Raw genomic sequence first — 288,358 nt, forward strand, 5'->3', positions numbered from 1 at the left:
CAGCCATAGTGCCTTTGGAAGAGTGGCAAGACTTCATCTCAGGTACTTTGGACATGTTAGGAGGGACCAGTCCCTGGAGGTCGTCATGCTTGGTAACGTAAGCGGTGAGCAAAAAAGACGAAGACCGTCAACGAGATGGATTGACACAATGGCTGCAACAATGGGCTCAAACGTGTCAGGTGATTGTGAGGATGGCACGAGACCAGGCAGTGTTTTGTTCTGTTGTACATAGGGTCTCTGAGTAGGAATTGACTCAACTGCTTCCAGCAACTTCTCTGGGCTCCTTCTCTGGCCCTAGGAGGTACACCGCCATTTGTTTTTGCAATTTTTTCAAAGACAATTTAGCCACAACCAGCTAAGATTTTATTTTTCCACTCCTTTCCCAACATATTTTCCTTCCTTTCAGATGACATTGTAGCAATCCATTCTGTCTTTATGGGAGGCATCTTTCCCTGTGTAAGATGGATTTCTCACTTGGATTCTAGCACACCACTTTCTTGATTCTCTTCCTCCCTCCATCTCCTTTGCTGATTCTTCAGCTTTCCACCTTTGAACCGTGGAATAATTCAGTTAAGTCTTTATGTACACTTACTCCCCAGACTCTGGGGCCTGGATCTTACCGAATCACATGGATGAGATCAAAAGATACCAAACACCACTTAGATTCTTAAGACAACCAAAGTTTTGTCTCCAGTCCCAACCTCCTCTGAATTCTAGATTAATGAATATAAATGCCTGGTAAACATCTTTACTCGTTTAATAGACACCTCTAACTTAACATGCCCAAAACTGATCTTCCTCAAACCTGTTTTTAGTTTTCCGTATCTCATTTCAACTTCCAGATGCTCAGGCCAAAATCCTTGGTTATCCTTTGACTCCCTCATCCAGTCTCTTAACAAATCCTATCGTCTGCCCCTTTACTATTGGTAACTACCTCAACCACTCTGGTCCACTTCACCCAAGCCAATATCACTTGCCTTAACTATCCCAATAGCCTGGTTTCCATTTCCACTCCTGCCCCACTGAAGTGTTTTGCTCTTGCTGCTCCTCTACTCACCTCTAAATGAATGCTTCTCTCTCTGAAGATAATTTAACCATGGCCTGAAAGGCTCTAAAACAGGTCCTGGCTAAATCTCACTCTGCTCCAGTCACCTTCCGCTCTTTGTAGAAGACTCCAGGAATTCTCTCCCCCACAGGACCTTTTCAGATATCACTGTTTAATAAAGCACCCAGATGTGGGCAAACTTCCTTCTCTGATCCTAACACACACTTTTCATTTTTTCTTCACGCTGTATATATTAACACCCACTGCTGCTCCATCAGGATATAAATTCAGCTGAGAGCAACTTTTGTTCACAAACTCTCCAGTGCCTGATACATAAAAGGAACATTAGTGGGGCAGTACTTCCCAATCTTGAATGTTCACGCACAGATTCAATAAAGTGGGACAGGGCCCACTTCCCAATTCTAACAGACTCAGAGGAATGTGGCAAGTCCAAGTACCCTTTTCAAGATTCTAATCTCATTCCTAGCGTCATGTCACTAGTCACCTACACTTACCAATGCATTTACAGCCACGTTTTCCTACAACTTTTACCCGACCCCTCAAAAAATGGCTTTCAAGACCAATGACTTCTTTTACAACCTGCACATCCACCCCTCCTGCTGCTCTACAATTACTGCTTTTCTCAGCAAGTATACATGTATACACAGACATTATCTGTATTCACGTGTACCAATGTGTATTTGCTGAGAAAAGCAATTTACATTCATTTCCAAATTTAAATTCTGAGACTCCCCCACCAACAGTAATCACTCCTCAACTCTCCCGTAATTCGAGAAATTAACAAGTTTTCAACTGCAAAATGTCCCAAAAGCTAGATCCTTCGGTCAAACGCCCAGAGCACGTTTTAATGACAGCTTTCCTTCCCAAAGCCATTTTTCAATAGTGATCTTTTACTCTTTCACTATCCCAAGCTCACTGTAATGAGTGAAATAATCATTAGTTTGTCTCAGGAAATATGCCACATGCTTCTGGGTATAGTAGGCATCTTACATGATGAAACATGTTATTCAAAGTATTAAAAAAAAAAACTAGCGGAATAATGAAAAAGAAACAATTTGCACTGCTTTCTCCAAAACCAAAACTGTTGCCATCGAGTTGATTCCGTAGCATAGCAACCCTACAGGACAAAGTAGAACTGCCTCATAGTTTCCAAGGAGCGCCTGGTAGATTCGAACTGCCAACATTTTGGTTAGCAGCCATCACACCTCACCACACCACCAGGGTTTCCGCTTTTTCCACAGGTATCCTTTTTTCTTCCCCCAAACTAAAACTAAAACCAAAACTGACAGTTACCAGAGTTCAGAATAAATACCTTTACATAACTGGGAGAAAATATGTTTTTCAAAGACAAATCCATTGAGGAAAGTGATAGTATATTTTTACAAGATTTTTTTATAACCAATTTATTATTCCATTCACATTAAAAGTCACAACTGAAAATTTTTTATTTTATATACAAAGAGCTAGAACATTGTCTCTCTTGTTGTGCAGGTGACTTGGATACGCCATTCAAGGAAGATTGCTTAGTCCAACTGGAAAAAAAAATGAAATGAATTATTTTAAAATTGCTTTAAAACCTCAACTTTATTCTCATAAACTGTGGTTCACTACAAAATGCTATTTAAACTGGAAACTTGACCCACCCAGCCTAGCTACCAAGGTCTAAGCAGTTCAAATAGTTACCTAACACCTACAACAAATTATTCCACAAACCTCAACATTTACATTTTAAACCTTGACTTCTCAGTGCTGGTATTCTCAGTTCTTCTTTCAAAGAAATATTCCCAATATAAAACATTAGTACACAAAATCATCTTACCAGAAATGCAGAGTAGTTTGGGGCTATTAAATACAGTGCTAATACTTTGGTACTCAATGTGTGCCAGTCATTATCCTAAAAGGTTCACAAATTAACACATTTAATCTTAATCTGAGAAACTAGAGACACCATGCTAGCAGGAAGGCCAGAGTCCGTTCTCTCATCTGTGACGTTACCTACCTCCCAGTGAGTTATGTGAACTCCTACCAAATATATACTAGTTAAGTATTTAACAGTGTAAGCTTATGATCTTTGTCTCTGCTGCAGCGATCTCATATTCCCAATTTATATACAGCCACACTATCCTAAACTTCTGGATCTTGTCTGATCTATAAAGCTAAGCAGGGTCAGGCCTGGTCAGTAAATGCAGCCCTGGTGGCACACTGGTTATGAGCTCGGCTCCTAACCAAAGGGTTGGCGGTTCCAATCCAACATACGCTCTTTGGAAACCCTATGGGGCAGTGCTACTCTTCTCTATAGGATCACTATGAGTTGGAATCGACTGCATGATTTTTGTTTTTGTATAATATGACAAAAAGCCATCCTTTTAACATTTAGACAGTATTCACTATCCTAAACGAAATTAAGTATGAACCAGAATACTGGCAATTTATCTCAAACAGCCATTAACGAATTAGTTTAAAAAAAAAAAAAATCAGCTAGTACTGACTAGACTTTTAAGACTTAAGAAAGCTTCACATACACATTAACTTTTGCAAAAGGCTACCATTTCTTCAACACAGGCAGAATCTGACCCTTAAGTGCCTTGATCAAGTTCAGCAAACGCTTGAACAGGACACTAACATTTTAAGCCAGAGGTTACCAAATATTTGGCTGGAAAACGTCTACGTACTTATTTTTAAGGCCTTCACCAACACCTCCTCGATTCCATTAAGCTGACTGGAAAAAAACTAACCACTAGACCCTGAACAGTGACAACCGCCACTAAGGAGTAGCCTTGCTAACTAAAACACAGGGAACCGGAGTTGCTCGAACGCTCACGCTAAACAAATAAGGCTTTTCTGCATTCACAGAAAACATGAGCGAATGGCGTCCACCGACGCGTACCTTGATAAAGCCTATATCCTTCGCATACTGACGGAAACACTGGCGGCACATATTGAGGCCGTACTTCCGGATCAGACCGTGCCGGTTTGAGCACACGCGGCTGCAAAAAAAAGTTGGCGTTATACAAATTGCACGTATTACACTCAGAAGGCCACCACTCGTACTCCCGGTCTTCCCGGCTCCATCACAGGCCTGTAATGGCGGCTGTCGCAGCCCCGACTCGTCATGCACCACGCGCCGTCCGCAAGCGCCCACTACACTACATTTCACAGAACCCAGAGCCCCAAATTAATTCTTCCCCCGAACCCTTCTGTTTCTCACCAAGAGCGGGAACCTTGGCCGAATTTTCGCGGGTGACTCCAGTAGAGCTGCTGGTGACCCATCTTGCTTGGAGGAAAGCACCAAGGCAAAAGGAAAGAAAGAGCGCACGCATGCGCTCTTCAAGTTTTTGGAACTCGGTTTACCCAAGATGCACTGCTGACATATAACGCGTGCGCAGCAGTGCTAACGCTGTTTCGCGAGTGAATTGAGCAGCTTGGAAACGTTCTAGGCCAGCACGGGTGGTGACGTCAGCGCAACTCAGCTTCTAAGGTTCGTCTAGCGCTGCACGCAATCGCCGGGCGCGGTGGCGCGCGCCTGTAGTCCCAGCTACTCGGGAGGCTGAGGCTGGAGGATCGCTTGAGTCCAGGAGTTCTGGGCTGTAGTGCGCTATGCCGATCGGGTGTCCGCACTAAGTTCGGCATCAATATGGTGACCTCCCGGGAGCGGGGGACCACCAGGTTGCCTAAGGAGGGGTGAACCGGCCCAGGTCGGAAACGGAGCAGGTCAAAACTCCCGTGCTGATCAGTAGTGGGATCGCGCCTGTGAATAGCCACTGCACTCCAGCCTGGGCAACATAGCGAGACCCTGTCTCTTTTGAGCCCCTAAAAATTGAGTTATTTGAAGAATCTAATAGTCACTTTATTGTTTGAACCTTTATGCACAGTTTTAATTGAAATTTTACATGTGGAATAAGGATTTTGTGCCAACTCAGTACTGACACCTACTGGAGTAAACTTAGAAAGTAATTTAAAATCACCTGTAATAATTAGAATAAACAGTAGGAGTCTGTATTTTGTTAAACGGAATACGTTTTCAGCGTTTTTTTTTTTTTTTTTTAATCGACACACTCCTGCAAGAAATACCCTTTCACCATAAGCTCTTTGACTCTTAGTATGTTTGATATTTAAATTTAGTTGGCTACATAGAGTGACAAATGTGCAATAGAAGCTGCTTCAACAAGATGATTTACTGACAAAACAACTAATGAAAACCAAATGCCATTTTATAATCTATGCTGAGAGTTTAAAGCCTAAAACTGTGTTTTACATAGCTCTGGATTAAACACAGACTAGGAAAGCATAGTTTTAACTGGCTCTATAAAAAACTTTTGTACATAAACTCCTACATTAGAATTGAAATACAACACTACTTGAGGAAATGTTATTTCAGGGTTCTGGTGGAGTCTCCCTTGCCAATCATTAAAGTAGGCATTGTGTTCTATGATAAAGGGAGGAGGTGAGTCAGAATTAAAAAGGATAGAACCAGATACCTGCCCTCAAATTTGTAAATCTAATGGGGAAAACAGGACTATCTCAAAGAGCCCTTCCTTCCAGTGTCAACTTTTGTGACTCAGTAACATACATACATAGAGCTAAGTAACCAGAGTATTCTGGATTCAGGGATGGATGTACTGACAAAATATAAGAGGAGCAAAGAAGAGAGAAATTAATTCCAACTTGAGGTACATTTGAAGGGCTTTTGAGGCAGACCTTGAAGCATGGGATTTCTAGGGCAGGGCTTGATGAAAGGAAATGCCTCTTGAAAGGAAGAGCTTGAGTCAAAGAATGGCATTGGAAAAGGCTTAGGGGAAAATGAACAATTCTTTGTAACTAATGTGGAGGACCCACTAAAGGCCTAGTGATAGATAACAAAGGGTATTTTATTCTAAAGCCTTGATTTGTTCTGAGATCAATTCCATAAATACTTTAAATACCCTGTTACATAATCCTTCGGGCCTAGAGAAGTGAACTATTTTTAAAAAAAAAAAAAAAAGGATGAACCAGAAGGAACTAGTTACACTTACGCAATCTCCTAAACCATATTGAGATTCACGTAGTTCTTATTGCTTATTTTGGTCTGAAGGTTATTCACCTTAATTAAGATATTGCAAAATTGCAGTTGAGAAATTATACTTCTCTCAGTTTTAAGGTAAGGTGACACTATCTATCCCAACCACTGGGACTGTCAATTTCTTCTTCAATAAGAAAGCTGAGAAGACAGCTTTAAAAGTCCCTTGTAATCCAAGGTTTATAAAGAGATTTTAGCTTAATCCTATACTCGTCTTACAGGTTCCAAGCACTCTGTTGTATTGACTCTTAAATGCTTCTCTTTTTGAACATATTTTTTCCCTAATACTTAATGGGTTTAGTGCCTTTTTTCTTCTTTAACACAGTGACGAACAATGTTGTTGCTGTTAGGTGCCTTCCAGTTGGTTCCCACAAAAACAGTGTTCAATATATACAGCCTTTGTATAGACTATTTGAATATACATTATATAGACATAGTAATAACACAATCTAATCTTCATAATAATTTGTGCACAAAGACACCAAACCGACAATATGTGAACGAACATTAAAGGGAAATGACATCACAGGTCCAGTTAAAAATTCAGCATAATTCAAAACATGGTCATCTATTGCAAATGACTTCTTCCTAAACAGCAAGATATCATTCAGTAGTTTACCTGGAGTCTGATGCAGAGATCTGTTGTGTAGTTATAAGTCTCTCAAGTGAGGCTTCAAATACTGGGACAGAGAGCTCTTTGGAGAGTGCTTAATGACAGAAATACAGCTACTTGCCACCATTCAGTGTTCATGTTCATCCACAAATGAGCTAACATTAGATTTGTAAGTTGGATAGTGTTGAAAGTACACAGCTGTAGAATTACTGAGTTTCTGAATCTCTTGAGCATATACTGTGGAGCTAATTAAGCCAAACTTTAATTTTAGCAAAAGCAGTTCACCTTTTAACGCAGTGTTTTCTCCTCCCAGTGCAATTAGTTTTTTCTCTAGAACCAGGTCATTCAGTCAACATTTCTCATGTGACCTTTTGGCAGCTTTTTCATTTTTCTGCCTTTTTTCCTAACATGTGGCATCTTTCTTCTCATCAGAAATGAACTCCCGCGTTCTTTGGCATGCCGAAGATGTGTTTTTCCCTACACTTCCTTTGTTTAGTAGGAGGTCTCCTCCCATCATCACGTCCTCAGATACTTCAGTTAAAGCAAAATTAAGTACCATCATCTTGTCTACATTGCTACTAGTTTCAGGCAATACCTGCTCCTTTTTCATGGTCTGCATTTTTCTCAGGCACATCAGAAACCTCTTTACCTATATGTATGGTGTAGGAGAACAAATTATTTCCCCAGTATTCTCAAACTCTTTAAAAACTGTGGTTCAAAATCCATTAATATACTTCCCTTCAGTTCTATAGTCCAGGATAAATATACCTCAGGCTCCTCTTCTTGAATGGAGTATGTGTCTTCTAGGTTATGCAGTTATGGAGGCTTGCAAGTCCCAAATCCATGGGTCAGGTATCAGGCTGGAGGCTTCTCCTGACTCACGTGGTTGCAGGGGCTGATGAACCCAAGTCGGCAGGTCAGACAACAGGCTGCTGGACCACAGGGTTGTAGAAGCTAGCAAATCAGGTCTGACGATAGGCTGCTGGCTCTCAGGGCTGTGGAAGCTGGTGAATACCAGAATCAGCAGGTCATAAACAGCAGCCTGCTGGCTCAAGTCCCAAGAAGCAGAGGTCAGATGATGACAAGCCAGACGCAGGATTCAGATGGAGTTTTGCCAGAGCATCTGTATTTATTGGATGCAGTCCACATCCCCAAGGAAACATCCTTTTCAACTGATTGGCTGTTTACATCAGATCACAAAATGGGGGATGACTACATCAGATCACAAAATGGGGTGATTACATCATTACGTGCCATATTTCATCATTACATAATTGCTTTGGGCAGCGGCCCCTCCCCCTGGCACACCTTAACAGCAGTCCCCACTTTGGAATCAAGTTAGCGAAGATCCAACTCTTTGAAACCTAGGAGGCTGTGGCCCCGCACTTTGAGATCCAGGAGACCGTGGCCCCATGCTTTGAAACCAAGAAGGCCCTGCTTCCCATGCTCCTTCCAACAGTTCTGATGATCTCTGAACTGCTCCAGGGATGATCCTTTTCTTTTCTTAAAGGACAACAGATGTCGCTCCTTTGGCCTGTTTTCTGCCTGTAGAATTCTCATAGGGATCTGACTGCATTTTTTTTAGTGGATTTACTGGAAAAACAAGTTTCCCAGGTCTGATATCTCTGCTTATTCAACAGAGCCCTAACTGACCCACAACAGGGAACTGAGGGCTGAAGCTCCCCCCAGACCACCTAGCCTCTTGCCTTAGGGGTCTAAGGAGGGTGACACCTACCAATCAGTAGAGGTACTTGCACTGGGGGCCTAAGGTACAGCTGCAGAGCGCTCCCACCAAGGTGCTTTAGGAATAGAGACACACCTACCTCACTGACACTTGGGGGAAGCCTGTCAGCACCCTGCCCCCCCTGGAATGTGAACCCCAGCTGCTAATAGAATCTGGTGCACACAACTATCACCACTACTTCTCGAGGTGGATAGGTGTTAAGGTGCAGCACACACTTGATGCCCCAAAATCAGATTCTACTCAAGAAGAGTGAATAGACTCAGGCATATGTATCTGGCAACAGCCCAAACCAGCTGGTAATAGGTCGTAAGTAAGTCAAGGGCTAAAACAAACAAGACAGCACATTCTAGTAGCCCATCCATGTATACTGATAGAAAACAAAATAAGACTCAGTGAGCAAATATAGAATAAATCACTACTATATCTTTTTTTTTATATATATATCTTAGTGATGTCTCGGAGACAACAGTCGATATCAAACCACATAAAGAAGCAGACCATGACAGCTTCTACAACCCCCCAAACAAAAGAATCAAAATCTTTCCCAAATGAAGATACAATCCTGGAATTATCAGATAGAGAATATAAAAAACTAATTTACAGAATGCTTCAAGACGTCAGGAATGACCTCAGAAATGAAATAAGGCAAACTGCAGAAAAAGCCAAGGAACACACTGATAAAACAGTTGAAGAACTCAAAAAGATTATTCAAGAACATAGTGGAAAAATTAATAAGTTGCAAGAATCCGTAGAGAAACAGCATGCAGAAATCCAAAAGACTAACAATAAAATTACAGAATTAGACAACGCAATAGGAAGTCAGAGGAGCAGACTCGAGCAATTAGAATACAGAGTGGGACATCTGGAGGACCAGGGAATTAACACCAACATAGCTGGAAAAAAATCAGATAAAAGAATTTAAAAAAATGAAGAAACCCTAAGAATCATGTGGGACTCTATCAAGAAAGATAACTTGCGTGAGATTGGAGTCCCAGAACAGGGAGGGAGGACAGAAAACACAGAGAGAATAGTTGAAGATCTGCTGACAGAAAACTTCCCTGACATCCTGAAAGACGAAAGGATATCTATCCAAGATGCTCATCAAACCCCATTTAAGATTGATCCAAAAAGAAAAACACCAAGACATATTATCATCAAACTTGCCAAAACCAAAGATAAAGAGAAAATTTTAAAAGCGGCCAGGGATAAAAGAAAGGTCTCCTTCAAGGGAGAATCAATAAGAATAAGTTCAGACTACTCAGCAGAAACCATGCAGGCAAGAAGGCAATGGGATGACATATACAGAGCACTGAAGGAGAAAAACTGCCAGCCAAGGATCATATATCCAGCAACACTCTCTCTGAAATATGAAGGCGAAATTAAGATATTTACAGATAAACACAAGCTTAGAGAATTTGCAGAAACCAAACCAAAGCTACAAGAAATACTAAAGGAAATTGGTTGGTCAGAAAACCAATAATATCAGATACCAGCACAACACAAGGTCACAGAACAGAACATCCTGATATCAACTCAAATAGGGAAATCACAAAAACAAATTAAGATTAATTAAAAAAAAATGCTCAAAACAGGGAATCATTGAAGTCAATATGTAAAAGATCACAATAATCAAAAAGAGGGACTAAATACAGGTGGCATAGAACTGCCATATGGAGAGGGATACAAGGCAATATAGGACAATACAAGTTAGGTTTTTACTTAGAAAAATAGGGGTAAATATTAAGGTAAGCACAAAGAGGTATAACAACTCCATAACTCAAAATAAAAGCCAAGAAAAACGTAACGACTCAACAAACATAAAGTCAAATACTATGAAAATGAGGATCTCACAATTTACAAAGAAAAACATCTCAGCACAAAAAAGTAAGTGGAAAAATGAAATTGTCAACAACACACATAAAAAGGCATCAAAATGACAACACTAAACACTTATCTATAATTACGCTGAATGTAAATGGACTAAATGCACCAATAAAGAGATAGAGAGTCTCGGACTGGATAAAGAAACACGATCCATCTATAAGCTGCCTACAAGAGACACACCTTAGACTTAGAGACACAAACAAACTAAAACTCAGAGGATGGAAAAAAATATATCAAGCAAACAATAAGCAAAAAAGAAGAGGAGTAGCAATATTAATTTCTGACAAAATAGACTTTAAAGTTAAATCCACCACAAAGGATAAAGAAGGACACTACATAATGATAAAAGGGACAATTCATCAGGAAGACATAACCATATTAAATATTTATGCACCCAATGACAGGGCTGCAAGATACATAAATCAAATTTTAACAGAACTGAAAAGTGAGACAGACACCTCCACAATTATAGTAGGAGACTTCAACAAACCACTTTCGGACAAGGACAGGACATCCAGTAAGAAGCTCAATAGAGACACGGAAGACCTAATTACAACAATCAACCAACTTGACCTCATTGACTTATACAGAACCCTCCACCCAACTGCTGCAAAGTATACTTTTTTTTCTAGCGCGCATGGAACATTCTCTAGAATAGACCACATATTAGGTCATAAAACAAACCTTTGCAGAATCCAAAACATCAAAATATTACAAAGCATCTTCTCAGACCACAAGGCCATAAAAGTGGAAATCAATAACAGAAAAATTAGGGAAAAGAAATCAAATACTTGGAAAATGAACAATACCCTCCTGAAAAAAGACTGGGTTATAGAAGACATTAAGGAGGGAATAAGGAAATTCATAGAATGCAACGAGAATGAAACTACTTCCTATCAAAACCTCTGGGACACAGCAAAAGCAGTGCTCAGAGGCCAATTTATATCGATAAATGCACACATACAAGAAGAAGAAAGAGCCAAAATCAGAGAACTGTCCCTACAACTTGAACAAATAGAAAGTGAGCAACAAAAGAATCCATCAGGCACCAGAAGAAAACAAATAATAAAAATTAGAGCTGAACTAAATGAATTAGAGAACAGAAAAACAATTGAAAGAATTAACAAAGCCAAAAGCTGGTTCTTTGAAAAAATTAACAAAATTGATAAACCATTGGCTAGACTGACTAAAGAAATACAGGAAAGGAAACAAATAACCCGAATAAGAAACGAGAAGGGCCACATCACAACAGACCCAACTGAAATTAAAAGAATCATTTCAGATTATTATGAAAAATTGTACTCTAACACATTTGCAAACCTAGAAGAAATGGATGAATTCCTGGAAAAACACTACCTACCTAAACTAACACATTCAGAAGCAGAACAACTAAATAGACCCATAACAAAAAAAGAGATTGAAACGGTAATCAAAAAACTCCCAACAAAAAACAGCCCTGGCCCGGATGGCTATCCTGCAGAGTTATACCAAACTTTCAGAGAAGAGTTAACACCACTACTACTAAAGGTATTTCAAAGCATAGAAAATCACGGAATACCACCTAACTCATTCTATGAAGCCACCATCTCCCTGATACCAAAACCAGGTGAAGACATCACAAAAAAAGAAAATTACAGACCTATATCCCTCATGAACATAGATGCAAAAATCCTCAACAAAATTCTAGCCAATAGAATTCAACAACATATCAAAAAAATAATTCACCACGACCAAGTGGGATTTATACCAGGTATGCAAGGCTGGTTTAATATTAGAAAAACCATTAATGTAATCCACCATATAAATAAAACAAAAGACAAAAACCACATGATCTTATCAATTGATGCAGAAAAGGCATTTGACAAAGTCCAACACCCATTCATGATAAAAACTCTCACCAAATTAGGAATGGAAGGAAAATTCCTCAACATAATAAAGGGCATCTATGCAAAGCCAACAGCCAACATCACTCTAAATGGAGAGAGCCTGAAAGCATTTCCCTTGGAGAACGGGAACCAGACAAGGATGCCCTTTATCACCGCTCTTCTTCAACATTGTTCTAGAAGTCCTAGCCAGAGCAATTAGGCTAGACAAAGAAATAAAGGGCATCCGGATTGGCAAAGAGGAAGTAAAATTATCTCTATTTGCAGATGACATGATCTTATACACAGAAAACCCTAAGGAATCCTCCAGAAAACTACTGAAACTAATAGAAGAGTTTGGCAGAGTCTCAGGTTATAAGATAAACATACAAAAATCACTTGGATTCCTCTACATCAACAAAAAGAACATCGAAGAGGAAATAACCAAATCAATACCATTCACAGTAGCCCCCAAGAAGATAAAATGCTTAGGAATAAATCTTACCAAGGATGTAAAAGACCTATACAAAGAAAACTACAAAGCTCTACTACAAGAAATTAAAAAGGACACACTTAAGTGGAAAAACATACCTTGCTCATGGATAGGAAGACTTAACATAGTAAAAATGTCTATTCTACCAAAAGCCATCTATACATACAATGCACTTCCGATCCAATTCCAATGTCATTTTTTAAGGTGATAGAGAAACAAATCACCAACTTCATATGGAAGGGAAAGAAGCCTTGGATAAGCAAAGCATTACTGAAAAAGAAGAAGAAAGTGGGAGGCCTCACTCTACCTGATTTCAGAACCTATTATACAGCCACAGTAGTCAAAACAGCCTGGTACTGGTACAACAACGGGCACATAGACCAGTGGAACAGAATTCAGAACCCAGATATAAATCCATCCGCATCTGAGCAGCTGATATTTGACAAAAGGCCCAGTGTCAGTTAATTGGGGAAAAGATAGTCTTTTTAACAAATGGTGCTGGCATAACTGGATATCCATTTGCAAAAAAATGAAACAGGACCCATACCTCACACCAAGCACAAAAACTAACTCCAAGTGGATCAAAGACCTAAACATAAAGACTAAAACGATAAAGATCATGGAAGAAAAAATAGGGACAACCCTAGCAGCCTTAATACAAGGCATAAACAGAATACAAAACATTACTAAAAATGACGAAGAGAAACCAGATAACTGGGAGCTCCTAAAAATCAAACACCTATGCTCATCTAAAGACTTCACCAAAAGAGTAAAAAGACCACCTACAGACTGGGAAAGAATTTTCAGCTATGACATCTCCGACCAGCGCCTGATCTCTAAAATCTATATGATTCTGTCAAAACTCAACCACAAAAAGACAAACAACCCAATCAAGAAGTGGGCAAAGGATATGAACACACACTTCACAAAAGAAGATATTCAGGCAGCTAACAGACACATGAGAAAATGCTCTCGATCATTAGCCATTAGAGAAATGCAAATTAAAACTACAATGAGATTCCATCTCACTCCAACAAGGCTGGCATTAATCCAAAAAACACAAAATAATAAATGTTGGAGAGGCTGCGGAGAGATTGGAACTCTTATACACTGCTGGTGGGAATGTAAAATGGTACAACCACTTTGGAAATCTATCTGGCGTTATCTTAAAACAGTTAGAAATAGAACTACCATACAACAGAAATCCCACTCCTCCCAATATACCCTAGAGGAATAAGAGCCTTCACACAAACGGATATATGCACACCCATGTTTATTGCAGCTCTGTTTACAATAGCAAAAAGCTGGAAGCAACCAAGGTGTCCATCAACAGATGAATGGTTAAATAAATTGTGGTATATTCACACAATGGAATACTACGCATCGTTAAAGAAGAGTGACGAATCTGTGAAACATTTCATAACATGGAGGAACCTGGAAGGCATTATGCTGAGCGAAATTAGTCAGAGGCAAAAGGACAAATATTGTATAAGACCACTATTATAAGATCTTGAGAAACAGTATAAACTGAGAAGAACACATACTTTTGTGGTTACGAGGGGGAGAGGGAGGGAGAGGGTTTTTTACTGATTAATTAGTAGATAAGAACTGCTTTAGGTGAAGGGAAGGACAGTACTCAATACATGGAAGGTCAGCTCAACTGAACTGGACCAAAAGCAGAGAAGTTTCCGGGATAAACTGAATGCTTCAAAGGTCAGCGGAGCAAGGGCGGGGGTTTGGGGACCATGGTTTAAGGGGACTTCTAAGTCAATTGGCAAAATAATTCTATTATGAAATCATTCTGCATCCCACTTTGAAATGTGGCGTCTGGGGTCTTAAATGCTAACAAGCAGCCATCTAAGATGCATCAATTGGTCTCAACCCACCTGGATCAAAGGAGAATGAAGAACACCAAGGTCACACAATAACTAAGAGCCCAAGAGACAGAAAGGGCCACATGAACCAGAGACTTACATCATCCTGAGACCAGAAGAACTAGTTGGTGCCCGGCCACAATCGATGACTGCCCTGACAGGGAGCACAACAGAGAACCCCTGAGGGAGCAGGAGATCAGTGGGATGCAGACCCCAAATTCTCATAAAAAGACCATACTTAATGGTCTGACTGAGTCTAGAGGAATCCCGGCAGTCATGGTCCCCAAACCTTCTGTTGGCCCTGGACAGGAACCATTCCCGAAGACAACTCATTAGACATGAAAGGGACTGGACAGTGGGTAGGCGAGAGATGCTGATGAAGAGTGAGCTAATTATATCAGGTGGACACTTGAGACCATGTTGGCATCTCCTGTCTGGAGGGGGGATGGGAGGACAGAGAGAGTTGGAAGCTGGCAAAATTGTCACGAAAGGAGAGACTGGAAGGGCTGACTCATTAGGGGGAGAGTAAGTGGGAGTATGGAGTAAGGTGTATATAAACTTATATGTGACAGTCTGACTTGATTTGTAAACATTCACTTGAAGCTCAATACAAGTTAATAAAAAAAAAAAGAAAGAAATACCACAGGTGGGTGGCTTTAACAAAAAGAAATTTATTTTCTCAGTTTAGGAGGCTGTACATGTTGTTAGGTGCCCTTGAGTCAGTTCCTACTCATAGCAATCCTATGTATAGCAGAACGAAACAATGCACAGTCCTGTGTCATCCTCACAATCATTGCTATGTTTGAGCCCATTGTTGCACCACTGTCAATCCACCTCACTGAGGGTTTTCCACTTTTTTGCTGACCCTCTACTTTACCAACCATGATGTCCTTCTCCAGGGACTGGTCCCTCCTGATAACAAGTCCAAAGTACATGAGATGAAGTCTCACCATCCTTGCTTCTAAGGAGCACCTGGTTAACTTCATCCAAGACAGATTTGTTCATTCTTCTTGCAGTCCATGTCATGTTCAGTATTCTTTGCCAACACCATAACTCAAATGCATCAATTCTTTTCCTTTTCCTTATTCATTGTCCAGCTTCCACATACATATTAGGCAACTGAAATACCATGGCTTGGGTCAGGCACGTCTTAGTCCTCAAGATGACATCTTTGCTTTTTAACACTTTAAAGAGGTTTTTTGCAGCAGGTTTGCCCAATGCAATACGTCATTTGATTTCTTGACTGCTGCTTCCATGGGCATTGATGGTGGATCCAAGTAAAATGAAATCGTTGACAACTTCAATCTTTTCTCCGTTTATCATGTTGCTTATTGGTCCAGTTTTGAGGATATTTGTTTTATGTTACGGTGTAACCCATACTGAAGGCTGTAGTCTTTGATTTTCATCAGTAAGTGCTTCAAGTCCTCTTCACTTTCAGCAAGGAAGGTTGTGTCATCTGCATATCGCAGGTTGTTAATGAGTCTTCCTCCAATCCTGATGCCCCGTTCTTCTTCATATAGTCCAGCTTCTCAGATTATTTGCTTAGTGTACAGATTCAATAAGTGTGGTGAAAAAAGACAACTCTGATGCACACCTTTCCTGATTTTAAACCAGGCAGTTTCCCCTTGTCCTGTTCAAATAACAGCCTTTTAGTCTATGTATAGGTTCCACAGAAGCATAATTTAGTGTTCTGGAATTCCCATTGTTCACAGTGTTATCCATAATTTGTTATGATCCACATAGTCAAATGCCTTTGCATAGTCAATAAAACACAGATGAACATCTTTCTGGTGTTTTCTGCTGTCTTAGTTATCTAGTGCTGCTATAACAGAAATACCACAAGTAGGTGGCTTTAACACAGAGAAATTTGTTTTCTCAGTTTAAGAGGCTAAAAGTCCAAATTCAGGGTGCCAGCTCTAGGGAAAGGCTTTCTCTCTGTATAAGCTCTAGGGGAAAGTCCTTGTCTCTTTGTCTTCTGCTTCCTGGTTCCTTGGAAATCTCCATCTCCATGTGTCTTGGCATCAATTTTCCCCTCAGTTTAGGAGGTTCTCATCGCATGGATCCCAGGTCAAAGATTCACAGCTCCTGGCTCTTCTTTCACAATGGTAGTGAGGTCTCTCTCCCCTCTGCTTGCTTCTCTCTCCTTTCATCTCTAGTAAAAGTGTGAGTTAAGCAAAGATGTGACTTGAATCATACCATCTTATAAAGCTGTGACTCAAGATACACCCCACGCTGGTCCTGCCTCATTCATAAAAAACCAAACCCATTGCCATCAGGTAGATTCTGACTCAGAGCAACCATGTAGAGGTTAGGATTTACCACACATCCCAGAATAGAGGGTAATTAAATCGGATCACAAAATGGAGGACAACCATACAATACTGTTAATCATGGTCTAGCCGAGTTGACACATATTTTGGGGGGACACAGTTCAATTTATGACATCTGCTTTCAAGAAAGATCTATCTGGTATCAGCAATGATATCCCTTGTTCCATGTTCTTTTCTGAAACTGGCTTGAATTTCTAACAGTTGCCTGTGGATGTACTGCTGCAACCATTTTTGAATTATCTTCAGTAAAATTTTATTTGCAAACGAATCTGTTTTAGAAGTACATTCAGAATGCTCCTTAGAAGCAAGGATGGGGAGGCTTTGTCTCACTAGTCTGGACATGTCATCAGGAGGAACCAGTCTGTGGAGAAAGACATCATGCTTAGCAGAGGGTCAGCCAAACAGAGGAAGACCCTCAACAAGATGAACTGACCTAGTGGCTACAACAATAGGCTCATACTAAGCAATGATTGTTAGGATGGCACGGGACGGGGCAGTGTTTCGTTTTGTTGTACATACTACGAGTTGGAACAGGCTGGATGGCACCTAACAACAACTTGATGCACAGGCAATATAATGCCAGGAGGGAGGAGCCTAAGGCGCAAAATTTTAGCTGTTAACACAACTCAAAGAGCACCTCCTTAAACTTTGCACCCCAGGCGCCTCTATTTCTGGCACTTCCTTGTTTAATAAGTGGAATAAGGAGTCCGAAGGACACGCAGGGTCTGGGATGGTCTTTCCAAGCCCCAGGCGCAATTAAGCCAGTCATTCCATCCACTCCACCACGGTTGCAAGGTAACAATTTGTTCAACAGGAGTTGCCATGTCAAATACGGTCATCATAAGTTCCGCTCTGAGATGATGGGTGTTGCATCCAGAGTGAGGAGAGCCACCAAAAAATAAACTATCAGCCCGTTGGCGCCGGGAAATGCCGCGCCTTCGCTGGTTTATTGGGCAACTCGTAACTCCTGAAGATATGTAAGTTAAGGGCCTTTTCCTATAACCTGCCTTCCTCTGGAAACTGAGGTGGCCCAACGTGTTCCGGAAACACCTTAAGTGTCAACAACAGAAACTGTAGGACCTGGCCCTAAACAATAACAACCAAGGCAGCACCCACAGGCGCTCGGGGCAAAGGACGTTGCGCCTTAGCCGAACGCCGGTTTCCGGGTGCGCGAGCTGGGTCCTTTGACGGCTGATGTCCTCGCACTGCCGGTTCCCAATCACAGAGAGGACACGGCTCTGCAGGGGATCGGGGACGCCCTGCTCCCCGCGGGTCTCGGAGGGCCGCTGTATGAGAAATCCTGAGACGTTGGCACATCAAGCCGGCAGGCGCATCCGCGGACAGCCCCTGTGCTCGAGGCCCCGCTGGCGGCGCGGCGCGGCGGGAAGGAGGAAGTTTCAAAGCAAACGTTTGGGACGAGTTTCCAGCCGCTCCGGCAGAATGAAGTTGCACTGCGAGGTGGAGGTGATCAGCCGGCACCTGCCAGCTTTGGGGCTGAGGAACCGGGGCAAGGGCGTTCGGGCGGTGCTGAGCCTCTGTCAGCAGACGCCTGGGAGTCTGCCGCGGCCCCGGTTCCGGGGCGAGCCGGGCGGCCAGCACCCCGCCTGCCTGCTCATCTCCACCCTGAAGGACAAGCGCGGGACCCGCTATGAGGTAGGTAGCGCGGACTGGCCCGGCCAGGGAGGCGGGCCGCCCTTGGGCCTCGAGCGCCCGGCGTTTGCAGCGCCTGGTGTGCGCCGTGGGGGTTCCTGAGCGCCTCGTCCCTGAGCCCCATCACCACCGCGGGCCCCGGTCCTGGGCTTCCCGCTACGGATCCGAGGGACGAACGCTTTTGAGAGTGTACCGTGTGGTTTTTCTTGCCATTTCTTCATATCTCTGTCTTTTTTTTTTTTTTTCACATGGAGGATTTGTAGTATGAGCATAACAGTTGTTAGGTACGTTCGAGTCGGTTCCGACTCTTAACAACCTTATGTACAACAGAATGAAACACTGCCCGGTCCTGCGGCATCCTAAAAATCCTTGTTATTCTTGAGCCCGTTGTCGAAGCCACTGTGTCAGTTTATCTCGTTGAGGGTCTTCCTCTTTTTCGAAGAGCCTCTACTTTACCAAGCACGATGTCCTTCTCCAGGAACTAATCCCTCCTGATAACATGTCCAGAATACGTGAGAGTAGTCTCACCATCGTTGCTGCTAAGGAGCATTCTGGCTGTACTTCTTCCGAGACAGATATGTTCTTTTTTTGGCAGTCCATGGTATATTCAATATCCTTCGCCAACACCACAATTCAAAGGTGTCAGTTTTTCTCTGGTCTTTCTTATTCATTGTCCAGCTTTGCGTGCATATGAGCCGATTGCTTGGATCAGGTGCATTTTAGCCTTCAAGGTGATACCACTGCTCTTCAACACTTTAAAGAGGTCTTTTGCAGCAGATTTGCCCAGTGCAATGCATTTTTTTATTTCTCGACTGCTGCTTCCATGGGTGTTGATTGTGGATCCAGGTATATGAAATGTTTGACAACTTCCATCTTTTCTCCGTTTATTCATGTCGTTGGTTATTGGTCCATTTGTGAGGATATTTGTTTTCTTTATGTTGAGGTGTGATCCATATTGAAGGCCGTGGTCATTGATGTTCATCAGTAAGTGCTTCAAGTCCTCTTCACTTTCAGCAAGCAAGGTTGTGTCATCTGCATAACGCAGGTTGTTAATGAGTCTTCCTCCAATCCTGATGCCCTGTTCGTCTTCATATAGTCTAGCTTCTCGGATTATTTGCTCAGCATACAGATTGAATAGGTATAAGACAAAGTAGGCTATGATAAATGCTGTAATAAAGGTAGAAGTGAAGTGCTGTTAGTAGTGCATCAATAAATGAGATGAATTCTGATTGGACTGACCCTACAGAAAAACTTTGTAGAAGAGGCGGTGCCACAGGGCATGAGACATAGCAGGCGCCCAATAACCATTTGTTGGGTGAATTCAGGTATTAGTGCTACAAGTGGAAAGTGTCTTGGGATTCTTTCTTACACTCTATTTTTCTGTTCCATCACTTCAGCTACCATTCATCGGACTGTAACTCCCAAATCTGCAAGTTCTGTCCCTTAGCTTCAGACCTGAATCTGCTCCCTGCTGAAAATCTTCACCTAGATATGTAGTAGCATTTCAAACTCAAATATCTAAAAATTAATTTTCCTTGCTATTCCTAAACCAGTGTTCTGCATCTCATTAATTAGCACCCCCATCCAGAAACTTGTAAGTCCTTGCCTCCCATGTCCAATATATCATCAAATCTTTTTAATTCTATCTCCTGAATATCTTTCAAATATGTATACTTTTGTCAACCCCAGCTATAGTCTAAGCCACCATCATGCCTTGCCTGGCTAGTCTCTTAAGAGCTCTTCCTGCCTCTACCCTTGTCCTTCCCACATCACATGCTTCCCTCCTCCACAGTTCTTTCTTTCTGTTGCAGTTAAAAGGGTCTTATGTTCTGCACCTTAAAATCCTTCAATAGATTTCATTGTATTTAGGTTGAAATAAAACATTCTTAACATAGTTTGCAAAATCTCTTCACCATCTAGTCTCTACTGCTCCAGACTCACTTGCCTCTCTTCTCACTGGACCCTTTATCCATAAGGGGTCCATCATGAACTTTCAGTTCCTCGCAGCTGCCAAGCTCTCTTTTGCCTTCAAAGCTTTGCACACATTGTTCCCTTTTACTGGAATGTTACTCCCTTCCTCTTCCCCCATATCTTCATTTGCCTAACACCTAATCATTCATTTATCACCTTTACGATCTCCTGTATACCCCTAGACTAGGTTAGATATCCTTGCTATAAATGGTCTTATAGAAGTCTGTGCTTTCCTCGTCTCAAGATTTGTCACATTTGAAATTATTTGTTTGATGATGTCTCTTTCATCAGATTATAAACTCTGTAAGTGTAATTACCATGCCAGTGTTATTCACCACTATGTCCCAAGGCCAGGTACCTAATAACGTAGTGGCTTCTTAATAAATAGTTGTCGAAGTCCAAAGCAGAGCCACCATCAGTCATGAAACAAAATTTTTTGGGCAGCAACTATGTGTCAGTCACTCTTCTAGCTCTGGGAATACAGTAGTGAACAAGGGGGGCAAACTCCTACTTTTGAGGAGTTTATAATCTAGTGAGAGGGATGCCCATCCCAAACTAATTGGGGTTATACAGGCAAAGTAACTACTGTGCAAGGAGAGGAGCATTCTCCCAAACATGGGACTCTGTACCCAGAAGAAGACAGTGTTGCTGGACAGAGAACAAAAACACAGGGTAAGCTAGATAAGGGGTGTAACTAACCAACTGCTAAAAAAAAAGAAACGAAAAACTATAAAACAGACTTAAGGACTAAAAGCCAAACCAAAGGCTAGCAAAGTGACTGGCACATACTAGTTGTAATAAACATTATTGAATAACAATGCTTAGTTTTGTTCCCCCCCTCCCCCATTGGTTTTAATCAGCTGAAGGAGAACATAGAGCAGTTCTTCACCAAATTTGTGGATGAGGGGAAAGCTACCGTTCGATTAAAGGAGCCTCCTGTGGATATCTGTCTAAGTAAGGTATGGTATTTAAAACGTTAACAGTTAAGATGCTTGACAGTATTTTCTTTAAAGAAGGCTGCGTGAACATAGTGGTATCCCACATAGCCAAGTAGGGATGGACTCTTGCAGGCTTGTTTGAAGAGGTGATGGCATAAGAGGCAGCTTCCCAAAACAAGTGTGCTTACATGCCTTCCAAAAAGGCCATAGTCAGCCTTTGTCAAGGCTGCCCAGGAGAGGGAGGGAAACTGCTAGATTTGCTTCTGTGCCCAGCATGGAGCCTCAGAGTATTCTAAGACTCTGGAACTCTAGAAGGCAAGTGGCATAGCATACTCTGCCCACAAACCATAGGTTACAAATCTAAGTTTGGTGTAATGAAGGGGGTAAAATGCAGCTAGAACCTTTTTTTTGTTTGTTTGTTTTTGCTTGTATTTACTATAATCATTTTTAAAAATACAGAAACCATTAAAATAGAAGAACAATCTGTTTTCCTTGCCTTATCTCACCTTCCCTTCTTCCCCCTTCCTGGAAGGCAGGGACAATGTTTTTTTCAACTTTGATTATCCTTAACTCCAAGCAGTGTTTCGTAAACATTAATAACTGTTTAAGGAATTTGAATTGAGTGAAATAATTTTTCATACCTCCCCTTTGTTCTCATGGTTTTTCATTCTCTCTTGATCAGCCTATTCTTCCACCTACTCCTTCTTTCTGCCAAAAAATATGCTGAGGTCTTGCTAATTTAAAAAATTAATATAAAATAGGCATATTTCTGGAATGACAAAGGTACATTCTTGGACCCCACTTTCTTACTATCTCTGACCTTAATTTTCACTAGTTTATTTAAAATACTACCTCACAGGTCCATGATCTCCTTCCTATTTGCCGATCAAATTGGCATTAGTTAGTTCTCTGTGGAAGTTAACACTGATGACTACCCCTTTCTTAATAAAACTGTCTCCTTTCTTGGCATCTGTGACAGGGTGCAATCCTCATTTACTTTCAGTTTTCTCAGCCACTCCATTGCCGTCTATCCCTGGCCATCTTTTTTCTATCCCAGTCTTCTGCCTGTTCTCTACTGTGCCTGTCTTCCAGTCTCCTTAGCTTCTACATTTATTGTGGGTGACTCCCAAGTTTGTAAGTCAGACCCAGCTCTCCAGACTTTTCGCACCCTAGTTTGCTGTGTGCAGTGTTGCCAAAATAATAATTAGCTCTTGTCATGTAATTCTCACGCTCAGAGTTCTTCAGTGTTTTCCCACAGCCTGCCTGATCATTCTGTCCTCCTTACCTAGACATCCAAGTTCATCCACAGTCTAGCCCCACACTCTATTTCCAATCTTACTTCTAACTCCCCTGCAAAGCTCCTACATTTCAACCAGGTAGGACCACATACTTAGTTTCCCAAACTTGTTGAAACTCACTCATCCTTCACATGTAAACTTCAGGAAACTGTAAAGTGTCACACAAGTATTAGGTACTTTTATTGGTGACTTAGTTCATGTGCCACTCTGTAATGATTTGTCTGTCTGGCTGGAAGCAATCTCGCTTGTCTTTGACATTTTCTAGCACTCTGTGAGAATCTCTCATTTGGCATTCAACTCATTCTCGTGGGTATTACTTGCGTATATATCTTAACTCTCCTACTTATATCTTTCTCAAGGGAGTGCCCTTCTGCCTTTCATCTTTGTAGACTTCACTCTGCCCAGCGCAATATCTTGCACATAATTGGTGCTTAGTAATGTTTACTGAGTGGATGAATAAATGAATGAAATGGACACTGCTAAAAGATGACCTTTAGGCAGGGCCGGCACTTTGCACAACTCCTAGTCTTTGTGAGTGGCACCCATCCCATAGGCATTTTGCCGTGCACAGCATGGGTGGCGTATCTCAGAGACACTGGAGGTTTGGGTCAGTTCATCTTCAACCCAAATCTTATGTGGAATCTTCTAGTGCATTCCTGTCCTATTTTGTACCCTAATGTTGATTTCCGCTTTGAACAATGCATCTGTCAACATCATTCTTTCAAAAACTTTTGAAGTTTTTTGTAACTATACTGAAATTTAGTCAAAATAAAATATTAAAAATTGATTTTTTACAGCCATTTTGGGTAGTATTTAACTCTACAGAATTTGTTATAGGAAGAACTAGCATACATGCATTATCTGAAATGAAATTTATAATTGCACAACTTATTTTTTATTTATGTAGGCCAATTCCAGCAGTTTAAAGGGTTTCCTGTCAGCTGTGAGACTGGCTCATCGAGGCTGTGATATTGAGACACCACTTTTAACCCTCACACCAGTGAAGACTTCAGAATTTGAAAAATTTAAAACTAAAATGGTTATCACTTCCAAAAAGGATTATCCCCTCAGCAAGAACTTCCCATATTCACTGGAACATCTTCAGACTTCTTATTGTGGGCTTGTCCGAGTTGATATGCGCATGCTTTGCTTAAAAAACCTCAGGAAATTAGACTTGAGCCACAACCATATAAAAAAGCTTCCAGCTACAATTGGAGACCTTGTCCACCTTCAAGAACTTAACCTTAATGACAATCACTTGGAGTCCTTTAGCGTAGCCTTGTGTCAGTCTACACTGCAGCAGTCCCTTCGGAGTTTGGATCTCAGCAAGAACAAAATTAAGGCACTCCCTGTGCAGTTTTGTCAGCTCCAAGAACTTACAGACTTAAAACTTGATGATAATGAACTGATTCGATTTCCTTTCAAGATGGGACAGCTGAAAAACCTGCGTTTTTTGTCAGCAGCTCGAAATAAGCTTCCGTTTTTGCCTAGCGAATTTAAAAATTTATCCCTTGAGTACTTGGATCTTTTTGGAAATACGTTTGAACAACCAAAAGTCCTACCAGACATAATGCTACAAGCTCCATTAACTTTATTGGAATCTTCTGCACGAACTGTATTATATAATAGGTAAGACTTTAGTAGTCACAAAAATGTAGTGCCTTTGATAACATCATGATACTCTCATCATATTCAAAATAATATTCAAAGTCTTTAACATAGTTTACAGTGCTGTACACAATCTGACCCTGTGCTACACTTGCTGTTTTGTATCTCTGCTTAGAATACTTCTTCTCCAGAAACTCCAGTAGCTCACTCTTTTCTTCATTCAGTCTCTGCCCAAGTGTCACCCCAGAAAGCCATACCTGACCACCCTATCTAAAGTTTTGTCCCCTACCCCTTACATTGTCTTATTTTTTGGCATAGGACTTATTATGTAGCATTATATATTTTTTTAACATTTGCTTATTTATTATCAGTTCTCCCCCACTAGAACGTAATACCCGTGAGGGCATGGACATTGTTTTATACTCCACTATTTCCCTAGGGTCTAAAATGTGGAATCCCTCGCTCCTGGCATGCATTAAATCCAAACCCAATGCTGTCAAGTCAATTCCGACTCATAGTATAGGACAAAGTAGAACTGCCCCATAGGGTTTCCGAGGAGTGGCTGGTGGATTCGAACTGCTGACCTTGTGCCTAGCAGCCGAGCTCTTAACCACTGCACCGCCAGGACTCCCCTGGTATATGTTAGGTACTCCATAAATATTTGAATGAATGAATGACCTAGTGCATTGTTTCTCAAAGTATGGTCCCCCAACTAGCAGCATCAGCATCATTTAGGAACTTGTTAGAGATGCCAGTTCTTGGGCTGTATCCCAGACCTTCTGAATCCAAAATGCTTAGACTGAGGCCCAGCTGTGTTTTGATAAGTACCCCAGGTGATTCTGACAAACCCTAAAATTAGAACTACAGGCATAGTAAAGAGAGAGTGGGCTTTGGAGTCAGTCTTGGGTTTGATTCCTGGAGTGGGGACTGATCATCAATTTTTCAAAGGTTCTCAGGTGATTCTAAGTGTGAAGTGAGGTTTGAAAATCACTGCTTTAGAATAAGAGTTCCTATCCTTAAGTACTAAGGCAGACAGATCGAATTGGATTTCAGTGAATCCATGAGCATTATAAAGTAGTATGCAAAATTTTGTGTGTACTCATGTGCACATTTTTCTGTGCCTACAACTTTGTAAGTTTTTTAAAGAGCCTCTCTCCCCACCAAAAGTTAAGAATCTCTCCTTTGAAATATGATCTACCATTTTATAGGCACTCAATAATAATTTTATATCTAAGCTTTCACTCCTAAGTGAAAGATGCGTGAACAAAATGAATAACTGGAGTTCAGTATCTCATGAAATCAACTCCAGTCTCCGGTATGATCCAGGTTTTGTTTGCTTCTAACCTCCCAGAAGATTCTAATAGGTAGCTAACTAGGATTGAGAACCACTGCTTTATACTGGTGCTTCTCAAACTTTAATGTGCATTCACATCACCTGGGAGTCTTGGTAGCTGATTCTGTTTCAGAGGTCTGGAGTAGAGATTCTGCATTTCTGACAAGTTTCCATGTGAGGCTGAGGCTTCTAGTCTGTGGACCACACTTTGAATGCTAAGGATCTAAAAATAATTAAGAACTGACTGTTGTTTTAAGTCATTGATTCTCAAACTTGAGAGTATGTCAGAATCACACTAAAACACAATGCTTGTTATCTGCCCTCTTTGCAATAAGACCAAAAGAATTAGATGGTGCCCAGCTACCATTACTGAACATTTTGATCAGATTCTGTAGAAGAATCCTGATCAAAAGGGGGGAAATGTAGAACATAATTTCAAATTTTCATGGAATCCAGTCTTTCTGGAGCCCTGGAGGCTGAAGAACCCCTGTAACTATTGCCTTAAGATAATCTTTAAACCTTAAGCCTAAAATATCCCCTGACGTCGTCTTAAAATCAAACAGTGGTTTCGCTATAAAGAATGCCTGCCTTGAGCATTATGCTCTTTTAAGATCTATCTATTTGGAATCAAATTGACAACAGCAACTTGAAAGATTAGATGGGAAGCTTAGGGGGCAGTGAGTTTACGTCAGTGGGGAGGAACAACTCAAAAAGGAGGGTGACAGTGGTTGCACAACTCAAAGAGCGTTATCAGCGGCACTGAATTGTAAATGTAGAAACTTGAATTGGTGTATGTTTTAGCTGGATATATTAACAACAACAACAAAAAGAATTAATTATTTTTAAAAAATCCTCGTTAAAACAGACTGCTGGACCCTACCCTGATGCCAAGTTGGGGTGGGGGTGGGGGTCACAGAAATCGCACGTCTAACAAGTTCCCAGGTGATGCTCACGCTGCTAGTCAGAAAACCACTGATTTAAGGACCACTTTGAGAACCAGTGGAAACCCTGGTGGTATAGTGGTTAAGAGTTCAGCTGTTAACCAAAAGGCCTGCAGTTCGAATCCACCAAGTGCTCCTTGGAAACCCTATGGGGCAGTTCTGCTCTGTCCTGTAAGGTCGCTGTGAGTTGGAATCGACTTGACAGCAATGGGTTTAGTTTTTGGTTTTGTCTTGAGAACCACTAATTTAAGGCATTGACTCTTAACTAAGAGTTAAGAATTACCTGTTGACTGACAATACATGTAAGTGCCTAGACAGTGCCTGGCTTATAAAAGGTCTCAACAAATATTATTGGATTTATAAATACGAGCAATTTGCTTATCTGGCTCTTTATAATCAATCATGAATGCTGTAATCATTAGCTGTGGAAGAGCCTTAAATAAGATAGATGAGAAATATAGATGCCTATATTCTACCTTAAACCAGCTAGTTCAGATTCTCCAGAGATGGGCTTCTATCACATGCTGTATTTTTTTTTTTTTTAATCTATGTTTTAATTGTTGAAGCTAGATAATGGGTACGTAAAGGTTTATTATACTACTATCTCTTTTCTGTGTATATACATAATAAAGTTGCTTTTTTAAAAAAAAGAAACAACCTGGCTTTAAGAAAAAAAACTTATCGAAAGATTTTTTTGACCTACATGTTGTAAAAAAGCATACTTGTGATTGAGAGAATAGTCAAGAATGTTATCTGTGTATTTTCTTTGGTCACAATGTTTTATGTATACAGTATCTAACAATAATATCCAATACTCTTATTTAAAATATTGATATTTTGTTATTTTTATGTCAGCGAAGTTGTATTAACTTGCAACATGCTTGGTAATTAATGTTGTTATTGTTAAAAAGAAAAAATCTCCAGAGGTGGTATTGATGATTCAGGTGAAGACCACTGATCTGAGGGAGCTCTAAATGGTATCTTTAGGCAATTTATTGCTCCTGAGAGTCTTGTTCTGTGCTTTATCTGAGTCTTAAATATGAAATAATATACTTAGTCAAATTTGAAAACTATGTCCAAATGAGAAATATAAACACTTTTAAAGGATTTGAAAAGACCATGACAAATTGGCTAAATGATCAGTTAAAAACAAACTGAAATCCAATGGGGGAAAGTTGACTTGGATGAAGAAGAACGTTGTTATTGTTAGGTGCCGTAAAGTTAGTTCTGACTCATAGTGACCCTATGTACAACAGAATGAAACACTTCCCAGTCCTGCACCATTTTCACAATCGTTGCTATATTCAGGCCCTTTGTTGCAGCCACTGTGTCAATCCATCTCATTAAGGGTCTTCCTCTTTTTCACTGACCCTCTATTTACCAAGCATGATGTCCTTCTCCTGGGACTGGTCCCTCCTGATAACATGTTTAAAGTACGTGAAACGAAATCTTGCCATCCTCTCTTCTAAGGAGCGTTCTGCCTGTACTTCTTCCAAGACAGATTTGTTCGTTCTTTTGGCAGTCCATGGTATATTCAGTCTTTGCCAACACCGTAATTCAAATGCATGAATTCTCTTTGATCTTCCTTGTTCATTGTCCAACTTTTGCATGCATATGAGGCAAATGAAGATAACATGGCATGCGGCAGGTGCACTTTAGTCCTCAAGGTGACATCTTTGCTTTTTACACTTTAAAGAGGTCTTTTGCAGAGATGTCGTTTGATTTCTTGACTGCCGCTTCCATGGGTATTGACCATGGATCCAAGTAAAATGAAATCTTTGACAACTTCAGTATTTCCTTTGTTTATCATGATGTTGCTTATTGGTCCAGTTGTGAGGATTTTTGTTTTCTTTATGTTGAGGTGTAATTCACACTGAAGGCTGTAGTCTTTGATCTTCATCACTAAGTGCTTCAAGTCCACTTCACTTTGGGCAAGCAAGGTTGTGTTATCTGCATATTCAGGATGTTAATGAGTCTTCCTCCAATCCTGATGCCCTGTTCTTCTTCATATATTCTCAGATTATTTGCTCAGCATACAGATTGAATAAGTATGGTGAAGGGATACAACCCTGATGCACATCTTTCTTGACTTTAAACCACACTATAGTCCCTTGTTGTGTTTGAATGACTGCCTCTTGGTCTATGTACAGGTTCCTCATGAGCACAATTAAGTGTTTGGAATTCCCATTCTTTGCAATGTTATCCATAATTTGTTATGATCCACACAGTTGAATGCTTTTGCATAGTCAATAAAGTACAGGTAGACATCTTTCTGGTATTCTCTGCTTTCAGCCATGATCCGTTGACATCAGCAATGATATCCCTCATTCCAAGCCCTCTTCTGAATCTGGCTTGAATTTCTGGCAGTTCCCTCTTGATGTACTTCTGCAACCACTTCTGGATGATCTTCAGCAAAATTTTACTTGTGTGTGATAGTGGCAATTTTTTAAAATAATTTCTGCATTTCATTCGGCCACCTTTCTTTGAAATGGCCACAAATGTGAATCTCTTTCAGTTGGTTGGCCAGGTAGCTCTCTTCCAAATTTCTTGGCATAGATGAGTAAGCGCTTCCAGCATTCCATTGGTTTGTTGAAACATCTCGATTGATATTCTGTCAATTCCTGGAACCTTGTTTTTTGCCAGTGCCTTCAGTGCAGCTTGGACTTTTTCCTTCAGTACCATCGTTCCTTGATCATATGCTCCCTCCTGAAATGGTTGAGCATTGACCAATTCTTTTTGGTACAATAACTCTGTGTATTCCTTCCATCTCCTTTTGATGCATCCTATGTTGTTCAATATTTTGAAGGATATAGATTCTCGAAGGATAAGGATTCTTCAATATAGAATCCTTCAGTATTGCAACTTTTAGCTTGAATTTTTTCTTCAGTTCCTTCAGCATGATAAATGCCAATCACGTTCTTCCCTTTTGATTTTCTAACTCCAGGTCGTTTCACGTTTCATTATAATACTTTGTCCTCTTGAGCTGCCCTTTGAAATCTTCCGTTCAGCTCTTTTACTTTATCATTTCTTCCATTTGCTTTAGCTACTGTATGTTCAAGATCAAGTTTTAGAGTCTCTTCTGACATCCATTTGGTCTTTTCCTTCTTTCCTGTCTTTTAATGACCTTTTTGCTTTCTTCACGTATGATGTCATCCCACAACTTGTCTGGTCTTCGGTCATTAGTGTTCAGTGTGTCAAATCTAGGAAGAAAATAGATGAGCAAAATGTGATGTGAATAATAGGTAAGGGACAACTCAGCAGAAAAATAATCCGATAGTGCTGAATGGTTTGATGTGTACCTTTTCAGGCTTTTCTGACAGGGTTTTAAACTGTAGTTTAAGTTATAAGAATAGGTTTATTTATTTGTTGAAAAATATCTGAGCACCTACTGTGTGCCAGACTATGCCAGGAACCAGAGAAACAACAAGACAGTGTATGGATGACAAAGTGACTGGGGCATGGTCATGTTTGGAGGGGCAGAGTATGCAGTGGGCAGGAAGTCTCAAGAGGTGACCTCTTAGTGTTTTGTAGAAGATGACAAAGAGTTTGACTTGATTTTAATTGCATTGGCACCATTGAAGAGTTTTAAGCAGGAGGGTAAAATGATTTAAGCAAGGTAAGATCAGCCTTACTTGTTCAGCCAATAAAGTAAACGCAGTGACCCAAACAACACGTGTTTCAAATTTGTTTTACACAGTATAAAATGCCCCTTTTGAACAATTGATGCCTAGGAGAGTACCTGGAATTACTGAAACAAATGTATCTTCACAGCTAGACCTTAGTAATTCTTCCATTATCAAGTTAAAGTCAGGCCCTGCCTTCAAATTTTTGGAATTGTGTGACAGAGCTACACATTTATATTATGTTACAGTGGTCATACAAGATGATTATATAAGAACGAATGACTCTTCCATTGTATTCATTGGCTGTGCTGAAAGATACTTTATGAAGTATAGATCTTCTTAGATTCACAGTATATATTATGCTAGTCTTTAGTATTTTTTTCTCTTACCAGTTGGGGAGATAAAACAATATACGAAGTCACTTAAGTAATAATTTTATTTTTCCTTGCTTATAAATCAGTGTTGTAATACTTATGTTTTTAAATATATGAAGTTCTGAATCTAGTAACATACTTAAACCTTTTTTTTCCAATAGGATTCCATATGACCCTGGTATCATTCCTTTCCATCTTTGCCAAGATTTGGGTACTGCGAAAACCTGTGTTTGTGGAAGATTCTGCCTCAACAGTTTCATTCAAGGAACTGCTACCATGAATCTACATTCTGTTGCTCACACTGTAGTCCTAGTAGATAATATGGGTGGTACTGAAGCACCTATTATCTCTTACTTCTGTTCTCTAGCCTGTTACGTAAATTCCTCCGATATGTTAAACTAATAGGGGATACCACAAAAATTTCATTTAGTTAAGGATCAGTTTGAGACTTATTTCTAATTTAAGTGTCAAATTGGAGAAAGGGGAGGGGAGAAATGTATGTTATTCTAACATTGTAAATCATTTCATTTAAAATTTTTAATTACATTAAAAACTAATTTTATTGTTGGAATAACTTTTTATTAGTTTATTGCACTTGTGTAAATTTCAGCCTAGAGTTTCCAAGATGAGTTGTAGGGTTTTCTTTTAATGTTAAACAGATACTGATCCTAGCCACTCTGGTTTTAAGAATTTTCCTATCAACTTTCTTTTTAAATTTTAGTTAAAGAAATTGCACAGCTCAGAGGACTAATATGTTCTATATTTTAGTGAAAACTTTTGAAATGAAACAACAAGTTTGTACTTTACTACTTTTTGTGGTTTTCAGGCATATTATTCTACATGTGGAATTTATATTCATCAAGCATAAAGTAGGAGTTGCTTTGGGAAAACAGACTTAAGCTTTTATAATTTTTATAATGCTCATCATGTAATCTTTGTTGTGATTTCGAAGTTTTTAATTTTGAGTTGGGACATGGCTTTGAGATTGAGTGGGAGAAGGAACAGAAAATTGTTACCTTTTATTGATTACTCTTCTGTATTGAGAATTTTTTGTTGTTTTTTCATTTTTAAGTTGTTTATCATTAAATATGTTTAAGTTTTTTAATTTAAAAAGTGGTGGCAATGGACCAGCTAAAGGATGGTGAGGATTTCAATTAGGGCAGAGAGAATAGAAAAGAAGGAACCAACTTGGAATAACCCTAGAGAATACTTCCTTTCTGTTCACTCCCACTGCTCTAGTTCAAATTAGCCTCTCAGAGCACCATTGCAGTAACCTCGGAACTGGTTTCTGGGAACAAAGGGGAGAGGTTACTGGAGAAAACCCGTTCCATTGTTAGGATTGTATCATTGCTGTTTTGGGTTTGAAGGTAGGGAGAGGTCTATATAAAACGATTTCATATGAGTTAAGTAAATAGGGTTGCTGAGTTGGAATCGACTCAATGGCAGTGGGTTTCGTTTTGGTTTGGGTAAGTAACTATTGCCTTCTTCCTTTTTCTCCCTAAAATGTTTCTTATATGGGGCATTTTTTTTTCTTTTCTGAAAATTCAGATATTACTGAGTAAATACTGTCTTAAATGTTCTATTTTTATTAAAACTTCATTTGTATATGATAGTCAAAACATAGTTTCTACTCAGAGCTTATGGTCTAAGATACTAGGCATTGGTCTAGAGGAGTAATTCTTCTGGCGAATTTAGTGGTCAGATTCTTCTACCAAAAAACTATATTCTTCCTAGATGTTTTTCACTTAAAAATATATACATATAATGTTTATGTGCATTAAATAAAAAGAGCTGCCATTTATCTAGTTTGTTCCAAGTGCTTTACATAGTGTTTTATACAATCCTCACAAATCACTTTAGGTGGGAAGTGCCATGAACCCAACATCAGAGATTTCAAGCCCAGGCTTTATAACTGCCTTCTAAAGTTAATTCACTTCTGGTCTTTAAGATCAAGAATTCTTTAAGTATATTATTTTAGGGTTTTCTAAACTCAAAAATTGGTAAGGGATTGTCCATAAATATTGCAGAATGGCTGCACTGAAACATGGTTCTTTAAAAAACATTCTACCTTCCAGTCCATTGCATAGTGCCAGCCATCCATGGTACAACACTTGGTGTCTTAGTCATCTAGTGCTGCTGTAACAGAAATACCACAAGTGGATGGCTTTAACAAAGAGAAGTTTATTCTCTCAAAGCCCAGTAGGCTCAAAGTCCGAATTCAGGGCACCAGCTCCAGGGGAAGGCTTTCTCTGTCGACTCTGGAGGAAGGCCCTTGTCACCAGTCTTCCCTTGGTCAGGGAGCATCTCAGTGCAGGAACATCAGGTCCAAAGATGCTCTCTGCTCCCAGCGCTGCTTTCTTGGTGATATGAGGTCCTCGTGTCTCTGCTCGCTTCTCTCTTTTATTTCTCATAGAGGAGACGCTATCTTGTATACCTCATCAATATAACTGCCACTAATCCATCTTATTACATCATTGTGGTAGGATTTACAACACATAGGGAAATCACATCAGAAGATAAAATGGTAGACAATCATACAAGGAAATCATGATCCAGCCAAGTTGACATATTTTGGAGGGACACAATTCAATCCATGACAGTTGTCACTATTCATCTGGAGCAACAAAGAGTCAGGAATAAAAGGATAGGAATGTGTGGCTAATTGCCTCCATGAACAACTAACTGCCTCTTTTGCCATGAGACCAGAAGAACTGATTGGTGCCTGGCTACAATTACTGAACATTTTGATCAAAGATTCCATGGAAGAATCCTGATGAAAAGGGGGAAAATGCAGGACAGAGTTTCAAATGCTCATGACTTTCTGAAGCTGTGGAGGTTGGATGAACCCCTGAAACTACTGCCCTGACATAATCTTTAAGTCTTAAACCAAAAATATCCCCTGAAGTCATCTTAAAACCAAATAATAGTTTACTTAACTAGTAAAAAATGTGTCTTGAGCATTATGCTCTTGAGAACTATAGGGGATCAAATTGACAACAGCAACTTGAAAGATAAGAACCTTTGAGGGCAGTGAGTTTATGTTAATGAGGAACAACTCAGAAAAGGAGGGTAACAACGGTTGCACAACTCCAATGTAATTTAAAAAAAAATTGTTCTGCGGCGTATTTAAAAAACTGATTTGTGCACATCTGATTTTTACATGTTATTGTGGGAAAACAATTACTTTCATCTTCAAATAAGGCTGTAATAACCCGTATCGGTAATGTTCTTGTTAGTTCTTGAATCGATTCCCACTCACCGAAATCCCACATATGCAGAGAACTATTTTTTTTATGCCATAGGATTTTCAAGGCTGTGACCTTTCAGAAGCAGATCACCAGGACTAGCTGGTTGAATCAACAACCTCTCAGCCTGTACAGTGCTTAACTATTTGCACCACCCAGGGACTCAGTGCAACAAGCTGTTTCTCCTACACCCTAGTCCTTGACCTTCTTTGCATTCTTCTACTCATTTACAAGCCATCCCCATGTACTTATACCCAACAGCATCAAGTCAATTCTGACTCACAGTGACTCTACAAAAAACCCAAACCCATTGCTGTCGAGTTGATTCGAACTCACGACGCTACAGGACAGAGTAGAACTATTCCAATAATTTCCAAGGAGCACCTGGTGGATTCAAATTGCCAACCTTTTGGTTAGCAGCCATAGCTCTTAACCACTACGCCACCAGGGTTTCCAGTAGAACTACCCCGTAGGGTTTCCAAGCAGCAGCTGGTGAATTTGGCACTGTGCCACAAGAGCTCCCACATACTTTAATAATTGACTTTAAAATTCATATGAAAAGCAGAATTTGACCTCTCATCAGAAGTTATACCCTTTCCCAGTTTATTTTTGTCATTTGATACTCAACTACTTGTTTGTCCTTCAGATAATTACTAGGCTCAGTTCCTTTTCATCAAGTTTCAACCCTTCATTCTGTTTTCAATCATGCTGCTTACCTCCTCAACACTTCCCCCTTTCAAGATATCCCTTAACATTTTAGTACCTCCAAGAGGTTCAAAAAGTGTATGTAGTCACAGACTGGTGAATTTCTCACTTTCACAATCTTCATAACTTCTTGTAGTTGGAAATCAATTTTGAACTCCAGCCTCATACTCAACACATCTAAACAGTGCTATCCAAAAAAAACTATATTTGCAATGTCCAATAGGATAGCCACTAGTGGCTGTTCAACACTTAAATCTGCTATACACAGGCCTGGCTTATCCACTTTCCTTTTCCAAAATCTTGAGTCTCTTCCCAATCATGATTATGAATACACCTAAGATGTTTTTAGTTGACTAGAAAACCAAAGTAAGAAAAATCAATTTTTTCCCTACTATGTGATTTAGCTCTACAACCTGGTTGTAAAGTTTGAGGGAGAACTCTCTTATATAAATACAAACCTCCAATTCTTGTGGAACTGAATATAAACAGCATGAATTTGGTAAGAGAATAAACTTCAACTAACTTCCAAATAATTTACTGATTGCCCTTAATTCAGAATCACATGCAACTCTATTTATAAACAAATTTGAAAAAAAAAAAACACAAAAGGTTTGAGAAAGAATGTCACTGTATTTATTTTCCTACAGGTAATTCTTCTATGCTTCAACATTTTTTTCAAAATTAAAAAGAAAAAGCTTAGAACTGGATCACTTGGCCCTTTCTCTTCTTATCGCCTCCCAGCTCAAAATGCTTGCATCTCTTAATGGCCAGCATTCTCTTGGACCTGCAGTTAGGCTCCACACATTCAAGCCTCAGCACAATCTTCTTTGTGGTTTTCGCCTTCTTCCGAAAAATTGGCTTTGTCTGCCCGCCATAGCCGCTCTGCTTCCGATCATAGCGCCTCTTTCCCTGCGCATACAAGGAATCCTTGCCCTTCTTATACTGGGTCACTTTGTGAGGCTGATGCTTGCCACACTTCTTACAGAAAGTCCTTCGAGTTTTAGGTACATTAACCATCTTTGCAGTAGAGCTGTCTACGCAGTGTAAACTGTAGTAAAATATTTAAGGTAGCAAAATGTTAAAACATTTTGAAAAAGTGAAAGAGTAATATACAAATACTTATAATACAGAGAACATTACGTAAGTCAGTTATTTATAAATTCATAAGGTACTCACTTCCCATATGAGTAAGGGCACATACAAGTGCTCAGCTTTTTGGGATGCTTAGTCTGAATTACTAAGAATTTATACAATGAGATTAATTTATAAACAGCAGTAGCAGCAGCACTGGGACGCTCAGTATAGTCAGATCCCTGTATAAAAGCGGTTTCCCACAGGGATAAATTTACTACGGGTGAGAAAAAGAAAAATTATAAATTTAATTTTCTTCCGCAGAAAGAGAAGGCCAAGACTATAGAATCTTAAAGTTTCTTCTCGACTCCCTTCCCGCATCCCTATCCTCCATTGCCTAGCTGTGGGTGTGACTGGTTCAGTGGGCAATGAACTAGCTATTGGTACCGCCCGCCACGTTCCTTCTCCGAGAACCGCATCGGTCTGGTTTCACCTTTCCCCCCTCGAAAGCACGGTCACTCGTCAGCAGCCCTGAGGGCTGACGTGTCCTTAACAGGCCGGCGTATCTCACGAACCAGTAGCCGCCATGCGTGGGCCCCTTTCCTAAAGGGAAGAGCCAGTTCTTGGACCCAACCAAACCAACTGGTCTCGTCTTCCCTTTCTTACAACCGCCTAGTCCATCCCCAGATTCTGAGCAGTGAAGGCTCCTCTCAACGGATACAACCCCGCTCCTAGCTTACCGGGAACTTCACTTTCTGTGCTCCTCGCCGCGCCGCGTTCCTGCCTAACCGGAAAGGGAAGAATGGAGCGGAAGCAGGAACTGAGCCTGAGCGACAATACTACGAACCAATAGGCAGTAGGCAACGACTGCCAGGCGTGTCGGGATGCTTGTGGAAGCACCAACCAGCGGCCCAAGGGGCGGGACGGAGGGGTGTGGGCCGGAGGACAGCGTTGATCCGCGGAGCAGACGCGGGTTGTCAGAACGGTCGCCGCCGGACTGGGGCGAGGCTGCGTTGCTGAGTCTTGGCCGCCCGGGGCCCGCATAAGGATGAGAGTGCAAAGGACGCAGGGCTGCTGGAGGCGCAGGTAACGAAGCTGGGGTGCAAAGGGGCCGTGGCGGGGTTTCTTCCGGGACCCGGGACCCTTGGTGCTGAATGGAAGGGACCGAGGCGACGCCGAGTCGCGGCTCCTAGCGGCGGGGCCGCTGCTCGAGCTGCAGCTGCCAGAGGAGGATGTGTGGAGCCCAGGCGGCGCGGGGGAGCTGAGAGCCTTCGGGCCCCAAGACCCCCGGGGCCAGGGATGAGTTAGCGAGGGCAGCCGCGGGGGCCAGTACCGACTGCTGCAGGCCGAGACGACGGCCGTTGCACGCCCGCCCCTTCTGTGCAGGAGCCGCTAGCTTCTTCCGTGCCCCTCCGCCCGGCTGCGTTCCTGGCCCCGGAGACCATGAGGTTCCGTATCTACAAGCGGAAGGTGCTGATCCTGACCCTCGTGGTGGCCGCCTGCGGCTTCGTCCTGTGGAGCAGCAATGGGCGACAAAGGAAGAACGAGGCCCTCACTCCGCCGCTGCTGCAGGACGCCGAGCCCGCGCGGGGTATGGGAGGTCGGGGTGGGGAGCACCCTGCTGTGTCTGTGGGCATCCGCAGGGTCTCCAACGATTCGGCGGCTCCGCTGGTCCCAGCGGCTCAGCAGCCAGAGGCGGACAACCTGACGCTGCGGTACCGGTCTCTAGTGTACCAGCTGAACTTTGACCAGACGCTGAGGAATGTAGGTAAGTCCGGCTCCTGGGCGCCCCAGGAGCTGGTGCTGGTGGTCCAGGTGCATAACCGGCCCGAATACCTCAGACTGCTGCTGGACTCACTTCGCAAAGCCCAGGGCATTGACAAGGTCCTCGTCATCTTTAGCCACGACTTCTGGTCGACAGAGATCAATCACATAATCGCCGGAGTGGATTTCTGTCCGGTTCTGCAGGTGTTCTTTCCTTTCAGCATTCAGTTGTACCCCAACGAGTTTCCGGGCAGTGACCCCAGAGATTGCCCCAGAGACCTCGAGAAGAATGCAGCTTTGAAGATGGGATGTATTAACGCCGAGTATCCCGACTCCTTCGGCCATTATAGAGAGGCCAAGTTCTCCCAAACCAAACACCATTGGTGGTGGAAGCTGCATTTTGTATGGGAAAGGGTCAAAGTTCTTCAAGACTACAGTGGCCTTATACTTTTCATAGAGGAGGATCACTACTTAGCCCCTGACTTTTACCATGTTTTCAAAAAGATGTGGAAATTGAAGCAGCAAGAGTGTCCTGAGTGTGATGTTCTCTCCCTGGGGACCTATACTGCCACTCGCAATTTTTATGGCATTGCTGACAAAATAGATGTGAAAACTTGGAAATCCACAGAGCACAATATGGGTCTAGCCTTGACCCGGGATGCATATCAGAAACTGATTGAGTGCACAGACACTTTCTGTACTTATGATGATTATAACTGGGACTGGACTCTTCAGTACTTGACTGTATCTTGTCTTCCAAAATTCTGGAAAGTGCTGGTTCCCCAGGTTCCTAGGATTTTCCATGCTGGAGACTGTGGTATGCACCACAAGAAAACCTGTAGGCCGTCCACCCAGAGTGCCCAAATTGAGTCACTCTTAAATAATAACAAGCAGTACATGTTTCCAGAAACTCTAATTATCGGTGAGAAGTCTACTGTGGCAGCCCTTTCCCCACCTAGGAAAAATGGAGGGTGGGGTGATATTAGGGACCATGAACTCTGTAAAAGTTATAGAAGACTGCAGTGAAAAATTACAATTACAAAAAAAAGAAAGAAAAGGTGACAGTGTTCTGTTTTTGATATTTGTTCAAACAGGATATACAGTTGAATAAAATGGTTTAGGAACTGGTTTCTGCTTTAATACAAAAAATTTCTTGTAAAAGGTGTCCAAATATAGTAATCATTTCTAGTTATATCTGATTAAGATTTAAAACTGACGTTTTCATTTTAGGGTTGCGTTTTAAAGCTCAACCCCTATCTGTTAAAGGTAATCGTTATTGTTAATTGATAAGAGAGAAGAGGGGGAATCTTATTAAATTACATCTATTAATCTTTTTATCTGAAACTTTGTACACTTTTCCACTTTCAAAACTTATTTTAAATACAGCAAAATTTGTTTAAAACTATCGTAGCAGTAAAAAGTATTATACTGAAATTGTTAGAGTATTAATGGAACAAGCCCAGTTTTACTCTTGACAGTTATTTGGAAGGCATTCTTTGCTGGTTTTATAATTCAAAAGTTATGTTTGTTAAACACCCTGTCAGAAGAGTCGTTTTCAGTATTACAGATTCCTGTACTATTGTGTTAAGATTTGCCTGTGCTTTGGAACTTTCTTTAGAACACACTTTCTTTTGGAATGTATTTGATCAATAAGAAAGTTTAAGCATTGTTTTCACTTCAATGTAGAAATACAGTGGGTTTTTTTTTTAGTGCTGCCAAAATAAAATACTCATTTTGCATAAAAAGATTCCTGATCATTTTGCAAAGTAAATTTTATTAATCATTTACTCCAAAATTCAGTACAGGCATTCTAGGTGTTTTGAAAGTTAACATTAAAAAAAAAACATGCTAATATTTAGTATCTGTACATTGTATAATTGAGTTTGAAATAAAACCCAGCTCATGACAATGCATTCCCTTTGAAAGAAACTGTTTGGCTTTCAAATTAGCCAGGCATAGATAATGAACAATAAGAAGCTGCCTTGTAAGGGAAATACAGACTAAATTGTTTTGGAAAGCTAGAAATGATACAAAGTTCACTCCTGCCCAAGTGAAACACTTTCTAGTGCCAGCTTTAACTGAAATCATACTTTTTAAAGGATAGATACAGTAAAAATAGGAACCAGGCATAAAGCTTACTCCATATTTAATGTAGAAGTTTCGTATAACCATCTATAATTGCATGTAACCAAAAAGTTACTCATAAAAGGCTCATTTCTGTGAAGAGATACTACAAATAGTCACTTCAACCTAAGAAAATTATGTACTAAATGGAGAGTCTCAAAACTGTTACTATACCAACTTAAAGTTCCTATTGTCGTTGAAAGGAACCCTGGTGGCAGTGGCCACTGACCTAAAAGCAGTTCAAATCCACCAGCTGCTCTGCAGGAGAAAGTTGTGGCAGTCTGCTTCCGGTAAGATTTACAGCCTTTGAAACCTCGTGGAGCAATTGTGTTCTATCCTATATTGAGTTGGAATCGACTCAATGGCAGCGGGTTTTGGTTTTTGGATTGTGGTTGAAAAAGTGCATGCAGTTGTCCAAGGTGAAGCAGATGGTTCCCTTGCTTTCTGAGCTACCTCTGCACTACTTTCACATGCTAGTCTGGCTCCAGACTCTATTTAGGGGCTGTAAATGTCAATCAGGATGAATCGCCAGGCTTGTATCAGTTGTTGGTGTTCGGATCGGACCCCCCAGTTCAAAGAACAAAATATATTAGGCAATTTTCAGGACCACGCCAAGACCAGAGGTCTGAATTGCTAGCTGTTTCCAAAGCAAATAGATCAGCCCAAGGCCTCAATTAGAACAAATATTTTCCTTCCTGCATCTTCTTTCATTAACTCCTATAAATTTTTGTTAAATAAAAACCTGTTGGAATTTTCTCCTGGTCTTACATAGAAATACTGTTCCATGAAACTAATTACTAATTCCTTAGATATGTGATTGGCAGCTCTCTTTTAGGTGTCATTAAAGAAAATGATTAGAAAACATTGGCTCTTTTTTTTCATGTAATAATGAAGAAAATTTTCCTATGGAAGCAAAATGTCAGATTTTTTGTCTTGTTCTAAACTTTTTAAACGTATTCTGTTAAACCAAAAGATGTTTTAATACTGTAATAGTAACTTCCAAAAAATTCTTTTAGAAGTTAAATTTTCAAAATCATTACTAAACAACCTTAATATAGTTTGTGTGACATACAAGAGAAGAGTCAAATAGAGAGCTCAAGTAAACATACAAATTTCATTAAGTGTATTTGTATTGTAATTGTTTAGATTGTTAATACTGGTTAGTAAAGTTCTTTTCTAATAAAACCCAGTGCCGTCCAGTCGATTTCAACTCACAGCGACCCTATAGGACAGAGTAGAACTGGTTTCCTACGAAGCTCTATTTGAAGCATAAATACATCCTGTTATGTGACACAACCAATAGTTTTGAGATTCTAACACACACACACTCATTTCTAGTTAATTGTATTCTCGAGAATCCTTTTTTGTAATAGAATTATAACTTAGTGAATGTTTGTTTTGAAACTTATTAAAGTAATGGTAAACAGAAGCAAAAAAACCACACAGAATAGGTAACGGTTTATATTAAAACTAAAGTTTAACTCTCCGTTAGAAAAACACATCTATCAGAGGAATCACAAAACTTACCTCCATAATTAAGGAAAATTTATTTAAATTCTCTACAGGCAACAAACAAAACCCAAAAAAACTCCAGTTTCCCAATTAGAATCAAAATTGCAAATTTTACTTTTATACATTCCTGAATAACTTAGTTTTAAGACAATATTTAACAGAATATTTTAGGTCCTAATTTTTTTATTGTTTAAATTCCAAAATTATACAGAATTAGTCTAAGTCATATAGCAAAGAATTCTGAAAACTGAATGCACAATGAGTCACATGATCTTTAATAATTCGTACACTACCATCTTGCATATTGGTTTCTTTTATGCTTTCAGAAGCAGATACGTTGTGAACCGTAGTTTTGTTCTGTAGTGAAGATAGGTGAACTCCATCTAATTCTTTCTCTCCAGTTAATACTGGTTCTTTTAAATTCTCTTTTTCCTCATTTGAGTAAACAGCACATTTTTCTTTTATAAATTCAGGGTCCGTTTTTGACTCAGGTTGCTGAGATTTTCCAGATAGCACTTGAAAAACATCAGGAGACTCTTGTTGCAAGTATGCAACTGAACCACAGCTGTCTGTTGCTATCGCATTATCCGCTATAGATGAATCAGGTCTGGCATTTCCCAGTCTTTGTTCTTGTTCAGTTGTGGTGGTGATAAGATGTTCTGTATTTTCTTTTTCAGTCAGATGACTTCCTTCATTGACTTCTTCCTTTACATGAAGCTGATGAGAGTTATTACATTCTTGCAACTGTGTCAAGAGAAACAATAAATTAATATTTCTTTGCAACAAATAGAAAATTAGGTTGTAGTATCCTCTGAAAATGAGATTTAAAAAATTATAAGGGAATAACCCTTGCAGAACTGCAGATATGCTTCCAGTCTTCCCCCTGAAAGCTGTCCTCCAAATGCTGCCAGTCATCTTTTAATAATGCAAACCTGGCATGAATTCTCTGCTTAAATTCTTTCAATGACTCCTCATCTGAGCCCTGGTGGCTCAGTAGTTAAGTACTTGGCTGTTAACTCAAAAGGTCGGCAGTTCAAATCCACCAGCTGCTTCTTGGAAACTCTATGAGGCAGTTCTGCTTTCTCCTTTAGGGTCACTATGAGTCGGAATTGACTCAACAGCATGGGTTTTTCATCTCCTTCAGGATAAAATAAAACAAGATTTTCAATATGGGCTACAAAGCAGGGTTTCAAACAGGTTCATCCTGGTTCCAACCCCAGTTGAGAATCTGCATTTCTGACAAGTTCCCAGGAAGTTATACATATGAATCACCTGGGGATCTTGTTAAAACGTAAATTCTGATTCAGTGTATCTGAGGCAGAAATGCAATTCTTGCATTCGAACCTGAATGAACCAGTTTGAAGTCCTGCTACAAAGCTCTCTGACCTAACAGTCATCAATCTTATACGGGCATTTTTGAATTTCTGTGATTACTCAGGGCCACCCCTCCCCCCGCCCATTCTTATGACTTTTTCATCAGTCAACCGTGCTAGTTACTAAATTATTCTTATTGTGCCCAATATTGAAGAATAGGAAAATGACCAAATTTAAGGTTCAACTAGAAAGAACGAACAAACTGTATGGCATAGTTCCCATGGTTTGAAAATCAAAAAAGACTTGTACATATCTCTGGACTAGTACTCAGACTTCCTGAGTGTTGGTTTCTCTTTGTTCCTCACTGCAGGGTTATTTTGGGATTAAATGAGATAACAAGTAAAAAATGTTTAGCACATAGTAGATAAACACACAAAAGGCCTCCTCTCATCACTCTTCCTAGGCCACTATGTTCATTTTGTTTAAAGTTATGACATTAAGAAATCAGAAATTAAGTTGTTAGGCTTTAACCATGTCCTAAATCAGTCCACTATAAAACCCACCAAAATCCTTACCTTTGCATGAATTTGAATATTACTATCTGTAATCTGAAGAACTTCAATTAATGGTGGGGTTAGGGGTATTGTCTGTTTGAATGGAGAGCTCAGGACCTCATCAAGAAACTCGTTAACACTTTCTTCATTGACAAACAACCTTTCCTGAAATAAAAAAGGAAGATAGTCTGCTTTATAGGCTATTCTTGACCAGCAGCTCACAAAAAGACTTAAGTCTCACACACTACAGGGTTACGCATGTAAAGATGTTTAACATTATTCCCATGCGGTCTTGACAAAAGAAAATTGAATATTGTACACACACACACACACGAAAAACCTAAAAGAAAATAGTCCTGTTTTTTTTTCTGGTTCTCTATAAAATCTGAGTTATGTTTTCTCTCCTACATAGTATTACTTACAAATGATATTTTTATTTCCTTTTTCTTTTTTCTACTAATATTTCATAGCAATCACATAACTACTAGGATTATAACTACAGTCACAGCTATAAAACGTAATTCTCTTTCAGAATACTTCCCAATGAGTCAGCTAAGAAATATTCAAATTTTGTGTGATCAATTTGCCTTTTAGTTCTTAGCTAGGTAAGAGTCAAGTATATCTTATTTAAAAGAAGTATATTTTATTTTTAAGCATTGAGACACTGCAGTGTAACGCTGGTATACAACTATTTTTAAGAATGAGGTAGCTATCAAGAGATTTCCAAACTACTACTAGGAAATATAAAAATAACTCTTTGCCCAGAATCCTAAACACAAAACAATGTGTTTCATATTTATGTCAAATGAATAAAGATTAGGGTATGGAAGGAATAACCCTATTTAAAAATACTTAATTCATAAAATCAGTTCATTGTCCTGAATAGGAAAAGTATTTTCCTCTGTATTTTCATAATAAACAACTTTTATAATTACAAAAGAAACACAGCTCATTATTTGGTCCAAATAGAAAAAAATTAGACAAGTTTCAAATTTCCTTCTATGAGAATCTAATAAGCCAGGAGCCAGTGCTAGCGTCTGCTAATTCATTCAGCTGCTAGTAAAAACACTTTAAGCCTGTGACAAGACATCCCAAGACAAACAGTTTTATCCACCTATCTTCTAAATGGCAAATGTTAAATAGAAAAGTCCCACTGTTAAGTTTCTGAATCACTTGGGTTCTCTGCTGCTTCAGAGAATTTGTGTTTCTTCCAAATGATGTACAGTTTAGGGGGAATAACATTCCTAAATTGTTCCTTATTTGACTTTACAGTATTTTCTTTCTTGAAAGAGCTACTCCTACTGCTTACTAAAGCAGGGAGTCCAGCATCTGCTGAACACTGTATGAAAAAGGCTGCATGCGCACAGTACCCGTGTGGACACACACACAGTCTATGACGCTCGTAAAATTCTCAAAGGGTTTCATGATGCAAAAAAGTTAAAGAATCACTTCACTGGGAAACCAAGGTCAAGAAGGGGAATGTATTGACACTTTGTGGGGTTGGCAACCAATGTCACAAAACATGTTTATTAGTTGTTTAATGAGAAACTAATTTGCTCTATAAATTTTCATCTAAAGCACACACACAAAAAGATAATAGGTTATATCATAATTACTGGTAATAAAAAATAAAACTTTTCTAACCTGAAAAAATTTTTTAAATCATTTACCTGTAGAATGTTGGGCAAGTCTGGCCTCAGGTTCCTTAATCTATAAAATGAGCCAGCTGGACTAGGAAAATCGCAAGGATCCTTCCCGGTCACTGAGCTCAATGCCTTGAAACTTTGAATCCTAAAATAATTGGTCCCACAATACAATAATGGTATATAACTAAAAAGGACAGTATTATAAAATTAATTTATAAGATTACTTCAGTCAGGCCATATATTATATAAAACTAGAAGTGGAAGGTATGTATATATGGTATGTCACTCATACATATTTGAAATCTATTACAAATAAAGACTAGTTACGACTATTGTTTCTAAGAAAACATAACTAGAGTTCCTTTTTAACAGATTGAATCAACAGGGGGAAATGCAGAATTGGCCCTTTTCATTGGATTTATAATTTTTAAGGTGTACCCACATTACACTCTCTAGGCTCTCTAGGCTGTATTTTTACCCAACTTTATAGCTACTTATAGATACTATGCTTTTGGACCCTCAGTTTCTTAATATATATTATGAGAATATATTATGATTCTAGTGAATAACTCAGCAGAAGAGTTGTTTTTCCCAAAGTGAACTGTTTACATCTACAGTAATTTGCTTTGCTATTATTTGAAGATCCAGGCTAACACTGTATTATAGAAACATCCCCATCAAAAGCATTTCTAAGGTTTGTTTTCTAGAAAAGACTTATACATTGGTCTTTTCCTGACTGCTAAAAAACACATCAAATATTTTCATCTTTAGTTAACACAAGGAAAAATATTTATAATGAAAATGATTAAGATTAAAATACAAAGGATTTGCATAAACTTGCCTTCTCATCCTGGTGCCTGGTTTTATTATAAAAGATACTGACAGTGGTCTTGAAGCTGTAGGGCAATTCCCAGTAAATATTTAAAGCTTATATAAATATATTTAATATTTGTTTTAAGGTCTCTATGTGGTACAGTTTGTGCTCAACTACTAACCTAAAGGTTGGTGGTTCAAACCCACCCACCAGCACTATGGAGGAAAAGGCCTGGTGATCTGCTTCTGTTAAGATTCTAAAAACCCATATCAAGTCAATTCCAACTCGTAATGAGCTTATAGGACAGAGCAGAACTGCCCCACAGAGTTTCCAAGGAGCAGCTGGTGGATTCGAGCTCTTAACCATTGCACCACCAGGGCCGAGAAAACCCTACAGAGCAGTTCTACTTTGTAACACATGTGGTCCCTATGAGTTGGAATCAACTCCACAACAACCAATAACAACAGTATTTATGTGTAAAGTAACAATTCTGACCTCTACAGCCACAAAACAGTCTCTACATTATAATCATTTTCATATATATGAAATAATAATGATATATTTTATATCTATTCTCTTGTGAATTTTCTTCTAATTTAATACTTAGAGCCTGATACAACACAATGAAAAATGGAAGAATTGGACAGTAGGGTTCCATCAGCTTTAGCAAACATGATGATTAATGAAGTAATTATATTTCTATTCCAGACTTTAAAGATATTAAAAAAAAAAAAAAGTTGCCTTAATCTGTTAGCATACTGAGAAATCAGATTAAAATATATTCTTCAGAATTCTCTTAACTACTTGCCCATAAGGTTTTCTTCGCACAAACACTTATTTTCATAACTGTTAAAACAATTACAGGAAAATGACTGTCCTTTCCTAAATTTCCCCTTTCTGATGAAATAAACAGATAATTCAATTTTACCATATTCTCACAAAATATCTTACCTAGTGCTGGCTATTTTACCTTTTTGGGGGAGTTTCAAATTAACCAATTCTCAAAGAAGAGGCCCAACTCATAAAATGTACATGTAACTTATTAGCAAACTCCTATAAAAACAAGGAGCCCCCGTGGTACGGTTAAGTGTTGGGCTGCTAACCTAAAGGATGATTGTTTGAACCCACCAGCTGATCTGGGAGAAAGATGTGGCAGTCTTGCTTCCACAAATATCCCAAAACCAGTTGCCATGGATTCAGACTCATAGCTACCCTATAGGACAGAGTAGAGCTACCCCATGGGGTTCTAAGACTGTAATCTTTACAGAAGCAGACTGCCACATCTTTCTTCCCCAGGATGGCGAGTAGGTACAAACCACCAACCTTTAGGTTAGCAGCCCAGCGCTTAACCACCGTGGAGGCCAGGGCTCCTCTGTAAAAATCATAGCCTTGGAAACCCTATCTATGGGGCAGTTCCACTCTGTCGTATAGGGTCGCTATGATTCGGAATCTACTAGCCAGCAATGGGTTTTTTTTTTTTTTTTAATTAACTTTTATTGAGCTTCAAGTGAACGTTTACAAATCAAGTCAGTCTGTCACATATAAGTTTATATATATCTTACTCCTTACTCCCACTTGCTCTCCCTCTAATGAGGCAGCCCTTCCAGTCTCTCCTTTCGTGACAATTTTGCCAGCTTCCAACTCTCTCTATCCTCCCATCCCCCCTCCAGACAGGAGATGCCAACACAGTCTCAAGTGTCCACCTGATATAATTAGCTCACTCTTCATCAGCATCTCTCTCCTACCCTCTGTCCAGTCCCTTTCATGTCTGATGAGTTGTCTTCGGGGATGGTTCCTGTCCTGTGCCAACAGAAGGTTTGGGGACCATGACTGCCGGGATTCCTCTAGTCTCAGTCAGACCATTAAGTATGGTCTTTTTATGAGAATTTGGGGTCTGCATCCCACTGATCTCCTGCTCCCTCAGGGGTTCTCTATTGTGCTCCCTGTCAGGGCAGTCATCGGTTGTAGCCGGGCACCAACTAGTTCTTCTGGTCTCAGGATGATGTACGTCTCTGGTTCATGTGGCCCTTTCTGTCTCTTGGGCTCTTAGTTGTCGTGTGACCTTGGTGTTCTTCATTCTCCTTCAGCAATGGGTTTTTATAAAAACAACAGGAAGATGTAAAAAGTTCTGGCAGGTTAAACCCAGGGTCAAGTACTTAATTTTTAATATATAATCTGTGCAACTAGTGCTATTTCTGAGAACTTGACCCTGAATATGTTAAAAGAACAAGTTACATGTAAAGTTGATACATAACTCAAAATCATGAACTGCTAATTATTGAGTTTAAAGAGTTTTTTACAACTTCAAATTTTAAGTAGTTCATTCAATATTTGGGTGAAGTACTGAATCTGAAACTCAGGAACGCCAATAACCTAAAAAGTATAGCAGCAACTACACCACACATGCTAAATTATTCATCAGAATTATAACCTAAGAAAACAGGTATGCTCAATTTAGCTCTGAAGTATTTGCCAGCTGATGTAGCCGCTGTTCAGTTCAACAAACATTTACCTTTACACTTTGTTAAGTGCCAGACATTGTGCTAGATACTACTAGTAAACCCAAAACCAAACTAGTTGCCAACAAGTTAATTCCGACTCATAGCGACCCTATAGGGACACAAACATGATTCCAACAGACATAAAAAGAGGTAACTTCAATGAGATATACAGTACCCAGCAGAGGGCAACCCCACCATCGGCGACTAAAATTAAGCAGCACCATAAGGCGGGAAGGGCAAGGGATTTGGAATCACATCTGGGTTTGACTTCCTTTTCCTACATCTGTGTGGCACTGGCTGAGTTATTTTTTTTCTCTCCGGAAGTAAATTATTCTTATTAATTTTCCAAGTTCGGAAAAGGGGCTCTGGTGGTACAATGGGTAAACCCTCCTGCTAACCAAAAGTTCGGTGGTGTAGTTCGAACCCGTCCAGCGGCGCCAAGGAGGGAAAGATCTGGCGATCTGCTATAGTAAAGATTAAAAAAAAAAAAAAAAAAAAATTTTTTTTTTTTTTAAATCCTATCAGGCAGTTTTAGTCTGTCACATTGGGATGATACGAGTCAGAATCCATTCGACAGCACCTAACAACAAACTCAGAAAAAGTGATTTACAAACTTCAAATATGGTCCTTAGGGAATGGTTCTTAAACTTGTGGATCACAAACCCCTTCGAGGTTATGACAAGTTACAGCTTCTCTCAAGAAAAAAAGCACGCTAAACTTTTTGCAAACAATTTCAGAGGTCCACGGATCGCTGGGAATTCAGGAAAACAACTCCTACATTAGGACAACTTTGAAGATTTGAAACCCATTCACCGTAGTGGATGGATTCGGTTTCGTTTCTTCAAAATACTGTGAGAACGTTTAACACAACTGACATCTTTCATCAATTTCAATTCATTACCAATTCCAAGTCATTGATAGGAAGTGCTTTGGGGGGGGGGATAAATAGTGAGGCTGCCAGTAATAGAAAATTTTAAAACGGAATGGAGCCTTTCAAACATAAGGCTCTAGGAAGAATTGTTACCTCCAAAGAATCGTTGTTTAAACCGTAATACCACTGCCTCCAATGTCCATGGCTCTCCGGAGATTTGGCCAGTTCTATCACTGCATTGTTTGAAGAAATGCTAATCACGGGTTCTTTGGTACTCAATTTATTCTCTGGAGCAAACTGCAAAAAGAAGGAATAAAAAACAAAGTCTTGCGTGGAGAAGCACAATTTGTACCGAAGGGGGTTCAAATCCCCTCGAAGACTTTGCGGCAGGATCCGTGGAACTTGAATTAGTAGAATCAGGGATTCTTCATCCTGATTACACTGCAAAGGAGGACACAAAGGTTCCCCGCTCTGGGTCCCGGGACCACCCATGGCTCCGTTAGAGGGCTCTCGGTCAGCGCCTTCGCAGCCCCCGCGCGTCTGCACACTGAAATCTCTGCCTTCACCCCCTCTTTCTGTTGAAGACCCCGCGTCAAGGTTCCCGGTTGAAACACAAGGAAAGCCTCCGCCACCGTCGCCAGAGACGCTCCCTGCTCCTGTAGGCGAGTCCTCCCAATTGCCCAGCGGCGACCCCGCGTCCGCGTGCCCGCCGGAGTCCTGTTCTTTCTGTTCGGGGATAATCTCCTCTCCAGCGCCGGCAGGCGAGTACGCCACCTCGGGGGCGCTCGGGGTGGCGATCCCGGCGTCTGCAGCACCGGCACCGCTGGGACTCGAGTCTCGGTCCTCGGCGTGACCCCCACCCTGGCCTGCCTCCCCTTCGCGAGCGGAAGCGCACGACCCGCCGTCAGTTCCGGGCGGGTCCACCGCCCCTTCCGGCGCTGCCGGGAGCCCCCGGCGCGTGGCAGGTAGCGCCACAGGGAGCGTGATGACTAGCTGTCGCCGGGCCTTGTTGAACTGCGCCTTGCCGCGGCTGTCGTCCACCGGATACGGGAGCGAGAGCCGCAGCTGATAGTCAGGCTTCTTCGAGTCAAGGCACAGCAGCTTTCCCGTCACCTCCAGGGCTGCCTGCTCGGCCGAACGCAGCAACGGCAGCTCGATGGTGACCACCAGCTCGCGGGGCACCGGGCTCGGAGCCGAGTCCCGGCAGCAGCGGTAATCCTGCAGGTCCACGTGGTGGCGCTGCACCACGCTGTAGCGAGGCTCGGTGGGGGCGGGGGGCGGGGCCGGCCCAGAAGGGGCGGGAGCCTGGGGCTGGGGCACGGCCGAGTTCCCGGAGGCCCCCGGGTACCGGTAGGGGTAAGGGAAATCGGAAAGAGGGCCTTCCGGCTCCTCCTCGGGGCGGGCCGGGGCACCCCCAGGCAGTGGCGTGCGGAGCACGGCGGCCTCCGGAGTCCCCTTGTACTTGATCTTCAGGGTCTTGGCATTCCTGCGGTCCAGCTTCACGCCGAACTGCTTCTCGACGGCCTCCAGGGCCGTGGCGTCCAGCATGTGGCGGAAGCGCTCGTGGCGCCTGGCGAGCGCTAGCGCGTCTGGATGGAAGACCACGTCGTAGACCGTGTAGCGAGTGCCCCGGCGCCCCGCGTACTCGCGGCCTGGAGCCAGGCTGTGGGGCAGGAACCAGTGGTGGCCCGGCGCCGCGCCCCCGGAGCCGGGCCGGCTGCTCGGCGCGCCCACCAGCACGTTGCTGCACACGTTCACAAAGCAGCGCTTCGCTCCGTCCAAGCTGGTGCGCAGTACGTGGCCCGGCTCCGGGTGCACGAACCGAACCTCCACTCCGCGCTCACGCTCCAGCTCAGTGATCTCCGCCTCGTAGCGCTTTCGGTTCTCGGGGTCTGTGAGCTCCCCGGCGTACTCGGATAACAGCCGCCGGAACTCTGGGTCCTGGAAGGCGGTGGTGAGACGCTGTACCTCATCTCCGCTTAGGTCCAAGTCCTCCAGCGGCGACGAGTTGGTCGCCTTCGCCATGCTGCCCCGTAGAGCCTTGCCCTCGGGCCAAGGGGGATCAATCCGAGGCAGGGTGAGTGGAAGGCACCGTGGAGTCCCGGTCCGCGACGAGTGAAGCAGCCGTGGTCAGTAACGGCCAGAGAATTGAGCCGTGGGCAGCGCGTGGCCGTTGCCATAGCGACGGCGCTGACACCAGGCAGGAGGGAAGGAATCCGAGTGGTATGATTGAAATGCAAAAACTGGCTTCTTAGTTTTTTAAACCAAGTACAGTAATAATTATGGGTTACTGGGTTTCTCGTTTTTTTTTTTTTAGGTTCCTGTACCACGGCGAGATCAGCCTTGCTTCAGCTGATTAAACACTGAATCAGGGAGCACACCCTGTTTTTCCCAAGAGCATAAGCTCAGCATACCCTTTCAGTGCTCATTGCTGGCCCATCTTTCACATCTCTGCTTCCTATCCATGATGGGTAAAGAATTATAAATGGAAACCAGATTCTAGGTGTCCCTTCGTTCATCTACTCATTCATCTAACAAATAATTGCTTCTATAATTAACTTTTTACCCACCTTTGATTTCTGGATGATGCTGACCCACCTGTTTCTAGTTCCTGTGTTATTCCGTGACCTATTTCCTGCTACTGACATCTTACCTGCTCTTAGTAAATTGCCTTGCTTCATTTCAGTTCAAATTATCTGGCCCCTAAGTGTACCCTGTCTTCTAGTCATTAACAGATTTCCTGAAAAGATCTCAAAATACCGCAGCTTTAATTATGGAAGCAATTATTTGTTAAACTAATGAGTGAATAGGAACACCTGGTATCCACTTGCCATCATTCATATAAAGCTCTACGGCTCTCGTAACTGGATAACTGGACGAACAAACCTTATGTCTATTTCACTACGACTTTCAAGGCCCAAAATGTAAATTTTTTCAAGCAATCTAGTGGCTTTAAACCTGTGCCTTGATTTTATCTTTAAACTTCCAATTTTTCCAGGCTATTCTTGGAGAAATCAAAGCTATAAAACCCTGCTTTTCTAACATCAGGTTCCTTCTTACATGCTTCCCGAATTTTCCATCTTCAAAACACATCTCAAATTGCCAGGTCTTCCTTACTGCTAATTCACTTAACACTGCATTCAGGTTAAATTTCCAGGAATTTCCTCTTCATTACGCCATTTTTATTTTTTATTAGTATCTCCTCCCAAAAAAACTAATTCTATTTGAAATAAATATCTTCCATTCAGGCTTTTTGTAATTTCTAATGTTACTACTACATTGGAAACATCCTTTGTACCTCTGCCTAACAGCCTCTCTCATTCAGATTCATTTCTGGGCTATCTTTCCATCAAGTCCCTAAACTACACGATAAATAAAAGGATAGTGTTGAGTGATATACGTACAAAACAACAAAACATGCTGCTTCAAAATAAACATGTCTTCTAAATGTTAAAACTATAGGGATTGTTTGTTTTTATATTTCCAGTACCAAAAACTTCTGTGTCTGTGTAATGAATATCAAACTAAGGTCCTGAAGCAAAATCAGTGGGAGAAATTCTGTGACTGAAATCTAGACAGTTTGAAAAATGCTGAGCATACTGTTGGGACTCTTATGGTGATAAAAACCTAAGACTAAAACAATGATTTGGGCACTTTTAAATATTTGTATTTTTCTTAAAGTTAACATGTATGACAATTACAGAGAAACAAAACTTTATATTTTAAGTGCAAAAGTATACCTAGATAATATCTTTGCACATATCCACATATTTTTCTTAAAAGACTGTAGAAAATATATTTCCTATAAAATTTTCTGAAGTATACCGTCATGTTTATTGTGATTTAATATAAAAAATTTGTCTAATATAAATTGATAGAACTTCGTAAAGTACCATAATTTTATTATAACTTAATATCAAAATTACATAAAATATAAAATTAAACAGGAAACTGATGAATTTGGTTTCCTCATACGGTCTTTAAGAATCTCAAAAGCCTTGAAGTTTGCTGAAAACAGAAAAAAGTGAAAAAATTAAACCTTTTAGAAACAAATTATATATTTCTTAATATTTATTTTTAATTAACTTAAAACATAGGTTAATACATGCACATGGTTCTAAATTCAAAAGAGCACACACTGAAAAGTAAGCCAGTCTCATACCTCACTTCTCCTCACACAGATTTGTGTATGCTTATAGTCTAATCATATAACAGCATGTTTGTATGTGGAATATCCTTTAAAAATGCATACATGAGTGTAGAATACGATGCATGTTATTCTACACTTTTTTTTCCAATTACTAGTAAGTACATTTATATCTTAACCAACCCCTTCTTTTGTGCCTTTGAAATTTAAATAAAACTTCTGAATACATACACACAATTTAAATAAAAATACATTTAAATGGTTTCATTGCTATGCTGTATTCCTTACTATAAAACTCCAATTAAAAAAACCTTTATTTTTACGCATAAGCCTACATATACATACCTGTAGAATAAATTTCTAGAAATTGAATTGCTGGTATATGCATTTTAGATCTTAATAAATCTTGTCAAATTGCCCTCTATAAGGTTTCATTCTGACCAACAATGTATGTGAATGCGTATTTCCGACTACATCGCCAATACTGAGTTTTTAAATAAAACAACTGTATTTGAAAGTACATATCGAAACAGGGTTAACCTTAATCTACTCTGCCTACATTTTTGTGATTAACTGTACAATATGATTTCACAAGTATTCTAACAAGATCTCCTAGGCATTAAGTAGCAGGAAGACGAAATTATTTTACTATATCTTGAAATTTTTTTCTGTTCTCTCAAAAAAAAACATAAATCAAGTTTTGATTTGGGAGTGTGGATATTATATTGGATTTAGCACTGAAAAGATTCCTCGGATTATCAGTACTAAGCCACAGTTTGGAAATGATATCAAGGCTTTTCAGCATCTGTGTCCACAGAAGATACAGGAACCTGTTTCAATTCAACAAACACTAAGTGAGCACTGACTACAAGTCAAATACTATGTTAGATCCTATGCTAGAAACTTTTAGGAGGGACATGCACATTAATGACTTCTAATGCAACGTGCAAAGAACTGTAATAGCTGCATAAAGTGCTCAGAACACAAAGCAATCAGGGAACATTACAGGAGATATAACTGAAATGACTTATGCTATCACAATACCTCAGTTAATTTCCTATTAGGTTTATTATATACCATCTCATTAAAAATATATATAAAATGGCTTGTACAGATAAATAAGAAAAATAAGTAAATGAGGAAATTCAGGTAAAGGGAAAATAGGGATCAGAAAAAAAGATAAAGCAAGGGCTGAGGTTAGCACCCACCACTTAAACTAGTAAATCGTCTGCATGACAGAGGTGGGCTGCAAATTTCACCGTTTCCTAGCAGTCAAAGTGAAGGGAGACAATTGGAAGATTTACATTTACTTGGGACAGACAGATTTCTCTTCTCCTGAGACCTGTTGAAACTGCCCAATATTGGTTTTCATAGCAGACTAATTTTTTTATGTCGATAGCATAACCCAAATCTCTGTTAAGTCAATCTAAAGGCACACAGCCCTCAGAAATGGCTTAATCCCAAGGTCACAAAATTAAATGCCTTCAGGGGCAGCGGGGTACACAGGTACACAACAGGGAGTGGAGGGACTGGAGAAGAGCACTGAAGGGTATTCCAAATTTTTTTTTTTTTTTTTTTTAGTATTCAGTGCAGGCTACATAAAGTCAAACACATTAGACTTACAGAACACGGGTCTAGGATATCTGTGATTTTTATGAGTGTCTGTTTATATTCTAAGAACTAAGCAGTGCCTGGTATGCTATAAGAATTTAAGTAGAAAGGCAGGGTCAGGATGGCTAATAGCCAGACGCTTCCGGCAATCCCTCTTACAACTAAGACCCAAAAAAACAAGTGAAATGATTATATTTATGACAAGCTAGGAGCCCTGAACATCAAAGGCCAAGTTAGAAAACAGACTGAGTGGCAGGGAGAGAAAGAGATAGTTCAAAAGCGGAGGAGTTGCCAGCCCCGGATCACTGGGATCCCTCAGGCTCCATTCCCAGGAGTGGCTGCAGGGGGCTGGTGGTAGCGTTCGGCTGCAGTTTCTTCAGGGAGAAGCAACCAGCCGCACAGCCTACTCAACACCTCCAGATCCAGAGAAGAACGGTGCTCTTGGCAAAAGCTGAGTACTTGCATATATTTTTCCGTGCCCCCTGCCCCCAAGCTGGCTTCTGATTTCCCTGGGCCTGGGATAAGCCCTGTTGAGAGCCAGGAGCGATTCTCTCAGCCTTGGAGAAGGAATAAAGTTGCAATTGGGGGAAAAGATAATTTGCCAGCTCCACTAACCTGGGGAGCGCCTGATAGAAGTAGCTCCTATCCAGACATAGACAGTGTGTCGACTTTGAATACCTTTTGCCCCTGTGTGGACCTGTGTGGGCCTATTACAGGAGAATACGCCCTTGTTGGTAGACAGCAACTGTTTCAGCTGTACGGTAGAGAGGTGGGTGTTTGATGTTTGACACCCCATTGCCTATTAAACACGGTCCTCACCTACCCACATCAGGGGCCTAAGGACTCGTGGCTCTACTCAGGTCACCCAAACACCTGCGACAGGCATCCAAGAATAACTAGTACCTCCCGGTCCTTAAAACCTAAAGCATTGGGTGCCCGTAGACTGTCTACAGAACTCACCCACCTGTACACTCTAGGGAACAGGGATGCACTTTCCTCAGAGACACTTGGGGGACAATTCTGAGACCCCTGCCTTGTTCAGAACATGACCTCCTGCTGCAACCAGATACCGGTACCTACACCAATCACCCCTGCCCTTCTAAGACTGTAGGACAGAGCCTGTACCACACACTTGATGAACAACTACCTGGACACATGAGCTGAATCCATACAAGGAAAGTGAACGGACTTCTAGACTGATACACCTAATAACAGCTCTAAGCATCTGGTGACAGGACGCTAGAGCTTCAAAGTCGAAAGTAATCAAGCTAGCTCAAGCAAGCAACCTATTTGGGCATATCAAAACAAAGCGAAGCAAAAAGCTAGGATACAATAAGCACACAAAATAATAATGTACAGATGGCTCAGAGACAACAGTCAATATCAAATCACATAAAGAAACCGACCATGATCGCTTCAACAAGCTCTCAAAGAATCAAGGGATCTTATAGATGAAAGTGCATTCCTGTAATTACCAGAGGCAGAATACAAAAGATTAATATACAGAACCCTTTAAGACATCAGGCAATATGCAGAACAAGCCAAGGAACACACAGATAAAGCAGCTGAAGAAATTAAAAAGGTTCAAAGAACATATGAAAAATTTAATAAGCTGCAAGAATCCATAGGGAGACAGCAATTAGAAATTCAGAAGATTAACAATAAAATTACAGATTTAGACAGATTTAGACAACTCAATAGAAAGAGAAGAATTGAGCAAGTGGAAGGCAGAATTGGTGAGCTTGAAGACAAAGCACTTTGCACCAATATATTTAAAGAAAAATCAGATAAAAATTTTTTTTTAAAATGCAGAAATTTTAAGAATCATGTGGGACTCTATCAAGAGAAATAACCCACGAGTGACTGGAGTACCAGAACAGGGGAATATCAGAAAATACAAAGAGAATTGTTGACGATTTGTTGGCAGAAAATTTCCTGATATCATGAAAGATGAGAAGATATCTATCCAAGACGCTCATCGAACTCCACGTAAGGTAGATTTTAAAACAAAGTCACCAAGATATATTATAATCAAACTTGACAAAACCAAAAATAGAGAATTTTAAGAGCAGGTAGGGATAAATGAAAAGTCATCTACAATAAGCTCGGCCTACTCGGCAGAAACCATGCAGGGAAGAAGGCAATGGAATGACTTATATAAAGCATTGTAGGAAAAAAATTGCCAACTAAGAATCATAAATCCAGCAAAACTGTCTCTCAAGTATGAAGGTGAAATCAGGACATTTCCAGATAAACAGAAGTTTAGGGAATTTGTAAAAACCAAATCAAAACTACAAGAAATACCAAAAGGAGTTCTTTGGTTAGAAAATCAATAATATCAGGTATCAACCCAAGACTAGAACACTGGACAGAGCAATCAGATGTCAACCCAGACATGGAAATCACAAAAACAGGATAAAAAAAGGCTCAAAATGGGGAAACAGCTATCTTATTATGTAAAAGGAGACAACATTAAAACAATAAAGAGGGACTAAGAAATGTAGTCACTGATCTTTCACGTGGAGAGGAAGACAAAGCAATATAAAGAAATAAGAGTTAGGTTTAAACTTAGAAAAATATGCATAAATATTAAGGTAACCACAAAGAAGACTAACTATCCTACACAACAAAATAAAACACACAAAAAAAATAGAGACTCAGCAGAAACAAAATCAACAACGAGTAAGAGAAAAAGACAATATATAAACTACTCAGCACAAAAAATTAAGTGGGAAAAAGAAACTGTCAGCAACACACAAAAAAAGACACCAAAATGAAATGACAGCACTAAATTCATTCCTATCCATAATTACACTGAATGTAAATGGACTAAATGCACCAATAAAGAGACACAGAGTGGCAGAACGGATAAAAAACATGATCCGTCTATATGTTGCCTACAAGAGACACACCTTAGAAACACAAACAAACTAAAACTCAAACGATGGGAAAAAATAAGCAAACAACAATCAAAAAAGAGCAGGAGGGACAATATTAATTTCTGACAAAACAGACTTTAAAGTTAAATCCACCACAAAGGATGAGAAAGGACACTATATAATGATTAAAGGGACAATATACCAGGAGGATATAATCCTATTAAATATTTATGCACCCAATGACAGGGCTGCAAGATACATAAAACAAATGCTAAGAGCTTGAAAAGTGAGACAGACATTTCCACAATAGTAGTAGGAGACTTCAACACACTACTTTCAGTTAAGGGCAGGACATCCAGAAAGCAGCTCAATAAAGACACAGAAAATCTAAATGCCACAATCAACCAACTTGACCTTATAGACGTTTACAGAACACTCCACCCAACAGCAGCCAACTATATTTTCTAGTGCACATGGAACGTTCTCCAGAATAGACCACATAAAGCAAGCCTTAGCAGAATCCAAAACACTGAAATATTTTACAAAGCGTCTTCTCTGACCATAAGGCCATAAAAGTAGAAATCAATAACAAAAAAGCAGGGAAAAGAAATCAAACACCTGGAAACTGAACAATACCCTGCTCAAAAAAGACACTAAGGTTGGAATAAAGAAATTCATTGAATCCAATGAGCATGAAAACACTTCCTATCAGAAGTGGGACACAGCGAAAGCAGTGCTCAGAGGTCAATTTATATCAATAAATGAACACATACAAAAAAAAGAAAAGGTCAAAATCAAATAAATATCCCTACAACTTGAACAAATAGAAAGCAACAAAAGAAACCCTCAGGCACCAGAAGAAAGCAAATAATAAAAATTAGAGCAGAATTAAATGAAATAGAAAACAGAAAAACAATTGAAAGAATTAACTAGACCAAAAGCTGATTCTTTGAAAAAATTAACAAAATTGATAAACCATTGGCCAAACTGACAAAAGAAAAACCGGACAAGAAGCAAATAACCCGAATAAGATATGAGATGGGCGATATTACAACAGACCCAACTGAAATTAAAAGAATCATATCAGATTACTATGAAAAATTGTACTCTAACAAATTTGAAAACCTAGAAGAAATGGATGAATTCCTAGAAACGCACTGCCTACCTAAACTAACACAGAGGTAGAACAACTAAATAGATCCATAACAAAAGAAGAGGTTGCAAAGGTAATCAAAAAACTACCAACAAAAAAACCCCTGGCCCATACGGCTTCACTGCAAAATTCTACCAAACTTTCAGAGAAGAGTTAACACCACTACTACTAAAGCTATTTCAGAGCATAGAAAAGGACGGAGTACTCTCAAACTCATCCTTTGAAGCCAGCATATCCCTGATACACCACAAAAAAAGAAAATTACAGACCTATACCCGTCATGAACTTAGATGCAAAAATCCTCAACAAAATTCTAACCAATAGAATTCAATAACTTATCAAAAAAATAATTCACCATAACCAAGTGGGATTCATACCAGGTATGCAGGGATGGTTCAACATTAGAAAAACAATTAATGTAATCCATCATATAAATAAAACAAAAGACAAGAATCTCACGATTTTAATCAATTCATGCAGAAAAGGCATTTGACACAATTCGATAGCCATTCATGATAAAAACTCTCAGCAAAATAGGAATAGAAGGAAAATTCCTCAACATAACACAGGGCATTTATACAAAGCCAATAGCCAACATCATCCTAAATGGAGAGAGCCTGAAAGCATTCCCCCTGAGATCGGAAACCAAACAAGGATGCCCTTTAACACCACTCTTGAAATATTCAACATTGTGCTGGAGGTCCTAGCCAGAGCAATTAGGCTAGATAAAGAAATACAGGGCATCCAGATTGGCAAGGAAGAAGCAAAAGTATCTCTATTTGCAGATGACACGATCTTATACACAGAAAACCCTAAAGAATACTCAAGATAACTATCGAAACTAATACAGGAGTTCAGCAGAGTATCAGGATACAAGATAAACATACAGGAATCAGTTGGATTCCTCTACACCAACAAAAAGAACATCGAAGAGGAAATCACCAAATCAATACCATTTACAGTAGCCCCCAAGAAGATAAAATACTTAGGAATAAATCTTACCAGAGATGTAAAGGACCTATACAAAGAAAACTACAAGACACTACTGCAAGAAACCAAAAGAGACCTACATAAGTGGAAAAACATACCTTGCTCATGGATAGGAAGGCTTAACATTGTAAAAATGTCTATTCTACCAAAAGCGATCTACAGATACAATGCAATCCCGATCCAAATTCCAAAGACATTTTTTAATTAGACAGAGAAACAAATCACCAACTTCATACGGAAGGGAAAGAGGCCCCAGATAAGCAAAGCACTATTGAAAAAGAAGAACAAAGTAGAAGGCCTCAGTCTACCTGATTTTAGAACCCATTATATGTTCACAGTAGTCAAAACAGCCTGGTACTAGTACAAAAACTAGGACAACAACAGATATATAGACCAATGGAACAGAATTAAGAATCCAGACATAAATCCATCCACATATGAGCAGTTGATATTTGACAAAGGCCCAAAGTCAGTTAAATGGGGAAAAGACAGCCTGTTTAACAAATGGTGCTGGCATAACTGCATACCCATCTGCAAAAAAATGAAAGAAGAACCATACCTCACACCATGCACAAAATCGAACTAAAAATGGAACAAAGACCTAAATATAAAATCAAAAACAATAAAGATCATGGAAGAAAAAATAGGGACAATGCTAGGAGCCCTAATACATGGCATAAACAGTATACAAAACATTACTAACAATGCAAAAGAGAAACTAGATACCTGGGAGCTCCTAAAAATCAAACACCTATGCTCATCCAAAGACTTCACCAAAAGAGTAAGATTACCTATAGGATGGGAAAAAGTTTTTAGCTATGACATTTCTGATCAGTGCCTGATCTCTAAAATCTACATGATACTGCAAAAACTCAACTACAAAAAGACAAACAACCCAGTTAAAAAATGGGCAAAGGATATGAACAGGCACTTCACTAAAGAAGCCATCCAGGTAGCTAACAGATACATGAGGACATGCTCACAATCATTAGCCACTAGAGAAATGCAAATCAAAACTACAATGAGATTCCATCTCACTCCAACAAGGCTGGCATTAATCCAAAAAACACAAAATAATAAATGTTGGAGAGGTTGTGGAGAGTCTGGAACTCTTATACACTGCTGGTGGGAATGTAAATGGTACAACCACTTTGGAAATCGATTTGGCACTTCCTTAAAAAGCTAGAAATAGAACTATACAATCCAGCAATCCCACTCCTTGGAATATATCCTAGAGAAATAAGAACCTTTATATGAACAGATATATGCACACCCATGCTCACTGCAGCACTGTTTACAATAGCAAAAAGATGGAAGCAACCAAGGTGCCCATCAACAGATGAATGGATGAATAAATTATGGTATATTCACACAATGCAATACTACGCATCAGTAAAGAACAATGATGAAACCGTCAATTATTTCACAACAAGGAGGAATCTGGAAGGCATTATGCTGAGGGAAATTAGTTACAAAAGGACAAATGTTGCATAAGAGCACTATTATAAGAACTTGAGAAATAGTTTAAACAGAGAAGAAAATATTCTTTGATGGTTACAAGAGTGGGGAGGGACAAAGGGAGGGAGAGGGGTTTTCACTAGATAGTAGGCAAGAACTATTTTAGGTGAAGGGAAAGACAACACACAATACAGGAGAGGTCAGCACAACTGGACTAAACAAAAAGCAAAGAAGTTTCCTGAATAAACTGAACGCTTCGAAGGCCAGCGTAGCAGGGGCAGGGTTTGGGGGCCATGGTTTCAGGGGACATCTAAGTGAATTGGCATAATAAAATCTATTAAGAAAACATTCTGCATCCCACTTTGGAAAGTGGTGTCCGGAGTCTTAAACACTAGCAAGAAGCCATCTAAGATGCATCTATTGGTCTTAACCCACCTGGAGCAAAGGAAAATGAAGAACACCAAAGACACAAGGTAATTATGAGCCCAAGAGACAGAAAGGGCCACATAAACCAGAGACTACATCAGCCTGAGACCAGAAGAACTAGATGGTGCCCAGCTACAACCAATGACTGCCCTGACAGGGAACACAACAGAGAACCCTTGAGGGAGCAGAAGAGCAGTGGGATGCAGACTTCAAATTCTCATAAAAAGACCAGACTTAATGGTCTGACTGAGACTAGAAGGGCTCCGGTAGTCATGGTCCCCAGACCTTCTGTTAGCCCAAGACGGGAACCATTCCCAAAGCCAACTCTCCAGACAGGGATTGGACTGGATAACGGACTAGAAAATGATAATAGTGAAGAATGATCTACTTGAACCAAGTAGACACATGAGACTATGTTGGCATCTCCTGTCCAGAGATAAAAGGCCAGAAGGGGTCAGAAGCTGGCCGAATGGACACAAAAAGAGAGAGCAGAGTGAAGGAGTGTGCTGTCTCATTAGGGATAGAGCAACTAGGAGTATATAGCAATGTGTATATAAATTTTTGTACGAGACACCGACTTGATTTGTAAATTTTCACTTAAAGCACAATAAAAATTAAAAAAAAAAATTTATGTATACGTCAAATAAGTAGGTTCAAGAATAAAATTTACGGTATCTAATAGAATAAATCAACTTCAAATATCCACGTATTGAGCAGCAAGAATATATATGTACAATATTTTGCCAAGAAGTATAATAAACTGTTTATCATGGTATCAGGAAGGGGAGGTTTATTTCCTTCACAGTTTTATACTTTTAAGCATTGTTTGAAACACTTAGCATGTACTCCACTGTTTTTTGTTAACTGAAGTGAGGTAACATAAAATTAACTATTTTAAAGTGAACAGTTCAATGGCATTTAGTACATTAACATTCATCCACCGCTTCTATCTAGGTCCAAAACATTTACATCACCACAAAAGGAAATCCGTATCCACTAAGCAGTAGCTGTCCATTCTCCCCTCCTGCAGCCCTGGGCAAGCACTAAACTCCATTCCGTCTCTATGGATATACATATTTGGGATATTTCTTATAAATGGAATCATACGATATATGACATTTTGTGTCAGGTTTCTTTCACTTGTACTCACTTTTATTTGAATAAATATGTTAATTACAAAAAAAATTGGAGAGCTTTACGTTCAAGATTACATTCTTTGACAAATCTGGAGGGTAACTTGGTCATCTGTTCTCAATCGGAAGTGGGAACTTTATCAAAATATAGTGTCTAAGAAATCATTACACATTAGGATGCCTGAATCCAAAGGAAACAGTGTTTAAAATGAATATTCCTGGTCCCTACAATTAGATATTCATTTGATAAATCTGGGGTTCCAAAAAACTCATTGCTGTGGAGTCGATTCTGACTCATAGTGACCCACTGACTCACAGCAACCCTGTAGGGCAGAGTAGATCTGCCACATAAGGTTTCCAAGGCTGTAGTCTTTACAGAAGCACACTGCCTCACCTTTCTCCCATAGAGCCACTGGGTGGGTTTGAACCACCTGCCTTTCTGTTAGCAGCTGAATGCTTAACCACTACCCCACCAGGGCTCCTTCCAAGTCTGGGGTAGAATCCTGGAATTTAACATATTTACCAAACACCCAGAGGATTCTGATGCAGGTGGTATACAGACCACTCTTTGAAAATCACTACCCACTCAGGTGAATTTTCTTTCTCAAGACCTCCTTCTAGACCCAACTCCCCACCATCACCACACTGTACTCAGCATTCACCCACCCCCACTTGTTTGTTGCCAGTTTAGGGCAGATTACCTAGGCTTTGAGAATCAACCATATGGAGGGAGGGCAGGGCTGATCTCTTAGAGTAAGAGCATCACCAGGAGTCGCCCTGTAAGAGAAGTAGCCCGCCTCCACATCTGGTTTGAGATTTCCCTCAGAAAACAGTTTTTGATCTATTTCAACACAAATATGCCATGAAGTACTTGCAATTCTGTGTCACACAGCATGACCACAATAAATTCAGCCTAGAACATTTCCAGTGGGTTACCATACCCATTGCCGTCAAGTTGATTACAACCCATAGCAACCCTATAGGACAGAGTAGCACTGCCCCATAGGGTTTCCAAGGAGCACTGGCAAATTTGAACTGCTAACCATTTGGTTAGCTTATCCACTGTGCCACCAGGACTCTGTGGGCCACCACTGGTATTTTTAAAACTCAATAACACATCTAGTGAATATCTGATTTTTAGCAATGTAACACCAGGAAAAAGCTTCTTCTTGCTGTTTCTGTAGGTATACTTACCTATCTTCTACCGTCTTAGTGGAAGGATAAAAAACTTTGAATGAAAATCCACTTCTTGGAAAAGAACCCTTTGAAGAGAAAAATCCTGTAAGTGAATATTCAACTTCCATAAAATAATTTGTATTTTTAAAATCAAATCCCTTGGTTATTGAAAGAATTTGTTAATCAAATTCTTGACTTAAAAATAAGGTAAAAAGGTATGACTAAAAAGTAACAAGACACATTTTTGCATGATCTTTATAGAGAAGGTATTATTATAAAGTATCTCCACCTGAAGCAAAATCATTCAGTTGGCTACAGTTGTGCTAACAGATTTGACTGGAAATGCTTAGGAATGGCTCTATTTGGTACGAAAAATAAACAATACTATGTGATGCTAAATATGCATATGAGACACTCAAACATCATGTTCAGAAAGTCTTTCCTGCTCCTCCCCTCAGTGAAAATCTGGGCCTAATGCTCCTTCAGTGTGCTCTAAAAGACTAAGCAATAATCACATATACAATGGTCCATCTGCTACTAAAGTCCACAGTTAGTGAGCAGTGTCTCTGTCATTTCAGTCTTTGTGACCCTAGCACCTAATTCAATGCCTGACAATGACAAATATTCATAAATATCAAGTTTATAAGGATGAAGTAATGTCAAAACCAAATTTTGGGCTTTCCCAAATGGTATATGTAAAAAAGATAAAACGATGCTGCAGGAGGTGGTTGTTTACAGGAAGAAAAAGCGGAAAAATTCAGAAATAACATGTATTGAAAAACAGCAATAACTATGAGAATGTCCAGTTAAATTTTAATAAGGAAACGGCCTCATTGTGAAAGAATATTTGAATGTGAATAAAGATAATACAAAAATTAGGCCACAAACTTCAGCCAAATCAGTTAATTCTGCTCATCTCATAGAGCTGTGGTATTCAACCGTGGACAATTTTGCCCTCCAGGAGACACTTGGCAATGTCTAGGGACATTTTTGATTGTGGCGCTACTAGAATCAAGCGGGTAGAGGCCAGGGATGCTGCTAAACATCCTACAATGAACATGACAGTCCCCACAACAAAAAATTATTCAATCCAAAATGTCAATAATACCGAGGTTGAAAAACTCATCTTAGAGAAAGACAAAATAACAAGTTTGAAGAAAGCAGTAACCAATGCTGTATTTCTGCACAAATAACGTGCACCTTCTACATTTGTTTGCCAGCCACTCCCTCCAAGGCATGCATTATTTGTGTAAAAATACGGTAATAAGGCATGATGTTTCTAGAAATGACCTAGATGAAGCTAAAAGTATTAAAGTCTAAAATTCACAGGCATCAAGGAAGCATGCGAATTAAAAATCCTTAGTGAGGATTATATTTTGTTTGACACAGCAGTGTTTATGTAGTAGATAGTCCCGAAATTCAAAAAGTCAATCATACTTCTGTAGAAATTGTGAAGAAACTTCAAGGTTCTCCATAAAAATTAAATAATAAAGTTGTCCCAATGAAAATTTCCTCTTTCATCAAGCTTGAATTTTTAGGAATTGGGAAAATTTCCAAAAATCAAAATCATTCTCAAAGGACAAGTACCACAAATATATTTAAAGACAACAACATATAGGCTCTGAAAGTTCCTACAGAGGAAGTTACTTTGAAGGGGAAAATACTTTTTTAGATATATAACTTATGGTGGATTTTTTTTTTAAGTCACGTTATAGTCACACAGTATATTGAAAGTTTGTGTATAAGAATTTTCTTTCTGTTTATGCCAAACTAACTCAATGTTTCATTAGTATACTTTTACACCAACAGTAATTTGATTAAATATAAATTTTAAATTTAAAGAAATATGTTCTAGTCTTGACAAATAATAACTATATAATATTAACTACATTCTTACAGGGTTTATGCAGAGGCATTCGGTATTAGTCATAGTGAAAGGATCATATTTGTCTGCAATGACAAGTAGATCAGGCACAGGATACACTCTCAAAGTATAGTCATATGCCCAGTACACTGGGCAGACGTAAAGGGGTAGAGGAGTCAGATGTCCTTGGGATAAGATAGTCTTTATAAACTACAAAAGGAAAACACAAAACAAATTTCAATTCATTTGTAAAAGTTAAAATGCCTAACAAATAATTTCAAATTAAACATTAATTACTAAAAGGATTAGAAAAATTTGAGAAGCAATTTTGAAAGCTTTTAGTCACACGAGCTCTGGGAATCACTGATGTTTGATAGAAAATGAAATCAAGTATCCTGTATTTTAGGAAAAATCTAGGGGTTTTCATTTAATACCAGGTGCCATAAAAGCCACTTCCCCGGATAGTCATATTAGATCAACTGTACATATTTTGTCTGATTGAACTCATTTACTAATTCTGTTCATCTGATAATAATTTCATAGCATGAATAAAACCTAGAATATTTAGCCTACATAAACTTTAAATAATATAAAATTAAATAATAAAAACGTTTTGTATCACCTACTTCCGTACTTCTCAAATGGTGGGACATGTATCAATGGATTAACACATGTGTCAGGGAGCTTAAAGCTACAAGCTAAACCTGATGTGGACATATCATAAGAAATATGCAATAAACATGACAAATAAGAACATTTTATTAAAATAAATGTATATATATTTTAAAGTATATAACGTAAGGTTTACGAATTTTAAAGGTAAAACAGGAAGCTTCAAAGAAATTTCCTGCTTATTGTGGATTTTCCTCTGCCATTGGGGATATTTCAGTAGGAAAGTTGAGAAACACCAACTTACTTTATAGAATAAAATCATGTTCAAATTATTTTGAACCACACAGACATTCTAACCAAAAAGCAAACTATTAAGTGGTTTAACAAAATTTTATATAATGCAACATGTTAGGTAGTTTAAGAAAGAAGACTTAACTTACATGATTAGGAATATCCAAATTGCTACTAGGGAAACGGACACAATTTCTGCACATTTTATTCACTAAGTCTTCACGAAAGACGATAATTTCCTGTGTACAATACTGAATTCTGAAATGAAAATAGGTGACTTTGACTTTCTCAGAAAAAACATGAGATAATTTTAAAGGCAAAATGTTTTGTTATACAAACTCATCCTACTTCTAATTGTAAATCACAGCAAAAATTCAACCAGAATCTATTCATCCATTTATTCTATATCTATTGAGCTCTTAATGTGTACCTAGCACTGTTCAAGTCATGAATGAATACAACAAAAAGATCCCGGACCTCATGCAGTTTACATTTTAATGGGAGATGGAAGAAGGTGGAGGAAACAAGCAATAAACAGGATAATGTTATGGTCTGTTAGAAGTGTATGGAAAATGTAAACAGAATAAGGGAGATCACACCAGGGGAGTGAGGGTCTGGAAGGCTGGAGTATTAAGTAAGATGATCAGGACAGTCAGGGCTTCTTAAGAAGTGTACCTGCAGCACAGACTTGAAGGAGGTGAGGGAGTTAGTCAAGCAGATATCCAAGGAAAGAATATCGCAGACAGAGAGAACAGGTATAGCAAAGGCCTTAAGACTGAACATGCCTGGTGTGTTTGAGGAACAGAAATAAGGGTGGTGTGGCTGGAGGAGATGGAGAGGGGAGGAAGTAAGAGGAGAGGTAATTAGAGAGGTAATAGGGGCCAGATCATGCCTTGATTACTACTGCAAGGATTTGCGCTTTTACTGAATGACATGAGGGATTCCTTCTTTCAGGATCAGTAAGGAGGCCTTATGTCTTAAAGGATCACTCTGATGCTACATTAAGAATAGATTATCCAGAACCCCTGCAAAAGCAAAGACAAGAAAGCAAGAATGGACAGGAAAACTGGATGAATGGAAATACGGAAACAAGGGTGGAGAAGGGGAAGAGTATTAACACATCTCGGGGTTGGCAACCAATGTCACAAAATAATTTGTGTATTAATTGTTTAATGAGAAGCTAATTTGCTCTGCAAACTTTCACCTAAAACACAGTAAAAAAAAAAAAAGATTATACAGAGGGGCAGGGGTAGAAGCTAGAGACCAGTTAGGAGGCTATTACACTAATCCCATCCAGAGAAGAACAGAGAGGGTGGTAATGGTGGAGATGTAGAGAGGTGACCAGATTCTGGATAGATTTCAAGTTAACAGGACTTCCTGAAAAACTGGATGTGAGGCGAACTTCAAGGTTTTTGGCCTGAGCAACTGGTAGGATAAAAGTGTCAAAAACTAAGAAGGAAGGCTACAGAACAGATTTGGACAATCAGGTGTTGAGTTTTAAGTTGTTTATTAGACATCCAAGTGGAGACGATGAGTAGTCAAGTGGATATATGAGTCTGGAGGTTGGGAGAGAGGTATTTAAAGCCATGGGACAGGATAAGGTCAATGAAAGGGTGAATGTAAGCAGAAAAGAGAGAAGATCCAGGGACTGAATCTTAGGGTATTTCCACAGTAAGATTCTATGATTACAGTGAGAAGCACATAAATTAGATATGTAATCTTTTCTTTCTCCCATTATAACTTTTTAAAAATGATGTGTAATGAGACTATACGTGGTACGATTAATTACTTTTGTGTGCGGCCTTTCTAGCCATGGTCTTGTAACTCCCACCCAGGTGACTGGGCAGGACTGTATGATGGAGTAATTGTGGCCCATCATACAGCCCCAAGGGGGCTGTCAGTTTTGCCTTAAAAGAGAGTCAATTCTAGAGCAGAGAGGAGGAACTCACCACCACCAATAAAGGAGAGACCAGGGAAAGACCTGGCAGCAGGAGACGGTGCAGTGGGCTTCCCGGCCCACAGAGAGAGAGAAAGCTGAGTGCATTTGGGGAGAGGCCTAGGGCCAGGGAGAGGCATGCCTGTGCGCACAGTTGGAATGAGGCTGTCCTGATGGAAGAACTGTATCCTGAGTTTTCCTGAGCCTGAATTATAACTGCTACTTCCCTAATAAACCCCATAATCGTGAGTATGGTCTGTGAGTTCTGTGTGGGCATTGCAATGAATTATCCAACCCAGCAGAGAAGTAGAGTGCTGTGCGAGGGACAGTTAGTGATGGAATTCATAACGACGGCAGAGAGAGGAGGTTTGTCTGGCCTCCACCTCATAGGAGTCGGTCTTGCGCTCTTATCTTGGTTCTCCTTCCCCCTTGTGGAGCTGAAGGAGGTCAGACACTGCCACCAAACCATTTTTACACTGGGTATTTTAAAATCTCCATCCATTATTCAAGCTTCTAAATTCACTAATAGTTAATATTTAAATATAGTTTTAAAATTTTCAAAGCTTTGAACAAGATGGTGCCTGGCAACAACCGATGACTGCCCAGACAGGGAACACAAAAGAGAACCCCTGAGGGAGCAGGGTAGCAGTGGGATGCAGACCCCAAATTCTTATAAGACCAGACTTAATGGTCTGACTGAGACTGGAAGGACCCCGGTGGTCATGGCCCTCAGACCTTCTGTTGCCCCAGGACAGGAACCATTCCCAAAGCTAACTCTTCAGACATGGATTGGACTGGACAATGGGTTAGAGAGGGACGCTGGTGAGGAGTGAGCTTCTTGGATCAGGTGGACACTTGAGACTACGTTGGCATCTCCTGCCTGGAGGGGAGATGAGAGGGTGGAGAGGGTTAGAAGCTGGTGAAAAGGACACGAAAAGAGAGAGTGGAGGGAGAGAGCAGGCTGTCTCATTAGGGAGAGAGTAACTGGGAGTGTGTAGCAAGGTGTATATGGGTTTTTGTGTGAGAGACTGACTTGATTTGTAAACTTTCACTTAAAGCACAATAAAAATTATTTCAAAAAAATTTTTTTTCAAAGCTTTGAGGAACCTAAAAATTTTTTTTTAATTTCCTTTTTATATTTATTCCATAACAGTCAAAACTCAGAGATTAATTTTAAAAAAGAGTTCATTTTTACATGAAAGAAAAAAAACTATAACATAAAATACTGGCAGTTACCTGCAAGGGTTAGTAGTAAAAACTGAAAATGGTACTCTTTGTCTGAATTCATTCGTTATGCTTTCAGCAAGTGGTGGCCTACAAAAACAATTTATGTGATGCAGTATATATTTTAAAATTTTACAAAATTTTCTTTAATAATAAAATTTGAATAAAACTTACCTTGGTAAGATGGAGCCAAATCCAGGATCCTCTGGACCAGGCACAAACACAAAACGACTACTGTAGCATAATTCAACATAATTTATTAAAATTTTGTTTGTTTGTTTCTCCAGCCCTATCAAATAGTCTAAAAACAAGTTATTGCCTTTAACTGAATCATGAATTTAAAAACAATTTTTTAATTTTACACACTTTAATGAACTGTTAAAAATCTCTAGACTAGCAATGAGCAGAACTTTCTATGATGGCAGATGTGTTCTATATCTGCACTGTCCAACTATCAAGTACTTGCACTGTTGCTAGTGTGACTGAGGACTGAAATTTAAATTTTATCTAACTTTAATTAGTTTACATTTACAAAGAAACATGTGGCTAGTATCATACTGAGCAGTGCAACTCTAGACCCTTGGAGTAACATCACCAAGGAATTCAAAATATGGTTGAAATTATCACTGTTACTTATAATATTTTTCACTATAAATCTCTAGTATGGTATAATGTACATTATCATGATATAAGGATAATTACATCTCTTAGCTCCATTAATTTTCTCAACTTTCTTTTTCTTCCATTAGTTTCTTACCACTGATATAAAATCTGTTGTTGTTGTTAGGTGCCATCGAGTCAGTTCCAACACACAGCGACCTTACAGGAGAGTAGAACTGCCCCATAGGGTTTTCAGGGAGTGGCTGGTGGATTTGAACTACCGACCTTTTAGTTAGTGGCCAAGCTCTTAACCACTATGCCACCAAGGTTCCAATATAAAACTAAGGTTTTTTTTTTTTTTAAACAAAATCATTTAAGTAAAAAATATAGCAATAAAGACCATTACCTTTGGTGAATATTTGGGTATTCACATATTATGTCTGCCAAAGATTTTAGAGAATCTAAAATTTTAAAGGGATATAAAATTTAGTTTGCATATACACACATAAAAAATTCTATTTGATTAGATACAATTATACATATTTTAATAAAATTAAAATGATACAAATCATTTCCTATCCATTTATATAAATAAACACTTCTTATTAAATAGACCTCAATACCTTTCAAAGATTGAACTTGATTTTTTCCATATGGTGCAGATGAAAAATTACCACACAGGATAAAGCAGGTTGGAGGTGCTGGTGAATAACCTGAAGAATAAAAGGATAAATGAACATCACTTTTCTAGTCTAGAAATCAGATTAAAAGCCCATTAGCCATGAGTTTTTAGTAATAAAAACTAATTTAATAACAACGTATTATTAAAATAATAGTAATAATAGCATTCATTTATTGAGTACTTATTATGTGCCAGGCCCTGCATTGGCTTAATCCTTACAATGTCCCTATAAGCTGAGACTTACAGCAGTTAAGTAACCTGCCCAAAGTATTAGGCTGGAACTTAAATCCAGTTCTGTCAGATTTTCAAAGCCCAAAGCTCTTATCTAATTTCTTGTACTATGCTCTTGCTGTTGGGTGCTGTCAAGTCGATTTTCAACTCATAGGAACCCTGTGTGACAGAGCAGAACTGCCCCATAGGATTCTGTAAACTGTAATCTTTATGGGAGTAGATTGCCAGATCTTCCTCCCATGGACCCACGGGTGGATTCGAACCACCAACTTTTTGGTTAGCAGCTGAAAAATTTTAGCCATACTATATTCAGGACTAATTTTTATCTATCATAAATACACATACACACGCATACATCTATTTTTCAAATGTAAAAAAATAAGTCTTTTAGATGAAATCTTATTTAAAGTATCTTACTGCTGGATCATTGCTCTTTAAAAACTAGAATACTCAAAAAAGATACGTTTTTAAAAAGAATTTCATTTTAAGATATAAGCTGTCTTATCAAGAGTTCAAAAGGGAATAGAAGAAAATAACACCTACCAGAAAACATGGTGTGAAGTTTTTCCAATACTTCTACTTGGTCCAGCCAAACGTCAGATATAAACACAAACATGGCATCTTTGTTCTCATCTTCTAGTTGTTTTAGTTTTGCAGACGTCTTCACAGAAGTATTAGAAGGTCCTCCAAAAAAATTTATATTTCCATAGTAGGCCCTAGGTAATTATAAAATACCAATTATTATCTTTTATCCTATATTCTGTTGGAGATATTTTTCTATTAATTTTACAAGTTTAGCTTACTATGTAATAAGGTTATTTTCCCACCAATTTAAATAGTACCAAGAAAATGTAATATTTGTAAATTGTAGCACTTTAAAAAACAAACTTAATTTAAATTTCCTAAAATGAGGCAGGAAGTATCACAGAAACAGTAAATAAAATAATTGGCTACATCTGTGCCTTTTAAAACTGACTAACGTAAAAATTAAATCATAATTTCCTACGTAGTTGAATGTAGGAAAAAATGAGTACTCCATTTGAACAATATGTAATAGAAGCCTCAGCAATGTGCTACCCATTTGACCAAGCAATTTCATGTCTCAGGAATTCAGGATGTGAACAAAGGCTAACATACATCCCAGAACTGTGAAAGTTTGGAAGGAAACTGGAAGCTTGACAAGAAAGGGTCATAGAAAATGGGGTAATCTGCACATGCCTGGCCTCTGCAGCTATGCCTACTCCGCACGGCCTGACACCCTGTGGTTCCCAGCTTAAATGTTACTAAACCAGTGAAGCGACCCCTGAGGATCCCAAAGAGGTTAGATATTCCCATTATATATTCAAATAGCATCCCGCATTTTTCCTTTGTAGAACTTATCAAATTTGTAATCAGCTAATTTTCTGGGTAATTATTAATGAACAAGGAAAACTGAAGAAGAGTTGATGCCTTTGAATTACGGTGTTGGTGAAAAATATTGGATATACCATGGACAGCCAAAAGAACGAACAAATTTGTCTTGGAAGAAGTACAACCAGGTTTTCCAGATTATAGCTCCTAAATATAAAGAAAATCTTCATAAAATTAGAGCCATCCAAGCACTGGGCTGCTAACCGAAAGGTTGGCAGTTCAAACCCACCAGTTGCTCTGGGGAGAAAGATGTGGGAGACTGCTTCCGTAAGGATTTACAGCCTTGGAAACCCTATGGGGCAGTTTTACTCTGTCCTACAGGATCTCTGAGTTGGAAGATTTTCTTTGTATTTAGGAGCTGTAAATCTGTCTCCTAGGACTTTCACTCATTAGTAGTATAATACAAAAGTCAGAACTTTATAATTACATGGGAATTACATTCTTCTGTTCTCCTATCTCTAATTTCACATGAACTCTTCAGCAATCCTGTAGATAAGCAAGACAGGCAGACTGGAAATCTTTTCCAGTTAAAGCCGAAGCACAGAGATGTTACTGCAACGAACCTAGGGTCACTCTGCTAGCATTGACTGTTATGCAAAAAACAGAGTTCCAGCTCTCATTTTCCATTGTTCTTTCCATTTTGACACATGTCTGATGCCTTGCAATAGTTGAGATATGGCATACTATCCTATATTCACTACTGCTAGTATTACAAAATTCCTATGAGTTTAAATCAAACATTTTTATACCTAGTAGTACTAGAGGGTTCAGTGGGTGGAAATCCAAATGCATTGACATGAAACACTTGATCTTCAAACCAACCTGAAAAAAGATATGTTATAAGTCACTTTCATTTGTTCAATTCTCCTTTTTGCTTGAAAGGACAACACTCTGAAACATAAAGTAGTATGTTCGGCTATAGTCTCATCCCTGTATGCTAACTATAGAAGCTGTCAAGCTACAGAATAACTTCAGATCCTTAGATAGTCTCACTTTAAAGCTCATAAAAATAGAAATAATATTCAGAAGGTAACTTCTCATCTTTTTATTTCACAATACATGTTGAACTACAAAAAGTTTAGGTACACAGATTAGGAAACGCTTTATTTTATGACCCTAGGTAAATCTGTAAAGTTTTACAGTGTACAATTTAGCAGTTTTTATGGTATATTCACAAAGTTGTACAACCATCACCACTACCTAATTTCAGAACCTTTTTATCACCCCAGATAGAAACTCCATGCCTAATAGCAGTCTAAGAGTTTGCTGTCAAAAGTATACTCTCATAATCAATGTTCTCCCAAATTATATCACATTAACATATTTTAACCAATCTCTAAATGGTTTTACTGCAGAATGATGAGGAGTGAAGGAAGAACATATACTGACTTACCTTCTGCTAAGACAAAGCATGCCTCTGTATATAAACCATTATGGAACTGGTATCAACAGTTGAGGAAGATAATTTTATGCTTGAGGCACTGATAAAGTCTGAGTCCAAAAGGACTATGACGGATTGAAATGTGTCCCCCAAAAATGCGTGTCAATTTGGCTAGGCCATGATTCCCAGTATCGTGTGGTTGTCCACCATTTTGTGATCTGATATAATTATCCTATGTGTTGTAAATCCTACCACTAAGATAGAATTGGAGCCCTGGTGGCACAGTGGTTAAGAAATATGGCTGCTAACCAAAATGTTGGCAATTGGAATCCACCAGCTGCTCCTTAGAAACCCAGTGGGGCAGACAGTTCTACTCTGTTCTATAGGGTTGCTATGAGTCCGAATCCACTGGATAGCAATGGGTTTGGTTTTTTTATGATGTTAATGAGGCAGGATTAGAGCCAGTTATGTTAATGAGGCAGGACTCAATCTACAGGATTAGGTTGTATCTTGAGTCAATCTTTGTTATAAAAGAGAGAATTGTGCAGAGAGGAGAGGGACTCATACCACCAAGAAAGAAGGGCCAGGAGTGGAGGGCATCCTTTGGACCCACAGTCCCTGCGCTGAGAAGCCCCTAGACCAGGGGAAGATTGATGACAAGGACCTTCACCCAGAACCAAGTAAGAAAGAGAAAGTCTTCCTCAGGAGCTGATACCCTGAATTCAGACTTCTAGCCTCCTAGATTGTGAGAGAATAAATTTCTATTTGTTAAAGCCATCCATTTGTGGCATTTTTGTTATAATTGCACTAGATAACTGAGCCAAGGACTCCCAAATAATAAATTTAAAAATTTAGCATTTAGAATTGTGAACAGATTATAGCTTAAAAATTATAGGTTTAAATGTCTCAGTGGTTAATTCCAAGATGCAGCCTACTTATATTGACAGTACAGAATATTCTTAGCATGTCAGAAACTTTCCCAGTGTTTTGTCTGGATTCTCAAAATATGGAGGAGTTAAAGTTCTTTTGCCCCTGTTTAGGATTGTGTTCTCTATATCCTTATGCCACCACCGTATGAAGTTACTGGGAACCCAAACAGGTAAATCTGAAAATGGTATAAGATCAATTTCCCCTATTCATTTAAAATAGATTTAAAAGAATAAAGAAAAGTGAAGGATATAGCTTTACTAAGATCCAGTTGTACTGTTCCAGTAGGATCTTCCAGAAAAAATTTTCCCTAAAAATAATTAAAAGAAAAATATCCACATTAATATAGAAATGAATACTAAGACAAAATAACTGAAATACTGATAGTTTTGACAATGGAACATAATAAAGTGAACAACAGATTAAAAAAAAAAATCAGACTTCCTCGTCCAGGTTTTTCCATTTACTAGACTGGCAATCTCAGGCTAATCACATAACTGAGACAACTGAGACTCAAGACTCTTCACAGATACCTTGGGGAATGGCTGCTATGTAGCAAGAGATGCCAAGAGGTGCACTAGCTGGCTACCACCAAGAGGGTTTTACCTTCACCTAACAGAGCCTCTAAAGGACCAGGATGTGGTCTGCAGTTTTGTTTGTCCAGAAACTCTGTCCTCTCAGTTCAATCAGAGGTTACTGATGGACTAATTTCAGGCTACACAAACTGGTCACCTGTATGAGACATTCCTTCTTGATGTCTACTCAGGAAACTGAACACGAATGACAAGGTTACTCGGAATAAAGGTTGAAGTCTTAAATGAAAGAAAACATCCCTGTACCCTCTGTAGAAATGCTATATGTAACTGACATTTCATCAATTTGAATAGTGAAAATAAAAGTTTGATGCTTATTAAGTTTAACTTACCTCTTTTAACTGGGTTATCATCCCAAGAACAATCACATCTCCAATTTTGGTTGTACTACCCAGTAAAGTTTCTATTGTTTTAAGCTAAATAAAACAAAATAAATTCTTAAGGTTTGAAAATATATTCTTTTAGGAAACCAACATTTTTATAAACATGTAAATGCTGGTGCACATTTCAGTATTTACAGCTAATTTATATTAGAAAATCAAATAAATCTTAGAAAGTTTAATTTTATCCTATAAAAAAATACCAAATGCATGATGGCCTAGAAGCATTATGCCTAAAGAAACACTATATCAACTCGGACATTTACCAATCCCTTAAGTTTCATTTTTTTTAAAGTTTCATATCATATCATTTTGAATAAGTACCCTGGGATAATTACATTTATTTTTAAAATACAGAAAATAATTTACCAGTTTTATTTATCTTATTTGGTCAGAAAGAAGTAGTAGCTTCTACCAGAGGTTTGAAGCAGCTAGGACACTAGGCATGAACACTGGACAGACAGCCAGGTCAGTCAGTTAGTTAAACAGTTACCAGGAGTTTATTTTCATTTAAAATTCAATAAATTAGAATGAAGCAATAAATATTAAACACGTATACTCACACACCACCCTTCCACAAATGACTAGGATAACGTTCTAACCTGGAATTTGCTGCCACTCCCATTAGGGTGACAGCCTATCACTGGAGGAGTAAACAATTCATGTCTATGGGTTCTCTATAAAAAAGAAAAGTCACATGAATTACTGAAACAGACATTCAGTCCTGATTCATTAAAATAGTACCCTGATGGATCACTGTCCTTAAACTAGTGTTACCCTTACCTATTTATAATAAATTTGAAAACCCTATCCTGGCCCAGCCCCACAAATTCTATCCCTGCTCCCCAAGTTCTATTCATTTCCCTTTTCTCTCTGGCATCTCTCTTTCACTCAGGGATCTCATCCCTATAGCGTCATCTATTACCGTATATAGATGTCTCCCAGATCTTGCTCTACCCAGCCAGATCTCAGCTCCAGATGCACATTTCATCTGGCAACCTAAACTCCAATGTTTAAAACAGAACCGGCCATCATCTCACCTAAACATTCTCTTTTGCCAGTTTGTTAACACATCACCATTATTCTACTGTTCTATCTTGGGCTCAGAACCTTAATCATCCTTGATTTCTCACCCCCTCCCTTCTCATCACATCCAATCCATCATCATGAACTACAGTTTCTACCACTCCAGTCCTGTTCCTCTTTCATTTTTCCCTCGCCGCTTCCTTCATCCAGGCGACCGACCATTTACATGTATACTAATATCACAGCCTCCTATAAGCCTTCCCTTACACTCATCTCAAAATCTTCTGATAGAGGAAGTTCTCAGAAAAACCCAGCTCTGACTGACTCTCTCCAGTGTGCCAAGGCTCCTCCCATCGAGAGAAACCAGCTGCTGCTGAGTCGATTTTGACTCAGGGCAACCCCATGTGGGTCGGAGTAGAACTGGGTACCACGGGATTGTCAATGGCTGATTTTCTCAGAAGTAGATCACCAGGGCTTTCTTCTGAGGTGCCTGAGTAAATGCAAACCACCAACCTTTCGGTTAGCAACAGACTGCATTAACTGCACCACCTGGTGACTCACCTACCAAAAGAACCGAGTTTTAATTCCCAAGAATGCCACTCAAGGCACGCACATGATTTGGTTCCAGTCTGCCTTTCCAAACTTATCCCATGTTACTCCACTTCACGGGCCTCACACTTTACAGAAAGTGAAGTGATGGCTCATCGTTTCCTGACATAATCCATTTTTTCCTTTTGCTGTGCCTTTGTTCACTCTCTTACCACCACCTTTTCCCCATTTCTACAAGAGCAAAGCAATCAAGGCCCATGCCAAATGCCATCTTTTCCTTGAAGCCTTCCCTGATTTTTCTGCTGAGTACAATCTGCCAATCTGCTTGTATCTCCTTTACAGCACTCATCAAATTCTACTTCATATTGTATTTGGCAAATGGCTTTAATTTCCTAGGCTGTAAGCTACTCGAAGGCAGTATAGTATAGTAGCGAGGCTTGGGCTCCAGAGTGAGACAGACTGGAATCAGACCCTGTTTCTACTTACCAGGTATGATCTTTGAGAAAGTTACTTCACCCTTTTAGGCCTCAGTTTTTTTTTAATTTGTAAAATGAGGATACTAATAGCTTCTAATACATGGGGTTGCCACGAGTAGGAATCGACTCAACGGCAGTAGGTTTGGTTTTTTTAAGATCCATACATTAATGTTGAGAGAATTAAATGAGGTAAGTGATATTTGTAAAGTGTAAAACATAGTGCCTGGCACATCAAAAACATGTAATAAACATTAGCTACTATTTTTATCATCATCATTAAAGGGAAAGAATATTTTTTATCTCTGTATCTTCTATATAGTCTCAAACATAAAGAACCCAAAAACAGCCTGTTGAATGAAGAACTTTCGACTATAAGATTTCATCCTTTAACTATCCCCAAACCCTGTTTCAGCACCCCCAGCTTACTTGGTGTAAAATGGTATATCGTTCACGAAACAGCTCTGCTTTATCTCTTGCTGTTCCAAATAAATTTGGTGCAGGGTGACTGGTCATTAACAGACTGGAAAAAAAGGAATGTCTACATATGACTATCATCATGCACAAAAGTAAGCCAAAAATGAAACATGAGACTACCCTCTGAAAAAGGTACGTTTGAAATTAACTTAAAGTCAATAGATGGCATACTTACGGAAGAAATTTTTTTCTTTCTGAGTTGTACACAAAACGTGGAGTATCAAATGCTCCTATGATATTGAAAATATGATCTCTGAAAAACATCCCACAAAAACACAAGGCCTGATTCACTAAAACTTAACACTCTAGGTGAACATAAAAACTTGCATTGTAATCTTACATTGTGTGGAACTTACTTTTCACATTTTCTCAGGTGACAGACACAATTTGTCACAGTGTCAAAAAATAATACAGGAGTAGAATATTAGCTCATGCATTCCCCTTTCAAGACACAAAAAAATCACTGCTCAATACTTTCAAGCAAAAAAGATTTTTAAATTAACCTCTAACTAATAATGGCATCTGTTGAAAAGGAACAAATAAGTATAAAAATGTCACATCTGAAACACACCCCTCCATATGTACTATTGTAAGTTATACTATAATATTATTAAAGAATTCGATAAATTTCCAATAATCTTAATCCAAAATATTATGCAAAAGTGCCCCACGAAAAGTTGTGTAATAGATAAAGAGCCCCAAAACTTTTGGCTATATCCTTGAGACCTAGAGTGCTGGAAAATAAAAATCAACAAAATAATTTACTTCTAATCAACTGTTAATAACATAATCATGTTTGAACTAAGAAAAAAAATTCCGCAGCATCATCATATAAACATTTCAACCTAAATGGAACTTTAGGGAAGATTTTCCCTAAAATTGTATCTGTTTATCCCTCAAACTGAAAATGGTCAAAAAAAGATCACGCTATTCTGGCAGGAGCAATAAGTATACAATAGCAGAGAATCAGTGGACTTGAAGATAACCTGATTTCAGGCACAGCTTTTCCACCATTTTCTAGTGGATCAGTCTTGGCAAGTTAACCTGTCATACCTTTTTTTATCTACAAAATGAGAGCCTCCTTCAAGGGACAGAGTACCAGGGCTGGGGTCTGGGGACCATAGTTTCAGGTGACATCTAGGTCAACTGGCATAACAAAGTTTATTAAGAAAATGTTCTGCATCCCACTTTGGTGAGTGGTGTCTGGGGTCTTAAAAACTAGCAAGCAGCCATCTAAGATGCATCAGTTGGTCTCAACCCACCTGGAGCAAAGGTGAATGAAGAACACCAAAGACAAAAGGAAAACATTAGCCCAAAAGACAGAAAGGGCCACATAAACCAGAAACTCCATCAACCCGAGACCAGAAGAATTAGATGGTGCCCAGCTACCACTAATGACCGCCTTAACAGGGAACATAACACAGAGTCCCTGACAGAGTGAGAGAAAAGTGGGGTGCAGAACTCATTCTAGTAAAAAGGCCAGACTTAATGGTCTGACTGAGACTGGAGGGACTCCAGAAGACATGGCCTCCGGACTCTGTGTTAGCCCAAAACTAAAACCATTCCTGAAGCCAACTCTTTAGACAAAGATTAGACTGGACTATAAGACATAAAATGATACTGGTGAAGACTGTGCTTCTTGGCTCAAGTAGATCCTTGAGACTAAGTGGGCAGCTCCTGTTCAGAGGCAACATGAGAAGGCAGATGGGGACAGGAGCTAGCTGAATGGAACCAGGAAATACAGGGCAGAGAGGAGGAGTGTGCTGTCACATTGTAGAGAGAGCAACTAGGGTCACATAACAATGTGTGTGTAACTTTTTGTATGAGAAACTGAATTGAATTGTAAACTTTCACTTAAAGCACAATTTAAAAAAAAAAATGAGAGCCTCTTGCGCTATGATATAACGACTTTCTAATAACGGAAGGTGCAAAGAACTTTTACCATTCGGCCCCCACTGGACCACTAAACATCAGCTGGCTTTAGTATATAAACAACTTGACAGTAGCAATAGGTAACTTTAATGTCTATTTTAGGATTATAATCCTTAAACTTTGATAAATCACTTTGAATTTCTAATGATGGCTTTAGGGGTATGTCACTGTGCTCTAGTATCTTCAGTGAGTTTACAAGAAAAAAAATTAAAATTCCTCAATTTCTCTATTTTCTAGCAGGCCTAGTAAATTCTGATAAGAAAAAGATGAAAGCTATTGACCCAAATAAGGCTAATTGCTTCTTTCAATCATCTTCACTGTCCCAAATAGGAAAGAACTATTAAAATGAAAATGGTTTCTCTGCCCATTTCCCCAGACATTTTCCTTCCAGTTAATCTTCATGAATTTGGAAAGAAGTATCATGTTCAAAGGAGAAAAGAAAGAGAGACACTAAGGGAAATAAGACCCAGAAAAATTATTGCTATATAAATTCCTAAGCTCTAACAGCACGAACGAAAGGAAGAAGGGCCTAGTGATCCACTTCTGGAAATCAGCCAGTGAAAACCCCATGGATCACAACAGCCCAATCTCATTGTGCACTGGGTCTCTGTGAGCTTGGCCAGCGGTTAACAATCGCATAAAATAGTGAAAACAGTCTTAAAACTGAGGTTCTACCCTGACTAGCCATTCACTGTGTAACCCAAGTTAAGTTGGTGAAGTTATCTGAGCTCAGCACTTTCCTAAGAGCAAAAGTAATTTACATTTCTGAATTTTCAGTTAAATTCATTCATAGTACATGACAACAAAAGTAAATCAAACTTCTGAATATTTAATTCAATTCATTCATAGCATATAAAATATGACATCAGATCAGTTGGGTATGTGGCAAAAGTTAGGAATGGTACAAAGAACACAATAATCTCAAATGCTAGGACAAAATAGTAAAGATGAGTCATTTAACAACAAAGTTTATAATGCAGGCTTTTACTTGAAATGACGCATTTAGAAATAACTGCAGCTCCCTCTGTGGACATGCTGACCACTAATTATTTCCCCAAGAACATAATTCAAAATAATCACTCAACATTTCCAAAGGGGGGAAAGCTAATTATATCCACGTACATAGTTTCATCTACTGCCTGACTGCATTCCTGGACTGCTGCTTCCACTACAGATCGTTCAATCATGTTGGATGACACTGAAAAGAGAATTTCAAAGTCAAATTTTAAAAACAAGTATAAAAATTACTTCTTTCTGCAGATAGCTTTTTTACCTAAAAATAATCTGCAAACACTAACCCTGAGATTCTCATTTCATAACTTTTAGGAGGAAAAATATATTAGGTCAGAACAAAAACGAAAGCTATACCTCTAATACCTTAATTTTTCACATTCAAATACACTTCTAACACCTTAATATAAAGGCAATGACCTTAACTTTCAAATACTGTTTAGTAATATAAATTCATTTATGTAAATACTTCTGAAAGATCCTGGTTTTAATATCTGGAAATAATACCATTTCAAGGATACATTTGTATAACTCTTTATTACAGCTGCTGTTTCAATAGGCATGATAGCAACAATCCTAAAAACCCATTGCGGTCGAGTTGATTCCAACTCAGAGTGACCGTATACGACAGAGTAGAATTCCCCCCATATGGTTTCCAATTCTGTAAATCTTTATGAAAGCAGACTACCACATCTTTGTCCCACGGAACAGTTAGTAGGTTCGAACCACTGACATTTCAGCTGAGTGTTTAACCACTGCATCACCAGGGCACCCTAATAGTAACCATAACCAAAAAAAAAAAAAAACTGGTTGCTGTCGATTCTAACTCATAGCAACCCTATAAAAAAAAAAAAAAATAGGACAGAGTAAAACTGCCCCACAGGGTTTCCAAGGAACAGCTGGTAGATTCAAACTGCCAACCTTTTAGTTGGCAGCCAAATAGCTCTTAACCACCGCACCACCAGAGCTCCTTTATGAAGCACTTACTAAATGTGGGGCACTATGTTCAGTACTTCACAAGCGTTATCCCATTAGTTAGACGTCCTCTAACATTGATGTTAATATGCTCATATCTTACATATAGGGAAAGTGCAGCTTCAAGAGGTTAAGTAACTTTCCCAAGAACACAACTACAAGGGGTAGGAGGGAGCAACACAAACCCAGGCCTGATTCCAGAGTAGGCGCCCTTAACTTTGGCAAGTTCTTAGGCAAAATATTCTGTGCCAGCTTAATTTGTAATAAGGACAAGTATTGTTTCCTAAACTTTCAACTGTAAAGGCATTTTTTAAAGCAAAGGTATATTTGAAATTCTGAAAGTGAAAATGAGATATAATAACAGTTTTTCCTATATCGTGGAACCTGTTTCATGAAGAAAAATATATATAATTAAAGAAAATAGCGTCTATGCAACATAAGAGAGTGACCTGTACTCACGTCTGCTCTTCAGTGCACTAGAAACACTGGACATTTTTTCCCAGGAGAACAGCATTTTCTCCTTTGTAGGCCCGCACTTGTGGTATAGGTTAAGTATGTGTTAACAGAAAGATCCCCAGAGAAAGGCTAAAGGAAGAAGGGAGAGTTTCTCTGCTTTTTTTTTTTCTTCCAACTTTTATGAGTACCTAATTTAAGCACTCAACTGCTAATCAAAAAGTCAGTGATTTGAACCTAACCAGTGGCTCTGGGGGAGAAAGATGCTGCAGTCTGCTTCTGTAAAGATTACAGCTTTGGAAGCCCCATGGGGCAGTTCTACTCAGTACTATAGGGCTGCTATGAGTGGGAATTGACTCAAGGGCAACAGGTTTGGTTTTTCAGTTTAACTTAAATAAAGAGGGTAGTGGTGGTTCAGAGGTAGAATTCTCGCCTTCCATACAGGAGTCCTGGGTTTGATTCCTGGCCAATGTACCACATGCATAGCCACCACTCATCTTGTCAGTGGAGGCTTGCATGTTGCCAAGATGTTGAACAGATTTTAGTGAAACTTCCATACTAAGACACACTACGAAGAAATGCCTGGCAATCTATTTCTGAAACTCAGCCAATAAAAATCCTATGGGTCACACTGGTCCGATCCACAACTGGTGATTGCAATGGCGCAGGACTAGGCAACATTTCATTCAGTTGTGCATGGGCTCACCATGAGCTGGGGGCCAACTCAGTGGCAGCTAACAACATCAACAACTTAAGTAAGACACAATAGGCACTCAGAGGAGACAAAGTACCCAAAAAGAATCCAATCAAAATCGGAAGTACAAAAGAGCCAGAGAGGAAAGGTGTCTGTGCCTGCTCCAGGAGGGGTGAAAGACTATAAAAGAGTCTCTGGGAACATCCTGAGGTTCCAACTGAACTACAGGTATTACTCCTTGGGAAGAAGGGCTATCACTCCTATGGCTCATAGCACTGTGACATTTCAATACTGAATTTTAACTTCTACTTAAATCTATAAATTAAACTGAGCGCTGAGAACTATAATACCAATTTAAGAGTTACCAGAAAATTTTACTTACAAGGTTGCTTTTCCACAGCATCGATGATCTTTTCCAGTGCATCTTCAAGCTCTAATTCACTGATAGATTGAAGAGTGTCCGTGAGATACTTAATGGCTTCACTGATAACAGGGAAAGAAAAGATGAGGTCAGTCATCAACAACTGAGGCAAAAAACTTTATGGCAAAAACTGGCAAACATTCAACAATCTGGCATTAAAATTAAGATCCACTTAGTACCTTCTGAATAAATTCTTCTATCCTCTGCCAACATAACCATTCTTAAAGCCCCAAATCACACCCTTCCTCTAAGAAGCATTCCTAGACTAGTCTCCCCTGCTGCAATCTCCCTTTCCTTACGAAACTATTAAACTCGTGCTTGTATGTACCTTAGATCTGATACATGACATTAGCCATTTATTATTTATTCCTTTACATTTAGGGTAGGAACCCGTCTGCCTCAATGTCAGGTACCGTATCCTGAACATACCAGGGATGCTCAAATATATATTTGTTAATTTGATAACGCATTTACTTAAATTCCAGTTAATTGAATACGATTTCATCACTGTTGTGTGTTGTGAAATCAGGAAAAAAATTAGACTAGGAAAAACTTTGAAATTTGGACAGAAAAGAATCACAGAAGCAACATTCATATTAAAATCACAAACTCCTGATTTAAACAGCAGTAATGTTCAAAAAAAAAAAAAATTTTTTTTTTTTTTTTTAATGTTCAGAATTAATGAACACTGTCTACTTAAACCATTAGCTGACTGCATACCACTCTGTAGCACACACCTTTACACTTTGTGTCAGTATTTTTGTCATAATCACCATATTAGTTGTTCTATATGTTGGGTTGTTTATTGTTTCATGTGTGGGTGCCACATCGTTCTAATTCATTACAGACAATGCTTCATGAGGACTGGAACCATGTCGTCCTTTGGTAGAGTACTAAGTACACTGAAAGTGGTCCAAAATATTCAATGATAGAGTTCCCAAAATCACACATATTTTGGGTGAATGTCAGGACAGCTCTTAGGATAGAATAAAGCCTGCAAAGCCAGTCAGGATCTGACTCTTGCCAAATCTTATTAGGCTCGTCCAGTGCCTGTGAACTTTCTGGTGCTCTCCGGCCTCACGGTTTGTATATGGCCATTTCTTTCAACTCTTCTTCTCTTCACCTAGTTAAGTCGTACTCACCTTTTAACACTCAGCTCAAACCCTTCTTCAATACAGCCCTTCCTAGACTCTAAAGTAGGTTATGTGTCTGTTATACACTCTCATAGCACATCTTTCCTGGGACCCTTCTCACAACTGAAATGAAATAATTGTGAATTTGTTGTTTGATATCCATGGTAGGCAGACTTCTGAGATGGGCCCAATGGTCCATGCCTTCTGGTATTCATACCTTTGTGCAATTTCCTTCTCTTGAGAGTGGCCTGGATCTAGCGACTTGCTTCTAACCAATAAAATACAGCAAAAGTGGTGGAATATTTTACTGTATAATTTTTAAAATAAAAATGTTAATGCTAATTTACAGTGATAGGATGTCATTTTCTTAATTAGGTTTCAAAAGATGGTAACTTCTGCCTTACTAACAGACTCTGTCTTGCTGGTTTTGATGACGCAAGCTGTCATGTTGGATAGGCCCACATGGCAAGGAACTTAGAGTAGCCTCCAGTCAACAGTCAGCAAAGAAGTAAGGCCCTCAGTCCAACAACCCACAAAGAACGGAATCCTGCCAACCGTGCAGTGAGCCTGGAAGTAGATTCTGCCCAGCTGAAATTTGAGAGGACAGGCAGTCCCATTTTGATACCAGCCTTATGAGGAACTCTGAAGCAGAGGACCCAGCTAAGCCTATGGAAACTGTGAGATAATGTATCTTGTTTTAAGGCTCTAAGTTTTGGGGTAATCTATTGTGCAGCAATAGATAACTAAAGAACTACCTGTACCCCTAAGCTCCACCTCCTTGCCCTAGCACAGTGATTTGCATCTAACAGATTCCTGAATATTTCTGACTGAATTAATAAATGAATGACGCATTAATTTTAGTTCAAATTCTAAGTGGAAAAAAAATGTCAAGGATCAATTGAACAAAATTTATTATTTTCCCCAAGGCATATCCAATCTTGTCCTTGCTCACCACTACCCTCACAAAAAAGCAAAATCAAAAGTCCCATAAAACTCACCATTACAAAAAAAAAAAACCTCTACATACACAAGAGCAATCAAAACACGTGGTTCACAAACCACAGCCTCGTCTACCTGAGATCAAAAGAACTAGATGGCGTCCAGATACAACAACTGACCGCTCTGAAAAGGGACACAACAGATGGTCCAGGATAGAATGGAAGAAAAACATAGAACAAAACTCAAAATCTTAAAAAAGACCAGACTTAGTGGACTGGTTAAGACTGGATGAGTCCCCAAGACCATCGCCCTGAGATATCCTTTAAACTTTGAACCGAAACCACCCTTCCGCAGTCACTTTTCAGCTAAATAACAGATTGGCTCATGGAACAAACAATATCATCAATGAGTACTGTGTTTCTTCAAAAATACCATGTATGTGAGACCAAACAGTCAATAGCTAACCTAAAGCGAAGATGAGAAAGTAAGAGGCAGCAGGGAAACTAGATTAATGGAAATGGAACAACCAGAACAGAAATAAATGAGCCTGCTGACACATTGCGAAAAATGTAACCAGTGTCCCTGAACAATACGTTAGAAATTGTTAAAAGAGAACCTAATTTGCTGTGTAAACTTTATAAAAACACAATATTATTATTAAAAAAAATGGCATAAAAAGTCTAGTCCAGCAGGTATTTCAACATATATAAAATATACATGCATGTGTAAGTGAAAGAAATCTTGGAAAGGACTGTTTCTATTACTCCAAAAAAAATACTGACTGTCAGGGCTAAGTTGTAAAGAAAACCTAAAAAAAAAAAAAAAACAGATGACTTAAGAAGTACCTAAAGCCTACCTGCTTTTCTCTCTCTCTTTTTTTTAAATGTACTTCTAAGTGAAAGTTTACAGCTCAAGTTAGTTTCACATACAAAAGTTTATACATAGTTATGTGACCCTAGTTGCCGTGCCAGTAATGTGTCAGCACACTCCTCCTTTCCACCCCGGATTTCCCGTGTCCGTTCAACCAGTTCCTGTCCCCTTCTGCCTTCCCATCTCGCCTCCGGACAGGAGCTGCCCATTTAGTCTCATGTTTTTTTTTTATCTACTTGAACTAGGAAGCACACTCTTCAGGAGTATCATTTTATGTTTTATAGTCCAGCTGAATCTTTGTCTAAAGAATTGGCTTCGGGAATTGTAAAACCTACCCACTTTTTAACATTCCAGGAAATAATGCTTGGTCCAAAGCTGGGGGGGCCAGACACCCACAATTTCTGCAACAACATAAACTGACAACTATCGACATGCATATGGGCTTTCCCACGTCTTTCACTTGATGCCATTGTAACTCCATGATGTAGCACTGTTATTCCCATTTTGCAGAGACAAAGGCTTCGGGAGGCTGGTAGGTGCCCAAGTAACCCTGTTAATAAATAGTGCTATAAGACAGATCACTGTTTTTCTGGCTCAATTGCCAAGTGCAGGAGGAGACCTTGTCCCATCTAGGGGAAACATTTAGACTTCGCGCAAATACTGGCGAAACCTAAGAAAACATCCTACCAGGTCGATCTCGCTATGAAACACTCTTCAAGGGTCCTGTCATTTAAGGTTAAGCCCCTCTCAGCGGGCTAGGAGCCCCCGCGGCGCGTCTCGTTGCCCCGATCGACAGCGCGGTCCCGGCTCTTCTCTCCCGCCCCGCAGCCTACCCGGCCGACTCACCCCCGAAGCAGCAAGCCACGAAGCTTGAAGGCGGAGAGTGCCCGGCTCCGCAATCGCTCCGGCGCCATGTTTGCGTTTTGGCGCCACGGCCGGCGCCCCGCCCCTCCCCGACTCGCCCCGCCCCGGAAAGCCCTACCTCCAGCCCCAGAAAGCCCCACCCCTCCGCGCTGGCTTCCGCTGCGCGGACGCTGCTGCTCCTCCCACCTGGCGGGCGCTGCTCAGGATCCTATAGGTTGAAAGAGGAGATGATTCTGCATTCGTTTGTTGCGCAGAGGGGACATGTGAGCGTCCTTTCCCGGTATTTGGTTGGAAATGTGAGTCCCATACCCTAAATGCAGCATTGAGCAACTCGGCCCTCTAGTCGCTGCTGTCGACCTTCTGGGTCCCGGGTCGGGCTGTATGCCTTCCTTTTGGACCCCCGACAGTCGCTGGGGAAAACGCGGTGGCTGCGGGGACGAGGGCCTGTGTATTCCTGTTCTCTACTGCCATACAGTCCCGTGTCACTCCCTGGTAATACTCTCTGTTGTAGCCACTCGGTTTCCCCTGACATTCATTCATGGCTGGTACTATCTTCCCCATGCATTCCATTTTTCCTTTTGAGTGCTTCTGTGTGCCACGCACTGTCATAAGCGCTTTAAATTTATGTATGGTCACTGTTGTGCTTTCCACATCCTCATTTTACAGATGAGTAAACTGAGGCACCAAGATCATAAACGGCTTGCTCAAGATGACACTTCCAATAAGTGGTGGGGTCAGGATTTGAACTCAGTCTGACTCCAGCAAATGGACTCTTAATCTGCCACCCTTACAAAATGCTTTCTTCAACGAGTTGAATACACCATGGGGTGTTGTGCAGTCTTAAAAAACATGAGGACAGTTTCTGTGTACTGATGTGCAATGATTTCCAGGGTATATGGTTGTTAAAAAAAAAAAAAGGAAACTAGGAAAGGAGAAGAAAAAAGAGTATATACACACACGTTTACTTGTCTTTGCATTCAAAAACAAGGGAAGGGGATAGGGATGGAAGTGACACCTTTTATACTTTTGCCTCCTGACCCATTTATATTGTTGTTACCTGCCTTCCAGTGCACCCCTAACTCATGGTGATCCCGTGCACAACCTAACAAAATGGCGCCTGGTTCTGCATCATCTCTGTGATTCGCTGCAGATCAGACCCTTGTGATTCGTAGCGTTTTCAATGGCTGATTTTCAGAAGTAGATCTACAGGCCTTTCTGCCTAGTCCATCTTAGTCTCGAAGTTCTTCTAAAACCTGTTCAGTATCATAGCAACATGCAAGCCTGAGAGATGGGTGGTGGCTGCACATGTTTATGTTTTACATACTCAAAAATCAAATCAAATAGAAATGGAAAGGTAAACTTAAAATTGAAACATACTTAAATCAATGCACCTAACTATATATTAAATTGGTAACAAAAAGTTACAGAGAAAATACTTAGTTCAAGTGATTTTTAAACACAATTCTCTGCATATTTTTAGTGGGATATATCGTAAGGATAAAAAAAAACTGCAAAAAGTTTCGAATTTTATGTAAGAAAGAAGGGAAAATAAGGAATATATACACATATTTGCTTAACCACTAGGAGGATAAACAAGAAACTAATGTAAATGGTTACCTATGAGTGGGAAGGTAGCGGGTGGGGATGGGAGTAAAGATATAAAATGTGAGAAAATTAGGTGAAAGTGTTTTGGGGAATAGGATATTTGCATTGTTCAAAAGCATCACCTACAGATTGCATTCTACAGTCAATTTATAAGAAAAACTCCCATCTCTCCTTGTGCCTCCCTTCCCCATAGATCACATCTTTCCTTTCTATTTTTCTGGTTTATTTTGTGAATGCTTCTATTGTACAACCTAACACTCTATACTGCACTTATTCATTTACATATCTTTCTCTCTGACTGAACTCAGCCCTTTGTAGTAGAATTATGCTTTACTCATCTTAAAATTCACTTTGTTTATTGAATCATTGTCTTAGGCTAGGTTCTCTAGAAAAGCAAAACCAGTGAAGCGATAAATATAGAGAGAGATTTATATCAAGGAAATTGCTCATGTGGTTCTAGAGGCTGGAAAATCCCAAATCTGTGGGTCAGGCCAGAGGTTTCTACTGACTCACGTAGCTGTGGGGGTTGATGAACCCAAGATTTACAGGTCAGTTAGGCTGACAAACCCCAAGATCGGCAGGTAAGCTGCTAGCTCAATTCCCAAGAACTGGAGGTCAGATGAACAGGAGCCAGCTGTAGGATCCAGAGCAGACAAGAGCCAGTGAGCTTTGCCAGAAAGTCCACCTATATTGGATGCAGGCCACACCCCCAAGGAAACTTCCTTTCAACTGACTGGCTGCTCATAACAGATCTTGTCATGGAGGTGATTACATTATTACATAGCTACCAAACTACATAGTAAGCAGCAAACCACTGAGAATCATGGCTCACCCAAGTTGACACACAACCTTAACCATCACAGTCATCTAGGTGAGCAGCCTTGGTGGCACAGTGGTTAAAGTGCTTAGCTACTAACCAAAAGGTCAGTGGTTCATGGTTTCAGGGGACATCTAGGTAAATTGACATAACAAAGTTTATTAAGAAGATGTTCTGCATCCCACTTTGGTGAGTGGCATCTAGGGTCTTAAATGCTATCAAGTGGCCATCTAAGATGCATCAATTAGTCCCAACCCACCTGGAGCAAAGGAGAATGAAGAACACCAAAGACACAAGCAAAATATTAGCCCAAGAGACAAAAAGGGCCACATAAACCAGAGACTCCATCAGCCTGAGACCAGAAGAACTAGATGGTGCCCAGCTACCACCAATGACCACCCTGACAGGGAACACAACAGAGAGTCCCTGATGGAGCAGAAAAAAGGGGGTACACAACTCAAATTCTAGTAAAAATACCAGACTTAATGGTCTGACCAAGACTGGAGGAACCCCAGAAAGACATGGCCCCTGGACTCTCTGTTAACCCCGAACTAAAACCATTCCCAAAGCCAACTCTTCAGACAAAGATTAGACTGGACAATAAGACATAGACTGCATACAGGATACATCCTTCCCTCTCTCCATCAGAAACTCTTACAACTGATTGATCACAACAGATCACATGTTGTACATGATTACATTATATCACAAAATGGAGAATAATTAAGTCCGATCACAGAATGGAGGATAATTACATAATATTGAGAATCATAGCCTAGCCAAGTTGACACATAACATGAACTATCACAGTGGGCTTGACGGCCTTTGTTGCAACTACTCAACTCTATTGTAGTGTAAATGCAGCCATAAAACCAAAACCAAACCAATTGCTGTCAGTAGATTCTGACTCATGGTGACCCTATAGGACAGAGTAGAACTGCCCCATAAGGTTTCCAAGGAGCGCTGGTGGATTTGAACTGCTGACCTTGTGGTTAGCAGCCAAGCTCCTAAAATGAATCCACAGACAATACTTAAATGAATCACCATGGCTGAGTTCCAATAAAATTTTATTTATAGATGCTGAACTTTGACTTCGTGTAATTTTCACGTCACAAAATATCATTTTTCCTTTGCCGTTTTCAAGAATTTAAAAATATAAAAACGGTTCTTGTGGTCCCTACAAAAACATGCAGGGGGCCAGATTTGGCCTGCAGGCAGTAGTTTCTCAGCCTCGGTTTTAGAAAATTAGCTAATTCCTAATTACACACACACGCACACACACTGTCTCTCTCTAAGGGGTAGTTATCTCTGCCAGTGTTAAATGAGAAAGGTAAACCACCCAAACCCACCACTGCCCACTAAGCATTAATTTTTGTCACAGCAGCACCAACTGCATGAACTAGAAGTCCATTTATTCCATGAATAAGATAAAGAATTAGGTTGTACTTCTTAAAACAACACAATCCCAAGTGAGAAGAAACAGGGAGCAGGAGGGCTATAGGAAAGCCTGGCACCTTCCTCACTACTAAGAACCAAAGCATCCCTCAACTGGCAGCGCTGCGCCTGGCTCAGGCTCAGGCTCAGGAGCAGGCAGCTGGGTGGCGCAGACGCACCGTTTCCGCCTTTCCACCAATCTCGACCCTCGACGCGTTCCGTTCGTGCGTAGAGTCGGGACCAGAGGCGAGGCCGCTCGGGGGGAAGGGGCTGCGGTAAACCGAGCGGCTGGGCCCAGTGACGGAGAGGATGGCGGACTCGCAGCTGTTCTGCGTGGCCGAGGAGCGCAGCGGCCACTGCGCCGTGGTGGACGGAAACTTCCTCTACGTGTGGGGGGGCTATGTGGTAAGGGGAAGAGGCGCGGCGGGCCGGACGCTCGCGCGCGGAGCCCGTCCGGCCCCCCGGCCCGAGCGGACAGCCAGCGCCCGCCCACACCGCCCGGAGGCGGAGGCAGGCCCGGGGCGCGGCCGAGCGCGCCGGTGTCCTCTCGGGTCCCGCCCCTCCGCCGTCGGCCTCTCTCCCAGTCGTACTAGGGCTTGATGCGGTCCTGCAGTTGCTTCCATTAGTAAATCTTCAAACCCAGGTTCCCAGGCTCGTCCCCTCCCACCCCCCACAGCTGTCGCATAACCCCCGCTTTGCCCGATACAAAGTCAGTTATTGCGCGATTATCGTCTTTTAAATACTGGCACAGACTTAAGCACAGTAAGCATGCTGTGCTTTATTATTTTATTATTTCCACGGCATTGTTTGAAATAAAAGGTAGAAATCACTGAAGCATTTAAATATTTCTAAGGAATTTTTAATGGCGTTCCTTTAGGAATGGGTAATTTTTTTTCTTGAACCACAGGGCAAGCATATAGACACATAGTAGCAACTATGTGCTAAAAAGTATTATGCTGAGAATTCTTATTACAGTGGAGGTTTGAATGTGTGTGTGTGTTTTGTTTTTATAATCATGCTATTCTAAAGTTGGAAAGTAGTTCAGAAATATATGCCAACCCCCTTAGTTTATAGATTTAAAAAAAAAAAAAGTCACTTGGAAGTTCTCATGGAACTTTCTCAGTACCACTATAAAACAGATCACTGAATCTGTTTTATAGTGGTACTGACTGAATCACTCACCGAAATAAAATACATCCTGCCTATGTTGAATAATGTTTTTATGTTGAATAATTCTTAGATCTAAGTTGGGTTTTTTGGTGGTGGTGATGTGTTTGCTTCTTTTTAATTTGGTGCAGTATAGAAACAAAACAAAAGCAAACCCGTTGCTGTGGAGTTCGACTCAGTGACCCAACGGGACAGAGCAGAACTGCCCCCATAGAGTTTCCAAGGAGCGGCTGGTGAATTGGAACTGCTGACCTCTTGGTTCTTAGTGTAGCTTTTAACCACCACGCCACCAGGGAAGGGAAAATTAGAACTAACCTTTGAATGCCTACTCTATCTCCTATGTGCTAAAAAAAAAAAAAAAAAGGAGCCCTCATATTCCTTATCATGTATAATCCTTACAATAACCCTGTAAAGTAGGTATTACCCCAGTTTTTATAAATAAGGACGCTGAGTTAATGAGAGTAAATAATGGCCATTTGACCTCCAGGGCAGCAGATTACAGTCTAGGTATACAGGATTTTCATAGGCTTATTTCTTTCTATGATGAGCTAATATATATTAGGTGATTACACTTTTGTAATGTTTGATATGTCCACCATTTATTTGGTCTTGACGAAGAAGGCTAGACATGATGGTTGTGTGCAGAAGAAATATTTTGTTTTTGAGCTCTGCCACTTAAAGATATAAAGGTGTCAAACTTCATCTGTTGTATTGATTCTTGAGATTGTAAAAGTTACATGAAGAAAAAAAAATTTCACTTAAAGTAGTAATCTGTAATATCTCATACCTGGTGACATAGCATAATTTCTTTTGGGCCCATAAATGGAATGAAAGTTTTACATCTCATTTTAATCTTGAAAATTGTGTAATTGATACGATTCCAGTTTTTCAGGTGGCAGTCATTGAATAGAAATACTTCTTTCTCTACTGCTTGTTGATCTAGTGAGTGATGGTGCTGCAAAAACCACCCAGGAAAGCTCAACACAGGTTTAGATCCCGAGTCTAACCAGTTGTGGTGAAGTTGATTCTGATTCATGGCAACCCCATGCCCCACATGTGTCAGAAGAGAACTGTGCTTCACAGGGTTTTCAATGGCTGTTGTTTTGAAAGTAGATTGCCAGGCCTTTCTTCTGAGGTACCTCTGAGTGAACTCAAACCACTAACCTTTCAGTTAGCATCTGGTGCGTTAATTATCTGCACCAGTCACGAACTCCAGATCCTGAGTCTGCTACCTTTCATTCTAGGAATCATCAGCAGTTAAACAATGCCTAAGACATAAGTGGAAGGAAGGGGAGAGTAGGAAGCAAAAAAGAAGACATGGTATATCCTGAGGAAAGAAAAAATAGAATCCTTCCAACAATTGTCTTATTCAGATCCTTCTTAACAGAAGATACCTGAAAGGCCCTGGAATCTGGAGGTATTCTAGTAGTTAATAATCATCAGATGATCCTCGAATGTAGGTTCCATGCACATGTCTTCTTGTAGAAAATATCTGTATAAGTATGCTTAAGTACATGTGTCTGTTAGGATATGGACTTAAAGGGAAGGAGGATCAATTGAAAAGAATGAGGTTGGGAAACAAGCGTACAGTGCCAGATAATAAAACATACCACAACACTGTAGTAATTAAATCAGTGATCCTGATGCAAGTAGAGATGGCACAGTGGCTTAGGAGAGAAATTACAGAGTCAAGCATAGTTGGAGGGAAATGATATTAGAGCCTTAGAATTGAAGTGTTAAATGTAGAAAAATTAAGCTAAACAACCAGAAACATATATAAGCGACTATTGTAAAATCTTGGGGAAAGAAAAACGAAGTTGGGAAAAACTAAAAAGATTGGCAAATCAAACTTTTTAAAAAAAACTAAAACTTTGATTTTTAAACACAGTGAATAAAATGGAAAGGCAAAGGACAAACTAGGAAAAATATTTGAAACATATATGATAGACAAAGTTCCTATAAAAACTAAAGATTAACACAGGTAGTTCCCGACTTGTGATGGAATCCTGTTTCAACAGCACCATTGTAGGTCAATTCTGATGTAAGTAGAACACTTCATTTTTCCAAGTTTTCATTATTATTGCTTTTTATTTGTAGTATGTTTATAAATAATAACATTAAACATCTGTGAGTGAACGTCTGAGAACGATAACATCAGCAAATTATGTGCTATGACATTGTACGTAGTAAAAAAAAAAAAAAAAAAGTAGTACATATTACTAATGATAAGATGTACCAAAAAAAAAAGAGACTGGTGGTAAGTACAGTTTGTCATAACTAGAACATGTCATAAGGCAGGGACTACCTGTATTCCCACTGAAAAAAAGCAGTGGATATCCACAATTTACAAAGTAAGAAATACAAATATAATACAAATCATGTAAATCCAATTTAAAGCAACAATGGCATTTTCCTCAAATTTGCACAGATTACAAAGAATTTTGGGCAAGAGCTTGGGGAAATCAGTTACTCATGTACAAATTGGTGTAACTTTTTGAGGGGAAAAGTAGCAATATGTATGAAAAGCCTAATATTTATTACTCCCCTTAGCCTAATAAACCAAAAATAAACCCAAACTGTTGCTTTGAAATCAGTTCAGAGTCATGGCCACTGCATTTGTTATAGAGTAGAAAGAACTACCCCATAGGATTTTCTTGGCTGGGGGGGGCAATTGTTAAGTGCTCGGCTGCTGACCAAAAGGTTGGTGGTTTAAAGCCACCCAGTGGCCCTTTGGGAGAAAGACCTGGTGATCTGCTCCAGTAAAGAATACCTAGAAAAAGAAACCCTATGGGCGTTTATACTCTCACATGGGGTTTCTATGAGTGGAAATCCACTTGATGGCACCTGACAACAACAGTCTTCACAGAAGCAAATCGCTATGTCTTTCTTTTGCAGCACCACAAGGTGAGTTTGAACCACAACCTTTATATTCACGGGATAGTCACGTACAGTCACGTATACCATCTGTATCTTGCGGAAGACACTAATTCTTCTTAAATGCCCAGAATCTGAACTTCATTCCTCTTTTTGTAGGATTCCCCACTGAGTGAGTCTTGTTGGGGGTACTTATTTTAATTGTCTTGACTATCCCCTTCCCACCCACCCACATAAAAAAAGGAATATACCAAAACAAACAAACCTATTGCCCTCAAGTCAATTCTGACTCATAGCGACCTTATAGGACAGAGTGGAACTGCCCCATAGAGTTTCTGCGGAGCGCCTGGAGGATTTGAACTGCCGACCTTTTGGTTAGCAAATCATAGCACTTAACCACTATGCCAGCAGGGCTTCATAAAACAGGGATTTTGTTCTTTGTTATTGTTGCTTGTTACATCCCCAGGGTCTAGAACTGGGTATAGCTCATAGTAAACAACAACAAAAACAATTAAGTTGATTCTGACTCATGGCCACTCCATGTGTTTCAGAGTAGAACTGTGCTCTATAGGGTTTCAGTGGCTGTAATCTTACTAGAAGTAGATTGCCAGGCCTTTCTTCCATGGTGCTGCTGGGTGGATTCAAACCAACCTTTTGGTAAGTAGTTGAGCGCAAACTGCTTGTGCCTCCAAGGGAATTTATATAGCTCATAGTAGGTGCTCAATAAAAAGAACCTGAATGTCAGGTACTCACTTTTCCAGCCTCACTTGCTGATAAGTCGTAGGCAAGTGGCCTGGACTCTGGATGAGATGAATCCATGCTGGATTTGGACTCAGGAGTAAAGATGTAAAAAATCAGGACTTGCAGAGGTTTCTTCCTCAGCCTGCAGTAGACTTTAGGAAAATCAAGCTCCTTGTAGGCAATGGTACTCACTGCAGTGTGGCGCTCACTAGTGACTATAGCAGTTACCTCACCCAAACCTGACCCATTCTATGTTGTCATTTCCGAACTTGCTGCTTGTTAGATAGATCAGAGGCTGTTTCTCCAGTCCCTCTGATGATTCTGTGAGCTACTTAAAATTGTGTTTTTTTCATTTTTAAATTTGAATACAGGTACAAAAGAATGTGTGAAACAGGTATAGTTTAAAGGTGAACACCCGTTTGCCTCCCAGATTAGAAAATTGGCTATACCCAGTACTTTAGTACTTCCTGTACTTTACTGATTACATCTTCCCCCCAACACGCACATTGCCACTATCTTGGACATCTTGTTAATCACGCTTACATGTATATAGGTCTCTAAACAATATATTACTTAGTTTTGGAATCATGGAACCCTGATAGTGCAGTCGTTAAGAGCTCGGCTGCTAACCAAAAGGTCAGCAGTTAAACCCACCAGCCGCTTCTTGGAAACCCTAGGGGCAGTTCTACTCTGTCCTGTAGGGTCGGAATCGACTCAATAGCAACGGGTTTGGGTTTTCCTTTTTTTTTTTGGTTTTAGAATCATAGTACATTTATTTGTTTGTATGCGTGTGGCTTAATTCTTTTGGTCAACATGTCTTCTAGATTCATGCATTGCTTGTATTCAGCTAGTGCACACTTTCATGGTTATACCAGTTTTTACTTGGCGTCCATTCTGATTGGCCAGTGCCTATGCTGTCCAGTTGTTAAATATTTTGAGAATTATGCCTGGATTCATTTATCTGATGTGTGTCTTGTATATTCTGTTGGGTGAATTAAATGCAGCTTATCAGTTTCACTGTTGATGAATATTTGAATGTTATTATTTTTGCTATTATAAGCAATGCTGCAATGAGCATTCTTATACATGTCTTTTATTGTACATACACAAGAATTTCTCTAGGGCATATATGAAGGAATGGAATGCTGGGTCACCTGGTATGCACATCCTCACATTTATTTGGAAATGTCAGACTGTTGTCAAAATATTTGTATCAATATACACTCTGACCAGCATCCTCATTGCTCCACATCTCCAACCTTTGGTACCATCTGGCCTTAAATTTTTTGCCAATCCAATGAGTGTAACATGATATTTCATTGTGGCTTTTGTTTGCATTTCCCTGATTACCAATAAAGTTGAGTGTTTTTTCATAAATTTACAGACTATTTGTGTTTTCTTTTCTTTGAAAATACTGATTTATGTCTTTTACTCATTTTTCTATAGAGTTGTGTTTCTCATTGATTTGTAGGAATTTTTTAAATATATTTTAGATAAAAATCCTTCTGTAGTTATATGTGTTTAGTTTATAGTTTATCTTTGCAGTATCTTCATGATTGCCCTTTGTTGAACAGAAGTTCTTAATTTTAATGTAGTTAAACTTACCATTCTTTTCCTTAATGTGTTGTTTTTTCTGCATCTTGTTTAAAAACTCTTTTGTGGAGATCATAGAATCTCCTATATTGTCTTCTACACATATTTCAGTTTTGCCTTCCATTTTCAAGTCCTTCATTTACCTGGATTTTTTTGTTTGGTTTAAGGTAGGGATCTAATTTCATTATATTTTCCATATGAATAACCATTTGTCCTTGTGTCATGTATTAAATAGTTCCCTCTTTCCCTGTTAATCTGCAAACTCAATCTGTCATAAATCAACTTTTCATATATATGTGGTCTGTTTCTAGGTTCTTTATTCTGTTCTATTGGTCTCTCTGTTTGTTCTTGTACCAGAACCATACTGTCTAAACTATAGTAGCTTCATTAGCGGTCTAAATGCTAGGTAGTGAAAGCCCCAACCCCAGGGACTTTCAGGGATGTTTTGGTTATTTTAGGCTTTTCATTCTTTTGTACAAATTTTGAATCAGGTTGTCAAATTCCACAAAAATACCTGAATGAGATTTTATTTATTACTGTATTCAATCTTTAGATCTCTTGAGGGGGGATTGACATGTTATGAAATTGAGCTTCTCATCTATGTGGTGTATACCTCCATTTATTCAGGACTTTTTAATGTCTTTTGATAAAGTCTTATAGTTGTGTTCATAGAGATCTCGTACATCCTTTGTTAGGTTTATTCTTAAAAAAAAAAAAATTTTTTTTTTTAGGTTTATTCTTAGCTATTTTTATTGTTAATATTTTCTTTTTCTAAGTAAATTTTCTGATCATTGCTGGTGTTTTGAAATAAAACTCACTTTGGAATATTTTTATTCTGGCAAGCTTTCTCAATTTTCATTAATTCTCACAATTCATCTGTTAATTTTTTTTGCTTTGTGTGTAAATAGTCTTATAACCTGTAAATAACGACAGCTTTGTTCTTCCATTCTTGCCTTTGTTCCTTTTTATTTCTTTTTCTTTACTGCACTGGTTAGGACCTGCTTACAATGTTAAGTAGAAGCCATCTTTGCCATGTTTCTGATCTTAGGGGGATTGTTTTCAGCATTTAACCACTAAGTTTTATGTTTGTTTTTTTTTTAATTTATTGGCCTTTATCAAATTTACAAATCCCCCTTTTATTCATTCTTCAATGAATAGATGTTGAATGGATGTTGAATTTTAGAGAGTGGTTTTTCCGCATCACGCTGAGATAATCATATTTTGTTTTGCTCTTTTATCTCTTATACTAATGACTTCTGTAATATTAAACCACAGTTGTATTCCTTGGATTAAACACAATTTAGTGTGATGTGTTATCTTTTTTATGCATTGCTGGATTGTGTTTGCTAATTATTTTTTAGAATTTTTACATCTGTGTTCATAAGTGAATTGGCCGGTACTTTTCCTTTCTTGTATTGTCTTTGTCAGATTCTGTCTTTTGTTTTCTGAAATAGTTTTTGTGAGATAGAATCATTTGTTCTTTGAATGTTTGGTAGAACTCACCTGTGAAGCCATCTGGGCGTGGTATTTACTTTGTAGGGGAGGTTTTTAATCTCTGATGCAATTTAATTTAAATTTCTAGGATTGTTCAGATTTTCCGGTTTTTTTTCTTTTTCTTTTTGAGTCAGGCTTGAGAAGTTTTCTCCCCTATGAGTCTTACCTGTTTCACCTACGTTTTCAGACTTACTGGCATAACCTTAAATTGGTCACCCACCACCACTACTAGTTGCCATCAAGTTGATTGTGACTCATAGCAGCTCCACGTGTGTCATAGTAAAACTGTGCTCTGTAGGGTTTTCAACGGCTGATTTTTTCGGAAGTAGATCACCAGGCCTTTCTAAGACACCTCTGGTTAGACTCGAACCACCAACTTTTCGGTTAGCAGCCAAGCATGCTGACTCCTTGCACCACCGAAGGACTCCATCAGAAAGAAACCCACTGCTGTTGAGTCGATTCCAACTCATAGTGACCCTGTAGGACAGAGTAGAACTGCCCCATAGGGTTTCCAAAGCTGTAAATCTTTTACAGAAGCAGACTGTCACATCTTTGTCCTGCAGAGCAGCTGGTGATTTCCAACTGCCAGCCTTTTGGTTAGCAGCTGAGTGCTTAACCACTGTGCCACCAGGGCTCCTTAAGGACTTCATAGTGTTCTCTATCTAATCTAGATTGTAGTAGATTGAGTCCAGCCTTTTCCCTTCCCTTTCACTTGTCTCAGGTAACCAATAATAAACTTTGGTCTCTGTACACTTGCCTGTTCTAGATATTTTATAAAGTGAGATCATGCAATATTTGTCCTTTTGTGACTGACTGAATTTCACTCAGTGTAACGTTTCAAGGTTCATCCATGTTGTAGCATGTATCAGGACTTCATTTCTCTTTTTGGCCGAGTAATATTCCATTGTGTATATGTACCATATTTTGTTTTTCCATTCATTTATCGATGGACATATAGGCTGTTTCCACTTTTTAGCTATTGTGAATAGTGCTGCAGTGAACATTGGTGTACAAATATCTGTTTGCATTCCTGCTTTCAGTTCTTTTGGGTATATAGCTGGAAGTGGAATTGCTGATTTATATGGTAATTCTATGTTTAAATTTTTGAGGAACTGGCACACTGTGTTCTGCAATGGCTGCACTTTTGGTTCTTAAGAGATACTTTCACTGGGTATAGAATTTTAGGTTGGCAATTATTTTCTTTAAGCACATTGGCTATTATTCTGTCTTCTGATGTTGCTAATGAAAATTCAACCATTAATCTTAACTGCCATTAGGTCAAAGGTAGTCTGTCTTTTCTCTGTTTTTTTTTTTTTTAAATAATTTTCATTGTGCTTTAAGTGAAAGTTTACAAATCAAGTCAGTCTGTCACATATAAGGTTATATACACCTTACTACATACTCCCATTTACTCTCCCCCCAGTGAGTCAGCCCGCTCCCTTCTTCCAGTCTCCCCTTTCGTGACCCTTTTGCCAGTTTCTAACCCTCTCTACCCTCCCATCTCCCCTCCAGACAGGAGATGCCAGTACAGTCTCAAGTGTCCACCTGATACAGGTAGCTCACTCTTCATCAGCATCTCTCTCCAACACATTGTCCAGTCCCTTCCATGTCTGATGAGTTGTCTTCGGGAATGGTTCCTGTCCTGGGCCAACAGAAGTTTTTGGGGACCATGACCGCCGGGATTCTTCTAGTCTCAGTCAGACCATTAAGTCTGGTCTTTTTATGAGAATTTGGGGTCTGCATCCCACTGATCTCCTGCTCCCTCAGGGGTTCTCTGTTGTGCTCCCTGTCAGGGCAGTCATCGGTTGTGGCCAGGCACCATCTAGTTCTTCTGGTCTCAGGATGATGTAAGTCTCTAGTTCATGTGGCCCTTTCTGTCTCGGGCTCATAGTTATCATGTGACCTTGGTGTTCTTCGTGCTCCTTTGATCCAGGTGGGTTGAGACCAATTGATGCATCTTAGATGGCCGCTTGTTAGCATTTAAGACCCCAGACGCCACATTTCAAAGTGGGATGCAGAATGTTTTCATAATAGAGTTTATTATGCCAATTGACTTAGAAGTCCCATTAAGCCATAGTCCCAAAACCCCCGCCCTTGCTCTGCTGACCTTCGAAGCATTCAGTTTATCCCAGAAACTTCTTTGCTTTTGGTCCAGTCCATTTGAGCTGACCTTCCCTATATTGAGTATTGTCCTTCCCTTCACTTAAAGTAGTTCTTATCTACTAACTAATCAGTAAATGACCCTCCCCCCTCTCATAACCACAAAAGAATGTGTTCTTCTCAGTTTATACTATTTCTCAAGAACTTATAATAGTGGTCTTATACAGTATTTGCCCTTTTGCATCTGACTAATTTCGCTCAGCGTAATGTCTTCCATGTTCCTCCATGTTATGAAATGTTTCACAGATTCGTCACTGTTCTTTATCGATACGTAGTATTCCATTGTGTGAATATACCATAATTTATTTAACCATTCATCCGTTGATGGACACCTTGATTGCTTCCAGCTTTTTGCCGTTGTAAACACTACTGCAATAAACACGGGAGTGCATATATCCGTTCGTGTAAAGGCTCTTATTTCTCTAGGGTTATTCCGAGGAGTAGAATTTCTGGGTTGTATAGTACTTCTATTTCTAACTTTTTAAGAAAACGCCGGATAGATTTCCAAAGTAGTTGTACCATTTTACATTCCCACCAGCAGTGTATAAGAGCTCCAATCTCGCCGCAGCCCCTCCAACATTTATTATTTTGTGTTTTTTGGATTAATGCCAGCCTTGTTGGAGTGAGATGGAATCTCATCGTAGTTTTAATTTGCATTTCTCTAATGGCTAATGATCCAGAGCATTTTCTCATGTGTCTGTTAGCTGCCTGACTATCTTCTTTAGTGAAGTGCGTGTTCAGATCCTTTGCTTACTTTTTGATTGGGTTGTTTGTCTTTTTGTAGTTGAGTTTTGACAGAATCATATAGATTTTAGAGATCAGGCGCTGGTTAGAGATGTCATAGCTGAAAATTTTTTCCCAATCTGTAGGTGGTCTTTTTACTCTTTTGGTGAAGTCTTTAGATGAGCATAGGTGTTTGATTTTTAGGAGCTCCCAGTTATCCGGTTTCTCTTCGTCATTTTTAGTAATGTTTTGTATTGCTTATGCCTTGTATTAGGGCTCCTAAGGTTGTCCCTATTTTTTCTTCCATGATCTTTATTGTTTTAGTCTTTATGTTTAGGTCTTTGATGCACTTGGAGTTAGTTTTTGTGCGTGGTGTGAGGTATGGTCCTGTTTCATTCTTTGCAAATGGATATCCAGTTATGTCAGCACCATTTGTTAAAAAGGCTATCTTTTCCCCAATTAACTGACACTGGGCCTTTGTCAAATATCAGCTGCTCAGATGTGGATGGGTTTATATCTGGGTTCTCAGTTCTGTCCCATTGGTCTATGTGCCTGTTGTACCAATACCAGGCTGTTTTGACTATTGTGGCTGTATAATATGTTCTAAAATCAGGTAGAGTGAGGCCTCCCACTTTCTTCTTTTTTTCAGTAATGCTTTACTTACCCGAGGCATCTTTCCCTTCCATATGAAGTTGGTGATTTGTTTCTCCATCACATTAAAAAATGACATTGGAATTTGGATCGGAAGTGCATTGTATGTATACATGACTTTTGGTAGAATAGACATTTTGCTATGTTAAGTCTTTCTATCCATGAGCAAGGTATGAGTTAGGTAGTATTCCATCATTTTCTATGCTTTGAAATACCTTTAGTAGTAGTGGTGTTAACTCTTCTCTGAAAGTTTGGTAGAACTCTGCAGTGAAGCCGTCCAGGCCAGGGCTTTTTTTTATTGGGAGTTTTTCGATTACCTTTTCAATCTGTTTTTTTGTTATGGGTCCATTTAGTGGTTCTACTTCTGATTATGTTAGTTTAGGTAGGTAGTGTTTTTCTAGGAATTCATCCATTTCTTCTAGGTTTGCAAATTTGTTAGAGTACAATTTTTTGTAATAATCTGATATGATTCTTTTAATTTCAGTTGGGTCTGTTGTGATATGGCCCATCTCGTCTCTTATCCAGGTTATTTGTTTCCTTTCCTGTATTTCTTTAGTCAGTCTAGCCAATGGTTTATCAATTTTGTTAATTTTTTCAAAGAACCAGCTTTTGGCTTTGTTAATTCTTTCAATTGTTTTTCTGTTCTCTAATTCATTTAGTTCAGCTCTAATTTTTATTATTTGTTTTCTTCTGGTGCCTGATGGATTCTTTTGTCGCTTGCTTTCTATTTGTTCAAGTTGTAGGGACAGTTCTCTGATTTTGGCTCTTTCTTCTTTTTGTATGTGTGCATTTATTGATATAAATTGACCTCTGAGCACTGCTTTTGCTGTGTCCCAAAGGTTTTGATAGGAAGTGTTTTCATTCTCGTTGCATTCTATGAGTTTCTTTATTCCCTCCTTAGTGTCTTCTATAACCAGTCTTTTTTGAGCAGGGTATTTTTCAGTTTCCAAGTATTTGATTTCTTTTCCCTAATTTTTCTGTTACTGATTTCCACTTTTATGGCCTTGTGGTCTGAGAAGATGCTTTGTAATATTTTGATGTTTTGGATTCTGCAAAGGTTTGTTTTATGACCTAATATGTGATCTATTCTAGAGAATGTTCCATGTGCACTAGAAAAAAAAGTATACTTTGCAGCTGTTGGGTGGAGTGTTCTGTATAGGTCTATGAGGTCAAGTTGGTTGATTGTAGCAATTAGGTCTTCCATGTCTGTATTGAGCTTCTTACTGGAAGTCCTATCCTTCTCTGAAAGTGGTGTGTTGAAGTCTCCTACTATAGTTGTGGAGGTGTCTATCTCACTTTTCAGTTCTGTTAAAGTTTGTTTTATGTATCTTGCAGCCCTGTCATTGGGTGCATAAATATTTAATATGGTTATGTCTTCCTGATCAATTGTCCCTTTAATCATTATGTAATGTCCTTCTTTATCCTTTGTGGTGGATTTAACTTTGAAGTCTATTTTGTCAGAAATTAATATTGCTACTCCTGCTCTTTTTTGATTCTTGTTTGCTTGATATATTTTTTTCCATCCTTTGAGTTTTATTTTGTTTATGTCTCTAAGTCTAAGGTGTGTCTCTTGTAGGCAGCATCTAGATGGATCGTGTTTCTTTATCCAGTCCGAGACTCTCTGTCTCTTTATTGGTGCATTTAGTCCATTTATATTCAGTATAATTATAGATAAGTATCTGTTTAGTGCTGTCATTTTGATGCCTTTTTGTGTGTGTTGTTGACAATTTCATTTTTCCACGTGCTGAGATGTTTTTCTTTGTAAATTGTGTGTTCCTCATTTCCTAGTAGTAGAATTTATGTTTGCTGAGTCATTATGTTTTTCTTGGTTTTTATTTTGGGTTTTGGAATTGTTAGACCTCTTTGTGGTTACCTTAATATTTACCCCTGTTTTTCTAAGTAAAAACCTAACTTGTATCGTCCTATATCACCTTGTTTTCCTCTCCATATGGCAGTTCTGTGCCTCCTGTATTTAGTCCCTCTTTTTGATTATTATGATCTTTTACATAATGACTTCAATGATTCCCTGTTTTGAGCATTTTTTTCTTTTTAAAATTAATCTTAATTTGTTTTTGCAATTTCCTTATTTGAGTTGATATCAGGATGTTCTGTTCTGTGACCTTGTGTTGTGTTATTATCTGATGTTATTGATTTTCTGACCAATTTCCTTTAGTATTTCTTGTAGCTTTGGTTTGGTTTTGCAAATTCTCTAAGCTTGTGTTTATCTGTAAATGTTTTAATTTCGCCTTCATATTTGAGAGAGAGTTTTGCTGGATATATGATCCTTGGCTGGCAGTTTTTCTCCTTCAGTGCTCTGTATATGTCATCCCATTGCTTTCATGACTGCATGGTTTCTGCTGAGTAGTCTGAACTTATTCTTATTGATTCTCCTTTGTAGAGACCTTTCTTTTGTCCCTGGCTGCTTTTAAAATTTTCTCTTTATCTTTGGTTTTGGCAAGTGTGATGATAATATGTCTTGGTGATTTTCTTTCTGGATCAGTCTTATACAAGGTTCGATGAGCATCTTGGATAGATATCCTTTCGTCTTTCATGATGTCAGGGAAGTTTTCTGCCAACAGATCTTCAACTGTTCTCTCTGTATTTTCTCTTATCCCTCCTTGTTCTGGAACTCCAATCACATGCAAGTTATTCTTCTTGATAGAGTCCCACATGACTCTTAGGGTTTCTTCATTTTTTAAAATTCTTTTATCTGATTTTCCTTCAACTATATTGGTGTCAATTGCTTTATCCTCCAGCTCCCCCACTTTGCATTCCAATTCCTCGATTCTGCTCCTCTGACTTCCTATTGAGTTGTCTAATTCTGTAATTTTACTGTTAATCTTTTGGATTTCTGAATGCTGTCTCTCTATGGATTCTTGTAGCTTATTAATTTTTCCACTATGTTCTTGAATAATCTTTTCGATTTCTTCAACTGCTTTATTAGTGTGTTCCTTGCCTTTTTCTGTAGATTGCCTTATTTCATTTTTGAGGTCATCCCTGATGTCTTGAAGCATTCTGTAAATTAGTTTTTTATATTCTGCATCTGGCAATTCCAGGATTGTATCTTCATTTGGGGAAGATTTTGATTCTTTAATTTGGGGAATTGTAGAAGCAATCATGGTCTGTTTCTTTATGTGGTTTGATATCGACTGCTGTCTCCGAGCCATCTATAAGATATTGTAATGATTTATATTTGCTCACTGAGTCTTATCTTGTTTTGTTTTCTTTCAATATACGTAGATGGGCTACTAGATTGAGCTGTGTTGATTGTTATAGCCCTTGAATCACTTATGTCCTGTTACCAGCTGGTATGGGCTGTTACCAGATATATAAGCCTAAGAGTCCATTCACTGTTGTTGAGTAGAATCTGATTTTGGGTCACCAAGTGTGTGGGGGAGACTGTCACCTATTTGCTTAGAGGAGTAGTGGTGATAGTTGTGTGCTCCAGATTCTAGTAGCAGCAGGGGGTCACATTCCGGGGGGGGGCAGGATGCTGACAGGCTTCCCCCAAGTGCTAGTGAGGTAGGTGTGTCTCTATTCCTAAAGCACTTTGGTGGGTGGGCTCTGCAGCCGTACCTTAGGCAGCCAATGCATGTACCTCTACATATTGGTAGATGTCACTGTCCTCAGACCCCTGTGGCAGGAGGTTAGGTGGTTTGGGTGGAGCTTCAGCCCTCAGTTCCCCATTGTGGATCAGTGAGGGCTCTGTTTAATAGGTAGAGATATCAGACCTGGGAAACTTGTCTTTCCAGTAATCCGCTAAAACAATTACAGTCAGATCACTATCAGAATTGCCTTTGCATTGTAATAGCCACCTTGTTCCCTGTAGGGATGAAAGCCCAAGACTGTGGATCTAATACACTTGGCTGGAGCTGGCTCTGTATTTTTAGTCCAATTTTGGGAAGTCAGGGAAGGATTCTTGGTCCCTGGGTTTTTTGTAGTTGCTTCTCTCCGGCCAGGAGAATGGGTTAGGAAAAGACAAAACAAACAATCAAAGAAAAAAGAAACCGCAGAGCACTTTACTCTCTGGGCCAGGAAATTCCAGTGTTAATGAAGCTGCCTGGGAAGGGGAGGGGAGGGATCAGATAGATAGGAGAGAGTAGCACCCAGGAATATAGACAAAGTTACTTATCTTGCTTGGTGATGACTGTTTTATCTGAGATTCCCGAGGGGCAGGTAGCCTGTGTGCATTGGCTGGGTCGAGATTGCTCCCGGGGGTCAGGCCCGCGTCCTGTGCATGTGCTGTCTCAGAAGCCGTGGTCACTTCCTCCGCTCCCGGTCCAAAGCTCAGTACCATGGTTCCCCGGCTGGGATGCCGAACTCCCAGCTCCAAAACCAGTCGTTGCCTCCCGGTGACTTCTTCTCCTGTCAGCCGCGTCGCTGTGCTGCCTGCGTGCACTGGCTGGGCTTCCCCCGAGGTCACTTCAGGGGGCTTGAGCTGCATCCTGTGTTTGCGCCATCTCAGGATGCCATGCTCAGCTCTCCTGTGCCCAGTTCAAAACCCGGTGCCAAGGTTCTTACTGGGACGCTGGCTCCAGGCTCCGAAAACAGTCGCTGCTTCCCCGTGGTTGCTCGTTCGTTCTCTCCTTAGCCACGTCAGTGTGCAGCCTGCTTGCACTGGCTGAGTCTCTACGGAGGTTACCCCAGGGGCTAGGGGTTAGGGCTGTGTCCCGTGCCTGCCCTTCCTCAGCAAGCCGCTATCAGCCCTGCCACTCAGCACTAGGGAACCACGAGGGCTCAAGGCTGTGGAGTGGGTCGCGGGATCCAGAAGCGGTCGCTGGTTCAGGGCGCAGCTTTTCGCTTACCTGTCTCTCAGGTCAACTCTGTAGATCTGTGTTTGATGGTCAGGGTTCGTAGATTGTCATGTATGTGGTCGCTTCACTTGTTTTTCCGAGTCTTTGGTGCAAGAGGGATCCGAGGTAGCGTCTACCTAGTCAGCCTTCTTGGCCCCGCCCATTTCTTTTCTCTGTTTTTAAGAATATCTCTTTTTCTTTAATGTTCTGCAGTTTTATTATGATGTGTGTAGGTGTGGATTACTGTTTATTTATCCTGCTTGAAACTTGTTAGAATTTTTTGGATCAGAGGACTGATAACTTTCAACATTTTGCAAAACTCTCAGCATTTGTCTCTTTAAATATTGCTCCATTCCCATTCTCTTTATCATGGCCTAATGTAATTCTGATTAGACCTAATTACTCTAACTCTTCATATCTTTTGACCCCTTTTTCATGTTTTCTGTCTCTCTGGGCTACATTTCTGGATAAATCAGTTCACTAATTCCCTTTTTATGATGACCTTGAAAAGAGTAGTTTCAGTGGAAAGATGGCTTCTAAAGCCAGCTTAGACTGGGGTGAGGAGTGAATGAGAGGTGAAGCAGCGGACACATCCACTGTAGTTAACTCAGTACAAATTTTGTTGTAAAGGGAGCGAAGAAATGGGAGGAGAAGTTGAGAGCGCTTCGTTTTCATTTGTTTTTAAGATGTTTGGGGTGGGATGGGAACGATCCAGTAGAAAAGGAAAACTTGGTGATGTAGAAAAGAAGTTTATGAGTGAAGTTTCTGAGAAATTGAGAAGGAAAGAGGTCTAATCTTTTCAATTCTGTGCTTCATTTGTGTTTTTGTACTCCCCCTTTGAAAGATTAGTGAAAAGGACTTTTTTTTATCATGGAGCTCAGGTGAGTATACAGTCAGTTATTCACTCATTCATTCAACAAATATTCAACTTGCCTTTTGTGTGCCAGATACTGTGCTAGGCACTGGGAACATAACTATAAACAAGATAGACATGATCCCTGCATTCATGAAGCTTATAGTTTAGTGGTGGTGGTCGTGGAAGGGTGTGATACAGACAAAGGGCTTCAGAGGAAATTTGACAGCATTTAATGGAGGACCTTGAGGGCACTGGGCTTGGTTTTTTCCTTTCCTTAATTCCTTAACCTATTCTGGAGGATTAGAAAAGTAACATTTAAATTGATTGCCGAACAATGAGGAGTTAGCTAGGAAAATTCTGGAAGAGCATTCTAGAGAAAAGAGCATGTATGAAGGCCATTGCCATCAAGAATCTTGGAGAGTTTTAGGAACTGAAAGAGAGTGAGAGCATAATGAGTGAAAGGTGATGAGTCTTGGAGGGATAGCAGGTACTATATTGTAGAGAATCATAAGGATTTTAGACTGTCGTAAGAGCGGTAGGGAACCGTTGAAGGAATTTAAGGAAAATAGTGAACTAATCCATTTTCATATTATTTCTGGGTAGACACATGAGGCTGCTGGAGACTGGTGCCATTAAACCTTAGGATCATACAATTAATTTCCCTTTTGACAATTATTTGTTTTTGTAGCCATCTGATTTGGCTTTTTCAGTCAGACATGAGTTTCCTTGAAATTAATTAATTGGTTTTCTACTTGTATGTTTATGTGTGCGTTTGTGTGTGTGTGTGAGGTAGAGAGAGAGACAGAAAACAGACGTACAGACAGATGCCCGGTAGCTAAGACACTATTTTTTTTTTTTTTAATTTAACATAGCAATGAGAAAATGAGCCAAATCTATTTAGCATGTTAGTAAGGTTTTATAGTCTTAGAAATTCTTAAACTGCTATTATAAACTCTACCTAGTTTTGAATTACTCTATAGTCTAAGAAATCATGACAGATTTACATAAGGATTTCTTTTAACCTCAAAGTTAAATAAGATTGTTACACTATTCTTACTTTTTATCACAACTGTTGGAATGTACTATTTTGTTTATGTTTTCAGCTTCTTTAGAGTTTATTCCAATTTTGAGTTTTCATTTTTACCAATTAAATTTATCTTAACCCTTAAATTTAATATTTAATGAACACCTTGCACATAGTAGGCGCTTAAAAAATACATTCAGTGAATCAAGGGTATCTTTTTAAAATTTCTGTCCTTAATTCATTCCCTTCACCTAAAATGTACTTCCCTTTTTTGATAAGCCCATTCTTCCTTTAAGCCCTGGTGGCACAGTGGTTAAGAGCTTGCTGCTAACCAAGAGGTTGGCAGTTCAAATCTACCAGCTGCTCCTTGGAAACCCTATGGGGCAGTTTCTCCTCTGTCCTGTAGGGTCGCTATGAGTTGGAATTGACTACATGGCAACGAATTTGGTTTTTTTTTTTTCCTTTCTTACTTCATAGTCTTCAATGTTCTGCTCTAGATGTTACTGTTATTATTATTTTGCAGTTTTCCATTACTTGAAATCCCTTTTTAAGATTTAACTCTCCCACATCTTTTTCTGAGACTCATGAACTTGTTATATTGTATTCTAAACCTTCTTTGCTCACTTTCCCTTAGAAAATGCCTTTCCTCTCTTCCCTTTTCACCTATCTAATTTTATATTAAAAAAAACTTTGAGTCTGTTTATGATTTTGTGTTTTGTTGTATTTTAATTGCAGTTTTCCTTTCCTGACGAACTGTTTAATTATTACTGTGTCATTGATAAGCATATCTTTATGTATTTTATGTTTTTAGTCTATTGAAGACAATGAAGTGTATTTGCCTAATGATGAAATTTGGACCTATGATATTGATAGTGGGTTGTGGTAAGTAATTTTGAATTGCAGAATGCCCAGCCTTAACATCTGTTATAAATGTCTTTATAGACTACAGGTAATTTAGGACCATACTTAGAACATATTGCAACATTTATTAAGTCTTTCTTTTTCTTGCAATGTTTTATTCTTTGTGGTTCCTTATTTCCCTTACTCCTTTATTGTCTTCCTTCTTTGTCCTTTACCATTCCTCTTAAGACCAATGCTGTCTATGAAGACTTCGCTTTAATTCTCCTAATTTCCAGTTCTGGTGACAAGTGTGAAAATTTTGCAATTTTTCCCAGCAGGTTGAAAAGTCTTTACCATGCATCTTCTTAGAGTTTTACAATATTGGCATACCATTACTTTTAAATTCAATGATTGGTCATGACAATTTTCACTGAAAAAGTACTCATGGAGTTCAAGGGGTGTTTTGATATGCTTTTCTGGAAAGTTATGAGATTCCATGTTGTTTTTGCTGTAGGACAATGCACCTAATGGAAGGAGAACTCCCTACCTCCATGTCAGGAAGTTGTGGTGCTTGCATTAATGGAAAGCTGTACATTTTTGGAGGATATGATGACAAAGGATACAGCAATCGAGTAATACATTCTTTTAATTCAAGATTGCAGCAAAATGTAATATTTAATGTATCAGTTCATCTCAAGTTTACAAATATTTTAAAAAGATGCACGTCAAAAATCTTAAGTTTATTGTTTATCGTTTTTGAAGATAAATGGAAAATGCAGTGGTCTCACTTTTCTCTTCTTCCGTGTCTTTCTGGTTCAGAATTAACTACCTGCTCAGATGCCATCCAGTTGATATCCATGATGGGAAAAGATCCATTTCAGCATGTTTTATATGTCATTTTTTGCTTCTAAAATAGTCTCATTTTCATTAAATCTACAGTTAAAGTTTTTTACCTATTAAGAAAAAAAAAGTAATATTAATAATTTTTGAATGACAAATCTCTCTGATAAAAAAGTTACTGTCCTGTCTGTTAATGGTGTTCTCATCTTTTAAAAGCTTTATTTTGTTAACTTGCGAACAAGAGATGGAACATATGTTTGGGAAAAAATCACCAACTTTGAAGGACAACCACCTACACCACGGGATAAACTTTCCTGCTGGGTATATAAAGACAGGTAATGCGGCAAAATAGCTGTCTCATTACACTTAGGTAAGGGTTATAGCTAGTTGCCAAAATACAGAAACCCTAAAGACTGAATTTTTTCCATACATAATTACAAACTTGTTTTGATGATGATGGTAATGGAAGTTCAGGACCCTGGATAAGAGCCATGTCATAAAAATGGATATGGTGAAAGCAACTATTTAGTTTTTTAATTAATTTATTTTTTAATTGAGTTTTCTGGATAGATAATATATTCACATGGTTCAAAAATCAAGGTAGTATTAAAAAGCATACAGTGAAAAGCCTCTCATCCCTACCACCATCCCCTCCCCAGCACACATACAAATAACCACTTTTACTGGTTTCTTATCCTTATAGCAGTGGCTCCAAAAATTGTCTGCCATTGGAATCATCTGGAGATCTTTTAAAAATTCCAAAGCCCAGGTGATACCCCAGATCAATTAAATTACAATCTTGGGGGAGGGGGGTAAGTCACAGGCATCACTTTTTTTTTTAAAACATTTAGTTCATTTACATTTTTTATAATTATTGATATATTTGCATTTTAAAATTATAAGATAGAAGGGCCTTTTGTTTTCTGCTTTTATTATATCCTAGTTTTATTGGATCGAGATTAGAGAATATTGTCTGTATTATTTATGTTTCGGAATTATTGAGGTTTTTTTGTGGCCTGTTAAAGGAGGTATATTCGTGATTATCAGAGCACAGACTTTGATATATATATCCATCAAATCTTCTTTGTTGAGTATAATGTTTAGTTTTGTATACCTTTATTTTTGTTCACTTGCTGTATCTTGTATGGAGATGAGAAAGGTGAATTAAAGTCTCCTATTAAAAAAAATTTTTTTTTATTATTAATGTCTCTCTTTATATCTCCTGTCATTTCTGCTTTATGAAAATTGTGCTGTGCTATTTGGTGCCCAGCAATGTGGCTATCTCAATTGCAAATTGTAGTTTTTGACATCGCAAAGTGACCTTCTTTTCTCATTTAATGCTTTTGGACTTGAATCCCATCTTGTCTGATTTTAAGGTTGTGACCTCTGCTTTCTTTTTATTTGTATTTTCTTGGCATACTTCTGCTATCCTTTTATTTTTAATATATTTAGAATAATTTTGTTTTAGGCATTTCTCTTGTATATAATATTGTTCTGGTTAACTGTTGTTGCCTAAAAAATCGCCCCCAAACAATGGCCTAAAACAATAACAATCATTTTATTTTACAAAAAAATTGAGGTCGACTATACTCAGCTTGGCAGTTCTCTCTCCGGGTTTCTCACGTAGTTGCAGTCAGTGGCCAGGGCTGGGATAATCTCAAAGGCTTCTTCACTCACAAGTGTGATACTGGACTGGGAAGACACCAAGTTCTGGGGGCTGGAAGAGCTGGGACTCTCTTAGTTATCTAGTGCTGCTGTAACAGAAATACCAAAGTAGATGGCTTTAACAAAGAGAAATTTGTTCTCTCACGGTCTAGAAATCCGAATTCAGGGTGCCAGCTCCAGGGGAAGGCTTTAAAAATTCAGGCAATTTCTCTTTACAAACTCTGCCTGCATTAGATTCCTTGTTTTGTTATTACACCAAGGCTGAAAGTAGCATAGGCCTCTTTGATCCTAACGAGAGGGCTCGTCACTTTCTGGAATTTAGTACATTTAGGTTTCTTTGTTTCCTTAACTCTTTGATTTTTTAAAAACTATGATTTATAGCTTATCTGGCTTGTTTAGGTTGTTAGGGTAAGAGAAATTATTTCTTTAAACTTTCCACAGACAAACTGGGAGCAGGTCTCTCAAAGTGCGTCCTTTTGTATTTGTTTTTCAGGTTAATATATTTTGGTGGTTATGGGTGTAGGAGACACAATGAACTCCAAGACTGTTTCGATGTTCATGATGCATCTTGGGTAAGAGAGTAATCACTGTTTTTCCTTTGGTTTGGCATAGTCTTAAAATATTTAGAAAACTGAACCTAATCTTTCCTCTTGTAGGAGGTACCAATTTGCCGTAATTGACACTATGACAAAAATGTGTTTTTTTCTTTTTAGATTTGGATCCAATTAGAGGAAGTTCTCTCACCTAGTAGTATTACCCTGCATGACTTCTGGCAGAGTAATTTATTTTCTTACTTCATTAGTCACGTTAGTCTCTGTTGGACAAGTAGATACTTCAGCACAGCTTAGCAGAATTTTGTTCATATGCGGCCACAACAGCTTTTGCTGACATACGTCTTCTTTTAGGTACATCCACAAGAGCTATTCATAGCTCAGACTGGCCTCCATACAAGAATGAGATGGTGGTGATATTAACTCTCCTGTTTATTCTTACCAAACAGAACATAAACCATTATTAATAAAACATCACGAATTATAAATCTTTTAAAGATAATTTTAAAAACCAGTGATCCTACCATGAAGACGCATAGTAGCTCTTTTTAGTTTTACATTCAACTAGTATATATTCTTTTTGTACAAACTAATATAAATGTGTAAACACCATTGGGTATTTATCTCTTTATATATATAGTCATTTAAAAAATTCCCGATGTTTCCACATGGTCTCTTGAGTTTTTAAAATAAAATACCTTTAAAGCTTTGCTATTTAAAATATCACAGGTAGTTTTCACGGAAACCTTACCATTAATTGTATCTCATTATTTTTAAATAATCAATGAAATCGCTGACTTTTTTCTCTCCTTAGTACAGCTAATTATGCTAATAAACATGTCCTAAAGTTTCTGGAGTAAAAGTAGTTTTTTGTTGCTGTTGTCGTTTAGATTCTAAACTAGTAAATTGCTTCATTTACTTGGCTTCTTTGACAAGACTTGACAAAAATAATGATGTATTCCTGACATAGAATATAAAACTGGAACAGAGGAGGTTAGAGTAGTTGATAAAGGATTTCAACAGTCTCTTGTTGTTAGGTGCCATAAAGTTGGTTCCGACTCATAGTCACCCTATGTACCACAGAACGAAATACTGCGCATTCCCATGTCATGCTCACAATCGTAGTTATGCTTGAGCCCATTGTTGCAGCCACTGTGTCACTCCATCTTGTTGAAGGTCTTTACCACTGATCTTGTACTTTATCAAGCATAATGTCATTATCCAGGGACTGATCCCTCCTGACAACATGGTTCTTTTGGCAGTCCGTGGTATAGTCAGCATTTTTTGCCAGCACCACAGTTCAAAGGTGTCAGTTATCCTTCACTCTTCCTTATTCATTGTCCAGCTTTCTCAAGCATATGAGGTGATTGAAAATACCATGGCTTGGATCAGGCATACCTTAGTCTTCAAGGTGACATCTTTGCTTTTCAACACTTTAAAGAGGCCCTTTGCAGCAGATTTGCCCAATGCAGTGCGTCTTTTGATTTCCTGACTGCTGCTGCCATGGGCATTGATTGTGGATCCAAGCAAAATGAAATCCTTGACAATGTCAGTCTTTTCTTGGTTTATCGTGATGTTGCTTATGGGTTCAGTTGTGAAGATTTTTGTTTTCTTTGTTGAAGAAGTCATTGATCTTAAAAAGTCCTATCTTGCGAACTCCGGCATCATTTCTGTCACTAAGGCCATATTTTCCAACTACTAACCCTTCTTTGTCTCCAACTTTCACATTCCAATCACCAGTAATTATCAATGCATCCTGATTGCATGTTCGTTCAATTTCAGACTGCAGAAGCTGGTAAAAATCTTCAGTTTCTTCATCTTTGGCCTTGGTAGTTGGTGCGTAAATTTGAATAATAGTCATATTAACTGGTCTTCTTTGTAGGAGTGTGGATATTATCCTATCACTGACAGTGTTGTACTTCAAGATAGATTTTGAAATGTTATTTTTGACAATGACTGCAATGCCATTCCTCTTCAAGTTGTCATTCCCAGCATGGTAGACCATATTATTATCTGATCCTAAATGGCCAGTACCGGTCCATTTCAGCTCACTAATACCTAGGATATTGATCTTTATGCATTCCATTTAATTTTTGACAATTTCCAATTTTCCTAGATTCATCCTTCGTACGTTCCATGTTCCAATTATTAATGGATGTTTGCAGCTGTTTCTTCTTATTTTGAGTCGTGCCATATCAGCAAATGAAGGTCCCGAAAGTTTGACTCCACCCACGTCATTAAGGTCAACTCTATATTGAGGAGGCATCTCTTCCCCATTCATCTTTTGAGTGCCCTCCTACCTGGGGGGCTCATCTTCCAGCACTATATCAGATGGTGTTCTGCTGCTGTTCATAAGGTTTTCACTTACTCATTCTTTTCATAAGTACACTGCCACGTCCTTCTTCCTAGTCTGTCTTAAGTCTGGAGGCTCAGCTGAAACCTGTCCACCATGGGTAACCCTGCTGGTATCTGAATACCAGTGGCATAGCTTCCAGCATCACAGCAACAGGCAAGCTTCCACAGTACAACAAACTGACAGACATACGGGGGTTCAACAATCTGGAAGACACTAAATACAATTGTTTTGTTGTTAGGTGCCATCGAGTCAGTTCTGAAAGATGGCAACCCTCTGTATAACAGAACAAAACACTGCCCAGTCCTGTGCCATCCTCATAGCAACGCTCTGTACAACAGAACAAAACACTGCCCAGTCTTGTGCCATCCTCACAGTCCTTGCTATGTTTAGTCCATTGTCACAGTCATTCCATGTCACTGAGGGTGTTCCTCTTTTTTACTGACCCTCTACCTTACCTAGCATCATGTCCTTCTCCAGGCCCTGGTGCCTCCTGATAAAATGTCCAAAGTACAGAATATGATGTCTTGCCATCCTTGCTTCTAAAGAGCATTCTGGCTGTACTTCTTCCAAGATAGATATATTCATTCTTCTGGCAGTTCATGGTATATTCAGTATTCTTCACCAGTTCTTCTTCGGTCTTCTTATTCGTTGTCAAGCTTTCATGTGCATATGTGGCAACTGAAAAATACTGTGGCTTGGGTAAGGGGTACCTTAGTCCTCAAGGTGACATCTTTGCTTTGTAACACTTGAAAGAGGTCTTTTGCAGATTTGCCCAATGCAATATGTCGTTTGATTTCTTCACTGCTGCTGCCACGGGCATTGATTGTGGATCCAAGTAAAATGAAATCCATTACAATGTCAGTCTTTTCTCCGTTTGTCATGATGTTGTTTATTGGTTCAGTTGTGAGGATTTTTGTTTTCTTTATGCTGAGGGGTAATCCATACTGAAGGCTATGGTGTTTGATCTTCATCAGTAAGTTCTTTAAGTCCTCTTCACTTTCAGTAAGCAAAGTTATGTCATCTGCATATCTCAGGTTGTTAATGGGTTTCCTCTAATCCTGATGCCACATTCTTCTTCATAATAGTCCAGCTTCTCAAATTATTTACTCAGTGTAAAGACTGAGTAAGTGTGGTGAAAGGATTCAACCCTGACACACACTTTTCCTGATTTTAAACCACACTGTATACCTTTGTTCTGTTCAAACCCTTGCCTCTTGATCTATATACAGGCTCTTTATGAGTACAAATAAATGTTCAGGAATTCCCATTCTTTGCAGTGTTATCCGTAATTTGTTATGATCCACATAGTCAAATGCCTTTGCATAGTCAATAAAACACAGGTAGCCATCTTTCAGGTATCTCTGCTTTTGTTTGACATCAGCCATGATATCCTTCGTTCCGTGTCCTCTGCTGAATCCAGCTTGAATTTCTGGGAGTTCCTTGTCAGTGTACTTCTGCAACCATTTCTGAATTACCTTCTGTAAAATTTTACTTGCATGTGATATTATTGATATTGGTCGATAATATCTGCATTCTGTTGCATCACTTTTCTTTGGAATAGGCATATAGATGGATCTGTTCCAGTCAGTTGGCCAGGTAGCTGTCTTCCAAATTTCTTGACATAGATGAGTGAGTACTTGCAGTGTTGCATTTGTCTGTTGAAACACCTAAATTGATATACCATCAATTCCTGGAGCCTTCTTTTTTGCCAGTGCCTTCAGTGCAGCTTGGACGTCTTCCTCCAATACCATAAGCTCTTGATCATATGCTGTTTCCTGAAATGGTTGAACGTCGACCAGTTCTTTTTGGTATGGTGACTCTTTGTATTCCTTCCATCATCTTTTGATGCTTCCTGCATCATTCAGTTTTTTGCCCACAGAATCCTTCAGTATTGGAACTCGAGGCTTGAATTTTTCTTCAGTTGTTTCAGCTTGAGAAATGCCGAGGGTCTTCTTCCCTTTTGGCTTTCTAACTCCAGATCTTTGTACATTTCATTGTAATACTTTACTCTGTCTTTTGGAGCTGCCCTTTGAAATCTGTTCAGCTCTTTCATATGATCATTTCTTCTGTTTATTTTAGCAACTGTACATTCAAGGCAAGTTTCAGAGCCTCTTCTGATATCCATTTTGGTCTTTTCTTCTTTCCTGTCCTTTTAATGACCTTTTGCTTTCTTCATGTGTGATGTCCTTGATGTCATCCACAAGTCATCTGATCTTCAATTAGTGTTCAATGCATCAAATCTATTATTGACATGGTCTCTGTATTCAGGTGGGTTATACCCAAGGTCATACTTTGGCTCTCATGGACTTAATCTTCATCAGCTTCAACTTGAACTTACAAATGAGCAGTCGATGGTATGTTCTGCAGTTGACACCTAGCCTTGTTCTGACTGATGATATTGAGCTTCTTCATCGTCTCTTTCCACTAATACAGTCAATTTGATTCCTGAGGGCCACGTGTGTAGTCATAGTTTATGCTATTGAAAAAAGATATTTGCAATGAATAAGTCGTTGGTCTTATAAAATTCTATCATGTGATCTCTGGCATCGTTTCTATCACCAAGGCCATATTTTCCAACTACCAATCCTTCTTTGTTTCTAACTTCCGCATTCCAGTTACTAGTAATTATCAGCGTATCTTGATTGCATGTTTGATCAATTTCAGACTGCAGAAGTGGGTAAAAATCTTCAGTTTCTTCATCTTTGGTATTAATGGTTGGTGCATAAATTAGAATAATAGTAATTTTTACTGGTTTTACCTGTAGGTGTATGGATATTATTCTGTCCCTGATAGCGTTGTATTTTAGGATGGGTCTTGAAATGTTCTTTTTAACGATGAATGTGATGCTGTACCTCTTTAATTTATCATTCCCAGCATAGTAGACCATATGATTATCTGATTCAGAATGGCCAGTACCAGTCCATTTCAGCTCACTATTGCCTACCATATCGATCTTTAAGGGTTTCATTTCATTTCTGACAGCTTCCAGTTTTCTTTGGTTTATGCTTCGAACATTCCAAGTTCCTATTATTAATGGATATTTGCAGCTGTTTCTTCTCATTTTAAGTCATGCCACATTGGCAAGTGAAGGTCCCGAAAGCTTGACTCCATCCACGTCATTAAGGTCGACCTACTTTGAGGAGGCAGCTTTTCCCCAGTCATATTCTGAGTACCTTCCAACAGGGTGGGCTCATCTTCTGACACTATATTAGACAATGTTCTGCTGCTGTCCATAAGGTTTCCACTGGCCAGTGTTTTTAGAAGTAGATCACAAGGTTCTTTTTCCCAGTCTGTCTTAGTATGGAAGCTCTGCTGAAACCTGTCCACCATGGGTGAGCCTGCTGGCATAGCTTCCAGTGTCATAGGAACATACAAGACACTACAGTAGGACAAACTGCTGAATATTTGCCTTGCTGACAGTTTTGTCTCTTAGAAAATAGAAGAACACACGTATAAGTTTGGCCTATAAGGAAACATTAACTGGTGAAGTAAATGGAATTTTTTGGAAAAGTGAACCAGGGCCTCTTAAAGTTTATTATAGCAAAAATTAGCAAGTCCGGGTATATACTTTAGGAAAACAGATTTCAAAGTATAAATGTCATTCTGTCCTCTGCAATTTAAAAAGAGATAATCCCTTGGGAAAATTGGGAAATTTTCAATAAGCAAAATTATGACACACTGCAAGTGATTTCTTTAAGAAAATTTACCAGGTGATGCTGCTGCTGTCCTGGCGACCACAGGAAAACAGAGTCACGTGTTACCACAGTCGTGAACTAATGCATTGAGTATGGTAACACTTAACTTTGTTTTTGCATCTATTATTTCAACAGTAAATATGTGACAAAACTGTAACAATAATGCAAAAACTATAAAATATTTTTAAATATTTCTGTTTTAGGAAGAGCAGATATTCTGGGGATGGCATAATGATGTCCACATATTTGACACAAAGACACAGACTTGGTTTCAACCAGAAATTAAAGTGAGTTTTATAAAGTTGTTTGTATTTTCATTGATACTTTAAGAATCCATTTTTTGTTATTTGGATTTTCAGTAATTGGATTTGTAATCACATACAGCATAGCTCTCTTGAGTACTGTCTGCCATCATTACTATTTTTTAAGAAATCATGTATTTTTCTCCAGGTGAGCTAGGGTTTTCTAGAAGAGATCTTTGTAAGAGGAGCCATCATCGTTTACCACAATTGCGACATACCCTTAATGAAGACTTTTATAAAGTCCTTTTAAAACAAAGTCCATGATTTTTTTGTGTGTGTGTCATCTATGTCTAGATTTCCTTTTTTTTTTATTGTGCTTTAGATGAAGGTTTACAGAACAAATTAGTTTCTCATTAAACAATTAATACACATATTGTTTTGTGACATTGGTTGCCAATGCCACAATGTGTTAACCTTTTGACCTTGGGTTCCCCATTACCAGGTTTCCTGTTCTCTCCTGCCATCTCATCCTTGCTGTGGGTTGGTGTGCCCATTTAGTCCTGTTTTGTTTTATGGGCCTAATATTTGGCTGAAGGGTGAATCTCAGGAGTGACTTCAGTACTATGTTAAAAGAGTGTCCAGAGGCCGTATTCTGAGGGTTTCTCCAGTGTCTGTTAGACCAAGTAAATCTGGTCTTTTTTTGTGAGTTAGAATTTTGTTCTACATTTTTCTCTAGCTTTGTCCAGGATTCTTTATTGTGATCCCTGCAGAGCAGTCTGTTGTGGTATGAAGTTCGTGATTTTAAAAAGCCCACGCTTCATAGACCCTTGAAATCAAAACTACGTGCAGATATATTATGAGAAAAATATATTGTTGGACACTTTTTCATTTGCTAGTAGTCAAATGCAAATTCAAATTAGTTTAAGCAATAATGAATTTTCATGTACCTGGAAAGCATATTGGAGTGGCTCACACAGTGGAAGAGCTTCAGGGACCAGGGCCCCAGGAACTGGAGCAAGTTACTCAGTACCATCAAAATGCGTGCCATCTCTCTTTGTCTCCTTCTTCTTGCTTCTCTTTGTGTGCTGGCTTCATTCTGTCCCACTGCAGACTGACTGGCTCATTTAGTAGAGAATGTTGGGACAGAAGGAGGGGCTACACAACCAGTTCTTTCTATTGATGCTGCAGTCTCTTCATGTTTCTAAATTAGTCCTAGTAAAAGACTCTGGCTGTACTTGGGCATGTGCCAATTCCTTACATTATTCCTTTTTGCCAAGAGGATGATTGGCCAGGCCTGAGTCACGTGCCTCACCCTAGGGAGACAGGGTATTGTGATTGATAAGCTTTCCAGAACCACACGGAGTGGTATTGTGAGCAGACAAAACCAACAGTGTTCGCTAGCGTGCATACATGTTTAAATTCCTCATAGTCCAACTTCTGTTGATGGAAGTGATCAGAGGCTGTATGCAAAATAATAAGTATTATAAAATTTGACCCTTCTCAGCATCCTCTTATTCCTGGCAGTGAATTTCAGGTTTCCGTTGCTATTGGGTTCTCTTTACCCCATTTCTAATTTTATAACTGATTAAGTATCAGTCACTTTTACTTTGTGACTTTATTGATGAAATAAAAGGTTTTAACCTCTGTTGAAATAATTGCATGTCAGTTAGCAGGTGGAAGGAAATATTATTGAGACTGGGTCTAATGAAACCAGTGCTAAATCTCTTTAAGACCCCTTACCTGCTACTTCTTTAGAGAATAAACAAGGATCTGTGACTACTGAAGGCATATTTTTAAAATGTGTTCCCAGATGAAGGAGCTGAGGTAGATTCCAGTTAGTTCTTTGGACTTCAGGTATTTCCCTGCCTCCATCTCTCTCTCCTTACCCTAATACAAATTCCTCCCCTTCTTCTGTCCCAATAATCTTACATGCACAAGGCACAGTTTTAGTTATTATCTAACTGTATTTTCACTGTAATTCTCCTGATAATGTCTTCAAATAAATTCTTATGTTGCTTATATTATATCTGAAAGTTTTCTGAAATAATTGCAGTTGGGATCCGTTCACTGTTTTTTGGAGATACTCTTAAATTACTTCATTATCCCCAAATATCTGCATCTAAAGGCAAGGCAGCATGGTAAAGTGTAACAGTCATTGGTGTTAAAGTTGAGAAAGCTGGGTTTGCATTCTAGTTGTGTCATAAAAGAGCCATTTCATGTTTCATCTGTAGAATGGGAGGGTTAACAGTATTTTCCTACATGGGATTTTTGTCCCTAGGAGAGCAGTGGTAGTAATAGAGGTATTTGAGTTATTCTCAGTATTAGAAAAAAACCTAATAAACATTGTGCATTACTTACACAGTTAGGCACACAGACTAATGCAAATGTCGTTTCATTGCTTTCTCTGGGAATTATATGAACTTGGTATATTCAGAAGCTTTGGTTGACTATTAATTGTATTTGATAAATAAAAAGGAGAAATTAGATATTTATTTCATAGTAAATGAAGCAATTATAGTAGACGGAATTTTTCCAAAATTTTAGATCAGAGATAGGGTAATAAAATTTTTCTTACCTTTAACACTTCAACAACAAAAAGATGATCTAGTTAAAAAGTGGGCACGAACAGACACTTCACCAAAGAAGACATTCAGGTAGCTAACAAACACATGAAGAGATCCTTGTGATCATTAGCTGTTAGAGAGATGCAAATCAAAACCACAATGAGATGCCATCTAACCCCAGCAATAATGGCACTGATCAAAAAAACAGAACAACAAACGCTGGCAAGATTGTGGAGAGATTGGAACTCTTATACACTGTTGGTGGGAATGTGAAATGGTACAACCACTATGGAAAATGGTATGGTGAGTCCTTAAAAATCTAGAAATAAAATTACCATATGATCCAGCAATCTTACTCCTAGGTCTATATCCTAGAGAAATAAGAGCTGTAACACAAATAGACATACGCACACCTATGTTCACTGTGGCATTATTCATAGTAACAAAAATGTGGAAACAACTAAGTGCCCATCAACAGATGAACACACAATGGAATGCTACACAATGATAAAGAATAACGATAAATGCACGAAACATCTCACAACATGGATGAATCCGGAGGGCATTATGCTGTGTGAAATAAGTCAGTCACAAAAAGACAAATATTGTATGAGACCACTATTAAACAAAGTCAAGAATAGGTTTATACACAGAAAGAAACATTCTTTGATGGTTACCAGGGATGGGAGGAGGAGGAAGGGAGAATAACTAGATAAGTAAAAAAGAAAAACCAAAAATCAAACCCATTGGTGTCGAGTCGATTCTGACTAATAGGGACCCTATAGGTCAGAGTAGAACTGCACCATCGGGTTTCCAAGGAACAGCTGGTGGATTCGAACTGGTGACCTTTTGGTTAGCAGCCAAATGCTTAACCACTGGGCCACAAGCGCTCCCAGTAGATAGTAGACAGATGTTAATTCTGGTGAAGGAAAAGGCAATACACAGTATGGGAGATGTCAGCACAACGTGACCAAGGCAAAGGAAGACACTGAGAGGTATGCAAGAATAAAGGACAACTGCAGTAAATGCTGTAACACATACAGTCCTACACCAACAGTAATAACAAATGATAATTTTTAAGTAGATACATAGGCTAATATGTATGTTACAAAGGTGAGAGAGATCATGTGGGAGTACACTCACGTACATATTTAGGTATGACTTTGGGTATTTCTACATACCTATTTGTAAAGGTTGCATGTATATGCATATATATAATAGACCACATAGGGGGCACAGTTATAGAAACTACTTAGATATCAGGTCTGCATTACTGGACTTGAAGGCTAAGGACCATAGTCCTGGGGGACATCTAGGTCACTTGACAAAACACAGTTCATAAAGACAATGTCCTGCACCCAAAACACAGTTCATAAAGACAATGTTCTGCACTCTAGCCTGGTAAGTAGCATCTGGTGTCTTAAAAGCTTGTGAGCAACCATCTAAGAAGCAACTATTGGTATTTTCTCCCCTGGAGCAAAGGAGAACAAAGAAAACCGAAGACTCAAGGAAGCAATTAGTCCAAAGGACTAATGGACCACATGAACCACAGCCTTCTCTAAAGTGAGAACAGAAGTACTAGATGATGCTCAGCTACCACTGACCTGGATCACAGTAGAAGATTCTGGTTAGAATGGGTAAAAAATGTAGAACAAAATGCAAATTCAAAAAACAAACAAACCCAGACTTACTGTCCCATAGAGACTGGAGGAGCCACCGAAACTACTGCCCTAAGAAAACCTTCTAACTTGAAACTGAAGACACTCCTGGAGGCCACCTTTCAGCCAGATAATAGATGGGGCTATAAAATAAATGATAACATCGGTGAAGAACGTGCTTCTTGAACAATCAACTGTATAAGACCAAAAGGGCAACATCTGCCCAAAACCAAAGATGAGATGGCAGGGAGGGACAAGGGAAACTGGACTAATGGAAACGGGGACCCAGGAAGGAAATGGGGAAAGTGCTGATACATTGTGGGAGTTTCAACCAGTGTCATGGAACAATTAGTTTAAGAATCATTGATTGGAAAACTAATTGGCTATGTAAACTTTCACCTAAAGCACAATAAAATGCTCAAAAAATTTTATTTTTCATTTTATTTAAGTGTTATATAGATAATACCTGAATTATTTCTTACCATGTATATCCAGACCCCAGCACAGTTATTCAGGTAAGCCTGAAAGGTTAAGGAAATTAAGATAATGGATGTACAGCTTAAATTTTCTATGCTCACAGTTGGTAGCCAATGAATTGAAAATGTTGGACTCTTTCAGAATTTGGAATGATGTACACACATGCACCCACCATGAACACATGGAAATTATGCAGAAAATTCTTCCTTCAAATCTTACTCATTCATCTACCCATTAACCCTTTCTTTTCAATTAAAAACTTCTCTGAAAAAGGATCTGCTGTATTTATTCAAAGTAAAATACAGAGAAGTGTTATCAGCTAAAGTTAAGAGTTTTAGTAAGAGATAAAGCAGCATTTGGCTTAAACCAAGAATGAAGTTTCCATTGTGGAATTTGAAGTACCAAGGCTTTGTGGGCGACAGATTTAATTTTTCAAAATCTCTGCGATCATCACACTGTGTACTGCTCACACATTAACCATGTGTGTGTGAGAGAGTGTGTGTGTGTATATGAGAATCTTTCCTCATTTGATTTTTTAAATCCTTGTATTTCAAGCTAAAATTTACATGAAGTCTTATTTTGCCAAATAGTGTTAGCCATTTACAAAAAACACTTCAAAAAGTAAAGATCTGGGAGAACAAATTTTATTCTTGAAGATGAGTATTTGTCCATAATTAACACCACTTAGAATGATCTTGTGCATTTTTTTTATTGTGCTTTAAGCGAAAGTTTACAGTTCAAGTCCGTTTCTCATACAAAAACTTGTACACTGTTATGTGACCCTAGTTGCTCTCCCTACAATGTGACAGCACACTCTTCCTCTCCACCCAGATTTCCCGTGTCCATTCAACCAGCTCCTGTCCCCTTCTGCCTTCTCATCTTGCCTCCGGACAGGAGCTGCCCATTTAGTCTCATGTATCTACTTGAGCCAAGAAGCACACTCTTCACCAGTATCATTTTATGTCTTATAGTCCAGTCTAGTATTTATCTGAAGAGTTGGTTTCAGGAGCATTTAGGTCTTTAATTGAATTATGTAGGTAATGGTAGTTTATTAAAGGTCAAGTATTTCTCATACGGAGTATAGCAATGTGACTTCAGTACAGATGTTTCATGTCTTTGTATTCCATTCTGTTCTGATTTCTGCTTGCAGGGTGGAGTTCCACCACAGCCACGAGCCGCACATACGTGTGCAGTTCTTGGAAATAAGGGATATGTCTTTGGCGGACGTGTTTTGGTTAGTGTTTTTAATGGAAATTTTATTTTTATGCCTGATGCTTTTTATTAAAATTTATTCTCTGGGTGTTTATCCTCTTGTGGAAATTGGTTATGTGCTGAGGGTACTAAACAAACAAAAAACCTGTGTTTGAAAAATCCTCTGATTTTGTGAAAAATTGAACATTCAAATAATCTAGAGATAAAAATGATATTCAATAATAACTTTTTCTTCTATTCCCAAAACAGAGCCCTGGTGGTGCAGTGGTTAAGAGATTGGCTGCTAACTGGAAGGTTGGCAGTTCGAATCCGCCAGCTGCTCCTTGGAAACCTTATGGGAGCAGTTCTACTCTGTCCTGTAAGGTTGCTATGAGTCGAAATCGACTTGATGGCAACGGGTATGGGTATTCCCAAAACAGACCATTTACGGGCACTCGAGGATGATTATAAATCGTATTTTAAGAAGAGTTTTTCACTTCAGTGCGTTATCAAAAAAGTTTAATTTCTCACCATCTAAATCCTGTTAGTTTAGACCTATTTCTTTCCCTTTTGAGATATTAATTTGGTAGCTCTATGTTAATTTCATTAATAATTGATACTTAGTCAATTGATTAGTATTTAACAAGATATATGAACTTCTGGTGTTATGTAAAATAGAGATAGTCTATTTTTAATCCGAATTTATTTTAAAACTGAAATTTTAGCCTATGAAAGATATAAAACACTGACCAATTTAACACACTTTTATTTTAGCAAACTAGGATGAATGATTTGCACTATCTAAACTTAGATACCTGGACTTGGTCTGGAAGGTAAGTTTGAAATCTAAATATCTGTTAAGCTATAGGCATTTGTGTGTGTTGGCGGGGAGAGGAGTGTCATGTTTAATTTTAGCTTTCTAAAACTGAACTGATTTTTTTTTTCCTTCAGATTTTATGTCTAAGCAGGGAATACACAGATTTAAATACAGAATTTATTTTTTTTAACAAACCTATGTAAAGTATGAGAGTACTGTTAGTTGATGATTATGTAACAGTACTGATTTCATGCTAAGTATTATTTGAGGGCTGGTCAGTGGAAGAAATAAGGGAGAAGTTGCACAGGGTTATTTCAGGTGAACAGATGATGAAGTGGGTAAAAGTTAGGTTTTATTTATGCCTCATAATATATTTGACGAGAATATATTGAGCTATCAATTCAGCTATTCATGTAATGAAATGAAATCAGGGGTAATATTAAAGTATAAATACCATTAAAAATAAAATTACCAAAGTGCCAGAAAAAAAATATCAGACTATCTTTAGAATCTTAGCATGAGTGAAGTTTTACTAAAGCTGATATAAACCCAAAACTCATAAATAAAAAGATGATAAGATTACTTAAAATTAAACACTTCTGTATAGAAAAACATACTATAAAAAGTTTAAAAGCAAAATTAGAAGACGTAAACCAGATAAACTGGAAATAATATTTGCAACTTTTTAACAGAAAGAGGGTTAAAACCCACAGGATTCTGAAAATCAGTAAGAAAAAAATAAATACAGTGGAAAAGTGGATAAGGAATGGGAATGGGCAACTTATAGAAGAAATACAAATAGGCAAAAATTTTAAGACTGATGTCAACCTCATAAATTATCAAAGACATGGAAATAAAAGTAATAGTTTTTAACTTATAGAAATAATGACAACGACCAGTGTGTGCTGGGATGTAAGAGCATAATTGGTGGGAATTAAATTGGTACAGTTCTTCTGGAAGGTAGTCTGGCAATATGCTTAAAATATAAAAGAAAACTTTTACTTTGATGCGTAATTTCTTGTAAGACAATAATTGGACAGGTGTGTGTGTCACAAAGATGTTCATTGCAACATTATAAAAGTAAATTGAGTTGAACCTGCATGTCCGTCAGTGGGGATTACTTAAATCATGGTACATTTGTCCAGTGGGCTGCCATGCTTCTATTACCAAACAAAATTTTACTTCATAGAAATATTCCACAACATACTGGTCGAGTGATTAAGAAGTTACAGAACAGAATATATTATTCAGTTTATGTATTTTTTAAAATAAATATATATATATTAAAATTTGGAAAGATATATAATATATTCTTATTTCTGGGGGATAGGATTATAGAATTCTTTTTTTTCTTTTTTATTATGCTTTAAATAAAGGTTTACAGAGCAAATTTGTTTCTCATTAAACAACACGTATTGTTTTGTGACATTGGTTGCCAACCTCCTGGCGTGTCAACACCCTCCCCTTCTTGACCATGAGTTCCTCATTTCCATTCTTCGAGTTTTCCTGTCCCCTCCTGCCTTCTCGTCCTTGCCCTTGGGCTAGTGTGCCCATTTAGTCTTGTATACATGATTGAGTTATATATATTATTATTTGTTTTATGGGTCTAATCTTTGGCTGAACAGTGAACTTAAGGAGTGAATTTAGTACTGAGTTAAAAAGGTGTCCAGGGGCGACACTCTCAAAGTTTCTCCAGTCTCTGTCAGATCAGTAAGTCTGATCTTTTTTGTGAGTTTGAATTTTGTTCTGCATTTTTCTCCAGCTCTGTCCAGGACCCTCTGTTGTGATCCCTGTCAGAGCAGTCAGTGGTGGTAGCTGGGCACCATCTAGTTGTGCTGGACTCATTCTGGTAGAGGCTGTGGTGGTTGTGGTCCATTAGTCCCTTGGACTAATCTTTCCCTTATTACTTGATTTTCTTCAGTGGAGTACCTTAGATGGTCACTTAGAAGATTTTAAGACCCCAGTAGAACTCTCTTTTTAATGATATTTTTGTGGTGAATTTTTTTGTAACCAAAATGTCTCATAATAAAAAATTTTTTTTTCTTTTCTGGAAAAAATTAATTATATCTTCCACAAATAGCCCATGTTATTATGGAGCATTCTGGAGAAAGGTGTCATCTCATCTCCTGAATTAGCTAAACTTTTGTGCTTCTAACTGGTGCTTATGTTTTTACTTCTATATTTATTTTTTTAAGAACAGGGTAGTATTTGAAATCTATAGAGGTTAATCCTGAATCTGTAATTGCTTGCATGCGTTCTTTTTTTTTTTTTTAAGTTATAGTAACTATAGGGGAAGATAGCAGTGCATCAGGAAATTCTACGAGTAAACCAGAGTTAAAAAAAAAAAAAACAGCAAAACAAAAAAAACCCCATAATTTCCTTGGAAAAATCAGCTGAAAACAGAAAATTAAACATGAAAGAATAGTATAAAGTTACAGACATAAAAATAATCATAATGAAAAAAAAAACAGGCAGGATGACCAGCAAGGAAGATGCCCGAGGATGCATTGTGAATTAACTGGAAATGTGACTTTTTTTGTTTTCACTCTATGGCCTGTGATCATGTGGAATAGACATTAAATGGATTGAAATTGTTTAAATTCATTTAAGAATTGAAGAATGTTTTTTAAACATTCATGTAGGTGGGGTTAGTAAAATTAACTCCTGTTGAAGTGCTGAGGGCAGTTTTTTCCTATAAGATCTGAGATGATCAGAGACCTTTCATTTTAACTAACAGAGTACTGAGATTTATGTTTTTTCCCTTGCTGCAGGATTCCTATCAACGGCGAAAACCCAAAACATCGTTCATGGCATACTTTAACTCCAATAGCTGATGATAAGCTTTTCTTATTTGGTGGACTAAGTGCAGAGAATATTCCATTAAGTGAGTCAATTAAAGTTTAGCATATAATTATTATCTCATTCTTTTTTTCTTTAATTGCATTTGATTCTTAAAGTGTCATCCTTTTTTTTCCTTCTGATTTTCTGGTTTACCTTTACCCCAATTATAGGCTTGCATTAAGAAGTAGAAGTAGAAGGCCTTTTTGCTTTTGTACCCTTGGCTCTCCATGTTCTCCTGTTTCCTAGGTATAGAGAAAAGGAAGGGTGGTTGAACCTAGATGAATTAAAGTCCCTTTCAACTATCATATTCTGTGATTCTGTGTCCTCCTGACTTTTGGTCCAGATGCTTATACTGTAGGCTGGAATGGGAATTAGAAGAGCAGTCTTTCCCAGAAGGCTCTGGAAATATAAGGTGGGAAGGCCAGTTGCTTCTTTTTTTTTTTTTTTTTTTGCTCCAGAACTGTAAGGAAAGTGCTTAGCTAGAATTTTTAAATTCTTGTCACTTCTGATTCCATGGCTGTCGGTTTTGTACTGCAGCTTGCTTTCAGCAGTAACATTGTGGCATCGGGATAGATAAATGACCAAGAATACCCACTTTTTAGTTTGACATGTTGGATGTTTTATATTTTCTTAACCCAGAAGTTTTCTATGGCTAGAGATAATTTCATTAAGAACCCTTTTATATCATTAAAGCCATTTATATAATTTTATATAGCATCTAGAAGCAACTTTATTTTTCAACAAAAATGTATTGAGTAACATATCTTTGCATCTGGCAGTCTGCTGGAGACTAAACAAACATACAAACTACAGAGGCTTCTCCGGTTGGAGGAAGAGCAACACCTAGTAGGAGGATAAGTTAGTTATTCTTAAAGATTATTACACTTCTCCAATTTGTGGGATATTTTAATTAAAAGAGATTTGGAATCTAATCAAAAACTAAAATTTGTGCATTTCACTGGGGGGTGTTTAATACTTTATCTTCATGAGGTCTAGTGTTATTGTCTATTTATTATGGTAAAATATTCACAAATCAAATTTGCTATTTTAACTATTTTCAAGTATGCAGTCAATCCAGTGACATTAATTACACTCACAGTGTTGTGCAACCATCATAGCCATTTGTTTCCAAAACTTTTTATCAGCCCAGACAGAAACTCTGTACCCAGTAAGCAATAACTCCCCATTCTCCCTTCTCCACAGCCCATGGTAACCACTAATCTACTTTTGTCTCTATGCATTTGCCTATTCCAGATACTTTATATAAGTAGAATCATGTATTATCTTCTTACGTCTGGCTTATTTAACTTAATGTAATGTTTTCAAGGTTCATCCATGTTGTAGCATGTATTAGAACTTCATTCCTTTTTATGGATGAATGTGACATTATATTTATATACCATTGTACCCATTGTATTTGTTTACCCATTCATCTGTTGCTGGACCCTTGGGTTGTTTCCACCTTTTGCCTATTGTGAATAATGCTGCAGTGAACATTGGTATACAAGTATCTGTTTGAGTCTCTGCTTTTAGTTCTTTTGGGTGCATACCCAGAAGTGGAATTGCTGGGTCATATGGTGGCACACTGGGTTAAGAGCTTGTCTGCTAACCAAAAGGTCGGCAGTTCAAATCCACCAGCCGCTCGTTGGAAACCCTATGGGGCAGTTCTACTCTGTCCTATAGAGTCCCTATGAGTTGAAATCACAAGCAGTGTTTTGTTTTGTTTTTTTTAATGGTAATTCTGTTTAACTTTTCGAGGGACCACCAAACTATAGGTGTAGTGATTTTAATTTGTGTTTACTGTTTTGGTCATTGACTTACAGGGAATTAAATTTCCTTGCTCTTAATCCAGTCATTTTCCTTTGTTATAGCCTATGGCCGTCGAGTCAATTGATAGCAACCCTATAGGATAGGATAGAACTGCTCCATAGGGTTTCCAAGGAGCAGCTGGTGGATTTGAACTGCCTATCTTTTGATTAGCAGCCGCAGCACACTGTAGTAGGTCTTAACCACTGTGCCACCAGGGCCCTGCAGGATTCAATTTAACATGTCATATGGGTATTAGATGATACCAAGAAATTGTTTCTAGTTTTGTTGACTGTGATAATGACATTGTGGTTATGTGATGATGGCAGTGTAGTTATATAAAAAATGTCCACACTTCTTAGTGATGCATACTGAAGTATGTATGGGAGAAATGATAGAAGATTTGCTTTAGAACAGTTCAGCAACAGGAATAACAAAAGGGTATAAATGGAGTGTGTGTGGCAAAATCTTGATAGTTGTTGAATGTGGGCGTCCATTGTCATGTTCACTCTACTTTTGTATATATGTTTAAAAATGTTTATGGTAAAATCTACACACTCACAAAAGATAGTTGTATAGATATAGCATCGTAAATTTGAAAAACAATTAAAATTTTATTCCAGAGAATCTTAATTTCTGAACTGTCATCATATTGCAGGTGATGGTTGGATTCATAATGTCATAACAAATTGTTGGAAACAACTTACACATTTACCTAAAACAAGACCCAGGTAGGTCTTCAAGTTGACAAACAGTAAAATAGTTAAGAATTTTAAAGTATTAAAATATAGTACTGAATTTATAGTGTTTGTCATTAAAACCATAAACCATCAGGAAGGATATCTTTCCAGTAAGCTTGATGTTACCTAAAGAATTAATTAAATTATTATTTTAATTATATATGATTGTTAGAAATTACTAATCTTGTTTTTACTAATATTTTCACATGCATATGCAAGCCATAATACACACATTTGAAAATGTTCTTTTAGATAAATGTGTAATCTTGCCTGATAAATTTTTAAAAGCTAGAATAATTAAAAAATATAATGTTAATATATGTAATAATTAGATAAGAATGAGAGTTGGTTTTAGTAGTAGTAATTTATTTTTAGAAGAAGATTCAAGCAAATTAATAAGGAAATCTGCTTTTATGTTGGTACAGTAGATGGCAGATTATTTTTCTTAACTATATGATCTGTTCATTAATGTGAATTTTTTTTTTAATGTTATTTATTTGTGGTATACAGTCGGGTAAAATTTATAGAACTAATATAGTAGTATTAGACTGCAAAGATAACCACATAAGTATTTTAATTCTTATTTTTTTCTAATTTGATTGAATAGTATAATAAAGATATCTGCATAGAAAATTCAAATTCAGTACGTTGTAATCATTATAATCAGTAATAGATTTTATTCTTTTTCGTGCCATGTATTTAAGATTTTTTTTTTTACTGCAGATTATTTATACTAGTGTGAAGTCAATTTAATAATATGTATTTTAACTATTTAATAAATGACCATTGAGTAACTTAATTGAGAAAAAAGGCCTAAAAATATTTAGGCTATATATCTAGGTGTATGTATTTGTATTAATATGCACACATTAATAATTTATCATAATTACGTATGTAGTTTTGTATTTTTGTGTATAAAAATTTGTTAGAATGTATTGACAGTTCTTGATCTTCTGAAATATATGTATTTTTTAATTTAAAGAGTTTTATCCTGACATATGGGAGCTCAGAGTTCTAGTCCTTGCTCAGCTGTGTGAAGTCAAGCATCAATTTCTTCATCCGTGAGATGAAGGAGTTTGACTAGATGAACTCTTAGTTTTCTCCCAGTTCTTTGATTGTATGAATGCATTAATTATAGGTCAAGGTGATAGTAAAAATGTTTCATTTTTAAATTGCTCCTATTTTATATTTCAACCTTTAATGAGTAATTAGAGCAACACAACTATTATCAATAATATACTAGTTAGAAGAGCTATGTAAAGAGATATCTTTTAATTCAGCTGATGTGTCATGTAAATAATATGCTTTATTAGAATGTTTAGGTGTAAGTTTAGAGCAGCTGTGAGAGGACATAAACTGTCAGTCTGTAGGAAAAAAACATCAGGTTGCAAGCTAGATGTCACCAAAATCAAGGCAGGAAAGGCTTTCCAGTGTTCTTCGATGATGAAGTCCAGGCCAGAGTTACCCTAAGGCAGATAAGACAGAGGCAGATCTATCTTCAGGTATGAGGTGAGGAGGAGAACAGGTGGGATACAGTTTAGTGTAAGGAGAATATGTATATACTAAATATATATATGTATACTAATGTTTAAAAATCAAAGTGACAATTTAGTTAACATGCATTTTGTGCAAACTTCTCCAGATTATAATTTGAAATGTAAACTGCCCAATTCTCCACTTAGAACAGGGTTTCTCAACCTCAGTGTTATTGACATTTTAGACCAGATAATTCTTTGTTGTAAAGGATGTCCCATGCATTGCAGGATGTTTAACAGCTTCCCTGACCTTTACCCACTAGATGCCTGTAACACCCCCTCCACAAGTTTTGACAACCAAAAATGTGTACAGATATCTTCAAATGCCCCCATGGGGGGAAAATCACCCTTGGTTGAGAAGCACTGTTCTACAGTACAGCACTCTTCTCTAGATCTCATCTTAGATAAAAACTATGTTTGGTTAAAAAGCCATCTATACAGCCATATCTGACGGCCTGTATAGGTGGCTTTCAGCAAGGACCCTTTATGTCTGTAAAAGATGTCTGATAAAGTGTTAGTATATAGAGCATTAGGTACTGTTGAATCCCATGAGTATTGTCAAGGTCACACATGGCCTTTTCTCCAAGAAGTTAAGCTATCCTTTCCCATATATGAGGGGTCCTGGTAGTGCAGCGGTTAAGTGTTTGGCTGCTAATCAGACAGTTGGCCGTTCAAATCCACCATCTGCTCCTTGGAAACCCTATGGAACAGTTCTACTCTGTCCTGTAGGGTCGCTCTGAGTTGGAATTGACTCAATGGCAAAGGGCCCCATATATGAAGGCATTATCTGTATTCTATCTCCTTTTCCCAGTCCTTCTTCCAATCCTCACCCCTAGCCCCACAACATAATCTGGGTTCTTGCTGAATACTTAATATAAATTTATGTTCTAACATATGATTTGGAGAATTGGGCAGAGTATTTCCCGAACAAAATCTCTAATGACTCAGTTCTAGCCTGGGTCCCAAGTACATTTGCCATTGAATATGTGCATGATTGTTTGAGGAAAGTATTTGGTTTAACAAATTGGGCATGATCCCACTGTTTGCACTTGTAGAAGTTAAGTAAAAAGGATTAATGTACTAAAAATTGGTTATGTGGTAAAAAAAAATAAGTGATATGTGTAATTGTTTTGTATATCTCTTGCTTCAGCAATTTTGTCTGCTATGCAAAGTAATCAAAGTACTCTCAGAATCAAAGCAGTGACTTTGTAAAATCCTTACTTTATCCTCTAAAATTGAGAAAATTTGTATGTACTTTTTTCTGAGAGTTAGAGCTTCCTGATACATTGAACTTTATAAAATCATAAAATTAGTCTTGGTAAACAATGGAAATTGGAAATGGATATGAGCTATGATACTGTTGCCAAAAGAACATTTAATACTCCACTCTTGCATGAAACAACTTGTATATTTAATCACTAAATAAATAATGTTGGTATTTTGTGCTTGCTTTGGTTAATCAAAACTTTTTGAGCACCTCCTGGGTGCAGAACACCATATTAAGCATTTTTGTGGAGAAGCATAAAATTAGATTACCCAAGTTCCAGTGCTGTGTTGGTAAACAGTTAACAACCTACTCTCAAAAAAAAAAAAAAAACAGAGAGGAACTCTATTTGTAGCATTATATTTCCATCATAGCCAATTTCAAGCTACCAACGTGATATCACTTAACATGGAGTTGGCTTCAGCTAGCGGTTGATCCGGTTCCAGGCACCACTCTAGCAATTTCTGACCTCAAGAGAGCTAGAAGACACGCATAAACAAACAAAGTAGTATACAGAGCTGTTTATCTTCCAGTATAAGTTAGGAGAGTATAAAATGAGCACATGAATGTCGAAAGGGTGCTGAGGAGAGATATGAACAGAGCCAGCTTTCCTGTGTATTTGGAACACTCCCTAAAGGGTTTGAGCCTGTTTTTAAGGCCCTCAGAGAATGAATATCATTCTAAGCATAATAAACAGGGTGAACAGAAGCCTAGAAGTAGATACAAGCTTTCTCTCAGGGGAAGCAAATAAATGAACTTGACTGAAGTAGAGGGTTCATTGGGCAGAGGCAAGAATTAAGATTTGTAGGGAAAAGAATAGCTGTTGATCGTAAACATCAAACTAAGAGCAGAGACCCTTGGTAACACAGATGCTTCCTGATCAGAAATGTCCATGGTGAAGAACAATATTTGAAAGATATTATTAATCAGCTGTAAGAAGCTAGGAGAGATCAAAGACAGAGAAAAAGCTAGGAATATATGGTATTCTGTACCCAGGGTGATGAGTGTGAAAATGGATATGTAAAGGGAGTGCCAATTGGATTACTCAGGTGATGGGGAAAAAATCGTCAACCACGATGAGAACAGTAACATCAAAGATTGTAATAAAAAATTGGGAAAAGGGCCTCTTTCAGTAGTAGGCTGATAAGTTCCTTTTTAAACATGGATGTTTCAGTGATAATATCTATGAGATAAAGGGATTAGAAAAAGGTCGAGGGGGAGGAGTATAATAGAAAGAGCAATTGGGAGTCATCTCCATAATTGAAACAATGTAATTTAATAAACTATACAGGAATCATTAAAATCTAACCCTTTTGAGGATAGTCCAAAAGTCTGAGTTCAATGATGCCTCTTTGAAATAGACTGAATTTTAGACAGTACAATTTCAAATTTATTTATATATAATGTACAGTTCTTCATCGATAATAACTTCACTCTGTTTATAATTTTCAATCTTAGGTTATGGCACACAGCCTGTTTGGGAAAAGAAAATGAAATAATGGTATTTGGTGGGAGCAAAGATGATTTACTTTCCTTGGATACAGTAAGAAAATTTTTTATCTAAATATTTCATTTGAGTAATTGTATTGTTTAAACAAAATGGCTATTCAACAAGAATATTAATATTCTAACATTGCAAAATATGGAAGTAATAAAATGTCACTCAGGTAGGATTAATTTCAGAATGTCAGGCTTTTGTGAAGCATCTCAGTATATCTTGTATTTACAAATCAAATTAAGTCTCTTAATTTCATTAGCCAAATTATTAAGAAGAGGTTTTAAAGAATGGCTCTTCGTTTTCTTCTTTCTTTCCCTTTATCTTCTTTTTGAAACTTACCATAATACTTGATTGAATTAAAATATTTATACATAAAATATGTATAATAAAGATATAAACCACTAAGCATAATAAAACACTTACCCATGAAACATGCTACCCAATTTAGATCTAGAACACTACCAGTATTGTTGAAGCTACTTGTTTATTTCTTCTTACTCTTACACAATAGCTTCTCTCCTCAAGAGGAAGCTACTTTATTGAAATTTTTAAAGTCCTTTTTTTATTATTATTATTATTTTGTGCCTCTTTTGTCACTGTTTCACCCAGTTGCTTAACATTTGAGTTTAAAGCATTCTAACTTTAAAATCTGATAAAACCAAGGTCAAAGGAATAAATGAGTAGCATTTGGAGAGTATTGTTCTTTCACTTCTAGCACCTTGGGAAATTCACAGCAGGGTGGTCATGCTCATACCCTGTTTGAGTTAAGGTTTAATTCGTCTGGTTTGTATAGAGTACTTGGGAAAAGCAGAAAGGACTCAGCTGGCAGGGATGAGGGACAAGCCAGAGTCTGGCGAGAGAGTACCAGCTCCCTCTCATCTCTTCAGGGACAGTTATCGCCAGAGCAGCACCTGTGGAGTGGTGAACCCTGAAATAAAGTGGCCTTTCTTCAGGGAGTTTGGTTTATTTTGTAGTTCTGTGCCCTCCAATTTAAATGTTTTCAGTTTTGTGTAAGTAGTCTCCGGGTTACAAATGTCTGACTTACATACAGCCCATAGTTATGAACCAACTGCTTTAAAGCCTATTATATTAAAAATTTGAGATACATACAATGGTTCATAATAACAAATGGGCTCTACTTTGCCACATGCATCAAAACATTATTATTATCACTGTATTATATTGTTAAAGATGTTTCAGTGTATCTGGAAGTGTTTCTTTAATGTTTTTTATGCACAGAAAGATAAACTATATACTGTATACTAAGACAAACATTTGACTAACTGATGTTAGATATGAACTGTATCTAACTGTTCCAACTTACGTACAAATTCAACGTAAAGTTAGATTTAGGAACGGAACTCGTTTGTAATCTGGGGACTGCCTGTATATTGGAAATTTTAGAACGTTTCTTTGGCTGAGTATTCAGTGTGTCAAGAAAAGCGTAACCACAATTTTGCATTTGATTAGAAGCAAATTTTGTGGTTTGTCTTCTCTTTCTTGGCACTAGAAATCTTTATTTAGGATCTAAAGCTTATTATTAAGATAGAAATTCTAAATAAAATCATGATTATAAATTATAAAATTCTAAAGCCCTATTTGAAAGGATTAGAGAAAATTTCTGCTGGCTCTTTACCATATTAACTTTTAGATGGGGGAATCATTATTCAAAAAATCTCCCAGGTCTATTGTTTTTAAATTAAAAATTCCCAGAAGTCCTAGGACCACCTGAAAAAGGGAGGCAGAATAAAGAGGATATTTTGAAATAAAACTCATATGGAAGAAAAAGTTCTGCTTAAAAACAAAAAAGTTTGAAAACTACTATTGTTATTTTGAACTTACTGTTCTAAAAAAAAAAAATGCTTCTGATTTTTAAATTTGCAATTATATAGATTATGGTTGGGTAAAAATTTTTCACTGAAGTGTGTATGTGTGTAAGAATTGCTATAGAGAGATTTCATTGCTATTTTATGTAGTTTATTTTAAATTTATAAAATAAATATTTTAGTTATTAATGTACTATGATCTTTATCAAAAACTCTGATATAGCCTTTAATATTCTGTCTTTTTGTTGATTAGGGTCACTGTAATGATTTATTGATCTTTCAAACACAGCCTTATTCACTTCTCAGGTAAGCAAATTCAGTATTTCTACATATAAACAGTATTAATATATGATAATTTCTTCTATCTTTTTAGAAATATATTTTTCAGGTATTTTATGACTTGCATTTTGGAAAATGTTTACGTGTTTCTAAAGGTATAACAAAATTCATTATGATGAACCATACACCGATGTAATTTTAAAAAATTAAAATTACAGTACAGTCACATTTTTGTTTGTAAACTATACTTAATTCATATCATGATAGTAAATGTAAAACATACTGTATTTCCTTCATTCTAAGCCTCACTTTTTTCACATTTTAACTTTCCTCAATTCAGAATATGTCTAATAAAGGTGTGTGTGTGTATGCACACACACATACATATTTACATACATTTAATATGGTAGAATTTTTTTTTTTAACTCCAACGCTATTATTAAATTGATGGCATAACTCACAGTGTCTTACATACTTTTGCTTTCAAAGGAGTATATACCAGGTTGAATGGGAGGAGTGTAGAAGAAGCCCATGTATCTTTTTTTTTTTTTTAATTTTATTGTGCTTTAGATGAAAGTTTACAGAGCAAATTAGTTTTTCATTCAAAATTTATACAAAAATTGTCTTTTGACATTGGTTGCAATGCCCACATTGTGTCAGCACTCTCCCCCTTTCTACCCTGGATTCCTCGTTTCCCTTCACCCAGTTCTCCTGTCCCTTCCTGCCTTCTTATCTTTGCTTTTGGGCAGGTGTAAAAATGGGCGTGGCATTGGTAGCTGACCTCCTCTTATGTCACAAGGGGGAAAGAGAATCAAGATCAACAGCCCAAGGCTGATTCCTATGAGGTGGGGGTCATACATGCCTCCTCTCTCCACCATCTTTACCAATTCTGACACCAACTCTCTACTTCTCTGCTGAGTTCAGTAATTTATTGCAATGGCCACATAGGACTCAGAGACAATACTCAGGCTTACGGGGTTTATTAGGGAAGGAACAGGTTACAATTCAGGCTCAGGAACACTCAGGATACAGTTCTTCCATCAGGACAGCCTCTTTTCAGCTATGCTCGCAGGCACACCTCTCTCTGGCCCCCGGCCTCTGCCCTGCTCAGGCAAGTATTAGAAAGCTATTTGGCCCCAGCCGGCAGGTCCCCAGAGGCACCCAGACGCTCAGCTTTTTCACTCCATGGGCAGGCATGCCCACTGCACTGTCTCCTGCCAGTCTCTCCTGCCAACACTTCTTGCCATCTTCAGGGTTACAGCTTGCTCTATCTGTCTCCTGGTTCCAGGAGCTTCTCAGTGCAGGGATCCCAGGTCCAAAGAACATGCTCTTCGCTCCTGGCTGTTCTTCCTTGGTAGTGGTGGGATCCTTTCTTTCTGGCCTCAGGGATGGCTCGTTTTAAGCCCAGTGGGATGGCAAAACCGAGCAGTCCCTTTGGTGGGCCACAGTTACACTATTTGCACAGTCCCACCCAGTCACTGGGGTGGGAGTTACAAGACCATGGCGAGAAAGGCCACACGAAAGCAATCCATCACACCACAGCAGGTGTTGCCCATTTTGGCTTGTATACGTGAAGAAAGAAGCATGTTCCTCGTGTTGTTGTTTGTTTTACAGGCCTGTCTAATCTTTGCCTGAAAGGTTAGTAGGGTGTCTGGGGGCCATAGTCTTGGGGGCTCTTCCAGTCTCTGTCAGATCAGTAAGTCTGGTGTGTGTGCATGTGTGTGCGTGTGTGTGTGTGTGTGTGTACTTGAATTTTGATCTACATTTTTCTCCTACTCTGTCCAGGACCTTCTGTTTTGTTCCATGTCAGAGTCGTCAGTGGTAGTAGCCAGCCAGGCACCATCTAGTTCTTCTGAGCTCAGGCTGGTGGAAGCTGTGGTTCATGTAGGTCTGTTAGTCCTTTAGACTAATATGTCCCGCTGTATCTTTGGTTTTCTTCCTTCTCATCTGTTCTGAATGGGATGAGACTAATAGATGTATCTTAAATGGCCATTTGTAAGCCTTTAAGACCCCAGATGCTACTCATCAAAGTTGGATGTATAACGTTTTCTTTACAAACTACGTTATGCCAGTTGACCGAGATGTCCACTGAGACCATGGTCCATAGCCCTCAGTCCAGTAACTTGGTCCTTCAAGGTGTTTGGATGTGTCTGCGAAGCTCCTATGACTTTGCCTTGGTCAGATTATGCTGACTTCCCCTATATTGTGTATTGTCTTCCCTTCACCAAAATTAAAAGAAGCCCCCTATTTCTGCCTGTGAGAAATGAAAAATTTGAGCCAGGTAGAAGTTGTCCAGTGAACAAGGTGTGGGTATTCCATGCAGTGGACATAACATGGGTGGAGCATCTGAAAGAAAGTGAGAAAGACAGAAAGAAAGAAAGAGATGGCATGCTGTATTTCAAGCAGTATACTATAACTTCAGATGTTCTACAGCTTGAATCACTTGAAAACCATTCAACTTGCTCAGACTGGATCTTCTTGAAGTCTTTCCTAACGGCTTTTCTTTATAGTGCAGTGGCTCCCAAACTTGTCTCCACATTAGAATCTCATGGAGAACTTAAAAAAAATATTGCTGCTTGTGTTTCACCCGCAAAGATTGTGATTTAATTGGCCTAGGGTGTGGCCTGGACTTCAGAGTTCTGAAAAGATCCTGAGGTGATTCTAATATACAGACAAGTATGGGAACTACTGCTGTAATGATTTATCCCTTTTTTTTCTTTTTTTTTAAGAACTGTAATATAGAACACCTCATACAACATTTCATCAATTACTACATGTACTGTTGTCTTGGTTATCTAGTGCTGCTATAAGAGAAATACCACAAGCGGATGGCTTTAACAAAGAAAAGTTTATTATCTCACAGTCTAGTACGCTAGAAGTCCAAATTCTGGATGTCAGCTCCAGGGGAAGGCTTTCTCTCTGTTGGCTCTGGAGGAGAGTCCTTCTTGTCAATCTTCCCTGGACTAGGAGCTTCTCTGTGCAGGAACCCCCGGTCCAAAGGACACATTCTGCTCCTGGGACTACTTTCTTGGTGGTATGAGGTTTCCAATTCTCTGCTGGCTTCCCTTTCATCTCTCTAGAGATAAAAGGTGGTGCAAGCCACACCCCAGGGAAACTCCCTTTACATCGGATCAGGGATGTGACCTGGTAAGGGTGTTACAATGCCATCCTAATCCTCTTTAACATAAAATTACAATCACAAAATGGAGGACAACCACAGAGTACTGAGAATCATGGCCTAACCAAGTTAATACACATTTTTGGGGGGACATAATTCAATCCATGACAGCTGTTAAGTGACATTCTTCAAGTTGTGCAACCATTTTTGCTCTCTTTTTCCAAACTATCCCACCACGATTAACTACCATCAGTGCACTCAAAGCAAAAACCTCCTCTTTCCCCCTCCCTTCTGCCCTTGGTATCCATTAATTACTTTTGGTTTCTACATACTTATTTCATATAAGTGATATCGTGCAGTATTTGTCTTTTCGTGTCTGACTTATTTCAGTCAGCATAATGTCCTCAAGGTTCATCCGTGCTTTGGCATGCATCAGGACTTCATTCCTCTTTATGGCTAAGTAATATTCCATTGTATGTATATACCACATTTTGTTTATCCATTCATCAATCAACGGACATTTTGGTTGTTCCCACCTTTTGGCTGTTGTAAACAACACTGCAATGAACATTGGTATACGTGTGTCTGTGTAGCTGCTTTCAATCTTCTGGTTATATACTTAGGAGTGGAATTGTTGGGTCATATAGTAGTTCTGTGTCCAACTTTATGAGGAACTGCCGAACTATTTTCCATAGTGGCTATACCATTTTGTATTCCCACCAGAAATGGACGAGGGTTTTTGTTTCTCCGTAGCATTACCAACACCTAGTGTTTTCTGTTTTTTGATCTTTACCATTCTTATGGAGGTGAGATGGTATCTCCGATTTAAATCTGTCTTTGAACTTATCGTGGGATTTATGCTTTGGACCTCTGCCAGCCTCCTTTTTGGCACTGAATCATATACTGCCTTGTATTGTTACTTTTACTGTGAACATAACTAGTTTCCATAACTAGCTTGCAGTTTCCTCATATGTAGGGATTACTGTGAACATAACTAGTTTCCATAACTAGCTTGCAGTTTCCTCATATGTAGGGATTAAGAAATATTTTAGTACTTACTGTATTTTTTGTTAAGGCTGCCATAACATAATACTACAAACTGGGTGACTTATAAGAACAGATATGTATTGCCTAACAGTTTTGGAGGCTAGAAGTTTGAATCATGGGCGAGCCTAGACCTGTTCCCTCCAAAGTCCCTAAGGGAAGATCCTTTTTTGTCTCTCCGAGCTTCTGCACAGTGCTTGAGAGCTCGGCTGCCAATTGGCGGTTCGAATCCACCAGCTGCACCTTAGAAACCCTATGGGGCAGTTCTACTCTGTCCTACAGGGCCATTATGAGTCAAAATCAACTAGACAGCAGTGGGTTTGGGGTTTTCAGCTTCTGGTAGCCCCAGGCATTCTTTGGTTTGTAGATGTGTCTTCACTTGGCCATTCTTTCTCTATCTTTGTGTCTCTTCCTCTCTTTTATAAGGACACCACTCAGCTTGGATTAGCATCCACCCTACTGCAGTAAGGCCTCATGTTAATGTAACTGGTAACATCTAGAAATACCCTATTTCCAAACAAGGTGAACTTTACAGGTACCAGGGGTTAGGACTTCAATAGACATATCTTTTTGGGGACACAGTTCAATCCATAACACCTCTCTCTCTGTCTCTCTCTCTCTCTCTCTCGTTCTTGTACCACAGGCTCTCAAGGACTCAGCTTGAACTGGAAAGTTTCCCCTGACTTGCCCTATCTTGAAAGTTTCCCCTGATTTGATAAGTAAGGTTGTCTTGGTTATTCTTCTCCTGTGGTTCTCTTAGAGCCCTGTACCTGTCATAAGAATTTCATTTTACCCCAGTCACAGCATTTATAACACTTTATTGTTGTCTGTTTCACTAAAGTGTAATCTGACTCTTCTCTTACCCCATTATGGAAGAGGTATAGGAGCTGTTATGTCACTATAGCAACAGAGTTAAATTTGCACCAGATACAAGATTCAGTATCATTTTCTTGTACTTCTGCATTTAGGTAGAACATTTTCAGTCTGAATTCTTTTTTAGAGTTGTCACAGAGAAGAGAGAAAAGGCCTCATGAAAGTATGCACTCTAGAGTGCAAATCCTTGTAAAAACGGTAGCTGTTGTTAGGTGTAGTAGAGTCGGTTCCAACTCACAGCCACCCTGTGTACAAGAGAACAAAACACTGCCTGGTCCTGTACCATCCGCACAGTTGTTGGTATGTTTGAGCCCATTGTTGAAGCCACTGTGTCACTCATCTCATAGAGGGTCTTCCTGTCTTTCTCTGACCCTCTACTAAGGTTAATCACAGCAGAATCCAATGAGTCTATTAAAAACTTTTAAAAAGATTCACATACCTTTTTGAATTAAATCATCAGTTGAAACAGATGATTTTCTTTTATAGTTCTTATCTTAAGATTCTTTTGGTTTTAAGTTACAAAACTCTCTTCAAACTAGTTTAAGATTTAAAAAGGGAATTTTATTTGGAAGGACACTGCCCTCTAATGGAACCCAAAGGGAAGAAAATGAACACCCAGGCTCCCAGTGGGTAGAAACTCAAGTGGTCTCTTGGTTCTTTCTGTATTGCTGCTTCATTTCTCTCTTCAGACCTCCTCTTTCTGTGTCATTGTAGGTCACATGTGCACCCAGTGCAATAGTTTATGGAGGGTAGATGGGGAAGACCAGGTCACATAGTATAAAAATGGATTCAGGGGCTTCATCTTGGGGTGTTGGGAGGAAAAAGACAGTTCTCAGAGAAGGATAAATGGGCTGGAAAGATACTTTAAAAAGGGTCTCCCATAGAATAATCTGCTTTGATATTAAATCTGTATCTTTTTTACTTAAAGAACATTTGCATGGTAAGTTATGTTATCTCTTTGGTCACTTGTGCTATAGAAATATACAGTTGTGACACTCTAGGGGAGAAAATTCTAGCATGTTCCAAACAACACAAAGAAGGTACAATATCATGTAAAATTTCTGTGAAAATTTTCATTTTGTTTAAAGAATACTTATTTATAAATACTTTATATTGTAGCTTCTAATTCAAAAACTAGTTATTACGCTATGTTTTGTTTACAGGTCATGCCTTGACTGCATTGGTAAAAATGTTATCATTTTAGAAAGTCAGATATCTTTATTACCTCCTAAGCTTCTGCAACAAGTATTCAAAAAGATAACATTTTGGACTGCGGCTAATCACCGAGAAGAACAAAGATCCCAAACGGAAGAAACAGAAAATAAACGTCAGTGGATCAGTAGCAATTAAGCTGTTATATACTCTATATATTTAAAATGTTTAAACATTGTAATCAGACTATAAAGTTTACCCCCCCATATTGGAGGCTTTATTTGGAAGACAAAATTGGAAACAAAAATGCTTTTGTAGAGTGATTATATGGCAGGGGATATACAAGAATTAGATATTAACAATAGTACATTAAATTTATATTTGTAAACCAATTTCCTTATAAGCTGCAGAGTAGATACTGTTCCTGAAAGTAAGTACAATTATAGGAGATTTTAGCTCAATATGTACTCTTTACTGGAGAGATTATTCAAATTTGAGGAGAATAAGAAGTTATCCCCAAGAACCTCAGAAACCTTCCAGCATAATTACAGATATGTATATAAAAACACTACTTATCAACTTTGAGGAAGGACAGATTTTCTCAGGTCACTTTAAAATCACCTTAAGCTTCTCCTTAAATAACTCAGTGGTTAACACAGCTGGCCAAAAATTATAAAATAGGCAAACACCAGTATGGGATTAAATATGAACTCTTACCCTTTTAGCACTTCCCTAGGAAAGTATTCTTAGGCAGCATATTAACTTTTTCTCAGCCTTCTTTCAATAAGGGAATAAATGTCTTCCATCGCCTCTCCGTTACCCCTAAATTCAGTTCCCGTGTCCAAATACACACGCACCATGATTTAAAGTATATAAAGTTGAGGTTTATTTATAATGCATTCAGGCTTTGAAATATTGAGAAGCAGTTTATTAATTTTTGAGACATGTTAAAATACATTTTTCTTTTAAGAAGAGTGCTTCTAAAGTAATTTTCATAAGTAATGAAATGGGATGGTAACCTAGTAATTTGACTCAATAAGAACCCTCGTATTGGCCCACTCCATCCTACAGAGTTGGTGCTCAAGAGGCCAGGATGTTGAAAATCTGGTTATCTTCCCTTTTATTTTCAGTATTACCATCTGTACAAAAACGGAACACTCTATTTCTCTCTACAGTCCTCAAAGTGGTACTTTTGCCGTAATTGTTTTCTTCATTTTAACACCCTTCCATTGAATTACTAAAAATTCCAGTATATGAAATTATTCTCTACAATATCACCATGCAAGTTATCTCCAACATTTAAATGTTCGAGAAAATATATTTCTACATTGAACTATATATAATTTATAATGAAGATTATAGTTATTTGTAGTATCTTCAATCAGTAAATTTTAGAGATATATTTTATATATGCATATGCACTGTATTTTGAATGTGTAAAGCTTCTACTTAAGTGTTGAAATATTTTGTGTTTACATTTTACTGTACAAAGTATACAGAATTACTATTTTCATTGTTTTGTCAGTGTGAATCAGTCATTAGAGTTGATTGTGCAAAAATATTTGTGTTTTCATTTTTTCTTACCATTTGTAGGTAAATGAATCTCACACATAACATCCATCTTAGATGTAATTCTTTCAAACTTCAGTATCAACATTTTATATTTAAGGCAAAAGTATAGCAAAACCTACCTGGATTGTAATGAATGAGATTGAGTGGAATGAACACCTTTTAAAATGACTTCTGGATTATGTGAATGCCTTCTCCAGACTCTTAGAGGAGCTTGTCTGTTTTTAAATATTTTGAACATTAAAAGTTGGGTTAGCCTCCTCAAGATACCTTCATTTGGGTTTCAAGAGAATTAAAATCTACGTATTATCTATGGCACATGAAACTCGTGTTATTTGACTTAATATACCGTGCTGCTTCAAAAAGTTAAGTGTCCTGGGGTAGCCCCATAGTAGGAGTAGCAGGGAATACTGACCTTTTACCTCAACTTCTGACCCTAACTTAAACCAGGGCTTCCCTGCTATTAGGAGGTGTAGAAATTCAGGGAGTAGACAAAGCCAATTTTCAAGTTCCATAGGCCAAACAGTATTCGTTCCTCACTCCTCACCAGCTAATAGTTTACTATGAGTTTACGTGCTGTTGACCTCCACTGTATATAAATAAAATTGGCTCTAGGTAAATATGTATTGATTCATGAGTCCAGAAATGTTTTTTTTGTGGTCCAGAGATCCAGTCCCCTAGAAGCTGTGGCTCCTTAGCATTCTGAGGATAGAATGCAGTAGGTACTTAGGAGACATTAGTGATCATTGTTATATCTGTAATGCCACGGGAGTCAAGCAGTGACCTGATTTAAAGAGGGGCCGTTTCACAAGGATTTTAAAAGTACAATATTAGAAAATACTACTGAATCTATTCCTAATTCCACTTCTCTACATGGCAACCCACTCATTCCTGTGATGAGTATTTTGTGTGTCTTCCCTGTGTCAGGCACTGTACTAGGTGCCTGGAATATAGTAGTAAATAAGACAGATGTAGCCCCTACCATCTTAAAGCAGGGGAGACTAACAATAGACAATTAACAATGGTTTTATTAAGTGCTATGGAGAATTTCAGAGTATGTTAACAGTGTATGGCAGGGAGCCTAAAAGTGGCCTGGGAAGTCTGGAAGGGTGTCTCTGAGAAAGTTCTAAGTAAGCTGAGGTGAAGGATGAGTTAGTTAGACTCCCAGTTCTTCCAGGGAACAGCAAGTTTGAAGGTCCTGGTGTTAAAAGGAGCTCGATGTGTCTGAAGAACTGAGAGAATGCTAGTGTGGCTGGAGCAAGCAAGAAGCAGCCAGGAATTGAAGCTACAAAGGTAAGGTGGAGCCAGGCCATGCTGGGCCTTGTACACCTTTATGATAAGAATTTTCAACTCTTATCTCAATAGCAAATGAGAGCCAGCTCAAGGTTTTTAATAGAGAACACATTTGATCAGATTTACATTTCTGGTTCACACAATGGCTAAACCTAATTTAGTATAAATCCATTACTCCAGGAAAGGACACTACTGCAAGGAATCCTGGTGAGACAGAAGGAAACAGACGTGGGGCAGCAACCAGGCTGGATAGCAAGTAAGGTCTCAACAGCTACCTGTTGATTTCCTTCTTGGAGGCTCAAACTAATCCTCTTAAATAAAGCTCTTCTCTTGAGTTCAGTTAAACACACAGAAAGTGGTCAGGGAAGGAATTTCAGGCTCTGAAAATTTTAGTGAGGAAAGCCTGTTTCTTGTACACAGTGGTTCCTGGGTGAAGATGAGGGAGAGATTAACATTTCTCCCACCAAACATCAAATTACAGAAGCACCATTAGATTAGGGATTTAAAAGGTATTCTAGTCCGATCCTATTTTACACGTGAGGAATCAAGATTAGATTACAATAGTTCTTAATTTTCTTTTGGCCTACTTGAAATTACATAAAATGAGAGAGAAAACAGGCTGTGTGTGTTGACAGGGTTCGCCTCCTTCCCTGAAGGGCTGGGCGGTTACTGTTCCTAAAACGCTTTTTGAGCACAATTCAACAAGGTAGGTGGAGGATGCAGCAATAAAATAAAATCTCTCCGGATGAGCGAAGACGACAGGAGCCGCTGGATGGGAAGTCAGGTAACTGGGAAGTCAAAGCGCGCACCACGTGCACCTGTGCGGTTCAGTGGGAATCTCTAGGGTGGTCGCCCTGAGCAACTGGAACTGCGACCACGTGGAAAAACTGAGGTGTCAACTCTCGTGTCCTTAAGAAAGCAGGGCGCTTTTTTTTTTTTTTTTTTCCTACTTTGAGAAGCTGAGACCAGAAACTTACTAGCTGAGAAATTTCTTGTACTCTTTCCAGGCTGTGAGCCCTTTGGTATATGCCTTAGTCGCAGAAAGTAATTTGGTTGCGAGAATATGGCTTAAAATTCAGCACATCCTGTACCGTACTGAAAGGAGACTTGGAGTGTCACACAGTTCCGGGGTCAGGCCTTCAACAGACGAGCAAGTCGCGGTTGGGGCTCCAGCTAGCAGTCGCCCGGAGTCGAGCTGCAGCGTCTGCGGGAGGACCCGGCGCTGGGGGCGCTGAGTGAGGGCCGCGCTTCCGGAGCCGGGCGGGCGCGTCAGCGCGGCCGGCGGCTTCCGGTCTCAGCATAAACAGGGGCCGTCGGCTGTGCGGGCTGAACGGAGGCGGGCGGGCGAGAAGTCTGTGTCGAGGCGGACAGCCACCGTTCCCGGGTCCTGGCTTCGGCCTTCGCCGCCGCCAGCGACTTCACTGCCCTGGCGGCGGTGCGTCCTCGGCGGAGGAGGGTTGGGGAGACGCGAGTGCAGGCGGCGAGGGAGCAGTCCTAACGCCGGCGTCTTTCGCCGCCGCCACCTTTTTCTTACCTGGCTTGGCTGTACGTTTCTTTTTCTTTGTCATTTTCCCCCCTCTCCGGTGTGGGGATTGTTGGTGAACGAAAGTGCAGCCTCAAGATGGCTGATGGCAACGAGGATCTGCGGGCGGACGACTTGCCGGGGCCAGCCTTCGAGAGCTATGACTCCATGGAGCCCGCCTGCCCCGCAGAGCGTAGCGGCCACGTAGCGGTCAGCGACGGGCGCCACATGTTCGTCTGGGGTGGCTACAAGGTCAGTGGGTGGCCAGGCCGCGGCGGGCATCGCGGCAGTTCCCCGGGTCGGGACTGCCTGCTGGTACCGCGCCTCCTCCCCTCGACTTTGTCGGTGGGCTCCTTTGCCTGTGGTTGCGAACCCCCTCCGGAGTCCTCCAGGCCTTTTCAAGGCTCCTGGGGTGTACTCTCTCTCTCTCACAGCAGGGTTGTCACGCCGACCTCTGCTTACAAAGTCCGCTCTCCTCCTCACACTGTTCGCGGCGGCCGGGTGCTCGCCACTTGACGTTGGAGCATTATTTTGGGAGAAAGCACTATGTTAAAGTTGGTTGGGCGGTGCATGAATATGAAACTTTTTTTTTTTTAAGGGTTGGGGATGTGTAAGAGGTGACGGTGTGTGATTTCACTCTGCCTCTTCATCAGTGTAGCTCCAGGACTTTACCCACCGCTGCGGTTGCCCACTGTGAGGTGGTCAGGGTGTCGGAAAACCCCTTGGCATTCCAGAAGGCTTTAGGGATCTCCTTCCCTCCTGAGCAGGAGTCCCAGCCACACCTGTGCAGACGGTCATCAGACTATTGTTTCAGGGCCTTTTTCTTTTTTGCTTAAGCTGAAAAAGGGCTGAAATTTTTCAAAAGAAACTGTTGTTGAGGAAATTACTGGAAAAGCTCCAGCAATAACCAAAAAAGCCCAGCAATAAATGTGATTACAGAGTGCAGATCTTTGATCCCTAATCGTAAACAATGTGATCAGTTACCAGTTTAGAACCAGTTGTATTTCTTCTCTTTCTTCTAGCTGGAGAATCCTACCCAAGTGTCCCTATCTAAACCTTGCTCATTATTTCTCCTCCTGCCCTTTTTATTTTAGAGCTCCCTAATTAATCTGCCAATGCTTTCCCAAGTCACCAATGAACAGGTGTTTAGAGGAAGGTACTTGGTAGGTGGTATGGAATTCCTGGGAAGAGGGAAGTAGGTTGTTGTTGTTTGGTGCTAAGGAATCCTTTGACGCTCAAAGCGATCCTATGTGCAACAGAACAAAACACTGCCTGGTCTTGCGCTATCCTCACGATCATTGCCATGTTTGAACCCATTGTGGCAGCCACTGTGTCATTCCATCTCGTTGAGGGTCTTCCTCTTTTTCACTGACCCTCCACTTTACCAAGCATGATGTTCTTCTCCAGGGACTGGTCTCTCTTGATAACATGTCGAAAGTACATCAGACAAAGTCTCACCATTCTTTCTCCTAAGGAGAATTCTGGCTGTACTTCTTCCCAGACAGATGTGTTTGTTCTTCTGGGTGTTCATGGTATAGTCAGTATTTTTCGCCACACCATAATTCAAAGGCGACCCGTATTTAAAATGTAAATTCTCCTGGGGAAAAGGCAAACCTGCTGGTCAATCACACTTCAGTTTACACTGCTTTATTCATAATTCTGTTTGTAAAAATTAACAGCACTGAGGGAATGGGACTTTCTTTGGAGGTGGGAGAAAGGACTGTCAGTGTGGAAGTTTTTTTTTTTTTTTTATTGTGCTTTAAGTGAAGGTTTACAAATCAAGTCAATCTCTTATACAAAAACTTACACACACCTTGCTATGTACTCCTAGCTCCTGTCTCCCCAATGAGACAGCACATAACTCCTCTCCACCCTTTATTCCCCATGTCCGTTCAACCAGCTCCTGTCCCCCTCTGCCTTCTCATCTCCAGACAGGAGCTGCCCACATAGTCTCATGTGTCTACCTGAGCCAAGAAGCTCACTCCTCGCCAGTAGCATTTTCTCATAGTCCAGTCCAATCCCTGTTTGAAGAGTTGGCTTCAGGAATAGTTCCAGTCTTGGGCTAACAGAGGCTCCAGGGGACCATGACCTCCAGGGTACCTCTAGTCTCAGTCAGACAATTAAGTTGGTCTTTTTACGAGAATTTGAGGTCTGCGTCCCACTGCTCTCCTGCTCCATCAGGGATTCTCTGTTGTGTTCCCTTTCACGGCAGTCATCGGTGGTAGCCAGGCACCATCTAGTTCTTCCGGTCTCAGACAGATGTAGTCTCTAGTTTACATGGCCATTTCTGTCTCTTGGGCTCATATTTACCTTATGTCTTTGGTGTTCTTCATTCTTCTTTGCTCCAGGTGGGCTGAGACCAATTGATGCATCTTAGGTGGCCGCTTGCAAGCATTTAATACCCCAGATGCCAGTCACCAAAAGTGGGATGCAGAACGTTTTCTTAATACATTTTGTTTTGCCAATTGACCTAGATGTCCCCTGTAAGCATGGTCCCCAGACCCCCGTCCCAGCTACTCTGGCTTTCCAAGCATTCAGTTGTATTCAGGAAACTTATTTGCTTTTGGTTTAGTCCGGTTGTGTGACCTCCCCTGTATTGTGTGTTATCTTTCCCTTCACCTAAAACAGTTCTGGTCTACTGTCTAATTAGGGAATATCCTTCTTCCTCCCTTCCCACCCTCATGACCATCAAAGAATATTTTTTTGTGCTTAAACTTTTTTGATTTCTTTTAATAGTGGTCTCATAGACTATTTGTCCTTTCGCAACTAAGTTCACTCAGCATAATGCCTTTCAGATTCCTCCGTGTTATGAGTTGTTTCACAGATTCATCGTTGTTCTTAATTGTTGCGTAGTATTCCATTATGTGAATATAATTTATTCATTCATCCGTTGATGGGCACCTTGGTGGCTTCCATCTTTTTGCAATTGTAAACAGTACTGCAGTGAACATGGGTGTGCATGTATCTGTTCGTGTGAGGGCTCTTATTTCTCTAGGATATATTCCAATAGAGTGGTACTTCTATTTCTAGCTTTTTAAGGAACCACCAAATCGATTTCCAAAGTGGTGGTACCATTTTACCTTTCCACCAGCAGTGTGTAAGTGTTCCTGTCTCTCTACAACCTCTCTAACATTTATTATTTTGTGTTGTTTGGATTAATGTCAGCCTTGTTGGGGTGAGATGGTATCTCATTGTAGTTTTGATTTTCATTTCTCTAATGGCTAATGATCATGAGCATTTCCTCATGTATCTGTTAGCCACCTGAATGTCCTCTTTGGTGAAGTGCCCGTTCATATCCTTTGCCCATTTTTTAATTGGGTTATTTGTCTCCCCCCCCCCACTTTTTTTTCTTTGTTGTACTTTAGATGAAGGTTTACAGAACAAACTAGTTTCTCATCAAACAGTTGTACACACATTGTTCTATGGCATTGGTTAACCCCACGACATGTCAGCACTCTCCCTTCTCAACCCTGGGTTCCTTATTACCAGCCCTCCTGTTCCCTCCTGCCTTCCAGTCCCTTCCCCAGGGCTGGTGTACCCCTTTAGTCTTAGTTTGTTCCATGGGCCTGTTCAATCTTTGGCTGAAGGGTAAACCTCAGGAGTGACCTCATTACTGAGCTAAAAGGGTGTTCCGGGGCCATACTCTCAGGGTTTCTCCAGTCTCTGTCAGGCCAGCAAGTCTGATCTTTCTTTTTGAGTACAATTTTGTTTTACATTTTTCTCCAGCTCTGTCTGGGACCCCCTATTGTGATTCCTGTCAGAGTGGTCAGTGGTGGTAGCCAGGCACCATCTAGTTTTACTGGACTCAGTCTGGTGGATGCCATGGTAGATATGGTCCATTGGGCCTTTGGACTAATCTTTCCCTTGTATCTTTAGTCTTCTTCATTCTTCTTTGCTCACGAAGGGGTGAGACCAGTAGAGTATCCTAGGGTAGCCACTCACAGGCTTTTAAGACCCCAGACGCTACTCATCAAGGTAGAATGTAGAACATATTCTTTAAAAGCTGTGTTATGCCAATTGAGCTAGATGTTCCCGAGACCATGGTTCCTATAGCCCTAAGCCCAGCAATTTGGTCCTTCAGGGAATTTGGATGTGTCTTTATGGAGCTACCATGACCTTGCCTTGTACAGGTTGTGCTGGATTCCCCAGTATTGTGTACTGTCTTACTCTTCACCAAAGTTTCCACTTATCTATTGTCCACTAAGTGGTTTTCCATCCCCACCCCACCCCTCCCTCATAACCATCAAAGATTGTTTCTTTTTCTATGTAAACCTCTTCATGAGTTTTTACAGTAATGGTCTGATACAATATTTGCCCTTTTGTGATTGACTTATTTCACTCAGCATAATGCCCTCCAGATTCATCCACGTTATGAGATGCTTCACAGATTCATCGTTTTATCATTGCATAATACTCCATTGTGTGTATGTACCAGTCCGTTTATCCATTCATCTGTTGATGGGCGTCTAGGTTGTTTCCATCTTTTTGCTATTGTGAACAATGCTGTAGTGAACATGGGTGTGCATATGTCTATTCATGTGACAACTCTGTATTTCTCTAGAATATATTCCTAGGAGTGGATTGCTGGATCATATGGTATTTCTATTTCTAGCTTTCTAAGGAAGTGCCATATCGTTTTCCAAAATGGTTGGATCATTTTGCATTCCCACCAGCAGTGCATAAGCTTCCAATCTCCCCGCAGCCTCTCCAACATTTGTTATTTCTTGTTGTATTGAATCGTGTCGTAATGCCAGGGTGAGATGGTATCTCATTGTGGTTTTGATTTGCATTTCTCACATGGCTAGAGATCATGAGCATTTCCTCATGTGTCTGTCGGCCACTTGAATGTCTTCTTTGGTGAAGTGCCTGTTTATTTCCTTTGCCCATTTTTAATTGGATTATTTGTCTTTTTGTTGTTGAGATGTTGGATTTTCTTGTAGATTTTAGAGATTAGACCTTTGTCTGATTTGTGATAGCCAAAAATTTTTTTTCCCAGTGAGTAGGTTCTCTTTTTACTCTTTTGGTGAAGTCTTTTAATGAGCATAAGTGTTTTATTTTTAGAAGATCCCAGTTATCTAGCGTATCCTCTGGAGCTTGTTTGTTGGTTGTAGTTTGTATCCTGTTAACGCCATGTATTAGGACCTCTAGTGTTGATTCTATTTTTTCTTCTGTAAACGTCATGGTTTTTGGTTTTATATTTAGGTCTTTGATTCATTTTGAGTTAGTTTTTGTATATGGTGTGAGGTATGGGTCCTGTTTCATTTTTTTGCAGATGGACATCAGTTTTGCCAGCACCATTTGTTAAAGAGACTGTCTTTTCCCATTTGATGGGCTTTGGGCCCTTGTCAAAGATCAGGTGACATTGTTGAGTCTTTGCAGTATCATGTAGATTTTAGAGATCAGACACTGATCGGCTTTGTCGTAGCCAAAAACTTTTTCCCAGTCTGTAGGTAATCTTTTTACTGTTTTGATGAAGTCTTTGGATGAGCGTGTTTGGTTTTTTAGGAGCTCCCAGTTAGTTTCTCTTCTGGTGTTTGTGCAATGCTAGAAATGTTTTGTATACTGTTTATACAATGTGTTAGGGCTGCTAGTGTTGTCCCTGTTTTTTCTTCCATGATCTTTATCGTTTTAGATTTTATATTTAGGTCTTTGATCCACTTTGAGTTCATTTTTGTGCATGGTGTGATGTATGGGTTTTGTTTCACTTTTTTTGCAGATGGATATCCAGTATGCCAGCACCGTTTGTTAAAGAGACTGTCTTTTCCCCAATTAACAGACTTTGGGCCTTTGCCAAGTATCTGCTGCTCATACGTGGATGGTCTTATGTCTGGATTCTCAATTCTGTTCCATTGGTCTATGCATCTGTTGCCGTACCAGTACCAGGTTGTTTTGACTACTGTTGCAGTATAATATGTTCTAAAATCAGGTATTGTGAGGCCTTCCACTTTGTTCTTCTTTTTCAGTAATGCTTTACTGATCCGGGGCCTCTTTCCCTTCCATATGAAGTTGGTGATTTTTTTCTTCATCTCATTAAAAAATGTCATTATAATTTGGATCGGGATTGCATTTTATCTATAGATCGCTTTGGATAGAACAGACATTTTTACAATGTTGAGTCTTCCTATCCATGAGCAAGGTATGTTTTTCCACTTACGTAGGTCTCTGTTGGTTTCTTGCAGTAGTGTGTTGTAGTTTTCTTTGTATAGGTCTTTTACATCTCTGGTTAGATTTATTCCTAAGTATTTTGTCTTCTTGGGGACTGTTATAAATGGTATTGATTTGGTGATTTCCTCTGTGACATTCTCTTTGTTGGTGTTGAGGAATCCAACTGATTTTTGTATGTTTATCTTGTATCCTGATACTCTGCTGAACTCTTCTATTAGTTTCAGTAGTTTTCTTGAGGATTCGTTAGGGTTTTCTGTGTATAAGATCATGTCAGCTGCAAACAGGGATACTTTTACTTCTTCCTTACCAATTTGGATGCCCTTTATTTCTTTATCTAGCCTAGCTGGGTCTGGTTAAGACCTCCAGCACAGTGTTGAATAATAGCAGTGATAAAGGGCATCCTTGTTTGGTTCCCATTCTCAAGGGGAATGCTTTCAGACTCTCTCCATTTAGGATGATGTTGGCTGTCGGCTTTGTATAAATTCCCCTTTCTTATGTTGATGAATTTTCCTTCTACTCCTATTTTGCTGAGAGTTTTTATGATGAATGGGTGTTGGACTTTGTCAAATGAATCAACTGACAAGATCCTGTGGTTCTTTTATTTATATAATGGATTACATTGATTGTTTTTCTAATGTTGAACCATCCCTACATACTTGGTATGAATCCCACTTGGTGAATTTTTTTTTTTTTTTGGATATGTAGTGTGGAAGATTTCTGATGTTGGGTTTATGAAAGTCTGGATGCCTGGGGCTGAGGCAGGGAGGAGAGGCATGATCACTGAAGTAAGTGGATGGTTCCAAGACAGACTATGTCCCACATTTCGACTAGGACCCTGATAGTAGGCACAGGAAACTCTTGGAGATTGTTTTGAAAGCAGTAAACCTTGGCTTCCTACACAGCAGTGAGTTTCCCTTCCCAGACCTAGCTGGGCCACTCCCCACCTTTCCCTTTCCTAAGTGCTAGAGTGCAAAGAGAGAAATGTTTACACCGCCACCTGCTCTATTTCTCTATGTATAATACTCAAGGTTATTGGACTCTGACATCCAGTGAATTGCAATCATTTTACTGCATGTTGACATTCTTCAGAAAATGGACAGAGAGGAGGATCAAAGACTAGAAGGGTCAATCTATTGCTGTCGAGTCGATTCTGACTCATAGTGACCCTACAGGACAGAGCAGAACTGCCCCCATAGGTTTTCCAAGGTGGATTTGAACTGCCAACCTCATAGTTAGCAGCTATAGCTCTTAACCATTGTACAACCAGGGCTTCAGAAAGGTCAGGCAGCTGTTAAATTTGCAAATTGAGGGAAAGGAGGCTGGAACCCTGGCTCCACCTTTACTTGGTAAGTTGTCTTGGACAAATTACTTAACCTCTCTAAAACCTCAGTTTTAATACCAACTACTTTAAGGTTGGGGCCCTGGTGGCACAGTGGTTAAGAGCTATGGTTGCTAACCAAAAGGCTGGCAGTTTGAACCCACTAGCTGCTCCTTGGAAACCCTATGGGGCAGTTCTACTGTGACCTATAGGATCCCTATGAGTGGGAATCAGCTCAGTGGTACCAGGTTTGAGGTTTTTTTCTTTGTTTACTTTTAAGATTGTGAGGATTAAATTATGCAATTCCTAGATAGCATTCAGCCAGTTCTGGCATATGGTAAACTCTGTCTGTTAGGCATTAATTACTAGTACCTGAAGGGAAATGGTGCAGAACAAGAAACTTAAATTTTGTATAAGGACAATTTGCATCCTGAAGAGAAGTCACTTCTGCTCTCTCTGCTTCTTGGTACAGAATGAGTGGGTAAAAGAAAAGATTGGCTAGAAAACGATACATCATTTTTTAGCATGGGTCAGGCACTTTGATTGTAGACCTCTTAGCCTGCCGACCATGATACAGGTAATCTCTTCTGAAATCATGCAACTGAAGTTTGGTGCATTCCCTCTTCTCAGGATAAAATGGCCTTAGAGATTTCCCAGAGGTCTTTTAATTTCCTGCTCTGTTGCCACTGCTGTATCAAAATGTAAATCAAGATCTGTGTCTATTAAGCTTTACCTTGAGTATGTGGCATGGGTTGGGAGGATTGTGCATTTGATATAATTTCAAGACCTATTTTTCCTAAGTCTTACTAGTACCTCAGATAAGGTTGATATGAAAAAATATGCAATAGTGCCTCTTTAAATTACCAATTAATTTTTGACATTTGCAATTTTTTGGTTCTTAGAGTAATCAAGTCAGAGGATTATATGACTTTTATCTACCTAGAGAAGAACTGTGGATCTACAACATGGAGACTGGAAGATGGTAACTGGGGTGGGGGGCGGGGACTAAAACATTCAAATAAGCTTGCAAAGAAAAAGAAACTATGTAAAATCTATTTTAGTGAATAAAAATATTTTAATTAATGATGCTAAAACAGTGTTCTGCAGTTTAACACTAAGCTCAGATACTTTAGCATCCTTAATTTGCTTAGTCTCTTCAGAAGTGGTTCAGTAATTAGATGCCTTAAGACCTTTAAATAAACTGCTGTTCAGAGTTCTGTAACTTAAAAGTATCATGGTAGTATGGAAATAAGAGGCAGAAGCATCAGATCCTGGAATAGAAATGTAATAAAATTCCCATATTTAATCAAGATGTTATGAAGCCTTCTGTTTTATCTTATCTTGCATGAGAAATAATTTCTATATTGTGTCTGTTAGAAATAAAGCTGGTGTCCTATTATGAGTTCCAAAATTAAAATTTCTATGCAAATCTGTTTAAAATAGTGTTAATATAGACTTTGCTAATCTTTTTCTAGAGCATTTGAAATTAATAATAGTATTCTCTGCAAAAGGGCAATTCTAATTATTTTTAATTCTACCCCTTAAGGAATTTTTTAAAAATGTTACCAAAAAACTTCAAGCTTAGCAGAGATAAAGTGATAATGTATCTGACAGTATGAGCAGAAGACCCTGACTGTACTATGAGGTTCTGAATCTTAGATTTCTTAGGGTTTGATTCAGATTCATTTTTAGATTCAAGATGAGTTATTGCATGCAGAGCATTCAGGGGAGTGCCTGGCATGTGGTAAGCATTACCTAAAGTCTTTTGGTAATATTACATGAGAGTCTGAATCTGATTCATTTGAATGGCTAAAAGGTGACTGAATGAAAAAACACCTATTGAATTAACCTGCCAGGACCAGATGTTGAATGGTTTTCCTTTTGGGTTCCTGGCCCACCCAAAGAAAAAAAAAAAAAAAAAAGCTATTTATGGCCATGTAAATAAAAAGCAACCAGTTTAGTTTGTGAAACATAAAATGGTTATGTTCCCAGAGTAGTAAAATATAGCGGTTAGACGCACTTCCAGAACCTCTCGTTCTGCCCACGTGTAGGACCAGCTGGCATTGCTCGTGGAATGGGTGAAGAGGGTGAAGCTCTCATTCACTGAATTAATCTTAGAGCTGGAAAAGACCTAGATATTATTTGGTCAGCCCTCTCATTTTTTTCCTTTATTGTGGGGATATAAGTAGAAATGAGTAATCTTGAATTTCTTCCTTTTTGGGAAATTCATTTACATGCAATTTTTCTCCCTTAGGAAGAAAATTAACACCGAAGGTGACGTTCCTCCTTCCATGTCAGGGAGCTGTGCCGTGTGTGTGGACAGAGTGCTGTACTTGTTTGGAGGACACCATTCGAGAGGCAATACAAATAAGGTTAGTGTTTCTAAGGATTACTACAGTTCAAGGTAATTTTATTCTGATTTTCAAAAAACCTCAGATTTCTGAGGTTAGCCCGTGCTTATTCCTGTCCCAGTTAAAGAAATACATGTACTTGATTACAGTATGAATGTGCATTTTAGCACTTTGTTTACTAGTATATATTTGCCTAGGTTTTTTGTAAAGTCAACTTTTGTTGGTAACTTAACTGTGTGCAAAAACTTCCTAGGTTGCTTTTGTTTGTGCTTTTTGCAGCTATTTGTTTTCTTAGAACCCTGCGTGGTAAGTGAATATTAGTAAACAAATTAGAAAAGAACATTATAGACAAGATGTAATGATGGAGGGAAGGGTAAAATTGAACAGACCACCACTCAGAAAGCCATAAGAATAAACTAACACAGAATTCCACATACTAATATTCCTATGCTATAGTGCCTTAAGATACTACTGTTCAGTCTTTGTGTTGTTTTCCAACTAGGAAAAAGATGTCAGTTGCTCTCTTTCAGGCCAGTAAGAGACAGATGAAGTGAGTCAGAAAGGTGCATATTAGTAGATTGTATTAATTTATTTGGCTACTAAGCATCTTACATGCTGAGCACTTGGTTGGACATTGGATACACAAAGATGAATGATGTAGTCCCCGTCTCTAGGAGCTCATATCCCAGAAGGGACATGTAAGTAAACAATTGCAGTAGCATATGATAGAGAGATACACAGAGTCTGGGTCATAGCAGTAACTCAGTAAATATTGTGGAATTTGAAAAGTAATCCTTAACACTGTATGTGGTAGGATGGGGGAGTGGAATAAGGAAAGGCTTCACTGAAGAGGTGATGTTTGAATTGAATCATAAAATTGGAAGAGGTAGCCAATATATAGGTACCATGATGCAGAGGTATAAAAAGCAAATGTATCTTGTTCATGCAAATGCCAAATGGTGTGGTATAGATGGAACGTATGGCTGGGATGATTTCAAACTGTGCTTCTAGAAACCCTAGGGATTTCTTTGAAATGCTTTGGGACACCTATGGGAGGAACATATGGTATTAGGTGGGCCCTGGAACACCCGTCCTCCTCTACTTTAACAAGCACAGCTCCACTTTTGTTTTTATAATGAGTTTTTGCTTAAGATTTGCTTGAAGAGTGTTCTGTGCCTAAAGGATTTTGTAAGGCATTACTATAGGCTATAATCGAGCTATGTATTTTTCAGAGCCAAGGGAGAGAAGAATAAAATTTGGAACAACATGAAGAAGCTTGGAAAGGAGAGAAGCTGTGATATTACAGGGTAGTCAGAGACATGGCAGCAGTTAGTATGTGAAGTGGCCAGGGTTGAGTGTTTTTTAAGTTTGACTGAAAGGAAGATTGGGTGTCTTAAGAGGTAAAAATATGCAGTTACCAGAATGTGACCTCTTTGAAGGGTTATTGTTGTTAGGTGCCGTTGAGTCAGTTCTGACTCATATAGACCCTGTATATAGCAGAACAAAACACTACCCAGTCCAGCACCAGTCTCATAACCTTTGAAGGAAACTTGTAATTAATCTTTTAAATACTTGTCCTTAGCTCCTGGAGTTAAGTAGGCACTTAGAGTATGTTTGTTAAATTGAATTTGAAGGTGAAATTGTTATATCAAGTTTTTTTTGGTAATAATATCCTGTCAAAGCACCTACCTAAGGCAAGAAATACGGAGTTTGTGCCAGAATGTATCAATGTACTTGCACCTTCCCTCATCAAAAAAAAAGTCTTGCTATGGAAAAAACTTAGCTGAACAGTGTGCTTGGTTAATTCACATTCTGGCAGAAGTTCCTTATCTAGACTCAGACCAGTAACAGTTTGCAGACTGGCAGCCAGTCTGCAGTTCACACTTTTAGTAGCACTGAATTATGGAATTCTTATCATAAATCTCAGTGAAATTACGTGCCAAAGCTGGATTTCTTCCACATAACCAAATCTAACTGAAATTATTGCTTCTGACAGTTCTACATGCTGGATTCAAGATCTGCAGACAGAGTGTTACAGTGGGAAAGAATTGATTGCCAAGGAGTTCCTCCATCATCAAAGGACAAACTTGGTGTCTGGGTGTATCAAAACAAGTGAGTTAATAGCACTGTAGGGTTTAAACTTAGAAAGTGGTTTAGCCAATAACCATTGTAACCATAGAACACACCTCATAGGGCTGTTATGAGGATTAAGTGAATTAATCCATGAGAACACTTAACGTAGCAAGTAAGACATAGTTAAATGCTCAAAAAGTATTAGTCATTATTATTTGAATAAGTATTTTCATATCATTTGTGTATCTTCTCATAGTATATGACAAGAAGAAAAATCCTGTGAATTTGTATAGTGGTTTTATTTTTTGGTATCTAACAGGTTAATATTTTTTGGAGGGTATGGATATTTACCTGAAGATAAAGTACTGGGAACTTTTGAATTTGATGAAACATCTTTTTGGGTAAGTGAAGTTTCATATTTATATATGGTCTATTTAGTATGTAATTTAACTTTTGCCAGGGGTTCTCAGTTTGCCTTGTTGATAAATCAAACAGGAAGCTATATATAATTTGAAATACATTATTCATAAAATAACCCAGACATTTTTATTTATCTTTCCTAGAATTCAAGTCATCCAAGAGGATGGAATGATCACGTACATATTTTAGACACCGAAACATTTACCTGGAGCCAGCCTATAACTACAGTGAGTTACTGAAGAAAAATTAATTATTAAGGCAAGGCTGCTTAGAGAAAAAGGGTGATACACAGAATTGGAAAGTCCCTGGATGGTGCAAATGGTCAGTGGGCTGCTAACTGAAAGGTTGGCAGTTCGAGTCCATCCAGAGGCGTCTCAACATAAAGGCCTGGTGATCTACGTCCCCAAAATCAGATACTGAAAACCTTATGGAGCACAGTTCTTCTCTGATACACGTGGAGTCACTGCCATGAGATGGAATGACTCCATGGCAACTGGTCTGATTACCAGAGTTGGGAGGTGACGTGAAGTTGACGACTCATTCTAGTTTTCTGAAGAAGATCCATAGCTTTCATTATTCTTCAAGGAGACCAGAACACAAAAAAGTTTAATGAATGTTTAACAACACTAACCCACCATCTGTTATCTAGTAGATTTTAAATAGTAGTTGCTATTATTTGTAATTACATAAATGACCTAGCACCAGAGTGGAACTTAAGTTACTCAAATACTAGATTTCTTTCCCCTGTAACACACACATAATGTGCTAGCCTTTATTTTAAGGGATAAAAAATACAGCAAGCATTTGATTACATTAACCAGCCCATTCAGTAATATATCTCAAAAATATAAAATTAAAATCCCAAGTTTTGGTAGTCAGCCTTTATACTACTTTGATTAAAGTCTGCACTTCAGCTTACAAGTTTAAGTGTCTAGCACAGTCTTATCACATTCAGAGAAGACCATTTCTTTCTGGTATTTTCCCTCCATTTATGAAAAGGCCACTTATACTGCTTTTATGGCTTTTTAATAGGGTAAAGCCCCTTCACCTCGTGCTGCCCATGCCTGTGCAACCGTTGGAAACAAAGGCTTTGTGTTTGGAGGCCGATATCGGGTAAGTATCTAAACAGTTTCCATGACTTGCTTCTGAGTTATCCAAAATGATAATTTTAATTACCCTTTTTTAGGATGCTAGAATGAATGATCTTCACTATCTGAATCTGGATACATGGGAGTGGAATGAATTGTAGGTATCACTTTAGATTTCTTTTAGAAAAGTTAAAAAAATTCAGATCGTTTTCTATTCTTACTGTGCGTGTGTGTATGTGTATGTATATACACTCACACATCTATACTTGTTTCAGTTTCCTGTAACTCTGTATTTAAATAAACAATCAGCAGATTCTTAAAAAAATTTTATCTTCATTGTTGTATTTCTGGTTCCCATAACCAGAAATGCTCATGTTTGTTGAAAATGTTCTCATATGCTCATGTTTGTTGAAAAGGTCTAAGGTTGATTCTGCCTTCAAAGAAAATAATTCAGTGTAAAGCATGTATTTGTTAACACCAGGAAGCCTTTTTAAAGTCTCTGGTAATAGCAACTCCATATAAATTAAAAAAAAAAAACAAAAACTTCTTTGCCCAGTATTTCTCTGCATTAAATACAGCAGCTGATTTAAAACACAGATATTATAACTTGGCTGTCATTTTCAGAACTCCACAAGGCGTATGCCCAGTTGGCCGATCTTGGCACTCACTAACACCAGTTTCTTCAGATCATCTTTTTCTCTTTGGAGGATTTACCACTGATAAACAGCCACTAAGTAAGTCTTCAAAAACATATAATGAAATCATAATATATAAACAGCTGGGGGGAAAAAAGTATTTTAGATGTACTACAGGGTTATAGATTTGGTTGGAAGGTGTGCTACTAATTTTGATCCTCCAAACATATCTGTAATTGTTTTCATAGAGTGACATAGTTATCCATTCTCTCCAGTGAAGAAATGACGTGGAGCACTTAAAAGCCCCTCTGAGGAGCTGTGACATGCAAAGGGCCTACCTGGTTAATTGCAGAGAAAAAAAGGAAATATACTTTCTGTATCTACTCACAATCTGATTTAGTGATACTAAAGCGGTCCCGTTTAAACGTCAGTGTCACACTAACAGAAAAACATTCTTCATAGCTCTTTTTTTTGTTTCAATCAGGTGATGCTTGGATTTACTGTATCAGTAAAAATGAATGGATACAATTTAATCATCCCTATACTGAAAAACCAAGGTATGAACTATTTAAAAAGTAATTCTTATACTAAATTAGTAAGATCCACAGATGTGCAAGACTAGTAAGAACTGAGGATGTTTTTGCTGCTTTAAATCCATCATTCTTATTATAAACATCCTAGCATTCAGTAAGGTTTGACATCATACTTTTTCAAAGAAAAGAAAACCAATGTTATTTTATTATTAAATGCTTTCTTTTCTGTTATTGGTGACTGAAGAGGCTGAAATTTGATTTTGCGCCTTTTACCATAAAATTATTGATATAGCTACCATTTATAATCGAGCCCTTTACCTAAGTGAGTTGAACTGCATCTGGGTTTGTCATTTTTAAAAAAGTGGAACTGGGAAGGGGAGAATTTCAAAACTACAGAATGTACATAAAAAAACATCAAGAACTTCTATTGAATTTGCAGTGGTGCTGTATTACAAAATTTATTTACAATTTAAATCATTTAAAAAGAAATAATTCTCTTAAATCGTTGTTCCTAAGCTGATGGTTATTTTTCTTGTTTTGATTAAAGAAAATTGTTACAAAGATTGGCAAAGGAGATAACAGTAAAAATCTGTTCAAAGCACATTTAGATATGTAATCCTGCGTTTTTTCCAAACCTCTAACTTAAGTAGTACAGTCATGTCACTAGTAGGCTTCATCTGAAACACAGGTTTTCCATAGAACGCCAGGCTTTCAGCTATTTTCATACAGGCAGGGCTTTCAGCATCCCTCAGATGTTTTGTGTACGGCAGTTGGCCCTGCCTATGGAAAGGGGACTGGGCAGAGGGCATATCACTCAATCATCCCATAGGATTTTTGTTAATAACAAAGACCCAGAGAATACATCATTCCATTCAAACTCTGATTGTATAAGTGAGGATTAGACCAGAGAGATAAATTAGACATTCATTTTTTGTAGCTTTTGCTATTTTGCCTGAAGAGTTTGCTTTTTACCATGATGTTTTGGGCTAAACTATCTAAAAAGATCTCTAGTCTTATTTTGTCACTCTATTCTATTGTATAAACTATCCATTTGGGGTTTTTTGTGATTTTCTTCAAACAAAGTTTTTGTTTTAAATGCAGATTATGGCATACAGCTTGTGCCAGTGATGAAGGAGAAGTAATTGTTTTTGGAGGGTGTGCCAACAACCTCCTTGTCCATCACAGAGCTGTAAGTATAGTACCCTACGTTAACGGGCACTTTGTAATATTTCTGAAGCTTATTTGTGAAGCACTTGCTTTATGATGTGTTCTTCAAATCTATCTTTCAGGCACACAGTAATGAAATACTTGTATTTTCAGTTCAACCAAAATCTCTTGTAAGGTAAGTAAGGTACTTAAATTGCGTTTCTTAACATTTTAAATTAGCACTCTTGAAAAATCAGGTTTATAGATTATTTAAGGGCAATTGTGAGTATTAAAACTAACCAATTTCTACAAAAATCTTTAAAGTTTTTTTTTTTTGTAGCTTAAGTGAATGTACTTGTGAACTGTAAATGAAATTATTTTTCTCTTTCATGTCCACTTTCAGGCTAAGCTTAGAAGCAGTTATTTGCTTTAAAGAAATATTAGCCAACTCATGGAACTGCCTTCCAAAACACTTACTTCACAGTGTTAATCAGAGGTTTGGTAGTAACAACACTTCTGGATCTTAAGGCCTCACAAGTAATGCCTCTGATCACCTTGCATGGACAGCAATTCTCTAAACATCCCAGGGTGGCATCATTTGTATAATTATATGCACTGTTGTAGTTTGCAGCTTTTTTATTTTAACGTGCATGTGGATGGCCTAGAGAACCTATTTTTGTGTCTGAGATGTTTGCAATAAATGTATTTAACACCAGAAATTGTCCTCTCTTAAAGCAAAAGAAATTTAACACTGTAACTTTTTACCCCAAGGAATGGTTATTTTGTTTCCCTTTTGGTAACTTCAGGGCATTTACCTGTACAAATGTTATACTAAATATTCTCACCACCATCGAAGTAGTGAAGTTATTTTAAAAAACATTAACATTTTTTAGATTTTTTTCAGATGTCAAGAGTAGGCTGTACTTACGTAGCCTAACATTATAAATACAACATAATAAAGTTTTTAAACATTAATTTCAAAAGGAAAAATTCTCAGTAGACTAAGCTGGTAAAATGTGGAGTAACCAGCAGCTATTTAGTACTTAGACCTTAATGCTTTGGTGTAAGGGCTAAGGCAAGGAGTCATGCTGACTATCAGCAGTTGCTGTCCAATCAATTAAAATGTAACAGAGTTTTGTAGCTCATAAAAGAATGGAAATACTGTATTGTGAGACTTTGTTCTCCGTGAGTTAGTTCAGTTAGGAGACAGAAGAAAGCTGGGTCAGGAGTCTTCAGCCATAGCCTAAAGCACAATTCTGACATTATAATTTGAGATAACTCTGTAACATGCCTATTGATAATTACTAGAGATGGAAAATGGTACAAAATGGAATAAAATTATAGGGAAGAAATTAAGACAATAGTGAAGACGTATAAATGCATGGAAATGATCAACACAAATTGATTGTTTCTAGGTGCTGTTTCTTAAGCTGAGTCATGGGAATTATCAGTGTTTTGTATTTTAAATCTGGTCTAACATTTTTTGGCAAGTATAGGGGAGGGCAGAAGGAAATCTACTCCTTTAATACTTAGGGTATTAGACATAATCCTAGACATAATCCTAAATGTTTAGCTGCCCCCCTCACCACCAAAAAAAACAAAACGTTGTGATTAGCCTCTGAGTAATATATATATGCATATATATTAGACTTTATATACAGAATATCAAGTAAATAAGCAGTTGAGCCATTTCACTATTCAATTTCTTTACAACATGAAATGAATACTTAGTATTAACCTCCCAAATTTCAAGTAAATATAGGGGAATAACTACAGTTGTATACAATTATTTAACTGTCCACAAATATTTTAGGAAATCCTACCATAGACAGTGTTTCCTCTATATAAAACCGGAAAAAACAAGAGTCCTTTTGGCGAACAAGGCAATCTTTAGTTCACTATTTAAATTCAGAAGTCTTATTACATGGTCTTTTCATCTTTTAACTTCCAAAAGGCTATAAAATTGGCTCTTCTCAAATATTTTACGGTATCATTTCAGCTATTTCTTTTTTACATTCAGAAGATTGGGTGCAGACACTTTCACTTTGCCAGGAATGTTTCTTGATAAATCTGTGTCCTAAAAAAAGAAAACTGCTGAGTATCTTCACATTTTATGTGGTCACGTATGTTTCTTTTATAACAATTATGTATACTCAGCTGTCAAAGAAAGGCATTTCCAAAATTGGCAGCTGAAATTTTCCTACTATTTTACTGAGTAAAACAGCAGTTTTTACCAAAATAGCAGAAGCTTGCTTCTACTACATGAGATAAGAGCAAATAATAGAAAACTATAATTACTAACATTTTTTATTGTACCACCAATATCCCCAGAGTTCTGGAAGGAAACTTTACCTTTACGCTGCGGAATAAGTCTTTTTCTCTTGCTGTTGCTTCTTTGGAATGCATGAAACTGTTCAAGGCTGTTTTTGCAGCTGTAAATAGAAAACAAAATCTATTTCTGTTTGTCCACTGAACTGTTTTAAAATCATCATACCAAAAAAAAAAAAAAAAATACCTTTCCCCTTTTTCTGAACTCCAGGAGTAAGCTTCACTTTATATCTTTAAAAAGGAGGAATTATATGTGTTACTACATGATTATCATATAATTCACAGAAGTCATTATTGTGTCAGCTGTTATAAATAAACTAATAGTGACTTACTTGTAGTTTGCCATGGTGGTGTAAGGGGCACAAATTGGAATGGCAAACAGTAGAATATCTTCAGGATGTGGCTGCCCTGTCAAAGAATCAAACAGATTTTCCTAAAAGATGAAAATAAAAACAATTACAAAAGTAATTTATACCAACCCTAAAAAAGGAAAACTCTTTTTAACAGTTGAATACCAAAGATGTTTATTCTTTACTACTTATAATTTTCATATAGTATGATGAGTAATGAGAACAGTGATTTTCAGAATACACCTGCAGATGAATTTAAGAGAAGGGGAGAAAAACTTGCTGGATATTACACAAGCTGCAGGAAACTACTAGATAAAAATGATCCATAATAATGAGCACAGATTTAAGTCCACTGGATAGAAGCGGGACTGATAATTTGGTTAGACCAGTGGTTCTCAACCAGATGGGATTCTGTTTCCCAGGAGATAGTTGGTAAAGCCTAGAGACATTTTTGCTTGTCACAACCACGGGTAGAGGTGCTATAGGCATCCAGTGGATTGAGGCCAGGGATATCACTAAATACCCTATAATGCACGGAATAGTCCTCCACAACAAAGAATTATCCACCCCAAAAATGTCAATAGTGCCAAAGCTGAAAAGCCCTGGATGACAACAGCCTTCTCTCTTGCCTATTCTTTGGGAGAAATCCTAGAGGTACTTAAGAGCTCCTAGTTGGTGGGCTGCATACAAGATTGCCCATATTTGTCTAACAACATAAAAGTAAATTTAGATTTAGAACAAAATGCTTAGAATGGAAAGTACAATATTTGAATATTTAGCACATGCCAGAAACTTCTACATGCTTTACATATATTATTTTAGTTTTTAAAAGAACTCTCTCCTGGTAGGTCCAAGTAATTATCTCCCTTTTTTAGATGAGGAAACTGAGGCACAAAGAATGTTCCCCAAGTTGCAGTTATATGTAGTGAAGGTGGAATGCAAAGTCAGAAAGTTTGACTACAGAGCCTGAATCAAAATCTCAGTTTTGATTTAATTAAGAAGTTTTGTGTCAAATATTCTGGGAACTGGATACAATGAGAGTGTTGCCATAGAAACCCAAATACAAAATCATACCTCATTTCCCTGTTGATCCAGATCTTGCTCGTCCTGCTCCAAACATATAAAAACAAAAGTCAGCTGTAACTTAGGTTTAAATTCCACACCATTAAACCATGAGGAAAAAGAAACAGTGGTATAACAAGACTCACAATCTAACCCACAGGTCAGAGGCCCTAAGGTTGTGTTCTTCAGTGTCCCAAGACCTTGGAGTGGATTAATTTGTGCAGGTATGTTTTTTAATTTTTCAGAAAGCAATTCCATTCAAGAGAAAAAGGATCATTCTCCGAAGTTTAAAGAAAAGACTTTCACATAAAGTATATGCCAAAGCAGAGAACATTATAGGGAGAGCTTAAAATGACTAAGCTTGATATATTTACCAGGCAAAAGAAACAAAGAATTCTGTGAACAAAACTTTTTCTTTTTAAATCTCTGTTCAGCAGTTCTAGGAGAAACTTTTCATATGTTAAGATAGGTTTAATTTTGCTAACTTACCTATATAAGAAAAATCTACCTGAAGATAACCTGCCCATGAGAGAACATTCATAATCGATACCTCTCATGAATATTTTTGATTCCAGAGTTTAAAGAATACAAGAATAAAGTAAAATTTCAAAAGCAAAAAAATGAATTTGTGTTACTAAACAATAACTGTTCAGCAGGGAAAAAAGAAAACAGTGATACAAAATTCCGATGTTACCTTCAGTTATAACTCAAGCTTTAACTGCCATAAACAAACACAATGCTGCTCATGAAAATGAAAGCTTTTGAGTCAGTCTGCATTTTAAACAAATTTAGGAAAAAAAAAATCCTTTGCTCATAAAGAATTAAAGCTGTAGAAGATTCATGTAAGATACACTTATGGCTGTGCCTGCTGAATTTAGTTGATAAAACAATTAGGCAACATTTTAACAAATGTTAACTTCTCAATGGTTTGCAACCAGTCTACCTGGCATTTAACTGTGTACTCACTTTCAACATTTTTAAGACAATACAGCATATATTTCTACAGAAAAACCTAGAGAAGTGAAAATTTTTCACTCATCTTCAAGCCATTCCTATTTATTGCCTTTTCTTAAATCAGTTCCTACCAAAATCAAATAAAGCCCCTCCATGAAATCGATTATTTTCTAAAAGCTTGTGATAAACTTTTTATCAGCAGTCAACACTACCATTTTTATGCTTAGACACTGCAATTTTAGTCTTCTTAAAGGCTGTATTTCTCGAATGACTTTCCATCAAGAATAGGATTACCAACCCATCTCAGTTTTAGCACTATGAAGTCCTTGGAAAACTGGGAGGGTTGGTCACCCTAATTAAGCAAAAGCCCACAGGTGGTAGTCTTTCTTACCTTGTCATCGTGTGGATCATCTACAGCCAAGTCTTTAAACTCAGGAATGAGAACCTCTAGGGAAGGAGTTTCTTTCTTAATGCTGTCAGAAACCCTTGGCCCACCTCTAGGTTTCTGGGGCTGCTTCTTCACAGGTTCATCTTTTGTTTTTCCTTTCTTGCCCTTCTTCCCTTTTTCTTCTTTGTTTGAGCCTGCAGACTTTAATTCATATAGAGAAAATTAATATTGCCAATATGTGACAAATATTTACTGAATGCCTAGCATTATGCTGGGCAGTGTGCCCACTGAGAAGCCAAAGAAGGAAATGTTTTTAGATATTACTGACCCCCAGCAATTTCATGATAAGTTCACGTTCTTCTTCATCCTGGTCTTTGTATTTTTCTTTCATTTTTTTCATCTTACTCTACAAAAAAAAAATAAAAAATCAGTTGAAAAAATTCACCATTAAACTATATCAACAAATATGTAAAGAAAAGGTGTTTTAATTATCTGCCAAAAGTGCTTACTGAGCAAGGCACCATTAAAATAAACGATATGGAGACTATAAAGATGGATAGACCATAGTCCTCACCCTGAAGGAATTTACCATATGTTGGAAAGAGAAGATACATATAGAAGTATGGATAAATTAATTCAGCATATTTTAAATATTACATTATTGCTAAGGAAATTTAGAGAAAGGAGACCTTTCAGCTTGGGCAAGAACAGTGGGGAAGAAATAAAGCAAAAGTTGAAAATCTGGGAATACAGGACAAGCAGAAGGAAAACCAAGAATAAAAATGTGAAGACAGGAGAGTGGAAATAGCAAGTCATCCCATTTGGCTGTAGTCAGAGACTCAATAAGAGTCTGAATTTTATTAACTAAACCAGTGATTATTCTGGCTATACATCCAAATAGCCCTTAGTGGTTTTTTTTTTTTTTTAAACAACTACAGATGTCTAGACCACATCTCCAAAGATTTTCTTTCTGTTTTGATTAGTATTAGATGGGGCCTAAATAATAAATTTCTAAAATGTAAAAGATTTCTTTAAATATGACATAAAATCAACAGTTAAAAAAAAAAATGCTGAACCAGCCTTCATAAAATCAACAAATTCTGCTCATCAAAAAATACTATTAAAGTAAAACAAAAAAGCCCCAGAACATAAAAAGATATTTACCATACATATATCTCAAAAATATGTATCCCAAAAAGGACTTGTATTCAGGATTGTGAAGAGCTCCTATACATCAATGAAACAGACAACCTAATTTTAAAACTGGGTTCAAAAAGAAGATATTCAGAGGTTTAATAAGCATATGGAAAGGTGCTCAACATTATTAGTCCCCAGGATGATGCAAATTAAAGGCAAAATGAGGTATGTGTATATACACACATGAATGGCTAAAAACCTAATAATACCAAGTATTGGTGAGTATGTGCAACAACTGAAACTGTCAAATACTGTTTGATGGGAAATTAAAACAAGTACTTTGGAAAACAGTTTGGCAATATGAACTAAAGCTGAAGACAGCATGTTTACTACAACCCACCAGTTCCACTGCTAGGTATAGTCAGTCAATAGAAATGCACACTTGTGGGCCCAAAAGGCATGCATAAGAATGTCCATCAAGGGTAAAGTGGGTAAGTAAATTGTGGCAGTCATACAATGGAATGCTATTCAGCAATGCGAATGAACAAACCAGTTACATGTAACAACATGGATGACTCACATACAGTACTGAGTAAAAGAAGTCAGATATAGAAGAGAATATATTACATGATTCCTTTAATATAAATTTCAAAAGCAGAATAGCCAGCGAGATTAAAGCTAGAATAATGGTTATTTCTAGTGGGTATACTATTTGGGAAGAGGCAAGAGCTCCTTCTGGGGAGCTGGAAACATTCTATCTTGATTTGTGTGGTGGTTCACAGATGTGTGTGTAAAAGTTCATAGAGCTAAACACTTAAAGATCTGTGCATTTTACTATATACAATGTACTTCAAAAAAAAAAACACAAACTTGAGAATGTGAGTGTCACCAAGAAATAGAAAACCAGATGAAAAGAACAGATTTCCTTGAAAAATACAACTTAGGAAAACCAACTCTGAAAGAACAGAAAACCTGAATGAGCCTGTAATCACTAAAGAAACTGAATTAGTACTTAAAAACTACCCACAAACCCTACAACATCAGGCCAGTTTTATAAGGCCCTCCATCTTATACAAAGTTCCCAAGAAAAGAAAGAAAGTCCTAAACTTATTTTATGAAACTGGTATAACCTACATACCAAAGTCAGACAAGGGCAGTATAAGAAAGAAAAACTATAGGCCAATTTAATAGATTCTTTCAAGTAATTTGTTACATTAACAGATTAAAGAAAGAAAAAACCATCAGTAGATGCAGAAAAAGCATCCAATAACATTTAACTCCCATTACTAAAAATAACTTCATAAAGCAGAAACATCCCAGTGATAAAAATCTTAGAAGCAGTATCTTTAGTGTAATTAACATGACAAAGACGCACACTATTACTACTACTATTTCTGTGCAGCACTGTACCAACCTTTGAACCAGTGCAAAAAAATATATAGGGAAAGGAAAAGATGTTAGGACTAGAAGAAACAAACACCATTAGTTGCAGACAATATGACTACCTAAAGATGAAGTATTAAAATTAGTAAATGTTTAGTAAGATTGCTTATTACTAGATCAACCTAATGAAAATTGTCTTCTTATACACCAACAACTAGGAAATCAAAGTTTTAAAATATACTACTTACAAAAAACAAAACTATAAGAAAAATTATAAAGTATCTAGGAATAGATAAGCTGTGTAAGATGTCTGTGGAATATGACTTACATAATGGAGGCACAGTCCACATTCAAAAGCAGGGAGACTCAGTGTGGTAAAGATGACAATTCTCTACAAAATAATCTAAAATTGTAATGCTTTTTAGTAAAAATTCCATCAGGATTTGTTTTGGAACTTAAACTAGCTCCAGGATATTCCATTATAAAGGCACCATATTATCTGGCCAATATTATATTGTTGGGGATTTACAATTATTTTCGTTTGGTCTTTTTTTTTTAATTCCAAATACCAACTTGATGAACATTCTTTGGGTGTACCCATGATTTTTTTTAGGATAAATTCCTAGAAGTGGAATTGCTGAGTCAGAAGATAAACTCGCTGGTGGGAATCCCCATGGTGTTGTACGCGAACATTTATTGAATGATTAACATGTAGTATCTATTATTTGATGCATGAAAAAACTCCCCCTTTCACTATCCATACCTTTTTTTTTTTTTCCAGATTTGCCATTTTTCTTTCAATTTCATTTATGGTTCTTCTACTCATGTAGAATTTACTTTGGTATTATTTTCACATTATTAGCCACTAATTATTGAATATTTCACATCTTCTCAAATGATCTATGATATTTTGTCACATACTAAGTTCTTAAAATATACAGTTAATGGTCCTATGTCTAAATTTTATTCTCTTTTCTGACTGTTGTTGTTAGGTGCCATTGAGTCGGTTCTGACTTATAGCAACCCTATGCACAACAGAATAAAACACTGTCCGGTCCTGCGCCGTCCTCACAATCATTATGCTTCAACCCATTGTTGCAGCCACTGTGTCAGTCCATCTCGCTGAGAGTCTACCTCTTTTTCACGGACCCTCCATTTTACCTACCTTGATGTTCTTCTCCAGGGACTGGTCCCTCCTGATAACATGTCCAAAGTATGTGAGACCAAGTCTCACCATCCTCACCTCTAAGGAGCATTCTGGCTGTACTTCTTCTAAGACAGATTTGTTTGTTCTTTTGGCAGTCAGTGGTACATTCAATATTCTTGTCCAACAGAACTCAAAGGAGTCAATTCTTCTTCAGTCTTCCTTATTCATTGTCCAGCTTCCACATGCACAGGAGGTGACTGAAAACACCATGGCTTGGGTCAGGTGCACCTTAGTCCCCAAAGTGACATCTTTGCATTTCAACACTTTAAAGAGGTCTTTTGCAGCAGATTTGCCCAATGCAATGTGTCTTGATTTCCTGACTGCTGCTTCCATGGGTGTTGATTGTGGAACCAAGTGAAATGAAATCCTTGACAACTTCAGTCTTTTCTCTTTTAATCATAATGTTGCTTATGGGTCCAGTAGTTAGGATTTTTGTTTTATGTTGAGGTATAATCCATACTGAAGGCTGTACTCTGATATTCATCAGAAGTGCTTCAGGTCCTCTTTTAGCAAGCAAGGTTGTATCATCTGCATAATACAGGTTGCTAGTGAGTCTTCCTCCAATCGTGATGCCCTGTTCTTCATGTATTTCAGCTTCTCAGATTATTTGTTCAGCATACAGATTGAATAAATATGGTGAAAGGATTGAATAAATACGGTGATACATACCTTTCCTGACTTTAAACCATGCAGTATCCCCTTGTTCTGTTCAAATGACTGCCTCTTGATGTATGTGCCGGTTCCTCATGAGCTCAATTAAAGGTTCTGGAATTCTCATTCTTCACAATGTTATCCATAATTTGTTATGATCCATATAGTCAAATGCCTTTTCATAGTTAATAAAGCACAGGTAAACATCTTCGTGATATCCTCTGCTTTTAGCCAGGATCCATCCATCCGACATCAGCAGTGAGATCCCTGGTTCCACGTCGTCTTCTGAATCTGGCTTGAATTTCTGGCAGTTCCCTGCTGAAGTACTGCTATAACCACTTTTGAATGATCGTCAGCAAAATTTTACTTGTCTGTTATACTAATGGTATTATTCGATAATTTCTGCATTCGGCTGGATTACTTGTCTTTGGAAAAGGCATAACTATGGATCTCTTCCAGTCGGTTGGCCAGGTAGCTGTCTTCCAAATTCCTTGCCATAGACAAGTGAGTGCTTCCAGCACTGCATCTGTTTGTTGAAACATCTGAATTAGTATTAGGTCAATTCCTGGAGCCTTGTTTTTCAGCAATGTCTTCAGTGCATTTTGGACTTCTCTCTTCAGTGCCATCAGTTCTTGATCACATTCTACCCCCTGAAATGTGTCAACGTTGAGCAATTCTTTTTGGTACAGTGACTCTGTACATTCCTTCCTATCTTCTTTTGATGCTTCCTGTGTCATTCAGTATTTTGCCCATAGGATCCTTCCATACTGCCTCTCGAGGGCTTGAATTTTTTCTTCAACTCTTTCAGCTTGAGAAATGCAGAGCATGTTCCCTCCCTTTTGGTTTTCTAACTCCAGGTCTTTGCAAATGTCATTATAATACTTTACTTTGTTTTCTCAAGCCACCCTTTGAAATCTGGCTTTCACAGGTTTTACTATATATAACAGCCATCTCTGTGTTCCTTAAACATTGTATATTTTCAGCTCATTTTCTGTTTCACCTAAACTTTAAGAAGGTAAAGAAGAACCTCACAACTTCATTTGTGAACCACACTGTACTAGCTTAGTCCGACCCCGTTTATTAAAAACCCTATACCTTTTGTCCTCGCTTCACTGGCTGCCCAGCGGGAACATTTTTGCTTGTGTTCTGATGAGTCTCAGGGTGTTCTTTTTCTTTGTCCTTTCCCTCTATCTCTTCTAAATCCCCTGAGTCATTTGGAAGCTTTTTCTTCTTCATTTCCCTATAAAGAAATCAAACAGAAACATGTAACTCTTAGAATTTCAAATTCTTAGTTTCCTAAAAATATATTACATGTAAAATAGCGTGACTTTCTCCTTAACTTGACAATTACTCAACTCATACAGGAAAAAGGTAAAAAAATTTCATCTCTCACAGATTTATCATTCTTCCTTTTGTCCAGGATAAACACCTTGTCACCCATGACTTATCCTTACTCACTAGCCACATTCAGTCCCTAAACACCTGGATGGCCAGGGACTGGGATTTTTGGGCTTTGTATTAACATGGCCTTGTAGATTGTAGGCATTCGACAACACGTGTCGATTGGTTGGCTAAATGAATAAGTGAATAAAAAAAAGAGATTAATAGAATTTCACCTCCTCTGTAATTTCATTTATACTTTTCACATGCAATCTCTTTCTATTCTCAATGCCGCTGCCCTAATCCGAGTCCTCATCACCTCCCACCCAGACTTCCTCCAGTGTTTCTCCCATAACCTGTTCAACATATGAAGAACAAACCAAACCAGCTGGCATCAAGTCGATTCTAACTCATGGCGACCCCTTGTGTTGCAGACCAGAACCTCGCTCCCTAGGGTTTTCAAGGCTGTGAACTTTTACAGACTGCCAGGCCCTTCTTCCAAGGCACTTCTGAGCGGGCTCAAACTGCCAACCTTTGATTTAGTAGTCCAGCGCTTAACGCCTGTGCCACCTAGGGAGGGTCCTCTTGTGCACACACTTCTGTATTAATCTTCCTGAATTCTTTACCTTTGTCACATTCCCCTCGAAATTTCTACAAGGTACTCCTCAAATCACTTTCAGGATAAAGTCCGAAGTCCTTAGCCTGTCATTCAAAGTTCTCCAATTTTGATCCAAATTCAGTTATTGACTCTTATCATCTACCAGTTCACAAATATGAACTTTTCTGCTCCTTTCACTTAACTCTATTCATCATTTCCCAAAATACTGTTCACATTACTTCCAATCCCCACTTTGTTCATGCAGTCCTCCTCGGAGTTCCTGTCCTCCTTATCTTAATTTACCTAAATCCTAATATATTGTCAAGGTATACTTCTGATGGTAGGTCCCCAAACACCTCAATTCACAGGAATCTTTCATTCTGCAACCACGGTATCACTTTCACACAAAACTATTTGCATATTTATGGCTATTGCCTGAAAACAGAACTCTAAAGCTCCTTAAAGACATGAGCTTTATACTTTACCTCTTTGTACAGTCAGTATCTAGCATAGTGCCATGTACTCCAGAGAGTTCTCTATAAATGTTTAATAATTATTTTTCTCAAACAAAAAGGCCTTATTGTCCATTCTAGTTTATGGCCACTTCCTGGAATGCTTTACTATTTCTAGTCTTTCTCATCCCGTAACGGTTGTCCCAGATGTCCTCTTCCTCCTGCCCCTGTCTTTCTACTTGCCTGCTGAGACCTGCTATTTAAAAAAAAAAATCCTCTTACATGAAACTTTCCTAATTAATTTCAAGCAATCCTGTTTTATTCCTGTCAATGTTATCCTAGAACCAGCCTGTCTACTTAATACACTGCCATCATTACTGTACATATTTACGTAATGAAGGTTTAACTTGTGTTACCAGACCTATCTTACTGATCATAGTGACAGACTAGCATCCCACAATAGAAAACTTATATCCTGGTAATTTTAATAAAGGTCTTTAGAATAATCAAGTGATCTGTCACGGGTTATCAATTAAAAAAAAAAATTACATCCTTTTCAGTTAGATAACTCAAATATGTTTACCTTCTTTCCTTGGCTGACAAATGTCTCCGGCTCTGTAATTTGCTGTCAGTCTATTAAAATTGAAACAAAAAACAAGCAAATATAAACAACAACATCACTATGATTAATTTTTCAATTAAAAGTTTTCAATTTTTTTCAAAATTTCAAGTAAAATGAGTTACTCTCTTCATTGACAGTAAAGTTTTCATAAAACTCTGAAAATAGCTTACTAAATTAGAAGACTCCTCTTTTGAAGCCAATTTCTGGAGGGACCTATGAAAACAAGCAGAAAGAGGAGTCCGCTAGCCATTTAAGGCATTCATTTGTAAAGTCCCAAAACATTCCCAAATCATACTCTTAATTATAGGCAATCTTACAAATTTTCAAATTTGGTAAAATCAGGGAAATATAATCAAATTGTTCATCTTCATACTTAACACACACACATTCTTAAATTGCTGACATGTATTGAACACCTACCATGTGCCAGGCACTACTAGATGTTTTACATGCATATAAACTTCGCTAAAGCCCTATGCAGGGGGCACTACTTCATTTTAACCAAGCAGGAAAATTGAAGGTTAGGTGGTAGAATAGCTTGCCCAAAGACATAGCCTAGGACTCAATTCTGGCCTGTCTCACTCTTAAGCCATTCTTAACAACTCCAATGATAATGTTTTTATAACTATGGTATTTCTCACTTGGTGATCGGTAGACATTCAAGGCTATAACACCTTAGTTTTTTAATGCAATTACTTTTACTGTATTATTAGCATTGACGATCTTAATCATTTACTTGTTTCTATTCTGATGTAGTTTGGCCAATTTATATTTACAATATTTTTCTGATCTGAGTCCTAGGAATTTCTTTAGAGATTTACCCCCTAAATCAAATGGTGAGAAAATAACAAGACCAAAGGATAATGGAAGGTAGAAGTATTCAAGTCAATCTTGTATTAACTTTGTCAGGGTTAACTCATCATCATTCCTAGTATAGCTTTTTAATTACCTTTGTGACTGAAGATGGGACAAGTCAATGGTAGTATCAGGATAATTTAATGTCTCTTCCTCTTCATCCTTCATTTCACCAACTGGCTCCTCATCTTTTACCACCTCTTCAGATTCTCTTTCATCCTCAGAACTTTCTTCCTGAATCAGTTCCTCGTTTAGCTCATCTCCAGCGCTCTGAGCAGTAATATCCTCTTGAGCAACCTGCGTCATTAGTTCTAGTTCTACAGGAGTTTCATGTAATTCCTCTTTCTCCTCTTCACTGCTACTGTCACCCCCATCTGTAGAATCACCATAAGCAAAGTCAGAGTGGGACTGCCACAACAAAGCTAGATGATTTCTTTGAAAACTTCAAAAAAATATTATGCTGGTGATCCCCATTTCCCCAAAATATCACCAGAAAAATGCTTGTCTTTATTCTTAGGATAAAGAATAATCTGTATCATGAATATGTTGGATAAAATGATCTCCAAGATCCTTTACCATAATAAATTTCTTAAGACACTCCAACTATTTCTGCAATGAAAACCGTAACTTAACTTCATTAGGTATTTTCAAAAAGTAGAACAATAAAAGTAGTTCTATAAAGTAACTGGTTATATTATAATTTGCACATGAGAACTGAAATGAGACAATACTAGCAAGTACTCACACTTTTACGAAAGTAAAATACTGTCTAATATAATACACCATCTAATAATAAGTATGGTCTTTATAACCAGAAACATACATCTGAGATATACCATTAACCACCTGGATGACCCCAAGCAAGTTACTTTTCTTAAGTTCAGATGCCTCACCTATAAAAAGAGATGTCATCACCTATTCTGAGATTCAAAATAAAAAACAATATAAATAAACGACTTCAGATAGTGCCAGGGACATGGTAAGCATTCATTAAATGGGATGTTGTAGTACCAGTCATAAATGAATGCAGTATTACTCTAAAAAGGAATAACCCCAGGAGAGAGAATAACTGCAAAAAACAGAATTTAGAGGGCTTAATTTCCCTAGTTCATTTAAAACCCCATTGCCATCGAGTCGATTCCAACCATAGCAACCCTACAGGACAATGTAGAGCCACCTCATAGGGTTTCCAAGGGACGGCTGGTGGATTTGAACTGCTGACCTTTTGGTTAGCAGCTGAACTCGTAACCACTGTGCCACCAGGGCTCCTAGTTCCTTTAAAAAAAATAGGTAGGTAAATAAAATTTTCAGCAACTATAACTCCTCTTTACCTGAAGCAAACATATTAAGTCTTTAAATTCATCTTTGCATCACTTCTCATTCCTAACCCAAAAAAAAAAAACCCAAAAGTAAATGCTGATTCATATATACCTGAGCCTACATGAGTCAGAATCGATGGCAACAGGTTTGGTTATTTTTTTGGTTATATGTGTTAAACACACACGCATTATTAATTTTAAACATTGAAGTTTTGTTATATAAACAATATACTGAAGTATATTAGTCATGGCACCAATTAAATACTTCATAATTTACTTGAATAAGTATGTTTGGTATTTCTAAAAACAAAACTCAGTAAATCATGATGCCAAGTGTTGTTTTAAAATTTCAGGCATCCCAAATGAGACTGATCTTTTAAGTAAGGATTTAGAAGCAAAACTAGACAATACTGCAAAAGAATTTATTAAAATTCATAAAATACCTAGTTGTTCCACTTCTTCTGATATGAGTTCACTTGTGCAACTCGCCAGTGTCTCCATGTCTTCATCCTGCACTCTGACTTTTCGTTCACCCCAGTGTCTCCAAACACAAGACTCATCTACCTATAAAAAGAATTCTTTTTCACTGATAAAGCTTTATGTAAGACTAATGAAAATGAGAAGAAAAAAATAACCAAGAAGCTAAAAAGTACCTTAAAGAGGAAGCTAAACCCCATCATTAAATATGAAGGAGGAAGAAAATTCTTTTTTCCTATAAAAGATAATACATACATAAGTGTTTTAAAAATCAGTTTTCTCCATTTTTTGCACGCAAAATACCTGACACCAATGGTGATGTTCATTTGTCCTTTACTCTGCCACGAAGGAACAGTTTGTTTATAAAATCTGGCATTATATAGGAACCGTAACTGAGAAGAAAAAAAATATACGTGCTTGCTCTCATCTTTTGGGTTAAACCATGAAAAGTCTATTTTTAGGAAAAAAGGTCAGGCTATGCTTTCTTAGGAAACCCTGGTGGCATACTGGTTAAGTGCTACAGCTACTAACCAGAAGGTCAGCAGTTCAAATCCACCAGGCGCTCCTTGGAAACTCTATGGGGCAGTTCCACTCTGTCCTGTGGGGTTGCTATGAGTCAGAATCAACTTGACAGCAACGGGTTTGGTTTTTTTGTTTGTTTGTTTATGCTTTCTCAGGAGCCCTATTGGTGCAGTGGTTAAGCACCTGGCTGTTAACCAAAAAGTCGGTGGTTCAAACTCACCAGCCACTCCATGGGAGAAAGATGTGGCGGTCTGCTTCTGTAAGGATTTACAGCCTAGGAGACTCTATGGGGCACTTCTGCTGTGTCCTATTGGGTCACTATCAGCAGAATCAGCTTGATGGCACACAGCAACATTTTCTTACCCTTATAACTTTTAACTATGCGAAAGCACATTTTTATCAATAAAAATATATTAAATACTAAAATGGCCACACAAAGGCACATTCCTTATTTCCTAAGAGACTTCTTATATAAAGCCAGGGTAATCAGTTTCTATTCTAAGAATATTAGTAGAGGGTCCTCAAACTTGTCTGAAAATCCACTAACAAACTTAGGATATTTTCCATGTCAAGCCATTACCTCTTATCATGAAGCTTCCTGTTGTCAAATATTCTCCAGTCGGTGCTGTTTTGGACACCTGAGGAACACAAAAATATATTAGACCCTTGTCTTAATAAAGACTCAGTTTTTTCATTCAAAAGGACAAAGTAAAGTCAAATTCAAGTAAGCAGCATGCTCTGTGTTCTGAAACGTTTAAATAATTTAGCAAAAACTTTCAATACTGAAGGGATAGGTACCCTCCAGTGATAAGATATACCTTTGAGAGTTAATAAAGAAAGATATAATGATGGATCCACCAAATCAGTAATTTTCAAATCCATGGACTAGAACTAGAGCTGGTCTACATGTTTTCTCCACTATGAGATACAATGAGAAAAACAAGGGTAGTTTAATAAGTCATCATAAAGCTATATTTACTTAAATAAAGCTTTATTTATTAAATCCTTTTGAGATTTTTTTATATTATCCTTTCATTTTAGGAAATAAAGTTAATCACAGACTTTAAAGATATATTTTAATTTGCAAAACGGAAAGTGGGCAAATTTATTCTACCATTTTTAAAATGTATCTGTGAAACTCCAAGATCTGAGAATATCTTTATTAGTCATAAACAGCTGACATAACAGTGAGAGGCTAAAAGCACACTAAATTTCATTAAAAAAAAAAAATCCTCAAATAAAAATCAAAACCACTTTTATAACAGTACTGAGGCAGAAAATATTATAATCCCAAGTGATATTAATTTCCTAAAAACAGTATTGTAGCATAGCAGTTGCCAATGAATAGAAACAAAATAAAACCAAGTCTAAGGGAGGCTAGTGGTATTGAACTCTCCATATCTTTCTGCATAGTTTTAGGACCTTGTATATGATTATATAGTTACATCATTATCAATTATAATTCTTGGAAGTGTGAAATCAATATAAACGTGAAGTCACTATCATCAAATAAAATAGCGTTAACCATAAAGGAGGGTAATTAGCTAAACCAAATGGATTTAAGAACCACTGGATATACCTACTTTTCTGAAAGGTCCAAAAAGAATTCAGAGAATTCCAACAAAGATGAACAGAAGAAGCCCTTTTAGGTCAGTAGACCAGTCACACTCATACTTTATCCCATAGATCTGCTTGGATCACTCTCTCCCTTCATTTAGATCTCTGCTCAAATCTTACCTTCCCAGAGAGGCCTTCTGTCGTGGACTGAATTACATTCCCCCAAAAATGTGTATATCAATTTGGCTGGGCCACGATTCCCAGTATTGTGTGATTTTCCTACATGTTGTAAATCCTGCCTCTATGTTAATGAGGAAGGATAGGCAGCAGTTGCGTTAGTGAGGCAGGACTCAATCTACAAGATTGGATTGTGTCTTGAGGCAATCTCTGGAGATAGAAAAGAGAGAAGCGAGCAGAGAGACAGGGGGACCTCATGCCACCAAGAATGCAGTGCTGGGAGCAGAGGGCATCTGTTGGATCCAGGGTCCCTGCGCAGAGAAACTCCTAGTCTGGGGAAGATTGATGAGAAGGCTGACAGAGAGAGAAAGCCTTTCCCCGGAGCTGACACCCTGAAATTGGACTTTTAGCGTACTTCACTGTGAGAAAATCAACTTTTCTTTGTTAAAGCCATCCATTTGTGGTATTTCTGTTATAGTAGCACTAGATGACTAAGATACCTTCTCTGATACTTTTCTCTAAAATGATAGCCCCTATCACTCTCTATGTCCTTACCCCATTTTTTTTTATCTTTACAGCACTTGTTAACTGATGTTATATTTGTATTTGTGACCACCACCAAAATGGTCCATCAGGGTAGGTGCTTTGTCTGCCTTGTTCACGTCTATACTCTCAAATATTGGCACACAGTACCTCTTAATAAATTAAGAGCCTTATTACCTGATGATGGTACACCCACCAAGCACTAGTGATAACGCGTGCATCCCACGCAGCACTATAGCAAAGAGCCATTGTGCCAGCTTCAGTCAAGGTCCGAGGTGGGACTGGTTCTCCTGCAAAAACAGTGCTACGATTATTCAGATACCAAAGTACAGACTTGCTACAGAGTAAGATATGAAAATCATATACAGTATGAAAGATTCAATTCTCTTGTACTTAAGTATTAAAACCATATTTTTATTTCAATATTATAAAAAGTTACTGTTTTTATTAAAAATGGATTTGCATGGTGGGTTCACTTTTAAATGGGCTACCTATATGAAGTCGGAGAAATTCTCTTAGTTATATGAGTAATTCTAACTTAATTACAGAAATATGAAAAATCTAAAGTTTGACGACTTTAAGATTTAATGTAGACTGTTTGAACCATCAAAATAAAAGCACACTAATATCCTTTACAGATAGATTTCAAATACTTTTTTGAGATATAATTCACATAACATAAAATTCAAAGTATACAATTAGGTGGTTTTTAGTATATTGACAAAGCTGTGCAACCATCTCTACTATCTAATTCCAGAACATTTTCATCATCCCCAAAAGAAACCCCATATTCATTAGCAGTCATTCCCCATTTTACTAGTCACCTAGCCCCTGGCACACACTAATCTACCTTCTGTCTCTGGATTTGCCTATTTTGGGTATTTCATATACACAGAGTCATACAATATTTGTCCTTTTGTATCTGGTTTATTTCACTTAGCATAATGTTTTCAAGGTTTATCCATGCTGTAACATGTATGGATCTGTAAGTTCATTGTATGGATACATCACATTTTATTTATCTGTGCATCAGCTGATGGACATATAGATTGTTTCCACTTTTTGGCTATTGTAAACAGTGCTCTATGAACACCTGTGTATAAGATTTTCTTTAAACATCTGTTTTTCAATTCTTATGGGTATATACCTACGGGTAGAAACGCTGGGTCATATGGTCACATGAAACTGCCAAACTGTTTTCCACAGTAGCCGCACCATTTCACATTTCTACCAGCACTGTAGGAGGGTTCCAATTTCTCTGCATCATCCTCAGTATTTATTGTCTTCCATATTTTTTATCATAGCCATTCTAGTAGATGTGACCACCACCCATCAGTCAGTTTGTCATACTGTGGTGGTTTGCATGTTGCTAGGATGCTGGAGAAAACTCTGGTGGTGTAGTGGTTAAGAACTGTGGCTGCTAACCAAAAGGTTGGCAGTTTGAAATCCACCAGGTGCTTCTTGGAAACCCTATGGGGCATTTCTACTCTGTCCTACAGGGTCACTGTGAGTTGCAATTGACTCCATGGCAATGGGTTTTTTTTATGATGCTGGAAGCTATGCTATCAGTATTTCAAATACCGTAGTCATTCATGATGAACGGGTTTTAGTGGTGCTCCCATACTAAGACAGGCTAAGAAGAAAGGCCTGGCTATCTACTTCCAAAAATTAGCCAATGAAAACCCTATGGATCACAAAATACTTTCTAATAGTGCTGGAAGATGAACAACAGAATACTATCCAGCAGTACTAGAAGATAACTCCCTAGGTTGGAAAGCACTCAAAATATACACAGGATGCAACAATGGACTCAAACATACCTGCAATCTTGAGTCAGAGCCAGTTCAACTACAGTAGGCATAAAGTGGTACCCAGTGTGCTTTTGATTTGCATTTCCCTACTGAATAATGGTATTGCAAATCTTTTCATGTGCTTATTGGCCATTTGTATACCACCTCTGTTGCTGCTATTGCTGTTAGTTGCCATCGAGTCAATTCTGACTCCTGGGGACATCCTGTGTGGTCAACCTCATGTGTGTCACAGTAGAAGTGTGCTCCACAGGGTTTACAAGGCTGTGAGCTTTCAGAAGCAGATCACCAGACCTGCCTTCTAAAGCACCTCTGGGTGGGTTTGAAATGTCAACCTACTAGCCAACTTGGCTGGAAGTCAAGCACTTAACTGTATATGCCACCCAGAGACTCATATCATCTCATTTTCTAATTTCCCTTGAGATTTCTTTTTTGACAAATTGGTTATTTGTGAGTTATGTTTTTTAATGCCCACATACTTGTGAATTTTCCATATTTCTTTCTAGTATGGTTTCTAATTTCATCCCATTACAGTCAGGGAATACATTTTGTATGACCTCAGTTGTTTTAAATTTATTAAAACTTGTTTCATAGACTAACTTATGGTCTATCCTGGAGAATGTTCCATGTGTACTTCAGAAGAATATATACTCTGCTGTGCTGGATAGTATTCTATCGATGTCTGGTAGGTCTAGTTGTTTATAGTGTTGTTTGTGTCTTCTATTTTCTTGTTCTTTGTTTCACTAAAATATATCTCAATTTTAATAAGTTCCTCTAAACACACATTTATTTGCTACTGAAAGTAGAAACAGCGTATCAGAATTTCCTTTTACCGTGATTCACATTTTTAAAATTCAGAAAAAAGTTAATGCACCTTGTTTTAATTATTATGCTTTAGGCAAACTACCCAATGTTTTCTTTACACTCCTCCCCCACAGATTACTATGCTTCTAAAACACATGGGAAATACTTGAGACCTACTGGTGCTTCATGGGGTCATATCAAAAAGTAAACTGAAGAATGAACTAAAATATACTGAAGTCAGCAAGACATTCAGACTACACAGATTCCTTATAATTTACTGTTACTGAGTTAGCAAGTAAAGAGATCCAAGAAGGAAAAAGAAAACACATCACAGAAATCATTATAGGTTATCCAAAAATCATTGGTATGCAGTCTGCCCTAGCACAGAGTAGCTTCCCCAGCCTGCAGCATAAAAAAAAAAAAGAAAATGAAACCCGTTGCTGGTGAGTCAATTCTGACTCATAGCAACCCTATAAGATAGAGTAGAAAAGCCCCATAGGGTTTTCAAGGAGCAGCTGGTGGATTGGAACTGCTGACCTTTTGATTAGCAGCCATAGCTCTTAACCACTGCACCACTGGGGATACACAGTGGTCCCAAAATTACTACGAAAAAAAGAACATTAGAATGAAGTTTAGTTTTAAACTGACTGTGTCTTAATTATCCCCATTCTTCCATTCTCAGGAGAGTCCTACCTATGATACAGGCAATAAAGACAGCCACATATGAATGGTTCATTTCTTGATCTATTCTGAACACCCTCACGTCCAATGCCTGCTAGTTCTCTTTTTAGCAGATAAGACCAGTTGAGGTAGAGGTATCTCAGTTTTACCATCCTTTCAAATATCTCATTCTGCTGACATAACATCCTTATTCTACTCCTCCTGTAGGGAAAGCCATCTTTGATTTGCCATAAGATCTTTTCTATCAGGCTTTTGTAGAGGACTTTCTGGAAGAAGGGAAAGGATTTTGGTACCAGGGTTGAAAGTCAAGTCACTAAAGTCCTCTATTAACATTTCTGAAGAGAAAAGATGAGAAGGAGACTCATCCTGAGAATCTTTTCCAGTGGGCATCTGGAAAGACTCAGGGGCCAAGGTTGGGTTCTAGTCACAGCTTGAAGCTTTTCCTGGATCTTTTTATCTGACCAGAAAGGTGATACACATGGCTTTCAAACTGCTACAAGATAGCCTAGAAAGAATTATAGCCAAGAAAAGTCCAGAAAAATCCCAAACTCCAACTTACAGTGGTGAGAGAAAGAGTTGGCCCCATTTCCTTGTTGACCTTTTGTCTAGTTTTTCTATCCATTATTGAAAGTGAAGCATTGAAATCTCCAACAATTATTGTTAAATTTTCTATTCCTGCCTTCAATTCTGTCACTTTATATATTTTGGGGCTGTATTTTTAGATGCATATGTGTCTATAGTTGTTTTATCTTCTTGATGGACTTATCCTTTTATCATTAGAAAATATTCTTTCTCTCTATTAATTATCTTAAAGGTAGACTACTAATATTTTTAAGGAAATAAACTAAAGTTTTGAAAATACAAATATATTACCTGTTGGGTTCTTAATTACACAGCTAGTTGCACCATGAAGATCAGCATGTACATAAATGTCCCCTTAAATAAAGACAAATGATAAACAGTAAGTCTTGTGTTTAAACGTGGAAAAAAGGTTTCAAACTTTAGCACTAAAAAGTAAGATTTTAAAGTCTTGATCTGTAATGACTTTGGAAGACTGAGACCTATTCTGTTTATGTGGTAAAGAATCAAAAGTCTAACACTACAGATTAGCTCAGCATTATTATTTTAAGAATATCACTTAAAATATGAACTGTCAATGAACCATAAACCATCAAGCACCAAACTCTCTTTCTACCAATTAAATCTGTTATCCAAAAGCGTATAAGATGAAAATCAATGCCAAATGCTGAGATAACTGATCTAACATTTAGGGGAAAATACTTTAGAACTTTAATATTACCTACCCGCTGTCAAGTATCTTTTCACAATTATTTCATTCTGTTGCTGATCTCGTCCACCTATAATTAGATAGTTCTCTGAGCTAATGAACCACAGAAATTTCTCAAACCTACCAAATTAAAAGAAAAAAGGGTCAACATCTCTTTTGCTTTATAGTTCCTTGAATTCACACTCTTTAAAAAACAAAAAATAAGGAAACTAGTCTGTTGTGTAAGTTAACGTACTTGATGGCTTAATTTCTTTTCTTAAGGCATCAAACTGAATGTACTAAAAACCTGTAACACATATTGTCTTAGGAAACTTAGACCATGTTAGAAGAAAACAAATTCCATGTTTATATGTATACATAAAATCTCTTTATTCCATATAGATAGCCTTCTTAAACTCAACATTAACTTATAACAATAAAGAAAGCAAAAGACTAAAACATCACTTGGTACCTAGGGTTAGCTTTCTTTCAGTGGGCACCTGACAGGCTCTGACCACTGGTAACAAAAAAAGTTGCTTTCCCATTCCATTCTCAATCAACTAAATGTTTACATACATGATATCCTCTACACTTAATTTTTTGATACAAAACACCAAAAATTGCCTTCAGAAAGATAAAATTACAACTTTTCTGAAAGGAAAAAGGAACTTGGGTTTGCCTGATTAATACTAGTTATAAGGATAAAAAGTATAGTGACTATTTTTATGACATTCAGAAAACAACACACAATATAGATGAATATAAATATATGCTATATTATATTTGACTAAAGAGACAATCTTTATGATTTAATCTGAAATTTAAAAATTTCTGGTTAAAGATGGTAGTTTAAGCACAGGTATTAAACTATCCTCCCTCAAATCTCCAATTAAAAAAAAAAAAGCAAAAAGGTTTTATTACTATTTTCTAATTTGATTTTTGATTGGGTAATACATGCACGTGGTTCCAAAGTTTAAAATATAAATATAGTGAGAAATCTCCCCTCCTCCCCGTCACACATCCCTTTAGTTCCCACCAACACTACCAAATAGGGAGCCATTGTTATGTTTCCTGCATATCCTTTTCCAGTTTCTTTATGCACATGAAGATTAAAATAAAATGTTTATTCTAATCCTCTCCTTTTTCAGAGACAACATAGAGTGTTCTGTATATATTGTCTTTTTAATTTAAAAATAGTATTCCTCATTGATTGGATATACTGTAATTTATTTAACCACTGCCCTCTTGACAGTAAAGAGGTTTGTTAAAAAAGACATAAATCCACAAAGAGAATGGGAGAGGTAAGTCAAGGATACATGTCATAATCATGCTAGTAAAGGAATGTATAACTAACAAGTCAATAAAAAATAACCAATCAAAAGAAGGCAAAAAGGAAGATAAAAAGGGACGTAAAACAAATAGGACAGGTAGAAAGTAAATAGTAAGGTCAGTAGATTTATACCCACATATACCAGAAATTACATTAAATGATAAATGTACTAAATGTTCCAGGTAAAAGGCAAAGACTTTCAGACTGGAAAATAACACAATGATATGTTCCTTTAAAGTATAAGGGTATACAAAAGTGGAAATACAACAATGAAAAACACATACCATGCAAAACTAACCAAAAGAAAGTTGATTTAGTTACGGTATATGACAAAGTAGACAAAAATTGTCATGAGTCATTAAAAAAGTCCATAAAAGGCTCAATTCACCAGAAAGATACAGTAATTCTATATTTATACCCCTTAATTACATTGCCTTAAAATATAAAAAGCAAAAGCTAGCACAAGTAAAAGAAGAAATGCAGAAATTAACAGTCATGATGTGATATATAACACATCTCTCTCGGTAACAGAAGACAATCATTAAAAAATTAGTAAAGTTGCCAAAGATTTAAACAACATGATTAATAAACTTAACCTCATTGACACACTATACGTTTATACCATACATGGAACATTTATAACCAAAAAAAAAAAAACAAACCCATTGCTGTCGAGTTCATTCTGACTCATAGCGACCCTATAGGACAGAGTAGAACTGCCCCATAGGGTTTCCCTGCTGGTACAGTGCTTAAGAGCAACGGTTGCGAACCAAACAGTCGGCAGTTCGAGTCTACCAGGCGCTCCTTGGAAACACTATGGGGCAGTTCTACTCTGTCCTATAGGGTCGCTATGAGTTGGAATCGACTCGACAGTAATGGGAACATTTATAAAGCTGACCATAAATCTGCTGGGCCATAAAGCAAGTCTCAATAACTGATGTAAAGGACTGACTGAGTCAGAATATCATCTCTGTTCATCACACAAATTAAGCTAGAAATCAAGAATAAAAATACAATTTTAAATAATACATGGTAAATGAAGAAATTAAGGTATTTTGAAGTGAATGATAATGAAAATACTATATAACAATACATTGGGAATACGGTTAAAGCCAGGCTTAGGGGGAAATCGTGTTAAATATACACTAGAAGAGAAAAAAAGGCTTGGGGGGAGCTTCCATCTCAAGGAATTAGAAAAGGAGCTACAAATGAAATGCAAAGTAGGATGACAATAGTAAAGAACAGAAATTGGTAAAATAGAGAGCCCATATATAACAGAGGAGATCAACAGACAAAAACAAGACTAATCAAGAAAAATAGAAAGCACAAATAACAACTATCAGAAACAAAAAGAGGGATGTCACTAAAGACCCTAAGGATGTTAAGAAGTAGCTAAGCCGGATACTATAAAGAACTTTTTGCCAATACATTTCAAAATTGAGGCAAAATAGACAAAGTCTTAGAAAAACACTGTGTACCCAAACTAGAAAATCTGAATAGTCTGTATATATATTAAAGAATTTAAATCTGTAATAAAAAACTTTCCCACCAAAAAATAAAACCACCATGTCATGACCACTCAGCTTCACAGGTGAATTCCATCAAACATGTAATAGCAATAGTAAAAGGAACGTTTCTCAACTTGTTTTATGAGGCAGCATGACCCCGATACCAATGCCTGACAAGAACATTACAAAAGAAAAAAGGCGGGGGTCGGGGAGCAAAACTAAACAAAATTTTCAAAGTTGGAAAATTAATGGACAAGTGATCAGACACAAGAAAACATCCTAGGCTGACAGTGGAAAAACCAAAACACCAACTCAACTTACAATGTAAGACCATAAAAAGGTCAAATTGACAAGGTAATCCCGGAAATAGGCTATTAAAAAAAATATATTAGATGAGGTTAAAAACAGGAAGGCTGGCTGAAAGTCTGTTCAAGAAGCAGTTAGTTCCCTCAATCTTCTTCCCAGCTCTGAACATGTTGGTAACTGCTCTTTCCACACCTTAACAGAAGGTCAGAGATTAATTCTCTAGAAAGGGTACAGAGAGGATCTCTGGATGGGGGGAAATTTGGCACAGTTGTTAAGTGAGGGTACCATATGAACAAAAGGGCAAGAAAGTAAATGTATGAATTACTGGATATTAAGACTCACCAGTCTTTTATTCCCATTACATTCCTAAAATGTGGCAGTCAGGTCTTCACTTTACAAGCAGAAGACAAAAAGAATCTTTGCCGGGAAGTGGGCCCAGCTGAAGAAAGACGTAAAGACACTGACATTATAGGTTCCACACAAAATGGCCCACAGAGATAATCATGCAAGTCTACCCACCCACAGAGAACTTCAGTCAACATTTCATTGCCGTATTATAAGATGTGAGCAGATAATCAAGAATCATAAAAAAAATTAATGAAGTCTCTAACAAGAAAGCTAGAGACAAAAACCAAAAAAAAAAAAAAAAACCCAACTTGGAGAAAACAGATATGCAAGAAGGGGTACACTTAAAAAAAAGCTTAAGAGGTGGAGCCAAGATGGCGGAATAGATGCTTCCGGCGAGCCCTCTTCACAACAAACACCTGAAAAAACAAGTGAGAAGAGTATATTTGTGACAAGCTGGGAGCCCTGGGCTTCAAAGCCAAGCTTAAAAAACGAACTGAGGGGAAGGGGGAGGAAGAGACCATTCAGAAGCGGAGAGGAGTTACCGGACGTGAATCACAGGGAGTTCTTAGGCACCATTCCCGGGGCTGCAGTGGTGGCGGTCTGGTACTAGCCTTTGGCCATAGTTTCCTCAGGGAAAAGCGGCCAGCCACACAGCCTATTCATACCTCCAGAACCAGAGAAGAACGGTGCTCTCGGCAAAAGCTAAGTACTTGAGTATATTTTACTGCGCCCCCCACCCCGAAGCCAGCTTCAGCGGCTGAATTCCCTGGGCCTGAGATAGGCACTGTTGAGAACCTATAGCCATCCTCCCGGCCTTGTGAAAGAAAAAAATTGGCAATTGGTGGAAGAGATAATTTGCTAGCTCCACTAACCGGGGGAGCTCAGGCCAGAAGCGGCTCCTGTCCAGGCATAAACTGTCTGTGGACTTTGAGCACCTCTCCCTTCTGCATGGACCTGTGTGGGCCTATTTTGGGAGAATAGGCCCTTGTTGGCAGACTCCAGCCATTTCAGCTGTATGGTGGAGAGCTGGGTGTTTGATGTTTGACACCCCATTGCCTATTAAACAAGGTCCTCACCTACCCACGTCAGGGACCTAAGGACTGGTAGCTCCATTCAGGTCACCCAGCCACCCACAACAGGGGTCCAAAGATAACTGGTACCTCCCAGTCCTTATAACCAAAAAACTTTGGGTGCCCACGGTCCATCTGCAGAACCCACCCACCTGCACGCTCTAGGGAACAGGGACACGCTCTCCTCAGAGACACTCAGGGGTCGGTTCTCGGTACCCTGCCTTGTTCAGAGCATGACCCGCTGCTGCAGTCAAAGACTGGTATATATGCAAATCACCCTTTCCCTTCTAAGACTGTAGGACAGAGCCTGTACCACACACTTGATGATCTGCTACCTAGAAACCTGAGCTGAATTCATACAAGAAAACTGAATGGATTCATAGACTGATATACCTGATAACAGCTCTAGACATCTGAGGACAGGACGTCAGAGGATCAAAGCCAAAAATAATCAAGCTAGTTCACTCAAGCAACCTAAAGGGGTATACCAAAACAAATAAAGCAAGAAGCTACGACACTGTAACCAAGCATAAACTAATACAATAATTACAGATGGTTCGGAAACAACAGTCAATATCAAGTCACATAAAGAAACAGACCATGGCCACCTCAACAGGATCTCAAAACAAAGAATCCAGGCATCTTCTACATGAAAGTGCATTCCTGGAATTACCAGTGCAAGAATACATAAGTTTAATATACAGAACCCTTCAAGACATCGGGAAGGAAATGAGGCAATACACAGAACAAGCCAAGGAACACACAGATAAAACAATTAAAGAAATTACAAAGATTACTCAGGAACATAGAGAAAAATTTAATAAGCTGGAAAAATCCACAGACAGCAATCAGAAATTCAGAAGATTAACAATAACATTACAGAAGTACACAACTCAACAGAAAGAGGAACAGAACTGAGCAAGTAGAAGCTTAAATTTATGAACTTGAAGATAAATCACTTGGCACTAATATATTTGAAGAAAAATCAGAAAAAAGAATTTAAAAAAATGAAGAAACCTTAAGAATCACGTGGGACTCTATCAAGAGAAATGACCTACGAGTGATTGAAGTACCAGAACAGGGAGGGATAACAGAAAATACAAAGAGAATTGTTGAAGATTTGTTGGCAGAAAACTTCCCTGATGTCATGAGAAGGTATCTATCCAAGATGCTCATCGAACGCCACAAAAGGCAGATGTTAAAAGAAAGTCACCAAGACACATTATAATCAAACTTGCCAAAACCAAAGATAAAGAGAGAATTATAAGAGCAGGGAGGGATAAACGAAAAGTCACCTACAAAGGAGAGCTCAGACTACTCGGCAGAAACCCTGCAGGCAAGAAGGCAATGGGATGACATATTTAAAAAACTGAAGGAAAAAAATTGCCTGCCGAGAATCATATATCCAGCAAAACTGTCTCTTAAATATGAAAGTGAAATTAAGACATTTCCAGATAAACGCAAGTTTAGGCAATTTGTAAAAACCAAATCAAAACTACAAGAAATACTAAACGGAGTTCTTTGGTTAGAAAATCACTAATATCAGGTATCAACCCAAGGCTAGAACACTGGGCAGAGCAACCAGAAGTCAACCCAGACAGGGAAATCCAAAAAGACAAAACAAGATTATAAAAAAAACTCAAAACAGGTTAACAGCGATATTATATAAAAGAAGACAATATTAAAATAATAAAGAGGGACTAAGAAATGTAATCATACACCTTCCATATGGAAAGGAAGATACCGCGATACAAAGAAATAAAAGTTAGGTTTAAATTTAAAAAATAGGGATAAATAACAAGGTAACCACAAAGGAGACAAACTATCCTACTCATCAAAATAAAATACAAGGGAAAAATACAGACTCAGCAGAAACAAAATCAACAACAACAAATATGAGGAAAGGACAATATACAAAGAAAATCTACTCAGCACAGAGAATTAAGTGGGAAAAAGAAACTGTCAACAACACACAAAAAAAGACGTCAAAATGACAGCATTAAATTCACACCTTTCCATAATTACCCTGAATGTAAATGGACTAAATGCACCAATAAAGAGACAGAGAGTAGCAGAATGGATTACAAAACAAGATCCATCTATATGCTACCTACAAGAGACACGCCTTAGATTTAGAGATACAAACTAAAACTCAGAGGATGGAAAAAAATATATCAAGCAAACAACAATCAAAAAAGAGCAGGAATGGCAATATTAATTTCTGACAAAATAGACTTTAAAGTTAAATCCATCAGAAAGGATAAGGAAGGACACTATACAATGATTAAAGGGACAATACACCAAGAAGATATAACCATATTAAATATTTATGCACCCAGTGACAGGGCTGCAAGATACATAAAACAAACTCTATCAGCATTGAAAAGTGAGATAGACAGCTCCACAATAATCGTAGGAGACGACTTCAACACACCACTTTCAGGAAGGACAGGACATTCAGAAAGAAGCTGAATAAAGACACAGAAAATCTAAATGCTACAATCAACCAACTTGACCTCATAGACATATACAGAACACTCCACCCAACAGCAACCAACTATATTTTCTAGAGCACATGGAACATTCTCTAGAAGAGACCACATATTAGGTCATAAAGCAAGCCTTAGCAGAATCCAAAACACTGAAATATTACAAACCATCTTCTCTGACCACAATGCCATAAAAGTAGAAATCAATAACAGGAGAAGCAGGGAAAAAAAATCAAACACTTGGAAACTGAACAATACCCTGCTCAAAAAAAGACTGGATTATGAAAGACATTAAGAATGGAATAAAGAAATTCACAGAATCCAATGAGAATGAAAACACTTCCTATCAGAACCTTTGGGACACAGCAAAAGTGGTGCTCAGGAGGCCAATTTATATCAATAAATGCACACAGCCAAAAAAAAGAAAGGGCCAAAATCAAAGAATTATCCCTACAACTTGAACAAATAGAAAGAGAGCAACAAAAAAAACCCACAGGCACCAGAAGAAAACAAATAATAAAAATTAGAGCAGAACTAAATGAAATAGAAAACAGAAAAACAATTGAAAGAATTAACAAGACCAAAAGCTGTTTTTTGTTTTTTTGACAAACATCAACGAAATTTATAAACCTGGCCAAACTTACAAAAGAAAAACAGGAGAGGAAGCAAATAACCCAAATAAGAAATGAGATGGGTGATATTACAACAGACCCAACTGAAATTAAAAGAATCATATCAGATTACTATGAAAAACTGTACTCTTACAAATTTGAAAACCTAGAAGAAATGGATGAATTCCTAGAAACACACTACCTACCTAAACTAACACAAACAGAGGTAGAACTAAATAGACCCATAACAAAAGAAAAGATTGAAAAGGTAATCAAAAAACTCCCAACAAAAAAAACCCTGGTCCAAAAGGCTTCACTGAAGAATTCCACCAAACTTTCAGAGAAGAGTTAACACCACTACAACTAAAGGTATTTCAGAGCATAGAAAAGGCCGCAATACTACCAAACTCATCCTATGAAGCTACCATATTCCTGATACCAAAACCAGGTAAAGACACCACAAGAAAAATAGTTATAGCCCTATATCCCTCATGAACGTAGATGCAAAAATCCTCAACAAAGCTCTAGCCAATGAATTCAACAACATATCAAAAAAATACTTCACCATGACCAAGTGGGATTTATACCAGGTATGCAGGGATAAACATTAGAAAAACAATTAATGTAATATACCACATAAATAAAAGAATCACATGATTTTATCAATTGAAGCAGAAAAGGCATTTGACAAAGTTCAACACCCATTCATGATAAAAACTCTCAGCAAAACAGGAATAGAAGGAAAATTCCTCAACATAATAAAGGGCATTTATACAAAGCCAACAGCCAACATCACCCTAAATGGAGAGAGCCTGAAAGCATTCCCCTTGAGGTCGGGAACCAGACAAGGATGCCCTTTAACACCGCTCTTATTCAACATTATATTGGAGGTCCTAGCCAGAGCAATTAGGCTAGATAAAGAAATAAAGCGCATCCAGATTGGCAAGGAAGAAGTAAAAGTATCTCTATTTGCAGATGACATGGTCTTATACAAAGAAAACCCTAAGGAATCCTCCAGGAAACTACTGAAACTAAGAGAAGAGTTCAGCAGAGTATTCGGATACAAGATAAACACACAAAAATCAGCTGGATTCCTCTGCACCAACAAAAAGAACATCGAAGAGGAAATCATGAAATCAGTGTCATTTACAGTACCCACAAGAAGATAAAATACTTAAGAATAAATCTTACCAGAGATGTAAAACTCTTATACAAAGAAAACTACAGTACGCTTCCGCAAGAAACCAAAAGAGACTCACATAAGTGGAAAAACATACCTTGCTCATGGATAGGAAGACTTAACATTATAAAAATGTCTACTCTACCAAAAGCGATCTATACATTTAATGCAGTTCTGATCCAAATCCCAACGACATTCCTTAATGAGATGGAGAAACAAATCACCAAATTCATATGGAAAGGAAAGAGGCCCCGGATAAATAACGCATTATTGAAAAAGAAGAACAAAGTGGGAGGCCTTACTTTACCTGCTTTTAGAACCTGTTATACCCCCAGGGAAGTCAAAATAGCCTGGTACTGGTACAACAACAGATACATAGACCAATGGAACAGAATTGAGAATCCAGACATAAATCCATCCACATATGCGCAGTTGATATTTGGCAAAGGCCCCAAAACAATTAAACGGGAAAAAAAGTCTTTTTAACAAATAGTGCTAGCCTAACTGGATAGCCATCTGCAAAAAAATTAAACAAGACCCATACCTCACTCCATGCACAAAAGCGAGCTCAAAATGGATAAAAGACCTAAATATAAAATCTAAAACGATAAAAATCATGGAAGTAAAAATAGGGACAACATTAGGAGCCCTAATACGTGGCATAAACAGTATACAAAATATTATTGAGAATGCAGAGGAAAAACTAGATAACTGGGAGCTCCTAAAAATCAAACACCTATGCTCATCCAAAGACTTCACCAAAAGAGTAAAAAGACTCCCTGCAGACTGGGAAAAAGTTTTTAGCTATGACATTTCCAATCAGTGCCTGATCTCTAAAATTTACATGGTATTGCAAAAACTCAACTACAAAAAGACAAATAACCCAATTAAAAAATGGGCAAAAGATATGAATAGACACTTCACTGAAGAAGACATTCAGGGAGCTAACAGATACATGAGGAAATGTTCACAATCATTAGCCATTAGAGAAATGCAGATCAAAACTACAATGAGATTTCATCTCACTCCAACAAGGCTGGCGTTAATCCAAAAAACACAAAATAATAAATGTTGGAGAGCCTGTGGAGAGACTGAACACTTATACACTGCTGGTGGGAATGTAAAATGGTACAACCTCTCTGGAAATCGATTTAGCACTTCCTTAAAAACCTAGAAATAGAACTACCATATGATCCAGCAATCCCACTCCTCAGAATATATCCTAGAGAAATAAGAGCCTTTACACGAACAGATATATGCACACCCATGTTTATTGCAGCACTGTTTACAATAGCAAAAAGATGGAAGCAACCAAGGTGCCCATCAACAGATGAATGGATAAATTATAGTATATTCACACAATGGAATACTATGCATCGATAAAGTACAGTGAGGAATCTGTGAAAACATTTCATAACACGGAGGAACCTGGAAGGCATTATGCTGAGTGAAATTAGTCAGTTGCAAAAGGACAAATATTGTATAAGACCACTATTATAATAAGTTGAGAAACAGTTTAAACTGAGAAGAAAACATTCTTTTGTGGTTATGAGAGGGGGGAGGAGGGAGGGTGGGAGAGGGCTATTTGCTAATTAGATAATAGATAAGAACTACTTTAGGTGAAGGGAAAGACAACACACAATACAGGGGAGGTCAGCACAATTGGACTAAACCAAAAGCAAAGAAGTTTCCTGAATAAACTGAATGGTTCAAAAGCCAGTGTAGCAGGGGCAGGGTTTTGGGGACCATGGTTTCTGGGGACATCTAGGTCAATTGGCATAATAAAATCTATTAAGAAAACATTCTGCATCCCACCTTGAAGAGTGGCATCTGGGGTCTTAAACACTAGCAAACAGCTATATAAGATGCATCAATTGGTCTCAACCCACCTGGATCAAAGGAGAATGAAGAACACCAAGGACTCAAGGTAACTGCAAGCCCACGAGACAGAAAGGGCCACATGAACCAGAGGCTACATCATCCTGAGACCAGAAGAACTAGATGGTGCCGGACTACAACCGATGACTACCCTGACAGGGAACACAACAGAGAACCCCTGAGGGACCAGGAGAGCAGTGGGATGCAGACCCCAAATTCTTATAAAAAACACCAGACTTAATGGTCTGAGACTAGAAGGACCCAGGTGGTCATGGCCCCCAGACCTTCTGTTGCCCCAGGACAGGAACCATTCCCGAAGCTAACTCTTTGGACATGGAACGGACTGGACAATGGGTTGGAGAGGGATGCTGGTGAGGAGTGAGCTTCATGGATCAGGTGGACACTTGAGACTATGTTGGCATCTCCTGCCTGGAGGGGAGATGAGAGGGTGGAGGGGGTTAGAAGGGGGCGAAAAGGACACGAAAAGAGAGAGTGGAGGGAGAGAGCAGGCTGTCTCATTAGAGGGAGAGTAAATGGGAGTGTGTAGCAAGGTGTATATGGGTTTTTGTGTGAGAGACTGACGATTTGTAAACTTTCACTTAAAGCACAATAAAAATTATTTAAAAAAAAAATCTTTGATGGTTATGAGGGAGGTGACGGGTCGGGAAGGGAAATCACTACCTGGATAGTAGATAAGTGGTAACTTTAGTGAATAGAAAGACAACATACAATATAGGGAAAGTCAGCACAACCTGACCAAGGCAAAGTCATAGAAGGTTTCTAGACACATCCAAACACCTTGAAGGACCAAGTTACTAGGGCTTAGTCCTGGGGACCATTATTCCAGGTGACATCTAGGTCAACTGGCATAACATAATTCATGTAGAAAATGTTCTACATTCTACTTTGGTGAGTAGCATCTCGGGTCTTAAAAGCTTGCGAGCGGCCATCTAAGATACATCTATTGGTCCCATCACCTGCAGAGCAAAGGAGAATGAAGAAAACCAAAGACACAAGGAGAATATTAGTCCAAAGGACTAATGGATCACATGAACCACAGCGTCCACCAGCTTGAGCCCAAAAGAATTAGATGGCGTCCAGCTACCGTCACCAACCACTCTGACAGGGATCACAAACAGGGTCCCCCAGACAGAGCAGGAGAAAAACGTAGAACAAAATTCAAATTCACAAAAATATAAGACCAGGCTTACTGGTCTGAGACTGGAGGTCCCCACATACCCTGCTAACTCAGAACTGAAGCCACTCCCAAAGTCCACCTATCAACCAAAGATTAGACAGCCCTATAAAACAAATAACACACATGAGGAACATGCTTCTTAGTTCAATCAAGTATAGGTGACCAAATGGGCAATGCTTGCCCAAAAGCAAAGATGAGAATGCAGGAAGGGACAGGAAAACTGGACAAATGGAAAAGGAAAGTGGGCGAGTGCTGACACATTGCAAGGATTGCAACCAAAGTCATAAACCAATTTGTGTATAAATATTTGAAAAAAGAAGAAACTGTGATGCTTAGAGGAAGAGCCCAACAGAGCTGAAAACCAGATGCCAAAAGAATGACCAAAGATGAGTACCAGACTGCCAGTACTGATGTCTGTGAGGGTGTGCAATGGATTGAATTGTATCCCCCCAAATGTTATATTACAGCCTAACCCTTGTACCTGTAAATATGACCCTGTTTGGAAATAGCTTTCTTTTATTAAAGAAGACATTATCAGAGTACTGTGGGTCCTAAACCTAATCTCTTCTGAGTAGTGTTTTATAAAAAGAAAAGAATACTGACCATAACACACAAAGGGAAGAGACCGTGTGAAGATCCATCTATAAGCAAAGGAATGCCAAAGAACCAAGGAACAGGGAAGTCTAACAACAAGAAAGGACCCGCCCCTAGAACCAATGTCCTGATTTGGACTTCTAACATCTAAAACTGTGAGACAATAAATTTCTGTTCTTTAAAGCCAAAAATAAAAAGGACAACACTTACCAATAAACTTTTCTTGCTTTCTGAATAGAGGTAACCGTTTGGACTTCTTTTAGGGTTTGCTTTGTTTTCTTTTCTGCTGATTTGAATGCCTATTTTTAAAAAGAGAGTTTTTAAAATATTTTTTTGGTTGAGAATTTATTTAAATAACATCAGAGTACATGATAGGGCAGTAAAGTTTTTAAAACATTACAAACTGGCACTATCTACACCCTGGACCCACCACCACATATGTACAAAAGTAATGTAGAAGTAATTTTTGCCTTAAATTTTAAAATAATTTAAGCCAAAGATTTATTATACCCAAATATCTACTGAAGACATACAAATTAATAAGAGCCTCACTCATTTACCAGCTATTTACTGAGTGCCTACTATGTACCAGGCTCTGGGGTAGATGCTGGGGATACAACAGCAAATACAACAAAGTCCCCACCCCCCAATGAGGTTACAGTCTATAAGAGAAATATTAAACACATAATCATTCAGATAAATGTACGGTAAGTGCTTCTGTGGATACTATGACAGTGTAATAATACCCACTGCCATCGAGTCGATTCCAACTAATAGCAACCCTATAGGAATGAGTAGAACTGCCCCAGTTTCCAAGGAGCGCCTGGTGGATTTGAACTGCTGACCTTTTGGTTAGCAGCCGTAGCTCTTAACCACTATGCCACCGCGGTTTCCTGACAGTATATAATAAGGAAACTGAATTTATACTTGTTTTTTTTTTATGGTTAAATAGTAAACCCTGGTGGCACCCTTTTATTGAAGTCACCTCTGAGGTTCACCCTTCAGCCAAAGATTAGACAGGCCCATAAAACAAAACAAGACTAAAGGGAACACCAGCCCAGGGGCAATGACTAGAAGGCAGGAGGGTATAGGAAAGCTGGCAATAGAGAACCCAAGTTTGAAAAGGGAGAGTGTTGACATTTTGTGGGATTGTTAACCAATGCCATTAAACAGTATGTGTGATAACTGTTTAATGAGAAGCTAGTTTGTTCTGTAAACCTTCATCTAAGGTATAATTAAAAATAAAAAAAGTAGAAAAAAAAGATTAAGAAAGGCTTCCCTGATAAGGTCTCACTTGAATAGGTATGTGAATGATGGGAGGGACCAACTATGAAAATTTCCGCAGGAAGAGCATCCCAAGTAGAAAGAGCAGCAAGAGGGCAGCACACTTCACTGTTTTAGGAACTTATGCACTCCAGTATAGCCAGAAAGAAGCATACCACAGGAGTGCAGATGATGAGGCCAGAGGGGAGCAGATCATTTAAGACCTTGTAAGTCAGGGAATGGCTTTGAATTTTATTAAGCAAGACGGAAAACTGGAAGATTTTGAGGAGAGGAGTGAAATGACTTCACTTCTGATTTAAAAGGATCACTATGGCTGCTGTGTGGAGTACAAACTGTAGTGAGAAAAGGTTGTAAGGGCAGAGACTCACTAAGGGGTATTGTTACAGTCCCTGTGAACACAGGGATGATGGAGACCTGAAACACAGGTAATAATAAGTAGCCAGATTCTGAATATATTTTAAAGCAAGAGCCAAAAGAATTTGCTGATGGATTGGATATCATTTCTGAGAGAAGAGTATAGAATAACGTTCTCAGCCTGAGCAAAAAAAAAAAAATAAAGGTGCTATTTACTGAAATGAAGAAGTTTGGGAAAGAATATTGGAAATACACATGTTACACAAATCTAAGTGTGAAAGGATTTCTGAATTAGAAAATCGCATTTAAACTAAAGAAATAATTTAAGCCATTAAATTAAACGAGGGAAAAACAATTTTCATTCTAAGAAACATAAGTACCTTCTCAGCAGCTTCAACAGTCTTCTGTGTTTTCTTAGCAGCATATCTCTTGTGATCATAATACCTTGAAAAACATATTTCTCTTAAACTTAGTATCTTTATTCTTTAATTTTTCTGTTATTTCTAATTATACATATGCTTAAATCACAACATGTTTTATTTGTTCTATATGAAAACAGGTAACGTACAAAGCTATATTAATAAGTACTTTAACTCAGAGGAAGAGAGGGAGTACGTACAGGCAAAATACAGATTTTTCTTAACATTCTTATTATCTGATTTATTATAGATAACATTTTACCTAAAATTTGTACTTAAATGACTTACTTTTTGGCATTGGCATATGCAGACAAGCTTAGATCAACATCAACAGGTAAGGGCTTATTTTTCTGAGGCTTCTGCAACTGTTTATTCTTTTGCTTTTTCTTTTTTCCTTTTAGTGGTTCAGTTTCATTTTTCTCAATACTGATGTCACCATCAACATCATCATCTTCCTCCTCTGATAATAAGTATGGATTTCTATTAAAAATATTCAATAGTATTTCACTGAAGTAAATGACATCACTTTCAATTTCAATTTTTTCCTCAGTGTAAGTATAAATGGTTTATAGTACTTCAATAGTTTGCTTATTTTAATGTAAATTAATTCTTTCTTTATCTTCAAGGATAACTTTCTAAATATAGGAAAGAAAAGATATTTTAAATGAGTACAGTGATCTACTAAGTAGCAAAATGAAGACAAGCAAGAGTCAGACTTACCTTAGCAGCATTGTAACATGATTTGTTTGCAGCTTTAATTCTTTGATTGCATTTGCAACAGGATCTCCTTGAGCCTGGGCTTCTTTAACAATTGACCCAATTTCTGTCCAGTCTATCTGGTTGGCTAAAGCACTTCGAACTACCTGAATGGCTCTGTCAACTATTTGTAGGTTCATTTCTATGAGTTCTCCTTTAAGTTTATCTATTTCCTTAAGAAATAAACAAAACACATTTACTATAATGCCACTTAACTTGCCATTTTTTGAAAAAGTATCTGAAAAATCTAAACACAATACCTGAGCTTGCTGAAGAGCTTCTAATCTGTTTTCATGATCCTTTCGGACATTATCTAATTTTTTCAATGCTTGTTTTTCCTTGTATTGACAAAAGAGATTATTAAAAAATTAGGCTTCTTACATCCTGGCACCTTCTTTCTCCTACTTCCGGCACCCTCAATGTTGTTCTCTAGCTAGCTGAAGTTCCCCATATTCCACTCTCCCAGGCCTATCATACCCCAAAGTGCTGCATGCTCCAAAATTACCTCCTACCCACTTACCTACCACTGCCTATGTAGGAAGTATTTTGATTATAGGTTATATTGTGTATTTTTTGTATATAAGACATGCATTCCTAAAGCTCTTCCATGACTCAAACAGGAGGAATTCAAGAAATTTCCTCACAGCATGAATGTAAAGTTTGGGGGGAATGCATTCTTGGAATGCATGAATTAACCAAAACAGTGTCTTATTTTATTGCTGCTTTTTATTTTCTCAGCATTATTTGTAGTGTTTTACAGAATACTCTTTTTCCTAAGTTAATAACATGAAAGTATTGATTAGTTTATTAAAATGAATAGCAGGAGGGGAAAAGTCACATAATTGCAAATTTTTTAACAGATTTTTAAAACTTTACTAAGATTTTTGAAAAATCAAGTCCCATTTAAACCAAGAATGCTTGTTGCCAACTTCCAAAAAAATCTTCCAAAAATATAGCCAAATGTGCTTGAAAAACACTGCATGTTAAACCCTTCTTGTGGTTTAATATTTAAGAGTGGCTTAAGCATGTAAGAGGCTTAATTTAAAAGTCCAGTTTAAAAAGCTTAAAAACACACAGTTTAACTCTATTTAATAATAAACAAATACACCTGTTTGTACAGAAAGGGGAAAAAAAAAAACTTTATCTCCCTCTTCTGGCCTATTTAAAATCTCCCAGAGTAGTAATCCCTTAGCAGCCATGTTTGCAGTGTTTTGAGTTGTTTTATGGAAAGTAAGTGATACTAGGGTATAAATAAGTAACAGACCTCACCTTCCCACTATATTCCCCTTATCAGAAAATACCTGATATACTGATAGACCATATAAGGAAATACTTCTAAACAATGAGAACTTTCCTGGACCCTTATCCAAAGACATCAAAGAGTTCCCATGCCACTTCTAAAAGGTTGCAAATTCCTACATGAAAGCATTATCCACCTATCAGACACACCATGGATAGCTGGTTTAATGCAAATGGTTTTAATAATACAATACCTGTTGTAAAGCTTTTAAGTCTATTTTCTGACCTTCTATCTTGGAATAAAATTCATCCACGGCCTTATTAAAAAAACAGAAACAATAACTTGCTGAAAAAAACAAAGTCTCTAACTTGCATATTCTCTTTTGTTTCATAATGCTATTCAAAGAACTTGAACAGATCTAGTAAATGTATTATATAGCTAAACGGTAACAAGAATAAAAAAAAAAAAATCAACAAGTTCAAATCTTTGGTTCTTCATCTTGAAACAAAGTGGCAACAAATAAGTTTCTAACAGCTTTATCTGTGATACCTTCACTGACCTTTAACTTCCAAATTCATAGTCACTGTAAAGCAAGAATATTTTCAATTTCTTAACTGAAGCAAATTTATATTAAATTCAAAAAGTTATATCATGCTAATGAACTGGTCAAAGAAGAGAATTGGAAAACCCACCTTGTCAAATGATTCAAACTCTATATATGGACATTGTAAATGTTGAGAAAATAAGAAAGGATGAAATTCCTCGTACCTGTAAAACATATTTAGTATATCACATTCAATAACATTAATAAATACCCAAAGCAAATTGACCCATGCCTGCATGCTTACGTGAGTATGTCTTCAGTTGGTTTATCGATCTCCAGGCTTGGTTTTACTTCTCTTTTCTGAATGATATAGCCCTATAAAAATCCAACATTAAAATTTTTATCTATAATTAACAAAGATTTACTTCCCACTACTGATATTAATTTCATTAGTTTAATTTATGAAATTATTCTACAAATAATCAGTTGCATCTATGGATTGCATCCCTTTCCATAATGATTTTTTTTTAGACTTGATGAGTAATGTTAGAAAATACTGGCTATTCACAAAATTCATAAACAAAAAACAAGAAGGGAATAAAGTAAATGAAAACTAGTCATCTTATAAAATGACAGGAATATAGACTTTTTGCTTTTTCTCTTTCCATTTTTATGATCTGTAATTAAAAAAGAAAAAAAAAAAGCCAAAAGCATTTGTACTTTAAGTAAATCAACAAAAAGTAAGTCTTAGGTTCATTTGTTGGTAGGAAATTTTAATTCATTTATACAACTCGGCAGGTATATTTGTACTGAATTTAACTATAATTAATGAGAACTTTCCCCCCTCAAATTTTAAGTAAAGTTATATCTTGAAACAAGGAAGAAAAACACAAATAAGGTATGAGGTAATTCAGAGGGTGTTTATCGACTGGAGGGATGTAAATCACTAAAGCTTTGAAAAGTGCTAGCAAATTAAAATGTGCTTCTCTATAGGGTCTCTATGAGTCAGAATTGACTTGATGGCAGTGGGTTTCTCTATTTAAAATGAACCTAAGAAGAAATACTTTTAAATTCTTCAACTTTTCTGTGGTGGCAATATTAATATATTATTTTCTATAAAAAAAAAAAAGGTAATTAAAAAAAATTACAAATCAACAGAAATTTTTAAACACTATTATAATAAGCACAGTATAGGTGTCAATCTTCAAAACTATGACAATAAAATTTACATATATTAACCCTTTATTGAATGTTTAAATTCTGAAGGTCTAAATAAGTAAAACCACAATGGTTTTATTGTTACGTAGTGTTACCTTTCCACTGAAGTTCAACATTGTTTTCATATAGTCTTCTGCCTTTTGCAGACAAACAAGTACTTTTTCAATATCTAACAGAGAAATAAAAAAAGAAAGCAGGAGTAGCAATCAAGAGTCAATTAGGCATTGTTAACCAACTATGCAGAAAATCAGAAGTGTTTGTGAAATAAAGTGTTAATCACATATAGCTATTTCATGTTGATAATCAGTATATATAAATAAGGCTATGTTTTGGCTAGCCTGTTGTCCCAACAGCGCTTACTGAATAATCCATCTTTCTCCCCATGATCTGAAAGGTGCCTTGTTCCTAATCTAAATTCATATATATATATATGTGTATATATATATATGTATATATACAGATACACCCAGTGCCATCTTCGGGCTTGTTCCTAGATTCTTCATTCTATTCCTTCTCCAATAAATTACTATTTTAATTAGTGTAGCTTCATAGTACATTTTTATTTGCGAGAGTTATTCCTTCCCTGTCATTACTATTATTTTTCAAAGTTTTCTTGAAAATTTTCACATGCTTTTGTCCAGATGAGTATCAGATTAATTTTATTAAAAATGGCAACAGCAAAAACAACAGCTATCTGTCGGCATTTTGATCAGGAGTGCACTGAGTTAGTATACTTTAGAAACTGAAACATTGGCGTTTAATTATGTAAAGAACATTCATAGGTCAAATTTTTTTAAGTCTAGAACCAACTACTTCCTCATTACTTTTCCAGAAATAAGTGCCATACTTTTTAAAAGACGAAATTACTGGGCTGAGGGCTATGGGGACTATGGTCTCAGGGAACAGCTAGCATAATTAGCAAACAGTTTATAAAGAAAATTTTCTACATTCTACTTTGGTGAGTAGCATCTAGGGTCTTGAAAGCTTGTGAGCATCCACCTAACATACTTCACTGGTCTCACCCTATCTGAAGGAAGGGAGAATGAAGAAAACTAAAGACTAAGGGAAAGATTAGTTCAAAGACTAATGGACCACAAGTACCACAAGCTTCCACCAGACTGAGTCCAGCACAACTAGATGGTGCCCAGCTACCACCACCAACTGTTCTGACAGGGATCACAATAGAAGGTCCTAGACAGGGCTGGAGAAAAACGTAGAACAAAATTCTAACTCTCACACACGCAAAAGGACCAGACTTACTGCTCTGACAGAGGCTGGAGAAACCACAAGAGTACAGCCCCCAGGCAACATTTTGGCTCAGTAATGAAGCTACTCCTAAGGTTCACCCTGCAGCCAAAGATTAGACACGCCCATAAAACAAAGTAAGACTAAATGGTCACACCAGCCCAGGGACAAGGATAAGAAGGCAAAAGGGGTCAGGAAAGCTCGTAATGGGGAATCTAAGGTTGAGAAGGGGACAGTGTTGACATGTCCTGGGGTAGGCAACCAGTGTCACAAAACAATATGTATACTGTTTAACGAGAAGCTAGTTTGCTCTGTAAACCTTCATCTAAAATACAATTAAAAAAAAAGAAAAAAAATGATGGAAATAGACAAAACTTGTACCATGCAGACATACCTTTACTTTCAAATTTTTCACCCACTTTGACATTGCCGGAGAATCCGTTTTCCATAAGACAGTGTTCAATAAGAGCTGGTCCATAGGCTATAAAAGCAGAGAATATTATGTTTAATATTTTCCCATAAAACTTAAATTTAAAATGTGGTACAAATTTACACCTTAATATAAATGACCTACTTAATATCAATAAAAAAAAATTTTTTTTCTTTTTTTTAATAGCTAGTGAAAATAACTATGAGATTATACTATTTTGAAATGTCATTAGAAATAATAATTCAAGTAGTCATAGAAATCTGAGACTTCAATAAACTTGAAGTCAGTGCAAATGTTAGAGATAGGAGTTTAATGGAATTGAGCCACAGATGAAAGGATTATAAACCATGACCAAGGGGGATTCATCCCAGGAATGCAAGGTTGGTTTAACATCCAAAAATCAAAATAATTCACCTTATTAATAGAATAAAGAACAAAAACAACACGATCACCTCAACTGATGCAGAAAAAGCATCTGACAGAATTCAGCTCTTAACAAACTACGGATAAAAGAGAACTTCCTCAAACTAATAAAAGTGCCTACAAAAAACCTACAGTTAACATCACATTTAATAGTGAAAGACTGAATAATTTTCCCGTAAGATCAGGAATAAGGCAAGAATGTCCACTCTTGCCATTGCTATTCAACATTGTACTAGAGCACTAGCTAGTGCAAAAAGAAAAGAAAAGAAAAAATTAAAAGCATCCAGATTCAAAAGGAAGAAGCAAAGCATCTCTAGTCACAGATGATATGAGCCTATATGTTAGAAAATTCCAAGGAATTCACAGAACTACTTTTGGCAAGTTTGCAGGATATAAAATCAATATTACTTCTGTCCAAAACTGGAATTTAAGAAAACAATTCCATTCAAATAGCATCAATAATCAAATATTTAGGAATAAATTGATCAAAAGAAAAGATTTACACACCGAAAACTACAAAACACTGCTGAGAGAAATTAAAGATCTAAACAAATGGCAGGACATTCCCTCTGCATGGAATTTAAGATTCAATATTGTTATGATGGCAATTTTCCCCAAACTGATCTATATATTCCATATAATCCCTAAGAAAATCCCAGCAGGCTTTTTTATAAAAGTAACAAGCTGATCCTAAAACTGATAAGGAAATGCAAAAGGATCTCAAACAGCCAAAACAACCTTGAAAAAGAGCAAGGTTGGAAGACTTATACTACTTGATTTCAAAAATTACAGAAATTTGCCAGGGTGAAATTTTGCCTTAATTGAAATTGACAAATTTTACACAAACAATATTAGCAGTTGAAAAGTCCTAAGATAACTTTCTGTGCATTCTAATTTCACATGACAGAAAAAGTAATTCCCTATGCCCAGTAAGCAAAGGTATATGCCTCCCAAATGTCTCTTCCATGTCCCCTATTATAGGATATGGGATGATTTCAAGTATAATAGTTTATTATTATCTTTACTCAGGGTATCAAAGGGGACTGGCAGACACTGGGATGCTCTGAGATCCATGAATAAAAAGGCCAAGCTAAGTGGTTATTAAACCAAAGATTTACATTGAAAATACCAGAAATAGTGATTTCTTAGACTACTACAGCTAGCACTAAAGTGCTAGATAACACACTATTAGCTTGCCCAATACTACTGTTTTTAAACAAAATCTAATTAAAAAAAAAAAAACTTCAATGGTATAACCACTTTGGAAATTGATTTGGCGCTTCCTCAAAAAACTACAAATAGAACTACCATACAATCCAGCAATCCCACTCCTTGGAATATATCCTAGAGAAGTAAGAGCCTTTACATGAACAGATACACACACACCCATGTTCACTGCAGCACTGTTTATAATACCAAAAACATGGAAGCAACCAAGGTGCCCATCAACGGATGAATGGATAAATAAATTATGGTTTATTCACACAATGGAATACTATGCATCGATAAAGAACAATGATGAATCTGTGAAACATTTCATAACGTGGAGGAATCCGGAAGGCATTATGCTAAATGAAATTAGTCAGTTGCAAAAGGACAAATATTGTATAAGACCACTATTATAAGAACTTGAAAAACAGTTTAAACAGAAAAGAAAATATTCTCTGATGGTTACGAGAGCAGGGAGGAAGGGAGGCAGAGGGGTTTTCACTAATTAGACAGTAGATAAGAACTATTTTAGGTGAAGGGGAAGACAACACACAATACAGGAGAGGTCAGCACAACAGGAATTAACCAAAGGCAAAGAAGTTTCTTGAATAAACTGAACACTTCAAAGGCCAGCATAGCAGGGGCGGGGGTTTGGGGACCATGGTTTCAGGGGACATCTAAGTCAACCAGCATAATAAAATCTATTAACATTCTACATTCCACTTTGGAGAGTGGCATCTGAGGTCTTAAACGCTAGCAAGCAGCCAGCTAAGATGCATCAATTGGTCTCAACCCACCTGAAGCAAAGGTGAACGAAGAACACCAAAGACACAAGGTAATTATGAGCCCAAGAGACAGAAAGGGCCACATAAACCATAGCCTACATCAGACTGAGACCGGAAGATCTAGATGGTGACCGGCTACAACCAATGTCTACCCTGACAGGGAACACAACAGAGAACCCCTGAGGGAGCAGGAGGGCAGTGGGAGGCAGACCACAAATTCCTGCAAAAAGACCAGACTTAATGGCCTGACTGAGACTAGAAGGACCCCAGAGGTCATGGTCCCTAGACCTTCTGTTAGCCCAAGATAGGATCCATTCCCAAAGCCAACTCTTCAGACAAGGATTGGACTGGACAATGGGATAAAAAATAATAGTGGTGAAGACTGAGCTTCTTGGGTCAAGCAGACACATGAGACTATGTGAGCAGCTCCTGTTTGGAGAAGAGATGAGAGGGCAGAGGGGGTCAGATGCTGGCCAAATGGACACAAAAATAGAGAGTGGAGGGAAGGAGTGTGCTGTCCCATTAGGGGGAGACAACTAGGAGTATATAGCAAGGTGTATATAAGTTTTGTATGAGAGACTGACTTGGTTTGTAAACTTTCACTTAAAGCACAATAAAAATTTTTTTAAAAATTCAAACTTTATGTGGTATAATAAACTACTTCATTGAAAATAAATATTCTTATTACTCAAAATGTCATTTTAAACTCCTTTCTACATTTATCAAATTGCCTATATTTTCTACCAGAAACATAAAAAGATTTAAATATACTCCTGAAAACCACAGTATCTTGCAACACTTCATTGCTGTATGTAGAATTACTCACGAAGTAAGGGATTAAGAACTCTCTTCAGTAGTTCGCCCTTAGGTGCACTGGCTATTATTTCAGTCAGTCTGTGAAACAAAATTGATACACTTCTTTCTATCTTATATTTAATAAACCTTATAACAATGTTTATATCCATAATATTTTCAAATGTATCAATTCACATGATCTTCACAACAACACTCTGAAATATAATAGGAATTGGTTCCTTTTGCAGGTGGGAAAATGGGTCACATAATTAAGTAACTTATCTAGGTTAATAGGTTCCTGAACAGTAGAACTGGAACTTGAGTCAAGTTTTTCTAAAAGAAATCAATACTTGTTCAACTGTGTCATTTTGCTTATCTTCAATTTGCTCATACATAAATGTCATGAAAGAGACATTTTACATAAAAGTTAAATATTGTCTATGGATCCTGCTGTTGTATCTTACCAGTTGAAATGGATTTGCCTAATTAAGTATTCAATGAGAACTCTTAACGATGCTATACTCCAGCGGTTCTCCAAGTGTGGTCCTCAGAGCAGAAGCATTAACATCTCTGGGGGACTTGTTAGAAATGCAAATTCTTGGGCCCTGCTCCAGATCTACTGAATCAGAAACTCTGAAATAGGGCCCAGAGATCCGTTTTAACATGCCCTCCAGGTGACTGAGAGGTAAACTTTGAGAACCACTGCTGTATACTATTAGTCAATGAAGTCTCCCAACCAGAAGACTACTGCTACAATCATCATCTTATCCAATCCCACTCCCTTTTCTTGGCTAAACAAGAATTTCTATCTCCCCTGCACTCTGCCCCAAATATCCATCTGTCTCCTCACAGAATAGCTAATAACTCCCCTCACTTTACCAAGAAATCATAATTAACGTCTAAACCCAAATTCGGTTAAAAAAGGCATACATTTGCTACTCACAAATAAGGTTTAATTTTTCCATATACATTTATATAGTTCAAGTAGTCTGAATTTAGTTATTTTATCCAAGTAAACAAATTATTTTATCCAAGTAAACAAATTATTTTCTTACTTGACAGTTCCTTGCTATTCTTACATATGACTTATTTTTCCTTTTAAAAGATATAAAATCAGTTTATAAATAAAACGTGTTACCTTTCTAAGGTGAGCAAAGGTTCGGCAGCTCTAGCATGATCAATTGGGTAGCGTTCTCGAACAGCAAACTTAACATCATCTGCCTCATCAGTTCGAAACCTTAGGATATTTAAAATCAGGTACTCGTAATCTGTAAGAACAATGTTCCCCTGCAATGGAATAAAACATAACAATCCTTTTCCAAATCACTCTTGAAACTTCTTAAAAATTAAGAAAGAAAATGTAGTCATTTAAAAACCTAATTACTGTCTACAAAAATGAAGTCGCAAAACAAAAAGAACACCTGAGTCACATCGAAACAGCACACTTTCCATCTGCCCAGTCTAAGTTGTTATCTTCCTACTGTGAAATGAGATAAACAAACTGTAAAACCCAGCATTTGAAACATAAAGAAGGAATCTAGGGCAATTTTAAACTCATTATCTGGTGGTTCTGCAGAAGTCATTAATAGAAGTATAGTAACACCTTAATGACCACAAGCTGAGCTTACTGTTACACTTGTACGAGCTATAAACACTGTGCTTATTAAGAGAAACCTCACCTAGGCAAATCATTGCAAGACTACTAAAAACCAAAGACAGAGAAAATCTTAAAAATATCCAGATAAAACAGCCAAATTATCTTCAAATGAGCAACAAAATGACCAACACTGATTTCAATAAAAACAATCATTGTCAGAAGACAACATGCACTTGTAGTTGTCAAAAATTTACTTAATTAATGATGGAACCAGCTGGTCCTAAGAGAAATATAGGGAGTACAGTCCTGTATTTTTACTCAAATAATGCGCGCCCTCTACATTTGTTTGCCAACCACGCCCTCCCCCGCGAGGTATTTTCGTAAGCGCTACTATGCCAAATTTTTTTACATGTTGCTATACAAAAAAACAGCACAGCACTCGTTGGAAAATACCTCATAGGGTGGAGGGCGTGATTAGCAAACAAAGAAGGCATGCATTATCTGCAGTACCTGTGGTACAGTGGCTGTGAGAAGAATGATTGTGCATGATTGCTAATTTAGATAAAAACTGGTTAGTGTGCCACAGGATAATAAAACTGTAACCTTTGGAGATACCTTTTTCTCTGGACAGATGAAAGTCATCTGCATTACTATCAAGTAAGAATCATTTGTATTACTACTGGTTTTCTAGAAGTTAAAGTCCACCCCCCCATAGTTGTAAAAAGCCAGCTGCCATGTTGTGAGTCATTCCTGTGGAGAGGCCCCTGTGCTGAAAACGAAGGCCTGCCAACAACTCTGTGGATGAACTTGGAAGTGGATTCCCCCATTTGAACGTCAGATGAAACCACAGCCACAACCAGTAGTTTAACCACAACTTTATGACAGAACTGAACCAAAGATATCCAGCTAAGTTATGCCCACAACCCTAACCCAAAGAAACTGTAAGATAATGAATTTTTGTTTTAAGCCACTAAGTCTTAGCATAATTTGTAACACAGCAATCAATAACTTAATACACATACACTCACTTTGTGATAATTCACTGAGCTGTACTTACGATGTGTCATATCGCTAATAAAAAGCTCAAAACTATTACAAGCCCACTGTAAAAAAGTTCATAAGAATGAAATACATATAAATTTAGCTCTACATTATCCTTTTTAAAATTGCAAGGTATTCTAGTATATGGGTATACCTCAGTCATTTAACCAATCTCTTAAAGACACAGGTTCTTTCTAAGTTTTATCTATCATAAATACTGTGATGAACACTCTTGGTATAGTCCTTCCTTAGCACTTGTCTCAACTGCTTTTTATAAATTCCTAGAAGTAGAAATCCTGGGTCAAATGTTATACATAAAATTTTACTTTTAAACTGTCCTCTAAAAATAACATTCTAATTTGCCCTATTTTTCTACATTCTTGCTAAAATTGGTTATTGTCAAACTTGACAATCTTCTATGTACTGATAAAGGAAAGAGAGAAGAAAGGAAGAAGAAAAATCTTTCATTTTTTCAGTAAATGATTTTAAATATGTATTCACGTTTTTGTAAACCATTTGTATCTATTCTTTTTGAACTGTCTAAAAACTTTGCCCATTTTTTCACTTGAGTGCTTTTTGAGAATTGCTTATTAGGGCTATCAACGTTTAACCTATTATGCAGGTTACAAGTATTTTTTCCCAGTTTTTCATCTTTCAATCTAGTTCATGGTGTTTTCTGCCTCACACAAATTTAAAAATTGTTTAAGCAGTCAATCAATACACCCTCTCCTTACTTATCAACATGGATAGGTTCCAAAGATCAGGTCATTACACAAAATCAGCATTATGGGAAAATGGAGGATGACCACATCGGATCACAAAATGGAGGATAACTACATCATTACCTAACTGCCAAATCACATCATTACATAACCCAAACTACATCATTACCTAACTGTCAAATCACTGAGAATCATGGCCCAGCCAAGTCAACACACAACCGTAACTATCACTAGTGTTACTCTCGCCTTGCACCTCCATGTTCATTACTGCTAGAGGTACATTGTCAATGCACAAAATTGCTGGGTAGTAGTTCTTTACTATTATCATAAACACGAAATGTCAGATAGTGGGAGAGTTGATAAGTGAGGAAAAAGTCTATTTGGTTTCCCTGTTAGGCTTAGGGGTCTTTTTCATCCCAAGCTTATCGGTCTTCATTCATATTTTCACCTAGTGCTTCTATGGTTTCATTTTTTATATTTAAACATTTGACTCATAAGGTATTCATTTTGCTAAAAGGAGCTCTTGAAACGTTCCCATGTAGAATCTGGTGACCAAAGGAAAAGGTAAGAGACAGGAAGCAAGGACAGTAAGGCCATTTGTAGTCTTCCCCTTGAGACTGACAGCACCCAAGACAGTATGAAAATATGACGATGTCCCTAAATCTCAACTGCTGTTTTATTTATAACACAACTATTTGACTACTTTTTGGCTGTACTACATTAAACTCGAAATGTAGAGTATCAGCTAATTTCTTCAATTTTCAGATCTTTATCTCCTACGTTCACAATGCTATTCTATGTGATCACGGTCCACCTAAATTCTGACTTCCAGATAAAATGAAGATCATTATTAGAAAATTATGTTTTACCTGAGTGGCACTTGATGATTTTCCTATAGTGTCAACAGCCTTTGACAACGAAGAAATGTTCCCACCCATGTTTACATAACTACTACATGAATGATTAACAATTTATTGATGAATTCTTCTTCACCCCACCTTCCCAAATTTAACTTACCCTGTCATAGAGCTCAATGATTAAATGATAGGCGGCTTCATCACTTCCAAACTGAAAATCTACAATTCTATCCACACCAAGCTGTTTTGCACTGACTAATCTCCGACTCTTCAAATGTTTTCGGCACTAACAAGAAACAAAAGACAAAATCATTTATACAGTAAAATTAAATTCCTAATTATTTGGTGTCGGTTTAAAAGTAAGTTTCTTCTTTTCATTACCATCAGGAATAATATTAAAAAGCAGTAAACAATACAGTTACAAAATGAAACCCTGCAGATGATAATCAGAGGAAAAAAACTTTATTTTGGACACTTGATAGCTAACTCGAAATAGTCTCTCAAAATCAATTTTTAAGTAGACAATGACAGACTTATAGCAAAATTTGCTCTGTTGCTTTATAACAGTATTCATTCCCTTGTTCTGGCCCTGATGACCTCACTGAGACCTTTATTTATTTATTTTGTTGTTTCTACTCTAGTCTTATAAGTATCCCAAATGTCTTTTTGTGTGCTTCACTCGTGTTCAAAAGTAATTAGTGGCTTCCACTAATCTACCACCTCAAATACAAACTCTAGACCATGAGCTTATGGTATTCTATAAACTAGTCCCCTGACTTAGTCACTTCCAATTAGCACCTACTCCCACAAACTTTAATATAAGTGAAATAGAATTCTTCTGGTACTGTCTCCAAGCTTTTCATTAACTTATTTCATGTCTAAATGTAATAACTTCCACTTTTTATCAAATACCATTCCTCTTCTCGTTACATATAAGGTTCTTGTTATTATTAGCACCTTAAATAAAAACAGCAGGTCAAACCCAAATACATATTACTTAGTAAGCATCTATTGTTTTAGATTAAATATACCATCTCTGGTTAACTGCTACGGCTGCTAAGCAAGAGGTCAGCAGTTTGAATCCACCAGGCACTCCTTGGAAACTCTATGGGGCAGTTCTACTCTGTCCTATACGGACGCTATGATTCGGAATCAACTCGACGGCAATGGGTAATGGGTTAGTACAAATATTTAAGTATGACATGGACCAGAAACAATACTACTCTGTAGCCCTAAAGAATCACACAATTGTTTCTAACTGTTTAATCTGAAAAACCCCTTAGTCAATACCAACAAAAAAGAATGCTTTCTTTTCTTCAAGACTCAAAGTCAAGACTTAAATTTCAAAAAGAAGTTAATCTACAACCACCTTTAAAGGAAGAGGCCCTGGATAAGTAAAGCATTACTGAAGAAGAATAAAGTGGGAGGCCTCACACTAACTGATCTTAGAACCTATTACACCATCACAGTAGTCAAAACAGATACACAGACCCATGGAACAGAATTGAGAATCCAGATGTAAATTCATCCACCAATGAGCATCTGATTTAACAAAGGCCCAAAGTCCGTTAAAGGGGAAAAGGTAGTCTCTTTAACAAATGGTACTGACATAACTGGATAGCCATCTGCAAAACAATGAAACATGACCGTACCTCACATCACGCACAAAAACTCAATCAAGATGGATCAAAGACCTAAATATTAAAATCTAAAACGATAAAGATCATGGAAGAAAGAATAGAGACAATGTTAGGAGCCCTAATACATGGTATAAATAGAACACAAACCATATCTAACAATGCAGAAACACCAGAACAGAAACTAAATAACTGGGAGCTCCTAAAAAACAAACACAATTCCAATCAGGGTCTAATCTCTAAAATCTGCCAAACCAAAAACCAAACCCATTGTTGCTGTCAAGTCGATTCTGACTCATAGCGACCCTCTAGGACAGAGTAGAACTGCCCGATACAGTTTCCAAAGAACACCTGGCGGATTTGAACTGCTGACCTCTTGGTTAGCAGCCATAGCACTTAACCACTATGCCACCAGAGTTTCCCTAAAATCTACAAGATACTGCAAAACCTCCACAACAAAAAAGACAAATAACCCAATTAAAAAATGGGTGAAGGATATGAACAGGCACTTCATCAAAGACGACATTCAGACAGTATATACATACATGAGGAAATGCTCATAATCATTAGCCATTAGAGAAATGCAAATCAAAACTACAAGGAAATACCATCTCACCCCCAACAAGGCTAATATTAATCCAAAAAACACAAAATAATAAATGTTAGAGAGGTTGTGGACAGACTGGAACACTTATACACTGCTGGTAGGAATGTAAAATGGTACAACCACTTTGGAAATCAATTTGGTGCTTCCTTAAAAAGCTAGAAATAGAAGTACCATATGATCCAGGAATCCCACTCCTTGGAATATATCCTAGAGAAATAAGAGCTGTCACAGAAATAGATACAGCACACCCATGTTTACACTGTTTGCAACAGCAAAAAGATGGAAACCTAGGTGCCCATCAACAGACAAATGGATAAACAAATTATGGTATATTCACATAATGGAATACTACGCAACAATAAACAAAAATGATGAATCCGTGAAACACCTCATAACATGGATGAATATGGAAGGTATTATCCTGAATGAAATTAGTCAGTTGCAAAAGGACAAATATTGTACGAGACCACTATTATAAGAACTCAAGAAAAGGTTTAAACACGGAAGAAAACATTCTTTGATGGGTACAAGGTTGGGGAGGAAAGGAGAGGGGTATTTACTAACTAGAGAGTTAAAAAAAAGATTAAAAGAAAGAAAAGGTTTAAACACAGAAGAAAACATCCTTTGATGGTTACAAGGGTGGGGAGGCAGAGGAATGAGGTATTCACTAACTAGATAATAAAAACTAACTAGATAATAGACAATTATCTTAAGTAACAGGAAGGAATCACACAATACAGGGGAAGTCTGCACAACTGGACTAAACCAAAAGCTAAGAAGTTTCCTGAATACAACCAAACACTTCAAGGGACAGAGTAGCAGGGTCGGGAGTCTGGGGACAACAGTTTCAGAGGACATTTAGGTCAACTGGCATAACAAAGTCAATTAAGAAAATTTTCTGCATCCCACTTTGGTGAGTGGAATCTGGGGTCTTAAAAGCTAGTGAGTGGCCATCGAAGATGCACCATTTGGTCCCAACCCACCTGGAGCAAAGAAGAATGAAGAACACCAAAGACACAAGGTAAATTATTAGCCTAAGAGACAGAAAGGGCCACATAAACCAGAGACTCCATCAACCTGAGACCAGAACTGGATGATGCCCAGTGAACACCAATGACCACCCTCACAGGGAACACAACAGAGAGTCCCTGATGGAACAGGAAAAAAGTGGGTACAGAACTCAATTCTCGTGAAAAGACCAGACTTAATGGTCTGACTGAGACTGGAGGGACCCTGGAAGACATGGCCCCAAGGACTCTGTTAGCCCAAAACTAAAACCATTCCCGAAGCCAACTCTTCAGACAAAGATTAGACTGGACTGTAAGACATAAAATGATACTTCTAAAGAGTGTGCTTCTTAGCTCAATTGGATAAAAAAAGCTCAATTGGATACAGGAGATTAAACAGGCAACTCCTGTCCACAGGTGAGATACGAAGGGAGAATGCGACAGAAGCTGGCTGAATGGACACGGGAAATCCATGGTGGAAAGAAATGGAGAGCAACTAGGGTCATTTCACAACGTGTATAAATTTCTGTAAGAAAAACTAACTTGAACTGTAACTTTCCCTTAAAGCACAATTAAAAAATAAATAAAACCACCTTCAAAACACACACACATTCATTCTTAAAACTGATGCCAATCCTTTCATAACTGGGAAGGGTTCTTCTTTAAACCTTAAAGCTTGAATTGACTAAAATTCTCACTTCAGGAATTTAAATATTCAGGCAGTATATAAGATTTTTCAAACTTCCTAGACTAAACAATCTCCCCGTCCATGTATCAAAAGTTCTGATTTAAGAGCAACCTATGTTGATTTGGATATAAACAACGATCTACATACTAGGCTAACTTTAAATCCCCAGGAGAAAAATCACATCCTTCCTCAGTCCCCTCCCCCTGTCAAATTTTAATTCAAGAAAAACAAAGTTAAAATGAAGATGAAAGGCATTCTTGGAAAGAACAGAGGTCTACACCATGCAAAATGTGGGCAGAGAGAATAGTGAAAAAAGGAAGATTTATTATGGTCAAATAGATGGACATATACTACATATATAAAGTTCATTCTGTTTATTTCCCTATTAGCAGCTTAGCAAAAACAACCATCTGCTCAGTACCACAAAGTTATAGTTGGAACCCCCATATCTGAGAACTAGGAACAATCACTGTGATTATCCACATACCAGAAATGACCCTCTCTATGGCAGACAACAGTACCAAGTCTTTGTTTTAAGTAACTTATAAAGAGCTTAACATTGCCCTAGAAATGTCTGCTTCATTGAATGGACTCTTTCAGTACATTTAGATTAACACATACACCTAACTCACGGAATTTGAATTTTTTTTAGTGTCTGACCTTCTGTTGATACGGCTTGATCCTGTGATGTTTAGACAATCCCAATATCATATATATTATCTTCTTGGCTCCTTACCTCATGTGTAAAACTGAAATATTTGTTCTTCATACTCTACTTTGTTAAACAATTTAAATGAAATATATCTCATTCATCTACTTCACAAAGAGATAAATGACGTCTATTTCAAATATATAGTGTTACTATTACAAAGGACAATCCTCCAAAATACAATTCTAGATTACTACTAAGTAAATTAAAATTTTAAGAATTTAGTAATTGTGTAACAGCCCTTGTAACTTGGGAAACACTTGAAAGTCAGTTGCCATGGAGTCAATTCCAACTGAAGGCGACTCCGTGTATATTCAGAGTAGAAATGTGCTCCATGGAGTTTTCAGAGGTTAATTTTTCAGAAGCAGATCACCAGGTCTTTCTTCCGAGGCCTCTAACCTCCAACCTTTTGCTTAGCAGCTGAGTGCCTTAACCATTTGTACCATGCGAGGACTCCGAGAAACACTTACCTAACTTGAATCCACAGATTTTAAATTGCTGGGGTTAAGGCTTTTCTCTGTATAGCCCCAAATGAAATAACACAATGTCTATAACAGACAGACTTCCAAAGGAAAGTAAATGAGGAGACGGAAAGGAAATTAACATGCAGACCCCTAATTAAGCAGCCCTTGTGGCGCAGTAGGTAAGAGCTTGGCTGTTAACCGAAAGGTCAGCGTTTCAAACCTACCAGCTGCTCCTTGGAAACCCTATGGGGCAGTTCTATTGTCCTACAGGGTCGCTGTGAGTCGGAATAGACAGCAATGGGATTTTTTTGTTATGTGGCCCAGTAGTTAAGCACTCAGCTGCTAATTGAAAGGCTGGCAGTTTGAACCCACCAGCCATTTCGCTAGAAAAAGATGTGTCAATCTGCTTCCGTAGAGATTTACAATCTTGGAAACCCTATAGGGCAGTTCTACTCTGCCCTATAGGGTCACTATGTATTGGAATCAACTCAATGGCAACAGGTTTTTATTTTTTAGAACCCTAATTATGTGTCAAGAAGCCTCGTGGCACAGTGGTTAAAACGATTCGCTGTTAACCGAAAAGTCAACATTTCAAATCTACCAGTTGCTCTGTGTGAGAAAGACCTGGCAGTTCACATCTGTTAAGATTACAGTCTTGGAAACCCTATGGGGCAGATCTACTCTGTCCTGTAGGGTCAATATAAGCCAAAATCGACCCGACAGCATGGGTTAATTATGTGTCAGGCATTGTGTTTTAAGTGCTTTTACATGCTATTTCAATGAACCCTCACAAAATAACTCTATGAGAGAAGCATTATCCACATTTTACATTTAAAGAAACTAAGTTCCAAGTGGTTAAGAAACTTGCTCCAGGCTATAAAGGTATTTAGTGGCAAAACAATAATGCAAAGTTGTGGATACCTTACTCTGAAATCTCTCCTCTATACCACAAGGACTTTCAGTCTATATAGATCATGTCAATAAGAAAACAGCATATTCACAAGTGTAAGATCTCAGTTTTAACAGTAAAAACAAAAGCAAAGAGAAAAGTAAAAAGAAATAATGACTTAGTAACAGGTTAATATCCTTGAGTATTCCAACAAAGCACAGATTGGGTAGAGGTATACAGTTCACAGGACCCTGCGCGGTCCAGTAGTTTGTGATGGGCTACTAACCTAAAGGCTGGCAGTTCAAATCTACTCAGCCATAAACTGCTTCCTTAAAGATTACAGCCAAGAAAACCCTATGGAGCAGTTTTACTCTGTAATACATGGGGGTCAACATGAATCAAAACTGAGTCGACAGCTTAGGTTTATACAGTTCACAGAAGAGAGCTGCAGGAGCTAAGACTGTGGGAGGAAAAAAAAGTCCAGAGTCTGGAAAGAACAAGGGGATACTCAGTGGTTTGAAGTCAGGAAAGGTGTGCGTTAGGGTTGTATCCTTTCACCATACCTATTCAATCTGTATGCTGAGCAAATAATATGAGAAGCTGGACCCTATGAAGAAGAACGGGGCATCAGGATTGGAGGAAGAGTCATTAACAACCTGTGTTACGCAGATGACACAACCTTGCTTACTGAAAGCAAAGAGGACTTAAAGCACTTACTAATGAAGACCAAACACCACAGCCTTCAGTATGGATTACACCTCAACATAAAGAAAATAAAAATCCTCACAACTGGACCAATAAGCCACACCATGATAAATGGAGCAACGACTGAGAAGTTGTCAAGGATTTTATTTTACTTGGATCTACAATCAACAGCCATGGAAGCAGCAGTCAGGAAATCAAAAGATGCATTGTATTACGCAAATCTGCTGCAAAAGGCCTCTTCAAAGTGTTGAAAAGCAAAGATGTCACCTTGAAGACCAAGATACACCTGAGACAAGCCACGGTATTTTCAATCGCATCATATGCATGTGAAGGGCTGGACAATGAATAAGGACGACCGGAGAAGAACTGACACCTTTGAATTGTGGTGTTGGCGAAGAATATTGAATATACCGTGGACTGCCAAAAGAACAAACAAATCTGTCTTGGAAGAAGTACAACCAGAATGCTCTTTAGAAGCAAGGATGGCGAGACTGCGTGTTACATACTTTGGGCATGCTGTCAGGAGGGATCAGTCCCTGGAGAAGGACATCATGCTTGGTAAAGCATAGGGTCAGTGGAAAAGAGGAAGACCCTCAACTAGGTGGACTGACACAGTGGCTGCAACAATGGGTTTAGCATAACAACAGTAAGGATGGCACAGGACCAGGCAGTTTCCTTTTGTTGTGCATAGGGTTGCTACGAGCACCTAACAACAACTAACAAGAGTATAGAAAGTCAAGAATGGCCAGGATACAGAATATGGATTCAAAAAATGTTTAACCACGAAAAGTGAGATAACTAATGAAAGTTTTAAATAACTAATGATGTTTTAGAAAAATTAATGTTGATGGAACACAGAATTGTTTTGATGGGGAAAAGCGGATTACAGTTAAGAAACTATAAGGTCCAAGGTGACAAAAGAGAAAGAAGATATGGAACATAATAGGGTGTGAAGGGAGAAGTCAATTAATAAATATCTACAGTGACTCCCCCGCTTATGACCTGCCACACTTTCGGCCATTCTTTTTTTAACCATTTACGTATTTTTTATGCATGTATATATTAAAATATATCTGTAAGTTAATGTTTCCAATCCCCCCAAAGACAAAGATCAAATTTATAAAGATACTGACGATAAAAGGCAATAATAACGAAAACTAAAAAAAAAAAAATGAGGTATTTGACTTACATCAGGTCAGAACCAACTTTCAAAGGAGTCATTGGAAGGGAACCCCCCCATAAGTGGGGGACTACCTGTACTTTATTCATCCCATTATCCAACAACCACTCCCTTTATTTCTATCTCTGCTTTATTCACAATAGCAAGGAAAACTAGACAGTTAAAAACTCAGTTACTGTGGTCAATCTCAGGGCCTTAAAATTAAGCTTCAAGCGTAACTTAAAATTTACCTTCATAGCAAAACTAGATGGCATCATATTCTTAGGCCACTCAAACTCTGTTGTGTGAATTCGTATGCCAGATTCAAGCAAAAGTGTAGCTTTAAAGTCTGGTCTGTAGGAGAAAAAAGTCAAATATTTTCTTTAGGGCATTTGCTAAAGTTAAATCGTGAAACAAACTAAAAGTGCAGGTAAAAATATTAATAATCTCATAAGTAATTACCAAGGATAAAACAAGCCTATAAAATGTTCTTACTTTTGAAGACGAATAAGATACGTCTTATTATCCACATCATAAACATTGTTTACTCTCATTCCTAGCAAGCTGCAAAGAGAAAGCAAACGTAATAACATTTAAGTGTTGGAAATGTAAAACTACAAACAATTTAATTTACACTACAGGCGGAAGTAGAGCCAGCTAAAGTTCTAAGGTTATGGAGGCAATCAGGGAGCAGAGTTAGGAGGTCATTAGGCAAACGAGCCAAAATGTGTTATTTAAGAACAAAAGTTGTTGATCAGCCCTGAAAATACTAAAGCACTTCCTTGCATCTTTGAAATGACCCAATATTTTTTATAAGCTATATATACTCCAATTAATTTCCTTTTAAAAGAAAGGAGTCCCCGCGGAAATACAATGACCAAAGTTACTAGGATGAGTAACAGAAACCAGACGAGAACTCATGTCTCGTCCAATTCTGTTAAGTAAACTCCAGCTAAAAAGGTCATCCTCCCTCTCTTTGGCGTGAAGAAGTGCGTAGAAGAAACCAGCTCTCCAGTCTGAAAACCTATGGAGCAAATGACCAGGCTGGCGTCCAACTCTCCTGTTTTACTAAGCGTTTGCTGCCGAAGTCTCCTGGGAGATCCTGTCAGGCCAGTCATCTGAACCGGGGCAACAATTGAGACAGACAACGCGAAAGCCTCGCGCTAGCCAGACACGAGACTTGGGAGACAAGTACCCAGAGGGGGTCGGGGGAGATGCACACGGCCGCTGGGGGCCCCAAAAGGCGCGAGGGCCACGGGAAGGGCGCCACGCGCTGGCCCACCCAGGCCTAGCCATGTCCACAGAATAGTATTCAAAGGGAATAAGGAAAAACATCAGGGTGGTTTTATTTTCACCACGGGGCCCCGGACTCTGCCTCCTGCACGCCTCTCACGAGCCTGGTCACCTGTCGTACTGTACCTGGCATTCAACTCTGCAAGTACGGCGCGGAGGTCAATGGTACTAAAGCGGGTCTTCATGGCGAGGTCTGAGGGTCACTACTACAGCAGTTTCCTCCGCTGCCGGACACGACGCTGCTAGTCTCCTGCGCAGGCGCACTTGGCGGAGGCTACGGCAACGCCTAAGATCCAATATTCCTTGAAGCGAAAGTACTACGTCACATTCCCGAAGGTTAGCTGTTACGTGGCCGTCGATTTGGTTTTCGTTATACTAAAACAATTCGAGATAGATCCGAACTATTTTCTTAGAGCCGCTTTCCTTCTGTGAACGCTTACGGACTAATCGGGTTACCGTGCCTCCTAGTTTCTCTACTCAAGGCGGCCTCTATAGTGACTCCTGCTGGCCGTAACAATTTTTGCAGAGAGTTATAGTGACTCCTGCTGGCCGTAACAATTTTTGCAGAGAGTTAAAGGAGGATTTTCCCAAGTGGGCTGTAGTGGTCAGTGTAGAACTTTGACAACTTTTCCACTCAGGTACTTGGACGTGTAGAATTTTGAAATGTTACGAAGCAAAACTGTTTCATTTGTCCTACAACTACCCTCACGTTCAAGGCGAACCCGCAGAAAGGAGTTGCCATTTTGATGGTTCCTCCTCTCCAAAGGAGCAGTATGCGGAGTATTGTAGAATTCTCATTCAACCTTGATCTTGTTTACCCGAGGCTCTGCGTAGTACTTACTACACAATTTTGTTGTTAATAGGTGCTCCATGAATGCTTGGCCAGCTGATAATACAGGGAGAAGGCAGATAAACTTCTCCACCAAAAGGGATTCACTATCTAGTGATATATACAGTATTCTAAGAGTGTAAATAACTCCACTTTCTGTTGTTTTACGTGGGATGCGTGGGAAGAAAAGTTAACTTTGAGGTGAGGACTCAAAAGAGACGGGGTCTCGCTATGTTGTCCAGGCTGGAGTGCAGTGGCTATTCACAGGCGCGATCCCACTACTGATCAGCACGGGAGTTTTGACCTGCTCCGTTTCCGACCTGGGCCGGTTCACCCCTCCTTAGGCAACCTGGTGGTCCCCCGCTCCCGGGAGGTCACCATATTGATGCCGAACTTAGTGCGGACACCCGATCGGCACAGCGCACTACAGCCCAGAACTCCTGGACTCAAGCGATCCTCCAGCCTCAGCCTCCCGGGTAGCTGGGACTACAGGCGCGCGCCACCGCGCCCGGCGAGGAGGAATAGCTCCAAGCGCACTCTTCAGCCTCCGGGCTGCACGTTGTGACAAAGAGACTTGCCGCCAGCAGAAGGCGACTCAAGCAGAAAGGACGCGGTTGCTGTTTCAGAAGAAACGGGGAAATGTAGATACAAAAGAGCTTTATTCATCCGTTGGGCTAGAGCATATGCAGCACTGCTTTACTGTGTCCTACGGCACAATTAACCACACAAAATAGCTCGAAAAATAAATAAAACCTTTGGAGGGTTTAGGAAAGACTGGGAGACAGGCCTCATTGTATATAAATGATACTAAATTTCTTGCATTGGCTCCTAAGGCTACTCTTCCCAAAAGAATGCTTAAATATTTTGCATAAAAGCAGCAGAGTAAAGCCTTCACATTGAAAGAGACAACACTCAAATGGATGATCCTTATTTTAAAAACAAATGAACAAAAAACTGTAGTACTTCACAGCAAAATTCCCATCTTTGGGTCCCTAGACCCATCAAGATGTGAGCTTGATATTAATTTAAGTTTGACATGGATCAGTCAGTCCATCTCTTTACTTTGCTTCTGCCTTGTCTGTCAAGGAAATGAACATTAGAAGGAAAGGCAAGAACATACATAAGGAAGATGGATAGATTAAGATAAATGTAAAGATTACAAGGAAACTTCCTTTACTGCTGAATTCTATCATTTCTGTCTTCTTAGATCGTTCCTCTATTCTGAGAAAATTTTGAACCAGGGATACTTGTGCAATTGTGGGAAAATAAGAACTACTAGAAGAGCAAATTTACCTTCTGATTTCAAAGAGAAAATAAAACCATACTGACATTTGTTCCAAGCAAAAATTTTAAAGAGGTTATTAATGGGTTAATTATGGATGTCTACACTTGTGGTTCTCAAACTTTAGTGTGCATACAATTTCTGTGGAGATAATTAGAAGCAAGCTCCTTGTTACCACCCCGAGAGATTCTAATTCATTTATTGACTTTGGCTTAAGGAATTTGCATTTTAAGACAGCCGAGATGAAAGGGGGCCTTGGCCCATGCTTCGATATTCACTGATCTCTAGAAGATGAAGTGGTGATACTAGAAAACAATATAGATTCATTCAAAACAAGGTAAAATTTATTAATTTCACTGACCATTCAACTCAGGAGAATATTCCCCTGCTTTTTATAATTTTTTATTAGGTTCCAGAATTCTGAAAAAGTTGATTTTGACAGTTTTTGCTGGTCTATTTGTTGCTTCTGTGGAGAAAGCCTTGGAGTTTCCTCCTTTATTTTCTAGTCTGCCTGATTTTTATAAGGCTTTTTAAATCATCCATTATTCATTCCATAGTCATTAACTGAGAAAAAAATATTTTAGTCTCTTATAGTATTTTTTTTTTATAGTATTAGGCATTGAGATCCAGGTACTGTTTTATGTTAGGTATTTTAGTCTCTTATAGTATTAGGCATAACATTTTCATATTGCTCAATACGAGGCAACAGTGTGATTTGGTCTCGTCGATAGAAGTTTGGATCTAGAATGAGAGCTGAGATAATGCCTTAGGCTGGATTCTCTAGAGAAGGAAAACCAGTGCAGTGTATAAATACATATAGTGAAAGATTTACATCAAGGAAATGGCTCATGCAGTTGTAGAGGCTTGAAAGTCCCAAGTCCATGGGTCAGCCTGGAGGCTTGTCCTGAGTCACATAGCCACAGGGGCTGGTGAATCCAAGACTGGAAGGTCGGACAGCAGGCCTCTGGCTCACAGGCTGTGGAGGCCAGTGAATCCCAAGATCAGCAGGAAATACAGCAGGTAAGCTGCGAGCTGAAGTCCCAAGAACCAGAGATCTAACGAACATGAGCCAGCTGCAGGGTGCAGAGCAAAAGCCGGCGAGCTTTGCCAGAAAGTCCCCTATATTGAATGCAGGCCACATCCCCAAGGAAACTCCCTTTCAACTGATTGGCTGCTCACAGCAGATCTCATCATGGATGTGATCATATTATATCAGATCTCATTATGGAGGTGATTACATCATGAAAAAGCTGCCAAACTGCATCATAACTGCCAAACCACTGAGGATCATGGCCCAGCCAAGTTGACACACAAGCTCAACCATCACAGCCTACCCCTTGTCAGCTTGGCACCTGTACACACCTCTAAATAAAGACAGTTATAAAGTCATACTTGTGCCTAACATGATACGACTAGCACATGTGCAACCAAAAATGCACTAGCCCTGTTTACATCTTATATTTTATAAGTGAAGAAAACAAAAATATTTGATATGCAGATACAAGGAAGAAATACTCATAACAACCATAATCCTTGTTTCTGCAACTGATCACATGATCGTAGCCAGTATTTAGAACTACCTTCTTCTACCACCCATTCTGTATTCCTTTCACCCTCAGCAAGCAACTCAGCTGGTTGTGATTCTTTGCCTGGTGGTGTGACCGAAACCTTCATTCCGGGCCATTGATAGTCATGTTGGGTTGGATTACTGTAGTTTTCCATTGACTTTAATCACAGGGCATGGTAGTACTAAGAGATGCCTTAAGGGATCCCCTGTGTTCCAGGCATATGTTATTACATATTCACTATGTAATAACAAACTGATTTCCTCTTGGTAATCAGCATCAATCACACCAGCCAGTATAGTAACTCCCTTCTTTGTCTGTTGATCCGGAGACATTAGAAACCCAAAGTGGCTAGGTGACATTCTTAACTTCCAGTTCAATGAAATCAGTGATCTGTTTTTAGGTGGATGTATTCCTCCCTTTGGAACTAAGACCTCTAGACCTGCAAAGCAGAGGGCCAAGGGGACAGGAAGTGAAATTTCATGAGTGAGTCACTAGGGATAATAGTGAGTGGTGCCACTCCCATTTCTACCCCTTGATTCCTGGAACCACGAATCCTGGCCATGGGAGAAACAGCACCATATATTAGACACTGGTTTACAGCATATACAGCCTCCTGGAAAACGCTCTCCCAACCCTGCAAGGTATTTCAGCCCTAAGCTTAGATGGTAAATCAGATGTAGAATGCTGTGTTCTGCACGTGCCAAGGAAGATATACAAATTGGACAAAAACAGTGGTCAAATAGGAGTGAAACCAAATACTGGTAATGTGAGAAAAGGTTGAGGTGCTGATGTGTAGAAATGATGTTAGACATGTTATTGTAAGCCCAAGAGTTAAAGCATGTACTGCTGTTGTCGTTAGTTGCTGTTGAGTCTATTCTGACTCACAGCAATTCCATGTGAGCAGAGTAGAATTTATGTGAATATTTATATGATCTTGGGTTGGGGAGGCCCTTGAAAGCAAAACACCAAAGGCAGAAACCATAAACAATAAGACTAATAGATTTAAATACATAAATCTTTGTACGTCAAAAATATTCTACCATAAACAAATTGTTTAAAAAAAAAAAAAAAGGTTTACAGAGAACCCCTGAGGGAGCGCAGACCCCAAATTCTCATAAGACCAGACTTAATGGTCTGACTGAGACTAGAAGGAACCCAGTGGTCATGGCCCCCAGACCTTACGTCGTCCCAGGACAGAAACCATTCCCGAAGCCAACTCTTCAGACATGGATTGGACTGGACAATGGGTTGGAGAGGGATGCTGGTGAGGAGTGAGCTTCTTCGATCAGGTGGACACTTGAGACTATGTTGGCATCTCCTGCCTGGAGGGGAGATAAGAGGGTGGAGGGGGTTAGAAGCCGGCGAAATTGACACGAAAAGATAGAGTGGAGGGAGAGAGCGAGCAGGCCGTCTCATTAGGGGGAGAGTAATTGGGAGTGTGTAGCAAGGTGTTTATGGGTTTTTGTGTGAGAGACTGACTTGATTTGTAAACTTTCACTTAAAGCACAATAAAAATTATTTAAAAAAAAATTTATACTTGAGGATGGTGCTTTGGGTGGAATACTGCCGTGGAGTACTCCCAGTCACACAGCACTCCAGACCAATGAAGTCCTTTATGGTAGGGGAAAATGCTGAGTTCAGAAGAACTAGATGGTGCCCAGCTACCACCACTGACAGTTATGACCAGGGATTTAATAGAAGGTCCCAGATAGAATGGGAGAAAAACGTAGAACAAAATTCAAATTCGTAGAAAAGTCCAGATTTACTGGACCAATAGAGACTAGAGGAACACCCAAGACTATCTCCCTAAGGTACCATTTAACTTGGAACTGAATCCACTCCCAGAGGTCGCCTTTTGGCCAAATAATGGACTGACTTACAGACTAAACAGTACCACCCATGAGTAATGTGTCCTTTAAACAATCAACTATATGATACCAAACAGTCAACATTTACCCAAAAGCAAAGATGAGAAGGCAAGAAGGGGAAGGGAAGCTAGATCAAAGGAAACAGAACAAACAGAATGGGAATAATGAGAATGCTGATAGATTGTGAAAATTGTAACCAATGTTATGGAACAATTTGTACAAAAATTGTTAAATGGGAACCTAGTTTGCTCTGTAAACTTTCACTAAAACACAATAAAATCTTTTTTTAAAAAGTACGATCAACTTCAAAATATACTGAACTCTTTCATGGTCTTGTAACTCCCACAAAATGATTGACTGGACCACAATCTTGCAAGGGATTGGTCAATTTACTATGCAAATAGTGGATCAAAATTCTACACAATAAAATTGATCCCCTTGTGATCCAACTAAGAGACTGGTCAGTTTTGTCATCCTGCTAGGTTTATATAAGGGCCAATCACACAGAGGCTCAAGGGAGCCTCACTACCGTCAAGAAGTGTTCGGAGCAGAGTTTGTCTTTGGACCCAGGGTCCTTGCGCTGAGAACCTCTTAGAGCCAGAAGAAAAGAGAGTTGTAACACGAAGAGAGAGCTGTAACACTGAAGCCAGAAGGATGGTGGGATTATGGTACACAGAGAGAGAGACAGCAGGGGTGGTTGGTGACCCCACAGAGAAAGAGAAATAAGACACGGCTGCAGTTGGCTGGTTGACCCATGACGAGAGATTTGGGTGCTTCCATGCAGGAGGCTTGCCTGCTGCTAGAGAGCTGCACTACCACTCATCTACGGTACTTTGTCGTGCTGTGGTGGCTTGCCTGTTGCTGTGATACTGGTTTAAATCAAATACCAGCAGAGTCACCCATGGTGGACAGGTTTCAGCAGAGCTTCCAGATTAAGACAGACTAGGAAGAAGGACCTGGTGGTCTATTTCTAAAAAATTGTCCGGTGAAAACCTTGTGAACAGCAACAGAACATTTCAAGATCTATCCTGAAGTACAGTGTGTCTGTGATAGGATAATATCCGTATGCCTGCACAGATGACAAATTAATACAACTATTATTCAAATATACGCACCAACCACTAAGGCCAAAGATGAAGAAGTGAAGATTTTTACCAATTTATGCAGTCTGAAATTGATCAAACCTGCAGTAAAGATACCTTGATAATTACTGGTGATTGGAATGCAAAAGTTGGAAACAAAGAAGTCTCAGTAGTTGGAAAATAGCCCTTGTTGATAGAAATGACACTGAAGATTGTATGATAAAATTTCCCAGGACCAATGGCTTCTTCATTGCAAATAGCTTTTTTCAACATCATAGACAGTGACTATACACGTGGACCTCACCAGATGGAATGCACAGTATTCAAGTCGACTACATCTGACTACATCTGTACACAGGGCCTACTATGGAACAGACCATCAATTGCTCATATGCAAGTTCAAGTTGAAGGTGAAGAAAATTAGAGCAAGTCCATGAGAGCCAAAATATGACCATGAGTATATCCCACCTGAATTTAGAGACCATCTCAAGAATAGATTTGATGCATTGAACACTAATGACCAAAGGAAGACCAGATGTCACCGTGGAATGACATCAAGGACATCATATATGAGGAGAGCAAGAGGTCATTAAAAAGACAGGAAGGAAAGAAAAGACTAAAACGGATGTCAGAAGAGACTCTGAAACTTGCTCTTGAATATAGAGTAGCTAAAGCAAACGGAAGAAATGATGAAGTAAAAGAGCTGAACAGAAGATTTCAAAGGCAGCTCAAGAAGACAAAGCAAAGTATTATAATGATATGTGCAAAGACCTAGAGTTAGAAAACCAAAAGGGAAGAACACACTTGGCATTTCTAAGCTGAAAGAACCGAAGAAAAAATTCAAGCCTCAAGTTGCAATTTTGAAGGATTCTAAAAGGAAAATATTAAACGATGCAGGAAGCATCAAAAGCAGATGAAAGGAACACACAGAGTCACTGTACCAAAAAGAATTGGTCGACACTCAACCATTTCGGGAAGAAGCATATGGTCAAGAATGGATGGTACTGAAGGAAGAAGTCCAAGTTGCAATGAAGGCATTGGCAAAAAACAGGGCTCCAGGAATTGATGGAATACCAATTGAGATGTTTCAACAAATGGATGCAGCACTGGAGGTGCTTACTCATCCATGCCAAGAAATTTGGAATACATCTACCTGGCCAACCGACAGGAAGAGACTCATATTTGTGCCCATTTCAAAGAAAGGTGACCCCACCAAATGCAGAAATTATCGAGCAATATCATTAATACCACAAACAAGTAAGATTTTGCTGAAGATCATTCAAAAGTGGTTGTAGCAATACATACATAGGGAACTGCCAGAAATTCAAGCCAGATAAAGAAGAGGATGTAGAGTGAGGGATATCATTACTGATGTCAGATGGATCCTGGCTGAAAGGAAAGAATACCGGAAAGATGTTTACCTATGTTTTATTGACTACGCAAAGGCATTCGACTATCCATAACGAATTATGGGTAACATTTTGAAGACTGGGAATTCCAGAACACTTAATTGTGCTCATGAGGAACCTGTACATAGACCAAGGGGCAGTTGTTCAAACCGAGCAAGGGGACATTGCACGGATTAAAATCAAGAAAGATGTGCATCTGGATTGTACCCTTTCACCATATTTATTCAATCTGTATTCTGAGCAAATAATCTGAGAAGCTAGACTATATGAAGAAGAATGTGGCATCAGGATTGGAGGAAGACTCATTAACAACTTGCATAATGCAGATGACACAACCTTGCTTGCTGAAAGTGAGGAGGACTTGAAGCACTTACTGATGAAGATCAAAGACCACAGCCTTCAGTATGCGTTGGACCTCAACATAAAGAAAACAAAAATCCTCACAAATGTACCCATAAACAATGTCATGATAAATGGAGAAAAGATTGAAGTTGTAAAGGATTTCATTTTATCTGGATCCACAATCAAAGCCCATGGAAGCAGCAGTCAAGAAATCAAATGATGCATTGCACTGGGCAACTCTGCTGCAAAAGACATCTTTAAAATGTTGAAAAGTGAAGATGTCACCTTGAAGACTAAGGTGCACCTGACCCAAGTGCTGGTATTCTCAATCACCTCATATGCATGCGAAAGCTGGGCAATGAATAAGGAAGACTAAGAAGAACTGACACCTTTGAATTGTGGTATTGGCAAAGAATACTGAATATACCTACTATGGACTGCCAGAAGAATAAACAAATCTGTCTTAGAAGAAGTACAACCAGAATGCTCCTTAGAAGCAAGAATGGCGACACTAAATCTTTCATACTTTGGACATATTATCAGGAGGGACCAGTTCCTGGAGAAGGACATCATGCTTGGTAAAGTAGAGGGTCAGCGGAAAAAAAAAGAAGTCCCTCAATGAGATGGATTGACACAGTGGCTGCAACAATGGGCTCAAGCAAAACGATTGTGTGGATGGTGCAAGAGTGGGCAGTGTTTCCTTCTGTTGTACATAGGGTTGCTATGAGTTGGAACTGACTCGTTAGCACCTAACAACAATAATGACAATAAAGAGCTGTAACACTTGCCGGTACAGAACAGTGCCCAATGCAACACAACCCCCTCCTGACACCCCGGGGCAGCATGGTGGGAGCCATGCGGGCCCTGGGGCAGTGCAGGCCTGAGTAGCATGGCAGAAAAGAGAATTATGGGAGTTTGGGTGGTGTGGCAGGAGCCAGAAGGGCCCAGTGGCAGAGACTTGGGTTTTCCTGACTTCGAAGCAAGACCCTGAAAACCCCACGTACAGAACAGACACCTGGGGAGCTGTGAGGCCCCCTGGGTAGTGTGGTGGTAGTCAGAGGCAGAAGTGACATGAACACAACATCTGACCTGAACCATGGTACTCTGGCCAATGGACATAAGAATGGACATGGTAATTTGGGAAAGGGTAAATGGTTCCCCTTCGAAAATCTGTTTCTATTGTTCACTGTTTGCTTTCTATAAATGGTAATAAAGGCTTTCATTTTGCCAACACTCTGGCCTATCACAGATGAATGTAACATCCACGGAATACGTGTGAGGAACTTTTTAAATTTTGAGGTGGTGGTAGGGGTAGGTTTAATTTGGGAGATTTCTGAACTAAAATTAAGAACTCCATCCAGAAATTAAACTGAGGGCTTTACTTCTACCCTCCGGATAACCATTTGGCTGCTGTTCAAGTTGCCCTTAGAAAAACAAAGCTCAGTGGTATTTGTTATGTTAAGAGTGCTACTGCAGCTGGCCTTAGAAAAAGCTTCATTGATCGGTTAAAATAAACTAGATCCTATGGATGAACATGTTCATTTAACTACCTTACAGGAGTTCCCCTGCAAGTGCCTAGGCATTACCTCTTTTCTCTCAGCTACATGTCCCACTGCTGTCGAGTTGATTTGGACTCATAGTGACCCTATATAGACCCTACAGGACAGAGCAGAACTGCCCTAAAATGGTTCCCAAAGACTGGCTGATGGATTCAAACTTCCGACCTTTTGATTGGCAGCTGTAGCTTGCCGTAGCTCTTAACCACTGTGCCACCAGGCTGCCCTCAGCTAAATAAGCAGGGTAATTTTACACTTTCCTAATTGTTGGGGCCCTGGTGGTGCAGTGAGTAAGAGCTCAGCTACCAGCCAAAAAGTTGGCAGTTCAAATCCACCAGCCACTTTTTGGAAACCCTATGAGACAGTTCTACTCTGTCCTATAGGATCGCTATGAGTCAGAATCAAGTGGACGGCAATGGGTTTTTTTTTTGTTTTTTTTTTAACTAATGGCCGGTTCTGTATCCAAAGATTCCAATTAAATTGGCCCAGCTACAATTATATAAGTAATTTCCATATCACTAAACTTCCAGGTCAAAACTGTTTTACCCTTCATTTTAGAACTACTGCCTTAGTTAAAATGTATCAAGTGTGAGAGATATGTATTAGATCAGAAACTGATGTAAAGAAAGTTTCACAGTTAATTGCAAGCCTTGTAAATCTCACCTTTCCTGCCATTGCTTTGAGGTTTTTATCTGTACTCACTCTACTTCTTAAATATTTGTTTTGCCTGTAAGGCCGAGCATACCATTACAGCCAAACTGAACACCTGCTCTCCCACGGTTCATTCCTTAAATAAATTTTATTTGTTTAAATATCAAACTAGAGTGTTGGCCCATTGACTTCACAAGGACAAATGTTGACGCCAGTGTGCGTACACGCCTCATGCCTAACAGTCTTACGGCTGCCTGGAAGTTTGAGGCACAACCTGTCTGCATGTGCAATGTAGATAGAGAGGCCCTTACACCAAGTAAAGTGCATTAGAACAATGGCCTTCAGAAAACCATGTTTTTACTAAAGGGAGTGTTTCTGATGTTGGAAATTTCAGGTATTCAGACAGGCTCGTTAATTAAATAGACTTGGCAGACATCGCCAGTGTTAAAAAAGAAAAAAATTGCTGTCGAGTAGGACTCATAGTGACCCTACAGGACAAAGTAGAATTGTCCCATAGGGTTTCCAAGAGCAGCTGGTGGGTTCGAACCACCAACCTTTTGGTTAGAGCTCTTAACCACTGCACCTTCAGCACTCTGACACAAGAACCCTCAGTTGTACCTCCTAATACAGCTTATTTTTTAATGCTTATCTTCCTTGACTAGACTTGAAGCTCTACAAAGGCAGCGGCTCGTCTTTTATTTTATCTCTGCTTTTTTTACTAGTATCAGCAAAAAAAAAAAAAAAATCAGCATAGGATCTAACAAATAATTGGCACTTAATGAACATTTGTTAAACGGGTGGGTATATGAATGGCTGAATCAGTAAAATATTATGGCTTAAAGAGAGATACACAAACACATACAAGCTCACACACTAAAAAACACCAACCCTGAAAAAGTTTTCAGCATAAGAAGTTGGTTTTTTTAAAGTATAAGCATGTTAAAGAAGACAGTTACTGAAACAACTTCTTTCTGACCTAACAGTTTTTTTTTTAATTGTACTTTAGATGAAGGTTTACAGAACAAACTAACTTCTCATTAAACAGTTAATACACATATTGTTTTATGACATTGGTTAACAACCACACGACATGTCAATACTCTCCCTTCTTGACCACGGGTTCCCTATTACCAACTTTCCTGTCCCCTCCTGCCTTGTAGTCCTTGCCCCTGGGCTGGTGTGCCCCTTTAGTCTTGTTTTATGGGCCTGTCTAGTCTTTGGCTGAGGGGTGAGCCTCGGGAGTGACTTCATTACTGAGCTAAAAGAGTGTCCAGGGGCCATACTCTAGACGTTTCTCCAGTCTCTGTCAGGCCAGTAGGTCTGGTATTTTGTGTGTGTGGTGTGTGTTAGAATTTTGTTCTACATTTTTCTCCAGCTCTGTCTGGGGCCCTCTGTTGTTTTTTTTTTATAATTGTACTTTAGACGAAGGTTTACAGAACAAACTAGTTTCTGATTAAAGAGTTAGCACACATGTTATTTTATGACATTAGTTAACCACCCCATAACATGTCAACATTCTCCGTTCTCAACCTTGGGTTCCCTATTACCAGCTTTCCTGTTCCCTCCTGCCTTCTAGTCCTTGGCCCTGGGCTGGTGTGCCCCCTAAGTCTCATTTTGTTTTATGGGCCTGTCCAATCTTTGGCTGAAGGGTGAACCTCAGGAGTGACTTCATTACTGAGCTGAAAGGGTGTCTGGGGGCCATACTCTCAGGGTTTCTCCAGTCTCCGTCAGCAGGACCCTCTATTGTGATCCCTGTTAGAGCAGTCAGTGGTGGTAGCTGTGCACCATCTAGTTGTACTAGACTCAGTCTGGTGGAGGCAGTCCATTAGTCCTTTGGACTAATCTTTCCCTCGTGTCTTTAGTTTTCTTCATTCTTCCTTGCTCCCGAAGGGGTGAGACCAGTAGAATATCTTAGATGGCTGTTTACAGGCTTTTAAGATCCCAGACACTACTCACCAAAGTAGAATGTAGAACATTTTCTTTATAAACAATGTTATGCCAATTGACCTGGATGTTCCCTGAGACCATGGTCCTCACAGCCCTCAGCCCAGCAATTCAGTCCCTCAGGGAGTTTGGATGTGTCTATGAGCTTCTATGACCTTGATGTGGATAAGCTGTACTGGCTTCCCCAGTATTGTGTACTGTCTCACCCTTCACCAAAGTTACCACTTATCTATTGTCTATTCAGTGTTTTTCTATCCCTACCTCTCCCCTTCCTCATAACCATCAAAGATTGTTTCTTTTTCTGTGTAAACCTTTTCGTGAGTTTTTACAGTAGTGTTATCATACAATATTTCTCCTTTTGTGATTGACTTATTTCACTCAGCATAGAGCCCTCCAGATTCATCCATGTAATGAGATGCTTCACAGATTCATCATTGTTCTTTATCTTTGTGTAATACTCCATTGTGAGTATGTACCATAGTTTGTTTATCCATTCATCTGTTGATGGGCATCTAGGTTGTTTCCATCTTTTTACTATTGTAAACAATGCTGCAATGAACATGGGTGTGCATATGTCTATTCATATGACAACTCATTTCTCTAGGATATATTCCTAGGAGTGGGATTGCTGGATCATATGGTGTCATGGATTGAATTATGTCCCCCGCCAAATGTGTACAACAACTTGGTTAGGCCATGATTCCCAGTATTGTGTGGTTGTCCTCCATTTTGTGATTGTAATTTTATGTTAAGAGGATTAGGGTGGGATTGTAACACTATTCTTACTCAGGTCACCTCCCTGATCCAATGTAAAGGGAGTTTCCCTGGGGAGTGGCCTATACCACCTTTTATCCTCAAGAGATAAAAGGAAAGAGAAGCAAACAGGGAGTTGGGGACCTCATACCACCAAGAAAGACGCACCGGGAGCAGAGGGTGTCTTTCAGACCTGGGGTTCCTTGTGGACAAGCTCCTAGTCCAGGGGAAGATTGACAAGAAAGACCTTCTTTCTGAGCCAACAGAGAGAGCCTTCCCCTGGAGGTGACACCCTGAATTTGGACTTTTAGCCTACTTTACTGTGAGAAAATAAACTTCTCCTTGTTAAAACCATCCACTTGTGGTATTTCTATTATAGCAGCACTAGATAACTAAGACATATGGTATTTATATTTCTAAGGAAGAGCCATATCGTTTTCCAAAATGGTTGTATCATTTTGCATTCCCACCAGCAGTGCATAAGAGTTCCGGTCTCCCTGAAGCCTCTCCAACATTTATTTTCTGTTTTTTTGATTGATGCCAGTAACGCCAGGGTAAGATGGTATCTCATTGTAGTTCTGATTTGTATTTCTTTAATGGCTAGAGGAAAACCCTGGTGGCGTAGTGATTAAGTGCTACAGCTGCTAACCAAGAGGTCGGTAGTTTAAATGCGCCAGGCGCTCCTTGGAAACTCTATGGGGGCAGTTCTACTCTGTCCTATAGGGTTGCTATGAGTCGGAATCTACTCAATGGCAGTGGGTTTCAGCAGGTTAATGGCTAGTGATCTCGAGCATTTCTTATGTCTCTTGTAGCCACTTTAATGTCTTCTTTGGTGAAGTGTCTATTCATTTCCTTTGCCCATTTTTTAATTGGATTATTTTTCTTTTTGTTGTAGTGGTGTTGGATTAGACCTTTGTCTGATTTGTAATAGCCAACACTTTTTTTCCCAGTCTGTAGGTTCTCTCTTTATTCTTTTGGTGAAGTCTTTTGATGAGCATAAGTGTGTAATTTTTAGAAGATCCCAGTTATCTAGCTTATCTTCTGGAGTTTGTGTGTTATTGTTTATGGTTTGTATCCTGTTAATGCCATGTATTAGGACCTCAAGCATTGATCCTATTTTTTCTTCTATGAACCGTGTAGTTGTTGGCTTTATATTTAGGTCTTTGATCCATTTTGAATTGGTTTTTGTATATGGTGTGAGGTACGCACCCTGTTTCATTTTTTTGCAGGTGAACATCCAGTTTTGCCAGCACCATTTGTTAAAAAGGTTGTCTTTCCCCAATTTGATGGACTTCGGGCCCTTGTTGAAGATCAGGTGACTGTAGGTGGATGGATTTACATCTGGGTTCTCAATTCTGTTCAGTTGGTCAATGTATCTGTCATTGTACCAGAACCAGGGTGTTTGACTACTGTAGCTGTATAGTAGGTTCTGTGGTCAGGTAGTGAGAGTCCTCCTATTTTATTCTTCTTCTTCAATATTTACTTATCTGGGGCTTCTTCCTTTTCCATATAAAGTTAATGATTAGTTTTTCCATCTCTTTAAAGAATGTTGTTGGTATTTGGATCGGGGTTGCATTGTATTTGTAAATTGCTTTGGGTAGAATTATCATTTTCACAACGTTGACTCTGCCTATCCATAAGCGTCGTATGTTTTTCCATTTATGTAGATCTCTTTCGGTTTCCTGCAGTAGTGTTTTGTAGATTTTTTTTTTTTTTTTTTGTATAGCTCTTTTACATCCCTGGTTAGATTTGTTTCTAAGTATTTTATTTTTTGAGGGGCTATTATAAATGGTATTGTTTTCCTGATTTCCTTTAAATTGTTCTCCTTATTGGTGTATAGGAATCCAACTGATTTTTGTATGCTTATTTTATATCCTGGTACTCTGCTGAATCTTTCTATTAGTTCCAGTAGTTTTCTTGTGGAGTCCTTTGGGTTTTCTATGTGTAGTATCATATCATCCACAAATAGGGACAGTTTAGCTTCTTCATTACCAGTTTGGATGCCCTTTATTTCTTTTTCTTGTCTTATTGCTCTGGCTAGGACTTCCAGCCACAATGTTAAATAGGAGTGGTGATAAAGGGTATCTTTGACTAGTTCCTCTTCTCAAGGGGAATGTTTTCAGCCTCTCTCCATTAAGAATGATGTTCGCCATTGGTTTTGCAAAGATGCCCTTTATTATGTTGAGAAATTTCCCTTCTGTAACTATTGTATTGAGAGTTTTTATCAGGGATCGGTGTTGGACTTTGTTGAATGCCTTTTCTGTGTTGATTGAGATGATCACGTGATTCCTTTCTTTCCTTTTATTTATGTGGTGGATTACGTTGATTGATTTTCTAATGTCGAAACATCCTTGCATACCTGGTATGAATCCTCCTTTGTGGTGGTATATTATTTATTTGATATGATGCTGAACTCTATTGGCTAGAATTTTTGTTGAGAATTTTTGCATCTATATTCATGAGAGATATTGGTCTGTAATTTTTTGAGGTGGTATCTTTGCCTGGTTTTGATATCAGGGTTATGCTGGTTTTGGTATGCAGGGTTATGAATTCAGAAGTATCTCTTCCTTTTCTATGTTATGAACTAGTCTGAGTAGTACTGGTGTAAACTCTCCTCTGAATGTTTGGTAGAATTCTCTAGTGAAGCCTTCTGGGCCAGGGCTTTTTTTTGTTGGAAGTTTTTTTTTTTTTTTTACCTTTTCAATCTCTTCTCTTGTTATGGGTCTGTTCAGATTTTCAACATCATTTTGTGTTAGTTTTTGTAGTTAGTGTGTTTCCAGAAATTTGTCCATTTCCTCTAGGTTTTCAAATTGGAGTATAGCTTTTCGTAATACTCCATTATGATTCTTTTTATTTCAGTTGGGTCTGTTGTAACATCCCCCATTTCATTTCTTATTTGGGTTATTTGTGTCCTCTCCTATTCTTCTTTTGTCAGTTTGCCTAGTTGTTTGTCGATTTTGTTGATATTTTCAAAGAACCAACTTTTGATTTTGTTGACTCTATTTTTTTTCTATTCCTATTTCATTTATTTCTGCTCTGATCTTTATTATTTCCTTTCTTCTGGTGGCTGTGGGCTTTTTTTTTTTTTTTTTTTTTTGCTGTTCTCTTTCTATTTGCTCGAGTTGTGTAGCTAATGTTTTAATTTTGTCCCTTTCTTCTTTTTTGACGTGTGCATCTACTGCTATAAATTGACCTCTGAAGACTGCCTTTGCTGTGACCCAAATGTTTGTTCATTTCAGTGTAGGAATTTTTTGATTCCATCTCTGATTTCTTCTATTATCCAGTGGTTTTTAAGCAGGGCGTTATTCAATTTCCACGTAAATGTTTTTTTTTTCCTTGTTCTTTGCCATGGATTGAATTATGTCCCCCCAAAATTGTGTGCATCAACTTGGTTAGGCCATGCTTCCCAGTATTGAGTGGTTGTCCTCCATTTTGTGATTGTAATTTTATGTTAAAAGGCTTAGGGTGGGATTGTAACACCACTCTTCACTCAGGTCACCTCCCTGATGCAAAGTAAAGGGAATTTCCCTGGGATGTGGCCTGCACCACCTTTTATCTATCAAGAGATAAAAGGAAAGGGATGCAAGCAGAGAGTTGGGGACCTCATACCACCAAGAAAGCAGCACCAGGAGCAAAGCCCGTCCTTTGGACACGGGGTCCCTGTGCCTGAGAAGCTCCTCGACCCCAGGGGGAGGAAGATCGAGGACAAGGACTTTTCTCCAGACCTGACAGAGAGAGAAAGACTTCCTCTGGAGCTGATGCCCTGAATTTGGACTTACAACCTACTAGACTGTGAGAAAACAAATTTCTCTTTGTTAAAGCCATCAACTTGGGGTATTTCTGTTACAGCAGCACTAGATGACTAAGACACTCTTCCTGTTGTTAATTTCTACTTTGGTGGCATTGTGGTCAGAGAAGATACTTTGTGGTAGCTCAGTGTTTTGGATTTTGTTGAGAGTTGCTGTGTGGCCTAGGATTTGGCCTATTCTGGAGAACATTCCATGTGCATTGGAAGAGAATGTGTACTTTGCAGCTGTTGGGAGGAGTGCTCTATATGTGCCTATGAGGTCAAGTTGGCTGATTGTGCCATTTAGCTCTTCTGTATCTTTGCTGAGTTTCTTTCTAGATGTTCTGTCCTTTACTGAGAGTGGCAATGTTGAAGTCTCCTACTATTATTGTGGAACTGTCAATTTCTCTTTTCAGTGCTGTTAGAGTTTGTTTTGTGTACTTTGGAGCCCTGTAATTAGGTTTTTTTTTTTTTATTATTAGGTGTGTGGATGTTTATTATGGTTACAGCGTCATGATGGATCATCCCTTTAATCATTATATAGTGCCCTTCCTTTTCTTTTATGGTGGATTTTGTTTTAAAATCTATTTTATTGGAGATTCGTATTGCCACTCCTGTTCTTCTTTTGTAGATGTTCGCTTGATACATTTTTTCCATCCTTTGATTTTTAATAAATTTATGAGTTTGTTTCTAAGGTGTGCTTTTTGTAGACAGCATATTGATGGATTTTTTTTTTTTTTATTCCTTCTGTCACTCTGTCTCTTTATGGGTGCATTTAGGCCACTTACATTCAGTGTAATTATTGATAGGTGTGAGTTTATTGCTATCATTTTGTAGTGCTTTTTTTTTTTTTTGTGGTGCTAACATTTTCTTTGTTCTTCTTACTCTCCTATGCTGAATTCCTTTTATTTGTGAATTCTTTGTTCATTTTTATAGATTTTGTTTTCACTGAGACTTTTTTCTCTGTTTTTTTTTATTTTGATGAGTAAGTTTAACTTTCTTTGTGGCTACCTTGAAATTTACCCTTATCTTCCTAGGTTTGAAGTGGTCTACTACTACTTGGTATTGCCTTGCCTTCCTCTCCATTAGAAAGTTCTATATCTACACCATTTATTCTCCTTTTTATTGTTCTGATGTTGTTGGCATTTACAGATTAACCTCTCTTGTTTGCTGTTGTAATTCTTTTGGTTTTGGATAGTCCTTGAAAGTTCATTTCCTAGGTTGGTATCTGGCTGGTACAATCTTGGGTTCTAGATTCAGGTTGTGGTCTGATGTTGTTTGTTCTCAAACTAAAGGACTCCCTTTAATAATTCTTGTAAGTTGGGTTCAGTTTTTACACATTCCCTTAATTTCTATTTATCTGAAAATGTCCTAATTTCACTGTCATATTTGGACAAGAGTTTCATAGGATATACTATTCTTAGTTGGCAATTTTTTTTCTTTCAAGGTTTTATATATGTCATCCCATTGCCTTCTTGCCTGCTTGGTGTCTACCGTATAATTAGAGCTTAGTCTTATTGTTTCCCCCCGTCTGTGATTTATTGTTTTTCTTGAGCTGCTCTCAGGATTCTTTCTTTGTCTCAGGTTTCAGCAAGTGTGATTATGATATGCCTTGGTGATTTTCTTTTGAGGTCGAGCCTATATGGGGTTTGTTGAGCTTCTTGGATGGTTACCTTTTCATCTTTCATGATATTAGGGAAGTTTTCTGTCAGCAATTCTTCAATGATCCTCTGTGTTTTCCATTTTCTCCCCCTGTTCTGGAACTCTGATTGCTCACAATTTTTGCTTTTGATTGTATTCTGCATAATTCTCAGGGTTTCTTCACTTTTCTTCATTCTTTTTTTTCTGATTTTTCCTAAAACAAAGTTGTATCCAAGTGTTTCTCCTCAATTTCGCTGACCCTGTCTTCTGTTGTTTCAAACCTGCTTCTGAGCCCTTCTATTACGCTGTCCATTTCTGAAATCTTGTGGTTTATCTTTCAGATTTCTAATTATTGTTTTTGTATGATTTCTAGTTGTGAATCCATTTTTGGCATGTTGTTCCTGTATTATTTTCCTGAATTCTTCCATTTTTTTCTGTATCTTCCATGAATTTGTGTGTTTTTTTTCCTCATTTTTGTCTGCTTTTTGCTTCAACTCTTAGATAGCTCTAAATATTAGACATTTGAATTCCCAGTGTCTTTTCTTCTACTGGAAACCCTGGTGGCATAGTGGTTAAGTGCTACAGCTGCGAACCAAAGGGTCGGCAGTTCAAATCCGCCAGGCGCTCCTTGGAAACTCTATGGGGCAGTTCTGCTCTGTCCTGTAGGGTCGCTATGAGTCGGAATCAACTCAACGGCACTGGGTTTTGGGTTTTCTTCTACTGGAAAGCCATATGATGTTTTATTTTGGATGCCTACTGGAACCAACCTCTCCTCTTTTTGTTTTTTATGTGTTTTGGTATTGTCTGCTGAGTTTGGGACATTCAGTAGTCATTTTGTTTCTTGATTGTAGATTTGTTTGTTTCATCCTGATTTTTTGTTTTATTTGGTTATGTCTGAGCAGGCAAGCTGTGTGTTCTTTTTTGTTTGCTTGTCTGTGTGCATGATACTTTTCACCTTCTTGTCCAATGAACAGGGCCAGTCGCTCATCTATGCTGCAACAGGTCAGGTCTAGCTGAAGGGGAGAGGCTGGGATGGGTTGTTTGTGGCACATACAAGGGCTGACAGGGCGGGCTGGGAGTCAGTGCAGGGCAGGCTTGAGTCGGCCAGGCTTGTGCTGCTTGGGGGTGTGATGTTCACCTCACGGTGCAGATAGGCAGGAAGGAGGGGGAAGTTGTGATGTGTGGAACTAAGATGGGCATGGGAAAGAAGAGAAAGAGGAGAGAGGGAAAGAGAAACAGGAGCAAAAAAAAAAAAACCTAAAAAATTAAAAAAAGAGTGCAAAGGGAGCTTGCCATTGAAGTGGAGAGATGAGAAACCGAGAAATGGAGAAAAACAAAAAGGGAAAAATAAACAAATAAATGAAAATTAAAAAAACAAAGACAGAAAAGCCCCTAGGGGTCTCACTGGTGCAGCTGCAGAAACTGACAACGTGGGTCCCAGGCCATGTAGAACAGTCTGGCTAGAAGGGGCACAGATGTCACACAGTGCTAGGTATTCAGGAGATAGGAAAAGAAGGTAAGTATAGAGAGATGAGAAACTGAGAAATGAAGTGAGACAAAAAGGAAAAAAACACCCTCGGGGATCCCACCAACATGGCTGCACATACTGGGGAAGTAGCTCCCAAGCCACACAGTACAGCCCATCTAGAAGGGGTTCCCAAGTCACAAAAAGAAAAAGAAAACAAACAAAGAAACAAAACAAAACAGTACAGAACAAAACAAAAAAAGGCCCTGGGGATTTCAACAGTGTGATGGCGCAGACCTGGCAAGCGGTTCCCCAGCAAAGTGGCACTTCAGGGCCTTTCAAAAAGAAGCAAAGATGGCGCATGGAACCAGATGTTCCAGAGAAAGGAGCAAGAGGAGGTGAAAGGCAGGGAAGAAACCAAAAGAAGCAGAAAAAAGCCACATCAGCAACAAAGAAATGGCACTGATGGAGCTAGCCAGTGTGGGCAGGGCAAATCCAAGGGGCACAGAGTCGTAGCCGGTGCCTCCTGGCCAAGAGACTGCAGCTAGTGGGAAGTGGCAGAGGCTGAGCAGGGGGAAGAAAAGTAGGGGGTGGGAAAATATGTATTGCTGGTTACCTGGTGTTCTATTTCCTGCTGGGAGCTCCATGAAGCTGCTTTTCCATACTCCTTGTCTACTCATCTCCGATGTGGGCTGGGCGAACCCAAGTATGGACGTGTCTTCTTGGCTGGCCGAGTGACCACTGCCAGCTAGGAAGTTGCAGAGGCAGAGCAGGGGCGAGAAGAATGAGGGGTGGGAAAGCATATATCACTAATTACTGGGTGCTCTGTCTTCTGCTGAGAGCTCCGTGAAGCTGCTTTCCTGTACTTCCTGTCTGCCGATCTCTGACATGAGTCCAAGATGGCGAATCCGTGCTGCGTTAGCTGATAGGGTACCTTAGCTGGTATCTCTTCTGGCTCTCTGTTCTGTATCAGTTTCTTATTCCATTCAGTGCTTGCCTGGGTTCTTTCTCTTCATTTGATGCTTAGGTTCCTGGATTAACGTTTGTCTCTGTTTTACTTAGTTTTTCAGGTCTTTGCTGTGGAGGGATGGTGTGGTGCTTCTGTCTATAGTGCCATCTTGGCTCTGCCTCTCTGACCTCACAGAGTTTTATCAGGTACAGACTAACATTGACATGTATTAGTTTCTAATTGCTGCTGTGAAAAAAAATACAAGCTTAGTGGCTTAAACAACACTAATTTATTATCTTACAGTTTGGGGTGTCAGAGATCCAAAATGGATCAGCAGAGCTGCTTTCTTTCTGTAGGCTCTCAGGGAAAATCCATTTCCTTGCCTTTTCCAGCCCACGTTCTTTGGTTTGTGGCTCTGCATGACTCATACCTCTTCTTCTGTCAGTCTGACCTCCTGTCTCCTTTTAATAAGGACCCTGGTAACTACATTGACCCCACTCTGATAATTCAGGTACTCGTGCCATCTCAAGGTCCTTAATTTAATCACACCTGTAAAGTCAAGGGTAACATATTCACAGGTTTTGGGGATGAGGACATGGACATCTTTGAGTGAAGCATCATTCTTTGTGGAACATCTCAGTTCCACAAAGCTGAGGAGTTCTCTCAGAGGCGGTGGAAAAGACTGAGGGTGGTAGGAACCTGAGGGCTAACAGTTATCTTTGTTCAACATGGAATGAGTCACCTTAAAAAAAAAGTTAAATTGAATACAATTACCTTTGTGGAAAGCTTACTACATTGTCCCCTTTCCCGCTCATTTCACCGAAGGCAGCAGCGAAAATCTGTGGTCAGTGCTTGGAGTCTTAAATTACCAATAGTTTATCAGATAAATTATCAGATGGGTGTGAATACTTGATCAATTTCTACTGCCTCTAAAATGCCTGAATTTAATATGTAACCGACCAAGACAGTTCATTCTTAAAGACAGAATTACTATCACAGACCACCAAGAACTTCTGAAACTGTTAAAGATTCTCTTTTGAACTTTATCCACTTATTTCATTTAAAAGTGAGATAAGAGCATGAGGCTTGGTCAAGATGACTCAGTTGAGGACACTGAGGCTTTGCTCTTATTAACACTGAGTTCAAGACCCACTCCCACTGTCATGGATTGAATTGTGTCCCCCAAAAATATCTGTCAACTTGGCTAGGTCATGATTCCCAGTATTATATGATTGTCTACCATTTTGTTATCTGATGTGACTTTCCTGTGTATTGTAAATCCTATCACTACGATGTACTGAGATGGATTAGTGGCAGTTATATTGATGAGATCTACTAGATTAGATAGTGTCCTAAGCCAATCTCTTTTGAGATATTAAAGAGAGAAGTGAGCAGAGAGACATGGGGACCTCATTGTTAGGTGCCTTTGAGTTGGTTCTGACCTAGGTACAACAGAATGAAACACTATCCTGTCCTGTGCCATCCTCACAATCATTGTTGTTATGTTTGAGCCCACTGTTGCAGCCACTGTGTCAATCCATCTCATTGAGGCTTTCCCTCTTTTTTGCTGACCCTGTACTTTACCAGGCATGATGTCCTTCTCCAGGGACTGGATACAACCCAGACACACATCTTTCTTGATTTTAATCCATGCAATATCCCCTTGCTGTATTTGAACAACTGTTTCTTGGTCTATATATAGGTTCCCCATGAGCACAATTAAGTTTTCTGGAATTTCCATTCTTCTTAATGTTATCCATAATTTGTTATTACCCACACAGTTGAATACCTTTGCAGAGTCAATACAACACAGATAAACACCTTTCTAATATTCTCTGATTTCACCCAAGATCCATCTGATGTCAGCAGTGACACACCTCATTCCACATTCTCTTCTGTACCTGGCTTGAATTTCTTGCCGTTCCCTGTCGATGTACTGCGGCAACCACTTTTGAATGATCTTCAGCAAAATTTTACTTGTGTGTGATATTAATGATATTGTTCTATAATTTCCATTCTGTTGGATCACCTTTTTTTGGAATGGGCACAAATATGGATCTCTTCCAGTCGGTTGGCTAGGTAACTTCCAAATTTCTTGCCATAGACAAGTGAGCGCTTCCAGCTTCGCACCTGTCTGTTGAACCATCTCAATTGGTATTCCATCAATTCCTGGAGCCATGTTTTTTGCAAATGCCTTCAGTGCAGCTTGGACTTCTTCCTTCAGTGCCATCGGTTCTTGGTCATGTGCTACCTCCTGAAACGGTTGGTCATCGACAAATTCTTTTTTGATACAGTGACTCTGTATATTCCTTCCATCTTCTTTTGATGCTTCCTGCATCATTCAATATTTTGCCCATAGAATCCTTCAAAATTGCAACTCAAGGCTTGAATTTTTTCTTCAGTTCTTTCAGCTTGAGAAATGCTGAGTGTGTTCTTCCCTTCTGGTTTTCTAACTCCAGGTCTTTGCACATTTCACTATAATATTTTATTTTATCTCCTTGAGCTGTCCTTTGAAATCTTCTGTTCGGCTCTTTTACTTCATCATTTCTTCCATTTGCTTTAGCTACTCTATGTTCAAGAGCAAGTTTCAGAGTATTTTCTAACATCCATTTTGGTCTTTTCTTTCTTTCCTTTCTTTGTAATGACCTTTCACTTTCATCATGTGTGATATCCTTGATGTCTTCCCACACTTTTCTGGCCTTTGGTCATTAGTGTTCAGTGAGGCAAATCTATTCATTAGACAGCCAGACAGCCTCTAAATTCAGGTGGGATATACTGAAGGTCATATTTTGGCTCCTATGGACTTGTTTTAATCTTCTTCAGCTTCAGCTTGAGCTTGCATATGAGCAACTGATGGTCTCTTCTGTAATTGGTCCCTGGCCCTCTGACTGGCGATACTGAGCTTTTTCATCATCTCTTTCTACAGATGCAGTTGATAAGATTCCTGTGTTTTCCACTTGGTGAGGTTTGTAATGAAGAAGTCCTTGGTCTTGCACAATTCTATCATGTGATCTCCGGTGTCATTTCTATCACCAAGGCCATATTTTCAAAACTACCAATCCTTCTTCCTTGTTTCCAACTTTTGCATTCCAATCACCAGTAATTATCAATGCATCTTTATTGCATGTTTAATCAATTTCAGACTGCAGAAGTTGGTAAAATTCTTTGATTTCCTCATCTTTGGCATTAGTGGTTGGTGGGTAAATTTGAATAATAGTTATACTAACTGGTCTTCTTCGTAGGTGTATAGATATTATCCTGACAGTGTTGTACTTCAGGATAGATCTTGAAATGTTCTTTTGACGATGAACATGACGCCATTCCTCTTCAATTTGTCATTCTTAGCATAGTATACCATATGATTGTCTGATTCAGAATGGCAATACCAGTCCAATGCCTAGGATATTGATGTTTATGCGTTCCATTTCATTTTTAATGACTTTCAATTTTCCTAGATTGATGCTTCGTATGTTCCACATTCCAATCATTAATCGATTTTGCAGCTGTTTCTTCTCATTTTGAATCATGTCACAACACTGGTAAATTAAGGTCCCAAAAGCTTGACTCCATCTATGTCATTAAGATTGACTCTACTTTGAAGCAGCAGCTCTTCCCCTGTTGTATTTTGAGTGCCTTACAACCCGAGGGGCTCATTTTCCAGCACTATGTCAGATAAAGTTTCTCTGCAGTTTTCACTGGCCAATTTTTTCAGAAGTAGACTCTCAGGTCCTTCTTCTTATTCTATCTTAGTCTGGAAGCTCTGCTGAAACCTGGTCACAAAGGTGACCGTGCTGGTATTTGAAATACCGATAGCAAAGCTTCCAGTATCACAGCAACACGCAAGCCACCACAGTGTGACAAACTGACAGCCACAGGGTAGAAGACTATGGCTAGATGGGCCATATTAATTCACTGGTCTGCAGGCCACCCCCTTGCCCTTCTAGCCATTGGCCCTTTCATACATGAAGGATTAACTTCCCACTCCCAATCATTTTACCAGCCCAAAACAGTCATTAACAATTAGTCCTTCATTAGGGCAGAGTTCTCAGGGTAGGTTACTCAGGTACCAGCCATTTAGGTCTGCTGCAGGTGTCTATATGATCTGGTCAGGTTTTCCAAAAGTTGTCTTGGTTTCACCCCTTCTGGTACCTGATAAAATTTAACTGAGAAAAGATTATTCTCTTGCTCTAAGCTGCACGAGGTGTCAGCATAGCAAAACTGTTAAGGGACTTTAGGTTTGGCTGCTGTACTGCAGTCCAGCAGTGCCTCTCCTTTAGTCCATCCACTCTTTCACACTTACAGCTTCTACAGTAACAGTTTTTACAATCACAATTAATGCTGTGAACAATCAACACTCACAACTGAATCATATAATCCTATCAGTATCTTCCCCTACCCTCTCTTCCCCAGACCCATCAGGAAAAGAGGAATGTATTTAGTGGGGATCTTCCTTGTCTCCCTTATTTTGAGCGTAAGCACACCAATGAAAGTGTGTAAGCCAGCCACTTCATGCCTTTCTCTTCCCCCAGTGAGATAGCCAATGTTTATATTGCCCACCCCTATCAAATCAATGCTTTGAGAATTATGTTCCTGGATTTGAAGAATCTTCTGTTCTGGTTGGAACTTGGAGCATATGCATCTATACGCAAAGTCCAGTCCAGAGCAAGCCATCAAATTGCAGCCATCTATGGTTATACCAGCTCATGATGCCAAACATCTTTCCTTTTGTTTGGTAGGGTTCTGATTAGCTCATCCCTAGCCCCTGCAAGCTAGGTCAATGAGTAGAAGCCCTAGGTTAGGGAGTCCACACATCTCCCTGCACTTTAATGCCTTAACCACTCAGCCATCCTGGTTCCTGATATCTACCTGCACTTGAGACCAGCCAGCCCCTTCTCTCTCTCTCTCATCCTTAGCTCCTGTTGACTAGGTCAATGGGCACCTGTAGGGTCAGGAGCCCACACAACTCCCTGCACTTCAGACCAGTCAGCCCTTTCTGTCTCCCTCACCCTTAGCCTCCGTGGGCTAGGTCAATGGATGTCATTGGAACATGTCCAAATTTAGCCATCTCTTCATTCCTGCACCTCCTCCACTTCCATTCATCGAGTGTACCCAGGTGGTCACCACAAGTGAGCATACCAGACTGTCTACTCACCAGCTCCCTTTAATTTCCAGTCCTGGGAAGGGGATCTTTTGATGGACACTGACTTTTACTGCCTCAATGTACCCAAATGCAAACTGCTTGCTCAAAATTAAAAAAGCCAAACAGCCTTTTTGTTTTTTAAGTGTATGTCCAAGACCACCATTATTGCAGTGTTGTCTGGGGCACTGGCTGCCCTGGCGGGGCTGCTGGCAGGGCTGCGGGCTCACAGAAGCTCGGGCATCAGGGCCCCCAGGGCCTTGTGGAACTGTGTGGTCAGGCAGTCCAGGTGAGATCCCTCCCAGAAGACCTTGCCACTGCCTGTGCATCAGTAGGAGGGCCATTGCCCCAGGTGCCACAGCACACCTGCTGGGATCCCTGCCAGCTGCAGTTATGTGCTGTTGCCCAGTGTGGCCAGTGTGATGGTATGCAGGTCCACTGCCTCCAGCCAGTGGGCATGGTGAGTCATAGACACAGTTCCTGGGGGCCAGTTCTGGTGCTGAACCTGTCCCCTGCCTGTCCTCACTTGGGGTGGCCTCATCATCACTTGTGCCATTGGGGCCTTCATGGTGGCCGTTCAGCCACATGAGGTGCTTCATCATGTTTTTGGAGACCTTCAGGTACTGGTCACAGTTACATACCTGGCAGTGGCTGAAGATGTCAGAGAGGGCAACTGGAATGCTGAAGTGCCCAAGCACTGCCTGTACCTGCTCCCCAGCCTTGAGGGCGCAGATGGCTGAGAGGCAGTGCCTAGCCCCAACCTGAGCCTGGAGCTTGCTGCCAATATCAGGACAATCCTCCCCTCCTGTATGGTGTCCATTGCTGTCCTGCAGTGGTCCTCGTCAGGCGTCCAGCACACCCATGTCCATGCCCAGGCAGGGCAGGCTCCATGCCAGGCCCTGTAGCACGCTGTCACACACCAGGCAGACGTCCCTGGTGGAGACTTCAGGCCACTGCTGAGCTGGGGCAGGCACCTGCTGGGCTGGGTCCAGGGCCTCCTGGGCCCCTGATCTCGTGCTGCACCTGGACTGGGCCAGGTTTGTGGACAGGTGAAAGCAGATCGGGTCTTGGCATAGCACCTGTACACCTCCAGCAGGCAGTAGGCATCTGTGACTACATAGATGAGCTCCTCCTGCAGTGGCCTCAGGTGCCAGTTGGAAAGCTGCTGCTCCTTGTCCAGGGACTTGCCCAGCATCTGCTGCACCAGGAGGCTCAGGCCCTGAAGTACCCTTGCCTGTCCACACCTGAGAGAAGCCAGACCAGGAGCTGGGACACGGTCTGTGCTCCCCACCGCCCCCACCCCCCGTCCTTCTGCGGCCCCCTAAGTGTGAGTCGGGACATGACCAGCAGCAGCATGAGGCCCTCCACTAGGGAAGTGCAAGGCCAGCTAGATGCCCCAAATGAGGGCCTCCACTCCAGGTCTTCTTGAGATAGGGAAGAAACAGTGACTGAGCCCCTAGGCAAGGAGCCCTGCAACACCTGCAACTTGCAACTTACTTACAATAGTATGTGCTTGGCTAATGCAAAACCCCCATCCTGGAATGTGAGATAAGGAAAGAACAAACAATGTACTCCCTTGTGAGATGTTTTTCAGAAGGACCGACTAGATCTGGTCCCTGGAGCATGCGCAGACATCCGCAAGGTGACTGACTGATGACCTCCCCCTGAGGCAAGTACCCGTGACAGCAATCAAACCGGCGCTGCAGGGGGACTGCACAGGCAGACACCCAATAATAAATCCTGCCAACCAATCCCAGGAGGCTTTGCTACAGGTTCCATCTTGGATTCTAGGTGCACATGCAGGCTAGTTTAGTATGCACCGCCATCCTGAGAAGTACCCGCCCCTTGAAAGAATCCACTAAATAGTCATTACCCTATTATCCTCACCAAACCCATATAAGCCCCAGAGAAAACTTTGTTCGGGGAACAGAGGCTAGCGTTGCCTGGTCCCTCTCTGTTCCCCACTCTGGAGCCTTTGCTTTCTTTCTGCTGCTAATAAACCTTTGTTCGCATGGAACCTCTGAGCCTCTCCCAGTCATTCTTGGTCAGTACAAGGCAAGAACCTAGGCAGGGCTTGGTCCCGAGCTGGAAAGCCTTAGCCTGCAACACTCTCACATGGCCAGGAAATGGATATCCTCTCTGGTGATGGGCAGCTGGTAGTAACTTCTCCTGTCCTCGTCACCGGGCTACTCGAACCTTCTGCCAGCCTGGGCCACTCTCTCCTGTAGCCAAAGCCTGCTTAGCTCCGTGGCCACCGAGGCCAGCAGCCACACCATGGCAACAAGAGGTCCCGGGTACAGTGAAGGGCCAACAGCTGGAGTAGCCATCCTGCAGCCATTCATTCTGCCCCACCAGGTCCCACACATGGGTCAGCCCAGTCTTCTGACACAGACTTCCCTCCACGAGCTATTTGTAGCACAAGTCCTGCAGGGTCCCCAGGCATTGCTGGTTGATGATGTTGGGGCACAGGGCTGGGTCCATGCCATACCGATCCAGCAGGCACAGTACCTGTTTACTCAGCAGTTTTGGACTCAGCTTCTCCAGCCTGACAGCCATCATTTTTGGGAACCTCTCATGATATCTCTGATGTCGAAGCCAGGCTGGCACTAGGAGTTCATGAGGACCAGCAGTCTCTTCTGCAGGGTAGAATCCGCATAATCCAGGAAGCCATCTATGTAAGCACTCCACCAGGTTCACCTTGTTCTGGAGAAGCAGTGGAGCACTCATCTTTTCAATGTCTAATTCTGGGTGCAGCTTGAGCTGAGCTTTGCGCTCAGCAGGATGACCTCTTTGAACCTGCCTTGTTGTGGAGGCAGTGGATGTAGTCCAGCAGAAGGCTCCAGTTGGGGCCATGTAGCCTGAAGATTCTGACCAGCGGCTTGACAGGACTAAGCTGGCTCCCTGCGAGGACCCTGGCCACACTGGCCTGTAGCTGCCTTAGCTGCAGGCTGCAGCTCACAGGTGACACAGGCCTGCAGTGAGGGTCCCTGCCTCCCCCAAGCCCCTCCGGCCAGGCCAGCCACCCTCCAGCATGCCCAGAAGTCCTGTTAGCTGTTGTCCAGGACAGCAAATCCCCACCAGGCTTCCTCCCAGAGTTGCTGCAGCTCCTTTGTGGGCCACCATGCCTGCAGCATCTGCAGGAACAGGAGTGGGTCCCAGCCAGCAGTGGGGTCATGGGTGTGATCACCAGTGGTGGGGTACCAGCAATGGGGTAACCAGCAGGGTCCTCAACAGTGGAGTCACCAGTGGCATCACCAGTATGGACTGACTAGATCCAGTATGGACTCCTGGGTCCATCCTTCATGGGAGGCGGCAGCAGCTTGAGAAGTGGAGAACTTCACAGAAGTGGCTCACCTGGTTGTGGAGGCTGGAAAGTCTTAAATCCATGGGTGAGACGTAGGGTTGTCGGGACACATGGTCGCAAGGGCTGTCAAACTGAAATCAATAGGCCAGATGACAGGCTACTGGCTCATAAGGCTATGGAAGCTGGCAAATCCCAGAATCAGCAGACCACAGGGAAGGCCACTGGCTCAAGTCCCAAGAACCAGAGATCAGGGAATGACCAGCCATATGCAGGATCCAGATGCAGGGAGAGAGCACCTGCCAGAGAACTCACATATATATATAGGATGTATGTCATGGCCCAGGGAAGAGCGTGACTTGAGTAAGGATGGGACTTGAGTCACACTCCCCTGCAAGACTGTGACTCAAGATACTACCCCACACTAATCCTGCCTCATTAACATATTAAAAAACAAAAACAAAAACAAACCCGTTGCCTTTGTGTTAATTCCAACACATAGCAACCCTATATGGAAGTTAGGATTCTCAACCTACAAAATGTAGGATAATTAGGATAATTACATCAGATCATAAAATGGAGGACAGCCACACAATACTGGGAAACATGGTCTAGCTAAGCCAAGCCAACACACAACACCAACCACCACACCTGGTTAGGGTTCCATATACCTTATTTGTATGGTCCCACCCAACCACCCTGTGGGAGTCACAAAGACTATGGCTAACCAAAAAAACCAAACCTGTTGCCCTTGAGTTGATTCTGACTCATAGCGACTTTATAGGACAGAGAAGAACTGCCCCCATGCAGTTTTCAAGGAGTGCCTGGTGGATTTGAACTGCGCAAGCTTTTGGTTAGCAGCGATACCTCTTAACCACTACTCCACCAGGGCTAGCTAGAAGGGCCATATTAAGTAATTCACTGCACCCACTCCGTAAGTGCATGGGCCTTAAGTTCCCCGCACTCAGATTCCATCTCTAACATTCTGAGGCTATGTACTGTTAGCTTTTGGCAATCCTAAAACCAAACCAAAAACCAAACCCATTGCCATCCAGTCGACTAAGCAACCCTATAGGACAGAGTGAACTGCCCAGTAAGCTTTCCAAGGCTGTAATCTTTAGGGAAGCAGACTTCCACATCTTTCTCCTGAGGAGCAGATGATGAGTTTGAATCACAGACCTTTCACTTAGCAGCTGAGCACTTAACCACAGAGCCAGGAGAGCTCTAGCAACCCTAAAACCAAACCAAACCAGTGCAGTGGAGTAGATTCCGACTCATACCGACCCTATAGGACAGAGTAGAACTGCTCCCCATAGAGATTCCAAGGAGTGCCTGGCAGATTAAAACTGCCGACCCTTATGATTAGCAGCCGTAGCACTTAACCATTACGCCACCAGGGTTTCCCTAGCAACCCTAAAAATAAAAGAGGAGACAGGGCGACAGCATTCTGCCACGCTGGTCTCTCATCTCTGCCATCTCAAGGGCATTCTGGGCTACTCTAAGAGTGGTTTTTTTTACCCAGAAGGAGGGAGAAGTGGGAACCCTTGTCAGAAGGTCAGCCGTATCTGTACAATGTAAGGAAAGACTGTTGATTGGCCAGATTTTAAAGCCAAATCCTTGAGCGAACAGGAGTGAAAAAAGGCGATATTAAGTAGGAGGTGGTGAGGGAAGGTCACTGCAGGGTAATGGTGGTCGTAACTGAGAGCAGCATTCTGGACCACTGCGCGAAGAACCTGGGAATTTTGGAGTCGGAGGTGTACTTTTTGCTCTGTTGTGGGGTGGCGGTTTTCTCAAACGGACTGAGCAGCCTCTGCTGGCTTCCGAGGGGGATAACAGCTTTTCGCAGAGACGTTTTCATGATACTCCAGTAGGAGGCAGTGCTGAGACGGCTTCAAGCACCAAATTATCCTATATCACCGCCTAAGTTTTAAACCCTAAAAGGAGGTGTAAAATGCGAGAAAAATGTAAAGCAGTGGGAAGAGGGAATCAATAATAAAAATTAGTCATATTTTCGTCTATTTGTCATGCACACATTGGGAATCTATCGAGTACGTATGAACCTGAAAATAGGCGAAGAGTGTTTATTCTGAGTTTGGACACACTGTTCAGGTGGAGAATGCAAAGGAAATAAATTATTCGTAAAATCAGCAGATGGCAAAAGAGACGGGGTCTCGCTATGTTGTCCAGGCTGGAGTGCAGTGGCTATTCACAGGCGCGATCCCACTACTGATCAGCACGGGAGTTTTGACCTGCTCCGTTTCCGACCTGGGCCGGTTCACCCCTCCTTAGGCAACCTGGTGGTCCCCCGCTCCCGGGAGGTCACCATATTGATGCCGAACTTAGTGCGGACACCCGATCGGCACAGCGCACTACAGCCCAGAACTCCTGGACTCAAGCGATCCTCCAGCCTCAGCCTCCCGGGTAGCTGGGACTACAGGCGCGCGCCACCGCGCCCGGCGATTAGACACAGCGCTAGGGGAGCCTTAGAGGCTGCGGTGCTGTGACGTCAGTGGAGGAGGAGGAGCGAAGCCGGGGTCCTGTAGCACGAATGCTCACGCCCAGCGCTAGGCGGTCTTCAGACGAAGGCCGTGGTGACGCCATAGGGGCGGGGCTGGGGCCCGGCATTACAGCGGTCCGAGCCAACTCTAGGCTTCGGACGTTTCGCTGTCCCGGCGCTTTGCCCCAAAACTTGTTTTCGTATTTGACAGAAACTGATCAGCGTGTGCTTAGTGCTCGTAGGTGGCCGGACACATAAAGAGAGAAAAAAGGAAACGCTATAGCCAGGCCCCTCAGCATTGCCTTGCTTCAGATTGCTTTGATTCAGGATGCTGAATCTTTTGGGGGAAATTATTTACGAGTGAACCATCTGGTTCTAAATCTGCCATTATCTGCCGCAAGCATTTATGAGGTTCCTGGGCGCTGCAAAGTAGCCTCATCCGTGGTAGCGGAGCTAAACTTGGAAAGATTAGTGGCGAGCAAGAGTGCCCGAGGCCAGCTCAGTCTTCGCTATTGGAACGAAGGGAGCTGGCGTAGCCATCTGTTTTCGCTGACCTTTCGTGTTTGTTGCCCATTATTAATAGAGAAAAATCTAGTATCTGGGTAGACTGGCGCAAGAATTAGGATTCGGCAACCTGAAGCCTTGGAACAAGTTTAGTAGAGTGGGAGGGCAAGAGTTTCTAACCATAGTTCTGCCACCCAAAAAGACCAAACCCACTGCAGTCAAGTCGGTTCCGATTCACAGTGACATGTGACAGTAGAACTACCCCATAAAAAGGTTACAGGTTTCCAACGCTGTAAACCTTTTTTTTTTTTTTTTTCCAACGCTGTAAATACGGAAGCAACTGGAGAGCAGCTGATGGGTTCAAACCCACGACCTTCTGGTTAGCAGCAGTGCTTTAACCACTGCATCACCAGGTTTCCTAGTTCTGCCACAGCAGACCTTTTATTTGTCTCTTAACGGCAATCTTTCCCATCCTTCTTCTCTCTTAGAAACTAGTCCAAACTTTCCTCTTTCCTTAAAGCTTCTCCCTTACCACTTCCTCTCCTGCAGCAGAAAACTTCTCTCCCTCATTCAGAGATAAAGGTCGTAACACAAAAACTCTTTTCAACAACTTGTTACCCTCCGTCCACCCCCACGCCGTATCTCCTTTTCACCTATATAAAGAGATTCTGAGTTCTCTTCTGCCTTACAAAAAAACGACTGTCTTTTTATCTAGCCTCTCTTCCCGCCCCTCTAAGCTTTGCTGGTATCTCTTCCTCTGCCCTGTAAATGTTGTTGCTCTTGTAGTTCCTCCTAAACCTTCTCTGTTAACTCCCCACGCTCTTTCTGAGCTAGCTCATCCATTCTCAAGGCTCTCAAACTATAACTCCAATCCTATGCTCTTTTCGGAACTCCAGATCCACATTTTAGCTACCTTCTGGATGTCATCTTGAAATCATTCAAACACTTGAAACTCAACGTGTGCAAGCAAGATTGATTATCTCCCTTCCTCCAAACTTGCAGTTCTTCCTGTATTTTCAGCCTCTACCAGTTTTTGGGTACCAGTGTATTTAGTTACTCAATCCAGAGTTCTCCAATTCATCCTTGGCAACTGTTTCATTTGTTCAACACCAAATGTTTATTTCACATCTACTCATCAGGATTGGAGGAAGACTCATTAACAACCTGCGTTATGCAGGTGACACAACGTTGCTTGCTGAAAGTGAAGAGGACCTGAAGCACTTACTGATGAAGATCAAAGACCACAGCCTTCAGTATGAATTACACCTCAACATAAAGAAAACAAAAATCCTCACAACTGGATCAATAAACAACATCATGATAACCAGAGAAAAGATTGAAGTTTTCAAGGATTTCATTTTATTTGGATCCACAACCAACACCCATGGAAGCAGCAGTCAAGAAATAAAAAAATACATTACATAGGGCAAATCTGCTGCAAAGGACCACTTTAAAGTGTTCAAAAGCAAAGATGTCACCTTGAATACTAAGGTGTGCCTGACCCAAGCCATGGTATTTTCAATCCCATCATATGCACGCAAAAAGCTGGACAATGAATAAGGAAGACTGAAGGAGTGACACCTTTGAATTGCGGTGTTGGCGAAGAATGTTGAATATACCACGGACTACCAGAAGACTCATCAAATCTGTCTTGGAAGAAGTACAACCAGAATGCTCCTTAGAAGCAAGGATGGCAAGACTGCATTTTACATACTTTGGACATGTTGTCAGGAGGGATCAGTCCTTGGAGAAAGACATTGTGCTTGGTAAAGTACAGGATCGGGGGAAAAGAGGAAGACCCTTAATGAGATGGATTGACACAGTGGCTGCAACAAATGCGCTCAAGTATAAAACGATTGTGAGCATGGCACGGGACCAGAGCAGTATTTCGTTCTGTGGTACATATGGTTGCTAGGAGTTGGAACCGACTGGACGGCACCTATCAACAACAACCCAATGCCCAGCAGTGTGCTAGGTGATGGGGGAGACAGACAAAAACCCAGATATATAAATATAAATGTATGTTGTTGTTGGGTGCCATTGATTTGGTTCCAACTCATAGTGACCCTATGAACAACAGAATGAAACGCAGCCCAGTCCTGTGCCATCATCACAATCGTTGCTATGTTTGAGCCCATTGTTGCAGCCACTGTGTCAATCCATCTTATTGAGGGGCTTCCTCTTTTTTGCTGACCCTCCATTTTACCAAGCATGATGTCCTTCTCCAGCTAGTGGTCCCTCCTGATAACCTGTTCAAAGTATGTGAGAGGAAGTCTTGCTGTCATTGCTTCTAAGGAGCATTCTGGCTGTACTTCTTCCAGTGCATATTTGTTTGTTCTTCTGGCAGTCCATGGTATATTCAATATTCTTTGTCAACACCATAATTCAAAGGCATCAATTCTTCGGTCTTCCTTATTCACTGTCCAGCTTTCACGTGTATATGAAGCAACTGAAAACACCATGGCTTGGGTCATGGGCACCTTAGTTATCAAAGTGACATCTTTGATTTTGAACACTTTAAAGAGGTCTTTTGCAGCAGATTTGCCCTGTGCAATGCATCATTTGATTTCTTGACTGCTGCTTCCGTGGGCATTGATAGTGGATCCAAATAAAATGAAATCCTTGGCAACTTCAATCTTTTCTCCATTTATCATTGTGTTGCTTATTGGTCCAGCTATGAGGATTTTGTTTTCTTTATGTTGAGGTGTAACCCATACTGAAGGCTGTGGTCTTTGATCGTCATCAGTAAGTGCTTCAGTTTCAGCAAGCAAGGTTGTGTCATCTTCATATTGCAGGTTGTTAATGAGTATTCCTCCAATCCTGATGCCACATTCTTCTTCATATAGTCCAGCTTTTCAGATTATTTGCTCAGAATACAAATTGAGTAAGTATGGTGAAAGGATACAATCCTGATGCACACCTTTCCTGACTTTTAGCCACGCAGTATCCCCTTGTTCTGTTTGAACCGCTGCCTCTTGGTCTATGTACAGGTTCCTCATGAGCACATTAAGTGTTCTGGAATTCCCATTCTTTGCAATGTTACCCATAATTTATCATGATTCACACAGTTGAATGCCTTTGCATAGCCAATAAAAGGCAGATAAACATCTTTCTGGTATTGTTAGCTGCCGTGGAGTCAGCCCCTGACTCATGGTGACCCATGCACAACCGAATGAAATGTTGCCTGGTCCTGCACCAACCCCATGATCAGTTGCAGAAACACTGCCCAGTCCTGCACCGTCACATCAGACTGTTGTGATCCATGGGGTTTAAACTGGCTGATTTTTAGGTTGCCAGGCCTTTCTTCCTAGTCAGTCATAGTCTAGAAGCTCTGCTGAAATCTGTTCAGCATCACAGCAATGTGAAAGCTTCCGTTCAAAAAAGAATGGTGGCTATGCATGAGGTGCATGGGCTGGAATCAGACTTGGTCTCCCACATGGAAGGTGTGAATTCTACCACTGAACCACTAATGCCTATATATTGACGATACTGCAATCTATGGTAAGTGCCATGAAGGAAACAAAGTGCTGAGATTGAAACAATGGTGTGTGCGTGGGGCCGGGAGAAACCTACTTTAGACAAGGTAGTCAGGTAAGCTTCTTTGAGGAATCATTTAAACTAGAGCCTGAAGGATGAAGTATCAGGGTGCTTGGATTGCAAGCAGCAAGCACTGTCTATAAACTGAAGTAAACTCTTTTTAAGAAGGAATTTGTTAGAAGAATGTGGATGAGGGAATGTAACAGAATGATAGCTGTTCCCCAATGTCTGTCCTCCCCTGTTACCACACTAATAAATTTTTAGCTGAGTACCGTACATGAACTCTCAGTTAAAGACCACACATTTCCCAGTTTCCTTTACAGCTAAGCATGGCTGAGGTCTATCTCACCAAAGGAATATGAGTGAAAGTGATATGTGTAACCTCTGCATCAACTGCTTAAAAATAAATCACTTGCCTTCCATGTCTGTTCTTTTGCCCTTCCCCAGAGCTGAAGGGCACCAGGGCAGAATCATTGCAGTGTCCCAGCTTTCACCATGCAAATGCGGAAAATACCCGAGAAGATGGCAGAGCCTCCAGAGGAAAGGAGCCAGGGTCCATGGATAATTTAATGAAGCTGAGCCACCCTGCCAGCCTGGGCTGGTCTCCTACCTCTGGACTGTTACGTGAGAAATAATTTTCTATCTCATTTAAATCACTATATTTTGGGGTCACTTTATTTATTTATTTAAAAAATTTTTTTTTTTTTTTTATTATTGTAGTCTGCACTCTAATACAGGGAAGCTTGCAGAAGAAAACCCTCGATAACCAGAGCTCAGAAAGGGCAGAAACCAGGAGAGTTCCAGGCATCTAGGCGGTAGGAACTAGTCTCCACAGAACATTTCGATGTGATGAATTAGGCTTCAACTCTCTGGTAAAAAAAGCCTGATGTAGTTTGAGTCCTGTTTCCTCCTACAATCTCTACATTCATACTGTTACCGGAATAAGGTTCTTGCCTTTCACTGGTCAAGAATGAGCAGGTAAGGCACGTAGTTTTCCACATGAGCAAAGCTTTATTGAACAGGCTTGCAAGTGGAGACTAGGAGGGCCTAGAGCAATGCTTACCGTCATCTCACAGAACAAAACACAGGCCCAAGTTTTTAAAAGTTCTTGGGCAGGAAAAGATTCATGTTTATTCATAGGCACAGGCAGGGATATGTTAACTAAGGTGCACGTGCAGCAGCTTTCCAAGATGTCTCCTGTCCTGGAGGCCTCTGGGATTCGTGGCAGGACTTATTATGGGGTGTCACGCCTGCACAGTCTCCCTCTCTCTGGGTTCGATTCCCCGGCTGGGGCTGTAGCCCCTCACTGCCCCTGGTGGAAGGTCACACAGCGGTCACAGGTGGATGTTCTGTGCCTGTCCCTGGGCCTAGTTTTCTTCAGTTGCTTCTGAAAGGCAACCTTAAAGAAGTTTGTCAGCTATTTTTAGATACCCTGCCCTATTGTTCTGGGCAATGGCTTTGTTTCTGTGTCCTGGCCTATTTCTTGTTACTTTGTTTGCAGATTTGGGGGCCCCTCTGTTCCTTGTCTTACTAAGTCTCTAGGTTCTACAGTCAACCCCCTATTACCTCCCTTATACTATAGTCTATTTCTCTTTTACTTGTTTCTCCTCTAACCACACCAGTCTCTTCGCTATTTTTCAAACAGGTACCCTCTGATCTCAGGGCCTTTGCTCCCTGTCTTAATACCCAATTTTATTATAATTATCTTGTAAATAAAACTTTTGTATCCTGCTTTTCTCACTTGTCACTATACTTTTAATGGCAGCCAATCGGATGCATCATAATTTATGATGATTTTAAGTTGAACCACTGCCAATCACACTACCCATCACTTTGCCATTCACATTTTACCTGTATTGTTTTATGAGTTAGTGATACATATAATATTCAGCGCTAAGTCAATCACCCACAAGCTCTAACCGGTAGTTTGCTTCCTAATAGTGCAGAAAACAATGCAATGTCCTGCTGTATGGGGTTTTATGGGGTTTGGCTTGCTTGAAATATAAGCGGTATGGCGGTTAATTTAGTGGCACTAACAGAACAGATACTGTCCTTGTCCCAAACGACGAGTCTCAAACTGTCTACAAAAACTACACCAAAGTGTTCAAGGTGTTTATAAATTAGTCTGTCGGGGACTTAACAGGAGAAAGAGCATGGGGTCAGACGGAGAGGCTTTCTGCCCTGGTCAGAGGAGAAGGATTGTGGGTGAGCTGGGTCCCGGCCTTACGGCCTCAGCAGCCCCCGGGTCAGGGGTACCTGGCAAGGCCGCCGCACAAGCCCCGATTACTGGGCCCTGGAAGAACAACAGAAGAGGGGGAGCAACGTGGTTGAGGAAAAGAAGACGCAGCGGACACAAACGAAAGAGAGAAAGGGGAGGGTGCGCCCTGGTGGCTGCAGCAACCGGATGGTCAGCCGGGATAGGAGGGGCTGGGGCCTAGGAGCGCAGCAGGCGGGGGTAGAGGCGGGGCCACTAGGCAGGGAGAGGCGTGGCCACTAGGCAGGGGGAGGCGGGGCCGCAAGGCAGGGAGAGGCGGGGTGGCTAGAGAAGGCGGAGCCACCAGGAGGGTGTGGTGGGGCTCGTAGTGGAGCAGAAGGGGGCCGCCAGGGGGCGCGGCGGACAGATTACCCAGCTTGGCTTCAGTCCCCCGGATCCCGTGATCCCGCCAGGGATCCGTTCTTCAACGAATCCTCCTACTTTGCGCCTTTGACAGACTGACTGTCCTCCGCTCCTTACCTCAGTGGGGTTACCTGCTGCCGCCGGCAGGATTTTCATTAGGACAGGTTATTTGCATTTCTGAGACAAGCCCCTGTAGGCTGATCCTGGTTCCATTCATTACACTTAATAAACAAACAATGGATTAACTAGAATTACACTTGACACAATGAATGTTTTCTTTGTAACATCTTGGGTGGAAGAAGAGCCTTTAGCATGGTTACTACACAGTAGCTCATCCATCCAGAAACTCATTTTTTTGTGGCAGGTTTTATAATTTCAAGGTAAATCCTGACATCGGATAGTTATTTACCCAATGTCACACTGCTACGCAGCCCAAACCCCGTGCCGTCGAGTCGATTCCGACTCATAGCATTCCCGTAGAACAGAGTAGAACTGCCCCATAGAGTTTCCAAGGAGTGCCTGGTGGATTTGAACTGCAGACCTTTTGGTTAGCACTGCTAGACTTGTATATTAAATATGAGGGGCTGTTTTCTCCTATTTGAATTTGTTTTGACTTTTCATTCAACAGTTCTGTGGAAATGTTTAAAAATTTTAGAACTTAGTAGAGCTCCATTATAGCATGGCCATTTATTACATTGATTCTGATCTGACGTGGAATTAAATTATGTCCCCAAACCAAACTTCATGCATTAAAATCTTGATATTTAGCAGTCTTTATTGCAGCTATTGATTCTATCTCTTCGCACCAGTGTGGCAAAAGCTTTCTGCTGTGTTTAATTTATTAAGGAAATGCATTAAAATATTTCATTTCTATCAGCTAAACTTTGTAGAGTGCTTCCTTGTTTAAGGGCTCTGTAGACTTTGTAGAGTGCTCCTTTGTTTAGGGGCTCTGTAGACTCAGGCTAATGTCACCCCCAACCAGAATAATTGGCAAATTGATTTTCTTGTTCCTGAACTTCTATTCTCAAGGCTAATTATTTGCTAAGGTTAATGTATTAGATCACCGTAACTTCTGGTAGGAAAACCAATACTTTAAATTGCATATAGCTTTCAATGATTAAGGTGAGACAGGATTAAGATAATATTCCTTGCCTAAACTATTCATGCACTCAACCAACAAATAAATATGGAGCACCTGCTATAGGCTAGGTTTCCAAAATATTGACTACTAATTAATACTGGGGATAAAAGTTAGTTTTGAGAATAAAAATGTTAGCAGGAAAACAACAATGAATTTGCTTATCATCATGTGAGTAGTCTAATCATATATAGGTTTATATCTATTCATCTTGGGCCCTGTAGAAAAGGGCATAATTTATAAGTAGAGGAATGATTGGAATGTGTCTAATCTTGCATGACTGTTGGCCCTGACCATGACTACTATAAAAATCCTAGGGCTTTCCCTATGTGGAGGTAGTGAAGAAGGTAGCATCTTCCCCTAAGCCTCCTTCCCATACCATGATACAGTGTAAGAACATTGAAGCAGTGATTGGTAATCTGAAGTTTCAAATGGCAACCTACTCTCATGTCTTTTATTTTGAAGGGAGACTTTTAAGTTTTTGTGTGTGCGGTTTTAGATAACTTTTTTATACTACTTTGTTGAAATGTCATGATGTGATGGTTGAATATATAGCACAGTGGGTACTTGCTGGGGGATGCTTTATAATACATTGTGTTATCATGATTCACATGGTTAATAATTAAAAATACATTGTGTTACCCGATGGTCTCTGTATATGCCATTTACAACTAAAGGGATTCATAGTTTCTGTGTATGATGTTTTACAACCACAGGAATTCATAGTTTCCTAAGGGGTTGCTTTTGGGACTGATACGACTTGAAAGCAATCCTATTTGTACAGAGAATACAGACGGCACAGGCTGCCTTACCTGTTCAGCTGAACCCCCCACTGACCACTGTCAGAGCGCTAATTCATTTTGTGGAACGGCTCATTTCTCAAGGGAGGCATGGACTGGGGTGTGGCAAGAGAATTAAGAAAGGTAAAACCACTACACATTAGCTGCAATATTCTACTCAAGAAGATACTCCATAGTCATTATGATTTGTGGATAAGCAATATTGCATATTACAAAATGGTATTTGTGTAATCAAGACATGTGCATACAAATGCTCATTTATGATTTATTATTACCAAAACTAATATTAATGATGTTGTACAGTATAATAATATAAGCTAGAAGAGTGATTTGTCACCTTATAATCATAAGATTATTACAATGGTAATTTCCTTTGTGCATATATTCATTCATTCATTATTTCTATCCATCTTCCAAAAAATTATTTACTTGACTTTAAGTAAAATACAAATAGAATAGCATCATTAAAAGAAGTATAGTAAAGAAATTGGGAAGTACTTCCAGTAAGAATAAAATTTACACTATTGAAGAAGAAAAATAAAGTAGGAGGACTTCCACTACCTGACCTCAGAACCTGCTATACAGCTGTGTAGTCAAAACAGCCTGGTACGGGTACAAAGACAGACACACTGACCAATGGAACAGAATTGAGAGCCCAGATGTAAATCCATCATCCATCTAAGGTCACCTGATCTTTGACAAAGACCCAAAGTCCATCAAATGAGGAAAAAACAGTCTTTTTAACAAATGGTGCTGGCAAAATTGGATGTTCATCTGCAAAAAAATGAAACAGTACCCATATCTCACACGATATGCAAAAACTAATTCAAAATGGGTCAAAGACCTAAATATAAAACTGACGACTATAAAGATCATAGAAGAAAAAACAGGGTCAACTCTAGAGACCCGAATACACGGCATTAACAGGATACAAACATCAAACCATAACTAACAAATACCAATACTGGAAGATAAGCTAGATAACTGGGATCTTCTAAAAATTAAACACTTAACGCTCATCAAAAGAATTCACCAAAAAAGTAAAAAGAGAACCTACAGACTGGGAAAAATTTTTGGCTATGACAAATCCCACAAAGGTATAATCTCTAAAATCTACAGTAAAATTCAACACCTATACAAAAAGACAACTCTTCCAATTAAAAAACGGGCAAAGGATATGAAGAGGCACTTCACCAAAGAAGACATTCAAGTGGCTAACAGATACATGAGGAAATAGTCACGATAGCTGGCCATTAGAAAAACACAAATCAAAACCACAATGAGTTGCCATCTCACCCTGATATCACTGGCACAAATCAAAAAACAGAAAATAGCAAACTTTGGAGAGGCTGCAGGGAGATTGGAACTCCTATGCCATGCTGATCGGAATGCAAAATGGTACAACCACTTTGGAAAATGATATGGCACTTCTTTAAAAAGCTAGAAATAGAAATACTATATCATCCAGCAATTCCACTCTTAGGAATATATCCTAGAGAAATAAGAGCCATCACCCAAATAGACATAAAAACACCCATACTCATTGCAGCATTGTTCTCAATAGCAAAAAGATGGAAACAATCCAGGCGCTCATCAACAGATGAATGGATAAACAAACTATGGTGTATACACACAATGGAACACTACACAAGATAAAGAACAATGATGAATCTGTGAAGCATCTCACAGTATGGAAGAAGCATACCCTTCACGAGTATTATTTTATGTTTTATAGTCCAGTCTAATCTTTGTCTGAAGAGTTGGCTTTCAGAATGGTTTTAGTTCTGGGTTAACAGAGAGTCCAGGGGCCATGTTTTCTAGGATTCCTCCAGTCTCAGTCAGACCATTAAGCCTGGTCTTTTTATGTGAATTTGGGTTCTGCACCACGCTTTTCTTCTGCTCTGTCAAGGACTCTCTGTTGTGTTCCCTCTCAGGGAGGTCATTGGTGGTGGTCAGACACCATCTGGCTCTTCTGGTCTCAGGCTGATGGAGGCTCCGATTTATGTGACCCTCTTGTCTCTTGGGCTAATATTTTCCTTGTGGCTTTTGTGTTCTTCATTCTGCTTTGCTCCAGATGGGTGACGTATCTTAGATGGCCACTTGCAAGCTTTTAAGACCTCAGACGCCACTCACCAAAGTGGGATGCAGAACACTGTCTTAATAAACTTTGTTATGCCAATTGACCTAGATGTCCCCTGAAACCATGGTCCCCAGACCCCAGCCCCAACTACTCTGTTCCTCGAAGTGTTAAGATGTGTTCAGGAAACTTCTTAGCTTTAGGGTTAGTCCAGTTGTGCTGACTTCCCCTGTCGGCTCTGGAGGAAGGTCCTTGTCATCAATCTTCCCTGGTTGAAGAGCTTCTCAGCGCAGGGACCCAGGGTCCAAAGGACATGCTCCACTCCCAGTGCTGCTTTATCGGTGGTATGAGGTTCTCCTGTCTCTCTGCTCACTTCTCTCTTTTATATTCCTAAAGAGATTGGCTTAAGACACAATCTAATCTTGTAGATCGAGTCCTGCCTCATCAACATAGCTGCCTCTAATCCTATCTCATTAACATCATAGAGATAGGATTTACAACACATAGGAAAACCCATCAGATGACAAAATGGTGGACAATCACACAGTACTGGGAATCATAGCCTAGCCAAATTGATACACATTTTGGGGGGGACACAATTCAATCCATAACACATAGGATTCCATTGTATGTATGTACCAGAATTTGTTTATCCATTGATCCATTGATGGGAACTTACGTTGTTTCCATCTTTTTCCTGTTGTGAATAATGTTGCAACCAACATAGGTGTGCATCTGTATTCATGAGAGATAAAACCCACCAACCCAGTGTCATCGAGCCAATTCTGAGAGATATTGATCTGTAATTTTCTTCTTTAGTGTTGTCTTTGCCTGTTTTTGGTATCAGGGTTATGCTAGCTTCATAAAAAGAATTAAGGAGTATTCCTTCTTTTTCTATGTTCTTGAATAGTTTGAGTAGATTTGGTATCAACTTTTTTCTGAATGTTTGGTAGAACTCTCCCGTGAAGGCATCTGGGCCAGGGCTTTTTGTTGATGTTGTTGGGAGTTTTTTTTTTTTTTAATGACATCTTAAATCTCTTCTTTTGTTATGGGTCTGTTCAAATTTTCTACCTCTATTAGTCAGTCAGTTTAGGTAGGTAGTGTGTTTCTAGAAATTTCTCCATTTCTTCTAGGTTTTCAATTTTTTGGATTACAATTTTTCATAATACTCTGCTATAATTATTTTTATCTCAGTTGGTTCTGTTATAATTTCACCCATATAATTTCTTATTTTGGTATTTGCATCTTCTCATTTTTTCCTTTTTCTGTTTGGCCAGTGGTTTGTCAATTTTGTTGATCCTCGCAAAGAACCAACTTCTAGTCTTGTTGATTCTTTATTTTTCTGTTTTCCAAAAAAAAAAACAAACCTTTTTTTCTCTTTATTTCATTTATTTATGCTCTGATCTTTATTATTTTCTTCTGGTGACCGTAGACTTTTTTTTTTTTTTTTTTTGCAGCTCCTTTTCTATTTGTTGGACTTGTAGGGTTAAGCTGTTGATTCTGGCTCTTGCTTCATTTTTGATGTGTGCATTTATTGCTATAAATTCTCCTGCAAGCACTGCTTATGCTATGTCCCAAAGGTTTTGGTATGTTGTGTTTTTATTCTCCTTTGAGTCTAAGAATTTTTAAATTTCTTTCTAAATTTCTTCTATTACCCAGTAGTTTTTAAGTAAGGTGTTATTTACTTTCCATGTTTTTAGTTTTTGTTCCTTGCTCATTCTGTTACTGATTTCTAGTTTTATAGTGTTATGATCAGAGAAGATGCTTTGTATTATTTTGATGTTTTTGAATTTATTGAGGCTTGCTTTGTGGCCTAAAATATAGGCTATTTTGGGAGATTGATCCATGTGTGTTGGAGAAGAATGTGTACTATGCTGCTGTTGGGAGGTGTGTTCTATATATGCCTATATGGTTGAGTTGGTTGATTGTGTTATTTAGATCTTCTCTATTTTTGTTGAGTTTCTTTCTACTTGTTCTGTTCGTTATTGAAAATGGTATGTTAAAATCTCCCAGTATTATCCTAGAACTGCCTATTTCTCTTTTCACTTCTGTTGGAGTTCGCTTTATGTATTTTGGAGCTCTGTCATTGGGTGCATAAATATTTATTATGGCTGTATCCTCTTTGTGGATTGACCCTTTATTCATTATATAATGCCCTTCTTTGTCTCTTATAATGGATTTTAACTGAAGGACTCTTTCATCAGAGATTATTTTGCCATTCCTGCTCTCTTTTGGTTACTGTTTCCTTGATATGTTTTTTCCATCCTTTGATTTTTAACCTATTTATGTCTTTGTGTCTAAGGTGTGTCTCTTGTAGGCAACATATTGATGGGTCATGTTTTTTATTCTGCCACTCTCTGTCTCTTGACTGGTGCAATTAAACCATTTACATTCAGTGTGATTATTGATAAATACGAATTTACTGCTGCCATTTTGCTACGCTTTTTTTTAGGGTTAGCAGTTTCTTTGTTCTGTTTAATTTTCTGTGTTGAATTCTTTTTGTTTATGGATTTTGTTGTTGTTGATTTTGTGTTTACTGAGTCTTTGATGTTATTTTGGTGAGTAGATTTATTCATTTTCTTTCTGGTTACTCTGAAATTTACCTTTATTTTCCTATGTTTGCAATAGCCTGTTACATCTTGATATTGCCTTGAGTTGTTTTCCATATGGAAGTTCTATAACTACACCATTTAATCCCCCTATTTGTTTTGAAGTTGTGGTCCTTTATAGATAGACATCTCTGGTTTCCTGTTTTCAGATTTGCAGCTTTATTTTACTCTCAAGGGTTCTTTATCTGGGTTGGTATCTGGATGATGCTATCGTGTGTCTTAATTTCAGGTTGTTGACTGATCTTGTTGGTTCTCTGTCAGAAAGACTCCCTTTAATATTTCCTGTAAGGTTGGTCTGGTTTTTAAGAATTCCCTTAACTCCTGTTCTTCTGAGAATGTTCTCGTTTTGCCAGCATATTTGAAAGGCAATTTTGCTGGATATATGACACTTGGTTGGCAATTCTTTTCTTTCTGTGTATTATATATGTCATCCCATTGCCTTAGTGCCTGCATGGTTTCTGCTAGGAAATGAGCACTTAGTCTTATTGGTGCCCCTTTGTAGGTGATATTTCATTTTTCATGAGCTGCTCGCAGAATTCTTTCCTTGTCTTTGGTTTTGGAAACTGATTATATCTTGGTGATTTTCTTTTAAGGTCTATCCTTTATGGGGTTCATTGAACTTCTTGGACAGAAACCTTCTTCTCTTTCATGATATTAGGGAAGTTTTCTGCCAATAAATTTTCAAAAATTCTCTTTGTACCTTTATTCTTCTCCTCTTCTGAAATTCCTATTACATAAAATTTTTCCTCTTGGTAGTGTCTTACATAACTCTTAGGCTTTCTTCATTTGTCTTTATCCTTTTTTCTGATAGTTCCTCAAACAAATTAGTATCAAGGGGTTTGTCCTCTATTTTGCTGATTCTTTTTTCTATTAATTCTACTTCTATGCCCTTCCATTGAGTTATCTAGTTCTGATATTTTATTGTTAATCTTCTGGATTTCTAGTTGTTGTTTTTGTATGGTTTGTAATTGCCTATTTTGTCATTTTGTTCTTGTATTGTTTTCCTTGGGTTTTGTCTGTGTTTTCCTTTATAGCTTTGAGTATACTATGTATGTCTTTTGAATCCTTATTAGATAGTTCTATTACCATTTCTTCCTCAGGAAGGTTTTCTACCCCTTTATTTTGCTTGTTTGAGCAATCTTACTCTGTTTCTTCATATGATTTTTATTGTCTGCTCTCTCCAAGGCATTAAGGTGTTAAGTTATTTATATATTTCTTTATTGATTGTATGTATGTTTGTTTTGTGTTTTTTTTTTGTTGTTGTTGTTGTTAACATATCCAGAGCTTTGTTTCTTCTGTTTCTCTTTAGAACGTCTTTCTTCCTTTGTATTATTTTAATTATTGTCATTTTGTGTTTCTGGTCTATATGTGAGTTTGGTGGTGTCTGTTGACTGGGCATGATTTCCTCTCACTAATGGGTATGGTAGGTCACAATGACGTGTGAGTTTTTTGTGGTTTGCTTTGTGTGTCTTCCTTTACTGACTGAGTGGAGGTGGGAAAGCACATTCTTTTCCTGATATTGGATGACAAGTATTGGGTGGTCAGGGTCCTCCACAGCCATTGTGGGACTGTCGGGTCCTTCTGGGTTGGTGCTAGCAGTTAGTGCATTCTCTGGAGGTCAGAACAGGATGTCTTCATATCTGCTGTGAGGGTGAGCTACCCAAATGGACTGGGTAGGCCTGGTGTGTGTGCACAAATTGGCATTTCAGCAGGAGGTGGGGTATCAAGGGGTTTTGGTGCAAGTGTAGACTGCCTGCAGAAACTGTTTGGGTATGGGCTGTGTGATGTTGCATCCTGGTGGGCTTTGGATGAGGGCACTAGGATCTCCTGCTTGTCATTTGACAGAGGTGTAGATGGCATCTGTCAGGATGGAAGTGGCTTTGTTGGTGTGGTGATGTATCTGTAGGCCAGTCACTGGGGCATGGGTGCAGGTAGCATCCTTTCCGGTTACTGGGTTGGGTACTGTGTGTGTGCATCACCGGTCGCCAGGTGGTTGGGCTGAGGGTGCATGTGTCACCCATCACTGGGTAAGTGGCATGAGAACTCGCACCGTCAACCACTCGGGGGGAGAGGGGAGGGCCTGACACCTCCAGTCGCTGGTCTGGCAGCGAGCCTGGTGGGCAGCGTGGCACAGGGGTGGTCAGATTGGGCATGAGCCTCTGGTTGCAGTTCTGACAGCGTGGTAGTGCAAGCTGTGGATTGCCGAATTCGGGGGAGGGAGGCACACTGCTAGTCACTGGGGAGGGAGGAGAGGAGGAGCGTGTTATCCCAGTCTCTGGTGTGGGGACTGGGGCACTCCCCACAGAGTGTAGCCAGTGATCAAGACCTCATCCCTACCAAATGTGAGCAGGAGGAGCTGTCCAGAGTCTCGTTAAGTGGGAGATCTCTAGCTGCCATTCTCAGGATCATCCAATCTGCCGATGCCACCCACCCAAATGATCAGGGACCACTGCTGGTGAGTAGTTCTGTCCTTATTTCTGGCTCCCTCCCTGCTCTATGGTTGCCAGGATCACTAGTGCTCTCTCCTGCCTTCTCGCACTCTCTATCCTTAGATCCAGTTTATGTTCTGCTCACCTTGCTTCACTCCAGATTTGTCTACATAGTATCTCTGTCTCTTCTTGGGGATTCGTGAAGTTGTCTTCCTGTGCTCCTCACCCAGGAATGCTGGTCACTTTGTCCCAAAATAGTCATGCTGTGCAGGGCCAGCTTGCAGGGCGCCTACAGTCTGTAAATATCCTCATATGTTGTTTTCTTTCAGTTTCTCCTTCCCTGTGGTGTTCAATCCAATTCTTGATCCTTCTGTTTCCTGTTCTGGATTCCCAGATTGTCACCTGTATCTGTTTCACTTGATTTCTCAGTTCTTTGCTATAGGGGGACAGCATGATGTGTGTGCCTAAGCTGCCATCTTGGGCCATTCTGTCTTCATGTACTCTTTTGGCTTCACCCTCTTTCTCTTCTCATTCCAGGACTCCAAGTGTGTGAATGGTAGATCTTTTGTTGTAATCCTGCTGGTCCCTGAGGCTCTGTTCATTTATTTTCATTGTATTTTCTCTCTATTGTTCAGATTGGGTGATTTCTACCTTTCTATTTTTCAGTTCACTGATTCTTTCCTCTGTCTCTTTCATTCTACGATCAAGCTCTTAATTTTGGTTATTTTTCAGTTCTAAAACTTCTTTTTTGTTCATATATGTATTTCTTAATACACTTTATTATTTTAAATTTATTTTATATGGTTCTTTTTCATACCTTCTATATCTTTGCTGAAACTTTCTATTTCTTTGCTGAGACTGTCTATACCTTCACTTGTTTCAAGTGCACTCATAATTGCTCATTGAAGCATTTTTGTGATGGCTGCTGTAAAATCTTTGTCAGATAATTCTAACATCTCTATCATCTTGGTATTGGCATCTATTGTTTAAATTCAGTTTAAGACCTTCCTTGTTTTTGGTGGGATGAGTGATTTTTTTGATTGAAACCTGTATATTTTGAATGTTATGAGACTCTGGATCTTATTTAACGTTCTGTTTTCCCTGAGAGATGCCCCAGCAGGGAAAGGGGGAACATCACTCCATTACTGCCAGGTGGACATAGAAGTCCAGGTTTCCTACTCGGTCTCACTTGGCACTTGTGGGACTAATTCCTTTTTACTGCTGGATAGAGGTGGACATTCTGGCTCCTCACTACATCTCCAGTGATATCTTCCTGGCTGGGAGAGCCAGGGATGCCTTGTTACTGCTCCTCACATGAACTTTGCTGGCACCATTAGGGCTGCCTTCTTTAGGGTTAAATTCCTGACTCTCTGGTAGGCCTCCCCTAACACCACTCCAGTAGGGAGGAGGAGTAGTGCCTCTTTACTGTTGAGTGGAGGTAAAAGTCCAGATCCCCCATGTGGTCTCCACAGACACCGAGGGTGGGGCTCATTATTACCTGGTGAGGATGAAAGTCCCCGTTCCCTGCTTCACATGGTGGTGTTGGTGGAGGGAGGTTGAGGGTAACTTATTAACATCTTGGCAAAGGTGGAAGTCTAGGCTCCCCATCCAGCCTTTGGTAGCATAGACAGAGGTGGGGCCACAGCTTCTATTTTGGTGTTTGGCTGAGGTAGAGTTATTATCTAAGAGTCTTCTGTCTTGCTAGGCCGCCTCTTTCCTTGTCCTTTGGCTGAAGAGAACAGGCTTTTGTTGAAGGAGTTTTGGCATTTCCAGTTGATGGCTTCTTCATTTTCAAGTCTGGAATACATGAGGCAATTCCAGAAATTCGGTGATATTCCTTTGTCTTCCTGCATTAAAAATTATTGCTATAGCACGAGAGATGCATTAAATTATTCTAAGAGCTCTATAAAGCAATTCAGGGATAGCTGAAAAAGGTCAGGTTATTGACTTGTTTAGTGCTCTTATAAATTTGTTGTTGTTAGGTGCCATTGTGTCGCTTCTGACTCATAGTCACCCTTTAGGACAGAGTAGAGCTGCCCCATAGGGTTTCCAAGGAGCAGCTGGTGAATTTGAACTGCCAGTCTTTTGGCTAGCAGCCAAGCTCTTAACTACTACCCACCAGGGGTCCATAAATTGAATTAGATCTATCAATAGTCAACTCCTACCCACTCCGACTCTAATGGTGGCACCCCATGTGATGGTAAAACAAAAACCTAACCTGTTGCTGTCAGGTTGATTCTAACTCATAGCAACCCTATAGGATAGAAGTTCCCCATAGGGTTTCCAAGGAGGACCTGGTGGATTCTAACTGCTGGTCTTTTGGTTAGCAACCGTAGCACCTAACCACTACTCCACCAGGGTTTCCCCATGTGATGGTAGTATGTAATTATTATATATTAATTATTATATATTAGGTGTTATTATATCATATATATTTTAATTTTCTATGAAGAATTAAAGATGGTAGTATGTAATTATTATAGTTATATCACATACATTATAAATTTCTAGGAAGCTTTAAAGCCTGTGAATTTGGCGCTCTTCAATTTGCTTTACTTCTATTTACTTTGGTATATTTAATTTGATTTTTAAAAAATCTTGTTTAGCTTGCACAGTATTTCTCTACTGGATTTTGCAAAAAAAAAAATGGTAATTTAATATAAAGATATAGGGTGCCTCATGCAAGTCAGGATCCCAGGTGGTGCAGTGGTTAAGAGCTACTGCTGCTAACCAAAAATTTGGCAGTTTGGATCTACCAGCCGCTCCTGAGAAACCCTATGGGGGCAGTTCTACTCTGTTCTATAGGGCCCCTATGAGTCAGAATTGACTCAACAGCAACAAGTTTTTTGTTTTGGTATGAAACTCAAGGGTTGGTATGCAGACAGACTCTAGGAAGGGCCTGGAACTGTGCAATGGAGCCCGGGGAATAATCCATGTCTTGTCTCTTCTCTTTTCTGCATATCTTCTTCTTTCTTTCTCCCTGAAGACTAACTTCCAATCTGCCACCTAGTCTTCAAAGCAAATATGGCTATTGTACAGACCCTAGTTAGTAGGATGCAGATTCACTGAGAAGAGACAGCCTAATATGGTCTTTCTTCAGATCTAAGTTCTTAGGGATAAAAATCCGATTAGCCAGTTGGGATAATTAGTCTATCTGTGTGTGGTCTAGCTGGTATGGCCAGAGGTGTATGTGTTAAGGGGTCACATGGAACAGGCATAACTGCCAAGGGCCTACCGCTACTTTCCTGTGGATGGGGACAGCAGTTTCCAAAGACATCCTAAAAGTGTCAAATACATAAAGTAACTTGTTCTACTCCTAAAATCTTTGATAAACTATTAAAGATTTATCCATACCGGAATTCTTATAAAGCCACAGGTTAGCCTTCTTGCATAGCTAAGGTTACTGCTGTGTAAACACGTTCAATTCATGACTTATGTTTCCTGTAATGTTAAAGATATAAGATTCCTCAAAGTTAAACCTCAGAATTACTATATAACCCAGCAAGTCTACTCCTAGTTATATGTGCAAAATAATTGAAAACATATGTCATGTACATAAAAACTTGTACACGAATGTTCATAGCAACATTATTCATAGTAGCCAAAAGTGGAAAAAACCCAAATGTCTGATGAATGGGTAAACAAAATATGGTATATCCAGACAAAAGAATGTTATTCGGCCATGAAAAGAGCTGAAGTACTGATAACATGCTACATCATGGAAGAGTCTTGAAAACATTATGCTAAATGAAAGAAGCCATTCACAAAAGACCACATATTGTATGATTCCATTTATATGAAGTATTCAAAATAGACAAGTCCATAGAGACATAGATTAGTGGCTGCCAGGGTTAGGGGGAGGATTGGAAATGGGAAGTGACTTCTAAGGGATAAAAGATTTCTTTTTGGGGTGATGAAAATATTCTAAAATTGATTGTGGTTGTCTTAGTCATCTAGAGCTGCTATAATAGAAATACTACAAGTGGATGACTTTTATCAAAGAGAAATTTATTCTTTCACAGTCTGGTAGGCTACAAGTCCAAATTCAAGGCACCAGCTCCAGGGGAAGTCTTTCTCTCTCTGTTGGCTCTAGAGGAAGGTCCTTGTCATCAATCTTCCCCTGGTTGAGGAGCTTCTCAGGTGCAGGGACCCCAGGTCCAAAGGATATGCTCTGCTCCCAGTGCTACTTTCTTGGTGGTATGAGGTCCCCACTCTCTTCTTGCTTCCCTTTTCTTATCTCTTGTAATATAAAAGGTTGTGTCATCTGCATAACGCAGGTTGTTAATGAGTCTTCCTCCAATCCTGATGCCCTGTTCTTCTTCATATAGTCCAGCTTCTTGGATTATTTGCTCTGGGAAATCAATTTGGCCCTTCCTAAAAAAGATAAAAATAGGAGTACCACATGATCCAGCAATCTCACTCCTTGGAATATATCCTAGAGAAATAAGAGCCATTGTATGAATAGATATATGCACACCCATGTTCATTGCAGCACTGTTCACAATAGCAAAAAGATGGAAACAACTTAGGTACCCATCAACAGATGAATGGATAGACAAATAATGGTATATTCACAAAATGGAATATTATGCAAGGATAAGGAACAATGATGAAGCCTTGAAATATCCCACAACATGGGTGAATCTGGAAGGCATTATGCTGAGTGAAAATAGTCCCAAAAGGACAAATATTGTATATGACTACTATCAAAAGAACTCAAGAAAAGGTTTAAACACAGAAGAAAACATTCTTTGATGGTTATGAGAGTGGAGAGGTAGGGAGAAGGGTATTCACTAACTAGGTAGTAGAGAAGAATTATGTTAGGTGAAGGAAAGGACAACACACAATACAGGGGAAGTCAGCACGACTAGACTAAACTAAAAGCTAGGAAGTTTCCTGAATACAACCAAACACTTCGAGGAACAGAGTAGCAGCAGTGGGGGTCTAGGGACCACGGTTTCAGAGGACATCTAGGTCAATTGGTGTAACAAAGTTTATTAAGGAAGTGTTCTGCATCCCACTTTGGTGAGTGATGTCTGGGGTCTTAAAAGCTTGCAAACGGCCATCTAAGATGCATCAATTTGTCCCAACCGACCTGGAGTAAAGGAGAATGAAGAACACAAAAGACACAAGGAAAATATTAGCCCAAAAGACAAAAGGACCACCTTTTGTCTCCATCAGCCTGAGATCAGAAGAATTAGATGGTGCCCAACTACCACCAATGACTGCTGTGACAGGGAACATACCAGAGAGTCCCTGACAGAGCAGGAGAAAAGTGTGGTGCAGAACTCAAATTCATGTGAAAAGACCAGACTAAATGGCCTGACTGACACTAGAGGAAGCCCAAAAGATATGGCCCCGGACTCTCTGTTAACCCAGAACTAAAACCATTGTCAAAGCCAACTCTTCAGACGAAGATTAGACTGGACTATAAAACATAAAATCACACCCAGGAAGAGTGTGCTTCCTAGTTCAAGTAGATAAAAAAAACAAAAAACAACAACAACAACAAAAAACAGGAGACTAAATGGGCAGCTCCTGTCCAGAGTCAGGATGAAAATGCAGAAAGTGACAAGAGCTGGTTGAACGGACACGGGAAACTCGAGGTGGAAAGGGGGAGTGTGCTGTCACTTTACAGGGATAGCAACTAGGGTCACGTAAGAATATATGCACAAATTTTTGTATGAGAAATTAACTTGAGCTGTAAATTTTCACCTAAAGCACAATAAATAAATAAATGAATAAAAAGAACCAATAAGTATTCAAAGTTGCACTTTTACATTCTGAAGTGAAACATCAGAAACTGCTTTAAAGGCTCCGGAATTTTTCTTTTCTGGCATTAATCTAGTTAATTCGGGAAGTTGGCACACAGGGTAGCTGGACTCCTTCCCACAGTGAAGAGGGCTCAGGAACTGTTGACCTAGTTCACTAGAGAGGGTCACAGCGCCATTGGCCCCAGTTTATGAAATTGTAACATTACCCCTGAAGCCAGTCTTCAGTTCAGTAGGTTTATTTTATTTGACTATTATTTGTGGACATACAATCCAGTAGGTGTTTTTCTAAACCTATTGGAATATAAATCTTTTTTACTTGAAATGGAAACAAACCAATAAATTGTGCCCAGCTAAGCCATTGTTAAACTGGTTGTAGCGTGACATTTACCTAGGATTTTACAACCACTTCCACGGTCATAAATCTTGGTCACTGAGCTCAAAACCATGTCTTAGCGTAGGAGCTACTAAAGACAATTATATACTGATGGTCCAAAGGTACTGAACAGCATAAAAGTTGCTCCATTATTTGTTCTTCGTACATATACTATGTATGCATAAAGCAAGATAAGGTCATGGAAGAGAAAATTCCATGTGAATCTGCCTGGCTATGATTTTCTAAGAAATTTTTTCTTCACAGTCCCCAAACCTATAAACTAGGAAATTTAGACCTGGAACCACTGTGAAGACAGGACAACGATTTTAGTCCTCAGATCTTTGGTGTCCCTTGAGAGTCTTCGTGAAGAGCACACCATCTGCCCCAGGACACTTATAGCTGTACAGTATATTATTGTATAATAACAACACAACTGGGTAGCTGATAGCACAGGACCCAACAACTGTTACTGCAAACACCAATGTGCACTATTTTTTTTTTTTACTTCATCGCAAAGTTTGAAATATTGAATCAAGCAGTCTGAATAACTTAGCCTCTCTACTCTTAAAAAAAAAAAAAACAAAAAATTCTTTCTCAGAGCATCAATATTTTAAACTTTCTGTCAGCTTAGGCTGAAGTAATAATCTTTCTTTAGCTTAAAAATATTCTTCTGATATTGAAAAACCAATTTCTAAAGTTATATACATCTTAACAGGGGATGTTAGGAATGTCTCCAGGGTGTGAAATAATGTTTCTCACTCCAACGATTTTAGTGACTTAAATGGTGGATATGCAAATAACATACTCATAAACTTCCATGAGAAGGAACATAATTTTAATAGATTGGCAATGATGATTCTAGAATTCTGCTTGTCTGACTCCATTTTCAAATGGCTGCCTAATGAGAAAATTACTAATACATATATATGGTTGCCAATCAGGTGTCCAATTTGTACACTGTTGGCAAATGATTTTATTTTTGTATTCTTCGAATAAGAATGTGTACCAGTTAGGGTTCTTAGTTAGAATCAAAACTGACTCTCGTTAACCTAAGCAGAAAATAATTTTATTGGAAGCATACCAGGAGGCTCACAGAATCGTCAGAAAGGCTACATAGACACAGACAGGCACCGCCAAGACTATGTCACAGGAACAGTTGGCGTTGGATATGTCCCCTACTGCTTTTGTATGACACTTGATGCCATTGGCACTCCTGCCACTGGATGTCTGCCACCATGCTGCTAGATTCAGTCACTCTGAACATTTGTCCCAGCAATCCTGGAATTTCAAATCTTTCAAAGCCTGGACCAGGACACTGATTAGTTAATTAGTTAAGCCCATTTCAGGTGCCCAAATTCTAGCCGCCAGGGAGGTAGAGAAGGAAATATTTATTTGCCCACTTTCATCTTGCCTTCCACCTAATTTGGGATTGACCCAAGTAGGAGGGGTGTTTGCATACGAGGCAGCCAAAGTTGACAAGTATTCATGGACAAGCTTTAGTCTAGTGCTTATGAGCTCGATCATCCTTTCCTTGCCAAATATTGTCTCACTTCCTCATTTAATGGTGCTGACTAGTGGATGGTGGTTCTATTAATAATTTAAGCTATAAACCAGTTGCCATAGAGTTGATTCCGATTCATGAAGATCCCATGTGTGTCAGAGTAGAACTGTTTCCATTGGGTTTTCGATGGCTGATTTTTCAGAATTAGATTGCCAGCGTGTTCTTCTGAGGCACCTCTGTGTAGACTTGAACCTTTCAGTTAGCAGCTCAGCAGGTTAATCATTTCTGTAAGAGTAAATTTTCAAAATACCTTTTAGCAAGAATCTCAGATACATTTACACCTTTGTCGGATAGGTCTAATGTCTTGGTAGGTTATATCAGGGGTTAAAGTATTATTACACCATAGTATGCAAAATTGTGCGTGTTGGGTGTGTATCTTGGAGGTGAAGGATTACAAAACAAGGACAGATCAAAATTCATAGACCTACATGGGAAAAGAACTTACCAATTACTTCAGTGGTTCTGAATCTTAGCTGCACATCAGAATCAGTCAGGGAGCTTAAAAAAAAATCTAATCTAGATATTTTGACTTTATTGATTTGTGGTGGGACCCAGGCATTTCTGTGGTTTAAAAGCAGCGCAGGTGATTTTAATGTGCAGCCAGGCCTGAAAGACATTGATCTTGTCCATCGTTCTGATTTTGCAGGTGGACATAATAATTCAGCATGGTAGAGAAAATAACACCAGACTTGGATTAGAAAATCTTAATTTGAATTATCTCTTATCATTTATTTATTGCCTCAGCTCCTTTAACTGTAAAGGGGAATCAGAATACATACGACCATAACCAATTAAGAGAGACTTCCCTACTGCAGGAATAGAGAAATTGATGCTCAGTAACAGGGACAGATTATCCAACAAAGTAAGCACAATGCTTACCTTGCTTACCAGGTCATCTGTAGTGAAATTGTTCACTACAGATTAGTAAGTAAGCACAAGCAAGCCTGTGCTTACCTTACTTACTAGGTCATCTACCCCTGCCAGGGATTATAAATTTGAAGAGGCTTTCATTCTGTAGGAAAATGCTGTGTGGTTGGGAGAGAGACGGATGCCAGCCATACCCATAAACACAACCTTCGATGTGGTGAAAAAACGTGAAATTGTTCACTACCTTGCCTCTTGGATAACCCACTCCAGCTCAATAAAGACGAATACCTTTCTTAAATTATACCTAACTCCAGAAGTGTTGGGATAATTTAAGGATGTAAATTAGCTCTTTCGAGTGGTGTAACTTGACCATTTTGCGTCAATATTTATTTTCAGGATCTGAAGCCATAACTATTAAGAAATTTGCTAAAATATCAACTATAATTCAATGCTTTTAGTTTTACCATTCCCAATTTTAATCTTGTTAAAAATGAGGTAATGTCTTCATACTTAAGCATACCCAAATAAATTATCAAGGTTTCAACTAAGATGTGATTTTTTTTTTTTTTTGGTTAAAGAGGAAAAACTAGAAAAGTTGGTTCTCAGCTGATATAGGGAGAGGACGATGGAGAGGACTACCATTTTGGTTTCCATAAGTGTCCCTTCACACATTTAAAGATATCCACTACTACTACATCCATTAAGGTTACGAAAATTTTTACAAATGAAAACAACTTGTTTTCATTGGATATTTTTAGTTTTTTTTGTTGAGAATCTCAATCTTTACTGTCTGTGTTTTCATCAAAATGTTTGAACTTTATTACATTATGTGCCAGGCATTATGCTAGGCACTAAGGATCTAAAAATGAAAAGGACATGGACTCTCCCTTGGAGAGCTATATAAACACATAGGTATAATACTGAGGGAAGGCTAATTCTATTGCCCCAATTAAAAGTTACAGTTGGGAAGAATTAGTAGTTTTTCTACATATTTTATTTGCTTTTTATTTCTACTATCTTATAGACTTCCTAGGACTCTGTGCCTTCTCTAAACTAGATAGAGCTCAGTTTTGAGTAAGACTGGACTAAAGGTTCAAAATAAAACAATAAACAGGGGATGGTATCTTCATTAAACAAGTATATGGTCAGTCCACCTTGCCATGGGATCACAAGTGTCCTGGCACTGAATGGGATAAAAGGAAACACGACCAGGTCATACAGAATGAGTCATTTTTAGGAGTGCTACATTGTTGACAGGTGCTGTTGAGTTGGCTCCGATTCATAGCAACCGTATGTGCAACAGAACAAAACAACACCTGGTCCTGCGCCATCCTCACAGTCTTTGCTTTGTTTAAGCCCACTGTTGCAGCCACTGTGTCAATCAATCTCGTTGAGGGTCTTTTTCGCTCTCTACTTTACCAAGCATGACGTCCTTCTCCAGGGACTGATCCCTTCTGATAACATGTTCCAGTACAAGAGACAAAGTCTTGCCATCCTTGTGTCTAAGGAAGATCCTGGATATACTTCTTTCAAGAAAGATTTGTTCGTTGTTCTGGCAGTCTATGGTATATTCAATATTCTTTGCCAACACCCTAATTCGAATGCATCAATTCTTCTTTGGTCCTCTTATTCATTGTTCAGCTTGGGTCAGGTGCACCTTAGTCTTCAAGGTGACGTTTTACTTTTTACACTTTGAGGAGGTCATTTGCAGCAGATTTGCCTAATGTGATAAGTTGATTTCTTGACTACTGTGAGACTGTCCATGACAGCCAAAGTACTACTTTGAGTATATCCCACCTGAATTTAGAGACCATCTCACTAACAAATTTGATGAAGACTAATGACCAAAGGTCAGCTGAGTTGTGGCATGACATCAAGGACATCATAAATGAAGAAAGCAAACCAAACAAAAAACCAAACCCATTGCCGTCAAGTCGGTTCTGATTCGCAGTGACCCTAACGTCATTAAAAAGACGGGAAAGAAAGAAAAGACCAAAATGGATGTCAGAAGAGACTCTAAAACTTGCTCTTGAATGTAGAGTAGCTAAAGTGAATGGAAGAAATGATGAAGTAAAAGAGCTGAACAGGAGATTTCAAATGGCAGCTAGAGAAAAGTATTATAATGAAATGTGCAAAGACCTGGAGATAGAAAACCAAAACAGAAGAACATGCTCAACATTTCTCAGGCTGAAAGAACTGAAGAAAAATTTCAAGCCTCACATTGTAATACTGAAGGATTGAGCTATAGGAATTCCAAAATAGGGGTAAACAGTCAGGGGTGCTGTTATTAGAGAAGATTCATTCTTGAATTTAAAAACAAATTATTCATTTATTTATTTTGGTGAAAATATACACAACATACTGTACTTCTACAATTTTTACATGTAATTCAGTGACATCGATTATATTCTTCAAATTCTGCCACCTTTCTCAACAACCTTTTCCAAACCATTTCACCATCATTAACACAAACTCACTGCCCCCTAAGCTTCTCATCTATCTTTTCTAGTTGCTGTTGTCATTATTCATTTTAAAATCAGAAAGCAAAGCCATTTTTAAAAAGTAAATATTTTTCTTATAAGCTGGTATTTTAGTCAGGATGTCTTAAGCTTAAGCATATTTTATGTGGATGTCAGATTAAAAATTACGAAATACGGCTTTCTATGGAAGTGTGGTTTGTAAGGAAGCTGGAGGAATCTCTTCATTTACAGACTTTGAAATAAAAGCATAGATCAATTTTTCCATAGTTAGCTTTTGGAACTTTGTTTTCAAAATTTAAAAACAGTGAAATAAAGCAAACTGAAAGGTATAATATTTTGTTCCATAAATGCCGATTTTAGTTTATCTATATTTTACCAAAAGGAAATATGTTTAAAACTGAAATTTAGTCTTTTAAAATTGTAATAACTTTAAAACTAAAGAAGAAATCAACAAAAGGTTACATCAGTGCTATGATTTAGTAGTTGTCAAAACTTACCTCTTGCAGAAGTTCTGGTTTCATTAAAATTCACTTGGTTTTTTTTTTTTTTTTTAACTGGCATGATTTTACATACAATGTTCAATTTTTTTGATGTATTTACTTTCGGACCAGTGGTTAAGAGCTATGGCTGCTAACCAAAAGATCGGCAGTTTGAATCCACCAGCTGCTCCTTGGAAACCACATGGGGCAGTTCTAGTCTGTCCCACAGGGTCGCTATGAGTCAGAATCAACTAGGTGGCAATGGGTTTATTATTATTTATTGTGTGTTATCATTATTACTTAAAATAATTCACTGTATAATTTCTAGTATGATGATCCACTTTAGATATCTAAGATAAGCCACTATATGAAAAGCTTGTCAATTGACCTATTATTTATCATGAAAGTAGTCTGTGCCTTTCCTGTCTTGTTTTGCCTATCATAAAAGACATTAATTCATTTGAATAAAGATTTAGCTACTACTTACATGCTTTCTTCTAGTCACGGGGGCACTGTACTAAATGAGACAAAGTCCCTGTCTCTGTGAAGCTTGCATTCTGAAGAATATAAATGGGAAATGACTTTTAAAAATAAATTTTTTAGTTCTAGCACAGTGCCAGTGCCAGGTAGATGCTAGTGCTTCATTGCTTCTGTTTTTAGTTACATCATGTCCTCCACTAAAAAATAAAGGCTGTTCCTTAACTATACATCTATATATGTATATACATATACCAAGCCCAGCAGATCTCCTATTTGTAAAAACTGTAATTTGCTTTGAGAAAACTATTATGTTCAAATGGATCAAAATATAATACTTGGAACTATTTGCCTCATAAGAAAAAATTCTTCCCCCAAGTATGGCCATGGCTAATGGCACTTTATAAAGCACTTAAGAAATACTGTAACTGAGTCTCAAAACAACTGTGTGACAGAGGTAGGGAGATAGCACAATTTTTGGATTAAGAGCATGGACTGTGGATTCATGATTTAATCTCAGTTCTGTGACCTTTAAAAAATTACTTAACCTCTCTGACTCTCAGTTTCCTCATATATAAAATGTTAATACTCAAAGCTACCTCGTACGTGTGCTGTATTAAAATAAAATACAATATTTGAAGTATTTAGTACAGTACACTCGATAAATGGTGGCTATTTTTTATTCTCATTAGGGATAATATCTTAACCTGACTTTACAGGAAAACAAACAGTTCATAAAAGCTGAGACTTAAGGATTCATAGTTATGAAATGGAGGGGTGACATTCAAACTCCGATCCTCTGATTCCACATCCTTCTTCGTTTTATTACAGTGCCTCTTAAGACAAATATTAAGAAAATTAGATCACTGTTAGAATATTAATAACATTAATAAACTCATTTCATACTTAAGTTTATAAGGTTTTTAACCTATCTACCATCATTAATTTTCTTAAATTTTGAAATGTTAGCACATGCTACATTACAGCATGTTTATTAAAAAAACAAAACTATATTCCGGGTTTTTTCCCTTTAAAACAAGCAAACTGATCCACTGATTCCTACTCAGAGCGACCCTACAGGACAGAGTAGACAGAGCTGCCCCATTGGGCTGCCAAGGAACTGCTGGTAGATTCAACCGCCGACTTTCTGGTTACCAAGCTCTTAACCACTGCGCCACCAGGACTCGTTTTTCCCCTTGATTGGGAGTATTTACTTAGAAACCACTACTGATCACATAAAGGAGACATTTAAATACAAAAACTTTCAGCATCCTAAAAAAGTTGAAAGCGCGGCAAGGTACGGGAATTCAAAATGCTGTAATTTTTAAGAAACGTGGGCTGGTCCTGACGAGATCTGTAAGAGAGAAGTTTCAACCAGTCAAAAGAATGGTTTCAGAGCAAACGTAGCCCGGTAAAAGTGCAGCACTGACAGATTTCTGCATGAAACACTGACCTCCCACGTGTCTTTCAGAAAACACACAGAACACAAGAGATAAAGGAGAGGCCCGGAAGGAAGTAAAAACAGCGGATAGGGCTTCCCAGGGAGACGGAGGGTGCGCGGAGTCTGGGGCGGGATGAAGGGAACTTGGAGAGCATCTGGCGGGCACCGAGGTCTAAAAGGCCTGGAAGCGGCGTGGGGGAGGTGTTCTGTCGTGGGAGCGTTTCCCCGCGAGCCCCACTATGTGGAGTCCAGGTGGATTTACTCCCCTGGTTTGGGTAGAAGTGAGGAGGACAGAGCGCGGGAGAGAAAAGCGGAGAGACGAGGAGAAGTTAGACTAGTGACAGGGGGACGCGGACCAGAATCCAAGGTTCGCGGGCCTTCTGGCGGGCCGCACCCGCAAGGCCTCCGAGCTACCGTAGCCCCGCCTCCTCCAGCGAGTGGCGCCCATGACGCTAGGCGCGCGGGCCGCTCTTCTTACAGAGGTCGCTCTTGTCCGAACGGTCGGCCTCTGCTGCGCCTGCGTAGTTGGGAGGGGAAGTGAGGCGGTTTCCTCGGCGCCTTTTCCGGCGGTGGCGGCGGCAGAGCTGGGAGGAGGAGGTAGAGGCCGGAGCGAGCCCGCGCTCGGGGCGGCGGCTGGAGGTAACCCCCCGGGTTGAGCTGGAAAGGCGGGCCTCTCGGACTCCGCTCCCTTTCGGAGCCCGGGCAGTAACTTCGCTCTTCCTCTCTGTGTTTCTGCAGGCAGCGAACCGAGTTCCCGCGAGGATCAATGACCTGACGAGGCGCCGGAGCCGCACTGCCTCTCGGGTGGCCTGGGTCGGTGGGGAACTCGGTGCTTACGGACCTCGGGCGGCCGGAGAGCCTCAGTCTCCCGTGGCTGGGTGAGGAGAAGGCGGAGGAGCGGGAACCGCGGCGGCGCTGGTGCGGCGCCTGCGGGGGGAAGGGCAGTTCCGGGCCGGGCCGCGCCTCAGCAGGGCGGCGGCTCTCCCGGCGCAGACTCAGGGCCCCGGCAGCGGCGGCGACAGGAGGAGTCAGGGTGTTCGGTTGGGGATGCCCGAGTGAGCAGCGGGCCTGGGCCTCTGCCCTTAGGCGGCAACTCCCAGCGAAGGCCGCACGGGCGCCCTCGCGGCGGGGAGGCTTCGTTTCGTTTTCGCGGCGGCGGCGGCGGCGTTGTTGGCTGAGGGGACCCGGGACACCTGAATGCCCCCGGCCCCGGCTCTTCCGACGCGATGGGGAAGGTGCTATCCAAAATCTTCGGGAACAAGGAAATGCGGATCCTCATGCTCGGGCTGGACGCGGCTGGCAAGACCACGATCCTGTACAAGTTGAAGCTGGGCCAGTCGGTGACCACCATCCCCACCGTGGGTTTCAACGTGGAGACGGTGACTTACAAAAACGTCAAGTTCAACGTATGGGATGTGGGCGGCCAGGACAAGATCCGGCCGCTCTGGCGGCATTACTACACCGGGACCCAAGGTCTGATCTTCGTAGTAGACTGCGCCGACCGCGACCGCATCGATGAGGCCCGCCAGGAGCTCCACCGCATTATCAATGATCGGGAGATGAGGGACGCCATAATCCTCATCTTCGCCAACAAGCAGGACCTGCCCGATGCCATGAAACCCCATGAGATCCAGGAGAAACTGGGCCTGACCCGGATTCGGGACAGGAACTGGTATGTGCAGCCCTCCTGTGCCACCTCAGGGGATGGACTCTATGAGGGGCTCACATGGTTAACCTCTAACTACAAATCCTAATGAGTGTTCTCCACCCATTCCCCCGGAAGGAGAGATATCAAAAACCCATTCATAGGATTATCGCCACCATCACCTCTTTCAGTTGCCACTTTCTCTTCTTTTGAATTTGAACTCTGGAGTTACTGTTCTATGGTTGGGGGTGGCGTAAGGGTTTTCTTTTTGTTTTTTTTCCTTTTGCTTTGCCTTAGGATGCTCTGATCTGTCATTTGACATGAACACAAAAAGTGCTAGATGCTCTTGTTGACTTCCAGTAAATGGGGTGGGGGAAATATAGCAATTCTTGGTAAAGCCCTTTATAATAATGGTTTGATTTTTTTATTTCGAGAGAATCTTTTTTTCCAATGTATGCTTTTTTTCTTTTTGTTCAGTTTCCTTATCACTTGCTGTAGATGGCTTATTTTGCATTCATGCAGACTCTGTTGCAAGTCTGTTTCATCTAGTAAACTGAAAATTATTGCTTAATCAAACTGCCGTTTGTCTTTTATATTTAAGGCCTTTTTCCCTCCCTTATGAGTTCTGATTTTAACTTGGTAATTTCGAATGTGACCTTTTATATCTAAGACCAGTATAGTAAATCTAGCCCACAGTGGCAAATAATGAGTAATATCGTTGTAATATGTTCCAGTTGCACATCAGTATGTTAAACAGGTAATGTAAGAAGTTCTTTGAAACGTCAGCTATAAAGTTCTGAAACATACATCATGCATGAGTAGGGATAAAACCCAAGTTCCCCATAACAGCTAACTATGCTGCATTAGACTTTGAAAGTGTAACCTGTCACGGACACAGATCTTTTCACTGCAAAGCTAGCAACTTTGCTGTGTTTTCCCTTTTTTAACTTTGGACTTTCCAGAAATTGGAGCAATAATGGTGTATGCCACACACAGATGAAGTATTTGTAGATACTTTAAGTGACTTTTTGGCAGATCTGGAAAATATACTTTTTTCTTGTTTTGAACAGCTAAGACTAGTAGATTTAAAATACTTTGTTTGTTAATAAAGCATTTAACAATTCAAATTATATGCACATTTTACTTAAAAAAAAACACATTTCCTGTTTTCACATTACAGCAACTGATTAAGCTGAACATATAAATCATTTTTTTACACAAGAGTGATCAACATCTTCATGAATTAGAACACTGGAAAACATGTTTTATAAAAAGATAATTTTGTTAAATTGTAAAATTAACTCATGCAAGTAGTAAGTCACATATCTTGTTGGTTCAGTAATATACCATCTCCTTTAAGGAAGGAAATGATGTGTAGACTTAAGGAATGACAAAGGGAAAGTAGGATGAAGAGAAAGAACCTACAGATGACAATGAATGTAAACTTACTTTTGAAGGGTAAGCAGTGTGCTCACTGGTGATATTCAGATCCTAACAAGATTACTTGCTTAACTGGTTAGGACCAGTAACTAGGTTGTTGAGACCACTATGATAATAGTTTGAACCAGATGTTAATAATGCATGATAGAGAATTGTGAAGCAGCATTTGGTTCTTATATAGCCTTAAGGATTAATTTTAGAGATCCTCGAGGAATTAAACTTAGGGAACTTCAGAAATGAAGACTGAAAAGGCAGTATACAGGAAAAGGTTTTGTTAATGAGGGTATCTGCAGACTAAAATTGAGTGGGTTATCATGGTAT

General features: G+C 39.1%; 10 protein-coding genes, 1 long non-coding RNA gene and 1 pseudogene across 24 annotated transcripts in view; 6 read left to right on the top strand and 6 right to left on the bottom strand.

Annotated features, from left to right (window-relative positions):
* Positions 1 to 2,438: 2,438 nt before the first annotated feature.
* Positions 2,439 to 4,385, bottom strand: RPS29 (ribosomal protein S29). The gene is made up of 3 exons (XM_049898867.1): positions 4,275 to 4,385; positions 3,954 to 4,053; positions 2,439 to 2,598 (listed from the first exon to the last, which is right to left on the bottom strand). The coding sequence occupies exons 1-3, from the start codon at positions 4,334 to 4,336 to the stop codon at positions 2,590 to 2,592; spliced, it is 171 nt and encodes a 56-aa protein (XP_049754824.1). The 5' UTR covers positions 4,337 to 4,385; the 3' UTR covers positions 2,439 to 2,589.
* A 13,759-nt stretch (positions 4,386 to 18,144) lies between these two features.
* LRR1 (leucine rich repeat protein 1) lies at positions 18,145 to 32,448 on the top strand. Of its 2 annotated transcripts, XM_049898989.1 has the most exons (4): positions 18,145 to 18,575; positions 21,404 to 21,502; positions 23,687 to 24,408; positions 30,820 to 32,448. In XM_049898989.1, the coding sequence occupies exons 1-4, from the start codon at positions 18,213 to 18,215 to the stop codon at positions 31,058 to 31,060; spliced, it is 1,425 nt and encodes a 474-aa protein (XP_049754946.1). In that variant the 5' UTR covers positions 18,145 to 18,212; the 3' UTR covers positions 31,061 to 32,448. The 2 variants fall into 2 exon arrangements, with proteins under 2 accessions (XP_049754946.1, XP_049754947.1); XM_049898990.1 differs by lacking the exon at positions 21,404 to 21,502.
* Positions 32,449 to 35,218: 2,770 nt separating this feature from the next.
* On the bottom strand, positions 35,219 to 36,493 carry RPL36AL (ribosomal protein L36a like). The gene is made up of 2 exons (XM_049899457.1): positions 36,420 to 36,493; positions 35,219 to 35,656 (listed from the first exon to the last, which is right to left on the bottom strand). Exon 2 carries the CDS (start codon positions 35,623 to 35,625, stop codon positions 35,305 to 35,307), a length of 321 nt encoding a protein of 106 aa, XP_049755414.1. The 5' UTR covers positions 35,626 to 35,656; positions 36,420 to 36,493; the 3' UTR covers positions 35,219 to 35,304.
* A 97-nt stretch (positions 36,494 to 36,590) lies between these two features.
* MGAT2 (alpha-1,6-mannosyl-glycoprotein 2-beta-N-acetylglucosaminyltransferase) lies at positions 36,591 to 39,162 on the top strand. The gene is made up of 2 exons (XM_049899443.1): positions 36,591 to 36,765; positions 37,066 to 39,162. The coding sequence occupies exon 2, from the start codon at positions 37,123 to 37,125 to the stop codon at positions 38,467 to 38,469; it is 1,347 nt and encodes a 448-aa protein (XP_049755400.1). The 5' UTR covers positions 36,591 to 36,765; positions 37,066 to 37,122; the 3' UTR covers positions 38,470 to 39,162.
* A 27-nt stretch (positions 39,163 to 39,189) lies between these two features.
* Positions 39,190 to 50,804, bottom strand: DNAAF2 (dynein axonemal assembly factor 2). Its single transcript, XM_049899439.1, has 3 exons — positions 48,933 to 50,804; positions 42,969 to 43,112; positions 39,190 to 41,823 (listed from the first exon to the last, which is right to left on the bottom strand). The coding sequence occupies exons 1-3, from the start codon at positions 50,802 to 50,804 to the stop codon at positions 41,293 to 41,295; spliced, it is 2,547 nt and encodes an 848-aa protein (XP_049755396.1). The 3' UTR covers positions 39,190 to 41,292.
* Positions 49,904 to 52,683, top strand: LOC126084723 (uncharacterized). The gene is made up of 3 exons (XR_007519056.1): positions 49,904 to 49,991; positions 50,253 to 51,002; positions 51,097 to 52,683. It is a non-coding gene; the product is annotated as an uncharacterized LOC126084723 (long non-coding RNA).
* On the bottom strand, positions 52,679 to 91,817 carry POLE2 (DNA polymerase epsilon 2, accessory subunit). Of its 3 annotated transcripts, none has more exons than XM_049899442.1 (19): positions 91,736 to 91,817; positions 83,856 to 83,956; positions 81,463 to 81,538; positions 78,584 to 78,661; positions 78,361 to 78,454; positions 76,486 to 76,560; positions 75,836 to 75,919; positions 75,164 to 75,220; positions 73,996 to 74,044; positions 73,352 to 73,424; positions 71,736 to 71,908; positions 70,903 to 70,992; positions 70,686 to 70,740; positions 69,854 to 69,913; positions 69,692 to 69,769; positions 66,669 to 66,777; positions 65,650 to 65,826; positions 63,771 to 63,838; positions 52,679 to 52,787 (listed from the first exon to the last, which is right to left on the bottom strand). In XM_049899442.1, exons 3-19 carry the CDS (start codon positions 81,525 to 81,527, stop codon positions 52,769 to 52,771), a joined length of 1,404 nt encoding a protein of 467 aa, XP_049755399.1. In that variant the 5' UTR covers positions 81,528 to 81,538; positions 83,856 to 83,956; positions 91,736 to 91,817; the 3' UTR covers positions 52,679 to 52,768. The 3 variants fall into 3 exon arrangements, with proteins under 3 accessions (XP_049755399.1, XP_049755398.1, XP_049755397.1); XM_049899441.1 differs by lacking the exon at positions 91,736 to 91,817 and adding an exon at positions 87,683 to 87,774 and having other exon boundaries at positions 52,685 to 52,787; positions 69,854 to 69,910; XM_049899440.1 differs by lacking the exon at positions 91,736 to 91,817 and adding an exon at positions 87,683 to 87,774 and having other exon boundaries at positions 52,685 to 52,787.
* A 48-nt stretch (positions 91,818 to 91,865) lies between these two features.
* Positions 91,866 to 148,285, top strand: KLHDC1 (kelch domain containing 1). Of its 3 annotated transcripts, XM_049899455.1 has the most exons (14): positions 91,866 to 91,961; positions 110,444 to 110,514; positions 110,987 to 111,104; positions 111,529 to 111,647; positions 113,471 to 113,549; positions 119,783 to 119,866; positions 125,671 to 125,754; positions 126,486 to 126,544; positions 129,300 to 129,412; positions 131,834 to 131,906; positions 136,173 to 136,257; positions 138,292 to 138,344; positions 144,516 to 144,679; positions 146,098 to 148,285. In XM_049899455.1, the coding sequence occupies exons 1-14, from the start codon at positions 91,866 to 91,868 to the stop codon at positions 146,103 to 146,105; spliced, it is 1,206 nt and encodes a 401-aa protein (XP_049755412.1). In that variant the 3' UTR covers positions 146,106 to 148,285. The 3 variants fall into 3 exon arrangements, with proteins under 3 accessions (XP_049755412.1, XP_049755411.1, XP_049755413.1); XM_049899454.1 differs by lacking the exon at positions 146,098 to 148,285 and having other exon boundaries at positions 144,516 to 145,892; XM_049899456.1 differs by lacking the exons at positions 144,516 to 144,679; positions 146,098 to 148,285 and adding an exon at positions 143,123 to 143,691.
* Positions 148,286 to 148,357: 72 nt separating this feature from the next.
* KLHDC2 (kelch domain containing 2) lies at positions 148,358 to 202,250 on the top strand. 8 transcript variants are annotated; one of them, XM_049899449.1, is made up of 14 exons: positions 148,362 to 149,140; positions 157,274 to 157,353; positions 158,626 to 158,743; positions 160,719 to 160,834; positions 161,115 to 161,196; positions 161,359 to 161,442; positions 162,248 to 162,328; positions 162,402 to 162,460; positions 162,928 to 163,037; positions 163,423 to 163,495; positions 164,573 to 164,660; positions 164,761 to 164,813; positions 168,518 to 168,581; positions 182,615 to 182,760. In XM_049899449.1, the coding sequence occupies exons 1-13, from the start codon at positions 148,988 to 148,990 to the stop codon at positions 168,570 to 168,572; spliced, it is 1,152 nt and encodes a 383-aa protein (XP_049755406.1). In that variant the 5' UTR covers positions 148,362 to 148,987; the 3' UTR covers positions 168,573 to 168,581; positions 182,615 to 182,760. The 8 variants fall into 8 exon arrangements, with proteins under 8 accessions (XP_049755409.1, XP_049755406.1, XP_049755405.1 ...); XM_049899448.1 differs by lacking the exon at positions 182,615 to 182,760 and adding an exon at positions 172,833 to 175,179; XM_049899447.1 differs by lacking the exon at positions 182,615 to 182,760 and adding an exon at positions 202,110 to 202,250 and having other exon boundaries at positions 148,363 to 149,140.
* On the bottom strand, positions 166,605 to 224,018 carry NEMF (nuclear export mediator factor). 2 transcript variants are annotated; one of them, XM_049899437.1, is made up of 33 exons: positions 223,855 to 224,018; positions 222,931 to 222,999; positions 222,687 to 222,789; positions 214,731 to 214,856; positions 211,492 to 211,640; positions 210,385 to 210,452; positions 207,106 to 207,192; positions 205,562 to 205,635; positions 204,553 to 204,623; positions 204,397 to 204,472; positions 203,958 to 204,020; positions 202,725 to 202,802; positions 202,429 to 202,637; positions 201,997 to 202,188; positions 201,670 to 201,733; positions 199,862 to 199,950; positions 187,177 to 187,280; positions 186,746 to 186,808; positions 182,757 to 182,869; positions 180,883 to 180,940; positions 179,957 to 180,015; positions 179,747 to 179,867; positions 178,079 to 178,358; positions 177,300 to 177,342; positions 177,091 to 177,140; positions 175,173 to 175,317; positions 170,028 to 170,105; positions 169,703 to 169,900; positions 168,370 to 168,402; positions 167,278 to 167,378; positions 167,133 to 167,176; positions 166,970 to 167,049; positions 166,605 to 166,694 (listed from the first exon to the last, which is right to left on the bottom strand). In XM_049899437.1, exons 1-33 carry the CDS (start codon positions 223,911 to 223,913, stop codon positions 166,617 to 166,619), a joined length of 3,225 nt encoding a protein of 1,074 aa, XP_049755394.1. In that variant the 5' UTR covers positions 223,914 to 224,018; the 3' UTR covers positions 166,605 to 166,616. The 2 variants fall into 2 exon arrangements, with proteins under 2 accessions (XP_049755394.1, XP_049755395.1); XM_049899438.1 differs by lacking the exon at positions 203,958 to 204,020.
* Positions 224,019 to 250,217: 26,199 nt separating this feature from the next.
* Positions 250,218 to 252,318, bottom strand: LOC126083689 (exonuclease mut-7 homolog; annotated as a pseudogene).
* Positions 252,319 to 285,969: 33,651 nt separating this feature from the next.
* Positions 285,970 to 288,358, top strand: part of ARF6 (ADP ribosylation factor 6) — a 3,435-nt gene continuing 1,046 nt past the window's right edge. The window contains exon 1 of the mRNA XM_049898692.1: positions 285,970 to 288,358. This exon is cut by the window's right edge and continues 1,046 nt beyond it. Coding sequence (XP_049754649.1) covers positions 286,179 to 286,706 — 528 coding nt within the window. The 5' untranslated portion in view covers positions 285,970 to 286,178 and the 3' untranslated portion in view covers positions 286,707 to 288,358.

Source organism: Elephas maximus, chromosome 10 (genome assembly GCF_024166365.1).
Source record: "Elephas maximus indicus isolate mEleMax1 chromosome 10, mEleMax1 primary haplotype, whole genome shotgun sequence".
Taxonomy (NCBI): domain Eukaryota; kingdom Metazoa; phylum Chordata; class Mammalia; order Proboscidea; family Elephantidae; genus Elephas; species Elephas maximus.

What these genes read in the sequence shown, in the direction of transcription:
- POLE2 (XM_049899440.1), bottom strand. Translation starts at nt 87,750, where the DNA reads ATGGCGCCGGAGCGATTGCGGAGCCGGGCACTCTCCGCCTTCAAGCTT. An exon ending in ATGCTTTGTCTTAGCAGAAG is followed by an intron (nt 73,425 to 73,995) that starts GTAAGTCAGTAT and finishes ATCTTTTTTCAG; the next exon opens with GTTGGTTTGAAGATCAAGTG. An exon ending in TTTACTACTAACCCTTGCAG is followed by an intron (nt 66,778 to 69,691) that starts GTAACTGCCAGT and finishes TTTTCATTTCAG; the next exon opens with AATTCAGTATTGTACACAGG.
- NEMF (XM_049899437.1), bottom strand. Translation starts at nt 223,913, where the DNA reads ATGAAGACCCGCTTTAGTACCATTGACCTCCGCGCCGTACTTGCAGAG. An exon ending in AGTTTGAATCATTTGACAAG is followed by an intron (nt 204,021 to 204,396) that starts GTGGGTTTTCCA and finishes TTTTTTAATAAG; the next exon opens with GCCGTGGATGAATTTTATTC. An exon ending in GGTTTAGCTTCCTCTTTAAG is followed by an intron (nt 179,868 to 179,956) that starts GTACTTTTTAGC and finishes TTCTTTTTATAG; the next exon opens with GTAGATGAGTCTTGTGTTTG.
- LRR1 (XM_049898989.1), top strand. Translation starts at nt 18,213, where the DNA reads ATGAGAAATCCTGAGACGTTGGCACATCAAGCCGGCAGGCGCATCCGC. An exon ending in AGCGCGGGACCCGCTATGAG is followed by an intron (nt 18,576 to 21,403) that starts GTAGGTAGCGCG and finishes GGTTTTAATCAG; the next exon opens with CTGAAGGAGAACATAGAGCA. An exon ending in CGAACTGTATTATATAATAG is followed by an intron (nt 24,409 to 30,819) that starts GTAAGACTTTAG and finishes TTTTTCCAATAG; the next exon opens with GATTCCATATGACCCTGGTA.
- MGAT2 (XM_049899443.1), top strand. Translation starts at nt 37,123, where the DNA reads ATGAGGTTCCGTATCTACAAGCGGAAGGTGCTGATCCTGACCCTCGTG.
- KLHDC2 (XM_049899444.1), top strand. Translation starts at nt 148,988, where the DNA reads ATGGCTGATGGCAACGAGGATCTGCGGGCGGACGACTTGCCGGGGCCA. An exon ending in GTCTGGGTGTATCAAAACAA is followed by an intron (nt 160,835 to 161,114) that starts GTGAGTTAATAG and finishes GGTATCTAACAG; the next exon opens with GTTAATATTTTTTGGAGGGT. An exon ending in CAACCAAAATCTCTTGTAAG is followed by an intron (nt 164,814 to 165,020) that starts GTAAGTAAGGTA and finishes GTCCACTTTCAG; the next exon opens with GCTAAGCTTAGAAGCAGTTA.
- RPS29 (XM_049898867.1), bottom strand. Translation starts at nt 4,336, where the DNA reads ATGGGTCACCAGCAGCTCTACTGGAGTCACCCGCGAAAATTCGGCCAA. An exon ending in GGCCAAGGTTCCCGCTCTTG is followed by an intron (nt 4,054 to 4,274) that starts GTGAGAAACAGA and finishes TTTTTTTTGCAG; the next exon opens with CCGCGTGTGCTCAAACCGGC.
- KLHDC1 (XM_049899454.1), top strand. Translation starts at nt 91,866, where the DNA reads ATGGCGGACTCGCAGCTGTTCTGCGTGGCCGAGGAGCGCAGCGGCCAC. An exon ending in TCTTTGGCGGACGTGTTTTG is followed by an intron (nt 125,755 to 126,485) that starts GTTAGTGTTTTT and finishes CTTTTATTTTAG; the next exon opens with CAAACTAGGATGAATGATTT. An exon ending in ATTTACTTTCCTTGGATACA is followed by an intron (nt 136,258 to 138,291) that starts GTAAGAAAATTT and finishes TTTGTTGATTAG; the next exon opens with GGTCACTGTAATGATTTATT.
- RPL36AL (XM_049899457.1), bottom strand. Translation starts at nt 35,625, where the DNA reads ATGGTTAATGTACCTAAAACTCGAAGGACTTTCTGTAAGAAGTGTGGC.
- DNAAF2 (XM_049899439.1), bottom strand. Translation starts at nt 50,804, where the DNA reads ATGGCGAAGGCGACCAACTCGTCGCCGCTGGAGGACTTGGACCTAAGC. An exon ending in TAAACAACGATTCTTTGGAG is followed by an intron (nt 43,113 to 48,932) that starts GTAACAATTCTT and finishes TTTTTATTTCAG; the next exon opens with GAAAGGTTGTTTGTCAATGA. An exon ending in ATATTCAAATTCATGCAAAG is followed by an intron (nt 41,824 to 42,968) that starts GTAAGGATTTTG and finishes CTCTTGACACAG; the next exon opens with TTGCAAGAATGTAATAACTC.